At 43.1% G+C, this 288358-nt stretch overlaps 9 protein-coding genes across 12 annotated transcripts; 4 read left to right on the forward strand and 5 right to left on the reverse strand.

Annotated features, from left to right (window-relative positions):
• Positions 1–59352: 59352 nt before the first annotated feature.
• KLF15 (Kruppel like factor 15) lies at positions 59353–72832 on the reverse strand. The gene is made up of 3 exons (XM_039559137.1): positions 72693–72832; positions 67371–68478; positions 59353–61377 (listed from the first exon to the last, which is right to left on the reverse strand). Exons 2-3 carry the CDS (start codon positions 68411–68413, stop codon positions 61209–61211), a joined length of 1212 nt encoding a protein of 403 aa, XP_039415071.1. The 5' UTR covers positions 68414–68478; positions 72693–72832; the 3' UTR covers positions 59353–61208.
• A 23716-nt stretch (positions 72833–96548) lies between these two features.
• On the forward strand, positions 96549–109364 carry CFAP100 (cilia and flagella associated protein 100). Its single transcript, XM_010390103.3, has 14 exons — positions 96549–96636; positions 97025–97131; positions 98356–98545; positions 99152–99219; positions 99888–100051; positions 100638–100718; positions 101323–101504; positions 101584–101737; positions 102458–102506; positions 103077–103228; positions 103956–104091; positions 104569–104771; positions 106349–106442; positions 107378–109364. Exons 1-14 carry the CDS (start codon positions 96612–96614, stop codon positions 107444–107446), a joined length of 1674 nt encoding a protein of 557 aa, XP_010388405.3. The 5' UTR covers positions 96549–96611; the 3' UTR covers positions 107447–109364.
• On the reverse strand, positions 108042–119583 carry ZXDC (ZXD family zinc finger C). Its single transcript, XM_039558911.1, has 10 exons — positions 118539–119583; positions 117899–118051; positions 116924–117002; positions 116672–116802; positions 115911–116081; positions 114654–115339; positions 113895–113979; positions 111923–112095; positions 111038–111139; positions 108042–110236 (listed from the first exon to the last, which is right to left on the reverse strand). Exons 1-10 carry the CDS (start codon positions 119566–119568, stop codon positions 110150–110152), a joined length of 2697 nt encoding a protein of 898 aa, XP_039414845.1. The 5' UTR covers positions 119569–119583; the 3' UTR covers positions 108042–110149.
• A 3448-nt stretch (positions 119584–123031) lies between these two features.
• On the reverse strand, positions 123032–162207 carry UROC1 (urocanate hydratase 1). Its single transcript, XM_010390106.3, has 20 exons — positions 161909–162207; positions 153411–153541; positions 150724–150817; positions 150220–150279; positions 147244–147372; positions 146518–146579; positions 145530–145596; positions 144807–144950; positions 141007–141095; positions 140483–140545; positions 140129–140308; positions 139512–139609; positions 139191–139263; positions 138002–138123; positions 133503–133573; positions 132489–132587; positions 131975–132074; positions 129086–129167; positions 123876–123975; positions 123032–123279 (listed from the first exon to the last, which is right to left on the reverse strand). Exons 1-20 carry the CDS (start codon positions 162032–162034, stop codon positions 123139–123141), a joined length of 2031 nt encoding a protein of 676 aa, XP_010388408.1. The 5' UTR covers positions 162035–162207; the 3' UTR covers positions 123032–123138.
• Positions 162208–164083: 1876 nt separating this feature from the next.
• LOC104683304 (netrin-4-like) lies at positions 164084–210547 on the forward strand. Its single transcript, XM_039559143.1, has 11 exons — positions 164084–164175; positions 164296–165519; positions 171634–172175; positions 184104–184367; positions 196271–196397; positions 196747–196935; positions 204578–204791; positions 205553–205680; positions 206268–206336; positions 207472–207642; positions 208125–210547. The coding sequence occupies exons 2-11, from the start codon at positions 165453–165455 to the stop codon at positions 208259–208261; spliced, it is 1908 nt and encodes a 635-aa protein (XP_039415077.1). The 5' UTR covers positions 164084–164175; positions 164296–165452; the 3' UTR covers positions 208262–210547.
• Positions 210548–216854: 6307 nt separating this feature from the next.
• Positions 216855–225849, reverse strand: CHCHD4 (coiled-coil-helix-coiled-coil-helix domain containing 4). Its single transcript, XM_039559005.1, has 3 exons — positions 225685–225849; positions 223684–223782; positions 216855–218015 (listed from the first exon to the last, which is right to left on the reverse strand). Exons 1-3 carry the CDS (start codon positions 225704–225706, stop codon positions 217726–217728), a joined length of 411 nt encoding a protein of 136 aa, XP_039414939.1. The 5' UTR covers positions 225707–225849; the 3' UTR covers positions 216855–217725.
• A 39-nt stretch (positions 225850–225888) lies between these two features.
• TMEM43 (transmembrane protein 43) lies at positions 225889–237181 on the forward strand. Its single transcript, XM_039559004.1, has 12 exons — positions 225889–226167; positions 226872–227021; positions 227985–228119; positions 228828–228922; positions 229665–229714; positions 231215–231284; positions 231663–231733; positions 231899–232020; positions 232620–232694; positions 232776–232877; positions 234211–234328; positions 235275–237181. Exons 1-12 carry the CDS (start codon positions 226156–226158, stop codon positions 235475–235477), a joined length of 1203 nt encoding a protein of 400 aa, XP_039414938.1. The 5' UTR covers positions 225889–226155; the 3' UTR covers positions 235478–237181.
• Positions 237182–237563: 382 nt separating this feature from the next.
• XPC (XPC complex subunit, DNA damage recognition and repair factor) lies at positions 237564–247060 on the reverse strand. Of its 3 annotated transcripts, none has more exons than XM_010390110.4 (16): positions 246896–247059; positions 246093–246294; positions 245766–245902; positions 245355–245478; positions 244769–244853; positions 244123–244280; positions 243792–243912; positions 243515–243604; positions 242148–243080; positions 241561–241721; positions 241252–241333; positions 240676–240810; positions 240014–240183; positions 239703–239796; positions 239401–239490; positions 237564–238855 (listed from the first exon to the last, which is right to left on the reverse strand). In XM_010390110.4, the coding sequence occupies exons 1-16, from the start codon at positions 246996–246998 to the stop codon at positions 238646–238648; spliced, it is 2895 nt and encodes a 964-aa protein (XP_010388412.3). In that variant the 5' UTR covers positions 246999–247059; the 3' UTR covers positions 237564–238645. The 3 variants fall into 3 exon arrangements, 2 of the variants coding, with proteins under 2 accessions (XP_010388412.3, XP_010388411.3); XM_010390109.4 differs by having other exon boundaries at positions 246890–247059; XR_002043482.3 differs by lacking the exon at positions 237564–238855 and having other exon boundaries at positions 239417–239490; positions 240676–240871; positions 246890–247060.
• Positions 246978–250087, forward strand: LSM3 (LSM3 homolog, U6 small nuclear RNA and mRNA degradation associated). 2 transcript variants are annotated; one of them, XM_010390108.4, is made up of 4 exons: positions 246978–247130; positions 248071–248181; positions 249290–249385; positions 249673–250087. In XM_010390108.4, exons 1-4 carry the CDS (start codon positions 247110–247112, stop codon positions 249751–249753), a joined length of 309 nt encoding a protein of 102 aa, XP_010388410.1. In that variant the 5' UTR covers positions 246978–247109; the 3' UTR covers positions 249754–250087. The 2 variants fall into 2 exon arrangements, with proteins under 2 accessions (XP_010388410.1, XP_039414994.1); XM_039559060.1 differs by lacking the exon at positions 246978–247130 and adding an exon at positions 247862–247891.
• Positions 250088–288358: the final 38271 nt, after the last annotated feature.

Below are 288358 nucleotides of genomic sequence, written 5' to 3' on the forward strand. Positions count from 1 at the left end.
AAGGAACCTGATTTCATTGAAGATGTCCCTGCTCACTGCAGGGGGGTTTGAGTAAAGGGCCTGTAAATGTCCCTTCCAACCCAGACCATTTGTGATTCTGTGAACTGAGGCTCTCAGCCCCGAAGCCCCTCCATTCAGTCCTCAGACCACTTAGAAAGATGAAAAGCTCTGCAAATGCATCTCATTTTTGAACTTTTTTACAGTTGATGCCTCCAAGAAATCCAATTGTAGTGCTTGCCAACCAGACAAAACACCATATGGAAGTGAAGGGATGATGAAAAGGAAACTGAAACCTTGGGGAGGGAGTGGGAAAGGAAGGAAACCTGAGCAAGTAAAACAAAAGCAAACAAAATCCAACCAAGAAACTCAACTAATGAAATTATTAAATAGTAATAATCTTGAACTCTGTCCTACAATTCTCACATTGTTCTCTCTAAATCTGTAGTGTATGAAATAAAGGAAATGGGCTGAGATTGTGAATATAGTATATAGCACAGTATATATATATATGTATGTATGTGTGCATATATATATATGCGCAGTGTTTTCTTCCTCCCAACCAAGCTCTCTAATAATCTCAGGCTATGAGATCTTTGGGAAAGAGCATTTGCTGTGGTTGACAACAGCTGAATTTGGCCAACCTCTGGCTGACACAGCAGTACAACATCATTATTATCCTTTCTGTGAAAAGGATGTTTCACCAGGGTAATCTCTAACATTCTGGATTTACTCTTGATGAACCCAATCTTTTCTTGCAGAGTAACTTGAATCTGGAGTAAGGAATTCAAAGACACTCAATACATCTCACAGGAGGTATCATGACTTTTTTCTTTTGTTTTGGTTTGGCAGGGCGGGGGGGGATGTTTAACTGTGCCCTGGTTTAACAAATATCACCAGCATAAGCAGGATTGTTCTTGATTAATTTACTAGTATAAATAAAGCTAATTAATATAAAACATATAAGACCCGATTTGCTTCTCGCATGGGGTTGTTCTTTAACAACAAGGCATGGCAGCCTTCCACAGTCACAGTATTAACTCATTTCCTTTTTGGAACAGGCTGGTCACACCTATGGAGACTGGTGCCAAACAGCACTGACTCCTGAAGCCAAGGAATTGTTTGGGAGAGCACTGGATGACCAACAGCCTGCCAGGGACAATGCCAATAATATAAAGGCACAGGTTATCGAGTTGCCATCTCTGAGAACATTTCTAACATGCTTTAGCATGGATAAAGGCTTAAGGGCTTAAGTGATTTTTCTCCTGCTACCACTGCGTAAGTACCTATGCAAAAAACCAGAGATAATATCCCCAGTACGGGAGAGTGTGTGTGTATACAAACACACACAAATATAATATTAGATTCTCTACCTTAAAAAGTCAGAAATACTACAGAATAACTTGTTGCATTTGATAAGCTTATGTGTAAACACTGTACTTTAAAGACAAAACTGTTCAAAAGTAAACTTTTAAGGGCTCCACATAGCTGGGAAGATTAAAGCTATTCAATATACAGAAGCATACATTGCCCGGAGTTGTGTTAATCCACAGTCTAAAATAAGGTAGTTATGAAATGTTCAGAAAGAGCTTTCACGGCTTTCATGGCATTCAGCTGATACAATGATGGATTTTTTTCACTTCTGTGCAAAAGCTGTTATCCATACAAATGTAGAATATGTAGGGAGTCTTGGAACACTTCACCTGTGAGACCAGGTAACCAGTGACTGAAAACACATATTATATATTTTGAAGCATTTTGAAACTATAGATTTAGGGCAGGACTGTTGAATCCTTACACTTAAAACTCATCCTCACTGCCTGCCCCTAAACTATTAATAAATACTAAAGGACAAAAGAACACAGTTTGGCTTCAGTCGACTGGTGAAAATCTGGAGCAACTCAGCTGAGGCCAGCGTAACTGAGATCAGAACTTGGCCCAGACTCAACAAACTAAGCCAAATTCATTACCACACTCTTTCCCTACATGTCTGCATATTAAAGAGTATGCTTTTTTGGGGTTGTTTTTTTGTTTGGCTTTTTTTTTTCTAAGTGCACACTTCAGCTGGTCTAAAAGTACATTCTGTAATTGTGACAAAAATGCCAACTGACGTAAAGAAGCTCCACAGATTTAATAATATTTTGCTTGGAAATGGGTGTAGAAATGCATGCATTTTCTAATCCAGTGTGCCTTGGCTCTGAGCTGTAGGAAACACCTTTCTGAGAAGCAAGGAAAAGGAAACTTTTCTCCCACATTGCAAAGCTTCAAAGATCTCAGCAATGACAGTTATTTTTATCAACTTGGACACTGTCTTTACTGCTCAGATGAAGAAAATTTAATCAAGATAAACAGATTAAAAGCAGTCAGAAATGAAACCAGAAAATTATGAACACACCATATGAGTCCAGTGTAAAAATCTTTCTTCTTGCCACCTTTTACTTTTATCAATTATATCCTTTTTAAGCCCAGCTTGCAAAGTGGAAGAGCACTGAATAAAAAAAAAAAAAGGTAGTTATCTGTCTGCATCTTTGGTCTCCTCTGAAAAGACAAAGCTAAAACCTTGCCAAGTTCTGCCCCCACATAAACAAGTTCTTTGCTGGTCGGTCTTGGTCCATATTCATGAATGTGGGCTGTGAAAAACCTGGGCACAGCTCTGAATCCAAATTGATTGAGGGGAAGGGGCCGTGCACAGCAACAACTGCAGCAGACAGAGAGTGAAAAGCAGTGGGGAGAGGGGAGGGGTGTCTCATCCCTTGGCATCACCATGTGCATCCCTGCGCACCATACCGCAATCAGACCTTTCCTACACTTTAAAGCACTAAGACAGAGCTATACCAGACAGTTATTTTGGGTTCAGACAACAACTGAAATCATAATCCAGCTCCCAAAGCCAGCATAGAGCTTTCTCAGTAGAACGAGAATCACTCAATTTGTCTCTCCAAGAAAAGGACAGAATTTATCTCATTTTTCTCTTGTGATACAGTAAATTCCAGAGGGGACAATTGGTACCCATAGCAACATCAGCTGAAGAAGCATCCTGGGCAACCTGAAAACAATTGGATTTAAGGTCAGTTTGTCTTTTCTACTCTATTCCTAGTTTCTCCCATTGCCTCAAGGACTCACCCTCCTTATGCAGACACCCTCAGAACATACACTGCTGGGACATTCATGTATCTCTCCTTTATCCATGCTCTGTCCATGTAATAGCTGTGGAGGGCCCCCCTGCTCCTCCCTTCCCATCATCAGCTCCCAGTCTGGACTCATTACACTCATGGAGTGGGAAAGATGACCTGTGCCAGAGCACCATGGCACACAGGTACAGACTGACACCTTCAAGGTGTGGGGGAAATGGAGGGCAGAGGCACCAACCCTTCTAATGTTCTTCAACCCCAGCTGCTGCAGAGGCAGGAGGAGATGCACCATGTGGAGCAGGACCGTGTAATTCCTGATTTGTCTGAGGTAAAGGAGCTCTTTGCTGCTCAGAGCAGCTCCTGAACCACCCATTGCCAAAGGCAGCAGTGGGCCCTCCTGTCACTCCTGGGGCAAGCCTGGTCCATGTTCATGCTGAGTCGCCCTCACACAGCTGTGGCCTCAAAGTCAGCACTGGTGACTTCTACATTCACTTGAAGGCTGGTCCTCACTGCCAGATGTTCTCAAAGTGGCTGTGGAATAAGTTAAGTCTGGCCTTAATAAAGCCTATTGATGCTGTCTCATTTAGCAAAGCTCATGTTTATAGGGATTTATTAGGCACTTAACTGCATGAAAGAGGAAAATAGTTGCTTGTAATTTCAATTGCTGCGTATGGCTCTCTGACTCAGTGGCCTCCGAAAGCACACAAATATTTTCCAACAAACAAAGAACTGGTTCAAACTGCTGCCCATTGAAAATGAGAGACTGAACACAAACACATTTGATTCATAAGCTTCCCCCCCACCCCAACCCCCCCCCCCAAAATCTGGAACAGATACAACTTTTTTTTGTTTAACTCTGATGTGACTAAAATTTTCAGTTAGGATATCTACACAGGGCAGTGACTCCTTCAGGCCTCAAGAAGTCACTGATTTAACAAGGGAGTGAAACACAGCATTAAGCTTGCCATGATATTAATCTCAAAAATACAACAGCACATGGTCATTATTTTTGACCCTTGCTACTAACCAGCTTCAGTGACTGAGACCAAACCAGAGACTTCTTGCATGCAAACATCTTTCAAACAGAACCCAGGTGTGGAACTATCAGCAAGTAACTTCCCTGTGTAGGTCAAATTTGTGCATCTGTGCACCCACATGCACAGGACCCAAAGAACTCCCAATACCAGAAAACAACTGGAAATCATAAACCCAAGAAATAACTAAATAACTGAGCCACTGCATGAGATTAGTGACTAGGCTGGATAGGCAAAAATCAGTGAAGTCAAATAAACTGGGCCATTCTGCATCAAGAAAAAGGTGTTCCACTATCATTAAGGCTCCCTGCTTCTTTGCCAACAGTGGCAGTTTACCCAACAACTGCTGTTTGTTTTAGTTTCTCAGGTTGTCAGAAAGCTTGTTAGAATGTTGTCAGCTGGGCTAATTTCTCATATTTATTATGCAAATAATTTTCTAATTGCTCTTGCTTTGTAGCTGGTTCTCTACATTTCTCTTCTGACTACAGAGCAGCCACGGCACAAACCAAAATGTCAAATTATTTGCAGTCTGGCATACTGAATTGTGCTTTCTCATCAAACAGAACTCTTGGACTCGAACTGGTAGTTGGTGATATACATAGTGAACTGTATCTTCTTCTCCCTCTATTTTTGTATGTGTGCCTCTCAATATACCTTGAAATTTGCGTTTAAAGCCACTGAAAATAGTCTAAGAAGAGACTCAGAAAGTCCATCACTCTTCCAAGGGAATTATCCTTAATAATTTGGGGGGATGGAGAGCTGGGTCTTGTCTGTTTTAGTTTTTTAAATAATCATTCATTTATTGTTGAAGGTCTGTCAGACCTAAAAAAAAAATCACTGCCCACAGGTTTTACCCCCTTTTTTTCTAATTCTGCTCCCCATCCACGAGGTCTTCGTGGTACTTTACTGACAACTGGAATTAAACCAGAACAGCACCTTCATAGGCCATCTTGCACTGTCAGAGTACAGTTCCTACACATGAAATATTCACAACAATTGATAGAATAAGCTGTTACAGTTAAGCATATCAGTGGGTTTAAACATAAAAATCAGATTTAGAGAAGTTCTTCACAATGTGATACTCTGGGAATGAAAGAACTACAAACAAAGCAATTACTAGCACTATGGCTCACAGGATATTTAGCAAGCCACATTAACACTGGCACAAGTGCCTGCTGAACTGACTCTGGTGTCCCTTAGGAATGGATTTCTGTGTCTGTTTGCTCTTAACACTACAGGGCATCTGTCCAAAACTGTGTACTAGGAAGAGTGTGCACATTTTTGCATCTCTAAGATCTCTTTGCGTCTCTTGTCTGTGTCAAAAGTTTTCTTCCTGAACTATTTATTTCAATTGTCTCAATTCCTATTTATTTATTGGTTTATTTTTAACAGAGGAATTTGAAACTTTGTTACAAACTTGCTCATCACATAATTGAGGTAAGTTGTATCTTTCCTCTCTCCCCTGTTCTCAACAAGAAACAAGGTCTCTACATCAAATTTTGTGTGAAAAAGTTTCTCCTTAAATTTTTTTTAAAAGGAATCTTCTGGATCCAATGCAAAAAAATCTTTTCTTTTTTTTTTTTTTGACAGAAGACAGAATTTCCTCCTCCAAATGGAAAAATTTCAAAACTCGCCACAGCAATAACATCTTAACTCTAGATGGGGAGAGATCTTATTTCTCTGGAAATACTTTTCTCAGAGGATGAGATGTTCAGAACAAAATGAGAAATTATATTGAGAAAGAAAACAGTGGAGTTCTACATGCAGCTTCCCACTTACTTGCATTTAAAACAAAGAAGAAAAGTTGCTTTTGTACAGCGGCCTTTTCTGTTGAGAAACACCACTTAGAGAAACAGAACCAGCTTCCCACCAAGCCACATACATTGAACAATTTCAATACAGAGAGCACAAGAGAGGCTCAAATATGATCTGCTTGATGAGTGATGCATTTGTCCCTGCTCAGAGTTTCTTTATGTCCAGTTTATTCCCATAACTGCTGGTTTTTCAGGCAGCACCATTACCTGGGAAGGAGAATGGCAGTAGGAGACTGCAGGGACACTCCTCTGGGTACCAGGAGTGGTATAAGCTCCCAGCAAGGGAACACATCCTTCTGTTCACATCCATTTCTCACGGGAAAACCAATACCAGAAATATTTAAACCTCTTCTTGGGTTGCCATATTATTATTCTTAAGGCCCTCCTTGAGCTTCATAATCTGTAAGTCTTTCATTTATTATCGATCAGCATATTAATACAAGATTTTTTGCATCATCTTTGGCATTATGTCAAGATTAGGCAACACACACAACCTTGAGGGAAGACTGATACATGGAGCATAAGGCTGGCAAGACTCAAGTGTTTCACACATTGACTTTTGGGTTTAGAGGACTGTCACCATGAGGAAAACTCATTCAGTTATTTAGCATTTGTCCCCTTTCAGAGATTACAACAAACTGATTGCTTTACCATGGACTATGAATCATAGAAAGCTGTGCTACATTCTGGAAAGTCCTTGATCTCATCTGGGTCCAGATCACACACTTGACTCCTACTGTTAAATAAGGCCAATAAAAGACAGTTTTGCAAATGTCATTATTTCATTTTGAAGCTTGTGATCAGCTCTGTCTTGTGATTATCAGCAAGTTCCAGCTTCCACTTTAAGAAGTCAGTGTCTAATTTCAGTGTCATTAGAGAACTACATAATCCCATGGTACCCTTAAACCCCAAATGGTTCAAAGACTAAGCCACAGGATGCAACATTTAACTCTTTTTGGAGAAAAATACATATTTTCCCTGCGCTTTTGTTAAAATCCTTTATTATTTTCTTTTCCTTCCTTGCGGAAAAAATATCTCCACCAAAAAAATTTGACGTCAGTAAACATGTTTTGAAATATTGAAAGCACCTCTGGATTCCAAAAGCTAATTTCAACTTTTTTCTTACAGTTCCTCCATAGTTTTTCATTAATCAGTGTTCTGATAGTCAAGCCAGCAATATTTAAGGAGGGCTTAGAACAACATTTAAAATTTTAACTACTGCTGTCCCATATAAAAGATTGATGTGTTTTTAATTTTGCAACACTCGCTGTATAAATGTTGAGGTTTGTGTAATGGAATTACAAACATATTTTAATTTAAGATCTCATAGTACCTGGGAACCATAGGTTCTAGAAAATACCTTGTTCTTTTGTGGGAAAAACTGCCTGCAGATTGAAAAAAAAAAACCAAAAAACTGCAGACTGATGTGTCAAATAGCATTTATTTCCTCTCCTTTTCTGATGCTTTGAACTGAAATCATTATTGTAAACTATACTTACGTTTATTGGTGTAGACTTACTCTTAATCGGGCAAATCTGTCAGTGTGGATTTCACTGACCGGGAATGGCAGGAGAAGCCTTGAACAGCATAACAATTGGGCTGCTTCTGCTTTGAGATCACACAGACTTAGAAATAATATTTTCATTTATTCCCATGGTTTTGAAGAGCCAATATTCCCCTAGAGAATAACTAAACAAAAATAAAAATCTGATTTTTTGATTCTTTGCATAATTCACCCTTATTTATCTTAATACAATTTTCTCTACAACAGCTCAGCAAAAGGGACTAGTCTTACACTTACCATATGTTCCAAATTATCACTGTTTGAAGCTTAAGTGGCAGAAAGGATGAAATTAATTCTTCTTTCCCTTTAAAAAAAACACAAACTGACAGAAATAAGAGAATTTACTGCATCTGCTTCCAGTCTCAAGTCCACCTTGTAAAGTTCAGTACTTCAGATTCAGTTTGATACCAAAAGTGAAACATGGGGACAATAATGGCATATAAAATCTTAATAACAGTGAACTTATTTTTAACTGTATTGTGCTAAATTAGACTGGGAAAAAAATCAAGTCCTGAAGAGGTCCAGATAAAGTCAGAATTCCAGGCCTGGTAAAAATACAGACATGAAACAAATTTTATATCAGACATTGGCAACAAGTATTCTGGTCTCCAAACTAGTTCAGTGGATGGCTCAGTCAAATGTTGTACGAAACTGTCAGGTTTATACTGCACAGATCAGTTGAAAAGCTTTTTATTTACAATAGGAGTTTGTATGCAGCTATGCCCTGACATTCTTTCTAGAATGCTTTTGTAAGCCTCCCCCTTGCAGAAATTCCTCCTCTACCTTAAAAGCAATAAAGAGCAGATTGTAACCAGAAAGCCAAGAGTGCTCCAACAAGCTGAAAACACAGAGGGGAAGTAAATATGGGATTACGCAAATTACAATCTGGCCAGGGGTCTGGGATCAGGGTAGAGCTCCAAATCTCCAGCTCCGTATCTGCTGATCTCATCATTGCAATTCCTCCCACCTCCCTTAAGGTCTTGCATTAAAACCAAAAAAAGCAATAAAGAGGTCATAGCCAAAACACATGCTTATTTCAAAATTCTCAATGCAGCCTTTAGATAAACAGTTCCTGTAGACACTACTGAAAATTCCTCTGCTACAATAAGGAAGGAAATGCAAATATTGGACTCTCCAGTATCACATAGAGTCATCCAGCAACTTCCAAGGTCCTCAGAATGTTTTCCCCAACTTCTTCTCAGGTCAATCTTTCTTTCCACATCCTATAAAGAGTGAGCAGGCACTTTGAGGTAGCCAAAAGAAGTAGTTCCAACTCCTTAAGAACAAGCACCTTATTTCAGGGAAGCTCCAAGGTAATTAACTCAGCTTTAGCAGAGTGGCAAGAAGGTCCCATAAACACAAAGGAAGAGGTGGAAGGGAAAGGAGGGTTCAGACCAAGGGGGATGAGCTGCTTATGCTTAACCCAGAAAAGGAACCTATATAAATTATATGTGTTTGATAAATAGCCCCACACATCGCTAAAGAAATGCAGCCATGGTGAAAGGTGAGAAGGGTAAACAGCTTTACTGCTCCAAACAAAATGATCATTTTCTTTCTCCTAACTCGTGGCCTAGTGTGAAAGGAATGCAGCTGTCTGACATCCTGATGGTTTTGTTTGTTTTTGCAACAGATAATTGTCCTTTTAAGCTCCACTACCTCCTTTGTGTTATTTGTACTGTCCAGGGTAATGCTCGAGGCTACCAAGACAGAAACTCAAACAGCTCTTTTTTATAGCTATTGTGAGCTGCAATGCAACAGCAGAGAGCACTGCAGCCCTACAGCCTACATCAAGGGTCCCCAAATCACCCACCATCAGTTTTCATTCTACCATCTCTGCAAGTCTTTCCCCAAGTTCCATGTTGCTGCACCTTCACCTTCCTTGAAGTAGAGGTTCCAACCATCTGCAGTGGAATTAACAGGAGAGAAGATATTCTCATTCCCTACAACCCTCTCCAGAGCTCTGGTCTGCCAGAAGAAACCAATCTCACCACCAGAAAGGGGACAAGTGAGTTGAATCTGCTAAGGAGATGGTGACAGTCAAATAATCCCCACCTTGAAAACTTGAGCTGTTGCTCTTCAAAGTTGTGGCAGGACCCAGCACCTCTCTGCAACAGCCCTGACTGTAACAAGAGGCATCTGAAAATGCTTTTATATTTAGTCATAGCATAAACCCATAAAAAGAAGCTCAATGGTTGCCATTCCAGGAGTTCTAACTTAGCTTCGGATCCAGATAAAATATCTCTCTTATGGGTAAGAAGTGATTACAAAAGGCATCTATTTATGGGTTCTGTGACTTGCAGTCGGTTTATTGGAGCCTAGTTCTGGGCCCCTCACTTCAAGAAAGACATGGAAGTGCTGGACAGTGTCCAGAGAAGGACAACAAAGCTGGTGATGGGTTTAGAGAGTCAATCCTACAACAAATGGCTGAGGGAGCTGGGGGTGTTTAGCTTAGAGAAAAGGAGGCTTATCAGTCTCTGCAACACCTGAAATGAGGTGGAGGTTGGTCCCTTCTCCCATGTAACAAGTGACAGGACAAGAGGAAAAGACTTTAAGCCATGCCAGGGGAGGTTCAGTCTGGACATGTTCACTGCAGGTGTGGTTAAACACTGGAACAGCTGCCCAGAGAAGTGGTGGGGTCACTACCCCTGGATGTGTCCAATAAACAGCTGGACAAAGCCCTCAGTGACATGGTCTACTTGACAAGGTGGTGTTCAGTCAAAGGCTGGACTCCTGATCTTGGAGCTCTTTTCCAAGCCCAGTGATTCTGTGTGGGTCCTTTCTCAGGAGCCAGCAGTCCCTCCCGGAGAAGGTCAAGTTTCAGACAAACTCACTCAGAGCCTGTAGCAGGGTTTTGGTTTTGCTCAGTTTGGGGTTCGTATTACGAGAGACTTTAAAACAAGAGGTCAGATTCAAGCTGTAGTTTCCCAGACATTTCCAGCCCCCTTCCCTCCACCACAGTTGCCCCCTCTTCCCCCCAGGATCTGCTGCAGTATCTGTGGCACATCAAGATGGATGAGGTGAGGGGGATCCACAAGCATTAGACACATCAGCATCACCACAACTTCCTCACACTTTCCAAGCTGCTGAGCAATGTGAAAATCAATCAAAATAGGACAGCTGTAAAAGGCAATCTGTATCCAGGAGAAAACAGCTTGGTAGGACCCCATGACCTGAATCAGGCAATATTTTGATGGCATGAATTTAGCAGCTGGGGGGGGGCATGCACTACATACCTAATCTTTTTTTTTTTTAAATACAGCTGCTCTGCCTCTCTCTGGTTTCGTGGGTCCCGTTGTTTACCCAGGATGGGACAAGGAAGACCTGTGTCCTGAAGCCCAGAAGTACAGCACAGTACAGGAATTAACTAATGTCCAGGAAGGCTGCACGGGCACACCACTGCTCTGGCTGCATGGAAGAAGAGATCTGAGCAGGAACATCGAGCTCCTGGTTGTTCTAGCCTGACCTGCAGGATGTACTTGCTACGTTTCTCCACAAGCCTTTTCTTTGTGTAAGGGCTTCATTGCAGCATCCTCAGGCACACCTCACATGTCATAAAACTACTGTCAACACTTTGTTTCTGACACAACCATATTTTGGAAGGGGGGTTGTTGGGATTTTTGTTTTGATTTTTTTTCAGGTTGGTTGGTTTTTAGGTTTAGGGGTTTCTGCTTGTTTGTTTTGCTTTTTAAAAAGGAGGGAAGAGAGAAACAAAAGTCCTGCTCACACTGCAATTTTACTGCTCCAAATGTTTCAGAAAATTTGCCTGTCAATTTATTAAGTATTAAATATTTTAATTAAAGCAAGCAAGGTCTTCCATCGTAAACCTCTTACTTTGCATTATTTTCCTCCTGATCACGCCTTTGTCAGACCAAGACAGAAATAAAGAGATTAAATTCTGAAGTTAAAAAGGACAAGAAATATTTCTTACCACCCTACGCTTGCCTCTATTTTTGCCCCTTTTTGTTTAGCTCTGTAGCTGCATCTTATCCCGGTCTAAACCATCCTTCCTTTCTCTGTCCCCATTCCCTTTTACAGCTACTCCTGCGTAAATCAGATTTCTCTCAAATAGCTTCTGTTAATCTGACAGCTCAGCAGGGACTAACCCTGTCACTTCCTGCCTAAAGATAAATATCTGCTATAGCATAAAAACTGAATGAGAAGGAAGGGATGCTCTAGGTCAACAGCTATCTTTGTATCACTGAGGGGGTGGGGACACAGGGGAAGAGTAGAAGCACCTCAAACAGTAACTTTGCCACCAAAATAACAGCTCTGAGATACGGAAAAGAGGTGAACCATGTCTGCCTATCCACCAGGCCACAGCAGACCTGATGAATGTGGCTCACAGTTCCTATTAAAGGCCAATGTGGATGTTCCCTATTTAAACCTTCCAAATTTTTCTCATCTTGACCATTATTACTCCCTTTTACACTCTCAGTAACACATCCAGTCATCTCTCATCACCTGAACAGTAGTGATCTCACAAGGTTACAAACCCTCATGTCAAGAGGCAATAAGCCAACAGAGAAAACATAACCCAGTCTATAATCCCTTCTGCCCTACACATACATCCACTTCCAAGTCTAACAGAACAGTTACATATCCTCATTTCTTCCTCACTCCTCATTCTTGATGCACTTTTCAGTGATGGAGGCAGGAGGTGAGAAGCAGACAGGGTATTGTGGGAATTTCAGGATGGGTGTTTAACACCAGCTGCCCCGTGTCACATCACAGGTGCCACACAACTCACATTCAATCTCCTGAAATTGTCAGCATGTGCGTATCAAGAGAAAACAGAAGGAAGCCCAGATTTATTATGTTCAAATGATCACACTTAAGGCACATCCAAGCTTGACACATGAATTAGGAATGACAGGAGCAGCTGCTGTAAAATACATTTAAAGAATAACACATAATTGTGATCGCTCATCACACATTTTCTCCAAGTAGCTGCATTTGCTGAAAATCCTCCTGCTTTTTCATTCCCCTGGCAATGGGAAGCCTCACTTTCCAGAGGATTATCTGCACCATTAGCCAACCTCCACCAACCAGGCACAACTAATGAGAGCAATGCCTGGAATACTCCCCCCATCAAGAAACCCAGGAGGTGATTATTGATGTATTTGCAGAAACACAAACTGACTCCAGACTCAAATAATAGGGCAGGAAGAGCAGCCAAACTACTCAGGTCCACTGTGAGCACCTGGCTGGTCATCAGCGTGCTGGGTTTGTTCCCTGATTTCAGTCTTTACTCTCTGTTCTCACACTCAAAGTCACACTGATGCTGGCCTGGAGAGATGTGGGAGAAGCAAAAAAGCACCAAAAATCAACATCCACAGTCAGGGATGGGGTTGCAGGTTCACAAGCAAGTGCTGCCTGCTATCACACACAGACAGAGAAGGTGTTGCTGATGGCAGCCAAGCAGAGGTTGAAAGATTGAGGGACATCCAATTCCCACCACAGCAGCCTCCAGCAGGTCCTGCCGGCCTGGACACAGCTTGGGGCCAGTGCTCCAAATACGCATTTGCAAATGTCATACACTGGGAAAGATAGTGCCAACTTCAATTTTGGTTTGAGAACCAAGGAATCAAACCCTTGGTTCTTGCCAAGAATGAAGATTAGAGAGGTTTTAAAATCTGAGGTCATATCCTAGAAAATTAGCAGCACCTTCCATCACTAGAAAAGATGGTCAGAGTTTTGTTTCCACTCAGCTGGTTTCAGCTCCAAGGAAGATGACTGTGAAATTATATCGTGACAAAAACTAGAGCCCCTGAGCTGGGCATTGAGAAAACAACATTGAGCTGCAGGGGAAATGCACACTAATACATTTTTTCAGTAGAAGGCTCAGGATTTTGGTGACAGTTGAGCTGTACATGACCATTCAAAGGATATTTCAGTCTTGTCTTGGGCTCAAGTTCCTCCCATCCCTCTATTTCTCCAAGAAGCCACAAAAGACAACCCAGTGCAGCAGGCCTCCCAGAGAAATCAGGTGATTGCTGCCTGTGGACTCCTGTCTTTACTACAGAAAAGGCTGCACTTCTAAAAACTTTTGCAAAACTGTTGTGCTATCCTGTTACCAACAGCAAATATAAAAAAACCAGCAAGGAGCAGGTACTGGATAATCTTCAAGTTAGTTTGGTTAGAAAATTTACTCCATATTTTTGTCTTGGTAAAGCTGATGTGCCTTTGTTACTCAAGAGACAAAGCAGTTAAAAACAGTCTCAAGTCTATGGTGAAGTTGATTAAGCACTCTTTACCATCGTATCTCTTAGAGATCTCTCAGGGTTGCATCAGGTTTGGAGAATGAGAGACAAGGCAGCAATTCACCAGGGCAGCCTCCTCCCTCTGCATTCAGCACTCTGCAGCAGTAACACAGCACTGAGGATGTGCCCCTTGGAAAAAAAGAATAAAATAAGAAAAAAATCATGTTCAATCTTAAAGAGAAAGATCTAAGTCAGTCTTCCAGAATGTAGCACTCAGACTCTGGAAAACTTCATTCTTGGATCCCAGCTTTACAGCCTGGCCCTAGATATACATCTGGTTTAACCAACTCCATTTTACCACTTAGTAAAAAAACTAGCAATTGTCAAGGAATTTCCTAACTGCCAACAATTGTTTTCCTAGATATGTATCCTTCACTGTCCATTGTTCAATTTATTCTTAACTAACTACTTCAAGTTTTAGCCTTGATCTTGCTGCTCCTTGAGCAATTCCTTTCCCTTGTCTGGATGCTAATGCATTTTAGAGAGTCTGTAAATGGCTAATAAAAATTTCACCATCTCCCTGATCAGATTAAGGCAAGATATTTGCTTTATCTGTTCTCTAAACTGCTAAGGAGAAAAGCAGGATAGAAGGCCTTATGGAGAAATGAAGGAAAACATTTTGTTGAAGGGGTCAAGACATGGGAATGGGGAATAATGAATGCAGCAGAAAGACCAGATTTGTGTAAGGCACCACGACCTCTTGAGAGTAATTTTGCTTCACCAAGTTCAATTAGAAGCAGCTAAGAAGGTAAATTTGTTGTGTTTATTGAACCAAGAATCTAGAAAAGGAGAGAAGCACCAAACAAATGTCACAGTACACAAGCTGTCACCACAAACTTATAGAGACCTTTGTGTCTCTTAAATACTTTGCACACAGCAGTTCAGCAGGGCAAGCCCTACTTCTCAGTGGCTACAAAGGCTTTGCACATTGTATGAACCTGAATGAACTCATGCATGATGATGAATTAAGTCAGCATAATGCAGGTTCATAACCAAATCAGCCTTTATAACCCAGTTCAGCACTTTTTCCCCCTCCCTTGCACTGCCCTAGGCAGGGTAACCTCAGGAAGTTGCATATGCAACAGAAAATCACCCACTTCCTCTCTTAATATGCTCTCATACCAGTTTCTATAGTCCTCACAGCTTCCCCACCTCTTCTGACTCTGGTGCACACATCTTGCTGTGGTTACCAAGGAATTCAAAGGAACACTGGAGCAAGCTTCTTGGCCACTGCAAACAGGTCAAAATTTCCCAGCAGAAACCAGGAGCTAAACAATTTGACCTGAACAGTATTCATTTCGGGAGTGCAACAACTCTGTTCGAGGCAGTCCCCCAAAACCAACAGGTTAAGCAAACACTAGGTGTAATTTCTCAGCTGCTGGTTATATGTCAGTGCTTGAATTAATTTGTCTGACAAAAGACACTTACATAAAACAGTGATCAAGCAAGGTCACAATGACACCTGGCCCTCTCAGAGCATCTCCTTGCTCCTCCAACACCTTTGCTCACTACCCTGTGCACAACAGCTTTGGCCTCAGCCACTTTGATAGTCAGCTGAGCTACAGAGCTTCTCCATGGAAGCAGAACCTGGCCTCAGGCTTTTACAAGACACCTGCTGCAGACAGAATGCAAAGGGTGAGCAGTGGCCACTGCTGAAGACTCCTTCCACCACGAAAAGCTGGAGCATGCAATGACACAGGAGGCAAACTGAGATCCAAGCACACATTTCAGCAGGGATCCAGCAGGGTACTACTGTGTAACTTTTGTCACAAGTGAACCAACACACACCAAAACAACATAACAAAAACTTTCCTGTTTCAACCCCTAGCACAAACATTTCTTGAGAGTTTGAGAAGGACTCCAAACCTCTCTGCACTGAAGAGCTACTTTGGTTTCTCCTTCTGAGGGCTGAGCCTTCACCAAATAGGATGAGGGATGGAGGGTTGTGAGCAGGACACCCTGAGGTCAGGGGAACATCAGGGTTGTTGGTACCTCATCCAAGGCACACCTGAGCAGGACAGGACCAGTTACGCAACCTCATTCTGCTGCTGGCAACTGCAGCATTAAAAACTTAAGAGCGGAGCTTTTTGCATATGAACAAGTGTTTTAATTGCTTCTAATCCCAGCTGTACTACACTTTCTCCTCCTAGGCCTTACAACATTTTGGTTGCTTATAAACATCTCAGCTTATTAAGTCTAAAGAGTTAAAGTTTTGACCTTTGCATCATATTCAGAGACACTTTGCTACTGTGTTGGTATAAAGATGCTTCTTCAGCTTGTTTTGACACATCTGCCTTGCTCAGAAGTGGCAGAACACCTCTCCCATGAGACATTCTGGGAAGAGTCAACAGGAGAATTAACCAGAAAATCTGCATGGGTAAGGCAGATGTTTATATGGGAGAAGAGCTGCCACTAATTACAACTATTACAGCACTGAAAGGTATCAGTACAAGTTCACATTTGATGGAACAACATGTTGTGATACAAAACATCCTACAAGGCCTGATCTGACCCAGTTCCCAGAAGCTGTACTTTATTAACAAGTGTTATTAACTTCAGTGCAATTACTCAAACAGACAAAGGTATCCACAGACAAGTCCTGATTCAGTAACCCCTACAACGTGACTAAAGCTCTGGAATGTGGATAGTCAGCATTACTTAGAATGACTCAGGTCACTCTAAATACAAGATACCCACTTTGCCTTATAGCTTTAGAGAGTTTTAAACCATACATAAAATGATCTCATCGTGTGCTGCTCTGCACCTTCTTGCTCAATCAGGTGTTGTTAACAGGAGCATTAAGTGATTTATTGTATAGTAGACAGCACTCCATAGAACACGCAGTACAGAGAATTCCACTCTAATTCCATCAGCAGTTTGCTGTGTAATTTCTGGTGCAGGCAATATATTACTGTGTCCTGTTTAGTAATTTATAAACACTTCAAGGTTTTTAAGGGCTGAAAAGGATGCATTGCATAATGATAGATGCTACAAAGTAAGTTTTATTTTGAAAGAGTCAGAGAAATCTTCTGGTGTTCAGCACTCACATAGACTCCACAGAACCATCCCTCTGTCATTTGACTTCTTTCTCTCTGTCACTGGGCAGTCACAGATCTGATAAAACTGAAATACAGCAATGTGTAAATGGAGCAGAAGGAAGATGCATGCAACTTTGAGTTGGGTCACCATCAGTTAGTGGACTCGTGCTAATTTATGCCAGTAAAGTTTTGCACTTGTAATTGTGTGCGCAAAGTTTTACTCAGAATGTAATTCTCCCCAGATTAAGAAGTCAGTTCTGGTGTTAAAACCTTCTTCCCTTCAAGGAGGTCCCAGCTTCAACTGTCAGAATTTGGGGGGAATGTAGATTTATGGCATATTTTCCTTATTTCAGCTCCCTTTTTTGGTCTTTGTATCTTGTATCTCATTATCCCCTTGGTTGATTCCCTGCACTAAGGCAGAGGAGAAAAATCAGCATTCCTGTGCTTCAGACACACAAAGCTTTACAACATCTGTGGCTAGTTTTTTGGGTATTAGTCTGAAACATCTTCTTTACCTAAAGCCAGGGAGTACAGCAGCTTAAGGAGAAGACCAGAAGAATTCACTGTGAAAAGCACATTCCCTGGAAAAGATCTACACTTCCTGATGCATGCTCAAGTTCTGCATTGACTTGCCTGCTTACCCTAGCTCCAAGGCAAATCCTTGGCTCCGAGCAGAGAGCCAGCACTGTGAGCAATCCAGCCCCTCATCTGGCCACGGAGGAGCCATTTCTCAGCTGGCTCAGGCCCAGCAAGGAGAGTGACCCAGGACAGAACACACTGCTCCTGCCACCCACCTACTCTTGCTTTGTAGTAGAGCACGAAGGTCTTTAGTGAAGTGAAATTGGCAGAAAGCCCTGAATTTCCATCAGTTGTGCTCAGCAGGAAGGAGATATCACATTCACATCTCCCCTGGGAGACCGCAAGTCCTTCCAGAGGAGAATTTACCAGTTGGTATCTGCCACCTTTTTAGTATCTGCCGTCTGGGAATCCACTCCCAGCTTCAGGTCTCATAACTCTCTGGCTAACAATCTGTCCCTCGCAGCAGGATACAACACAGAATAACCTGCTATAAAATAAAACAATGCAGGGTCTTCAAACAGTTCTACCTTCAAGTTGTATGCAGCCATTGTGCTTCTGAAGCACAAAAATCATACAATATATTCCCTTCCCATCTCCATTTAAAATTTGCTCCTTTACTAAACCCAGCTCAAAACCTTCTGTCATTCAAAACTGGCCTGTGCTTCCAAGCAGTGCAAAGACTTCAGTAGCAAGTAGCAACATAAAAGGTTGCACCTAATGAATTAGGGCCAGCTCAGTTAACAATTCCCTGTGGACAAATTAGAAATACCATAAATCAAAGCCAAGGAGAGAGACAGTTTTGGACAAGTCTTTCTGGATTTTGCTACAATTAGTAGGAAATTCACTCATTTTATTTAGGAAAAAAAAGCAGCAAGGGATTATATGCATGAGGTGTTTGGAAAGAATGGGTGCACTGGAAGGCAAGACCTTGCTGGGAGGTAACTTACCTGCAGAGCTGCACACAGGAATTCAGGCAAAACATGCTCACTGCAGTGATGCAGACAGCAGCACGTAGATGACATCTCTGCTGTCCCCTTACTGATCTGTGATCAGCTTTCTTGAACTGTCTTACCACGCTGGTATTGCTGCCTAGTGCTGTTTACAGCCCAAGTGAATTAATACGGGTATCTGGTGAGTCCTACACCCACTGCCATATCCAGGAGAAATCAGAAAATTTCATCTACAGTGGTATAAGGGGAACAGATCAAGGACAACTTTTACCAGCTCTCTCTTTCTTTTCTTAAAAGAAAACATTCCCCTTACTTGTCCCACCAAGCACATGCTGTTCATGTGCAATGGCCCTGTCTTTTAGAGATGTGCACATAAAGGGCAGCGTACAGCGTGGAGGCAGGTCAAAGGGTACAAGGGAAACAGGCTGAAAAACCCAACCAAACACCTCATACCAATCATCACCCATTCCATGCTTTTGCAAAGATCTTTGATATTTGAAAGCAGATGCCAAACCTTTTGAACAAACAATTTTTGGCCTGAAGAGATCACAGACCCTTTGCTGCCCCTTTCTTTGCAGGTGGATGGCATTATTTCTTCTCCGCAGCTGAATGGCGACAGCATTTTGAATAATGAATTACAAAATGGGAGAATTGCAAATACTTGTCTGAGCATAAATTGCTTTGTTTGCCTGAGAGGGAAGGTGTTTATATGAAGAAGGATCACTCTTGTACAGGCACCTTCAGAGACAAGACACATTCACAATCACAGTGGAGTTCCCACAGCAGCTCACCAGTGAGCATGAGCACGAGCAGCTCATGCCTCCAGGGAGATTAATTGAGCACTTTCTCAGTTCCCATCTCCACCCAGAAGCTGGCATTCTCAGGCCTGCAGTAAGTGATCCACCACCAGCCATCTGTCTTGCTGTCGTCCCCATTAAATTAAACATGCTTTATTTCCTGCCATTTACCTCGCCTTGATGTGTCGCTGGAAAACAGAAGCCTGCAGTTTGGGAAAATTACTCCTCTGCATAATTTGAAGGCTTGTGGTTTGACATAGCACATCATAAGGAAAACAGATCCAAAGATCAGTGCTCCTATAAGTACACCCCTCCATCACCCCAGGAGTTATTGGGGAGAGTAATTTGGCAATACAGGCTGGGCTTCTATGTTGGCATTCTTCACAGTCCTGCAGAGGGTCTCCTGACCCTTTCCTACAACAGCTCCCCAGCTGTGGTGGCATGTGCCACACGCTGTCAGTGCCAAGATCTTGCACAAGTTACTTTAAAACAGACTCTGCCGCCTGTTCTGGGCTCAGGCTGGAGAGAAAGGGAAAGGGAATGCTCCCATCTTAGCTTTGGATTATTTTGAACACATGATGACAGATGCTCTGCAGTGAGGCGGGTTCTGCAGCACTAGAGCACACAGGCACAAATGCCTGTGACTGCAGGAGATGAGGAGAAGACCTCACACATGTTCTTGCCCAGCCAGGTGACCCTGCTGTATGCTGAGCAGCAGTGGTACAACCTGGGCTCCAAATCAGGTGTCTCCAATCTCCAGGTCACATGTTTCTGTCATGAACACCTTATGTTAAAAACCTCACAGGAAACAATTCAATGTGGATGCAACTGAAAGCTCACTCCTTGGTATTTGTTTCCATGCCCTCAGTCCAAATGCCTGGGACTGACACAGTACGAAGGCACTTTCTGCTGGACTTCAAGGAGGAGCAGTAGATGCTTTTGGTGCAGGAAACTGTGCTATCTTTCTTCTGTGAACTGTTATATCTCCATCTGCACTGGATGTAAATTCCTAAACCTGGGGGAAGAAATATTTGAAAGCAGATTTAAGCATCACAGTCACTCCCCTTTTCTGGAGTGGCCTGAACTAACTTTGTCACCTTTTTAACTGACAAAGTGCAATGCAGATCTGTCTTCGAGTCTCCACAGCATCAACACCTTCCACAGGCCTTTACTTCCTCTAAAATCCCAGACAACACATCTTTTCCAGTATTACTGGAAACAAGCAGCAAGCAAATCCACTTAGATACCAAAGAGTTATGTCATATTCTATGAAACAAGTGTCACTCTTCAGCCTGCACTGCATTAAAGAGAATTTCCCAGAGCTGGAGGATACTATCATTTTAAGTCTTTTGTCAGCTCTCTACCTGTAAGCACAGAGCACAGCTAGTCTCAAGAAACCTTGCTTGACAAAGGACAAAGCTGAAGATCAGAGCAGAAACAGGACTTGCTAGAAAACAGCACTTCTGAAAAGGGCTTGGAGAGCACCAGGGCAGGATGTGCCCTCTGGCAGCAAGCACTGAGGAGAAGACACATCTTTGTGGAGCACAGACTGATCTCCACCCCACGTTCCTAACTCAGAATTGTTCAGCTGTTCCCCGTTAGCTACAGAAAGAGTCAGACACATCCAGATCTTATTTTACTGAAGGTTTTATTACAGGCTGAATCTTCCTGCAGGTACAGTTAGCCTTCATCAATGAAGAAGACCTGGTGAGTAACAGATACCCAAACGTCAGTAGCTAGAGGTGACAACTGTCATCCTTGCAACAGCTGTATCAAAGGCTTCAGTGACTTGGAAATCATGAAATCAAAGGGGAAAATGAGAATGCACAAAAATAAAGAAAAACATGTATTCTTAAATATTTTTGGCTTTTTTAGATATGAATATCACTGTGACTTATAACTCCACATGTAGTAGCCTTTTTTTTTTTTTTAAAGGTACTAAAAAACCGGGGCACTATCAACACAACCCTATACAATTCCCAGTCCACAAAACTGTGCCTATAGCCAGTCTCCCAATTCAGAGCTTCATTCCAGATCCCAAAGCTTTCTTTCAGTCATCTTTACAGCTCCAGGAACATTTTGAGTTGTAGATCCTGAGCCCACAGTTTCTCTCTACACCCATGAAATCCACACAAGACAGCCACACGCATTTTTCAGAACTTCTCACACTGCAGAATGACACTGGTTCCATGCCTTCCAAAATCCCCTTCAGACAGCACCTGGGGGTCCCTTTCATTAGCTATCCAAGGTGACCCTAAGACACCCATTATTTTGCTGACATGAAGATCTGTGCCCATAAATCCCTGCACACTGAGAGGTGCTTGATCAAGACCCTGTGAGACAGAGATGATCACCTTGTCACATTAGAAACTGATCCCATCCCCTGCCAAAAGCAACTATCACAACCTAAAATATATTTGTTCTCCTTCCTTTTTCCCTTGGAAAAGGACTCCCACTCAGACATAGCAAAGGGGATGCATTTCAAGAACAAATTTAAAGCACATATGCTTCAGAGGGTTACAAAGGAAACAGCACACACTCCCTGGGACAACTTGCTTTGGTTCTCTCAGGCCCCAATTATACAAACACATAGGCCTGTACTTAATTTTAGTACAGAAACCAGCAAGTTTCGTAGCACAGGTGTGGAAACTAGGGTAGGGACACTCCCATCTGCAGAATCAGGGCTCAAGTCACGGCCTCTTACTGGAGTGAGGGCTGTGAAATATTTCCCTCTACAAGACAGAAGTCAGCACAGTAAAAGCACACAATTGGAGTAGAAACTGTAGAAAAAACCCAACAACCCTGTCAGTAATGGATGGATCCGCAACACCCATTTTATTTGGCCCTTTAATTTGGGGGAAAACTTCAGTCTGAACAGCTTTCCATTTCTACCCTCATCCACATGGGGCACTTAAACAAGTGTTCAAATATAGTACGTGTTACAGCAAAAACGCCAAAGGGTTAAGCCCATAATTACATAAAAGGGAGCTAGGGAAGCACAAACATTCAGATGGAGGGCACAAGCCTAGAGCATTCCTACTCTCAGCTCAAATATTGGTGCAGCAATTTTAAACAAGTGCTGTGGCCACCTTCGCACTGTTCACTGTTGTCAGGCTGGAACTTATTTGACTGCACCTTACCTGCCAGAAGCAGCCTTGCAAAAAAAAAAAAAAAAAAAACAAAACAAACCAACAAACAAAAAAGACTTGTTTTTTACAATCTGGGAGGCATCCACTCAGCAATAAATAGCACAGCATTCATTTAGCAATATCCCCTTTCCTCCACCCACTCAGCCTGGGCTAAGCTTTTAGCACCTCATAGTCTATTCATTCTGAAAAGCCATCAGGATGAAAACAAGTACTCAGAGGCGATCAAGGATCTGTACCTTCCTGGATATGAATCATTACAGCAGACTCACCATGTTCAAGTGAGTCTCAGTAAAGGTACTTTCATGAGAGTTTCTCTCCAAGAACATGAATAGAATGGTTGAGTAGAACATTCTAGTCTGCACAGGCTTTTGAAATGCAGCTGCCTCTTCTCGAGTGCCTGGCCCTGTGATATGTCCAGCATCATCAGCAAGAGTCAGGGGACTCAGCTGAACTGCTGTTGTCTGATTGCTCCCTTCCCAGATACCATGACTTACACGGCAGGACTTTTTGCAGCTTCATTCACAACTTAGAAAGTTTCCTATCACAAATAATTATCTATTCAATGTTTTAGATAGTTTCACAGTCTGAGTTGCATTGCTGGTCTTCCAGAAACCTGGCATAGCATGTTGACAGATGGTCTATTTGGCACGTGAAGAGCTTTGCTTTTTTGCATTGGTCAGATTCAGGAATTTGGCCTGCCCCAGGTAGCGGCTTATTTTACTGGCTTTCTGTATTGATATAGAGATCAAGGACCTCAATCATAAGCAGTCCTGCTCAGCAGGAGCTGTACAAATGCTGAACAAAAAGACATCTCATGCTTTTTACTTCACTTTGAAATAGATATTTAGATGTGAGACAACAAGATCTTTCTTCCTCACAATAAGTACACGGAGCAGCATAAAGAGAGATGGCCAGCAGAAAGAAAGTTCTTTCACGGAACTCCCCAGAGGAGGGGCTGAATAGATTGGTAAGCAGGCCTAGATCTGAAACAGGCTTTGGGACACTTCTGAAAAGCAGTGATTCAGTGTGTTTTCTTCTCCCATCACTTCAAATTACCCAGAAAAATACACACAAACACACACAGAGCAAACACAGATTTCACTTACCATATTCCCACCAGTGTCTGGTTAATTTTTTTAATGCATCCATTTTTTGCTCATAAAAGCAAGCAAACACACAAAAAAATCCTGTGAATTTCAATCTTTCCTTTTGGGTGCTGATATTACTGTTATTATTTCTACACACACATACTCCTGACAACTCTGTAGCTTATTGCAATTTCCAAAAAAAAGCCCAGAGAATGCTGAGTAACCCTGTTTTTGAGGGAAATAATAAGTGATGATGCAGACAGCTGTGAGACATAACCCGGTCAAAATACAAAATTGCAAGGCCATGAAAACAAAACTCCTGTACATGCCTATAGAGAGAGCTGTACACAAGCTCTGGCAGGATAGTTCTTACTCACTGTCACACACACACTGCTTTTACACCAGCTAGTGCTTCGGACCTCGGATCTAAAGAGCTGCAGAGCCTATTAGATGCCTAATCACCCATGATTAATTCAAATGGAGCTTTCCCATTCACAGGAACACTCCCAGCTTCCGAACAAGAACAACAGTGTTCTCAATTGTGTCTCAACACGCTCTATAAAGTGTGATGAAAGAGGACAAGAAATTTTCCTCGAGAAAGACAACAGTCTACTCGTGTTTTAATAAACTTGTACATTTAGTTCTTCATGAGTGCAGACTTTTATTACCTGTGGCAAGCCAAAACTGCTAAGCAACACACGCCTCTGGGATAGCCCCTTTAGAGCTCTCAGAGCCCACATTAACATGCCAAACACGCTAAGGTTTACTTCTCTTTGTCCTTCTCTCAGTTCCATCTGCTATTTCCTTAACGTGAGACCCAGTTTCAACAACACGCACCACTCGCATGGAGAAAGATACATTCTGGCAGGTTTATAGCTACATCTGCTGTTCCTTGCATAAGACTTGTATATTTTAGAAATGGCAAGTCACGTCCTTGGCAGCCCATTCTCACCTGTGTACTACAGCAGACAAAAGCTAAGTAGGTTTCTCTGAATCAGCCTCTAGCTGCAGGGTACATGTAGGTGGAACTATTTCCCTCAGGTAGTCCTTCTTACTCAAGGAAGAAGGTGGGTGCGAGGTAAGAATTTTTCAAAGACATGTATTATTCAGACAATTCACTTCTACCAGAATTCAGCACCCAGAATCGTGCACTGAAAAGACACCATACACCTCACAGACAGGAGTGCACACCTACAGTGGAGAGAGAGAATGAGATGGGGTACACAGACAGGGCCGACACAAAAAAACCCCAGCAAACAAATAAAATCCCCAAAAGCACACACCAGATTCGAAAGAGGTCTTGCACTGAGACGCCCAAAATCATCTGTTCTAGCCAAAAGTCCCACTCAGAATCCTTAGATGACATTCTAAGCTCTCTCAATGATTTCTTGGTCGCTCCCTGCCTCAGTTTCCTCGGTTACACAATTATGAGATAAATTCTTATTTGCCAATACTGATGGAATGTGGATAACAGCAGTTGGGGGGGTGGGAGAGGTGTGCTGTTTTCTTCTTTTACTCTGGCACACTGCCTATAAATTACTGCTTCATTTCATGCAAAAGCTCTGACTTATTTTTTCTTTTTTTTTTTTTTCTTTTAACAACTGCAGGAGCCCCAGCCTTGGCTTGGAACATCCAGTTCCAATTGAAAATGCCCAGAAATTCTCTCCCAACCGTAAAATTTCACGTGCAGGAACTTTCAGCTTTCAGCTTGCACTTTCAGCTGCAAGAGCTAAATCCTGCTTCTATAACCCCCGTGAAACACAAAGAGATGCATAAACACAACACAGAGAAAGAAAAGCTCCTCCAGTGCTTTGCTGAGGCAGCCGAGCCTTTCTCTTGACATCAGTTCTACCAAACGACCTCTTCCTACTTCAGCTCCAGCCAGACAACAATGTAAATGTTATCCTACAGAAAACGAGTTGTAACAACAAAAAGAGGTGTCACAAGCTTCCAGATAAGTAGAGGCAAGCAGGAAACGAAAATGGATAAAGCAAGTACAATCACAAGAGAACAACCTAACATCACAGAAACGCACGCCAGGAGCTCCACACTCAGCTGGCCCAACCCAGCTCTCCAAATACACCCAGAGGCTGAAACAAGCTGCTCCCACAGGCACCCTGTGCCCAGGGTCTGCACCAGCAAGATAACACTGAGATAAATGAACCCAGAAAGTGCACAGAGCCTTCCTTCCCTGCTGCCCTGGACCTTCCCCACCTGGCCTTGCCAGCTCCATGCAGGCAGGGCTCTCCTCCAGTGCCTTTGGGATGAGGGGACAAGGCCAATGCTTCACACTCCCAGGGCAGCCAAGCTTCTCATTCCCACAGTAAATACAACTTAACACAGCTCTTTTAAACACTCTGCAAACTGAGCCCACCCACCTCTGTTGACCAGAGGGTTCACAATCCTCCTGCCCAGCCTGAACCCCATCAGCTGAACTGGTGTCTCTGGGTGCCTGGGTGCTTTCAGACAGTCACAGCCCCTGACAGCTGCAGCCACCATCCCTCGGCTCTGAGAGGGAAAAAGGGAAGTGAGAAATTGCCAGAAAAGAGTCGCCTCCCTCCCATTGCCCTGCCCGGGATGTTAATTGACTCCCCGATGAGAGAAGTACACCAGTCCCTCAGCACTTCTCACAAGCAGGCTCTGGAACCTGTGGGGAAATGGCAGCGTTGCCCAGGGCTGAGATGGAGATGGGCAGAACTCTGAAAGCCCCTTTCTCCTCCTGGTGAACTGCAAAGTGTCTTGGGATCTGTTTTCAAATTAGCAGAGCACTTCAGGCATCACAAAGGCTTGTATTCTTGCAGTACAGAAGCCACGGGCTACTAGAAATGGCCACCATCTGAGGCATGGCATTGCTCTGAAAACCATGAGGTGATACCAGGCCAGAGCACACAGTTAATGCAGTTTTATAAGATCTCTGCACAGCCACAAGTCACTGTATGATTTTACAACCTGCTCTGGCCATCCTGGCAAACTACCTCTACCTCTCCCTTGAGCTGACATCCATCTTTACTGTAAGTATGAAGAATAAATGAAACTTTCTTGAACAGGGAGGTTAACCTGCCTTCCCAAACAAAAACAAACAAATAAAAAAGTGTGGTTAGGGCTGCAAGTTTCCCTGATGCATCAGAATCATCAGTTTCATGGAAAGGACCACGGGGCTGACAGAAAACTCTGACCTACTCAGTTTCCCAGGAAGAAGCCTTGGTGTTGTAAAGTCTGTCCTCCTCTGGCAAAAAAGGAAGCTGTAAGACTAAGACTTAGCTCATTCCTCCCACACATCACTCCTTTAAAGTATCACACCAGTGCCCTAGGTTGATGCAGCTTATTCAGTTTTCTTCCCTGTTTCCAGCTTGTCCTTAGAGCTGACGAAATCATTTGTCCTGTAACTTTATAGTAAAACTCACCTGTAGAATGCACACAAGCTCCCAGCTGGTTGCCAGATGGCAAGAAAGCCATCTGATTTCTATTAACTTCATTGGATTTGAACCTGGGAGTTGAAAAGCCCCACATCTCACAGCCAGTCCTTGGCTGAGTCCATTCCCTGCTGCTCTCCTTTCTTTGAAGATTTGGATTCCATTCACACAAGACACAAGTCTGGCCAAGCACCACCTCCAGCCCCAGCTAAACTAAACCCAGCTACCCACGTGAATGATGAGCACAGACCTAACTATGCAAATCTGTGAAATACAGCGTCTGAGCAGACACTTGGAGGTGTTCTCTCCCATGACAAGTGTAGCCAAGCCACCTGCACCTGCATCTTCCAGAAAAAGCATTTCAAATATAGTAATGATTTTAAATTCACAGTTAAGTGTGACTGTTCACACCACATTGCAGTTTAAAAGCCATGAGGCAAAGGTGTGTCAATCAACCCAGGTCTATGGCAAAGCTTATAACAAAACCCAACTCTCCCTGCCTATAGTGTTAAGCTGTAACTAGAAACACAATCTTCCTTTAAATTAACACCTCCTCTGCCCACTGTCATTGAGAATAATTAGATAAAAATTGCAGCAACATAACTGCAATGGAAGTTAGTTGGAAGTCCTTGATAAGATTGTCTTCACTGCAAGGTGATACTGCTTTGTCAGCTTCCATCCGACACACAGAGAACTGGCAATAGCTTTGTGGTCTTGCATGGAGCCTGAGATGGATGCATTCCCACCTCTTCAGCTGAAAATTGAATGTCATGCATTGATTTTCTGCTCAGGTTTGATGTGTCCTTCACAACCTGAGGCCTCAGGCAGTTGCACTGGGAGCTCACCCTAGAACTGGAGATTTTGACAGGAAAGTTCTGTTAGATGTTACACCATAACTTTGTTTGAAGGGTGTGGAGGAAATGCTGTCCAACCTGTTAACTGCGTAAAAGGCCCTTTGAACTGTAGTTACCTGTTGGCACAGAGCTCAGTTAGGCAATCTTGTTTGCATTTGATTATACATATAAAGAAAATGTGGAGCTGTGTCACATTGAACTGAGATATTTTCAAAAAGATGTGGATAAACAGCTCAGGAACACACTTCAGGAACACTCAGAAGTTTGCCAGAGGAAAAACAGGGGAGAGAGACCTCAGGTCAACCTTTTACATTCATTCATGTGGTTGTTCACCTATTCACAGTCACCATCCTCCTCCTTAAGTGCTAGCGGGCTTTGGTAAAGCACAAAGAAGGAAAGTTTTGAGTGGACAAAGCACAAAATCAGTATCCTCATTTGGTGGCCAGTCCTCGTATTTGGACTGGGTTCTGCCACAACATCTACATTTTGGGAGAGTGAAGGTTCACGGTCCAGACCCACAGGCACACACGCAGAGAAACACAGCAACAGGCATTTATCTTGGGGTTTTATGGGACTGGTGGCAGCCTAAAAACACACACAAGAGTGCACAAAGTGTTCTGGTCACCCAGTGTACAGGCATCCCCCACTCCCTGTGGCCAGGCTCTCAGAGGGTATTTATTGTGTAGTGTGGAGTTTTGGTAATGGGAACACTACCAGAGGTACAGAAAGGCAGCTGGTTTGGCTAACCGAGGATGTGCTGTGACTGTTTTGTAGAGGAAAAACACAGCAATAGCTAAGGGAGGAAAAACAGAAGAGGAAGAAGATATTTAGTGTCAAAGGGCTCCAATGCACATCCTGATTTTTAGCATCAGCCCTTTTGGGTCTAGACACATTTATATGGAACAATTCCTGGGTGGTGAGAAAGAAAATAAATGTAGTTCTGTAGGCTATATGTCAGAATATTCATGACAGCTGTAGATGATTTATAGCTTACGAGGCACTGAGATCGGTGCTCGGGCCACAGGGGCTCTTTTCCTAAGACAAGGCACAGGCCTATATAACACAGAGGGATTAGGGCCTATCTGTCCATCTGAGACACTCATGGGACATAAGGTTTCTGATGCCAGGGAAAAAAAAGTTTTCATTTACTGCCTCCTGGATCTGCCCCATGAGCTGCAGCATGTCATGTGCACCACTGGTGTTTCAGCCGCTTTGTTTGCTTACAAAGCAGATGTTTGACAGGCACAGAAATAATTCCTTCAAGATCTGCAACAGCTGTGGCCAGCTCTTATTCAGATAAGAGGCCCTATATTTCTACAGCCACCCAGCCAAGGCCTTATGCAACTTGGTTAAATTGCCTTTTGAGACGCTGCCTTGCCAGCTCGAGTAAGTGGCAGATACCTCTCTATGGGAGAAGAAAATAAGTCTTTTGTTAGACATCAATTTGCTTTTCCTTTGGGCTCACATTTTGAAACACTTTATTTTTATCTTGTTTTGGGAAGGTTTTCATAATGTGGAGTCTTTATGCATCAAAACACGTGCTGCTTCTGCCCCTACCAGCCTTCTGAGCTTTGGTGTAGAGGCACGTCACTTCTGTCTCTGTAGGAACACAGAGCTTTCCTGAGGTCCGTTGTGGGACTCACTGGTGTTGAGTGGCCATTTTCATAACCCCAGATCTCCTCCTCTCTTGTTGACACTGTTCACTCCTTGCAGGGTAGAGTCTACAGCTGACATGGGAAGTTTAAAAGATTGTCTTTCCAGAACTAAAATATCATTCCGTGATCATCCTTTAAGGAAGGGAAAAGACAAACCAGGCTGAACTCACCAAAATCCTCCTCTCAACAAGCAGAAGAGAGTCTCAAGACATTTTTGCACACAAATGGGAAATGTGGGAACATATAATACAGAGGTACTCACGCTGTGTGGACACAAGCCATCCACAGTAGCTTAACACTGACCTAGTATTGTACCCACCCAATAGAGCAAGCCCAGCATCAGGGATTAGTGCATGGTCTCAACAGCACCAGGTGCTGCAGACTCAGCTCTTGTTGGCTTAAATGTGTTTTTCTATAGTCCGTATCTATGGTGTTATCACAACTTCTTGGTTCACTAAAGTCACACCTGGCTCAGAATTTAAACACTGGAGCTGTGTACATGAAGCAACAGAAAGTCTACCTGGCACATTTCACATGTGTTTTTAGATCCTAGAAGTAACAAAATATGTGCTCATAACATGGAAGAGCTGACATCAAAGCAGCCAGAATTAACCCACAGAACTTTAGTTAGGAACACCTTGGGAAAAATGCAGATAGAAGAAAAACTTCCATTTTTCCAGTGAGAAGCTGAGAATAAAACTGAGCTTCATCAGTTCAGACATGAATTTCCTTTGGGTTGATTGCTCTGGGAGTGGCCATCACAAAGACAGATCTAGGAAATAAAAAAAACACGGGTGAAGTTCAAAACAACAGCACATGACCACTCTTTGCAAAACAGGAGTCATAAAAACTCAAAGGATCTATTAACACTTCACCCTTCTATTGTACCTCCCTCTGGAGGACTTCACTGGAGACACGTGCCAGATTGTGACACCTTTACTCTGTGCCTCGCTGTCTGCGTGACCCCATTTGATTTTATGGTTCAAAGCAGTATCTGAAGTACAAAGGGATCAGACTCCTGCCCTAGCTGGTGCTCTGTCAGTCAGTTTAGGACTGATGAAAATGTTGAGCCAAAAATTAGTCGCTTTCCCTTGGCATTAGTTTTGATATTCAGAGTCCAATGCAACATCGGTTACAAACACAGAGTTGTGATAATCAAGGTACTTGTCAAGGAAAAATGGAAAACTACCCGAGGTGTTAAGCACTGCTCTCAGCGGTTGATACACTGCATATGCAACATTATTTACTGCATGAAAAGGTATGAAGGGCTCTGGCCTGCTCTTACACCTCATCTTCCAGATTCAGGTGAGGGACCATCTTAGCTCCTCCTTGGAAAGGTCACTGAAGTCAGGCCCACTGAGGTAAGGGAGGGTGAATCAGGAGCCTGCTCTGTGCTACATTTCACCCTTGCTGAAAGAAAGGTCACCCACAACGGCAATTCCACAATGAGTAAAGTGGTGATCATTAGATCATCACAGCATGGCACACTCCTATTGCTGTTACAATGATCCAAATAAAAAAATCTTCATGAGGCTTCTCTTGTGACATCTGTCATTAATAAGCATTTCCTCTTGCAATTCATCTCAGTTCAGTTAAATGATAATTCCACTAAGAAAGAATGTCCATACAGCAATGGTATGCATGACATGACCCTGCAGGTAGCCAACATTTAAAAGAACTAAAAATATGTTAAATGTGTTTTTGGAGATTTCACAGTAGTGAGAAATTAAATTACATTAGATGGGAGTGGATTAGAATAATTTTTTTGTGAACTATTGTGGGGGATTTCTGAGAACTTGAAATCACATTGTGAATCCATTCTTCAAAGGAGAAACAGATGGAGCAGAATTTCCTAGAGATTTTCTGCTGTTTCCTCAGCTCCCAGGTGCAAATTGTGTTGATTCTTCCCTTTTGGCCTCCTCTGAATTTTGAGTGTTCAGAGAAAGTGCTCCTCAGCTCTTGCCAGGCTTGTTGAGGTAGGGACTGCCTGAATGTCCCCTGACTGTACATCCCCCTCACAGCCCAGGACTGGGGGTCCTCTGCTCTGCCATAATCAATCAACACCTCGGAATACTCATTTCTGACTTTGTGTCATGTTCAGTGTTGAAGTTCCCACTAATACCAGAGATGCTTCAGTGTGGGAATCAGACCTAATTAGATGCTGCACCTTCATGTTTCAGCCAGTAGCCCACATTTTGAGTCAAAGGAAGCAGCTGAAGCTTTGATGGAGGCGAATGGAGCCCTCTCATTTATCAATGGCACAGAGCAACTAAAATAACAGCTGCCCAAGAAGATGCAGAAGAATGCTTTGAAGCACCAGTGCAGCCCTGGGAGTTATTTCACAGTGAAAATCTTCATTACAGTGCTGCTCTTTAACCAAGTATTTCCATTTCTGGTTCTCATTGCTGGTGTTTTAGCTTACAGAGGTTCTTCAGAGTGGCTAAGATCTTCCCTTCCCCTGTACAATTGCTCAACACGCTCACAATTTTGAGACAATCTGTATTAGTCAAGGGCAGAACTTGGACTGCCATGCCAGAACCTTGCATTCGCAACTTTTCTGCAAGCATATTTTTTGGTTTAACCCTCAGGTCAGACATCTAGCTGATATATATAGAAATTACTTTCTGTGGACCCAACTCAAATGAATCTGAGTGTCCAAAGAGGGAATTATTGTTTGCAACTGATTGCACTTAGAGTTGCAACACAGGGGAGAGTGGTTTTTTGCCTTTTTGCTTTTTTCCCCCTTGTAGTCTTTGGAAATTTCACAACCTTCAGTTAGCCAGACTCTGAGTCTGAGCTGAGGATCTTGCAACACTGGTTTATCAATGCCACTGAAAACCAAATCTGTACAGTGTCATAACTTTCATTGATCCACCAGGTTGGATCTAAGCCGACAGCGGATCAGATGAGATCTCAGGGAAAAAAAAAGTCCGATCTCTTGATTCTGACTGACATGGAGTTGCAGCCTGGCAGCACATCAGCCTTCTGGCTAGCACAGAGACCAAGGCTTCACCCAGGACAAACTCTGACACAGTGCAGTCAGTCAGGTGTGTCCCACCACAAAGAGAAGCATTCTCATGTCCTGGGACCTGTGGGGCACAGCCAGGAGAGGCACTACAGACACGTTCTAGTGCAGGTTCTTCAAAGCCATAGCCCAGGCCAGAGACCCAGATGCCATTCATCCAGAAAACCCCATACAATCAATGTTCACTAGTCCTGCTCTTGCCCAACAAGACAAGCTTAGAAATGCTCTCGTTGATGCTTTTGGAATATGTGACCTGGAGGCTGTTGGTTTTGTTTGCATTTTCCTCTTTATTTGCTCTCTGTTACTATGTTAATGTAGTTCTCCCTACATGTACTGTTGCCTGAATCTGTCCCATGATCTTGTTAGTGATGTCACAAGCAGGGTTATGACTACTTGTGACAGCACATGCTGAAACAACCCTTCAGAAGATTAAGAAGCCGCTGGGAGGACTGACATCCTGGAGGCAGAAATTCCACTTCTGTGTGAAATGGTCCATGTCAGTAAAACGTTAAAGAGGGGGAGAAATATGTGGAGGTTAAAGAATTCTGCATCAAGCACTGGATTTTCCTTTAGACCTCATTCCAGGCTCAACAGAGAGACAAAGGATCAGGAACTTCATGTTGGCTGCATCTCTTTCATTCTGTATTCTTGAAGGGAACAACTGAAAATGTGAGAACTGACCTTTCCTAGAACCCCTTCCGCTTTTCCTGGAAATCAGTCTTCAGTCACATGATAGGGTTTTGCTGCTCTTTAGGAATTCCAGATCCTGAATGAGGCAGACTGTAAACAAGGAAACCTGATACCTCAAGGACAGAAGGAGAGAACAAGATGTCCATAGACATACTGGAGTGTTTTCAAGCATTGCAATGTGTTCTGTGGTTTGTTTATAAATGTGCCTGTCTCTGAGTGTACACACACATATATACACACACTCCTACAGAGTACATACTATCATTTATTCTCCCACATCAGTGGAAGCAGAGAGAGTCAGTCAAACAAAGTGACATTCTCCAGGACAGGCACTGCTCTTTCAGCCCAGTCCCAACCACAGCCCTCTCTTTGTGTTTGCAGCTCTGTGGTTTCAAACCCCGTTATGTTCTGGCATAAGGCAGACATGGCAGGGCCTTGTTTGTGGGTGCAAGCAGGTATACGAGCACCCACAAGCTACCACTCAATACCAGTCTCTCTTAACTCGTTGGTTACTAAAACCCTGTCTGGCTTTTAAGGAATGTATCTGACTTTGTGGCTGCTGGAGATGAGATGTGGGGTGGGCAAACAGAGAATTTTTTTGGCAAATAAGCAGTTTGGCTAAAAAAGAGATGGGACAGATTCCTCAAAATGCACAATGAGAAAAAAGGAACTTGGGGAATCAAGGTAGCAGCTGGATTGGTACAGCCAGAGGGAAAATGAGAACTGCAGGAGAAGCTGAACCTTTACACTAGAGCTTGTTCTTTCTCCTCCAAGTCAGATGCAGTTAGCAGTCCTGTGCCAAACATTCACACTAACTACTAAGAGCTCCTTAATCCTAAGACATTTTTATTCTTAATATTAAACATTTACCCCTTATCAGAATACTAGCCTTAAACCTAATACAGCTGGAACTCAGAAACAGGGTCAAAAATTGCTTCTTCACCCTCCATTTATAATAGACAACTTTCAGGCAGTCGGAGACAAACATTTGCTATCAAGTACTTCCCAAGTGAGTTAATTTCTTGCCATTTGCAAAATGTTGATCCAGGAGCCCTGTTTGCTCAAGTCTGTTTTGGAGGCACAGCTCTGAGTGGTACTCTGAGAGGAACACTCACAATCACAGCATCCAGGCCATTAAATAAAGCCTTATAAAACCCCAGCAGAAGTTACTGGAAGGATTCCCATTGATCCATTAGATTTTGGATAGGGCTTGAAATACAACAACTTAACTGATAAATGCAGAGACCTCTGCCCTCTCTTGCAGGATTTTTCCTGCTATTTGGATGCTTTGCATGTCAAACGCCATCAGGATCAGTGGCCAAAATCTCTGCCAGAAAGAAAAGGTGGCTTGTTTTGTGTGTGGTCACTTCAGGATTGGTGTTAGGGCTCCGTTTGAGCTGCCAGGTGCTATGTCTCCATCTTCCTTCTGTGTGGGACCTCCAAGGTCTTGCAATCCCAACATAATTCTGCCTGTACTGCACAGAGCAAGGAGAGAGCCTTATGGGCAGTTTTGCCATATCCCACTGAAACAGGCTGAGCTTTACTGGTCAGTGTGGGCAGTGACCTCTGGATATTTATCTGAACAACTTCACGTAACAAAACTGTTTGCTTACACTGAATGTGGAGCCACCATCCAGAGCCATCCACAGAATCTTTGCTCAGTCCTCTCCATTGTTATACCCTGCTTTAGCCGAGGAAACACCAAGACCAAAATATGGAGTGGTGTAAATCTGAAACTATTGGAAAGAAAAAGCCTCCCTCATCTCAAGGACTCTGGCAGTAAAGCTTCTTGCTTAGGCAGCTGCTGGAGACTCATTTTGTTCTAGCCTTGAGCTAAGCACCTGCCAGGCCATTGTTCTGCTGCAGTTTTACTTTCTGTAAAAACAGAACTAATTATTAGATGTCACTAACACAATTTATACCCATCTTAAGAGGCCTAATCAATAGTGGCAAATTCATGAGGAAATACACTTAGATTTGAAATACAATGTTAATACGAATCACATAATTGAAAAAATCAGCTCCCCAAGAAAGCCCGTGGGGCTATGACGTTCCTGCTGTTCCCTCCTGTCCGAGTACAGCTACACAAACAATTCACCGTGACTTTGCCATCCTGTGAGGAATTGCCTGTCTCCAGTTGGATACACCCTTGGATAAATGTCAGTGTGCTTCCTTGGCCATGAAAACATGGGAAGATGCTTCCTACCCTCTGCAGTGTCATAGTGGGCAGCTGGTCTCTGACTGGGACCAGCCAGAAATCAGCCCCAGTTTTTTTCATTCATGCAGTCATAGCCTGGAGCTGCTGCAAGACAATTCTGGTCCCAGATTTTCATCCCTGGATCCTCTGGAGATAGTTATAATGGGCTGAAACATCTCAGAGGAAGAAGAAAAACAGCCAAAAGCAGTATCTTTAGCCAATCAGCAAATTTTTTCCCCAACGATCCACCAGTGTGTGGAGGCCTGATGGTTTATGTCCCTTCTGATATTTTTCTCTCCTATCACATATAATTGTGAATCCTCTCATTAGTCATACTGCACTCATTCCAGCACATCATTTAATCTTTCTTCATCAAAACACCATTTAGACAAAGATCATCTTATTTGAAATGTGGCTGCTGTCGTCACTTCCCTCTCTGCTGTATTTGTTCGCTGCTCTATTCTTTTTTTAGGCAGTCGTGCCAGGTAGCTGTTGATGAGTAACACACTGTTCATCTGTTGCTGTCATGTAGCCAACAAAGCCCCAAAGATGCCATCAGAAGTAAAAATAAAGCCCATTGCACGATACTGAAATCATCTTTTCTGCATGAGAGTGTGAGACCTTCCCCGTCAGGCAGTTCTTTTCTCTACCATTCTCTTAATCCCTCTCAAGAAAATATCTTGTTTATTTGCAGAAAAAGAAACCACAAATGCCCTAGACTTCACTTGAAAGAAGCATTAAAAAACTAATTGCAGATAAAAGTTGCTCGAGAGGGTGCAGAATGTTCCTGCTGTGGCTACAGCTGCTTAGGGAGGCAAATTGTCCCTGTTTAGGTTAGTGTGAGAGCATGCCCGTTTCTTGGCTGAAAAGTCATGTATGCACCATGGATGTTTGCAAGAACAAGCTAATTTATGTTATTGATGAAAATGTGTTTACAAGTAGAGTACTCGGCTTCAGAAATCTGCTGCGCTGCCTTGCTCTGCGGAAGTGGCCAGCAGAATGCACTGTACGTGCAGCACAGATATAATTTGGATCATTGCTCAATGCCCACAGGGCCAGGGTTAATAAAGCAAAAGGGAACAGAGCACCAAAGCACTGTTGATATCTGTATGTGCACCAGAGACCATTTCATTGGCTTTGCAGAGGAGCTTTCTGTCATGTAATTGCTCAATATTCAAAGCAATACTTGATACTGCTTATCCAGAGAGCTACAGTTCCAACCAGAAAAATATATAGACTGACGAAAAGGGCAGTGTGGGGAAAGTCATAGCAGGAGTAGCAATGAAAAATCAAGTAGCCAAAGAAAGAAATTTGGTAATCAAGCAACATGACATAAAGGTTGGTCTAGGATCTGTAATGAAACTCAAACTTTGGATGTTTGGATAGCAAGGGTGTAATTCTGGAAGGAATTAAGGGATTCCCACTCTAATTTGAAGTGGGCTGCAAATCATTCCCATCACAAAGGCAGGAATGAAGGTTAAGGGTCTGCCCAACACCTTGTGGCAGAGAATTAAGCAAATGTGGAGTCTGGTGATTCCTGCATGTCATACCAGTTCCTTTCTTCTTGCTTAGAACAGAGGTCAAGTGCAATTTGTGAGAACACCCATGGAGGAAGAACTTGTGTTCAGGGAAAAGTTTTAAACAGGAATAAGAAGGAAAAGGAGACTGCTGTATTTTGGTCATGGCAGAAGTGGAACTGGGGGTGCAGAAGGAGACAAGACTAGAGTGAGGAGGGCTGCCAAAACAACACCCAACCATCTCTGGAGGGAAGGCCTGGGACACCTCCACATTCCCTTCTCTAACATGGAGGGATTTGGGGATCTGAACTAGAGGGGGTAGGAGAAGGAGGAGGAAAGAGAGACACTTTCAAGCCAGATGTGAGCTGCATTGCCCCCAGAGTCAGGTCCAGCTGGGGGAAGGAGGGAACCTGGCCAATCTGGGATGCAGCTGTAATTTTAACAACCAGATGGCAGGCTCCGTGCCCAGCCTGAGGACAGAAGCCTATAGGTTTTCCTCCAGCAGCTAGGTCACCTTTTCCTTTCTCACCCTGCACTGACAAGCTCCACCTCAGCATGATCTGCTGTCACAAAGACATAGAGAAACCAAGCCAGACATTGTCAGATTAGAGAGCTTTGGGACAGCCACATAGTCACACTCATGTTGGTGGAGGAGCAGTTTGAGTCAGTCTTTCATAAAGCAGCCTTATAAGCCACAGGACAGTGGCTCCCACTCTCTCTTCTCTCTAGTACAGGCTCACAGAGGGTCTCAGCTGGCTGTCCTGGATGGGCAGGCTTTCCCAAGGAAGAGAAGGGCAGGACTTGACACAGTTTGTTTTGCACATGTTTTAATCAGCAGAGCAGAGCTTCATGAGCCCTCTTGTACATGTCAGAAACAAGCCTCCTACAAAGAGTTGTCAGTGATGTTAAACAGAGTGAGAAGGCAAGTAGGCCCAACCTCATATGGGCCAGAGCTGCTATTTTCGGGGTCAGATCGAGAGCCTGAGGGCTGGACTCTGACTTAGGAGATTTTCTCCCAGTTCTCTTGGATGCAGTGAACAGGATCTGCACTGGTGCAGAGGATGTGGCAGGGGAGGACAGGAACCCCCTGCAGAAGCTTTTTATGGCTTTTTATGACAGGCAGGTAAAGCTGGGGGTTTCCACAATTACTTGAATGAGCAAGTGCCTGTCTTTCCTTTGCTGAGTTTGTATTTGTCCTTCTCAGCAGTGCTAGGTTGCTGTTCTACTACAGCCCAGTGGCTGATGATAATAAGATAATACAGAGTTTGGACTGCTGGGAGCTTGTAATTACTTCTTTTGAAAGTAACTGTAAGTACATGTGCATGTTCTCACACAGATACATATATGCACACAGATATACACATATATATGCTCACCTATTGATACCCTGCACATTCTCTGTAACAAGCAGGGAGACAAAAGTAATACTTAAAGACACTGAATAATGAGTCACAGATTGTAGGGGCTTAACCCCTCACGTTGCCACTAACAACAGAAGCACTTTTGCCCTCAGTGGGGTGATAAGCCCAGGTTGTTCTTTGGTACTGTGGGGATCAGTGCCTAAAACAGTCACAGATTCATAGATCTTTATTTGAGATTGTACTTTCATTTCTTTTTGGCAAGAAATTATATTTTTACTCTATCTGTAGTAATACAAAACCCCTTTTGAGCATTATAGTAATTACCACTGGTAATAATTTCTGTAATGATGAGTAGCAAACTCCTCTGGCACCATACAAGAAATACCTACACTCTCCCCCAAAATGATGGCAGGGATGGCAGGGATACTAATCATATTCTCCTATCCTTTACCATACTGGAAGCAGGAAGAGCTGCCAGCAAAGCCAATGAGTTGGTTGTTCCCCAAGACCTGTACCCACCACCAAATTAGAGCTAGGAATGCTGATGGACAAATGGAGTCTGCCATGGGAAAAAAATCTTACTCCCAGCAGCTTCCTAAGATTGCTGTATGAGTGCAGGATTTCTTATCTGCAGGTCTAACCCTGCCCAACACAAGCAGTTTAAGCACAGACTGCTAAAGATCCCCTCGCCTTCCATGGGCTCATGATCAAGTTGTAATTGCTCAGCTATTGCATCTGTTTGCCTAATTAAAACCAGCTGTCTCTGTGCAAGCTCCCATCCAAGAAATAGCTGTGCAAATAAATTTTTTACTGTTAATGTAAAGAACACATTTGTGGCCTCTGCCCTAACTGGCCCTTCAAAAGCAGCATTGGTGTTTTAATTCCTTCCAAGTTCACACAAAAATGTGATCCCCCAAAACAATCAGTTCCTGTCCTTTCCTACCATCCAGCACAAGGCCTGAGAAATTTCCCATTTGTATGATTTATTGCCTAGTAATTATAATTCATGAAATCCATTCACAGTAAAGTGTGTCCTGGATACTCCCACTCATCCTGGCAAACCAAATGTTTAACATCATGAGGGGTATAAAAATATAAGCAATCGTGTTTGAGTCACTTTTAGTGCAACAGATTAGTTTGCAGGGTCTGGCAGTGTTTATAGTATAAATCACACTTTAGAGATGGGAAAATACTCTGACATTATCTAGTTCAACTGGATTTTTATGTAAGTATGTATTTTCTGCTGTTTTCATCAAAACCTAATTTGAGAAACATCTCCATGTACAAGATTTCCACTACTTCCCTTTGGGATTATCCAACAAATTGACAGAAATCACTATTAGGAAATATAATCTGACATTTGGATCTACAGTCTCTGTTGCTCAGTTTAAGCTTTCTACATCATTTAACATCCCATTCCCTTCCTTTCTTACATCCTTCAGTGTTCACAGCCTCCAGATCCTTGCAGCTGGTTCAAGCATCCTGTCATTTATCAGTGTTTCTCCCAACTAACCTGTGTGCCAGTATAGACAAGGACACTTCTCCAGCTCTGCTTCCCTCCAGGTCAGGAATCACCCTACAGCTCTTGAACATGGGTTTGTCAGCAGCAGAGAGAAGAAAGCATTGCTAAGGACAGGTCAGCGGCCAAGTCAAACAGTCATGCTCACATAAAGGAGCCACTTCCAGTGTTTTGAATTATTTCATTTTTAATAGGTGTTTTTCCCCTCTGGTAATGGTTCAATCACCTTTCCCTTAGCTGAACCACTCCCCTGACAAGAAAACACAGGAGCAACCAACTGAGACGTGTTTGGAGCTAAAGGCAGCTGCTGTTTACTTGTGTATTTTGCTTTCTCACAGAAGTGCCCGGTACGTTGTGGCCTGACACTGAGCGAGGAGAGACTGTGTGCATGGGGCATGGAAAGGGCATATTCCCCTCCTTGGCAGGAGTCCCTTGGCAGCAGCAACAGCTTAATGCACAGTTCAGCACCCTGACTTCCTCCTCCTGACCCCCTGCTTTATTCTGCACTCACTCCACACGAGTGCTCACCCCTCTGCTCACTCAGTGCCCTTGTGGGGACAGGACAGCTGGAGCTGTGGCCCTGGCAGCTCAGAATTCCCACCGACTCCTCCAAGGCCAGGATTTCACTTTAAATGACCATTCTCCAGAAGCAATGAAGGATTAAAACTGTGCCACATGAGTGCACTGGTTAAAATGGAAGACTTGCTAAGCAGTTGCAGGGTCCAAAAAGAGTTACAGAGGGTCAAGTTTCCAGTTCAGTGAACCCTGTCAGCTGTCCCAGGGCACTGCCTCACTTGGGAGAACAGACACACACACCACCGAGAGTTAGAGGCTGAGATTTTCAAAACTCAGGGGATTGGACACAAAAAATCCTTTTGCTTTTATGCTGATTGGGAATCAGATTCCTACCAGATCCAAGCCCAGGAAGGTACACACTCTCCTCCAAGTTTAGAATGAGGTTTTCTGGATCTGTCAATGCCTGGCATTGCCACAGCACCTGCAACAACTCCACTCAACACCACAACCCACGCGGCTCCTGGAAGAGCCACGCGCTGCTCCCAGCTGAGCCGTGCTGGTGGGTGCAGTCACTGCTTTGGTGGCCATGGGGCTGCATTGCTCCCTCTACATCGCTGCCTTTTGCCACAGAGGAAGCTGGCAGCAAAGACATCATGGAGTGACTGAGTTTATTGGAAAGAGAAGCAATGAAGGAAAGGATCCAAGGCAAAGAGAAAATCTTTCCCTTTCAGAATGTCTGACCTCTTAGGAGTTGGGTACCTACATGCTCATACCACCTGAATGTAAAAAAGGCAGCTTGAGGTGCACACCATGCAATTACCTGGGTTGTTTTACACATGCAGAGATGTCCTGCAGCAAGCACTGAACTGTTTCACTGCCAACAATTTAGCCATATTTTAAATAAGTGCAGAACAGAGTATCTCTTTTAAAATGTTTGAAACAAGCACCTGGCCAAACTTGGCAGCCCCATCCCTCTTTTCCTGAGGGCAGAGCTCCTGCTTGATCATCTTACAACATGCTGCAACCTGCAGCTGGGAGAAGAATAAACCCCTTCTCATAGAGATGAGGTGTTTATAAAACAGTGACCTGCAGCAATGGTAAAACAAACACAATAGAAAATGTCATGTTCAGCTACTTCTGTGCCCACTTTCCCTGTGTGGAAATGTCACCAACTGGACAAGATTGGCACACAACCAGAAAAGCACCTCAGCCCTTTGTACAAACTCCTGCTCATGAGGAAATTCCCTTCTTAATCCTCAAAACACATATCTCCAAGGAGGCAAAATGCTGCTTTCCTCACCTTAGAACGTTCAAAATCACCCAGGTAAGGCAGGGTGTAAGAAGAAGTACAATCCAGAATGCCAGAGCCAGTGTTGAGCTGAATTCTTGCATTCACCTCTCCTGCTGACAGGCTGCAGCACAGCTGGTCTTACCAGCACAGCACAAGCATGGGTGTGTGCCCAAATCCCTATTTTGACAAAATAAGACCTATCTGTACAGAACTCTACAGGGCCAAGAGGTCTTCCATGGTGCTAGCAAACCAAATGCCCTCACGTTACCTCCCCCTCTTGTCAGAGGCTTAGTGCTCTGATTGTTACTCTGAACATGTACCACAAAATGCCTCTGCTGTGCTGGGTTCCCAGTTGTACAGGATGGAAAGCTCTTAAGATAGAAATCTCTAGGGCTTAAATGAAAAGCCATTCTGAATGCAAAGCTGAATTCAGTTCAAGGTCAGGGTTTTTCTTGTTCAACATATCAGACTGCAACATAATTTGTAGAGTGAGTACGTCAGTCAAAAAAGCCTGCAGCTTTCTGACAAACCCTGGCCCATTGATTGCAATGTGCCCCTCTCTCCTGGGAGAGTGCAGTGTGAAGATCTACACAGTGTCCTGTCATCTCTGCAAGGTATTTCATCAGTCACCAGGCTGTTCTGCAATGTGCTTAACAGCAATATTGTGTAAACTCAAAGAAAGTGAAGGCAAAGATCAACTTTGGTAATCCCTGGCCAGGCCAGTGAAGGTGAGGAAGTCTGGGAATGGTCCTGCCATTCAGTCACATTACAGGTGGTGATTAGGTATTTGCCGAGGGTTTTGCAGGTGTTTGCAGTGCTGAAGCAAGGAAGCAAAGGCTCTGAAAAGAGATAGATTTAAGCTCTTTTACTGCATCAAGCTGGTTGAATAAATGCAGCAAACAGTGTAGAGTTTCATGTCTGTGTTTCTTCCCTTTGCTGGAGCTCATACCTCAAGATAAAATTGTGGTTTATAATACCTTTATCAAAAAAAAAGGTAATCAGCAGAAATCATAATCAATACTTTGCAAAAGAACAGCCAAGGAAGGGAACTGAGCCTGGGGTAATGGATTTAATCAGCTTCGTTGACATTTGGCCTGGTTAATATAACTGGAACTGGTCTTCTGTCTTGTTTAAGGACGGAAAATCTGCCAACTCAGCACCAGTGAACCCCAGACTACTCATAAGAACTAGTCTTAACATTAGATCGGGGAGGGGGGGGGAACCAACAAACCACCAACGCCAAACCACATTTGTCTTGCGCTTCCACAAAGCTTTCTCCTGCCCTGAATGACACTCCAAGAGCTGACAGTGGCTTCCTCCTGCCCACAGGATTTCAGTAAGAAAACACCTCACTTTGCTCTCTGGAAATGGATACATTAATGTAGTTCACACTAGAACATGAGATGGGGTCTTTACAGCCTTGATCTTCTTTTCATTCCCCCACGCACCGTGGGGTGTTTTTTCATGCTGCTCTTCTAGTTTGAGGGATACACAGCAAAAGCCATACTTTCCAGGAGCAGAGGCAATGCATCCAGACAGGAACCACTCCATGCAAGCCACCTGGCAGGACACACGTGCTACCCTGAATGGGAACTTGAGATGCACCTGGGTTTTTTTCACATGGTAAATGCACGTGAGGATTGCTCCAATGAAAGGTGCTGAAGTCCCGTATTGATCTCCCTAACAGGCAACAGCAAAGCAACGAGCCCCTGGCCCTGACCCCAGGGGTATCCACTCTGGCTGAGCACTGGGCCCCTCCAGGGACAAAGCCAGCACACAGGGCAGGTAACGTCACCACCCTGATGACCAGACAGAGGATGTTTATCTATTGGGTATGTGAACTCGTTCCCATCAGGAGACAGTTTTGTTTGACACTGCAAAACATCTCCATAGGACTTCTTATGGCTCACAGCCTGCATTGCAAACTACGGAGGAAACCTGTACAGTGGGTGCTTTTTATGGAAAGATGGTATTAGGGCCTGCCTCTGGCCATTCGTGCAGCAGCATCCTGCCCACTCCAGGGATGCTGGAGAGGGCAGTACCCACTTACTCATCGTGGACAAGGGTGCAACTACTCCACAGAAAAACCTTACCTTTAATAAAGGTTAAAGCAATTAAAAGGTGAATCAAATATTTTGTGCTGAGATAAAAAGTCTTTTTGGCTCTAGATAACTGCTGCTAATTATACAGATTTTATTTTATTATCACGTTGCAAAGTCATGATAGCTCAGACAGTTCCTGGGTGAAACGAGCCCAGTTCAGCTCAGAGAGGGCTTCAGGCAATGAAAGCCCAAAAGCAGTTGCCTTTAGGCAGAGCCCTGGCTTGCTACCTCAGCTTCAGGGCCAAGGCTTGGCAATCCTAAAACAAAGGCTGGCTTTCAAAATGGCTCTTCCCTGTTGAGAAACAAGCCGTGTTTCTGCCATCCTCCCAATGGCGCAGAGGTAAAAAGGTGTTTTACAGACAGTCTTGGAGGCAAGATTCCCCACATTAAAGACTCACAGTCAAAATAAAAAGCTAAAGAAATAAGAGAACACAACATGGAAAAAAAAGGAAAAAATGAAAAAGCAACTGGAGTGCATTGACTGGGGTCCTTTGGGACACTCAGCCAGAGCTGTCCTGGGGACTGGCAGATAATCCCAAAGCTTTGACTCAGAAAACTTTTGCCAGCAGCATCCTTTGGTCTGAGTAACAAAACAGTCAAACACCTCAAAAGGGGCTGCTGAAGGCATTTTGATTCCCTTGTGACTAATTATAGATTTTAAAGCTGTGGAGGGAGCGGGTGTTTCCCCATTAATAAAAAAGTATAATTGTATATCTCCACACCCCCTTCCTTTCTAATGCAGCACACATAGGGAACCTCATACATCAACTACAAAGTGCGCATTGTTCTGTGTCAGCAGATAAATAATTTGCCATCTGAAGGCTTGGAAGCTGTTCTCTTAGTTCAGGATTATTGTTCCACTTGAAGCATGAAGTTGGCAGCTTTACTTTCTTCTTCTTCTCCTCCAGAGAATTGGATCGCTCTAAGACTTGAGTGGCTTCCAGGCTAATAACTCACCAAGATATTTGTGTGAGCACACACATGCATTCTCTGGAAGGATTTAGGTGAAGAGGTGATTTCATTTGTCTTTTATTGTCATGCATTCTTAACTCTACACTCTTTAAAAAAAACCCTGTGATGTAGAAACTGTTGCCTCTTCAATTTCCTTCAGCCATCTTTAAAATCCTTGATGCTCTATCAGCCAAAAGTTTCAAGGGAGGAAAGGACTGTGCTGCTGCTTGAGGGTTTATTTTTGTTTTGCTTTAAAAAAAAAAAAGCATGGGAGTGAATTTTTATTAACACACATCTGACCAGGGTATCGCTTTGTGGTCGTGCCTGCCCCTTGCTAGACTGCTGCAGCAATCAAAGAAACACATGTTTTCTAGCAGGCATGGACTGCTCTCATACCCCATTTTTCAAACCAAGGGAAAGTCCAGATCATTATCCAGTAGCCCCATTCCTAATTTTCAGTAGTCCAGAAAAACAAAAATCAATATAAACCTCCTTCAAGAGAGCAAATTCCTAATGTGGTTACGCTTTTATTCTGGTATTCTTAATAGTAATTAAAATTCTTTTGAAGAAGTATGTTTTTCATTGACTTCAGCAGGTTTTGGATGAGAAACAGTCTGAAGGTTTTTGACAAAATGTTATTTTGACAGAAAATGCAGACTCGCTGAAACTGAAACAGGTCCTGGGAATAGCTTTCACAGTGACAGCTCAGTGAAAACGCTGTTGCTATCTCAGGTCCACAATGTACTTTTTAGAACCAGAGCAGGAAGAGAAAACATGAAGTAGCAAAGTGCTGTTGGCCAGGCCATCCACACTGAGAGAGCAGGCTCAGAGGTGGATTCAGACTGTGGATTTAAACACCTCTCAGCTTCTCCAAGAGAATCCAAATTACTGCAGCTTTAACTAGTTATAGTGGGCGGCTTCTCTCCAGTTTGGGAGCTGTCAGTCCATCTCAGCACAGAGCAGGACTATTTTTTGAAGGTTTGAAGTGTTCTTCAGGATAAGAAAAAGCATTTCCTCCCAGCTGTACTTTAAATTGGACCATAAAGCTTTACATTTAAAAACAATTGTGAAACATGACTCAAACAAGATGCCCTCAGGGCTGCACACTAAAGACAACAGCAGCTCTGCCATGAGTTTGATGAGCACTCAGCCATACATTTGTAGCCCCACATTTCATTAAAATATTTACACTTCTCTAAGAAAGAGTGGAAGCATTCTACCTAGAAAGAAAAATGTGTGTAGTGCTCACAGTCTCATTCTGGACCTCTGCCTATATCAGGGATGGAGATGCAATTGCCCAGATGAAGAAAAAATTCTTGACCTTGAAAAATCAGAGAGAGAACTCAAATAATCCTGTTAAGATAGACATTCCGAGATGTAAACAGAACTGAGGAGGTTTCTGCTGCTGAAGTGGCCAAAACCTCATTTGATATTAAGTGGGGGACTTGCTGTGAATTCAGGAAGGTGGTATTGATTTACACCTGCTTAGAAATCATCACAGAAAGAGTTTTTAAGATAGAACCAGCATTCAGGGGGAATTTGAATGTTTTAAGTCTTGGAGAGGTCCAAGAAGAAAGGACCTTTTAGCCAGAAGTTGTGTGTGAAAGGGACAGGAAAGAAGCTGCTGAGATCTGGCATGGTGCTGTGTCCAAACACATGCTGAAAGAGGGGGGGCAGATGAGCACTGTCCTTCCAAAAGTCAGCCTGTGTCACACCTCAGACACTGCTCCAGGACCCTGCACACTGAGGGCAGAGCTACAGCGTGTGTAGAGATAACTCTGCAAGAGGAGCAGACCAGTCTGTTTGCTTTCTTAAAACAACATCACTGAATGTCTGAGTGCATGTCAGAAGAGGCCACAAAACTTAAGGTTTGTTGGTTTGTTGTGTTGGGGTTTTTTTTACCAGCGCGCAAGAGCCCGTGGCTTGGAATGGGGTTGTGCAAGGATTGCATTAAACCCTGTGGTACATTTCCAAGCCTTGTTTGTCTGAACAATTGACTCTGAGCACAGACACTTATCAATAGAAGCCTAAGCAAATTTCAGGACAAGCTTTAATTTGTTTTTTTTCCCCCCGACTTGAACATCAAGGTCTTCCAGGGCTGTAGTTGCTGTAACAACAGAAAGGAGCTCATTAAATGATCAGCCTGAAGGACAAAGCTATCAAAGTTGAAATGACCAAAAGTTAATATTTAACCTAAATTTTCTTATTTGTTTAAAAACATGCGTCTCACCTGTATTAGGAGCTGCCTCATGGACCTACTTCAAAAATAACTGTAGAACCATGAGATGACCAAAATTTTCATACATATCCCAAAATAATGTCCAGTTCCTCAGAAAGCTGCTTTCTACCAGAAATCATGCAACAACATGCTTAGGTAGAGACCTATTTCCTCTGATCTTTTGTCTCTGACAGTCACTTAACATGCAAGTGTCTAAGCATGTCACTTAATGATTTCCACAGTTTAATGGCATTATACATTATTTTGTTTTAAGAGCTAAGGAAAAAGATCATGATCCTGTTTTAGCTTCACTAGATTCTGTCCTTTGGACAAGTGTTCCAGGGGTGAGTTATGCTTTGCCTTGGGCCCAGCAGGCAGAACCAAATGGAAATAGATTGCTGCGGCAGAATTATATGACCCATCCCCTACTATTGCTTAAACATGTCTAGCCTCCCTCACTGCTGTTTCAAGTGCCTGGCAGGCCACTCTTTGCACAGCTTTCAGTGCTAGCTGCTGGTTTTCATCAATGAAATAGCATCTGTGGACAGCCAGGAGGGACCTATTAACTGGGGCTGCTTTAGGCTTGTCCACCAGCAGAGCAAGAACACGTTAAAGATGGCCCTTGCTCGGTCAGCCCCTACTTTAGGAACACACACATTTTCTTCAGTTCACCGATGCCGAAGGACCTCAGCAGACCATTGCTTTCAGTGATTTCTTGTGCCTACATGGCCAGGTCCCACATGTCTCTGACAACACTCATCCCAACTAAACATAGCTTTTAATGAAAATAGGAGGAAAAAATGCCTCTCTAATTCCTGCTAGCAGTCCTGGCTCAAAGAAGGGTTCTGCCAGCCCTGGATGTATTCCTCTGCCTATAGTTTCTTTTTGGAAGATCTCATTGCAAATAGCAGCTGCTGACACAAATCATTTACACACAACCAGAAATGAGTAGGACAGTAATGTCCAAGTCTGCCCTGTCCCAAGGTAAAGGCAGTTTCTCAGGACAGATAGGGCATGGCAAGTCTACTTCATGGGATTTCTCCAGGCTGTTCAAGGCTTTTAATACACAGAAGAAATGACAGTTCACTGCCACTTGTGACCTAATTAAACATCATTTTGTGATTCTGATTAAACAACAGCTGATCCCAGGCAGAAAAACACAGGTCGTGCAACCAAGTGCAGTGACATACATATCAATGAATCACAGCACGTTCTAACACTTCTGATCCTCCTTCCCCTAGATGTCAAATCCAGAGTGAAGATCACATGAGTAATTCCAACATTCAGGTTTTGCACACTAATGGTCAGCAAAATCACCACGTAAGTAAAGCTGTGAAGCTGATTATGTTACCCAACAGCTTCACAAAAACAATCTTTATTGCCGCTGCTGATGGAGTGGGAGGACCCAAAGCTTTAAAAATATGTTGAAGGAGCCCAGCCCAGGTGCAACACTTTCAGGTGTGAACCTGACATTGCCTTTGCACCAGGACAGCTGGAGGCACTTGGGTGGGAGGCTTGGTCTTAATCCAGTGCAAGACTATTGGTTTAATTCTAAAGAGGCACGGTCCTTAATTAAACAGTTGGATCTTTTGCAGAGCTAGAAAGCAGTGTAGAAAGACCCAAGACACCCACCCACACATCTTAACGTGTCCCAGTTAGATAGTACCTTGCTGCAGTCCTTTTTGTTATCCTTTTGCCTGTTGTTCAGCATGTTTCAGCTGACCCTGTGAGGGAGCAGAAATAGCAGCATGGCTGGAAGGGTAGCACATCACAGTTTGCAGACAGGAATGAGAAAGAAGAAAAGTAGCCATGGATGCATCCATCTGGAGTTTCTTCAGCCACCCTGACCTCACAGCAAAGGAATGACACTTGTCACTGTGAGACCCTGATCTTCCCTTCCCAGAGACCCTCTGCCAGGGCCTGGCACGCCTTCTGTGCACTCTTCCCCCAGCTTCCTCCTGTGCCTCCTTCATCCTTCACCCCTATATTCAGCTTAGACACAAATTACCATGAAACCAACCAGGATAGGTTTGCTTGAATCTCCTTTACACTGATGCTGTGAAAAGAGTGCTCTGCAAGTCAGCAGATATATTTCTGCAAGAGTAAGGCATCTTCTGAGCCTTCCCAAGGAACAGCTCCCCAGGCAGTAAGCCCCAGAAAATAAATAAATAAAATAATACTTAAAAAACCTCCACAAAATAAAGCACAACAGCAAAGCTGAGCTTTGGTGCTGGTATCTCCTGGCTGCTTTCTCCAAGCCACACACTCCAAGGAGGAAATGCATTTGGACTTTACACAGGTACAGTCAGCATGGAGAGAGGCTGGGAAGGATTTCTTGCCAGTCCCATCTCTCAAATTCTCCCCTGTATGCTCTAACTGCAACCTGCACATCTGCAGCTGTCAGAGAATCATCTCTCCCTCTGTGCTTGGTAATCTGAGGCTCTGCAAGCCAGCAGGAGCTGCTCCCCTTGCTGCCTTCCTAAGGCAACACTTGCTCAGCAAACACAAATATGTTTACTGTGGAAACTTCATACTTGCCTTACTGCCCTCACTCTTTGCCAGGTGTTTTTCTTTTTATACCCACAGGGGACGCAGAGCCATGTTCTAATATAGAAATATATGTTCGTGTGCATGTGTTTATTAATAAACAGGTGGGCAAATCTATTTGCTTACTGCCTCATTTGAGTGATTTATTTAGTTATTTTTAGACTTGGTAGATGTACAGCCTCAAAGCAACAACATCAAGGGCTGACTATTGTAATATATTGAAGCTACATTCAAGACTGATATTTCCAGAGAGAGGGAAAAAAAAAAAAAAAAAAAAAAAAAGGAGGAGACATAGCTGTAAGGGCAGCCAGCACAAATCAGCCCTGTTTTTCACTCACAAATTTTAAGTTTCTGTCATTATTGTCTTTCCTAATGGTGCCCTGGGGATAAGCTGGGAAGAAATTCAGTGCCTAGGTATACCAGGACCCCCGCTCAAGGACTGCAGTAGAGCATCCTGATGGCATTGCTTAGAGCAGCATCTTACTGTACTATCTATGGGAATATATATACACACATGTAAGAGGACATGGATTTATCTTCTGCTATAAAAAGGAGCTTGAGGTACTGCTTTCATACCCCCAGATTCAGGGGGCATCAGAGGCAGACTGGGCAGCCCATGAAAAAGGCACACAAAGCAGAAGGGAATGAGAAGTTGGTGACAGTGTAAAACAAGGGACTACAGCCCTGGTATCTCCCCTTCCTCCCCCACAAGTAACCTGGGAGATGCTGGGAATTCAACCCAAGCAAACCCTTATCCCACTGACACCTGGCTGCTTAGGGATTCTGCCAGCAAAAAAAACCAAAAACCACCTTGAAAAACCCACTTGTGCTATTTGCAAGTGCAAGAAGATAAAATGCAAAACCTCCTTTCCTGGGGTACTGCTTTCACTTCCTGAGGATGGAGTCCTACCCAGATCCACGAGGACACGCCACAAGGAGGGGGGCTAGCACAGCACTGCCAGACAAGAAACGCTGGTGAGATGCACCACAGAACAAGAGCTCCTGAATGGTTATGGGGCAGTCAGGGTTCCCCAAAAGGTTTTGCTTTGACAAGACAATTCTTGCTGGTTTCTGGGCCCTGCCTCCCTCTGAAAATTGCACAGAGCCTCCCCAAGGTGTCTGCCACGGGTTTTGGATCCCTCTGAGGATGCAGGCAGAGCTGAACAGGCACTTTCACTGTTTCGAGCATCCTCCCGCTGCCCTGTTGCAACAAGCAGAGTTGATTGTCAACTCCAGCCAAATAAGCAAGCATAAATGCCAGTAAAAGAAAACATTGCATACATCCCTCATCTGGAAATTATTTTTGTTTGTATTTATGTTCCCACATGTTGTCAGGGTGATGTCTGGGCTTAAGCCCACACGTGGAAAAATCTGGACTGTGCTCTGTACTAGGAAACTCTCTAGCTCAGAGGCAAAACTGTTTGCTCCTCCTTGCCTCACAAAAAACAGCCTGTGTGCTTGTCTTTGTGGTTCAGAGCACAGCCTCTTTTATCCAGAGAATAAGAAAATAAATAATTGAAAATAGGTTTATTTTTACACTAGGACACTGGAGAAGGAGGAAGCCCTCTCTTCTTTGCCAAGAGAAGAAAAAGGAGAACAGGTCCAGAAAGGAGCATGATCCCCTGAGTCATAGTTTGTGGCACAGCCTAGGTTCAGTCACCTGAGCTGAGCCAGGGACCAATCCTACATCCCTGAGCAGAGCCAAACACAAACAAGACACTAAGCTCAAACACCTCACTGACGGAGCACCACAACATTCTGCCAGCCAAGCACAATTTATCATTGCCTGGGCTTAAACACCAGCAAAACAGGCTTTAGCCACCAGCCTCAAGCCTCTTTCACACCTGAATGGAACCCATTTCCTCAAAAAAACCCAAAGGGTTCAGCCATGTCAGTCATAGCCTTCCCTACACAGTACCTGCTGAAGGTTCATTCCTCAAAGTATCTCAGCATGCAGGCCAGCTGCTCCTTGCTGTAGTCTGCCTCCTTGAAGGTGTCTACACCCAAACCACCTCCCTGGCCAGCGATGAGCTCCCCATCACCATCCCACCCCTTCACCTGAGCTCCTCAGCTGAGACCTCTGATTAGACCCAGCCCAGGTGAGGTTCCCAGCTCCCTCCCAGATGGGCCCAGCAAGCAGAGTCATCAGCCCTGGGAGGGAGGGTACCCCAGTACAAACTGAGCATAAAGCCATGGCTCTGACAGATTCAGTGAGGTTTTTGCCTTCACTGACAGAAATGAGAGTTCACCTGGGTGAGAGCTCTTTTTTTGTGGGTCTCTGCACCCAGAGCCTAAACAGGAGAGGCTCCAAATCCATGTACTGCTGCTTATCAGGCTCCCAGATTAAACATGAGGCAGGACATCAAAAGCTGCTGTTCCACCTTTACCAAGGAGGTCCACCTTGTCCTTGTGCCCATCCAAAAATTTAGGGGAGCAAATGCCTCTGCATTGCCCCAACAATACAGCTGAGCAAACATAGCAAAGCATGGTGGAGAATGACTGGGCTTAGGAATGACTGGGAATATGACCTTGGATATTTAAATATCTTCTCTCTCCAGAGGTTTTCTCTTTGCTAACGTAGTCTTAACTATGGCTTCATGAGGAGTCTTCAAAGACAAACTTAGAGAAGATTTCACTCCTCATTGTCTCTGCAGTTGTGTGACCACAACAAGTCCCCAAACAGCACTTCACTCAAATAAACACCCAGCTGGCTGCCACATTTTGCACTAAAAACTTTATTTGTCTTTAACATTAGCTCACTCATAGAGCCCTTCTGGCAAAATCACAACTTTTTCATTTCACAAGGGGAGCCTCAGTGGAGAGAAAATTAGGAAGAAGTAGCACCACCTCAAAACACCCAGCACTGGCAGGTGTAGGTGCTGCATTGCCACAGTGAGGGACCAGCAAACCAGCACAACCAGCATCCCCAGTGACTGCCTGCCACCACATTACCAGTCCTCCTGCCTCTCTTGCCTCCCTTGCTCTTCTGGTGAACACTTTCAATTTTTTCTAATGGAAAAGAATTTATTTCTTTTCTCAACAGCTTTATAAGTCCTGTGCATCTTGTTAGACCGCCAGCTGACTCAGGCTATTAGCTTTGCAAATATACTGCAAAGAGACCCTACTTGCAATGTTTCTCTGTGGGTTACAAATACCTCCTTAGTCACTACAAGGTAGAAATCTCTGCCAACAGCACATTGCTCTAGCTAGTGACTAGTTATTTGTTGATCAAATAAACTGCCTGGAAAGCAATAATTAGAACTTATCACAGCAAAGAGTATAGTTTATTAATTCCCACACAAATTATCTAGTTCCAGAAGTTGAATGAGAGATCAGGATAAACAGCATAGATTACATTGGACTAGGTCTTCTGTACTAACTTTCAAAACAGACACTCTTATGCAATCTAAATGTTTGGGTTAATTGATAACAGCTCGTGCATCAGCAGCAGGTCGTTTTCCTTAAAACAAATGTGTTTGAGAAGAGTAAGCTGAACGTATCAAAGTTAAGGAGGAAAGATTGTAGGTGGATTTTTAGGAAACTGGTGCAAGGTGCAAGTTGAACTTTAGTGCAAGGAAACCTGTGAGGCTGCTAATCAGCCTCCTCTTGGTCACACCACAAGGGTGACAGCTTCACCAGCATGGAAGTGCTTCATGGGGTGATAAAGGCAGGAAAAAAAATTGAGCTGAATTTCTTGCTACTTACTGTGGGAGCCAACATGCCCCCACAGAAGATGAAGAACATGACCCTGTCTTGCAGAGGTCATTGCAAGGGCCATTGCAAGGACTCAAAAAGTCACAAGCAGATACAGCCCAGTTGTTCCCCTACTGCTCCCCAGGTCCTGCAGAGGCTGCAAGGGCCACACCTGCACCAACATCACTCCTGCTACATCAGCAGAATGAACGTTTGTCATTCCTTGCATTTCGCCTCATGCAAGTCTTACACCTACCCAGAGGGCTAAAAAGCCTCCCCACTTCTCCCCCAGTGTGCATCTATACATCAGTGTGTAGATGGCTCCAAATCACACCAAATCATTAAGCTGTGGTTGACGTCTGGGTCTTAGGAGGAACTGGTACATTTGGACTTCCTCAACAGCTCTGCCACAAGCTCCCCAAGGACTATTGATCAAAACCTTTAAATCCTTTTTCTGACCTTGCACAGTGAAGGTGACAACTATTCTTCAAGGGGCTGGAAAGGCTTAATTTCCCACTGGGAAGTATGTTCTGCTCCTCAGCTGGAAGATGCTAGAGAGCTGCCAAATACCATTATTAATTTAGAACAGATAATTTGATTCAATGAGGTTGGCATGAAAATGCAGGAGCAAAGCTAGGAAGGTGGCTCCAGCTCTCCCTGGATTCATGGTCTTCCACCCACCAGGGATCAGTCACAGGGTATCAAGTAACTTGCATGAAGTCATCAGGACCAATTCTAATTTGCTAATCTCTCCTTTAGGCATGACAGAGATTGATTCACATTAAATTTTCAGGGCTGTTACTGATCTCAAGCCTGGATTATCTACCAGGCAATGCCAGGGACACTGAGTGAGGGATTAGTGCTCAGGAGCTCAGGCAGGGGAGTACTGGAGAAGGGCTACTGGAGTTTCAGTACCAAAAAAATCCACCCAATGTCTTACTAATGTGTGTTTATTTATCAGTTGTTCGAATACCAATACCCTGCGAGGAGACTAAAGGTCCTGGGTGGCAGGTAAATGAACACCCTCCAGTTGTGCCATTAATTCCTAAGGAGCAAGTGGGAGAGTTTACCAGCAAACTTGTCAGCTGTAACTAACTTGGTTTTCTGAGAGGGGACAGATTGCTCATCGTCCTGTGCTCCCCTTCCAGCCAAAGTGGGCCTTCCCCAGGAGCATCTGCCACTTCCAGCAGTGGCAAAACCACACCAGAGGCCATTTCTACATCAGCCAAGGCAGAGAGGTCTCATTAGAGCAAGGGCTTCCCACGTCAGCCCTGTCCTTGGACATGAACTTCCCAGCTCCGTGGAGCCACAGTGTCCCAGTCAGACCCGAGAAGCGGCACAGGGGAGCTGAGGTCCAGCACGGGCAGGGGTCCATGGGGCCGCCTGCTCCAGCACTGCCACCGTCAGCACAGCCCAGCTGTTATTGCAGCCATGCTGGCTGCAGGATCACCATCCTGACATAACAAAATTTCCAAGCCCTTTGCTCTCCCTGATGCATTATCTGCCACCAGGGACACAGGATCTGAATGAATCTAGCTCCGGCCAACTCTCTAAGGTCCAGAACATGTTGTCCATGGAAAAACAACACACACTAGAGAAACAAAAAGTGAGAGACTACCTGGCTGCTGTTTATAGACTTCTCAGAAAAAGTCAGCAGTCAACAGCCAAACTCAAATATTCACGTCACTCTCCCACTTATGGAAGGTGAGTTTATTAATTGCCTGAATGCTTTTCAGTGTAGCCCAATTCCTGTATTTGCAACCAAAATGTTGGAATAAGTATCAGGGCTTATGCTGGGGCCCACTGGACTCAGTAGGAAAGGCAGATGCCAGAATCTTTTTTAGATACATAACAGTAATTCTTTGTACTTCTCTTTTTGTGGGCTACTGGACTCCACCCTCAGTCACATGCAAAACAATCCCTGGATAGATTTTTCTACTAAATGCCTCGGACTGCCTATGGAGGTTCCTGGTTTATATGGATAAAAATATTTCTGCTTTTGAGTCCACTCCAAGAATCAGCTACAGATTCAGGAGAAAAGCAGTATCATACAAGGAAGAGACCTGAGGGACTGACAGCAAGCAGTCCCAAACCCTTCTCTTTGTGACTGCCAACAGTCCAAGGCACAACCCTCTTATTATTATTCACTAAACCTCCTGATGTAAAGCTGCTGTTGCCCCAGAGCAGTGCAGAGCAGCTGCTCTGACGTGGGCTGCCAGCTCAGACCTTCCTCCTGCGCAAGCAGAGCCCTTTCTGCGAAATGAGCCCATCACTCTCTTTTAACTGGAAAAGACGGAACAGTGCCTTTTATGCCATAACTCTCTCCAGTTTCTGTTTTCCTTCCTCAGCTCCCTTACAGAAAACTATAGGCCACATTCACCTCGATTTTCTCTCCCTTTCAGGATGCTTTTGAATCCAACATCAGCAGGACAAGGGTTACCAGATCCACACCAGTGTGAGCAAGAGGAGACCTGGCTTTCCAAACTGCTGCTTGTCATTCCTGTATTTCACTCCCATTCCACCTAATACTTTGTCTTGCTGTGCTTGGGCAGAGATGCAAACACTGCCCTCTTCCCATGATGGCCAAACCCTTGTCAGATGTTGCTCTAATCTTCAGAATGACTTGAACAGCAATCTGGGGCTCAGTGAGATGCTGGCCAAAGCACACACGCTCTGTAGGCAGGATGGGTGAGCTGATGAAAGCTCTCTGCAGTAGACTTCTCTAAGAGCTGGGGTTCCTCCAGCCTTATCTCCTTAGGAGATCAAGTACTTACATGGGCTTTGAGTCAGCCTAACCACAAAACCATCAGAAAAATATAGCATAGTAGAGAGCATGGCAAGAGATGAAGGATGTGCTCCCGCTCCAGCTGGAGGAAAACCTGCACTGATCTGGCAGAGCAAATGAAAGCTTAGACCTGTGAAACACTGAGCACTGAGGAGCTACAAACCTCGTGATCTGGATCATTTGACCAGAAGAGGCATTATGTCCCAACCCTCTGAAGATTCTTCAATATCTATTTTTCACACATCACACACGTTCAAACATCTCACACCACCCACCTACCCACCCCCCCCCCCCACCCCCCCCCCCAAAAAAAAGGCAAGAACGAAACTAACACCCATGGAACAAGAGATTAAAAGCCACAAAAACACCAATGTCCCAGAAGGAATGAGCAAGGGAAGCCAAGGACCTGCTGGGATTTGCAGCTCCTGCCTTAGCTGGGAAATTTTTCCCCTGGATAAGTCATGGCAGTCACTGTCTTTGGCTTGTGCTGAAGCCAGTGGGAGCTTAGCACAACTCATTCTTTAAGAGCAACATCTCTGAATAACAAGCAAGCATGGCATGGCAATCACTGAACTGAGTGAATAACGGGTTTCATAGGTGCTGTCAAAAGGAAAATCCCAGCTGGCTCCAAACAACTTTCTATGTGTGTTGGCAGGTCCTTGGTATTTCTCCCAGACGGGGAGGGCAGGTCCGAGCTGAGAGCTGAGTACAGCACATCCAGGCTTACATAACCCAAGGGGCCCAGGGTAATCATTAACGCTGGATTATTGCCACCAGCTTTGTGCTGGGGTCACCTGGTTGTTTGGATTAAATGTATAGTGGCCATTTAGACAAGGAGAAGGCTCCTGGCACAAGGACTTCAGTGAAAACAACCCCCAGGGAGGGCGGGAAGCAGAAAACTGTTGCAAATATCACAGGATCTAGACTCAAGTGCTCCTCCAGGGAGCCTGAGTTGCCACCTTCCATCACAACACCCTGCTCGACGGGCTGGTTTGCTTTCCACAGGGGTGCAGCTCCCTGAGCTCCCCTCAAAACTGCCAGGGTAAAAAGTCCCACACAACACAGGTCAGGGAGGCAGGACTCTTTCTAGGGAGCTCTGCCTTGGTGACTCCCACATGTGGCACACCAGCAAGCAAGATCTTGTTCCTCTCCCCCGGCATCCTTTCCAAAAGCACGCATTATCAGTGCAACCTGACTTTACCTGTGTCCCATCTTTACCTTTCTTTGTTTACCTGATGTCTCATGCGTCCTATTACTCCTTGCCTCCTGTAACCCGCTGCGTGTTACTGGCATGTGATCTGTGCCACTGTCTGGGGCAAAGGAGATTCGGGACATCCTGGTTCCGCTCCCATTTCCCCTCTGTGCTGCTCTGTGGTCTCAGACACATCTCTCCTCTGCACTATGTTTAAGCACAGGTCACAGAAGTCAGGTCACCTTAGAGAAAGATCACTTTACTCCTATTCCTTCTGCTTAGTCCATTCCTCCAGTACAGCCTCCCCAGGTGATAGTTCCTTACCTCTCCTAGCACTACTCCTTCACCACCAGTTCTGACATAGGGACTATAAACCTTTTAAAAACACACAAAGTTCTGGTAAGCATTAGGAACCAGATCATGATCATCTTGTGAAGGCTGTACCACTGCACATGTGTCCATTCACACTTCAGAAATTACAGAGGTTTGAAGTCAATGAGACTTAGGCATATGCATAACCATGCCATGCTGTGCTTTGCCATGCAGAGTTGCTGAAGCTGGGACATAATAAACTTATCTAGTTGTGGCATCAAAGCACTTAAATATATATTTACCTTCAGGTGGATAAAGCCAGACTTAAGGCAAGGCCACATTTTTCTCATGAATCAGCAAAACCCAGCCAGGCCAGTAATTCCACATAAAACAAACATCAAAATCTCTTTTGGAAAGTTCTAGTTTTTTGTGACAAAACTCTGACAGTGTCATTCATTTCATGCAGAACTAACTCTGCTTTCACAGCAAACATGGCTCTACTCTTTTCAGCAAAATATTGCAACTTTTACATAAACTTATATTTCCTTAGGTATTAACTAGAAAAAAACCCCACAATTCACACTCAAACCCTTATTAAAACAAAGAGAAAAAGAAAAAAAAAAAAAAAGAGAGAGAATATGCATTTCATGGAAAATATTCCAGGCTAAAACATAACTTAGATCTTTCTGCCCTGCTGTGCTCCAACAGCAGGGATTTTACATTACTCCACTTCAGCTTTAAGTATTACCTCTTGCAGAAAAATAGCAACTTCTGCCCCAAAGGTCTTGCAGGGTGAATTGCCCAACTTTACAGCAATATCAGAACTCCAGGTGAGATGGGGAAGAGACTGAGATGCTGGTTAAAATAAAGCAGCTGGTTTAACAGATGAAGTGGATAGGGTGAGAACAGAAGGGAATTGCAGATCCTCTTGGTGCAGGCTTGCTAATTAAAGCTTAAAACCGCTGTCCTGAGCCCTCTGATCTTCAGGCTACACTTCAGGAGGTAACAACAACCTGGAGTGCACAGAACTTAGTCTGCCTCATCCCTCGGTCCTCTTGCCAAACTCAAAGGGATTCTCTGGGAAAAATAATCAGGGGTCTGGAGAGCCCAGGCTCATCAGCTGGCGCTTTTTGGTGGCTGTTCTTCAGGGAAAGACTTTAATCCCTCAGTGCCTGTTAGTGTCAGAATGATTCTTGCTGGGAGAAGATCTGGACCCACTGCACCATTGCTCCCATGGAGACTCAGAAGTGACTTTAACACCAGTCATGTTGCTGGTTTCTTCTTCCAGTGGAGGACAAAGAACCAAAAGCACAGTGCAAGAGATGTCCCGGCTTTCAGATCACAAGAGCATGGTGTTCATGCCCCTATTGTTACAAATGGAAGCAATGGATGTTGCAGAACAGGGTGTCTTCTCCTCAGGCCTGAGGCCATGCTTCCTACCACAGCTCCTTCACATCATTCTTTCAGGCGTGGGATTTACAGAAGAGCCAACTGAGGTGCCCTGGCACCAAGACCTCCGTCGTGCTGGGCCTTTCTGTATCAATTTAATCCTGTGACTACTGGTCTTACTGTTTGCTCCTTCCAACCAAGGGTCACACAAATGCAGATTAAGGCCCACAGTACCACTGTGATGCGTTATTATCCCCATTTTACAAGAAAGGGAACTGCAGAACACGGCAATTGAGTCCTTTGTCTTGGATCACACGGTGAGTCACTGCCACAGTCTGAAGCAGACTTTGAAGCCCTTCCTCCTCCACACTAATCGCTAAAGCTGGAATTCCCTCAAAACCTGCTTGCTCTGCTTTATTAACCACAGTTTTACTGCATCTGCAGACCTGTCCCACAGCAGTCAGGAGCCACGGAAGGCGTTTGTGTCCCAGTGTGGCTGCCAAGCGAGGCGTGAGGGCTCCAGCGAAGAGAGAGCTGAGACATCTCGCGCCTTCCGAGAACTTTCTGAGATGAGAAAAACTGAAGATAACTTCAGAACTGTTCCATCCTCTCCCTGTTACACAGCACCTGAAAATTTACATCCAGGTGAATCGAAATTTCAAGTGCGATTGTCCTGATTACAGAGCTGGCTATAAAGGAAATTAATGAATAATAATTTCAAGGAGGGATTTAAAATTTCCATTTTCATTTTATTGTCAAAGTAAATATATTTTTATGAAGAACAAAAGAAAATATACAGAATTGTAACTTATGTACACTGGCTTTATAGGTATTTTTGTTTCCAATTTACACAAATTTGATATGTTATTAAAAGATATTTTATATAGATATGCATCTATGTACAGTTTTATTTACATACATTCATAGGATGTGATATAAACCAGTCAATAGATGATAGTTCATTTATATTAATTTCTAGAGGACAAAAGGAATGCATTCACTTTAGCTAGACCTGCTGTTCTGGCACAGCACGGGTTCCTGCTCTGCCTAGCGCTAGGATCACACTTTCCTACTTCCCATTTTGCCGACAGAAAAGACAAACAGATGCCATCTGCGAATGGAAAGGAAATGCAACATCCATTATAAAATCATTCCTAATTACTGAATTCTATTTTCTTCTAAAGCTTCTTACAATTGCCAGAGTTCAAAAGGAAAAACGAAACAAGAAGAAACACAAATAAAATCACTTGCCTGCTACCATCTGATCATTTGCTTAAATTCCCTTCTTAGCCAGCTATCACACAAATTTGTTTCTTTTGGCTACTGTTCTCACCCATTCGCCCACCCCAGCTGCATGGAGCTCTGACATGGCTGTCGGGAGGGAGGGGATTAGCACCGAGGGTCACCCCTAGACCCCGATCTCCCAGCGCTGTCCCACCAGGCCACAGTGCCTCCCACCCTCCCTGGGCACAGGCACAGCCTACAGACCCTGCCAGCCAGCAGGCAAAGAGAGACTTAGCTCCAGCCAGCCAGGCCTTCACTCACAGTGGATGTGGCGATGCCCAGGGCTCACCAGGCACCCCCGCGGCTGGGGCTCTCCTTTCTCCCTCCAGATCACACGAGGGGGCAGGAGCAGAGACAGGAACAAAGCTCAGAGGCTCTCACAAACATCTTCATGCTGCTTTGTGTGCAGACAACAGCTCTTCTGCTAAAGACAGTGGATGCTGCAAACCAGCCTCAAAGGAAAGCAGCGTCCTTTGACACCTGGGCATCCTTTCACCCCTTGGCAGCACAGGACAAAAGCACGCACACAGTTCCAAAGGCTCCACTCCAAGCCATTCCATCCAGCCTGAGCCTCTGGGTTTGCTTGGGACGTGCCTTTGCTTAAATATATATATATGTATGTATGTATGAATATATATACATAAATATTTATATATAGCCCTAGCCAAGGGAAAGGTAAATGTGAGCCGGGAAAATCAGAGATGCATGGAGGCACATTCCAGTGCTCTCCAAGCCTTGTCTGCCCCATCCCCGACTCCCACTGTTCCTCCTCCTATGGCCAGCCCCTACAAATCCTTGGCTCAGACGACCCAAAAACAAAGGAATTGTTCTCATTTCAAAAGGAATTTGCTGTTTCCAAACTGGACAAATAGAGCAGCTTAATAAAAACTCACAATGAATGGCCTGTACATGAGCAAAGCCCTCAGGAATGCCAGGGCTATAATTAACTAGCAGCAAGCAACTTTTACATTTTCCTGTGCAGCAGAAAACAGCTAAAAATAAAACACTGTAATTTCCAAAAGAAGCAACAGCAAAGGAGAGACAGATAGAAGGAAATGAAAATAATATCCTTAAAAGAAAAAAAAAAAAGGAAGAGGCGCCCCGCTCTCCTGACCCAAAAAGAACTTCATTCTCAAATCATCTTTGAAGGACATGGGGTACTCAAACATGGTGATATCAAGTAACAGCATTGACTGTTCTGTGGAGACAAATAAATTATCACTAGAAATATAGTGAGCAAAGTGCTGTCATTGGCTGTTGTAGGATGGCTGGGCGGGAAGGGGAGAGTGGGACCCATCAGTTCACGGAGCGGACGGAGCGGTTGCTTCGTGGGAACCGGTGCACCTTGACATGTTTGGACAAGTGGTCACTTCGAGCAAACTTCTTCTCGCAGACAGGACACTGGTAGGGTTTCACCCCCGAGTGGGAGCGCCTGTGCCGGGACAGCTCGTCTGACCTGGAGAACCTGCAAGAGAGGAGAAGCCTTTTCAGATAAATGGGATTTTATAACACTGAGTCTCTCACAGCAGGTTAAAAGAAGTCCCCTCAGGCCACTGGGAGACTCCAGGAACTGAAAGGAACACGCAGCAGGGCTGGGCTGGTCCCAGCCTGCTGCCAGCAGCATTGGTGGAAACACTCAATTACCAGCCTCATCCCGTGTCAGCCCTGGACTCACGGCAATGCACGGAGGCAACGTTTGTACAGCCTCGCCCTAGACCCCACAACATGGGTGCAGCTTGACAAAAACAGCGCTGCTCTGATCCCTCTGCTGGTCCCCTCCAAAGCCACTCCCACCATCTCTCTCCTGCAAATCCAAGCACGGACAATCCAATCCTCGAGCAGAGACAGCAACCACCGTCCTGCAGGTGAGGTCTGTTTCAAGCTCCCACAGACATGAGCACAACAGACACGCCCTAACTGCACCCAGTTTGAGTGGGACTCCAACTAGGTAGCCACAGCTACCTAGAAACACTATGACTTATTAGATCCAGATGAAAAATTTACTTCTGTGTGTGCTCCTGCAGGCTGCATGAAGAGTCGTTAATAGTACCAGAGATGCTCAGCATCTCAACAGCTGAAATTCAGGTGGGCCCCAACGGCCATTAGCATACTTATTTGCATAGGTAGCATGGGTAAATTGAAATCAAGAATGAGCCTTAATTACCAAAACTGCACTCCATAGTCTTTTGAATTTTAGATATTTTCCACCTTCCATCTACACAGAAAAATCCCCAAATAGCCACCATGAATCCCAGAGGCATTATTGAACTCAAATGAGCTAATCCTTTGGTCTTAAGAGCAGGGCTGGCTCTATTACCACTTCGGACATGACTGGGAGACAGAGGGTTAATTAACAATGTCACACTAAAACAGCCCTGTCCAAATGGGTACAAAAAATTTGCTGCCTGACAAAGGGCAATTAAGTGTTTTGTTGCCAGAGCAGTAACAAAGAGCAGCACAGAAAGAGAGCTTGCAAGAAATGGTATCAGCTGTTTATTTACAATAAATAAATGAAGTCATGGGCACTAGCTGAACAAATCGGGGAAAGAACATGTAGAAAAATGTGCCCTTCTGGAGCAAAATATCACATCACCAACAGAGCGAATACGCTATTTTTATGAAAGGGAGAAAACAGGACTGCTGGGCTCCTATGAATAAGTCCCTCATGCAAGAAAAGTAAGTTTCCACATAAAGGTTTTAATTAGCTCTGATCTCCTGCCAACAGTTGAGGACCAGGGCATAGGCACTGGGAAAGCTGGTAATGGTTTCCTCAGTTGCTGCAGCTCTTCAGTCTGGTCATGCTCCCCAGAGAGCACTCAGCCAGTGGAAAGCAGATGCAGTCACTCACCGTGGGTAAGATACAGTGTGGACACATCTCTCCCAGGGGCATTTCTAGGGGAGATTCTTTCACCTATTCACTTGCTTTTCTTCCTTTCCCTGCCCTGGTATCCTCATGGTGAAAGAGTCAAATTCTCCATGAAGAACAGGCAGTTGTTATGGAGCTGTCAACCTGGTCCTTGTCTGGGATGAGTCTTCCTCATAAAGGCTATGACACAGGTTTCTCTTCATGCCTTCTACTTGCATGTTTGCTTCCTCTAACACCCCTGCTCCTTTCAGCCATAGCTTCCCAAAAACACAGTGTGGACCTGGGAGCAGCAGGGTCAGGGATTTCTCCCAAGTCCTTAACACTGAGCTGGTCCCAGTGCCAGATCCCTGCAGGGAAGCTCTTGTAGGGCTATGGATGAGTGGGCCTGGAGAGTGCAGGATGTTGCCTGTGCAGACTGGCTCAACAGGACTGAGCACTGGACAAGGAACAGACCTGTGCCACATCCAGGGAAAAGAGGGAGCAGAGAGGGAAAAGCACTTTTGCAAAGAGCTATCCTCTTATATACAGACTTCAAAGGAGTAAAAACAGATGTGGCTGGGTTGCCTTGTCCTATGTCCTTGGCCACTGAGGTCACCATCTGCAACAGAAGCGCAGTAGCACTTGGCTAATGCTGCACAAGAGCTTCACAAGTGCATTTCGAGGGGAATTGCACGGATGGTGGGGGAGAAAGAGGCGCACGTCAGGAATGAGCTTGGATGAGTTCATCCGATAAAAATACACTCTGCCTCATAACGATGTCCTTAGCTGAAGAGGCAGGAATGTTGCAATACTGTTCCCCAGCAGTGACGGAAAGATCAGCTTACAGAGCCCACAGAAATAAACCTCAAGCTGTCTGTGTGTTTACAAAAAAACAACACAAAGGTTAGGACAAGGAAGCTGGGAGGATCTGGCAGCCTGACTCTGCAGTGAAATATCTGCAGCACATTCTGGCACTGAGATCAACCCAAAAAAAGTGAAAATAAACCCCTGTGTAATGTAAAATTTAAAAAAAAAAAAAAAAAAGGGAAGCCCGAGGGGATACCTCACTATTCTGCCACTGCCATTTCCAGAAGGACTCCTCCTTCAAAAGAAAAGTGAAGGGATCTGGGCAATCCCACAGCAACTTCATCCTTCTATCTGGCAGGACCCCAAGGGACTGTAATGATATCTCCCTTGAAGAAAAATCCTAGAGCTCCCTGATGTGTAGGACGTGTCCTGTGTCTCCCAGCCATATGGGGACATTCCTATGTGGCTCATGGGACGAGAAAGGTCAATAGCTTCAGCCTGGTACTCCTGGTCCCTGCCATGCCCACCAGCCATTGAGGCCAACTCAGGCTGTACCTCTCCTCCAGATTGGAGGGAAGGCTCCAGGCTGATTCCTGCTGCCCATCCCCAGAGCTTTGCTACAATAAACCAGCACAGCTCCTGTGCACCTGCCATCCCTTGCACAGCATCAGCAAGAAAAACCAATGCGAGATGCCTGCCCTGCCCCATGCGTGGTACTGCTCACAGTCACTCGGGCCCAAGCACACTCCTGGCCACACATGTTAGAAGCCTTTAAACCCTCCCTGCCAAACCAGGCAGAGCTTATGTCCCATGCTGTCACCTGTGGAGCCTCCAGCCAGAAGATGCAGTGGGGCATTTAAAGCCAATTGCCTCACCCCACAGCCTTGCAGCAACTGCAGCTTTGCACGATACTGTGCCAGGGAGGGGAAGCAGGAGCTTCTCCTGCTCTGTGCCATCACACAGCTCCTGGGCCCAGCCCACGCTGCAGCTCAGCTCTTTGGCCTGAGCAGTGCTAACCAGAGGCTGTGGTGCCAAAGGTAGATGGTGACACAACACGGATCAGTGCCCTGACCCGTCCAGGGAACACAACAGGTCACTGGCCACTGCCAGATGAGCACCACTCTGCAGCCTGCCGAAACAGCCCTTGCTCTGTGCCTTGGAAGGGCACAAGTGAGCAGTGTTTAGCCTCCATCAGGGAGGTGCTAAGGCTCTCCAGCCCTCCTAGGGGTTAGCAAAAGGGTTTGCTGGGTGCACACTCCAACCCTGGTGAATTTAAAACATCATAGCATGGCTGCACAGAGAGCTGAGGAACCTTTAACCGTCCCACTGAGCTCAGGCACTTTGTGCTAGGCAACACTTTGTTTTGGTTTTGAAATTACTATCTCCAGTGAGATCAGATCTTAAGTGTCTTCAGTGAAAAAATAAATACACAAGCACAAGAACACAGGGGAAAGAGGGAGAAAGCAGAGCCCGGCAGTGTTTTACTGCTTAAATTCATCTGAGATTATATAGACCTCAGAGCAAACAGAGTGGCCAGATGCATTGGACTTAGGTCATGTGAGGCTTAAGTCACAGCTCTCACTGAACTTCTGGAAAAGGTAAACATGGTTTATTGATGAAAGGAGACTGAGTAATTCAATGCTCAGTTGGGTCTGGCCTTCGATGTGGGAGCAGCGTGCAGGGGATGGGCAGCAATCTCAGGCTGGTGCTAAGGATTGCTGCGAGCACAGGAGGCAGCTCCCCAAACACAGACTGTCCTGCTGGCTATAAAATTCTCCTCTCATAGCAGAGCCCTTCCAAAGTCTGGGGGTTTTGGGGATTGGGATTGCAGCCCAGGCTGTGAAATTCAACAAGACAAACAGCAATAGAGTTTGAAAAGTACTTGCAGCAGCTGTTTGTGGACAAGACATATGTTCTTCATTATGAAGGTGATTAATTTCTCATTACTGTTGGGCTCATCTTTAAAAAGTTGTGGTTGTTGAAAGTTCAGGGTGCTCCAGGTTGCAGGACCTGCACTTCTCTTGGCCCACGAGCATCCTGCTTTTGATGCACACCATTCGCCGTAACACTTCAAGAAGAGAGGCACCTGTTGTAAATTTAATCATCCTTTATCACTTAATATTTTTCCTAAATGTTCCCCTTAGTTTTGTATCTTGGGGAACACCAGCTTTGTGATAAGACAGGGCTGGAGAAGGTCACCCACAGGCAACACTTCAGGCTCCTGATCTTGAGCCACGAAAGTCACTGGGAGCATTGGTACAAATCTCAGTGTGGATTAGACAAACCCTCACGTGCCACGTGCATGTGTCACAAAAAGGAGAGCTGTGCTCACATCCCAGCGCAAGGAAAGCCAACATGACACCCACAGGCACATCTGCTGCCTGTGCACACATACTCTGGCAAACAAATAAAAAGCAGCGAGCGCCTCTACTGCAGGTCGGGAGCAACCAGCCCACGGTTTCTGGGACTAATCAGCTGAATTTGGTGAGAGGGCACCCTGAGCAGCAAGAAACTGAGCTCATGAAAGGTGCTGCACGGACAAAAGGAAACAAATCACCACCTGTTTGTAGAGCCCCATAAACTAACCTGCTCAGCCCTTCTGAGAGGCAAACTTCAGACTGGTCCAGCTGGGGAACAGAGGGTTCAGCTCCATTGTGACCTTTTCCCTCAAACCAACCCAGCCATCTCTAACTGCTGCATGTCTCACATACTTGCATTTTTACACAACACTCTCCTGTTACTTTTTACCTTGTCTGTTGCCCATGATCAAAACCCATTTTCTCATTAGGCATTGCTCACTGAAGCTCTGCAGCATATTATTTGAAAGAAATTCAGTTTAATTTAACACAAGGTAGTTAAGATTATGTTTTCTGCCATCATCATTTGTGGTGCTGTATATTAGCACTTGCTAGCAGCCAAACCAGTAATACAGCTAACTGGAAAGAGGGAGGAAGGCACCTGTCAAAGTTTCCTTAAAATAAAAGTTGTTGTTTTTTAAAAGACTAAATTTTTCAAGTTGTATTAAAAATAAAATAAAATAAAATAAAATAAAATAAAATAAAATAAAATAAAATCCCTCTGCAAAACATTTTTTCAATAAAACCTGCAATCTTTCATTCAAGCAATGTTTAACTCCACCTCAGCCTTCTGGTTATGTTGTTACATCTGACAGCTTTTTTGCAACTTTGAGTGGCACCCACGCATTTTTCTGAATCAAGACAGAGAATAAAATCCAGAGTATGCCAGAGTGTCACTGCTAGCATTTTCAGGAGTGGGATGGAGTGCATTTTCTATGAAAGCGCACAGAATACTGCTTTTAACCACACTTGCTTATCACAGCCATTCACTGACCACGTTTAGTCCCACACAGCTGGAGCCACACAGGGCTGTGCACAGCAGTTCTGCCCTAAACCATCCAGTTCACTCACAGCCTCAGCTGGTGCCAGCCACGGCTCTGCTGGGGCTGGTGTGCTGCAACCACACCAATGCAAACACCAGGTCTTACCTGTGGCAACAAGCTTAATCTGACCCTCTAGAATGAAATACAAATTATGATGGACTACTTTTATTTTTTTTAAGACACTAAAACTGCTGGTGCCAGCAGGTGATGCTGTGCTATTTAATTTATCAAAACCCATGGGTTACCTAACAGGAAGAAAAAAGGTCTTCATTGTCAAACCAACCAAACAAGTTCTGGCAACAGAAAGAGTTTATATATCAGAGTGCAAACATACTTGCTCAGCAAGTTAGGTCAAGTGAGCAAAAAGGGGAAAGGGGATTGGACAGAGCTGCACCCCAATACTGACCTCCATCCACAACCCGGCCACGTGCACGCAAAGGGCTTTTCTCCTGTGTGCCTCCTCAGGTGGGCTTTCAAATGGCTGCTTTTCGTGTACATCTTGGTGCAACCAGGAAAAGAACATTTGTGCATTTTAATGAGTTCGGCTGCAGGGTTCTTTTGAAATTTCTGACCCATGATGATTCCCGTCTGCCCCTGGATCATGCCTCCTGGCCCAATTGGCTTGGCGGCAATGGGGACGGGAGCAATGCGGACAAATTTAGAGGACAAGTTCAAATTGGACGACTGAACTATCTGAGGCACAAGGGCAAACGTCTGTCCTTGGATGTTGACTAGGAGCTGTGCAATTTTAATGTTCTCCTGTGCTGGTCCTTGGGAACTGGGGCTTGTGTTGGACTCCTGTTTGATCTGTACAGGCTGAATTTGGAGCATAACCGGTATCCCATTCTCTAAGGTCATTCCTCCATTTGAAGCTTGGCCACCTTCCATTGAGCTGTTCAACTGCTCATTTTTACTCTCTTTTAAACTAGCACTGGGTAACATATGGTCTTTTTGCTGCAGCGAAGCAACAGAAACTTGGCTGCAAGCTCTCAAGTCCTTGGTCTCACTTTTAGGTCTTTCTTTGAGCTCCAAGTCCATGTTCTCCTCCAAAAATTCCTCAATTTCCTCAAGCGTTGGCTGAAATGGTCCTGAGTCTTCCATATCCACGGCAAATTCAGGCAACCTAAAGTACTCCTCTTTCACTATTGGCTGAAGTCTCCTTTTGTCCCACCATGATGCAGTGGTGTTCCCCAAAGATGCCTGGGACAATAAATAGTCTAAGATACTGTCCTGACTTTCCGCACTGGATGTGCTTCCATAGCTGGAGCTGAGCACCTGGGAGTCAGGGCTGGAACAAGAACAAAAGCTGGACGAGTCACTGTCATCTTCTGACAGGGGAGAGGGCAGCATTTGGTAGGACCTCACACCTGCTGTCATGTCCCCAAAGTATCCAAGAGAAGATCTTGTGGATGAAAAGGATTCATCAGTAGGCAGCAAGTGATCCACCATTCCTGGACGATCTCTTAAGGATATCCCAACAGCATATAACAGGCAGCTAAAGTTCAGGTGAGAGCCTGAGTGCAGGAAAACAAAAGAGTCAGAAGTTGGTTTAATCATTTATCTCCATGAACTGAAGCTCGTAAAGCCCTCTAGCCCACAGGAAAGCCCAGAGCATCCAGCCTCCCTGCTACAAGCTTTGATATGTCTGCACCACCCCCCCAAGGACTGTCAGGGCTGAAGTGTTTTGCAGGATTGCACCACATATTTGCAAAAGAATTCTGTCAGAAATCATTTCCCAACTGTGTGTGCTCCAGATTTACAGCTCCCTTACAGAATATTACCGACAAGAGAAAATAAATAATGAGCTTTCACCCAGCAGTGAAATCCAGAGCGAAAGAAAGGAATGGGAAGAAAAAAACAGTGTTGAAATTTTTACCACCAAAAAAGAAACAAATAAAAAAAGTTTATTGCTGGTGGCCATAAAACGCAAATCCTTTCCCTATCTTGTAGCTTTCCACCAACCTTATTTTTAACTTCCTCAGTTCTACAAATATAGGCTGTTCAGCATAATGCAAGGATCAATCTGGCAGGAGCCAAAAATATTTACTGTGCTTCAGCATTTACTAGGCGGATTTTCCCCTCCAGATGTAATGAATCAGTGTGCCAACGTCATCATCACCTGCACTGTCCTTAATAAGGCTGGCACTGCACTGAGCTAATTACCACGTCCTGCCAGCCAGCTGGTGGCTGCTTTCACCCCACGCTCCTGTCTCTCCGGGGCAGAGGTTGAGGTGAGCTGAGCCCCGTGCCAGCTGCTGCCCCGGCGGGGCTGCACGGACCCCCGGCACCCCGACCTGCCTGCGCTCCCAGTGCCCCCTGCCCGCGCTGGGGCGGCGAGCGGGCAGCATCGCACAAATCCCGGCTCACGTGAGCCCTAATCCCACTACAACCCCACAACAGCAAGCCCCACCTTTCCCAGTGCAGCCCACCGCAGTGCTTGCTGACAGCCGCGATTGTCCTGCGCTTTCCCAGCTAAGACGAGCAAACTTCATAGAAAGGCGCCTGGGGAGGGGGAGGCAGGAGGGACATCTGCGTATTTTTTTATTCCCCACCTCCCCGAGGGGAAAAAAAATTGCTTACGGATGGAGATTATGCCCCTTAGAGAGCAAACGCAGAGACCTCTGGATGGAGCGAACACTGGCCCTCAGTCATTCGCTCAAGGTGACTGATTGAAAACAGAGCTGTACATGTGCATAATAAAACAACTCTTTCTGTGGAAGGTATGTGGACTGCAGAGATAGAAGTCATTCGATCAGCCTATGAGGCTGTGTGTGTGTGTGAATTAGGAGGCATGTGACCCAGCGTGAAGGAAATGCCAGTCAATCTTGTTACACGCTGTCATTTTCCACAGGCTCTGCCGCTGCGCTTTGGACGCTTTGCCATGAATAGTCAATAGCTCCCAGTTTTGTGCAGGCGAGAGGATGGTTGTTACTGCTGTTGCAGAGCATCTCTGCTGCCTCATCTCCAAAATTTGCCCTGTCTTTCCTTTACTGGAGAAAAATCAAAAGGTGTCTGTGTGCTCAGTGCTGCAGTGAACACAGAGTGAGATATTTTACACAACACCCTTAAAGAGCTCTGTCCCACTGGCAGCATCTATTAATATTTCACAGGAAGAGTGGGGATAAAGCTGTATTTCTTAAGGGTCTTATTCTTAAAGATATGGCTTCCTCCTTCATATGCACGTGGAGGAAACAGGGATGGGTTGAAAGACTTAAAAGTAAGATTGCACATTTTCCTGGTATGTGTGTCCTGTCAGTCAGCTATGCCTCTGAACCAATAATGAAATACCCACATGTGCTGAACACGAGGAAGTTCAAACAGAGGTTAGTGGCTCTGTTTTGCGACCTTAGCCTATAATCATGTCTTATAGTAAAAGCGAAGAGTCAGAAGAGCTGAACTATTTCTAACACACTTTTTTTTTTTAAATCTCTGTGTTGATGGTAAGTTCCCCCAGCAGAAGTCCCAGAGCTGAGCTATTCCAGTTTTGAAACAGAAAGCAACATCTGCTTCTGACAAATTAGTATTGGCATCTGGTAAGTATTCACCCAAGCTGATTTTTTCTATCTTGCACCAAAAATTGGTGACTGCCTTGAGAAACACAGGGCAGAAAGGAAGACTTGCCCTCAGATGGTTTCTGATCCTTCCTCCAATGTCCGTATTATTCCAGCTTAAACTTCTGAAGAATGGGGCTGTGAGGGAAATCTGGCCTGCAACGTGTTTTTTCTAAGAAAAGCTGGCGTGCTCTGCATGCACCAAAAGCAGTTGGTGAACTTCCTTAAAAAAAAATAAAATTTAAATGTTCAAGTTTTCTTTAAATGCCTGCAAGAACTAGGAAGACACATATCAAAATATCCATATATTTCCCCGGGAATAGAACTAAACTTAACTTGAATAAGAGCTTAAAAGAGGAGAAAAAACCCAACAGTGAACCCCTAGCAACTGCTGTGGGCCAGTTACCTCAGCAGAAAACAGCCAGCACGCTTGTTTCCCATCTCTTTTGACAAGGAACAATGTCACTCGATGTAACCAGAGGCTTTTTAAGAGGGGACTGTTAGAGGCAAATAGATCCAGGCACGTTATGGGCCAGTTCTGCTTTCTGTGCACTCTCAAAGCTTGCAGAACAGCCAAGAAGATTTTGGAGAATGCCTGGAATGCAGGATCGGGCCCTGGCTATATTTTTCTCCTAAAGGCTGGGCTAACAACCAAAAGGCTTTCATCCTTACTTCACCTGAAGACACAGCCAAAACCAGAAGATTAGAAAACAAAACCAAAAAAAGCCAGGGCGGTGAAGGCTATGAAAACTAATGATGTTGTTTCCATAACGCACTTTCATCTCTAGGAACCTTCAAAACATGTTAGAAATGTAAGCACCTATACAGAGACCACAATGCCTGAGCCGCTGGAAACAGCACTTCTGGAGTGAAATACAGCAGCTGTTCAGCAGCACGACCGTCTCCAACTTTTTTTATGACTTCCCTGGGTTGTTATGATGTCCTTTCTGCCAAAAACATGTTGTTCTGTTTAAAATCTGTCCATCTAATCGCCAGCTAAAAAAAAAAAATAACGACAAAAAGCAAAGCAGAGAAGACGTATTTTGATGCAGAGCAACATTAAAATGTAAAGTCCTGGGAAACTGCTGAAACAGGGGGATGTATTTCTCAGCCTGTCATTTCTGGACAGTAAGCCCAGCACAACTGATCACACAGCATATACGAGACGCTGACGGTCATTTCCTACGTTTACTGCCACAGCTTTTTCCAGTTTAAGACTAATCTCTTCAGGGTTTTCTCTTGTTCCCTAGAAGGTTTTAAATCTGTTCAGGCTGACTTCTGCTCCACAGATAGAGCCTTAAACCAGGCAATGAAGCAGGCCCAGAGTTTCTAAGAAATTAAAAGAGAAATGCAGAGGAGGGGGGGGAATAATAAAAATAAAAAGAATAAAAAGCCGTGAGCCAGGAGTAAACCCACTTGCTCTCATCTCTTCCGCAAGGTGGCTGTGCTGCTCCCCGGACACAGCGGGGTGTTCAGGTTTGTTTTTTCCAAACCCACTGCTCCTGGGAAACTGCAGAAACACTCCCAAAGCTTTCTTTCCTGAAAACTATCCCGCTCCAGCCCCAAACTTTGGCTTCCACAAGAGGAAGCACTTCACCTGCAGCTGGCACATGCAGTGGCCCCGCCGGAGCGCACCCCGCTGCCTCTGCACCCCGGCAGTGAAGGGTGCCCCGAAATTACGCGTGGCACCAGCCGCTTGGGCAGGGAAAAGGGTGCCGGGGGACACACACACGGAATTCCCACTCCAGCACGAGCACAGCCAGGCTTCCATAGCTGCAAAACATGTTTGTTTGGGGGTTTTGTTAATCGTGGTTTTTTTGTTTGTTCTGGTTGTTGGGGGGGGGGGGGGTAATTTTTTTTTTGGCTTTTCCTTCCATCCCTTTTCAGGAGGCTTTGGGGGCCCGAATTCCCTCTCTCCCCCCCGTCCCCAGTGTGGTCGCAACGATCGGGAACAATCCCCCCATCGCCGCCTGTCACTCCATGGCACAGCACCGCTCCAGCCCGAAAACAGCCCCCAGCGCTGGCCGCTGCCCCGCCGGGGATGGAATTCCATCTCCCACCCCCGCCGTGCGCGGCTGCAGGGGCACAGCCCCCGGCCCCGCGCGGTGCTGCGGCAGCCGGGGCGCGGAGGCACCGCCGGCGGGACGCGGCCCCGCGCATCCCCTGCTCGCCCTTACCTGAACTCCTCTGCGAGCCGGGAGGCAGCAAAGGCTACGAACGACCAGAAGAACGCAACAACAACAGCGAAAACGCGAGGGGGGGGGGGGGGAAAAGCCCCAAACAACACAACCAAGCCACAAAAAAAAAAAAAAAAAAGGAAAAAAAAAGAAAGAAAAAAGAAAAAAAAAGAAAAAAAAAAGAAAAATAACTCTAGAAATAATAATAAAAAAATAAAGAATAATTTAAAAAGCCACACACGCACAATAAAAAGGCAGGATTAAAACCAAGCAAAGCCAAAGCAGCAGCCCGCAAAGGCAGGAGCGGCCGGGAGCGCGGAGCGGCGGGAGGCGGGCGCAGCTCCCCCGGGAGGCGGGTGCGCGGCTGCGGAGCGCGGCCCCGCTCCTGTAGTACTATATCCCCCTCACATGACGGGCGCTCGGCCGCGGCGGGGGAGGCCGGGGAGAGGCTCGGACCGCGTCCGCCGCCCCCATTGGCCCCGCCGCGGCGGGGCCGGCCCGGCACCGGCCTCAATGGAGCCGCGCTCGGCCCCCGGGGCGGTGCCGCGCGGGCCCGGCCGCGGGCAGGCTGCGAACCCCCGCGATGCGCCGGTCCCGGGAGCGTTCGGCGGGGCCTGTCGCCGCAGGACAAGGGGGAATGAATGGTTTTAAACTGAAAGAAGGTCGGTTTGGATTCGGTGTAAGGAAGAATGTTTTACAATGAGGGTGATGAAACACCGGAACAGGTTGCCCGGAGAGCTGGTTGATGCCCCATCCCTGGAAGTGTTCCAGGTCTGGTTGGACACGGCTCTGAGCAATTTGATCGGGTTGAAAAAGTCACTGCTCCCTGCAAGGAGTTGGACTAGATGGCCTGTTAATGTCCCTTCCAACCCAAACCATTCTGTGGTTCTGTACGTGTGCAAGGCTCTGGACATCTCCTGGGCATAAGCAGGTCCCTGGGGAGGTGCGAGGAGTCCCATGCCCTCCCTCCTGCTCCACACCTGCACACCTGCCCCTTTGCTGCCTGCCAAAGCTTGATGGTGGGACTTCCAGCATGCTAGAAACTATTGGGATGTGTGTCCCCCACACACACCAGTGTTGCTACAGACATCACTAGTTTTTCATATAAGCACACATAATAATTTATATATATGTATATACATACCTATATACACAAACACACTATAGTTATGCAATACTTGGTATGGATCAGGATCCATGTTCAACTCCTGCTGAGAAAGCTCACAGTGGGGCCAGCTGCAGCAGCAGTCAGCTTTTCTGCTCAATCAGTGGTTTTTCAAATTCAGTTTTTCCTTGTTTTAGATTCTTGGGAAGGTGCAGCCCAGGATATCAGAACGCAGTCTTATGAGAACAAGTCTGTGCACCCTTTTTTGAGGGTACATGGGACAGCACACCCTTCCTACTCCCCCACTGTAGGCCTCCCTGTCCTGCAGGGAAAATGAAGTATTATTCTCATTTTATGGGGAAACTGAGGCACAGAGGATCAAACAAAAGGTCTGTAGCAGAACCAAGGTGCAGTCTCATCTCTTTTCAAATCCAACTCAATTTAAACTTCAAAAATACCCTCCATCTGCATTTCTTCAGAATTGCCAGTAACACATCCCACAGCCTGGCAAACATGAACCAGTCTCTTCCCAAGAGGACATTCAGCCTCAACAAGTCATGGCCTGGCAGCAGCACAAGGATGACCCTACAGGTGCTCCTTCATCCTGCTGGGGACGATCAAAGGACCTGGGGGTGCTCAGGGCTCTGCTTGCATGCACAGACCTCGTTCCTCCTCTCCACATTGTCTCGATGAATAATGCATGAATACGTACTCATCAAAATCCTAGATACTATATTTGTACGAATACATCAGGGCCAAATTCTGCATTAGTGTAACTTCACTGACGTAAAAAGGATTACGTTGGTAAAAATGTTGGCCTTAAATATTATTACCCAAAATAGATGTTTGGCAAACCTTGCTTTACTGCTTTTTCTCAATTAAAACCCCTTTGTTTCTTGAGTAGGTGAAGTTTAGCATGATTTAGCAATGCAAAGGACATGAAATTTAGATACAGCTAAAATCCAAGCTCTCAAGGCTGGGCTTACATGGAATTTGAATTGTTGGCTGTACATATATAAAATTTCCTTGCAATGTTTATTACATGAAAACAACTCAAAGTTGCAATCTTAATTTTATCATTACTATAGCCTACCTAGGCACTGGGACACATTAGAGGTTTCTCTAACTTGCATTTTTCCACTTGCAAAAGGCAATGTCTTCATATTTTAGTCACAGTAGTTCTGAACTTTCTTTAAATTGCTAGAGACGCAGTGAAGTCCCATATTTACCTTATGTGGAAATAAAACGGTGTTTTCCCAGTTCTGCTTTTCAAGTTTCATCTGTTTTACTGGGCCCACAACCTTTTCGCTTCCCTAAAAGCACCACTGGTGGCTGGGTCCTTTGCCCACTGTGCAGCTGCAGGGCTGCGCTGTTGGCTGTCTCTGACGCTGGAGATAGGAAGGTGAGAAGTTTTCAGTGGGCTCAAGCAGATCCAAACATGTGCTGCTGTGGGAGGGGATGCACAGCCACCATCCCTTGTGCCAGCACCTGCCCCTGTGTGGCTGCATGCCGTGATGGAGGAGGGATCTGACACTTTTTCACATCTGACGAACCCTACCCAGTATCTCACCCTTTCAATACTGCTGGGAGGTGAAATGCAATGGAAAACACCAGGAAAGTGTAACTAAGGCATCTGTATTTCTCACTGAGATTTCCCTGTGGGGAAAAAAAAAGTATTAGGAATGCAGGCAGGCAGTGCACAGCACCTGGGAAGCGAGTCCAGAGCACGCAGGATGAACCCCTGACCCGAGCTCACTCACACACTGTGTGACAAGTTGTGGATGCACCAAACTTTTTGTCCAGATCCCCTTTGCTGTGCACACAGAATCCATTGGAAACTTCACCACAGCCCTTGTGTGTAGGCTCAGTGACTGTGCCTTCAGCATTCCTGGGTGTCCAGAACTCCTGTAGAAATTGCTGCCCTGACCAGGCTGCTGGACATCAGTACACCCTGGACAAATATCCAAAATCCTCTTTTTCTGCCCAGGCAAAATTTCTAGACAGAGACAAAGGACACATTAAAACCAAACAAACAGGATATACAGTGGCATAAGTTCTGATGCCTCACTACAGCACAAACCTGTCACCAGAGAATAATGAGAAAACACACAAAAATCACTGCCTCCTTGAATGCCAGTCTGGGGTTGTCCTCGCTGAAACATCCCCTCAGCTTTCATCCATTTCAGCATCTTTCCTGAGCAAAGATTTTATCAGAGAAATTTCCTTTCTCAGCAAGACTGTATTGTCTTATCCATGAATCTGCTGGGAGTGACTCAAACTGCAGGCCTGGTTCTGAGGTCTGCAGGCACACTTTGGGGCTTAAACCCAAAACTGAGAATTGCCAAGCACAGGTACCAGCCTCTGATCTGACTCAGTCACTTTTCCATCCCTCCATGATCTCTGAATGCACTTCTCAGGGTGAACTGGTTAATTCTTCTGAGCCCCATGACAGTGAAAGCTGACACACATCTAAGTTTTGCTCAAGGCTTTGGAAACACTACAAGCCTTTATTAACAGCAGGGGAAATGCACAGATCTAGACAAATATAATTACTTCTGATCCCTTTTTTCTGCCAACTTTTCATGAGAACCAGGAACAACTGTTGGGCTGGGGCGGGATTTTGGGAATGCATTTTTGTGTATCTGTGACTGATGTCCTTCATTTGGTACTGCAGCACAACTGAGTCCTCATTCCACGCTATGAAATACACCTGAATTTTCCCAACCCATCCTTTTTGTGCATCAGTAAGAGATTTCCTTCCCTCTCTTCACCTCTTCAACAACTCCTTTGAAAAATATATTGTTACTTCTGTCCCTTGATATTACTTGGGCATTTTCCATTCTCTCTTTTGCCACCTTTCAGAGGACAACTTCAGTCAAACTGGTTGCCCTGCTCAGACAGCCTTTCTAGCATTGCCACAGTTGTCAAACACTGGGATAATGCAGAGGTAAGGTCCTTTTAACTGGTTTTTGTCTGATGGCTGTGTGCTAAAGATCCAGTCAGGAAAGGCAGATAAACCTCAGCATTCACGCTTTTCAATTTTTTCTGAAGATAATAATTGCCGTGCTTTATAAAGTTAAAAAGGAGCCATAGGCTGAACTATTCATGAGTTGTTCTGTGCCACACAGCACAGAGCCATTAAAGGTGGCAAAGGCAGCAAAGGGCTCCTCCACACCACACTCAGTTTACACCTAAGAGTTGTCTGGCTCTGCTCACACTTTGCCTTTCCATACACACTCCACAGAGGCTGACTTTTCCTGCCAGGGATTTTCTTCTCTTTTGTACGTTGCTTGCACAGTTCTGTGTTACAAATTACTTCTTCTTTTTGAGGGGGCTTGAAGGAAAAGTGCTTGGACTTCACGGATGGGCAAAAAGAGGGATTGTGTTGCACTGGGAGATTGCTCTGCTGTCTTTTGAGGTCACCTGTGGTATTTCTGCCCCAGCCCTTGCTATTTCCCATTTACTGCAGCAGCAAACTATCAGTAATCTGATGACCAACCAGCCACCTGGCAAAACAAGGGTTAGTCAGGCTGAATTGATTACTCACATATTTCCATCTGATTTACAAATCAAGGTTGCTCTTTATCAAAGGAAAGAAGCAAAAATAGTCAAGCATAGGAAAAAAAAAAGGAAGTTCAAATTCTATTTGTTGGTTTTGTGTGTTGTTTGGAGTTGTTTGTTTTTTTGGTTTTTTTAATTAGTTTCCTGCAGATGGATCCCTTCCATGTGCCACAAAGCCCATGGTCACATCCAGCTGAGCTCTACTGGGCTTCAGCTTTCAGCACCAGAACAGTTACATGGGGACAGAGAGAACAAAAAAGCCTGTCAGACTCTCCAGCAATGTTATTATCATGTTAACTTACAGTCCTTATCTGTGTCAAGGACTGCTAAGTTCTCTTGGTACTACAGAAATATTGACACAAAGAATATGTTCATCCCTGGCTGTGTCTCTGCAGGACAAGGGGGAAACAGCAACAGCAATCTCAGGACTTAATTTCTTTGGCCTTGCCAGGGCATCTGTGCTGCAGGGCCAACAGTTTATTGATTTGGGTTTTTTTTTTCTTTCCTCCATGGGTTTGGAAATTATGTTGTCTTTTCAAGTCAGAGTCATAGGTCCAGGGGGAGATAAGTTGGAACAAACTCATTTTAGGATTTATTTTGCTATTACTCTTTTGACTGTTAAAAACAGTGGGGGAACCTGGGGAGAGTTTCTAATTTTCTCCCAAACTTTCTGTTCATTAATACACTGAGAGAGAAAATGTTAGCTGACCTTCTGGCTGCATTTCTCTAGGCCATCTTTAGCCAGGTCCAGCTCCAGCCTCGGGTTTCCATGTACAACCCTTGCACTTTAATCTGGCAAAAGCACCCACGGAGCAGAGCTGTTCCTGCTGACATCATGGAATCCGAGGGAATCAGACCACCCTCTGCAGGGACAGGGGTGTGCTGAGCAGGTGATACACAAGTTGTCCCATCACTGCCTCCCCTGGCTTGATGGCGAGGTGAAGCACAGGAGCTGGGGCTCGGCTCTTTAAACCCTGCTCCTGAAGCTGCCCAGCAGCCGATGCCTTCAACAGGACACGCAGGGCTCATTGCAAGGGGTTCAAGAGCAAGGGGCACAGCCCAGTCCAAGCCGCCCCTCCCGAAGGTGACTAAGGGACAGGCAGGTCTGTAAATGTCACAAAACCCACTGACTCACCTGGAGGAGATTCAGCACCCATCTCTGCTCATCCAAGTTTAGGAAAGCAAAATATACTGGAAGCTGTACAGGAAGATCTGGGATAGGATGGACGTTGGCTCCACTTCAGGAGTGGATCTGCGATAAACTGTATTCCCCTGCCCTCTCCTGGAAGGAATACGCCAGGGCTGGGTGTGTTTGTGCAGGATCCTTGTGCGGAACACTGCGGGGAAGTGGCTCAAGGACGGCGTGAGAGGAGATGGTGGTTTAGAAGACAGTATTTACAGGACCGAACAACTGTGACCACGACAACACACGGTCCACCGTGCATTGCCAACACCACGTCTGCCAGACGCTGGCACACCTCTCGAGAATCTGAATGTCTTCAAGGAAGAGCTGCCTGCCTGTCCGGCCATTTGCATTGAATGGGGAAACAGAGAGGGTGACCCAACCAAGGGAATTCAGAGCCTCTCGCTCACCTTAAATAGCAAACACAAAGCCTACATGCAAACACAGTAACCTTCACTCAGGTCACAGCTGGAGCACCACCAGGTCAGGAATGCAGCACCATGGCACTGACAGACGGAGCTCCTGTGGGTACCAGTGCAGAACAGGCACCTGGGACCCCATCACTTGGCCACTGATCTGGTGAGAGCCCAGCAGCAAGGTTGACTCAATCTCCCTGGAGGCTGTAGAGTAGAGAAAGCACGAAATTCCTCAAAATTAGGAAGATCCAGGTCTGGTGCCTGGTCCTGAACCTTCAGCTGTGATGTAACTGTTACTGCTCCAGGCACACCATTCAGTGAATATGACCCATTTACATAGATTCACACCCAGATATATTAGGAGATTTTGCAAAGCTTCCTGCTTCTCCAGAGCCACTGGAATTACATTCTTCTTTTTTCTAAACATCAAACAGCCAAAGCAATACTAGTCCTGTCCTACAAAGGACTGATTAGCAAATCACTGCTGCTGAGATAATAATGGGAGCAATGAACCACAAAAGGCAAGTGCAGAAACTCTATAAATAAGTCTCTGGTTCAGTAGTTACAGCACAAGACTATGGATGAGGAGCTCTGAAATGGCAGGACCAACCACATGTGCACTAGATAACCTCAGAAGTGTCTCACATGCTTCAAGATTTCTTTGTAGCTGTGTTCCACCAAGTCTTTCTAAACCCAGCAAAGAGTTATGCAAAGAGGTATCCTCTGGCATGTCAGGTAGGTAAATCACCTCCTTCCAGCTGGGGTGATCTCAGCCCAAGGGATAATGAGACCATGCACTGTAGACAGGCTGTGAGCAAAGGTTGGAGGGGACATGATCTTTTAAACCCTGACTAACTGCTCCATCTTCATGATAGGGGAGTCTCTGAGAGCAAAACAGACCCCACCTAATATCTTGACCAGGTCTGCAACTGTTTTTTCACTGCTCCACCTGAACATAAGTCCTGTTTGCTGGGTTTGCAGTATTTTCAGCACCTCTTTACCTCCCCTTCACCCTCTTATCAAAGAGATGAACTTCAATAAAGTAGTTACAGCTGTCTTAAAAAGCGAGGTTTGTATTTCCTGCTTCAATACAGGGGTTAAAAACAATGTTTCTGTTCATCTCAGAAATAAATGTTAAATGGAAGTTGAGTTATATCCCTCCTGTGACTAATGTTCTAGCTTGTTTTCTAAAGTTAATTCTTCATACGCTTTTTTTCCCCTCTTGTTCCTTTTTACATTTGTCCAGACTCCTGTGTTCCCGTGGGACTAATTACCCACTCAGCAGTTATTCTGAAGTCCAATAGCTGGCAAAACACTGCTCTTCTATGCAAGCTTTTAAAATATTTCCTCCGTTTATTTCAAACAGCACCAGTCTCTGGAGCTTCTTCCCAATTCGTGTTGCTCTGGACTGAGATTTATTTTGCTGCTGTTGAGAGCTGATTGCTTTGCTTGTCCCAGGGCAGATATTCTCAGCAGAATAATTAAGAATAAAAAAAAAAACAGACAAAAAACCCCAAACAACTGGACAGCTCATATAAAAAATTATCAATTGTGATGCAATCTTCTATTTTTTCATCTAGTGGGTTCTTGGTAGCAATGTAAGCAATGAAAAACCACTGATTCAGAACTCGATTATTCTTCCTCAAAATACAGATGTGATCATAGTGTTTTCATTCACATCCACCTTAGACTTGTCTAAAAGTTTGGGGGAAGATGAATTATATATCCTCTAATCTAAAGATGCCCGTTTTCTTATTCTGTGTTTGTGAGCAAAATATTCACCCCTGCTGGTGTTACAAGCAATAACAGAGAGCTAAATTCAGATTACTGGCATATATTTTTTCCCCACAAACACTGCTTGAGAGGAAAATACATCCCTTCCCAATCCTGCAACTATTTAAATGTCTATATGGTCAGAAGTGACTCACCTCATCTCCTTGCTCTGCGGTTTCACCTCCTGTTCCCTTAGGATAATAATCTTGGCAATGTACAATACAGAACAAAATGATGTTCAAAAATGTTCATAAAATGGGTTCCAAGTGCCTGGTGAAGAAAATACAGAAAAAAGATTATGAGAAAGCCTTTTTTTCAGGACATCTGAATTGTGCTAGAGGCAGAGGGAATATGGCAGCTCTTATGAGAAGTGCCTGTAATCACTGAATTGGGGAGAACATCACATCTTATTGAGTGGTTTAATTCTTCCACAACCTCTACTTAATGACCTGCTAGGTTTTCTTTTTTCCCTAGGGAAAAAGAGATCTCTAAACCACTGCACATTAGCCAGTTTTTGTCCAAGTGGACCTGGGATCTGTCTGCTGCAGAGGCTGGCACAGCAACTGCCCTCAGCTCTAAAGCCAATTTACCCCAATGATCAAGCCACATTTAGATGGTTTTGCACAAGCTTGCATTTAATGGTGACCATCCTGTGAACTCCTGCAGGCAGTCGGGTTTCCCTGGATACCATTAGGGCTCCTGGCCATCAGCAAGCAGCATCTCTCTTGCTACGGTGAGACATTGATCATGCAAACCTGTCAGAGTCAGCTGAAGTTCGCTCTGGTGGCTCCCTTTGGAATTCCTGTCTAAGTATCACAGCCCCTAAGGTAAGTCCTGGCCGATTGCTGCCCTGCAAAGTGTGAAGCATTGCCACGCCAGCCCTTCTCCTCACAGCCTTGTTAACACAACCAGTCAAGGAAACTGCTTTTGCTTTTACATCTACAAATAAACTAGTAATCTCTATCAGAGAAGACAGAAGGGATGTTGCCGTTGGAGTGTCAAGTTCTTCACTTCCAGCATGCGAAGTCTGTTATAATCACAATAATTTGCTGATGGGACTCACAGCAATCCCACCCAGCAGCACCAGTACTAACCAGGGGTTTTGCTGGTGGGCTCAGCAGAGGCTAATGAAATCAATTGCAAACTCTGGATCTTTGTAGCAAAAGAGATTTTGTAATTAAATATTTAATTTTGAGACTTGTCTCAGTCCTATTTCCAGCTCAAAATTACAGATTTTTAAAGATACCTTACCTCTGTACCTGTATGTTAAAAGCCAATCTCTCCCATTTTGGTAAGGCTAGCAATTTTTTAATAGTTTTAGACATCATATAGTTATTTCATTTCATGAGCCATTAAAAATGTTCCTGCTAATGTTAAAGACTCTTTTTTCACTTTCCCCAGGGCATGCCCTACATGTGGCCTGCTCCAGGGAGCAGCTACCACCAGCAGCCCTGAGCTGCCTAAAGGAGAGGATGCTGTGCACAGCCATAGGCATGCTGGAACTCCTCCTGCTGGATTCCCAGCAGCTTGGAAAACCCCAGTACTTCCAAAATCCCAAGTTGGGACCTGTTCTTAATCTGTCATCAGCTTTTTAAGAAGAATCTAAGAACTGTCTGGGCATTCATATAAAAATTGAAAACGTGGAACACTCCTTCCTTCCCCCTGACCTTTGTGCAGAGCTGACAAAATGGACCATGGCTCAGGCTAGCACGCAGCTGACCAGATCAGGAACAGCATTTCATTGAGCTCGGGCTGGATGCAGCCCACTCCAAGCTGGGTCTGGCAGATGTGGAATGTCAGCACTGCCTCAGCAGCAGGCAGGGCTGGCAATGGTGCCAGGAGGTCACAATGAATCACATCCTGTCACAACCCCTGCCCTGCCACAGCTCCTGGGGAGTGCAGAGGCTGGGGTGCCTCGGGGAAGTGCTGCCCCAGCGATGTGGCAGTCTCCTCCTTCCCTGCAGCACTGGGAAACCTTCCCTGTGGCAAAGGGTCAGGTGTAGCAGTGTGTGTGACCCCATGTCACCACGGCTTGTTGGGTACAAGCTGAGGCTGCTGTTGCCTTCAGCAGCCCTTCACAGAAGCATCCAAAATAGCTGCACATAGATAACTCCTGTTCTCCTAATGAGTGCCATGGAGACGGATGCCAAGTCACATCCAGGGATTTACTGATACTCTCTGCTGTGCTGGCTGCTGCAGCTCCATGACAAATGGCATCTGTTTGTGCCAGCCTGTGTCCCAAGTACAGGAAAGGCTGCGGGTTTGCTGGACTTTTATCTGCTCACAGTTGAACAACAGAGGATGCTCCTTTTAAAATCAACTCCCATTTTCTTTCGGTCAGAGGTTTTTGGAGTACCAGGAACTTGCAAGGAAGACCCTGGCGTGCAAGCAGATCTCCACCGTGCAAAGTGGCAGGGGCCACCGGTGCTGGCATTTGGTGACAGATTAATGCCACTGCAAGGGGCGAGGCGGCAGCAGCCCCACGGCCTCACGTGCAGCCACAGGAGCCCCTGGCCAGCCCGTGCCAGCCTGTCCAGAGGGACAGTATTGCAGCCTTTGACGTCATTCCAGCGGGATCAAGCTCAGACATCTGTCCCAGGCGGAGATTGCGCATGGCCCCCCAGAGAACAGACGCGTTGTGCAATGCCACCACAGGCTTTGCTGAGGGATCAGGCACATCCCTGCTTCCAGCAACTCAGCACCAGCAGGATCGACCTGAAGTGGTAGAAATGGAAAGAGTTTGGCAAAGAAATTGGTGCAAGTCTGCCCAAAAAAGTTGTTTAATAATTTGCCTCCAGGTAAAACCATTTTAAAATAGAGGGGATATCACTGTGCAGCAGCAAAATGATGGACAAAAGACCTGTTTGCCTTCACAGGCAGGGCTGTTTGCATGGGGTAGAGGAGAGGGTTTCAATACTCTTTGGATTTTTTATTTTTTTATGGGGCACTGCTAAATACAAATGGGTTTGGTAAAGAGAAATAAAGGCTACAAATATCCCAGGGACCCATCAGTTGGTGTGAGCATGTAGAGATGTTTAGGCCTTGTCCAGGCAAGAGAATCAAAAGAAATTCATGGGGAAGCCAGAAGATGGTGATGATTTTGGAGTTGGTGGGAGGGAGAAAAATCAGAGCACACAGAAGGGCTCCAAGTCAGCCAAAGGAACTGGACACAGGCAGGAACATAGAAAGCCCCAGGACACTCCCAGGATGCTTGGGGCAAATGGTTCAGTGCTGGACTCAGGTGTGGGATGTCACCTCCAAGGATGATGCTGAGGGCCAACATTTCTGTCCAGGCAACAGAAGACAAGCAACAGAGGAACCACTGGGCTCAAAGCTGGGCCAAAGAATCGAGAGAGTTGGAGGTTTTTCAGAAAAGGAATGAGAGTCCTGCTTTTCCCATAACGGGCTGAGCAGAGCTGCTGGTGGAGCTCCAGCCGGCCGGGACAGAGCCAGACCAGGCCCAGGCACCCCGGGGAGCTCAGCTGTGGCACGGCTTTGCTGGAAACCAGCCATGAGAAGGTGGCCCAGTCATCAGAGCCCGATGGGTGAGATGAATCCTCATAAAAATACAAGCCAGCAGAAAAACTTCAGCAACCCAGAACAAGAGGTGCAAAAGGAATAAAAATGCTGAAAAAAATCACCTTGAGCAGAGGCTCCTGGGCCACACTGGAAGGCAGCCCCTATGTGGGACAGGGCCAGCCTGAGGACTTGGCACTTCTCGAGCCTCTTCTGGAGCCCACTGAGACCCAGACAGGAGACAAGAAATTTTGTCAGCTCAATAACTGCTACCTCCTCCTCCCTCACACCCACTTTCAAGAGGAAAATGTGCCAGGAGCCTTCTTTGGCTGCCTCTAAGCCTGCAGACCTGCTGAGGAGCCACATGAGCTGCTTCAAGGGGCTGTCTTGAGCAGCCATACATTAATGGAGCTGCCAGATTTACCACCTGAAAAGAGACCAAGCTGTGACCCAGGATGAGCAGAGCATGAAATCCCAGGTTTAACACAGTGTATGGAGAGTGGAAGGTAAATCAGGCAAACTGCTAGGGGTTTCATTGGTCTTGGCCCAAAGCAATGCTGCATATTCAAACAGGAAAATGCAGAACTTAAAAGATCTTCAGTTAGGAACTTCTGCTGTAACAAAACATAGAGATATTGTAGTGATAGAACTCCTTGATTCACCATTTAACAGTGTCAAAAGCAGAAAATTACTTACAAGATGCTAGAAAAAGCATCAATAAAATAAATAAGAGTCTTTTAACTAATCCCTTGAGCATGGTATAGCCATAGGCCTGGCTCAGAAAGCATTGAAAAGTCTGCAGGAAACTAAATACGAGGATAACAGAAATCTAAACACTGTTTTTTTACAAGACCCTTTCCCACAGCCACCACTGACCTGAACAGTCTGGACAAGCTCCATTAGATTTTATCAGGGAAGCTTTAAAAGGGAGAACTGGAAAAAGGGCCTGGATCTGAAGGACAAGAATCAGATGCTTTCCCTTCAGGATACAGTCTGGATACAGGATACAGGGAAATTTGGATCAGTAAATGTAACACATACGTGGCAGACCATTGGAGAGGGTCAGCATGTTTCCCATACCTGGATGGTGTTCTGCTGCTATATCAAAAACGTTCACAGTAAGACAGAGGCAGCCAGTCTCAGCTGGAACCAAAGCTGTTCCAAAACCAGGTAATTTACCTTGGACATGCTGCTGCTGACAAGGGAAAAGCCATGAGCAGGCAGGGAGCAGAGTCCCTGCTGAGTCAGCCAGTGCCCAGGACCCCCCAGCTGCTCCTCTGATCCTGGGCTGACCAGGCTTGCCAGTCTTGCACAACCCTTGGGGAGATGGGGTGAGGAGGGAAACTATTGCAGTGGGTACCTAAATGCCTCAGAACCTTTCAGCAGCAGGAATGGCTCTTGTCTCTAAGCCTGACTCAGCCTCCCAGTATTGCAAAATTCCTACCCGTATCAAATGCAGGTGGTAGGATTTCTAATTTAGAAGCTGCTTGGGAACAAGAACAGAGAAAGCATTTAAGGCTGATGGCTCAGCCTGGCACAAGTCTGCTCTCAGCCAGGTGAGATCGTTGCCATGCCCCAAAGAAACTCCCGCTGAAGGCTCTGAGAACCACTGTCCCCATTTTCCACAGGGGAAAGTCTGGGCTCAGGACACACCTTACGTCTGTGGGGCACGAAGGCAGAGTTAGCAGCCACAAAGAACAACACAAGGAGCAATCACAAACCTGCCCTCTGCCCCAATGCAGCAATGAAAATGCTCTCCCCAGACAGCTCAGCTGCAAACATGGCTCTTGGGCACCACAGGGGGACAGCTGCCCTGGGGCAGAGCCGTACCCAGCACTGGGGAGAGTCCTGCAGGAGTGGGATGGGCTGCAGGGACACAGGTGGTGGAGCATGCATGGGAGGTTGTCTCCTTTTGGAAGAAAACAGGCAGAGTCTAAACCTGAAGCTGCCCAATAGGGAAAATGGGACAGGCAGCAGAGCACAGCAGAGACTGGGAGGCAGTGAAATTGGGGTGGGTGCTGAGGGGGGGAGATGCTGACAGAACATGGGAGGAAAACATTAGGAAACAAGGTCCCATTTCATCTCCTAACCTCTAAATGTCTAAAAATCAGCCATCAGTCAGAGTATGAGCCATTCACCTGTGGCTGTCAGTAGTCAACAATACACATCCAGAAGGCAGACACAGAGCTCAGCAGGAGAACTGAGTCAGAAGGAGCCACCAGCCCCAGGAGATGCCTGCCTGCAGCTGAGCTAGGTGGAAAGAACATTTTTCCTATAGGCTGAAGAGACCCATGGGAAACAGATGTCGTTTAGTAATGACAGCATTCCCACCTGAGAAAGCAGCCAAAAAAACCCCAAAATTACATTAAGAGCAATATTGGCAGCATTGCTGAGAGAGACAGTCCAGAGGCAGGAGAGCAATTTTGGGGCAGAGTCCTGGCTATCCAAAAAGAGAACAGGGACTGTGAGTATTTCAATGATGAACTCAGTATCACAGGAAAAAGACCTTTTCCCTGCCTTGGGAAAGGGGGTCATCTCTCAGAAATACCCACCTCCTCCACCAAGAGCAGCTCTCAGGAGCTAATTCCTCCTGCAAGCAGTGATGGGGTAAGTGATCTGCAGGTTGTTTTCAGGTGAGAGGCCTTTGAGTTAACAGCAAATACAGGCCTGCTGTGTTAAATGAACTTTATTCCATTTACAAATCGTTGTGAGCTCCTCACGCAGCTACTGAGCTGGCTGCCAGCTGCATCTGCCAGGTCAAACAGTATTGGAGGGATCTGACTCACTTCTTTCATCAGACCTGCAAGAATATGAGTCAGGAATAATCTTTAATATCTCAATCAGCCCCATAATCCTCCATAGTTCTCCTGCCTAAACTCATCACTCCCTGGCAATCTCTTTGGGAGCTGAATTTGAGGCTCATTCAGTGCCAGTAAGGTGTGGGAAATGACAATAGTTATCATCCAAGGAGGTCAGCAAAAGAAAAAGGAGTTAAGGGATATGCTCCTCATCCACTGGAAGCCAGAGCATTTTGTGTTTAGATGGGAACACTGGTGCTCACGACAGTGTCACAGGACACAGCTCAACAAGGATTGCCAGACCTGTGATGAATTCAGTGAGCCCATGGAGGAGATAGGATCCAGCCCTGAGGGAGAGGGAGGAAACAGAGTTTGGGAATGAAGGAAGTAACAGGAGCCTGGGGTGGAGTGTGAGCAAAGTGGTAGAAAAAGTCCAGGGCTTGTCATTGTGCTGAGGGAGCCTCTGCCTGTTACAGGGAGCAGGGAGGGCAGGGAGCAGTGGAAGAGCCTCACTGCTCAAGCAATGCCTTTGCCTGATCTCTCAAGAATTGGAGATTAGGACAAGACTAAGGAACTGCCAACCTGGAACAGACCAGTGGTGCCTGCATTCAAGCACCCAGTTTCTAGCAGAGTCCAAATTTGGCTGCTTTAGAGGAAAATCTTCGATAGCATCCCAGTTCCAGGAAGAGTGTGATACAGCGAGTGCTTGCTCCCGTCGGGCAGAACTGTAGCAGCGCAGAAAGGCTATTTATAAGTGTATCAGATGTCAGCTGAGCTCTTTGCACTTTGTTTTCTTGATCATACATCAAATCTAATGAGAAGGAATACAGGCTGAGGGGAACAAATGAACCCAGGTTAACAAAGAGGTGTCCATCTAACGCAGTACATACAGGGAAGAACAGCAGCTGGCTCTGTGCCCAGCACTGCTACAAGGCCTCTGAAAGCTGAGCAAGATCACTTTACTGACAACACAGCGAGAGGGAAGGGTTGAGAGTGTTGTTTGTGATGATGGTTCTGCATTATTGGACAGAGAATTGTTTTCACCTGAAAAAAACTTGGATCCAAACCTATTCATAGAACTTGCATTATGCTCTCTTCTAAGGACATGCTGTGCCTAAAAAAAAAAATAAACAACCAGAAGGTTTAACTCTTTCTCTCCATACCTGGTGTGAGAGAGCTAGAATACAAATTTAAGCACAGAGAAAAGTTGATAGCTGTTCCAATCAACGTTCCAGCTAGCATCTGCTCTTTTTAATTAGTTGAAGTCTTATGTTGTCTGGAGACAGAACTGCTGCGTGGAACTGCGCTGGATTCTTTTCTGCTTAGACAGCTATTCTGGTCCCTCTTGGTCCTTGGAACTTCTTCTCCCTTTCACAGAGGCCAGAGCCCTTTGTGTGTGTGCTTATACTCAGGCTGTGCCGTCAGACTGTGTAGATGTTTCACTGCAACAGGCTTCAAATCTGCGTTTCCCACTGGAGGGAAAACTGACAGAGGAAGGTACTTTACACATGCCCTCTCCCCCTCCCAGACACGTGTTTGTACATTGCTTCACTAATTGAAAACTCAATTTTCATCTGCAAAAAGCACTGCCAAGGAGCAGATGCAGGTGGATGGAGAAGGCTTCCCCAGGATCTGCCAACCTTCCTGTTTTGCTGGAAGCTCACTGATCCTTCACCTCACTCTTTGAAACATGACCCTTGAGGATCTGAGTGTTTCAATTACACACAGATGAATAATTTACAAGTCATGGCTGTTGCAATAAACAAGTCCTTCTGCTCCAAACATTCGACATCTTGTCTTAAATTTTTCTCAATTTGCAAAATCCTCCAGGCCTTGAGCAACATTCAAAAAACGTTGGAGGAGCAACTGATGAGAGAAGAGCAGGGTGGCATTTCACAGCAGCAAACAGCACTGGCAGCAAGTATTCCTCTTATCTGCCAGCAGGGCATTGACCTGTCGTACAAACTCCAGGTAGGAAAGCCACTGGCAAAGCAACCCCAGATGTAATATTTACCTAAGAGGAGACATTTCAGTGGAAAACAAGCTACAGGATCTGCTGACATCCTGGTGGGGAGCACAGCGGTCATTCGCACGGGTGCAGGCAAAAAGAATAGGAACGGGATCTGGAATTTTGAAGTATTTCTGAGTAATAAAGCTGTTGTTGCATGAGGAACATGTTTGTGCTGTCCATGACTGCAGCTAGGCAGACATAAAATGTGGATTTGGTGCTTGTCCCACAGGAGATCCACTGCCCAGCATCAGCAGAGTCACTGTGTTCTGTGTGCCCCAGTATTTACTCAAATTACAGATGCAAATAGGCAGATCCTGCAAGAAAACAACCAGGCTGGCAGTAAACATTCCTGAACCACTGCAGCTGGTACCCAGGGATGCCTCATTTTCTGGCAAGGGGAAGTGGATCCCATGAGCTGCCCTGGGAATATGAGCCACAGTTCTGAGTTACAGATAATAGTTCCTGTACAAGCTTCTTTGGAGAAGAAGATAGACAGGATTGAAACAGCTCAGGAGCAAAGAGCATAACAGGGTTGTTTTTATCTTTAATCCATTCCACATGAGTAGAAAGAGCTTGGAGCCGTGAAGCATGTGCTTCCTTTTGCAGCTCAACCAATAACTTTGGTATATTAATCCTTTTTGCTCTGCTCCATAAGCCCCTGTTGAAGAAAATTTGTGTGTAGGACTTGCAGTTTTACCAGCTGCAGTTTCACTATCTTCCTAAGTGATCAAAGCACAGGCTGTCACTGAAAGGGGCAATTCCATCTTCCCCCAGCCCATGTGTCCCTCTTCTTCAAGCCATCACAGTGATCATGATAAAAATGGATCTTTTCCTCGGGCAGGGTATTTTTCAGCTGGATCAGTTCCCATGCAGTCACAGCAGCTGAAGTTTTGCCACAAAGCAAGAGCCAGGAAAAAGGCTGGAACTGTGCCTCAAGAGCTTAATGCAAAATCATGAAGTTTCAGTCTCAGGTTCCTGGGTCATTTGTCCGTGCAAATAGTGTGGATTTATAGTCCTGCTTAGGAAAGTGTCCTTGGCTGCAGCTTTGTGGCTCTCTTTTGCACAGTGGGCCAAATGCAATCTCTAGTTCCCAAAAGTACTGAGCTCTGAGGGAAGTCTGGAACTAGTTACAGTTTTCATCTGGGGACCAGGTCTACGTGGTTATCCAGAACTGGCCTTGAAATTGCAACCATATTGTTTATTTATATCCTTACCAGAGGAAACCAGGGGGGTCACCCACTGGACCCAGGCTCAGCCTCCCAGATCTCACCCTTCATTGTCCAGAGACTTCACAAAATCTCCATCCTTAGAGATTTTCAAAAGAGCTGGGCAAGGCCTCGAGCAGCCTGATATGACTTGGAAGTTATCCCTGCTTTGAAAAGGAGGCTGGACTAGAGACCTCCAGAGGTCCCTCCCCAATAGCATTATTCTGAAATTCTGACATCTTCCACTGCATCTGCACGAGGCTCTGCTACAGCACCACCAAGCAGTCCCACACTGCCTGAGCCACGCGTCAGGGAGCACAAGCCAACCAATTCTCCATGGCCTTGGCTACATTAGCTGGGAGCCAGAACAAAGCACACACCTTATCTGTGTGCAGACGTCCTAGCACACACCAGAACAAGCTTTGCATTGCAAAAGAAACAGTCCCAGCTCTGGCCAGGATCCCAGGTTGAAGACTGCAGAACATTTTCTCTTCAGCAGGAAGGAGCCTGCATCCTCAGCAAGAACAAGTGTGAAATACAAATCACAAATCACTGAGCACCTGCTGCTCGTTGTCCAAGTCATCACACAGCACCCCTGAGTACCCACAGCGAAAGGAAGGATGTCAGGGACTGTCTTTTAATTTCCATGTGGCCCTTCAGAAATGCCAGCAATTTTGATCCACTAGATTGAAATGTGAGCTGTTGAAAGAATTATGCACGTTCACTTTGGATGAGACATCCCATGAACACACTGAGGGCTGGGGATCAGGAGACAAGGACCAGAGCGGGTTCTGCTCCATCAGCCTGTTTGTAAAAATGGGAGCTGAGCTCACAGGTCTTCTTTCACAGCCTTCCTCTGGGGTCACTTCTCCTTCAACTCAGAGGATGGAAGAGGGTTTTTGGTGCTCGTCAGACTTGGAGACCTCATCTATAAGGTGAACGGGGCATGGAGGAGCCGGAGTGGGAAAGGTAGGACAGAGCCAAATCCCAGCCCGGCAACACAAGGCTGCTGCCATCTCGTGGCTGGCTCTGGCCATGCAAAGGTGACCGGGGACATTTTTCCAGCTGGAAAATTTTCCTTTGAGATAAGATCCTTCCTGCAAGTAATCTTCAGCTGGAAGGAGCAGGGGGCAAGCAACAGTGCCAGTGGTTACACAGCACGGGGGTACCAGCGCTTCGCTGATGTTCCTGGGAGGTCTCCTGCTTTACCTTCTGCTAGAGCTGCTCCTCTGCTTTGGGATGGCTCCACCCCAAGCCATGGTAATCCTTTTTCCATCAGGCCAGCACTTCCCTGTGCCCTCTGACCTAAGGAGAGAGGAGACATCCCTGTTGCTGTTGAGATGCCCTGGATTTGCAGTGCCCATGCAGCATGTGTGGCCTTCACGATGGCCTGGTGCTGGGAAGGGAGATGATCCACGGTGAAACAGAGACATGCTGGAGTCAGACAGGATGGATATGGTCTCCAGTACTGTTTCTTTTGACATCTTTCATTGAGCTGTGGTGCTGATGCAGGGATGTGTACTGTGAATAAAGTACAAATGGAGGAGAACTACATGGTCACTCTTTCGCCCCCTTTCAGCCTCTCTACCGAGCTCAGGAATGTGCACAGTACTTGAAAGAATTGTGAGAGCAGCCCTATATTCCCGATGGGATCTCCACAGCCATCTGCTTGCCCACAGGCAGTAAACCAGAGACCCACCAGCAGAAAACTTCTGCTGACTGCTTACCAGAGACCCTACTAAAGCAGAGAGCTGCCTGCACTGCCTTCCACAGAGCTCTTGCAGGTCATGTCTTGTGGGTACTCACTCGAGGATACCTCCTCCTTCCTTGTCTCTAACCATGGGAATTGCCACCAACTTCCCCTTTTTTTCTCCTGGGATGCTCCAGGTTCTGCAGCTGCACAGCTCACTGGAAAAGAGGAGAACAAGAGCTCCAGAGAAAGAAAAAGCTCCCAATCCATTTGGCATTTCCACAGTGCTCACTGGCTGCTGCCAGGCTGTTCTCTCTGCGTGGCACATATTGGGGCTCACATCACAAAACTGCCCAGTGACCTGTGCAGCATCCTGGGTACACAGGGAGTTTCCCGTAGTGATAAGACTACAGAGGAAGATTTATTTATCTAGATACTTATTCAGCTTTCATCTCTGTCAGCATTTCTCAATCAGCCATTTCAAAATGTTTTGCCAACACTAATTAACCCCCTCAGCACCTCTGTGGAAGGGATCAGCATCCCTGTGTACCAACAGGGGGAATGAATGGAGAAGACAAATAGCCCCTTCATGAAAAAATGAAGGGAGCAAAGAAACCACAATATCCTGAAATCCCAGTCCTAACAAAATCACAAATCCCCAAATCTCAGACATTCTGCTGGAAAAACAAGCAGCCACCTGCCATTCTTACCATACCAACTGCCTGGCTTTCTCAGCTGGGCACCAAACATTTCATAATCCCAAAAACCGGGGTGCCCTGAAGCACCCTTACCCCTGAGGAGGTGCAGGCATGGTCAGCTGCACAGCCTGTGCCAGCAGGCAGATTTTCCCATGATGTTGCACATGCTATTTATTCCATTCATTAACCAAGTTAATGGTGGCTAAGAATAGACCCCAGATGCCCTTCTGGCCTTAAAAACTTCTTTGCCCTCAAGGAAATGCAAAGCCTAAGTAGCTCATGGCATGTGTGGGACACAAATAATGAACCAAGCTATGAAGAGCTTGCACATTTCCAAGAATTCACAAAATATGTCTCTGCTTTTAAATAACCTCTGTTCTGCTTCTGGGAAATAACTGGTTAGCAAGGATAGTTCAGAAGAGAGCAATGGATATACAAATGTTTAATTCATTGATATAGAGATTGTGCCAGGCAGAGCCAGAGCTGTTCCAATGTCTCCAGTTTCTGTTATCTATTTCTGCGATGTTTCCACTGTGACAAATTCACAGTTCTGTAATAAACTAGTGTTTCTGAACAAAGACCATTTCATATTATGCCTTTAGAAAATATGCATCTTTAGTACAATTTACCCCGATTTTTTTTTTTTTTTTTTTTTTTTTTGGTAATATAAATTATTCTGTAGTGTCATTTTTTAGACATACTCCTCAATACATTTGGGAAATTTCCCAAAACATACTAAAGATAGCACTATGGTTTTCTGCATCACTGCTAAAAATCAAAGCATTCATGTGCAGAATAAAGAAAAATTTCTTTCTGTATAAGCATTTTTCTTCTGTTGCCTGAATCCAGTCTCTTGATAATCAGCAATTACAGAAAAGAATTATAACAATCAAATGGGAGTTCGCACTTATAGAAATCATGCTATTTATTGCATGAGTTATTCAGACAGAGAAAGCTGTTTGGAAATCTATCAGTAAATGAAAGAAACTGCTATTTCTGAAAACTGAAATTGTATTAATAGAGATTCTAAAGGGTTTAAAGAAGAACATGATCCATTTGGAACCAATTTGGTCTTCTCAGAAACAGGAAAGGGTAAATAAGGGGATTTAAGGATCTTTTCCTCTATGAAAACATATTGCTTTTTACCAGCTGATATTTTATCAAACCCTCTTTAGAATTATATGGTGTTTCAGAAGGTGGGGGTTCAATACCATTTTTGACTTGGGCAACTTTCAGTAAATGGCAGTTTGTTCACCCATCCCACATGTACTCTCCAAACTGCGAGTGTTCACACTTTACAAAAAGACAGGCCAAGGCAGAGATTAGGAAATTACAAATTATGGTCATTCCACAAACAGCGGCTCCAGCTCCCATTTCTTCAATCCTCTGCTCACAGACACTGGGTTAAATACCCAATTCCCAGGCCTGAAATAAGGGGGAATGAAATAATGAACACAGAACCCAGCAAGGCAGGGAGACCTCTCACACCAGAGCGCTTTTCCTCCTTTTTGAAGGAAATTCAAACCCACCTCTCATCGCAACCTCAGCAAGCTGCCAGCTGGGGACAGCTGCACTGCAGCCGCACATCCCGGCCGTGTCCCAGGCCAGGCTGGACGCGGCTCGGAGGAACCTGGGCTAGTGGAAGGTGTCCCTGGACCCGGCTGCCCTGCAGGGCCCCTCCCAGCCGAGGCGCCCCGCGTTCCACGCTCGCTCCCGTGCCCGCCTGGCAGCGGGAGCGCGCGTTCCCATGGCAGCGCGGACGGAGCGGCCGCGCCCGTGCCCGGGGCCCGCTGCGAGCGCGGCGCGGCCGAGAGAGCCCGCAGGAGCCGGCCGGGGTGAGACACGGCGGAGCAGGGCGAGGAGGGTGCGCAGAGAGCTCTGCTAGGGACACACGGGGGACAGGTGCCGCGCCTGGGTGACATCCTGTGCTCGTCCTGTGCTCTGGGAACATGGGGGATGCATTTACTGCGCTATTTTTTAGAACTGTCTGCATATTTACTTTGCCTTTTTTTCTCTCTTTTTTCTCTTTTTTTCCCCCTTACTTTCTTTTTTTTCCTGTTTGTTTTTGGTTTGGTTTGGTTTTTTGTTTGTTGTTTTTTTTTTTTTTTTTGGCTCAGCAACCTGATGCTAGGGAAAAGCACCAAATAAAGCTTTCAGTGAATTAAAACCATTAATACCTTATCTATTGATTCACATACTGCTCGTATGCAGCTACTGGAACATAATGTCAGAGGCAGGGAAATATATGCCAAATGATTCTAGCAATGAAGCACTTTTTATTTGCATTATTGAGTTTAATAATTTTAATTAGCAGAGCTAGTGCTTCTGTAGCTTCTGGCATTATTTCCAAAGTGCTGTGCAAACAACCTATTAAAAAACCCCAGCAACCTCAAACAAAAAAAAAAAAAAATAAAATGAATATTTATAAGTTAATCATACATACAGTTTCCTATACTTAGCTAAAATTATATTATAAAGCACTTTTTATCTCTGAGGGTTGCACTGACAATTATTTTCCATATGCCAGTGTCTAGTCCTGCTTTTCAGACTCATTGCTTGTAGAAGGAATTTAAATCAACCACAAGGAACAAGAAAATTCTTATGAAAAAGGTTTTAGATTACAGAAATCAAGGTGTGCACCGAGGGCTGAAGCTCCAGGTGCTTGCTGCAACTGCTCTGCAAGGTTCACAAACTGTATTTAGGCATTCAACTGCCTGCCCAACCCTGCCCTGACTGGGCTTTCTCCAAAACTCACAGCAGCAGCAGGGGTGATGTTGTTCCAGGATGCAGATGAGAGACCCCTAGAGAAAAATATTCTCTTACATTAATCAAAGTTCAGAGAGGCTTGAACTCTAAGTAACCAGTCAAGGAGGTTCTTGGTAAAAGGTACTTCAAGAACTGAAAAGGAGAGAGAAAACATCTGGGATATGTTCAAACAGACTAAATTTTATCTCACCCTCTGTGTCTCAGCAGGGGAAGTTTGACACCTCTAAAGAATAAGATACTAATTGGGCAGCTGCAGAAAAAACACAAAGCACCAAGGACGGACATGGAAATTAGGCCAGATGAGTTTAGCTCAAAATACATAAAAACTGGAGGCTGTTCAGAGCAAAAACTGATGCTCTAAAATAGCCCTAAAACTAGTGCAAGCAGAAGAGGATATTTTCTACGGCGTCTTATAGCCGTGCAGATCAGGAATGGTGCCAGCAGCAGAATTGCATCAATTGAACTAATACCTCACTGAGCCCAGCTTGCTGCCTTTGGTGATTAAAGGAGAGCTTTAACAATGGTCTATCTGTTCTTTGTAAGTGAGATCATTCCAATTATGCCTTGTCCCTTAGGATCCGTAGGAAGAACTACAAAAAGACTGGAGTCAGAGAAACAAAAAAGTAACCTTCAACAGTTTGCCAACCTAAAATGAAAGGCAACAGAGCTCTGTAAAGTGTGTCTGTGCTGTCCAACTATCATTTAGGCTTATTGCAAGAAATCCACAATGCTGAATCAGTTACTGGGAAGAGCTTTAGTGAGTAAAAATGTAGCTTGTGAACTAGTAACAGGAGGATGAAAAAGCATGGGTGTGGATCAGAACTGGTGACTGGGTGGAAAAAGAGACAAGGGACTTGGGTTGCTTGCTATCTCCAAATTTGTTTTGTTGCTTTCCCATCAGTTTGCCTGTCTTTTGCACAGCTTTCACATAAGCCAGGGATTAACATCTCCTTTTGGAGGTCAGAACATGTATGTTTTCCAGTTTAATGGAGCTATTTGTTAATTGCTACAGACACTAAAGGCTCAGTGGTAAAGACACAGAAAGCCCCTCAGCCTATCACTGCTGTAAAACTTACCACATCAATTACTGGCAGATCCCAGCTGACTGATTTGTTCATGATTTTCTTTGGGCCAGGGTCAAAGACAGCATCCTGACATACAGCATCAACATCTAAAAGTCTCTCTTACAAAACTGAAATGGAAACCCACCTTGCGCTGTCAGGTAAGGACACAATGCTCCGGCACCTTCTCCTTGTCATGTCAGAGGAGAGGCCTGAAGTCAGGTTCTTCTGCCTCAAAACAGATGAAATGGGTAAAACAGCTACAGACTTAGAAAAATCCCTGGCTGAAATGCTGTTGTTGATCATAAGATATGGTCAAGTGATATAAACCGTTCAGAGGTCTCCATTTTATCACTGGCTTCTCAGAAGCCCTATCCAGCTCCCTGCCCTTGATCCAGCATTGTTAGACATCTGCAGCTGGGAGCACAGCCCACCCTCCAGGTGTGACACAGCACATCCCACTTCCTTTCCACTGGGTCCAGATATTCAGCTTCACATCTTCTATGTCCTCATCCTGGTTTTTTTTTTGTTGGTTTTTTTTTTTCCCAGAAAGCACAGAAGAGGATGAAGGAAACCCAATGAAAAATCCATTTAAAGTCCCACCAGATACTGAACTTTTCTCAATGAGGGACAAGGAAATTAAAAAGGCACAGGCGGTATGTACACATGCTTTAGGCTAAACTATATAACAAGCAGTTACTAAGGCAGGCACCCACCCAATAGAATACCAAAATTTAGTGCATGAGAGATCAAAAGACCTCTTCATGAGAAAGCTGGGGATGTTCAGCCTGGAGAAGAGAATGCTCCAGGGAGACCTGATTGTGACCTTTCAGTACTTAAAAGGTGCTTATAAAAAAAAGAACAAATTTTACACAAGCAGATTATGATAGAATAAGGGGGAGTGGCTTTAAACTAAAAGAGGAGAGATTTAGATTAGATGTTAGGAAGAAATTCTTTACTGTGAGGGTGGTGAGACACTGGCACAGGTTGGTCAAAGATGCTATGAATGCCCCATCCCTGGAACTGTTTCAAGGCCAGGTTGGACAAGGCTTTGAGCAACCCAGGATAGTGGGGTGTCCATGTTCATGGCAGGGGGTTGGAACTAAATGATCCCTAAGGTCCCACACCAAATTCTGTGATTTCGTGATCTCTGAGAGGTCTGATTGTTGCACGGGGTTGCACAGCCTGGCATAGCATGGAAGGAAGCAAGAGGTCTAAAGCAAGCCCTCCTCACCTCACACTGGTGACTCATACAGTCTGGTTTTTGCTTGGGTTGAAGGTCACTGTAAAATTGTGGGGAAGAGCTTAGGAAGCAGTACACTAAGGCTGTCTGATGAGTGATGTCTTCAGCATAAACCATGCCCAAACTTGGGCAGACAGCACTGAACTACATTTCAGTCCATGTGAAAGCAAGGAGCAGGAACACCTTTTACCCTCCAGAAGGTTCTGGAGTGGGTTTGAATAGATCCTCTCAATCTGAACTTAATGGTTTAAATGTCTTTGTGAAAGCTGGACCGAGCTGGTTGAGTGTGGGCTGTCCTCCTTTAACTGGGGGACTCAAAGGATGAATCTCAGAAAATTTCCATTCGCTCACAGGAATAACCCAGGAAGGAAAAATGAGGACACTGAGTGGGTACAAACTGGCACAGCTGGTGGATGGATGCAGAATACAAATCAACAAACTAATGAGAACAAGTGCTAAGAAATTTAGTGTTTCAGTTGCCTCGAGAGAGAATATTATTTGGATTAGTCAGATAAACCAGGCAAACATGCATCAGCAGCGTATCAGCACTCCGCAAATTTCTAGGCTGTCAATAACTTACTCATGTCTTTAAAATAAAGCACAAGATCAAACTGTCCACATATCTGATTTCTCACAGGAACGTGAAAAGAGGAAGACTATGAAAGTCCATGAGAAAACTACTTACTCCACTAAAATTAAGGCAAAAAGTGGGTTGAGGAGAGCTTTGAAAAGGGAGGAAGAAGAGGAGAGCAGAAAAGAGGCAACATGTGAAGAGAGACTAAAAGTTCTTCAGGAGCTGCTTTCACGGAAGTTAGCCATGAAAAAAGGTGGAGAACAGTTGCTGTCTGTGCAGTGGTGCTGCTCAGCTGGGTAACAGCCTAAAGCAAAGGCCAAAGAGGGCATGGGAGGAGCAGCTGGCTCTGGCTGGTTTTGGTGAGGTCATGCAGACAGTTCTGTGCTGTACCTTGCCAACCTCTGCGTGCCTGAGCCGTCTCCAGCTCAGGCTCTTACGTACAGAGCAAGGGCCACCCCTCACAGTAGCCTGGGTTCCACCAGCCTTGCAGCAGCTGAGCTGGCAGCCAGCTGAGAGTTTGCAGGATCTTGCATCATGGAAACCTTTCTACTAAGCCAACCTAAAGTTGGATTTTAATGGATACAGGCTTAGATTCTCTGGCTCTGACATGAGGAGTAGATTTGCCATTAATGTCTAGAGGACAAGGACCAGATTCTCCACTCCGTTCTACCTGGTTTTACTCCATGAAAACCCATACAAAACTGATCCTAAACAAGGTTATAACTAGAATACAATAATCAATATTGCTGACTCCAATGCCAGCCAGATCCATGCTCATGGCAGCCTACATATTCACTGTGTTTTGCCTTGGCCATATTTCCCCCTCCATAGTCTAAGCAACTTTATTTTCTAATTTCAGGCTATGCATTAGACAGGGAGACTTTCCATGGCTACCTACAGGACAGAAAACAAATCTTTTTTCTTGAGGTACTTGGCTTTCAGCATGTTACTTTCTGTTCATTTAATTACTCTTCCCTGTGTTGCTTTGTTTTGATGTTTATTCTCCTAAGATCTACTGCCTAGAGATCTTTCCAAAGTGGCACACATCAGACCTCATGAACTGACTGTCCAAGTCCTGTGTTTCAGTCACTCAGAGTCTGTCGCCCAGCAATTCCCAGCCAAGAAATACAGGAATGTAGGTCATTCCCATCATTCAGTAGCCACCATGAAACGATTCCATTTGTGAGATGCACAGATATACTGACCTTTGGCTACTGCTGTCCTATACATAAATTGTAGCTGGGAGCTATTCTGAACTCAAGGGAATGGAGTAACTGTGCTGGAATATCCCCATTAGTCACCTCTATTATTGTGCTATAACACAACTGAATCAACCTTTGTCAGCCAGGAGTTAATGCAGTGCTGGGACTTCTGAATTCTGTCTTTAGATTCACTGCTAATTTGCTATGTTCCTTCTGAAATAATTCCTGGCCTCCATGTACCTGGCTTGCACTAAGTCACACACCTGGGTTTGAAATCCTTACCCTCTCTGCCCACAGCTGCCAGGCATTTGGTAACCAGGTACCAAGCTAAACCAATGTAGCTTTAAAACCAACCAGCTGATGTAACTGTGTTGCCTTTGGGGTTCATTTCAGTACACCATTGCAGTAAAGCGAGGGGAGATTGAAAGGATGGAGAACATAGCAAAGAACGAGGAAAAGAAACTGGAAAAGGCTGAGAGAAGGATGGAGAAGGAGGCTGCCATGTTTGATGAGTTCCTGAAGGAGAACCATAATAGCTCTGTTGAAGCACTGAGAATGTAAGGAATGTTGATGGAACCACCTGTGTGCTATTTCATTCTGGGCACAGGAGATTTGCTGCTTGATCTCCCTGCCGGGTTTTGGCTGAACACCCTGAGTTTCCCAGAGTTACAGTTCTCGTGGTACTTTCTTCCCACACATTCAATAAAAGGAAGGAGAACAACAGCCAGGGAATACTCTCATTGCACAAAAGCCCTTGATCTGGTGGCAGCAAGGAACCTGCTGGTGGCCCCACCACTTCCATTCTTCTCACAACACCCTTACTGGAGGGAGATGCCTCTACCCAACCCCTCACAGTCCCTTCAGTGAAGCAAATTGAGCACTTTGGCCCATTAAAGGTATCACAAGGGCAGAGCTGCAACTGATGCTCAGCAGCAGCCACATTAGGGAGGCCTGAACACTGGAATGCCATGCTTTGCCAAGAGAAAGAGGGTCTTCAGGCAGGAGCCAAGCATCTCCTGGGATACATCTACAACGCAGATTTCCAGGGCTCATATCGCATCTTTTTCACTGTTTCATAGGCACCTCAATTCACTACTCACTACTACTTTGTTTAATGGCTTATGTTTATGCATCCTTTCCTAGGGCCAAAAGAGAAACCTCAGCAAAGACAAAGAAAGTAACAGAGATCCAGGGAATCACTACCCAAATAAAGAAAATCCAAAGGTAAGATTGCTCATTACTCCTGCCTAACCTTTAACAGCTCCCACAGTGCTATAGCTTCCCAGTCTTTACAGGGGATAGATTTCTAAAAGTGTTCCATTTTAAGAGTCCAAATGTTTATGCTTTTGTTTTCCAGATGCTGGCTTTGTTTCTAAAACAACTCATCTAGTTTCCTAATGACATTTTAAAGCATAAATATTCCAAACCCAAAATTAAATGCCTAACATCAGATTAAAATCCAAACAAAACTAAGTAATGCATTTTAATGGGGACCTAGGGAAAGACAAAAGAAATAACTATAATTACCATTATGAGTTGAGCTAGAAAAATTTCTCATCTCTTTTCAAATAAAAATTCAAAAATTAGCAAGCTCAGTACCATAGCAAAGGGCTGGCCAGAGATATGACCAGGCAGTTTCCACATGAGAAACCACAGAAAGCACAGAGGGCAGGTTCCCATTTGCCTTTGCATGTCCATGAAAACCATGAAAACATGCGTCCTCTCTCCCCTTCTCTGGATGAAACTCAGTATCAAGAGTGAGAAACAACCTGTTCAAACAGGAGCTTCCCTCCCCGCTAACAAACTTTGTCCACTTCTCTCAACCCAGTGATATCTCCAGATTGGAGGACACTCTGCAGGAGTACAAGATGTACAGGGACATCCTCTACCAGCTATCTCCAAAAGAGTGGCAGGAGGAACACAGAAAAAGGCACGAAAAAGAAAAGGATGCGAAAACAGAATCCAGAGTTAATGAAAGAAGTGCTGCACCTGCCCCCACCACCGAGCAGGGTGAGTGCCAGGAAAGTGCTGCTGCTCCTCCCTGCAAGAGAGCCCCAGGCTCTAAGTGGACACCTCCTCTTGTCTCCAGACCAGGGTCTGGCAGCCGGGACAAGCACTGCCCCTAGCATCAGTTTTACGGATATGCCAAGTTCCCTGCTGTTCTCAGAAAGTTTGGATTTCAGGTCACATGATGTCATGCCACAGCTCAAACACTTCCTGAAGCCTCTTTTATCAAGAGAACTGTAAGTACCAGACAATGCCAACAACAGACTTAAGTACTATAAAGAGCACTCAGCTGACTGGGAGTCAGCACAGGGGAATCCCACTGCTCACCTTTGCTGGGCATACCAAGATCTGGGGTTTACTGGATTCAAGTACCAGCAGAAAGCTGTCACGAGTGCAAGTCAGTACCTATATGCCTGCTCCAAGTGAGCTCTGTCCTCAAAGGCTCTGCTGAGAGCCTGCCCCAAGTGGGGCTGGCACTAAGATGATGCAAACAGAGGCTTTTAATCCTTCATGGCACAGGGTGATAGGTACAAGTGAATGTGATGAGCAGACTGAGCTGCCAACAGCAGCCAGGCACCCTTTCCCCCTCTTCCAGCTCTTGTGTAAAGAAGCATTAAACAAAGCCTCCCAGTGAGTTTAAAGGCATTTGGATCAACACCCTCAGTTCAGGTTGATGTGTCATGTTCCAGCTGCACTGGCCAGCACAACCCAGAGCAGCACAAAAGGCAGCTTGTTCATGGACAAAAGTAGCTCCTGTGCTGCCTGTTTGTGTGACCCCTAGACCCTACTGACCCCTAAATATCCTACAGCTGCACGGGCGCAAAGGTGGGAACGTGCAAAGGACTGCTCAGGAGTAAACAGCGACAGTGAACAATAACAGTGTTCATATGTCACTAACGAGGTCTGCTCTGAGCTGTCATTTCTCTAAGGGCCTAACACACAAAATGCTTTTTCAGAGGTTCACTGGAGGATGCAGAAAGTGAAATCAGCTCGGATGAAGACAAGGTCAGAAGTCTTACGTTGAAATATTTGCATTTTGTTTGTCCTGCATCATTTACCAATGTTACTAATTTCCCTCACCTTTTAACCATTAGTCACAGTATTGAGGAGTTACTGTAGTTACAAATTATAAATGTATGTTTAAACATTCATAAATGTTCATGATTTGGCAACACATATTATAAATACCTTAGTTTAACTTTCCTCCTTCATTTTCCAAAAACCTACCATCATCTCTAAGCTTGCCATCCTCCCATGAGATATGACATCATATAATGAAAGATTTTTAAATTAGTGCAGTTACTGGCTTACAGGTGAAATTGAAGCTTTCCCACTCACAGATGTTTGCAACACTTTTTACCCCCCAAAGTACAATTTGTTTCGGTGGTGAGTTACTGAGGCAAAGCTACACACATGGCAGGAAGGTGGGGCATGTTTGTACATGGACAAACACGGACTTCTCCAGATGGAAGAGCGTTTGAACAGCCAGGGCTGGTGCAGCCCAGCCTCTGTGTAGTTCAGTGGAATGGAAGCTAGAGAAGGGAAAAAACTCATCACACGTGTTTTCCATTCCAGGAGCCTGAGCTCTATTTTACCGATCCCGAACAATTGCTGACTACTTTCATGGAGATGCAGGATGAGAACATATCCTACATCCACAACTCCCAGGATATTGAGGAGAGCTGGAACAAGGTCCGACACACTTTCATCACCACGCATGAAAGCATGTAAGTGTAACCCTGCAAGTGATGGGAAGGTGTTGCTGTGCTCCACCTTTCAGACATAAGTGACCCCTCTGCCCCCACAGACACCTCCCCATCGCAGAGCACGGTAATGCTGCTCACACAGCAGGGTCTTCCTTGTGAGCTCCACCTATGCTTACTAAAGGAGATAAGAATTGAGCTGGGGACTAATTCCTTAGTCCTAAAGCCACAGGCTAGGGAACTGATGCATTAAGCATCCTGGCGTGGATATAAGTATAGTGTAATTCTCATGAAGACCAAAGGAAGAAACAAGGCAATTCCTGGAGCGACCCAGAGCAGCACCTATGCTGACTCAGTGCAAAACCTTCCTAGAGGAAGATTGCAGGGAACCCAAGTGTCATTGTTATCTACAATTTCGGTGGCAGCTAGACATATATATTCCCATTTAAAATGCAGTTTATCTCCTTGTGGAAGTTTTAAGGGTAATTTGGATCCCCCACTGACTTACTAAAAAGCCTTGAATGTTTAGCTATGCTACTTTTCCCTCCCCCACACCAGCACAGTAACTGCTTTTCCAGAAAAAACGTGAAGTTCCCTGTGCTCTCGGGCTGCGGGTGCAAGCTCCCAGGAAAGGCTGAAGTGTTATCTCCATCTGCCGGCAGCAGGAGGGAACAACCCAGGCTGCGGAGAGCAGAGCCTGTGTTCCAGAGGTGCGCTTTCCAAATACCTCCTCTCTCTCTCTCTCCTCTAGGGAGAAGGAGTTGGCAGCGCTGAAACAGCAGGTAAACACCCTCCGAGCCACTGTCGCCAAGGAAGAAGAGAAAGTAGCCGATCTGAAGCTCAAAGTTCAGCTCTTCTCCTCTGGAGAACACGAAGCTGATGACCAGGTACACGCTGGGATCCAGGCAAGGGGGGTTCACGTGTGTACAAGTGGTTCCTCTCCACCAGCCACATCCATCCCGGGAGCAGAGCAGACAGGGGTTGCACTGGGGAGGGACCAGCACTGTTTCCCAGCAATGGAGCTACAGCAAGGGAGGTTTGGGGCACTGCTGAGGCAGCAAACTGGGGCAAACATGTCTGCTCCATGCAGCTGCTGTGAGGTGATGATGTTGCAGAGACAACTGGGCAGCTGCCACCTGTCCCAGGTCACAGCCAAACTGGGAAGATGAAACCAACAGGAGAATGGCTCAATACAGCCATCTGTCCCTGTCATTGCCGTTAGCCAAGCAGGAAACAAGCAACTGAGTCTTGTTGAGGGGATTAAAGTGTTTCCAGTATGGATTTCCTTCGGGTTTGGAGGGATACGATGGTTGTATTTGGCAGAATCCAGATGTGCCACTCACCATATCTCCTGTCACATCTAGGACAAAATTCTGACAAGCCTGAACAAGAAGGTGCTGGAAGTCTATTTGCACTGCACTGGAGACAATGAGACAAACCTGCCAACAGTAGAGATGTTAAAGGTAATAGAAAAAAAGCTCAATGACTTGCTGGACAGCGTGGAGAGAATCCCAGCAGCAAAGATAGAAAAGGCTGTGAAAGCCATAAGAAAGGAACAGAGGGCAAGGTAAGGCAAGACCCTCTTCTGGAAAATGTCTCTATTTTTAAGTGTTGACAGCTGAAAGAGTCAAATCAACCCAAAAAACTCTAGCAGCAATCTGAAATCCCATGTGAGCAATCCATCCCATTTTACTTCTGTAAGGGTTCTACATTCATAGAACTTGCATCTCCTTGTCAGTGACCAGCAGCCCACAGCTACGTTAGAAAAGACCTGCAAGCTACATTAGAAAAATCTAGAAGAATAAAAAAGAAAACACTAAACCCACAAACAATAACAGATTCTATGATGAGAATCGTCGCTTTAAGAAAAGAATTTACAGTAACAAAATTAAGCTGAATAAATAGAAAATTAAACCTCAAGTTAACACAGTCTGCCTTCCCCTGATATTTTGTCAGGCTTTAATATGTACATAAGGGCATTTGTCAACAACTCCAGCTTTGAAATGTTTCTTCTACAAAACTTAGTTTAACTTGTGTTACTAGATTAAATAGTAGCAATTAACACAATCAGTGTAAGTCCCAAGATGAGACACATTCCTTTAGGCCCAGTTACACAAGATTTCCCCTCACAAATAACAGAGATAACTGAACTGATGACTGTATCCGGCCATCCTCAAGTGAATCAGACAGATTAGAGTGAGGATTTAAAGCCTGAACAGTGACATTTCCCTTCTGCTTCTTCTCTTTCTCTGCATCTTTATTCAGCTGTGTAGTAGAAAAGGTATGGTGCTTCTTCCTGATATTCTGTGAATGGATTTGCACTCTTAAATTGCAAAATAAGTAAGACACACATTTATTCTATGCTGGTGTGGAGAATGGTGGAGGAGAATAATTCAGGAAAGAGACCACACACTCTACCCCCCAAATAAAAATCAAAACCAATCAAAAAAAAAAACCAAAAAACCAAAACCAAACAAATGAAAAACCCACCAAAAAAAACCTGAAAAATACCCCCAAAAACTAAAACACAACAAACCCTTCAAAGAGCATTAAACATTTTCCTTAAGATCACACAGTTAAGACTGCAGTTTCTCTGCACCAGTGTTCCATACCTTGAGCCCATTTCTGTTCCAGCATTTCATTTCCATAGGGAACAGGAGCACCAGTGTTGGCCTGCACTGTGCCCCTCCGGGCCCAGTGTAGCCCCGTGGGTGTAACACCCTCCTGCTCACCCCCGTGTGTTACAGACCTGGTGCACTGGTGAGAACTGGGGATACAATAAGCATCACCCCTCCCCACAGCTGGTGAGCATCCTGGTCAACTGCAGGGCATGTCACCTGCTGAAAGGGGTGCAGAGCATGTCTTTAACAGAGATCAACTGTCCAACGTCTGCTGCAAAGCCTGACATGCTTTTTCCACCCATCACTCCAGAAAGAGTAGGACCAGCTGCAGGCAGTGCCTCCCTCTTACCCCTTCACAGCAACCAACTCCAGCAGCAGCTGTACCCAAACCCCCGAGTTCCAATGGTTAGATGTAAGGTGTGATATAAGATGTAATGTTAGATGTTGATGCTGTGTGTCAAAAGCACATCTGGTGTAGCTGCATGGCGCATTTAACCCATCCTTTATTCCCTCTCTTCAAAAGGCTCAGAGAGGAAAAGCAGAGACAACTGAAGCAGCAGCAGGATGAAGGATTGAAAAGGGACATGGAAAGATCACAGCTACCTGAAGGAAAAAAGGTAAGTGCAGTGGTCTGTGGAAACACCTCACTTCAACAGCTCACTTTGGAGAAGCTGGGGGTACACTGAGTATCAAGTGTTTAAGGGAAAAGTGTTATTAAGGGGCCTCCGCAGCTGTGTGGGGATGGCACCTGTAGCCAGGTGTAGCCCAATTTACAAGAGTGATGTAACTTAAGCCACTGCTGGGAAGTCAGTCACACTGCACATTATTCCAGCTCAGTGTCCTTCCATCATCCTTCTCTTGACCACATGGCCTCCTTCACTACTTACCAATTCTCAGTAAGCTCATTTCAACTCATTAACTTGGCTGTATTAAACAAAGCACAAAAATTGGCAAATGAGGAAGCAGGCAGCAGCAGGACATTCCTGATAATGGCAGCAAGGCCCTAGATCAGCTCAGCCATACCATCAAACCACACCTTTTCTGACAAGTTCCACATCCTGCCACACTGTGCTATGGCCCCTTGGGAGGCTCGGTGCCGAGCTTCTGCCATGGCTCCTGCTACACCTTCCCCAGCTGAACACGGCCGTGAGGACACACCAGTTCTGGCACACACCAAAGCAGGGACAGCACAGGTGAGAGCAGAGGCCTTGAGTCCCTGCCCTTTTAGCCAAGAGAAAATAAAATAGAGGGTTCTGTAGCCTCCCTCTGATATTTCTCTGGATCTCCAACTCCCCCTCCTCTTCCTGACACAGCACTAATGAGTAGGTACAATAGTGAGTTGTAGAAGCTGAAGCAGGAGCACGCAAACAGCCTTCAGGTGCTTCACATTCGCTTTCCAATACAGAAGCACACTCAGCAGACACCCTGCAGTCTGCCTAGAGATCAGGGCAAGGGCCACAGCCCCCCCCCAGCCTGGCAGCACAGGGCAGCTTTAGCTGCCTGGTCAGACACCCTACCAAGCACTGATGCAGCACCTTGTCCTCCTCTGCAGAACTTCAAGACAATGGCTTTGCATTCCAATGCACCTGCCAGGAAGAAGAAAGAACAGCCAAGGAAATAGATAAGAAGAAGGAAGAACAATTATGTTATTTCTCTTGATGGCACAGCCTTAACCACAGCTCATAGGGTTGATGCTGTTCTGGAAGTCTTTTGTAGATCTACATTTTGTCAGTCTTTGCTCAGTTGAACTTTACTGTCCCATGAAATTTCCTTCTCCTACCCTAAGATTCCAGAGAAAGTTTGCAACCCTTTTTCCCCTCCTTCGATATTTTGCCTAAGAAAATAAATTAAAATTCTCTCATTTTGCTTCCCAAGCTCCTGCTAAGCACCAATGCTTTTCTCATTCAGTTTTTGATGCCAGTAGCACTATCCCTACAAACCTGAGCACCGAGATCTATCACATTCCTAGGTAACAATCCTTGTTAAGGCACAACTAAGCCAGGCACCTCACAGACATTTATGACAATCACAGGTCTTTTGAAGGACTGTAAAAACTGAGGGCTATGCTCTAATCCAAAGTCATTATAGACTTCACCCCACTACAGTGGAGAAGACGAAACCGAAGGAAAAACACAAGCTCTCTGCAGAAATCAAGCTGCCAGCAATTACCTTTGTGTCAGATGCATCCATGCAAAGAACAACACCCAGTGACAAACTGACCATAAAAAAAAGCTTTATTAACCCTTTTGCACCAGCAGTTCTTCAGGTATCCATTGCCAGCAATGGAGCCTAAGCCAAGTGATCCAATTTTCCGCCCTCAAGAGGTTAGCACTTTACATTCATTTACAAAGCTGAGTGAGGTACATTTTCAGAAGTAGAAAGATTTGGTTGCAAGTCCCATAAAAAGATGGAGTGTTCCTTGGCCATTTTAATAGATTACAAACTGGTATGGTCCTTGAGAAGAGAATAATGCAGGTATTGGGAGCTCGAGGTGTCTCAGCTTCCAGGGAGAGCATGGTGACCACTACAGCAAGACCCTTCAGCAGAATTCCTCCCCGATCTTTCCACCTCTCAGGAGCGGACTCCAAGCTGCAGTCACAGCCATCAGGTAGCTCTCATCTACCAACTGGAAATCCAGCCTGAGAGGGATCAGACTTTCCCTGGACATAAGCTGTAAACTCAGAGTGAGAGGAACAGAGAGACCTCAATGCTCAGTTAGGCTAGATAGAAAAATAAAGCTGGTTTGACCAGAGATATAATACTGCCTACAAATCAGGAGCTGAAGTTCATTGTAACCTGTATGCTTTTTTCCTCCCCAAGTCTCCACTCAAAAAAAGCATTTATATGGACACATACATAGTTCAAAAGGCACAGGAAGTAAAAGCATTTCTGAACGACCTCATGTGAATTTAACATCAGTATAACTGTAAAATAAATAAATATGTGCAAGATTAGAAAGATCACAACGTTCTCCTCCGTGACATATCTTACATATCTTGTAAAAAAAAAGAAAACACACATACGTGCATACACACACCTCACTGAGAATAAAAAAAAAGTACAAACAGCCTTTTATCAAACTCCTATACATACTTTTACAGGCATTCAGGACATCACCATAAGAAACATTTAAATTACTACCTTAAAACATAACCAAAGGTGGTTTTTTTCCCTATACAACCCTATACTTATTTAGGTGTCTGCAATCCAGGTAAGTTAGAGTACATACAACCTCTCCCCCCACCCCCAAGAGCAACTGCAGTTTTTCAGGGACAAATCTTCCTGGGCAACAACTTTCCCCCCTCACAAAATACTCTGACAACTGCATATTTTGTAAACCAGACGGAAGCTCCACGTGCATGTGACGCTCTGGGATAGCAACAAAGAACATGTGTTAACAGTGTTCAATTAACAAAACAAAAACACCAAACAACCCCAAATAAAAAGGTAGTGGCCAGCTCACAGGTAACTTGGCAGCGGTTTATAGATGAGATAAAAATCAAGGTGCTTAAATTTACATGATGGTCAACATTCCTCCCAAAAAAGGGAACACAAAGATAAAACAAACCTCTCTCAGATGCTGTTGGACTCTTAGCTAATCACTTACAGTGAGTACAGTTCTATTGCAGTTTTCTTTTTCAAGTTTTGCTGGAAGAATTCAGCAAAGTATTTGGGATGCAGAAGCAAGGAAAGGGAGAAACTCAACATGAGCTACAAACTGATTCACAGCTAAGTTAACATTTAGAATCTAGCTTTCTAAAACAAAGATTTTAGAGCATCTCATTTTCATGGCATGGAACATTAATTTTGTTATATGTGACATTTTATTCCAGTTTTCTGCCAAAACACAGGGGCCAAAATAATCCTTTTTTGTGTGTGTGGAAAACGCAATTTTTAGCTCTTAATGCCTTGATGCCCCTGGCTCCAAGGGGAAACCAATGGAAGGAAAATCTTAACTGTCATAGGCAGGATTATAAATTTGCACTTGTTAGCTGTAGAATACTTGCTTTCCTGTGAAAACAGTAAATATTACCTCAGTTTGAAGTGTAACAAAGTACTTCTCCCTGAAACAACACTGTACAACAGTCTGCCTCAGCCTCCCCAGCCACCAGGCAGACAGGTTATCTTACACAGGCACATCAAGTGGGATTTACATTTTTTTAAGAAAATCTTTCAGCTGCAACTGCCTTTAGCAAATCACAAAGAGTGCAACCATACTTCGGTTCTCCTACTTTTTGTATTTTCCTTGGAAAAAGACCCACACAATTATCTCACTCTGTCATGATTGCCCAATTTGTTTTCAAGTAACTGTTCTTAATAATCGTCATTCCAGATCCTGTAAATTTATTGTGCTTCCAGTGAACTGAGAGTTATCAGAACCTGCGTCATCTTCAGTGGAATTGTGTGGTTCCTGTTAAAGCAAACAGACAGCATGAAGTGCTTTCACCTCTAGATGCTTTCAATGCTTATCAGCAAGATTATCTTGACATTTATCCAACACCACAGAAATGCTTGGAATGGCTCACAGGAAACCCACAGATTTCCCACTTCAGGATCCACCCAAACAGTGTTGCCACAGTTTTTTTACAGAACACTTCAGATGAATATTACTAATGGAAAAATATCTAAAATCAGTTTTTCCTCTGCTAACTCTCTACTATGGCAAACAATCCCACTCCTCCTGTATTTCTAGGTTCTGAGGAAGGTGTCCCTCCTCAATAAAAAAGCTTTATTTTCTATCCAGGAGAAGCACACATGGCAGGAATAGGTGCATTGCAGAGTTTATCAAAGACAAGGTCCCCAAGCAGGTTTTTTAACATAACTGACACTCCCATAAGAGCACCACTCTGAAATCTAGGCTCAAGATATTACTTCCTGCTTCCCACCCTTCCTGTAGCCTGCAACATTCCAATTCTGATCCTCTTTCTTGACCCACCTAGTATGTACAGGATGGGATCAGGAAAACAAGGATGGGGCATTTCAGAAAAAATGAGTAACATTTAGTTATTCGTTACTCAGTAACAGAGGAAAAAACCAACCACGTCTGATGTATCAAAGGTTGGTAACAGACACAAGGTAAGTCATGCAGTGCAGCTCTCTGCTTACTACTCCTTGTGAGTGAAATTCAGCTCCCAAAGGGAAACAAGGTATTTTCATCAGGCAGAACAAGAGAGTGCTCACAGTAAACTGTCTTTACTTTGACACGCTGTACCTGAAGTATGTAAACAGGTAAATCCACTGTAAGCTGAGAATGTGATGAGGAAGACTGAGAGCTCAGCTGAAAGGGCAGATCTCCCTCTCCTGGGGAATCATCCTGTGAATGCAGAAACATGATGAAATTACACAACCCCCAAGTATCTCAGCACAATATGGCAAATTTCACTCAGCCTCACAATCTTAAAATATCTGATAAAGCCACTGCACTGTACTAGTAAGGCCTAGATCCACAAAGCTGTGGAAAGCTAACTACAACTTAAATCTGAACCTAGCTCAGTGTTACAACCTACTATCTTGTCCTCATCAACTTGGAACACTGGCAAGATCTGAACAGGAAGGAATGGTTCATCTTTCAACAAATCTAACACTCAGAAACATGCAACAAGTTTCATCATGTTTTCATGAAGCTGATATTAACATGAAAATAACAAACGCGTAACATCCATCAAAAAACCACATCCATGGAGAACTCTGCCATTAGGTCTCTCCATATCAGAGTTGTTAGGAATAAATGAGAAGGAACTTACCCTCTCTCTGAATACTACACAGATGCACCGGGCAAAAAATGTATTACCTGCCACGGTCCACTAATCAGTCCCCACCCAATTATTAGGTTGTCTGGGTTTTTTTAAATCTTAAGCTTTATTTCAAGAGATTAGAGAAATAACAGTTTAGGCAGAAACTTCTTTCTGCAGGAATGTTTTCATGTCCATCTCATTTACTTTGTAAATAAAAGGTGGAATAATATAAGAATACTGCGGAGCTCAAGACCCCATGCAGGGGCAGTAGTACCTGAGTTCAGAAGTATTCAAATTCTTCCATAAATATGAGTATGGAAAACAGAGAAGCTGAGCATATTTTTTTTCTCCTCAGCTCTTACCTGAAGAAGCTGAATTTGCACATACTGGGCTCCAGTGGCAGAGTCCCTTATTGTCAGTCCTCCATTTGGCAGAACTATGTTACCACTCAGTCGACTGCCAGGAATAGATGACGAAAAGTTGGTAGGGCTTACTTTACCACCCTTGTTTTTCCTATGACCAGAGCCAGATGCCCCTAAAAGAAAGCAGTTTTAGTATTTAAATGTCCAGAAAGAATTTGCCAGTTTTCAGCTAGTGTTTTTCAACTTTCTGCAGCTGTTTATACTACACAGCAAATGCCCACAACAGTGCACCATAATTAAGCACCATCTGACAGCTGCTAAAAGGCCAGGGAGCACTCAGCTGGAGAATTCCAGCTGCTGACTGAGCACCTTTTTACTTGAACACCATTAAAAAAATCACAATCTGCTAAGCTTAGGGCTCTCCCCTGTGGCAGCACAGAAATATCAGCATATTTGTGGTGTTATGGAAAGGAATTAGGAAGCAGGACCGCATTTTCTATTTTTAATTTTGCAACTAATTTCCTGAGAAGTCATGCACATCATTTCTCTAAGCCGTAAAAAAAGCATAGTGAAGATCATTATTTACAGAAAGATTTCAAGGACTACTAGGCAAAACAGGCTACACAACTACAACTATCACAACCTTAAGCTATTTTCAGTTTAAAGCAGGATGAACCAGCTGCTGTATCACAAGCTGAAAACCAAAACCCTAATCAAAACAAAAGTAAGAATACGATCCTGTCAGCTGTTCAGGTTTTTGTTTGGATTTTTTAAAAAGTCTGTAATAAATGAAGGGCTTGGATAACCTCTTTTTAAACACCGAACTTCCCTCTACAGTATTCACTCAATCTAGTTAAACCAATCAGAAATTCAAGACTCTCTAGACCCCTTTGAGAGTGTAGCATTGAGACAACAGCTGGTGAAAAGTGGACTACTGGGAGTCTTGAGCAGGACCAGAAGCAGGAATTTTCTGAGGTCGTCTTAGGAGACATGGAAAGTGCAATCATCTTTTTTAAACTAATGTCCAAACGACATGTTTGATGATACATGCCCATGTTTGATAATACAAGGCCCCTTAGGACTAGTTTCATAAAGCACTTATCCTTCCATATGATGATTCGCTGAACCAGACAGAATTTATGCAGGTATGCATTTTACAAATACACAAACACAATGGTTCTCAAATCAGAACTAGTCTCTTAACCCACCTCAAAAATCATTGCCTTGATTTTCAGAGGAGGAAGGTCTAAGAGACAGCAAGGCAGCACTAAACTGCATATACAAATTATACAAATTATATTGATATATCATAAACATATGATATTCCACCCCAGTCCCAAAGGTAGACACAACCTGAGCTCATGCAAGCCCAGTGAGGCATGGACCACGTTTGATCTGACAAAGGAATGGTTATTATTCACATCAAATGGCTTTGAGTCAAACTAAGAGGACACATCTGGAATCATGACCTAAACCTCACCCTGCACAAGAACTCTCTACAAGGCTAAAGTATAAGAAAGAGGTTTGAGTATATCTAGATAATCAAAAAATAAATTCCTTAACACTGTTACTAAGTGAAACACAGAAGCAAAATCCAGCTGATATTTTCATTGTCTGTACTGAGTAAAAGAGCCCCCTAAGTAAGACCAAAAGCATAAACAACAGAAAGCAAAGTGACATTAATTTTTTTTGTTTAAATAAGAAATTAAGAAGCAGATGAAGAGATGGACAGCTAGTGTCTTGTCATGAATCATGGGGCACAGCTTTCTTTGTAAACTTCCTGTGAATCTGATATTCCACAGAATGTGATTATCCTGAGTAACAGATGGTACACCACATGCATAATTATTTTAACTAGCAATAAACAGAACGGGACATTTAAGAATGTTACTCAGAAACCTGCTCCCACTGCACTGCCAAAAATAGTAAATATTTTTATTTAGTAAATTTAACAAAATTAATGGCTTCTCACCTGTGCTGCTGCCATTCCCTTTTTGTTTCTTTTTCTTGGCCAGCTGAATGGCTCTGTAGTCTGTTCTTGCAGACCCACTGCTCTCCTAGTTAAAAAAAAAAAAAAGCCCAGAGATGCAAGGTTTTTGGAATTAAGAACAAAACAAGACAATGAACACAGACTAATGAATTCTCAGATGCAGTTATCTTCTATGCTGCCAACACTGAATTCTAGTTTTCCCCGATCTTCTGATTAGAGTTTCAATAAACTCCCTGTATCTATTCAATATCTGGAGTTCAACACAAAAAGAAGTTAGCTCCACCTTTGTAAGTGTTCACATTTTAAGAGTGTAAACATTTACTTTGTAATGTAAACAAAAAGTTAAGGCTGCAGTAACACAACGAAGCAGAAAGGGAAGAGTACTTAAAACAGGAATGAGGACTGAAGTGAAAACGCTGCAGTTACTGTTACAGCTCAAATCTTTCCCTGGAATGAAATGAACAAGATGTAACATGTATTCCTGCGAAGTCCATTTCAGGCGGATGGCTTCTTCCTGAATCACCAGAATTCCAGTATTTCTTAGGAGAACTTGTCACCACACTGAATCTACTTGTGGAAACACATTACTCAACATACCGTTCTACATCTTTCATCAAAAGAGAGCCAAAATACATGATCTGCAAAATCTGAAAGGTCTCCCTATCAGGTGTGAGCAGCCAGGGATATCCCCAAAGTCAGGCTGTCGCATCTAGGGGTAAAGTGAATACAGTTACTCCATACCAAAAACGAGCTGCCAGTCACTGCGCCAAGATCCATTTCCTTCTGTGCACTGTAACTCCCTGGAGGGTTGGAGAACACAAACTGTGTCACTACTTTGCTGCCCTCCTGCTGACCAACCACATCTGAGCAGGGAAGCAAATTCCGTTCAGCTTTAATTGGTGTCAGTAACTCAGGCACATTGGTGCTGCCGAGGCTGCTGGAAGGAGTCAAAGTGGCTGTGTCTACTGTTAAATTATTGCTGGATGTCAACCCATGCACATCCTGACTGGAATTCCTCACTGACAGAGATGCCAGCGAACCCAAGGCTTCGGCATTGGCAGTCTGTACATCATCCAAATTTAAAGTGCTTTGCTGTAGAACTGTTGCACTGGTTCCCAGCAGGAGAGAACTGTCCAGGCTCTGGGGCAGGTCACTGCTCGCCACCAGGATCAAGGGATCAACTGCCTGGCTCAGGGAATTGTTACTGACAGGCAGGTTCCCTCCCAGCGTCGAGCCCACCGAAGCAACATCAATTGTGACAATTCCAGAGTTCACCAGCGCCATGTCCGTTGTAATTCCAGAATTGTTACTGGACACATTGGAGAACAGGGATACGAGGTCAATGTTGCTGAGATCACTCTGCCCCGGACTACTGAGTTCACTGCTGGGGGTGAGGGAGCTGGTTGCTTCCAGCTGAGTTAGGAGATCTGAAAGAGAAGGGTTTGGTTATAAGACAGAGCTTTCACAGACAACAGGGAGAAAAGAAAGCTTAAAATTCTATAAAATTCTATATTCTCAGCCTACTAAAACACGTCCCAACTTCTCTGAAAGCAGACTTAAGGAAAAGCAGCCTACTGAAATAAGTTCATTCCTTTACTGAGAAGTGCCAGTTACAAAAGCACTTGCCACAAAATAACACTAAGGCAGTACAGGCTAAGTACAGGTTGTAGAGGAGTGAAAGAAGTGAAAAGAGAAATCCTTTTAGTCCTTCCTCATACTCTACAGATGGCACAGAAAAAGACAAGCTCTACTTCATTGAAAACTGCTGCAATTTCTCACTATTTCAGAGGTCAAGCTCAAGTATCAGTTTCCAATACTCAGAGATCCCAATGAAAATTTTAGAGGAGGATGAAACCAACTTCAGTCTCAGAGAAGATTCTGTCATTCATATAAATGGGACTCAGATTTCAACATCAGTAATTACACATTATTAATTTTCCTTAATAAACATTTAATTTTTTCACTTCAGCCTCTGATAGCCAGAGACAAACACTTTACCTGGGCTGAAGTTATGCTGCTTGACCATGTGTGTCTTCATACTGTGTTTGGAAGTGAACAATTTATTACAGCTGGAAACAGGGCACCGAGTCTTAAACGAGTCCACATCCTGAAGATGTTTTTTGGAGTGAATATACAGACTACTTCGTGCTGAAAATTTTGCACAACAGCCTGCAAGAAGATACATAAGGCTTTGAAGCTTCAAATTTAATGAAGTTTCAATTTAATGTCTTAACAAATCAGAGTATTCTCTACTTGCTATTTTGCAGCACCTGTGCATACACTCAGAGGAACCACAGGAAAGTAAACCTGTCAAAGGGTAGGGACAGCTCAACAACCCATTTATGACAACATGAAACTCTTAAGTCATTCAGTGTGAAAAGCATAACCTTTTCACACTATGGCATCTGAAATTCTTCATGACAACTGCTGGAAACACCAGCAAAAGGAGAAACAATCATCAAGTAGAGCTGTTTTACTTTAAAAAGCGGAATATTCCACATCAGACCCAAAAATCTTTGCTCCTGGAGTCCCACTGAAGTGGTGAGGGTGGTCAAGGTACATTATGCAACAGTTTGCTGTCATTCCTAACTCTGGGAATGATCACTTGTTCAGTTACAATGTCTTCCATTTAGTTTTACCTCTTCAAACCCTGTCAGAAGATTCACTCTAAATTGTTCCAGTTCTGTACTAAGCACACATAACCTTTAGAAAAAATACACACCAGTTACCAGGAAACACATACAAGAGTGGAGCAATACCTTCTACTGGACACTCAAACGGTTTTGTACCAAGGTGAGTTATACTGTGGCCTTTCAAGTGTTCTGCTCTTGTGAAGGACTTCCCACAGCCTTCTACTGGGCACATGAATCTCCTGTCATCTTCGTGTTTCCTACCAGGGAAGGAAATTGTCATTGGCATGATTAAATCCACTACTGCTTAGCTACTGGAAGAGAAACAAAGACAAACAGCCAGTGGCTTAGGACAGTATAATCAGAAAAAGCTTCCTTTACCTTTTATGCCTCAGAAGCTTGGACATACTGGTAAAAGACCAGCCACAGCCTTCAAAGTCGCAGATAAAAGGTCTTTCACCTTGAATAAAAAATGCTACATTAATAATCTCATATAAAAACACATACTGCTACTAGAAAATATTAAAACCTGCTTAAGTTGAATTAATTTAATTTAAGAGAAGACAACTCAACAGCCTCTCCTGCAATGTACTGCAGAGTACTATCACATCCCTTCCTCCTCGCACAATCTGGACTTTCTTTAACTCCAGGCTATTGCATCAGAGAGCACAGGTACTCATCAGTCCACCTCATACCTTGAAGGTGCTTCAATAACCAGTAATAGCATTACTCAAAAGAGAAACACAGCTGAACTGTTTTTCCCTGTTTTCATGATCTGTCACTGTGTCTTGATTACAAGACTGTGAAGTATGTGAAATTGGTTTCCATCACACCTATGAACTTCAAGTGACACTTTAAAAAACCTCAAAACTGTAAAACCATGAAAAGAGAGGACAGCAGAGGACACACCAGTGGCATGACTGTATTTCAGCTTTGCAGTGATCCTTATGAATCAGAAGTGCTTGCCAGAGCTGAAATTTATCTTCTTGCTGTTCCAAACCTTGGCACATACATTCCACATGTTTTGAGTTTTTCAGCTGTTTGTTTGTATCAAGATTAGAATTTACGCAATGTTTTGAACATCTATGAACTTGGGAATAGATCTGGGATAGTTTTTTTCTGGACAGAGTGCAGAATGACAAAAGCCAAAGCTTTGCATGTCCTTAACTACTTTGCACATGACAACTTGATTCGATGGACTTCTGTCCCCAGAAAGCCAAGAATCAAATGCTTTCACTGACTCCAAATAACTCATGCCATCCTTCCTGACTTTCAGTTTTTCCAGCACACTGAAGTCCACTTTCTACATACTATGTTCCATGTACTTCCCCAGGTACAAGTCATCCCTGTGAATACCTGTGTGACTCCTCATGTGGATTTTCAGTCGGCAGGCCTTATCATACTGCTTGTTACAGCCAGGGAATGAGCAGGTGAACTGCTCTTGCTCTCTGAAGTGGGCTCGATTGTGGGAGAATAATGCACTCACTGTGATAAACGTTCTCTCACAGCCTGGGGAGAAAAGGGAAACAGCACAACCGCTTAACAAAACTGAATCAGGAAAACTGCACTCTTTTCTCCCTCCCAGCTTTTAGCGAGGTACTTTCATGATAATTTTTCAGGATATTACATCAGGGAAAATGGAAAAAAAACCAAAAAAACAGTGAAATCCTAAACATTATTTCCAGGAATTAAAATTGTTTTGCCAAGGTAGGCAATCAAATATAGCCTGGGTTAAGGCACACCCACTGAAAGCTGGCGCCGTGTCTTGCGGTGTTTCACTGCATCAGCACCAAGTCGCAGGAGGAAAGGCACAGCATCCTCCAGCTCCCAAACTTTTCCTCTTGATAACTGGCTTGGAGGAGGACCTTCCTTGACACTCTGGGGTACCACGGAGGGGAAGGAGAGGCGGCGGGAAGAAGCGAGCCGAGTGCCGCACGGCCTCAGGGCAGGGATCCCAATTTCTGGAAGGGGAGGGAAGGGAGCCGAGGCGGCTTACCGGGGAAGTCGCAGCGGTAGGGCCGCTCGGGCTCCAGGTGGCTGCGGCGGCGGTGGGCGGCGAGGCGGGCGGCGCTGGGGAAGCGCTGCCCGCACGCCTCGCACTTGTGCGCCGCCTCCTGCTCGTGGGCGCGGCTGTGCGCCCGCAGGTTGTACACGGTGGTGAAGCGCTTGGCGCAGCCCGGCGCCGCGCAGGCGAACGGCCGCAGCTTGTCGTGCGAGTGCAGGTGCCGCCGCAGCTTGTAGGCCGTGGCGAAGGACCAGGCGCAGCCCGGCACGGGGCAGCCGAAGGGCCGCGCAGCCGCGCCCCGCCCGTCCTCGCCGCCGTCGTGCGCCGAGAGCCGGTGCAGCCGCAGCTGCTGCTTGCGGGGAAAGGCCTCTCCGCAGCGCGGCTCCGGGCAGCGGAAGGCCGGCGGCGAGCGCGGGCGCGGCCCGCCTGGCGGCTCGGCGGGGCTGGCGCCGGCGGCGGGGGCCGCGGTGCCCGCGGGCTGCTCGGCGCCGGGCCCCAGCGTCAGGAAGCCGTTCTCGATGCGCACCAGCAGGCTCTGGTTGTTGATAGTGATGGTCCCCGAGAAGGCGCCGTCCTCCGCCCCGCCGCCATCGCCGCCCGCGGGGGGCAGCGGTGCTGGCGGCGGGGGAGGAGGCGGCGGCGGGGCCGAGCCGGGGGCCTCCTCTGGTGGCTCGGCGGGCGGCGGGCCCGGCTGGGCTCGCCCCGCTTCGCCGCCGCCCGCGCCGGGCTCGGCCGCCCCGCGCACCACGTTGAAGACGAGGAAAAGCCCATCGCTGTCGGGCGCGGGCCCCGCCGGCGGCGCGCTGGGCGCCGGGCTGGCGCCGGGCTCCGGCTTCTCCTCCACCAGCAGCACCGGGAAGCTCACGTAGAGGCCCGGCGCGATGGTGCTGCCGGCGGGGGAGGGGGTGGCGGCGGCGGGCGGCGGGTCCCAGGCGGGCGGCGGCCGCGCGGCGGGGCCGCCATGTTGCGCGGCGGGCCGGGCCCGGGCCGCCTCCGCGGCCGGCAGCCCCTGCGTTTCCATCTTGGGGGTCCCTGTAGCAGCGCCTGAAACCGGAGCCGCGGGGCGGGGCCGGCGCGGGCCGCAGCGGAAACCCGGAGCGCGGAGTCTCGGAGCGGGCGCGGCGCGGGCGGCTTCGGGGAAACCCGGAGAGCGGAAGAATGGACGGGACGGAGCGCGGCAGCCCCGGGACAGGGCCGCCAGGGTGGGAATGGCACAGCGGGGAGCGGCTCAGACGACATCCAGCGTGGCACCGCTGGACTCAGCTCAGGTCCTGGGGGCTGTGCTGGTGTCCATGGCCAGGAAGAGTTACAGAATAATTAGGCTTGGAAGGGACCGCTGGAGGTAACCCAGCCCAACCCCCCTGCCAAGGCAGGGTCACCCAGAGCAGGGGACACAGGAACACATCCAGGTGGGGTTTGAATAGCTCCAGAGAGACTTCACGCCCTCCCTGGGCAGCTTTTTCAGTGCTCTGCCACCCTCAATGTAAAGTTCTTCCTCGTGTTGAGGTGAAACTCCATGCGTTTTAGTTTATGGGCATTGCTGGGCGCCACTGAAAAGACTCTGGCACCATCCTCTTGACACCTGCCTTTGAGATGTTTACATGGATTAATGAGATCCCCTCTGTCTTCTCTAGACTAAACAAGCCCTGCTCCCCTAGTCCCTCCTAATTAGAGAGATGTTCCAGACCCCAAATCATCTTTGTGGCCCTCCACTGAACCCTCTCCAGTAGCTCCATGTCTTTCTCATACTGAGGAGCCCAGAACTGGACACAGCACCCCAGATGTGGCCTCACAAATAGAGGAGGAGTATCATGTCCCTGGACGTGCTGTGCAGGAGCAATGCTAAGGGTGCAGCCACACTCAGAGTGCTGAGAGAGGGAAATGCTTTAGCAAAACACCCTGTGTACCATCAGTGGAAATACGAAAACAGCACTACGGGCAATGCAAAGTCACTGTTCAAGCACAACCATGGCATACCATCACCCAAGATAGACCAGCAAAAAAAAAAAAAATCCTACAAATTCAGTTAATGCATAATTTTAATTTTTTTAAAATTTATTCTTGGGCAAAGCTTTCTTTGGGAGAATGTTCAGCTGCCTTGTGGCTCTCCAAGACTTAAGGAAAAGGTGAAATTATCCTGTATGTGCTATGGAAATTTACCAGTTCCCCGCTGCCGTGGGACTGGCGAGCAGTCCCAGCAGATGGTGCTGTGATCCTTCTCCTGCTCAGATTATTCCTCCTTTCTGAGCATCAAACGCCTACAGCAAGGGTGTGAAATGCTGGCCAGGCACACTCAGCTCCAGGGAAGCTGGAGCTGTGGGAACACCCAGAGCTCCACTGGGCTGAGTGCCACTAGGTGTAGGTCTTCCCTGTCCTTGGTGGCCCCCACCATCCCAATCTCCCTACGGAGGTCTTTGCCGTGCCTTCCTTCATGTTCTTAGGAAAAGATAGGTCTGCCCCCGAGTTTATTGCTTAACACAAAGGTGCATCCCTGGTTGAAGGATGTAAAACCTGCCACCAAGCTCTTGCCTCTATCTGCAGCCACACACAAGATTGTCAGGATAAGTGCCATTTTAGGAAAGCGTTAAGTTGCTAAGATTCATAGGAAGGATGCTTCAGCCTGTCATGCTTGAGACTTCACTGCACTGCAGAAATTCACTGCTTGTACATCCCCTGCCCAGATCAGATCCAATGCAATGCCTTCAGATGGATGGGTTTAAAACTGTTCTCCCTGTCCTGGCTTTGTTTAGCAGTGAGGTCAGCTACCTAAAAATTACATCAGCACCCCCACACAACAACAGCCTGTTCACAGTCTCAGCTTCTCTGCAAACAAGTGGACAGATACATTGAGGCTCAGCAGGGCTCAGAAAGGGAACTTATCCCTGGGGTTATTTATGGCTTCTGTGTGCTGGAAACCCCCTGCTATTTCATCCCTGACAGCAACAGGTTAGTGTTTCCCTGTGCCCTCCCAAAGGTATTGTAAACCTCAGCCAGTTCACATTTGTTAAGTGCTTGAGATATGCAGTTAAAAGACTGAAGCAGATTTAAACATATACATATAGCTGCATACTACATCTTTAGGATAAACACCAGTGAATAGTCATAAATAAGACCAACTGCTAGCCAGTTCACTGCTTTTCTGTACCCCATTTCACCTTAACTCATGCTACCTCATTAATGGACTTCATCATCTGAATTTCAACTTGTAGCTCTTTATAGCACTCATATATGTGGGTTCTGTGTCTCCCTAAAGGCAGTCCTGAGTTATAAACTCCCAGGGACTTGAGTGACATTAAACATGGCTATACTGGTAAGGTTATGTCTCCTGGGCAATAAGGCTACTAGGACAAAAATAAGGTTCCTTTTGTGCCTGGGATGTGAACGTGAACATGCTGGCAGGTACCCCAGTACTAAATAATACAAAAGTGAAGAACTCATAAAAAATATTTCTTCAACATCTTGTTTGTGGTGTATTGTCAACTCAGAATTAAGACGAGTCTATAGAACAGCTCTACATTCCTCGGTACAAGAAAAGCCAGTATATTTTCTGGTTGTTCCTCTTGACAAAGCAAGAGCCACCAGTGTTTTGGGGCTATGAAGATTAGAGTGGTTTCACACAATACCAATACGCTAACTTACTGTGATTATTAATAAGGTAATGCATAACATATGTCAAAGCAAAGGCTGTCAAATCTGCCTGACAGCTACTCACATCTCAATCGTATAAATTGGCAATGTGGGCAGGTTTTTTCCATAATGTAAAGCATTCCTATCAACTGCAGATTGCACTTCACAGAAGGCTCAGTTTCAAGCAGATGCCAGACTCTCACTGTTCATCTGGAGATATACACAGTGCGTGAACAGAGTAAAGAACTCATTTGTGATTCAAAATAAACACTTCCCTTTTCTTAGCAGCAGAGGCAATGCAGAGCTGCAGAGTTTGCTCACCTGTGGGTAGTGTGGGGTCCAGCAGGGGTGGAGTTTCCCAGTCCTGAGGACTGTGTGCTGTCCGAGACTGCAGCTCATCACATCCCCTCTGCAGCAGCACAGGCAGGTTTTACGTGTGTAACACCCCTTTTCATTCCAAGAGGTAATGGATACAGTGCCAGGAGACCGAGTGACATTCCAGAGCAAGTCCACTGGGGGAAGGGACTGCTGGCACTGTGTTCATGTCAGAATGAAGCCCACGTGCTGTGCAAGGACCATGCTTAGCACGAGACTAAGGATAGATAAGAATTACTTTTGTACACACATTAATTTATGAATTATCAGGAGTAAGTGACTGTTTTGTTGTTTGGGGATTTTTTTTTTTCCATTTGATTTTCAGGGACAAAATTCCCATTCCTTTCCCTATCATGAACAGTTTCCTATTGCAAACATTGTTCCAAATATGTTGGTGAAAAGACTGTTCCCGGCGGACCTGTCACAAACACAAACAGATTTGCCCTGTTAATAAGTTAGAGAGGAAAAAAAGAACTCACATGGAACAGACATTTGCAAGGCTTTTATCATTTGGCCAGAGAGCAAAGCAGGATATCAAGGAAGCAACTTCAACTATGTCTGCAAGAGCAACATTGCACTTGGAGTACCACTAATGTTGCACGGCTTGCTCCAAGATGTTCTCATCCACCACCTTGTGAGGGAGAGTCACCCTCAGTGTGCCATTTTCCTTCATTGCTTGGCAGATGGTTTCATAAGCAAAGGCGTTCCCCGACCAGCAGCGCCTGGCAACCTGTCAGACAAGAGAACCAAGGGGTGTAAAAATCAGACATTCCTCTTGCCACACCCACCTTGCACCATATTTGCGCAAACACTGGCAACCAACTCGTGACAATAAATCTTTCAACCCCCTGCCAGTTTTTAGTTTCCCTTCTGATTTTGCAAGTAACTTTTGTAATACTTTGTTTTTATGAGTAGTATTTGGGTAGACGTGGTACTTTTCCATGCATAACATCGGACAGATAAACACTGGTAGAGCCAGGTACTTTATAAACTTACAAAATTCCCTCACCAAAAATAATTGGGCACTCCATCCCAGCTCTGTAAAACTAGCAATTGCTTTCAGTAACAGTATCATTTAAGCAGTCAATGCTTTTGTAGTGGGACAAATATTTAAAAAGGAAAATGTCACTTCAATGCATTTTCAACTATGAAATCAATGAGCCTAATTCTCTGCCAGCATGTAAGGATGAAACTCTTCTGACAGCTAGAGAAATCATAAACCCCTTTTCCATCAGCAAAACTCTATGTTTTGATCTGTGTACAAGCAAGATTCCCCAGATTTAAAAAAAATTAATATTGAAGTATACATATATGAGTTTTGCTTACTCCATTGGAAACATCCCAGCTGAGCATCATCTTAGCTCGTTCTTCAGCTTCCTTCGACCCATCCAAAACCAGGCCAAATCCCCCATTGATCACTTCCCCCCTAAAAAAAAAAAAAAAAGGTAAGAGAATGAAATAAAAATAATTCAAACCAATACCACAAAATTTACAGGAGTTAATTTGTTCAGTTGTACTGCAAAAAGAAGGATGAGAACACAGAAATCGTTCTGAATAACAGACTATCAGTGATCTTTTATACTTATGAAAAAAGAAAAAGGGTGTTTAGCAGGCAAAGGCCTGACTTCCTGATCTGCAGCAAACCTAGTCCACCTTTCTTGTAATGTCCAGCTAGCAGTCAGGATCTGCTCCAAGCAGGGGTACCAAAAATTAAGCTTGCTGTATATCTCCTGAATCCTGCACTCTGTACTGGCTCTAAAAACAGCTGGAAAAAGGTTAACAGATCTGATGGGCCAGAGATTTACCTGTCTCGGGGTGTTTTTAAAGGTTAAGCTCCTCACGCTTGCTATACTGCAGCCTGCCATACAGACAGGATCATGAGGGTGACAGTGTACTTACAGCAGCAGGAAGATGGATCTATTTATATTCTCTCGGGACAAATGACAGAGCATAAGCATTTTATTAAAAAAGTGTTAACCACCACTTAATGCACATCTGCCTCGATCATTTCCAAAACAGTCGTTCATTTTGTATGAGATACAGAGCTGTTTAAAGACATCAATGCCAACTTTTCAGGAAGCAGACTTATTGGCAGAAGAAGAACAGAAATATGTTAAAATGAACAGATTATTCTTGGGAGAAATAGCAGTCTGGTTTTAAAGGACAGGGAAAACACGTAGAGCAAAACATCTTGTCTGACTTCAGAATGTGGCCTGCTCGAGCTCCCATTCCATGGCATATGGTGAATAGTGGTGAATGCAGCTGGGAGATTAATCTGTTGCTGTAAATCTGTGAGAGTTCTGGCATTAGAGCTCAGCATCAGCAACACTTGAGGGACAGGGCATATCATACAACAGTACATGTATGAGAGACTAATGGAAATCCCTGGAGGCAGGATTTTGTCCTCTGCATTTTATAGTTAATATAAGTTTACAAAATTTACATAGAACAACATCAGACATGCCCATTAATCAGATAGGAGTTGAGAGTCTTCCAGTCCAAGAAGTAATTATTTCTTAATGTGTATTTCCAGCAGTAACTTGAGCTTCTGAGGAAATAGGGAATTGAGGCTAAACTGGAGCTTCACAGACCTGAGATCTACTTCCTGAAACTAGAGGTTTTCTCATTTTCAATGGAACATTGTTACTCATTAATTCCCTTCCTAATACTTACATACAGGACCTGTGTACTAAGCAGGACCCTATGACAGAGCTCGGCAAGGAACTCAGGGATCCAGACCTCACCATCACAGTACCATTCTCTGAATTCCCTCCACTTTTCCATTATTAGATACGTCACTATTACAAACTAGTTTTCTGTTGAAAGGCACAGTTTTCTTGAAAGTGGTTTCTTACAGCAGACCATCACTGAATGAATTAGTTTTTTTAACTGGAAAATTTGAAGCAAAGTCATGTTTTAAATTGAGATCTTTGAATATTGTAAGATCTGAGTCTTCAAAATAAAATTATCCTTTTAGATTGACACTGTCAACTCTTGCAGCCTGGAATTTAATTCCCACTATGTTTTTACTGTGTGAAGCCTTCACTATTTCTGCTCTTAGTCTCATCCGAGGATGCATACAAACAATCAAACATCTGTATTTCTTGAAAATTCTACTTTTTGAATAGCTCATGTTGTCACTGTCCTCTCCAAAAGAGGGGAGCAGACTGGATGACAACAAATGTAATTCTGCCAGGGCCAGTTACTCCACCATACTCTGCTGCTCCTGTGTACAGAGACCAAAGAACAGAGCACCGCCCTTTACTGTCAGAGTTCAAAGCCCCAGAAACCCAGACCTCTGGACCTGTGTTTTATGAAGATATTCCATAAAGGAAGATGATGTTCTTTCAGTGACAAAATTTCCCTCTGTCCACAGTATCCCAAAGAGCATCCTTTGAAGCTTAGGCATGAACAATGACCATCTGATCTACTTACACTCCGTAAATTTAAAGCCTGTCCATTGATTTCCATGGAGTTACTCCAGTGCAAATCAGAGTCACTCACCAGAATCTGCTCTACTGTCTAAAATCACTCCTACATTAAATGCCAATGTTTGTTATGATGGATTTTCTAGCAAAACTTCTCACTTTTAAAGGGGAGCTCTCTGCCTTCATTAGCATTGGGTCACATTTTCAGGTAATTAAAGAAATGTGTGGCATTTTGACCTAAGCTACTCCTATAATTTCCAGATGTCTCCTTCTAAGATGATCAAAGAAAACAAGGCCTCTCTCACAATCAAGATGTCACACTGTCACCAGTGCAGATCGATTCTTAAATTGCTTCTGCCTTTTTGTTACTACAGGTTATCCAGGCTCTGTGCTAATACACATTCTCATGCAAACAGGCAGCAAAAAATGAGTAACAATCATTTGCTGTAATTATAGTCAAGACTATGTTAATCTTAAGCCTCTCCAAGAGTACATGTGATGCAGATTCTGGCTAAATAAATATTAATCCTGCTTTTCCTGTTTGTCCCACAAGGCTGTAACAGAAAATAAAGCATGTAAAAGGCATTTTTGCAGTCTCAAAGGGAAAACACAGCAGATCTGTCAGCAGTTCCAGGCAAGCCCAGCCTCTGCAGGGAGGACTGGCAGCTAAACACAGTGCAATTACCCATTTTTGAACTCCCTGGGCAGACCCTTGCCAGTGACAGCTGGATTTCTCTCTAATCACATGTATTTTTGTTAATAAATATATATAAACTTCCACTTGCACTTTCACATTTCCAAATCAGCTGATGACAAGTTTATCAAGCACGTGGCAATTTCTTTATGGCAAAGTCAGGTGGATTTTTAGTGCTCCAGAGAAAAACAAAAACAGGGTCAAAAACTTAAAGGCATCTATCTCTTCCAGGCAAAGAAAGCAATATTTTATGGCTGGGTGTGGTTTTTCTTCTTTTGCCACCTTTAAATTTTTCCTCTCTCTCCTCAGAAGGCAAAGGGGTGCAGCCCTTTCACCAGCCAGGGTGGTGCCACATTAGTTAAGCCAAGAAGAACCACCTGTCTGGCCTGCCTTTGGGGGCTCTCCAGGCCAGGGCACTTAATGACACGACAAGGACACCACAGCTGAGCCTCAGCATGGTGGCTTGTTAAAGCTCTGCAGAGGCACACCTAATTTTCAGGCCCTGCATTCTTCACTGATGCACAGTAATTTAATCACAGAGGGCTATGACTGCTTCAAGAACAAGGTGAGCAGATACTCTTCTGCAATGACAAGCCCTAAGCAGCCATAGGAAATGACAAAAAGGAGAACCAAACCCTGCTTTTCCAAAGATATTTTGATTTTAGTGAATAGCCATACACTAATTTTCTGATGCATTACATAAATTACAGCATAAATCTGCTCTGCCTTGTGGCAAAGTTTCTTTTAATGATGTAACTCCACTTACAATACAACTAAAACAGTATAATTGAAATTGCAGTGTGGTCAGGGCCAGTTTTCCAGAACTAAGGGCAGACTCACCATTCAGCCAAGCTGTCTTTGAATAGTACAGAGGGCAAAAGTGTCCTGGAAGAACTGGCCTTAGAGAGACCAGAAAGGAATAGGATCATTTGTATCCTTTGAATTAAGCATCTTCAATGCACAGAACATTCATGGCATAAGAAATTATTTTAGCAATTCTAATAATTATAATTATATAAAAATATTCCAAATACTTTGCATAACATGTTGTGAAAAGTGATTTTCTTTGCTTGTATTTCCTAAGCAGATATTTTAAAAGGTTAAACTCAGCTGAGGAAATTTAGACAGAACTTGTCTGCTGCTACCTCTGGAGCCTCAGACTGAGATGACCAGAGTAGGGAGACATTCTGGTATGTGTTTTCCATTCAGAATTAGGGAAATTGTGAATGAAATCATGGCTGTGGGTCCTTATCACTGAAATCCACAAAACCTTCACTCCATGTGCTTCAGCCCTCAGAAAGCTTTCTTCTCCTATCATTAAGCTCTGCTCTCATGCACCCTTCTATGCAGGAGTTATGCCACTGAAATCAAAGGAGTAAAGAGTACAGCGAGGGAGTTCTTCAGCTGACCTAAAGGGATATTTTCTAGATTCAGCTCATTCAGAGGAATACCAATTAATTATCATAAAATGTCTCTGAGGTTAACATCTGCTACAAGTTCTTTGGCTTGCTGGTTTTGGCATATTCCAGCACTGTTTGCAACAGGGAAGTATGAGGGTTCACCACAGTATTTAACAGAGGGTTGTGCCTCTTTTGACTGCTGATACCACCAAATGAAGACATGACTGTAAAATGGTAGAGGGTTTGCTGGAATATGCTGGAAAGAGCAAACCAGAACTAAAGACTGCAGTGTGGCCAGGCTTTCCTACTTCCTACACCTCTGCCAATCCAGGTAGCCTTTCAGTGGCATATGGAGGAGTTTAGTTTCCATCTCCATATAGAGTATTTCCTTCATTCTGCTTTTCAGTTTAGGCATGTCTCTTAGTTCTGCATGTCATGTGAAGGAGGTGTTTAATTCAGTCCTTACTTGGCTGTGGTCTTTAATGCTACCAGGCATGTGCAGGGAGAAAAAGACTGTGGGGTTTACTGGCACCTGAGCTGGTTTGTCTCAATAACCCCTCACTGCACTTTAGCACGGGAGCATTTATATTGGGGTCCTAAGGTCACAGGTTTAAATACAGCCTAAGAGGAGACCTAAACATAATCCATCCACTAACACTCTGGCTGTGCATGTGTGAAGACAACGCTGGAAGCAGGATCTGTTCAAAAGGACCACAGCAGACTGTCTTTGTTCATCAAATTAAGTTCTTCAAACTATGCTGTGGCCAGTGTTCAAAACACTTTCTCTGGACATATGAGCATTAATTAGAAAAAGTCTCCTACAGCACCATACTTTGCTTTATAATTTGTCCTTTCAGTCCTTGATGGCAAACCCGTCCTTCCCACCATCATGACATTGTTCTCCTCCGGTACTACACGTCTGTTCAGCAGTTCCTGGCTCTCCTCCCCACACACATACACAGCAGCAGGAACAGGATTCAGAGCCCAGCTTTAGCAACACGAGCAAGCTCTCACCAGCCAACTCCACCCCCGTTGTGCAGCGCGACCCAGGTGGCTCCTCTGAACGAGTCTCCCACGAAGTTCTGCACTGCCATGTCTGGGAGGAGAGCAGAAGTGTTACTCATGGGCCACGTTCATTTTTGTGTTGTGCTGCTCCCTCCTTCCACTGACACCCTCACTGCGACTGTGTGAAGGCAGGGTTGGAGGCAGGTTCTACTCACAGCTTCTCTCACAGATATACACTGAACATCTCATTCCTGGGAGGAACAGGCAAGGGAGATTTGTCTCCCGCTCTCTGCCCTGACTTTGGAGGAAACAAATGCCAGTTTCACACTGTGGTTTATGAGCACTCTGGTGATTCCTGCATTTGTGCTCCAAAACAGGAAGCTGAAGGACCTACCACTCTTCAGCTCTGAGATACTACTTCAGGGTGGAGAGAAATGCAATCCACTCCTTTGGGATACCTCAGTCATGGAAGAACAGGCTGGACACATCCATGTGTATGGATTCAAAATGGGCAGGACACCTGGAACACTACACACCTTGCAGTTCTCAGAAGTCTGAAATATTTTCAGATCAGAGTGCAGAGTTACTTCAGCCCTGTGCAGAAAGCCAGTCTAAAGCTAAGGAGTTGCATTCTGGGGACAAAGTTGGGATGAAAATGATATCCACCCCAATTCTTGGAACATGTGGGAATTTTACCCTGAACAGGAACTGCTGAAACCACTAAGAAGGTTTGTCTATAAAAACCCCCAAAGAAACATAATTTAGCAAACAAATATAATTTGACTAATGCATGGTTTCCACTGAATTGTTCACTAGAATTTTATATACTTACTACAATTTGTGCTAAAGCATATACCCAGAGAGGTGGAAAGAGGTGCACACAGAGGTTAAGAGTAAAATTTACTGAAAACATTTGTCCAGATTTAATTCAGAAAAGATTCAATACATTATTTGCCATATTTTTAACAGGAGAAATAAGAGAAAAACAACAATATCCCCACCAACCACATCTGCGGACCCACAGTTATGTGTCTGATGGAAAATGAGTTTATTGAGTGCTAATCTATGTTAAACCCTGTCAAAAGCTCCATTATAGCATCTTTTATCTGACATTATGTCACTTTAATAACGCAATTATCATAATTACAGTGCTGTCGAGATTGAATGGGAGAGATCTAAATCACCATATTCTGTAATGTACAGATTTTCTCCTCAGCCACTGGCCTGATAAGAGTGGAGGTTGGACAAGGAGTGAACTAACAATGCAATAAGCTGCTGCTCCTTGGCTTTGATAAAGGTCATTGGCTGCAGATGTCTCTGCTGAAATACACTTTGCAGAGCAGCAATGACCCATCAGGCTGAGGTACTTTAAAAAAAATGAGACAAATGAACATTCTGGAAAAGTCCTGTGTGTTAAAGAGAAGCAAATTTCACCCGAACCAGCTCAAAAGTTGTGTTAAAACAACAGGATAGAAGGGAGAGAAGAAGACCTAAGAAGTTCTTTTACTGCCTCCAGAAGCTCATCTGGTAAAACAGATTTAGGCCTGGTTTTAAAGACCAGTGATATCAGTGGCCAGCAGGTTTTAGATAAGTCCTTGGAGAAGGCAAGTAGATCATGTAAATCACAAAATGCAAAGAAAACCACAAAGCATGATGAGTGATGGAGTTTAGCAAGCCTTGTTTCTACTGCCCTCTTCTGAGGGCACTGCCTGGTGATTACTTATATTGCTAAGATGGAGACATTAGTTTGGATTTCTGTTCTCTGTGCAGCTGCACCATTTTCTCTCAGCTTGTCAGAAACAAACATTATTCAAGGCATCTATCCATTTGGCCTATTAGAACTCACCAAGACACTCAAAAAGTGTTGAAGTGGGACTGATGGACACAGTTAAAAGCCTCATTTCACTAGGAAATCCAGTTAAGATAACAGGGAACTTTTCTCTTTAAAATTGAGCCATAATTTGGTTCTATTATGAATTCTCATAATGGAAGTAATTCAATATGCTCAGCTTCCTCTGTCATAATTTCTCCTTCTACAGCAGCAGATCCTCCAGTCTCTCACCTCTTTGTGACTGTCAGTTCATGACATACAGATACACCACTGGGCTAAAGCTATTATCATAATTTCTGCTTTACAGATGGAAAATTGAGGAAGATTTAGGGTTAAAATGTGCTTAGTGCTTCATTCGTTTTTTCAGGTCTCCAACCTGATATTTCTTGGGTTTATTTCTCTAAAGGATTGTTTCACAAACTGAAAAGCAGAGTCTGGTTAGCTCAGGGGGTGCAGAATTAAAGGCTCCTTTTGTAGAGCAAATCTACATGACTTGCCCACAGTCACACTTCAGCTGAGCAGCAAGGCTTGGAGTCTAATCCAGAAGGCCTGACTTTTATTCTTATGCCTTTACTATCAATGTTCTCTTATGACCAGAAAAGTTCCTTTCAGAAACTCCAGACTGTTTTCTTGAGTCCTCAGGTCATGGAATGAAAACAGCTGTGAACCTCTTTGCTTTAAGCAAAATACTATTGTAGACCTGATTTGGATCTTGTGGATTTCAAGGAAATATGTCTGTAACCTGTTTGAAACAGTGAGATTCAAACTTAAAATCAAACAGAAGATACCATCCTCTGAGACTGGTCTCCATTTGCACTCAGATACATCTGGTGCATTTTCATGGAATTTCCAGCAGTGTTCAGGACCTCTCCTGTGTAACCAGCTCCACATTTGTGTCTGTATCACTATTAAATCCCACAAAGCTTCTCAGGAAATCTGATTAATTTGGATTAAAGGGTGTTTTTTTAAACAAAAATATTTAAGAAATGTTGCATTAAAAAGCTATTTCTGTTTTGAAGCCATTTCCTTGCTGGCCCAGGCAGACAAGCCTCAGCTGTTCCACTGACCTGCACAAAAGGCTGATCCATCATAAATGTTTGACGTTTCTCTGAAAGGGCTGTCAGTCCCACTCACATCGTGGTGATCTCTGCTGAGGACTACAGGAGCCTGGAAAAAACCAAGGACAAGACAGTGGAATTCTTCATGGGTTGACAATGCTACTGAGGACCATTATCTGCTCAATTCACTTCTGTTGTCTTAATATTTGGGGCCCTACTAAGGAGTTACAGTCCCTGCTTTGTGCTCTCAGCAAATCACTGAATGATATGTTGTACTTGTAGGTGCCCAAACAGAAAATAAGGCAGTCTCATCATGAAACAAAATTTCTACACCCACCTCTCTCCTGTGACAGAGCACAATACTGGTGGCAGGCAGAGAGGACTGAGCTCTAACACAAACTGACCCCATGTAAATAACAGGCACTTCTGCTCTCACTGGTTGAGGCTTTCTCCTTTCCCATCTGCCACCCCAGTCTGATATTAAACATAATTACCAGAATATATCAAGACAAAAGAGACAAACCTTAATCTTTCCTTCAGAAATGGCTCGATTAATAGCCACGGCTATAGACACACGACCCTTCTGATCAGAATATAAGATTCTGGCTTGAGAGCCAACAACCTGGAAGAGAAAAATGACAGAGGGTCTCAGCAACTGGCTTATCTTCAGGTCCCAGATTAATGGAGTCATAGGAGTGACTCCTTTCCTTCTATAGGAGAAAGTACAGATTATTTCTTCACAAACATCCAGCTTCCAGAAGAAAAATTTAATTCCCTCTTTGAACTTAGTTTTATCTCCACTCACACAAACCATGAGATGTATTTCTGTATTCAGCTGCTACTGTCCAGTGAATTCCACTTTTTAACTCAACCTGATTGCTAGGCTATAATCCCCCTATCAACAAATCCCTTACCAACAGCTGAGAAGCAGAGGTTTGGAGCTGGTGATGGTGGGCTGGAATAGAAGAGAAATATGGCAAAGAACATCTGTCCTGCACAGCTCTGCTGTGCTTCCAGATTAGGAGAGCACATATGAGCTCTGCAGCATCATTCATTGGCTTCACAGGGAGACCCTGCCTGAAAAGGAAAACAAAGGATGATCCACTGGTGTCCTGCTTCCCACAGTGCAGAAGGATGGCAGCTCTTCAGCCCTATCCCCTGTTTTGGAAAGGGTTCTGGGAACTGCAGGTGTGAAGAGGTTGGTCCACAGCAATGCCAAGAGGGATGTTTTGAATAGCACTGTGAAAGAAAGGTGGTTACAACTGAGATGGAGGGTGAATCATGGATATGTTTCACTCCAGATACAAAAGTAGATATTGCTGGATTATTGTAGCATTTCCAGATGAGGAACTGAAAGGAAAGAGCTGCTTCAGCTCAGCCTAAAATCCTCGTGTGGAGAGAGGGGTTTCAATTGTCAGCCCTAAAAGCTACAGACTGTGTTTTCATTCCTGCCCATTCCTGCTTTTCACCCCAGCATTCAAGAACTGCATTCAGGACCAGGAGCAGCCACATCTGCTGCAGGAGGTTGTGCACTTACCAAGCTGTGCCTGCCGGCTTCCCTAATCCAGCGGATGTTGTCATGGTACTGCTGCTTCACAGATGTGCTCACTTGCAAGAGAAAACAAGAAAAAATACAGCTTGAAAATTAATGCAATATGTTCTAAATTTACTTTAATTCATCTGGCAGCACTAGGGAGTCAAATTCTACTCTCAGATTCAAGCACGCATATAGGAAATGCTGTATAGAGTCCTCTGTGCAGCTGTTGCAGTAACTGCAGAGTATGTTTGAAGAAAGGTACAAGATGCCACTCGGGACAGCTGGAATGGTAACTTCCATTTGGATCTTCAGCAAACTAAATTAAACCTTGAAATATGGTTTACATGTACAGTCCATTTTTGGTCACCTGTTTTACTGCCTATTAAATGCCAATCTATTTCCAGGCCTTTGCTAAATTAGCAGTTTTATCAAACTCCATGACATTGGGTACTACAATCCAGTATTGCACCTTTGAGGCAACCAGCAGAAATTCTCAAAAGCAGCTCACAACACACACTTGAAGATAAATTACACCAATGGACACCATATCTGGGATACAGATTTATAGCACAGCAGTTATTCTGTACTACATGGTCCTTGGATGTTTTCATACCAAGATAAAACTGAGGTCTTTTATACAAAGAGATTTGTTGCCTCACATTTCTGTGGAGCAAAAACTGCACAGGAAAATTTCTTATGCAGTAGCTACTTTATGTGTAAATCCACCCTACACCTTGTTTAGAAGTATGTTATCTAAGACAATTATATATATATCTCTAAGATATATATATATATGTATCTAAGACAATTATAGAATAGGTTAACATTCTCCAGCATCTTCTTTTCATTTATATCTGTGTCATTCCATCTCAATCAGCCAAACTAGAAAGGAATAAGAATAAAGATATTTCAAGTTAAAGACAGTGAAATAATGGCACATATCAGTCAGATACAGGTAGGTCTCAGCACAATCAGCTGCCTCCAAGACACAGCACCATCTGTACCGAGTGACTCACAAAAGGGAGAGGGGGTAAGGAATGAGACAGAAGTGTTGTTTGACTATCCTCATTTAGGGGGTTTTGCACCTCAGTTGGGGTTACAGTGGCTGAAGAAGTTACCGTCTGTAAGCTCTTTCTCTGTGGGCTAAGCTATGTCACATTACCCTGCCCTGAGAGTCACACTCAGCTACCAGGGCTCAGCTGGCTGAGCCACAGTGATCTGTTCATGCATTGGAACTTCCAAGTCAATCATCTCTGCAGATGCCAAGACAGCACGTTCTCCATTACTTTCCAGCTCTCACCCTTTTCACCTCAAATTATAATGTACAGATGATATATGTTTCAAAGTCTAACTGGAGAAACTGCATACTGCTAACTTGAAATTGTCCCTGAGAAGAGTGTTTGGACTACTGCTTCTGCACTAGGCAGTATGATCACTTATGCAGGGTTAAACTAGAAAAAGGAAAGAGGAACATGTAAGAAACTCATATTGAACCTGTATTAAACACATTGTTAAAGGGAAATGTAAAATATGCTCATTCCTGCAGAGGCAGGCCTTCCATACCAAGAGCTTTAATGATCCTAAAAAGACCTGTCAGTGCTTGAGGGGTTGGCTCCAAGTGATAGCTTCTAAACTCTGCAACGAGGATTAACATGTCAGCACTTCACTTTGCAGGGAGTGAAAGATGAAACAGCTGCTAGTGCTGTCCTAATAGGATTGTGCTGCCACTCAGAAGCTTTAAGGAAGAGCCTCTAGAAGGTAATGGGTAGTGTTCACTTAGGTTACTATAGATATGTAATGGGAGTTTATTGGAATTTCTCTAAAAAAACCCAACAAAACCAAAAAAACCAGAGGATGGGTTCCTTTCTATCATTTTATAAGAGATATCATAGAACACTTACCATATTTTATACTTCACAGTGCACAGACTTACAGAAAAGATCTTTCTGTCTAAGTTCTACAGAACATAACCAGAAGAGAAGCCAGATGAGAATACTGGCTACAAGGACCTATCTCAACACAGCACATCCATCCCTTCCAGCCAGCTCCAATAAACAGTTGGATTTCATCAGTTATCCCTAGGGAAGTGAGGAATCCTCCCTTTTATTTAGTCTAATTTCCTGCAATTGAAAAAAATTTCACCATTTCTTAAGAAAGACTTTAGAGTAATTCCATGTATCTCATTTGCTAAACTGCTGCCTCCACCTTCCCACCCCAACAGGAATGTGAAGTCAGGCAAGCAACTGTATTTTTTATGGTATTTCATAGACCCTTGTACACATCTAGGGTTTAAAATATACTGGAAAGCATTGTGTACTCAGAGAAATTGTCCCAAGGAACACAGAGACTGGCTCCCTTAGAGAGATTTACATTGTTATGCATCAGCTCAACCTTCAAACTACCACACAGGTCCTAAATCCAAGTTACACCCCAATCATCAGTGCTGCATCTGCCATGCAAAGGCCATCTTAAAAGCTCCGGTACCCTAGAAGTAGAAGCAGATAATAAAACTACAAAAATCTCATGAATTCTGAAAGAAATTCATCTCCACAAAAGAAGAAAAATGGTTAACACTGGACTCAAGGACAAGTTGAAAGTTCAGACTTGGAAAGCAACAGAGTTTGGCTCTGCGGAGTTTTCACTCATTCATAAACTTCAAAGGTAGGCTCAGATTTCAGATGTATATGTGTGTGAGGATATCCAGACCCTAAAATTTGGTCCAAACCCAGGCCTCATAGAATGTGGACAGCAAATTCTGTTTTCTTTCTCTTTGAATCAAATTCCCACTGTCCCGTCAAATTTAACACCAAATTGAACAGTAGTCTTGCCCTTAAGCCTGTTTTCACCTGTTGGAATTTTTTTATATGAATTGTTTTTTTCATTTAAATTATGAATATACAAGCAATAGTTCAATGCTTTTTGTTTGTGCAAGAGACTTCTCTCCCCAGCTTTACATTACATCTATATAAACACCCACATACTCTTGTACACACAGTAACTGATTCATTTCCCAGTCCTGCAATGCAAACCATCCAAAGGTCATACAATGGTTCAGTCCTGAGAGAAGAATTCTGGAGGCTGCTGTACATGGCAGAAAAATTACTGCAGATTTCTGAAGACAGATCCAGCAGTGTAGAAATGGATTTCACCCTCCCTTCAATAAAGCCAAGGGACCAGGTTTAAAAACAGAGTAGGCACATCTGGGTTATTGCATTACACACAGCTCATGCTCCAGTGCTATTTCTTGAAAATGACTCCTAAGGAAACATCAGTAGAATAAACAGAACCAAGGACCTTGCAGGGTCAGATCTGCTCTACCAATAATTCACCTCTTGGGAGGAAAAGAAGGCTGGACACCAGCCTTGCATTATAGGAACACAAGAGTAGTTTTATTCCAAAGGAGAGACATCTGAACAGGGTATATCCTTTTCAGAAATACCACCCAGGATCCTCCCAGTGCTCATTGTTCCAGAACAAACAGGAGAGCATTCAAAATTTTCACACTTCTATTTGTGTTTCAATGTTTTTCATAAAAAAAGTAACAAATATTTCAATATTACTGGGAAAAAAATTATTATGCTCTCCTTCTCAAAATACGCTTTGGATTTCTGATCCATTTCCTTTTAGATCTGGAGGAATTCTTCAGAATTCAAAGATTCTTTTTTTGATTCTGGGAAGCACAAACCTTGGCACTCAAAACAAAAGAGCTGAGGACTTCAGTGCTTGGGGACAGTGACAAGTCCTTGAGCCTGCTGTCTGGTAACTCCAAAGGTAGACAAAGAAAGGGAAAGGGGTAGGGCCTTCCCCTCCAGCCTGGGAGATCAGGATTAATGTTTGCTGACACAAAATTAGCTTTGTCTCAGTTCATAAGCAGGGGATATCAGTAACAGCCCAGTTTCAGGGATGTGGAAGAGTGCAATTCCTAGATCCCAGAGTAGCACACAGAGCCATGCAGGTATTCCAGACTGGTTCCACCAGTCAGTAGAAATAGCTGTCAGTAGCTCAAAAAGAGATCTCAAAATTGTAATCACAAAAAAATGACACTGGATGGAGCACCACACTCAGGAAACCTGGGTTTCCTGCCACTGATCTCCTTGCTAACCTCTTGAAAGCCTCCCTAGATTTTCATGCCTCATTCACCTATGAGACAAGGGCAAAGCAATTTGACTCCTTAAATTACTCTTGGAAACCTGATAGTGAAAGATACTGATTGCCCTAAAGTTTCAAGGTGACAAAGTTTAAAAACACCTGTAACAAATTAAAAGAAAGGCTCTTAGCCAAAATTGCTTTGGGATCAACATCCATGGTGTTTTTATGTTTTACCTACAGGCTACACTCCTTACAGGGGTTTGGACAACAACAAGACTTCCTGCCTACATGGAACCTGGAAGAGCCTGCTTTCCATGTTTTCAGCCAAAAGCTAACACACATTTGAACTCTGGGTACCCTTTTCTCCCCAAAAGCCCCCCCAGGGAGCGGGGCATGGGATGATGTCTTACCTCCCTGGCGTATGGAGTCTTCCAGCACTGACATGGCAATGGAGTCAGTTGTAGCAAGGTCCTGTGGGTCACCTGAGGTACAAACCCAGCGGAATGGCCCAAATCCCAGGGAAAAAATGTCCCTGGGAAGAGAACATGTTTCATTAAGAGATAGTTGAAATTCTTTCCTTATTTATCCTGGCTGCTAGCAGTGCTTTTCTTTCATTAGCTGGAGACAGAAGAATTTGAAACATTTTCAATGAACTAATCTAAACAGAAGCATCAAGGACTATTAATTGAGAAATTAAACAGTGCTGTTTCATGCAGCCATCCACTGGTATATAAAAGTATAGTCAGGCCAGAATTTTGATAGTCATGTTGGACAGTTCAATCAAGTGCATCATCAGATGAATTGCAGTTTTTCTTCTGTTTCATCAAATATACTCTCCCTGCTGCCCGGTCTTTGTGTCCTTAACCCAGGCTAACCATGAGCATCTACACTGTCAGACAAGTACAGGTTCTGACCGAGTGCCCAAGTCCAGACTCATTTGCTGTCCACATTGTTTACATACAATAGTGAGACACGCTTCACTTGAGGGCTGGAAGAAAAGATCTAATCTGATTGGGGCCTTACTCTATGTTCAGGCACTTGTTCACATGGCATAGACAAGCTAGGCATGAGTCAGAGGAAAAATGAGTTATAAATCCAGTCCCTCAACAGATCTCCTGAGCTCAGCTGTTTCTACAAGCAGCATGTGCAGTGTGGGTAAGAGGCACAGCTGGTGGCATGGGCAGAAGAGTGTCCTGTTTCCATCATACTTTTAACTTCAGTGCAGATAAAAGGCTTGGATGATTTGGAATTGAGCTCCACTGCTCTGAAGAGGCAAGCTCTCAGCTTTTAGCACCTAGAAGTGAAGTTGCCTCTAGTTACAGTTGGAGTCTGTGACCTGGCTCTTCTTGAGCAGAACTGCTTAAGGAAAATTCATGCAAAGACAGAATGCAGCTGTTCATGTAAAGGAGTGAAGAGTACTGATTTGACAATGATTTAACCTACACTAACTCTGGCATAACGTAACACCTGTGAGATCAATTTTCTTACTGCTGTTGCTTCCTTTTGATCATTTACTGTGCACTGTCAATTTGCACTAATCTCTGAACAGAGAGAGTCACAAGGTACTAGAGAGCATATTCCCAACTCTGCCCAACATACCCCATGATGTGCTGAACATAGGAAGGATATCGAAATTCTGTTTTATTTGCTCCTTTTTTTGCAACATCAGCACCTATAAAAGAATTTTAAGTCAGTTACTTGATGAAGGAAAACTACAGAATGCAAAACCAGGCTGCACACAAGTTCCTATGAAAGCTGTACCTCAGCCAGGGAGGGTCAGGAGTCTCAAAGAACAAGAGAGAAAGGAAGACTAAAGACTTAGAATTACAGTGGCCAACTCTATCCTACTTAACATACACAGGTGGGAAGATGCATGCAGGATTGTCCTTGTTTCCACCTACAACTCCAGGATCTACTCACCAGCTCTCTGAGCTTCCAAGAGAAAAGCATTGCCATAATCCCAGAAAAACATGCCCTTATCAGCTAGTTTGTTAATAGCAGCCACATGCCTCCTCAGACTGAAATAAAGAAGGAAACAGTTATTCTTGAGGTTGATGAAATATAAAAAAGAATACTATTATTAACTAACCAACGGCATGGGAGTAGGAGGAGACAGTGGGAAGGGAAAGACCCCAGATAAGTTCAGACATAAACCCACGAGATATCAATTGAGATGTTTCCAGGCTCTATAGCACCTGTTATCTCTGAATCTTGAAGTGATTTACAGTCATTGAGGAAACTTCACTAAATAGCAAAGAGGTTATGTCACATCTTTCAGCCAAGCAATGCAGCCAGCTCTGGGGATGGAAGCTGATAACAAAAAACAGCATGCACAAAACTGCAGAACAGTTTAAGTAGTTCACAAAGTAAGCAGAGAAAAAACTGAAAATGGCTAAACACCACTGTTCTGGCCTCTCCCTTGGCCTAAACTGCCCAATTTGCCCTTTCTTTCCTGTACTGGATCATACCCCGGGACTGCATCACTTGCAAAGCAACTAAATTTAAAGGTTAGGGAGACGTATTGTGAAAACCTTTACCTCTCTTGTACCAGTGTCCGGAACTTCCCTGGGCTGGTGGAGAGGAGCTGCTTTCCCTCCTCAAAGCTCAGCTGCACTGGGTAGTAGCCCCCGTTGAATGGGTTGTGACAGGAAGTTTGGTCAGACCCCAGGTCAACCAGCAGCTCTCCTGTTGTGTCCAGCTCATACACCAACCTCTCCCTAGGGAAGACAGCAAATGGAACACAAGGATGAAGATCCCCTTTTGACAGCACTTTTTCATGAGCATATAGAGTAATGTACTCATCACTTTATTTAATGTCTCTTCCAAGTTTGGGAATTAATTCCAGATTGACTAAAAAGCCAGAGCATTAATGTGCCCATTATACTACTTACCACAGATCTACCACATTCCCATGGTAACCCAAACTGAGAGCAATTTTATTCTTTCTTGCTTCCCTAGAAAATAATAAAAAGATTGGTTGAAGAAAATGCACCTCATTCTGTCTTGAAATGTGCAAATCACACACAGAATCAAACCTAGCAAAAAAAAAAGTCTATATGCTGTTCTCAACACTTATCTCGGAAACAGATCTTTCAGCATTTACATAATTGTTAATCACTGACTCCATGAAGCTTGAGTGATGCTGCAAGTATAACATTAGTTATAATTGCTCCATGCATATTCATGAAACTAAATGAAGACACGTTTAACTTATACAAATGATGTGAAGCACTGGTAGTCACTAATAGAGACTGCTGCAGCTTGGGAAGCTGGATTCGCATTCCAAAGCAGACCTGGAATAAGAAGAGGTGTCCTCAACCCTCCTTTGTGCCGACTACAATGGTACAGTGCAGAAAGATGTGAGGGGGGTTTAGGAAGCAGAGAGAAGCTCACAGAGTTATGTTTCAAGTCATACCTGAGGCGAGCAATGCAGTGGTCCAGGTTGTTGGAGATTTCCATCAGCCACCCCTGCTTGTGACGTTTCAGAAGTGCTGCTTCATCAACCTAAGAGAAATAGCAGAGATCTTCAAACTCCTGTTTCCTCTATGCAGTCATTTTTGCCTTCAATTTTTCAATTACCTTGCAGGAAAAACTAACAAAAAGGTAAAGGCAATAGCCCTACTATTACCTTGAGTTATACATCTATATAATATAGATATTTTTTATATATATATATATATAACTATAGTTCAAATACTTATTTTTCACCTCTGATTTTTTTAAGCTTTCTGTTCTCTTTTACTCCTAGCTCAAAGAAAGAAATAGACTTTTTTGATACATCACTTCCCAAAATAGTTTATAAATAAAAATTTATCATTAAAATCATATAAGAGGTAATATTTTTCTGCAAATTTTAAGTATTCCTACTGTTTCTTTTCATTATTATATTAAAAGCCAAAACCGTTCCAATCTATTTTTAAAATGTGGCTATTTTTTGGTGAAAATAATATTTTTTAATAATTAAGGAAATATTTTCTTTGTTCAGCCCAGGGAGACATTTCTTCCAGGCTGCCCAAGATGAAGCTATGGTTTGCAGAATAAAATTAACCCTCACTTTTGTTCTTGGACTGCTGGTTGAAAATCTCAACCTAATATGGAAAGGAAAGAGGAAAGCATTTTCCTGTCCCAGCTGCCTAATGCCACTGAAAAATAGCACAGAGCAAAACAAAACTATGTCTTTAATTCCCTCTTGTTTGAACTTGGAAGCTCCAAACAAGCTCAATCCCAAATCTCTACCCAGCTCTGGGCTCAGCTTCTGTGTGTGCCAGTGTGTACGTGCCTAAGAGACAGCTGGATAAAAATATAAACGGATGGACAAACCATGGGGGCTTTGGCACAGATTCCATATTAATGGTCCAATGTACAAGCTTGCACACCATTAATACGTTTATAATGAGCTATCAGTGGCATAAGGCAAGTGGCAAAATTAATTTAAACCAATATTCTGTGGTAGCAACAGATTTAAACCCCCCACGATGATGTGTGTGCATGAGAACACATAACCTGAATATCTTCTAGTGCTTCATTAAAGCATTTTTTACTTCTCTATAATCTTTCCCCACCATTTTAATTCTTTCTCATTAAGAAAGTACTTATATGTAAATTAAATAAGCTCCGTATTCAGGAGTTGCTTGAACACCAGGAAACCTTTTATTTCCTAATTATTCTTAGCATGAGAAACCATCCATCATTTTCCACATCAGTAATAAAGACTATCCCTCCAAAACCCCAGATTATGATAATAACAGTGTCACTGCCAATGGAATTATTCAATAAAATCAGGTGCCGTGGGGGACAGCTTCTTCTGACATATTTAAATCAGCACAGGAGGAAAAGTATTAAGGGGTCTGTATGAATTACAGGAATTGGGGTCATTTAAATCCCCACATAACATAGATCAGATCTATTTAAATGTTACCACATCCTACATATTTTACTTCAGCTCCCTCTGACATTCTTAGTCTTTCACAGGCTTGCTGGCTCAAGAAAACTAGCTTCCTTTGAACCACCCTTTCAAAAATATGCTCATTTTTGGATCAGCATCTCAGTAGTTTAAAAAATTGCATAAAGATGATGAGCTAATGTTGCCTCCAGTGTAATCCCAGAGAGCTCAGTGCAGCTCAGAGGAGATATCTGTCCCTCCACACCATTATTTCATAAAATTACAATCAGCTTCCTGTCAAACAGGAGAGGTAAAAGACTTGCATCACTAATCCCTTCTGCCTGAGCTTCGGAAGCCCTGGCTGACAAAATGATCTCTTGCACAATTCAGTGTCATTTACATAAATGGTTCCTTAAATAAATAATATGTACATATATATAGCTATACACATGTGCTCCTGAGACTCATTTCCGACAAGGATCATCTCACAGGAGATAAAAAACAGGCGATATTCAGTCTCCTGAACAAAATCATCTGCAGCCGTGGAGATGAAAAGGACAAAGGATGGCTCTGAATGGCTTTCACTGGAATATTTCCTTTGTATTCCAGCATTTGAAAGATCATGATAACAGAAGTCTGAATAATTTATTCATTAATAATTTATTCAATAGTAAATTGAATACATTTATTCCATCTGCAGGGAGTACCTGATGAGATCTCAAATACATGCAAAACCCACATTCTAACAAAACCACCTTTGCACCACTGTTGTAAAACTGATGAAGCCCAAGCCTTTCATGAAAGACCCGATGTAGCCAGAGCAGTCAGGTTTACTGCACACCACGTGGGCAGTCTGACCCACTGTGTTTTGAAGTTTAATTTTAACTAAAATAGGTCAGATTGTGAAATTCTTTCCACTGCAGTGGGACATGCCCACAGCAGAGGTTTCCCAGCTGTCTATAAATGATTTTAGGTGAGAAGGCCAAGCTCCCACTCCAATCAGCTCTGACTGGAGCTTAGTTCTCACAAATGCTTTCTTCTGCAGAGTAACAAGAGCCCATCACATGCAGATACTCAGAAGAGCTCAGTGCATTTTGGTCAGTCCTGTATCTGCTCAGACAAGAATGTTTCCCCAGTGTATTGAAATCAAAGCCAGCCACGAAGAAAGAAATGCATGGAAAAGTTTAATGTTTCTAAGTAGTCAATATCACTAAAGATTGTCACTACTGTTTTCATAGAATTGCCAAGCAACAATCTCTCTTAAAAGTTGTTGCAGTGTTTGTGCAGTCCCTCCTTCCATCTGGTTGCTAGAACAGAATCCTGTGATCAGCATAAGAGCTGAAAAGGGCAGGTATTGGGAGAACTTAATGCAACCTCTCTATATGGAAATGTATTTCACTTGAAATATGCAGGGATGTATACTTTCCCAAATGATGATGTTTCGGATGCTTCATTAGATGATACTTAAGGATATCTGTGGATCCAGTGGATCCTATCATCCACTATTCTAATTGCATGGGCATTAGCAATCACAGAATCACAAATTATTAGTAGATTATCTTAGTTTAGGGGAAGAAATAACTGGGCTATTTTAGCATATTTGGAACAGAGAAACTTTCCACAGGATGAAAGACTCTCTACAAAGATATTCTGTGGGAGAGCTTCGGGAACGGGGAAAAACGGCACTACAGAACTTCTCCCCCATCAGCATCTTCTCTCAGCAGAACTTACCTTCATTGCCTAAAAACTGGAGTTCTCATAAGTGCTTGTGATTAACCTCAGAAGTCAACTTTAAAAGTCCCATTGACTTCAAGGAATCGCAACCTCAACATCATTAGTACAAATCTTGATGAGTGAACCACGCCAACATTTTTAACGAGTACTTCCTATTGCATCTGATAAGGATACTGGAGGCTTTAAAGGTTAATCAAAGTTAAATAACATAACTAACACCTTCTCAACATGGGCTATTTTTGGCATAAGAGAACACAGTTCTCATGGGAATTGCCTGTGGAGGTTACACTTTTTCACACATGAAATGAGGGTAGTTCAAACACTGGGAATGGCTCATCTGACAGTATCGTACTGCATCATTTTTGAAGCAATTTTAAGTCCATATTTTTGCAGCCTGATCTGTTGAGTGAATGAACAGAGTGGAATAGCAGTGAAAAATGCTCAGCAATGGAAAAAAAAGGGACAGATCTTAGAAAATAGTATCTTTTCTGAGTTTGGTTTTTCAGGGTTACTTCAGGAACCTGTCAGATCAGAAGAATGAGGGTTCTGACTCAGCAAAAGGAGGAGAGAAGGCAGAATGACAGCAGCACTGCTCTCACCTCTGCAATGATCCCCACACACCCAGCAATGACTGCAGCCTTCGCCTGAGCCCCGCTCATCCCTCCGAGGCCAGAAGTGACAAACACCTTCCCAGACAGGTCCTCTGCCTTCAGGTACCGACGGCCTGCATTGAGCACTGTGAGCTGCACACAACAAACACAGCCATCACCAGGAGCCATTTTCACTGGACTCCCTTAAATTTAAAGATCTTCTGTCCCTGTAGCAAACAGACTTTGAAACTCTGGGGTCATCAGCACCATTAAGCACTTTAATCCTTTAAGAAGGAAATATGTTACAAAACGATGTTGTGAAACCATCTGTCGTCATCATGCTTATTTCTCTCACCATGAAATAGAATAATCAGTGGTTCCCAACATGCTGCTCTTGTGGTATAGAGGCTTAAGGGTGGCTGCAAAGGACAGCTAAGGAAAACAGCCAAGAAAATGTTTTTATATAAGACTTTTGGTCAATTCATACTTCACATATTGTAGCTAAATATGAGCTCAGACTGAGACCTTGATTGCAAATCCCTTCAAGTCTGGGTTCTGGATAAGACATATCTAAGTGAAAAGACATTAATTTTTTTATGGAGCGGGCAATGAGAATTTCTTTGGTAGCCAAAAGATCCTCTCTCAGCAATCCACACCACTCCCATCACCAGCCACTGCGGGAGAAAGCCTCCTCCAAAAGGTACTGACAGAGACCTTTCCCCAGTTCCTTACCACGGTCCCATGGACTATTCCCTGAGGCCCAATGTAGCAGTAGCTCCCTGCAGTCATCTGACCATACCTGGGGACAGCAAGCAACACAGTGAGACCACACATTGCTCAGGCTGGAGTGGCACTTCCACTTGTCCACTTGTGCTTCCAGTACAACAAAAAAACCCTCTGTGCTTCAATTTGTTGCTAAAGGTCTGCTGTTATCTAATTCTCAACTCAGAGTTTTATCATTAGCAATGCACCAACATATTTTTGGAGGAGTGTTTAGCTCATTAAATTGAGTTCAAAAATGCATGGATCAAAACCCAAGTGTAAACTTGTCTTGGCACTTAGCACAGTGACTGGGACAAAAGGACACTCTTTTTCACCTCATTGCAATCTCTGTGTCATTGGTTTTCAGCGGCACTTGTGCTTCTTAGACATATAGCCACTTTGGAAGCTTTTAGCCCAAAATGGTTGACCACGTTCATATTAAATTCCCAGAGAAGTGGGACAGCTCTCTGACTGTTTTAATTTATTCTCTCCATGCTACACAAAAGAATAATAATCTTGTGCTCATCAACAGTAGGAGAGTATGTAAAAATCATTAAAAAAAGATCACTTTCTACTTCAAAGTTTCTCTTGGCGTGAAAGAATGTTTTATAACTTGTGTTTTCCATAGACTGCAAAACAACCCCTGAAAATTAGAACTAGCAAGTGCTTTAAGTGGGTTATGATTAAGGCTTTAGGCTATTTTTCAGCCAAGCCTCACACATAAACCTAATATTAATTCCTAACAGACCTCAATTACATCCTTATATATGTGGCTGAACATAACTCAAACTCCAAAGTAATTCCATCTAAGTGTGCATTAATGCTTTGCAGCATCAGGACTTTATGCAGCACAGTTGAAATCCATCTGCATTAGAAATTTTAACCAGTCACTGCTTGATGTCTGAATTATATTTTAGTCAAATATTTGATATGTTTTAATAGTGAGCTATCTTCTTACATTGTTACACCCAAAGCAAACATCTTCTCATATTCATCTCTGGAGGAATAGTTGGGAACAACCTAAGAAAACAACCAAAATAAAATCCACATAAGCAAATTACAGATTTAAGCAGGTCTTTTGAACATCCTAAATTTCTTTAGCTATGGTTACACACAGAAAAACAGTAGAAACTGGGGGAGTATTCCAGGTGTTTTAGTTCATGTATTCTAGTATTAGAAAAAATGATGTCTGGTCTTCCCGGCACTGTGACTGCCACACAGGTTTTAAGGAGAGCAGTTCCCCAGCCACAACACTAACCTGCAGGGGAATAAATATTGAATGGCTCAAAAGACTGGCAATGAACCAGTATTTTCACTTGTCCACTTTACCTTCTGAGCAAAGCAGCCCAGATATCTGAGCCTCTGATTAATAATTGTGTTTGCTTACTGGGGGCTTTTAAATCTTCCAGACTGAGCCTAGCTGAACTGTTTTGGGCAAGAAAGTGTCTCAGACTCAGTCAGAACAGAGGTTTTCTAATAAGGAGAAGGTTGTTTCCTCCATCACTGCTGATCAGCACACGTGAGGTGACAGCAGCTATACTGGAATGAATGCTGCAGAATTTGGATCCCAGATTCTCCTGTGTGGTGTTGTAAATTCAGACAGTATAAATCATATTTTAACTCAGCCACCACATGAAAATGAAACAGAATAGGAGGAAAAAGAAAACAAGATGCTAATACCTACCATGCCATTGGTAATGATTAAACGAGGAGCACGCTGGGGGCTGGGGAAGAGTCCCAGGGGATGCCCACTGTACATCACCAGTGTTTGCTCTTCTGTCATCTCTGATAAATAGTGCATTACCAACCAGAACTGAAAGGAAAAGCAAGGAAGAGAGGGAGTTTGTTTGCATCTTACATTTATGGTTTTTTATGAAGCTGCCAAACTTGGAGAATGAAGGCAGCTATAGAGATAACGAGGTGCATTCACATATGGAATAACAGAGCTCTCAACACATTCTTGCTTTTAATAAAGTCCTTTAAGAGATATCACCAGGAAACAAACCAACAACTAACAAAAGTCTGAATAAGTTCCAGAACCATTTCTCCAGTACAAACCCCAGATATCCTTCACTTTTAAAGCCATTCTAATTTTATCTTGAGATTAACCACTTGGATTTGGCACTTTTCTGACAATCCTTCCAAAGCCAAACTGCAAAATTTTCCCTATAGAAGTGATTAAATACTCATGCTTATTGTTGATCCTAACCTGAAATCCAGTATCTTCTAGTGCAATAAATGGTTTTGAAAATGTGCACTGTAAAATGAAAAAGGTTTTCTTCTCCAGGAAAAAAATCAGCTTTCATTGTGGACACTGAAGGAAATCCTTGATGTACCCTGGAGTACACAAATATATCTCAGCTTTGTCTGCATAATTCAATAATTACTCTTGATTAATGCCAAAAAGTACACTTTGACCATTTGAGCTGACTTTAAATTTAACTTTAATCCATCACTGTCTATGACAAAGCTCATTATACTCCACAGAATTTTTAGTATGTGTCAACTAGGCCTGTGAGAAACTTCCCTGTGCAAAATTGGAATTCAACAATTGCTTGAAACTACAGTTTCTGTACGGACACAAACAGAATTTTGAGGGGGAAAAAAATCAACCAGAATTGCTGATCAAAGAGGCAGAAGTATCAGGGACAAATACACATAGGCACTTAATTTCTGTGGTTGTGGCTTTGATCTGAATTAAAAATGGTACAGATTTGAAGCCAGTCCCTTCTAACCCAGCCAATTCCCCAAGGTGCAAGTTCAGCTGAACAGGAGAGAGTTAGTCAAGTTACTGTCTTGCTTTTTACAATTTGGTTTATGAAAAATGTTGAATAATGGAAGTAATGTCATAGGACAGAACAGGTAACTAACTGAACTCTCAACTCCATAGCAGTCTGGGAGAAACATCCTAATGAAAGTAGAAGCCGTAAGATAAATAGATCTTTTTATTGAAAGGCATAACTAGCAAGGAGGAAGGAAAAGCCTTTCCTAGCTTAAAAAGCAGTGTCTTTACAGTGTCTGCAGATCTGTAAAGTTAGCTCTGGACATAGTTCTTTCATTTGAAATTATCCAGAAGAAAGCACAGGTCTGCATGGATGATATAAACCAAACAGAACCTTTTCACAATGAGTTTTGCAATCCTAGATTCTTTCTTTAAAAAAAGTCGTTTTCAAGCTACAAAAGGAATAAAATGTTCTGTGGTAACTGAATCATTCATGTGATTGCTACTCTAAGTAAACAGAAATAAAAAGGTTTTGTTTGTTCTGCAGGTCATAGGACCGGCTTGGATGAGAATAAGAGAAAAGAATATTTCTGACTTTGGCAGCACTTCTACCTCACCTTGCAGCCCAGCATCTGCCTAAGGAATCTCAGACCAATAAAGGCCACTACATAAACTACTGGCACTGCTCACCTCAAATGCTGTAACACTCATAGCTAACAGACAACAGTTAACTGGCACTTATTAATTAATATACAGAATAAAGAAATGGTGAGCACTGCCATGGTACCTCTCTTTGAAAAAAAGTCAGAACAGTTTTGCCTCAAAATCTGCCTAAGGCTTCCATTTAACTTCTAGATTAAATGCACCAGATTAGGAAACTGAAACACAAGTTTTCTTTTAACCACCAATGAGAAATCCCAAACTGGGAAGGAACCCTGGGTCATGCTAGAGGGAGGAATCCACTCCTTTCCCCTAATCAGGAACTTCATTCACACATTAGTTTTGCTTGGATTCTTTAAAAAACAAGAGGACAGATTCAGGTAAAGCCACAACAAGGTGCATATGTGATTCATTATGACAGAAGCTGGCTTCTTAAGTCAGCTTTTGCTAATTCCAGCTACAGAATCAGCAATCAAGACCTTCCTAGCCTTCAGGAGTGATGCTGCTCTCCAGGGGGATGTACCTTCCTACCTGTGTTGATTCTGTCCTGCACTGCAAACAGAATTCTAAAGATGTTGCTGGTTCCAAAGATCTCCTGAAAATGTTTCCCACATGCATTTTGCAGCACTTAGAATAAACGGAGTATATTTATTGACCTTTATTTTTATATAAGAGAACAGAGATTATACAAACACAATTTAAAACATTCTCTGATTTTAGAGAGGCTTTTAACCATCTGCCATTATTATTAGAAGATAAGGGCTGATGTTCATAGTAAAGTGCACCATGAACTGGCCAGCTAGCCCAAATATTAACAGCTACTCTGATTTACTTGGAAAATGACTCAGAATTGCACATTCTTCAACCAAAGCCCTTTTTTTATTCCACTACTTGTGAAAAATATTACAAAAGTACACAAACAAACAGAGGATACACTTTTTTGTTTCCTGGATTTAGACTCTAAAATTATCTGTGCCAAATACACAGGCACATACATATGCATCAGAGAAAGACAAAGAAAGGTCTTTATATCATCCTACACAGCTTGGTGTGTTTATGGTATCAGGTTTAGTATTTCTGTCTGTGCTCTCCCTACTAAATAAAGCTCTCTCCATCTACGCAGTTCATAACTGAGCATTCCCCTATCCAAACAGGATGTTTTGGAGTATTTTAAGGCAATGACTGCCAAGAATTATCCCAAACTGCCTAAGCAGAATGTGCATGGGGGAGGGTGAAACTGGCTCTGTGAAACAAGTTGTAAACCCAGCAATGTCCTACCTGTGCCCAGTTGCTGAAGACCTGCCCATTTCCTCCGTAAGTGACAAGCTCCTGAGGAAACTAAAAAAGGCAATTTAATATTAAGGCAAGCACTTTTCTCAAACCTTTTACTGTATCTCTGAGCTACTTTTGCCATCTCCGTAATAAATCTTTTCTAGAGCTTATTGCATCAAAACTCTCTATGTTCTTAAAATCAGAAAGTAACATTGTAAAAGCAATAAGAACAAAAATTAATATTATTTTTCAAAATTAAGTGTTTGTTACTGTAACACTGTCACTGGGATGAGCTTCCAAAGACACAGGAAGCAGCAGCACTAATTTTTCAACATAAGTTGTAGAAGCAATGTACCAAGAGCTGAGCTCTGTGTTTCAGGCAGTGACCAAGCTCCTGCATACAGTACCTGTATGTCTAAATTTGTCAGTATTTATGTGAGAACACATGCAGGAAGTATCTTGCCAATTTGCTGCTGCCTATGAATCCAGGTTCCTTTTACTGTACCTTACCTGAGCCACAGAGGGATCCAGATTATTCATGATCATCAGCATGATGGCAGCAGCTGATTTGGTCTTGCAAGGGTATTCTCCTATGGGGTACGCTCTGAAAGCAGAGGCACAAAAATTTAAAAGAAACACTCTAGCTCACAGGAGGAACAAGAACAACACACCCCACAGGAATATCTCTGCTTGCCAGGGATACTCAAACTTGTCTGAGTTGCAGGCTTTTATTCAAGAGGGAAGAGTAAAGAAAAAAATGTACAGATATGAAGTTATATATGTACATTAACAGGAAAAACAGGTTTTAACTATTATCAGAATGAAGCAAAACCAAGAAATTGCATTTGACTTATCATTTGCTGAATTATTTAATCACAATTGATCAATACGATGGCTCACTGGTTTTCAGACGCATTTTTTGGGGGGGGAGATGGTGGAAGTGGCCTCTGCAACACAGCTGCCAGGCCAAGCAGCCAAGTGCTGCAATGCCAAGGAAAACAGCATCGCTGGAAGTTGCCTTCAGGCTCACCCACCCTTGTTATTTAAGATAGTATCTAAGGAAAAAACACTTGGCTTGAGTTTCAGACTCCAAGAAACTCTCAAAAACTGAACTAGTTAGGAGAAATATGGGCCTTTTTACGAAGACGCACTTCATCCACAAGCCGAGAGGTGAAGTATGGGAAACACCCACAAAGTTAGCCCAGCTCAGGTTGCCTGGCACTAATGTCCTTAATGTCACCTGCTGTGATCATCTCATTGCTATCTTCTCCTCCACCATCTGCTTGTGTATCAAATTGCTGTAAAACTTCTACTCTTGGATTTATACTGTAGCTGTTCAGGGCAGGGACAGTTCCTTTGTTGTGTTTGCACAGGTTTTAGTACAGTTGTGCTGAGGCCTCCAAGGTATGACACCTAAAGGAAGTAGAACCACTGATCAAGAGTTTTACTCCTTCCTTTTCTGTAAGCAACACCACTATTACCAATGCTGAAGATTCCTAAAGAGGGATGGGATCTTTTGGCATGGTTTCTAAATGATCTTCCTTTTATTGGACCACAGACCTTCAATGGCTGGACACTTGCTTTGTGCAGGGAAAGTTACACTGAAAAGGTCAGGCTAAAGAGTGCCACCTACAAAAAAAAAAAAAATTTGGACATCCCCTGTCCAGCTCATGAGCCAAGATCTGGAATGAATATTCTACAGATTGAGAAAAAGAGCTCCTCCCATGATCCCATGCACTTTATTCTGGCTTTTTACATCAGTGTACTAAAACAAACACCTTGTAGTCATTGCCAAACCAGGAGAGAAAACCTTTGAGTTTTTCCACAATGCTTTTTTTATTAGGGATTTCTGCTTTTCTAAACTTGATAGAAGAGGATTTCTGTGGAATGATGTGATTCATCAAGAGGATATATTTACACATAATATTGCTCAGAAGATAAGAAACCCAACTCTCAAGTATCAGCTGAGTGCTCTGGCATAGGAACATGACTGTTAAATGGAGCTGTGGTCCCTGGGACATACAAAACAAAAATCAAATGCTATCAGACTACACAGATCAAAAGGTGTTTTCTCATTCTGAGACTGCAATAATCTATTAGAAAGTAATCAGTGAAATGGTCACAAAATAAAAAAAACTTGAAGCTATCAAAGAGTCACGGATGCCAGTGATGGAAACAAGCTGCTGGACTGTCTCATCCAAGCCTACTTAGAAGGTGTCATCATCTGCAGTTTAGTACAGGGCCCTCTGAAGTCCAGCTCTGCAAAATCTTTCAGATAGTCTTCCACTGGTCCACTCCTTAGCTGAATTTTGTGAGATCTGACCTCAGGCTAATATATGAACAGCATAGTTGTCTGTGGAAATCAGAGTGCTTTCTATTTGCCTTATTCAGATTTCTGTATGGACATTAACCAGGCCCCTGCTGATGCAAAAAGGAATCAATCAGTCTAAAAAAAGCAGCTAGTCCCTGGCAGCCCTCACTAAATCTGTTCTGCTTCACAAACATTAGCCCCAGCAGCCCTAGAATGAAGTGATGGTCCAAGACCAACAGGCACAGACTATTACACACCAGGGTCACATAAAGGTTCCAATGGAAAAAATGTACTGCCTTTCCTTTAAAGCCCAGAAGGCTTCCTCTGCTCCGAGAGCACTAGGAGAGTTGGGATAACCCAACCAGCAACTCACCTGGTCTTACTTCTTGGTTCAGCTGGGACTTGACTGGCAGCACCTCAGAACTACTGCAAGTTTTCTGTCAAGGCTGTCATTGGAGCTGTCTGAGTAATGACTGGCCCCTAGAAACTAAGCCCTGCCATGGGACAGAGTTTTTGAGATCCCTGTGTGGGGCAGAGCTGGCATTGCCACACACACAGCCTGGCTCAGTCCTTTCCCTGTGCTGACTGAGCTTTCCAGCAGTGAGACTGCCCAGGCCCACCACAGCCTATCCAGAAAGGAACACACTGCTTCCCTCCCAATCCCATGGAGCATCCCAAAACATAGAGTGGCCCTCCATGGAAATGAAATCACTGCAATACACAGAACATCCAAATTATCAGATGATGAGCTTCGTTAATATGTTATGACAACTTCTACAAGAGGTAAGTTAGGACGCAGTAGGGCCACTATTTAAAGGTCAGTTCCACGGGTGAGAGCTGGCAAGCAAATGGCAGCCAAATACAACATGAACCATCCAGTCCTTACCTCATCTCAATATCTGGGCAGAATCTGTACATATAGATGTGGCCATACAGCCTGAGTTCTTCAGCAAATTCCAGCGCCAGCTTCTTTTGGATTTCAGGTGGGAAATAGCGCAAGGCATTGCGCAGAGCCAGCTGCCAAAAAACAAACACACAAAAAATAAATGAGAGAAAAAAACTAGGTATGAGAGAAATGGAGGTAGGTGGGTCGCCTTGAACTTTAACCAGACTCACCTGGAAGCCTGCCTAAGCCGTTACAAGGACAGTGCAATTCAAAAGAACAAGCTCATACCAGAGAAACTTCATTTCTGCTTCCCTACTGAAGCATTTCTATCTGGATCTTTCCTTGTAGGTTCAATTGCAGTAAACCTGTAACAAGCCCCTTCCCACCAATGTCCCCAAATCTGCATGGAGAAACCTTGGAGATTTGGTAAGTGGTGCTCAATATTATCAATATCACACAGTGTGGCAGTACAAGTGGCTGCAGCCACGGTGACCCCTGAGGATCCAACAGTCACCGAGGTTTAATGCCTCACTCTGTAGTTAGGGTGAGAGCCATAATCCCCCAGTTCGGTTATCTGCACACTTCTGTATCCCTGGTAAGTATTTTCCCCGCCCTGCTTTATGTATAAGCTTGTTAATATTCATTTCCTCTAAATTAATATGTATTAATTCTAGAAAGTTCTGTAGTACTCGACACCCCATTGGTTCCTTCCCTAAAACCCTCCTTTGTGTTAATCCCATTGGTTCCCTTGCCCTTGTTATAAACGCATATCGTAATATTGGCTTCTCGCAAGTATTAAGGTGAATATTATATAATGTTAGAAATGCTTTTGCTGTGTGGATGTAGATTTCTTTCTTTTTAGCAAGAATTTAGCAAGTGTGAGCGAGTAAGATAACTTCCAAGCGAACAGAGGATGAGGCCCAAAGCTGGTATCAACACTGCCTGGAGAACAAAGGGGCCCAAAGCAGCTATCACTGCTCTGCCCGGGGGGCAAAGAGGCCCAAAGCTGCTATCAACCCTGACTGTCGGGGGAACTAAGAGGCCCACTCAACTATCAACTCTCACCTAGCGAGCCCAGGCCCAAGAATCAAAAGAAATAAAACCGCAAGGCAGAAAAACGTGCATGCTCTAAAAAGGCAGAACAGCTCCTGGAAAAGTTTGAATATGCATAAAGAACAGACAGTAAAAATGGTATAAAAAGGACTATCGCCAGGCACCCGGCCATTACCTCTTTGCTTTATTTTATGTGTCTCTTACCGTCTTTTTATTAAACTTTTAAATTCTCACAGGAGAGCAAACCTCGTTTTTCACACCCTCAAACCTGTCTCCTGTCAAGTATCCCATTGGCTGTATACCCCTTATCCCAGCCTTTCCATCCCCACTATAAAAATCCCCGGCCACCCTCAGATCTTTGGCTCTCCGTCTCCTCCCCCTGTCATTTCACCCAAATAAACCTTGTTCAGAAATCCTTTTAACTAAGTCACTAAATTCCAAGACACTGAAGATCCTACTGTACTTTCCATTCAAAAAGGGATCCTAGCCCATGGTTATGTGACATACTCCCAGATGAAGATGTTCCTGGGCTAAGTTTTATTGAAGATTCACTCCATTTAGCATCCTAATGTATTGCAGAGGGTGTTGGGTTACATTATTTTATTGATGCTACATGTATCACTTCCAAATTAGCTAAAGTGATTATTAGGCACTCAGCTAAATTCTGCAGATGATTCTACGTGGTTTACACCCCCTATTGCCTTGAAAGACATTAGCCATGGTTTGCAAAGTACAGTATGTCCTTTTGGATGAAAGAATCCATAAATAAATCACTATCTTTAGTAACAGCCTGTTAAGTCATGTCTCTGTAGTCTGTGTTTCATTTGATTAAAACCACAATGAGAACAAAGATTTTGTCATCTTTAAATAGCCAGTTTCATGCAAAGATCTTATAAGTTCCCTGGCAAATGGCAACACCATCCAAAGGAGTTTCAGTTGAAAAGATTCACAAATCATACAGAATTCCATGTCTTCCTTTGGTTGATTTTTAATGGCTCTGGAAAGGATAGAAAGGGATCAAGTTTGCTTCTGAATCTGATAACAGCTCAGTTTTTGAGAGGGCTGAGCAGAGAGTTTGTGACACCTGCCATGAGCAGTTCAGTTGTGGATACAAGCGCCTGCTGAGGGGGTGAAGGGTGGGCTGTAGTGCAGATATCCAGAGAAAAGGCATCTAGAACCATCCAGTGTAATTATCATCCCCAGCCACCCTGGTGAGCGGTGCTGAAAAGCTGCACAAAACTGTCAGCTCGGCAACAAAACTCCTCATTCAACCTGTCCAAGGTCTGGCTCTGATGGTTGGGGCTCTCCAGCCCCTTCATCTGAGCACTCTGGTCTCACATCCCTTGGAACACGCCAAAGGAACGATACCTCTAAATCTAAAATGCCTAATACTGAAAGGTTTTTGCTGGCACTCTTGCTCCTGAGCAGGCATTCAGCTTCAAGTTCAGTGAGGCTGTGCTGATTGACACCACCTGAGGACCAGACCAGTAAAATCCTACAAATTAGATTTGCCATTCCACACAGAGAATGACAAGGGGGAAAAACCTATTTACCAGATGAGAAAACACAAATTCTATTTTCTAATACCACTTCATTCTCCTCCAGTTAGATAAGCAGTCATTTTTCAAGGGCATGTTATTAATAAACACAAAAATCCCAGCTATACCCACACAATGACAAATACATGGGGATTTCCAAAGTCACTCTCAGAGGTGAGCAGCCATCAGAGCAGGTTCTAGATATAAGAAATTTCTAAAGCAAAAATAAAATCATGAGGCAAACATTGGTTATTTGGGTGCCTTTGAGAACTACAGGGAACTGTAAGGCTTCCATTGTGGCAAGGATCACCCACAGTCTTCGATCAATATATCATTTATATTAAAATGAAACTGAAGGGCAGATTTTTTTTTTCACCATTAAATTCAAGCAAGAAAAATCTGGTTTGATTTTCAAATAAATTCATTTAGACTGAGCCTCTATCCTATTAATGTTACACATTAGCAGAAGCCTGAATTTTGATGATGCAAACATTAATGAAACATGAACTTGAATGTTACATGGAATGTGGGAAGGGCACCTTGAACAGACAATAGAGATCTTATAAAGGGGACTAAGACTATGGCTTTTTTAGCTTAACTGAATAAAGGTGACATTTGATTGCTGTCTCACTGCAGGATAAATGTCAAAGCAGGAGGAAGCTTCAGGGAAATGCTGGAAAAGGAATAAATAGCTGTGAATTACCTGTAAAAAAATCATAGTCTTGAAATTAGAAGAATTTAAATGTAAGAGATTGTGAAACAATGTCTCAATAAAAGAGCTGGGGTGCTCAAAATTGCTTAGATGAAGCCTGACTGCTTTATGGAAGGGCAATGGCCATGTGCATCAGGAAGAATTTTATACAGTCATTACTGAATCATAAACTGAATAACCTGAGAAAGACACTCAAGGAGCAAATTCAAATAGGCTGATCATTATGCTTTTGTGGGAAGATGATACATTTCATTAAAGCACCATAAAAATCATTATCCTAGGCTTTTAGAAGGAGGGATTTGCCTCTGACACATTGTATTCTCAATATTTTTCTGTATTTGCTATTTAGGCGTCCTTCCTCTTCATAACTTCCAGTGACAGAAAAATAAGCTGCACATGCTCAGTACCTCTGAAAAAGTAGGTTTGCTGTTGTCTTAAAAATATTATTTGCAGTTATAATCCTGAGTTTGAAAGGCTATTTAAAAAAAAATTGCCCTGAATTTGGTGAGTTACTGATTTAATTCAATTCTGTGCAATGTAGGCAAATGCAAAGTCTGCCTCGAGTCTCCCAGCTGGATCTGACATTAGGTTCTTGTGTTTAAGCTCTAATCACTAGTAGGGTGTCTTTTTTTTATACTCCCTAGACTTTATATATTTTAACAGGATTCTGCTGCTATTTAATCAAGATTTAGACCTCTCAATGCTAAAATATAGTCAAGAGAGCCCATGAAATCCTGCTCCAATCAATCAGCTAATTTTCTTTGCTGGAAGATTCTCTTGAGAAATCAAGTAAAGCAGCCTGTTTGTTAATTGGTGTTTGTTGAAGAGCCAGAAGGAAACCTCTTCACAAGGAATGGCATTCATTTCCATTTTCTGAAATGGATCACCAGGACTTCGATTTAAGACCGCCGAGACCATTAAGGTTTACAGTCTCCCTGTTTGCTGAGGGAGAGCGAAGCAGAAGGAGAGGAACTGACTGGCTTAATTCTATGATTTCATTCTTAGTTTTGCCCCTTTTCCAGTGGAGATGATGCTTCCCTCCCACTTGCCATCTTCTGCCTGATGACAGCCAGACCCGGGCTCTTTGGTGGCACTATTCTCCAAGCAGTAAGCAAGATAGTATCATTTTTTATTCTGCCTGATAGGTCCCAGTTCAATCAGCTCAGCTGGGAAGTAAGCATGGAGATTTCTGACTGGCCATTGCCTTAAATGGGTTATGAGCTGTGACAGTTTAACCAAGTTCTTTGTCATCCAATGTCCCAAAACAGGAGTGTCTTGGGGTGACTTTATGATGTGTATCCCCTATTGCTGCTCTGTGCCCAGACATGATTCCTGTGCCTTTAACACTGCGAGAGAAAGAAAAAAAGCCAGATGAACTTTTCAGAGCAATTTGTGCTCCAAGGTCGCTCTACCTTCTCTGCATGCTTCTGCAGCAGCAAGAGCTGAGGCAAGCAGCTTCCTGCTTTTCCACACCTGGGTCAGGTGTGGCATCAGCCACCCTGGAAACCTCAGCCCTGATTCTAGACGAGCTGCAGACTGTATAGAGGACGCTTACCAGATAAAGTACCAGGAGGATGGTCTCTTTAACAGCCAGGGGAAACCGAACATTCTCAAAAGATAACGTACCAAAATTAAAGGGGAGAGAGATGAAAGGCTGGGAAACCTCGTCTCCTTGTCTTCTAACAAACTGGGTGCAATTACTAATAATTACTAATAAATTCCCAAAACAGGCTAGTGAAACTAGGACTGGAGGTAGGATAGAGAAACCACATATCATACACACTTTGAACAACTGCCAATACCTCTGTTGACTTTTTATAAATCATCATCACCAAGCACAGCAAAATAGAAATCCGGATTCGTGCCCCTGCTCTGTAAAAGTTATGTACCAGGGACAAAATCTGAGCAATCTGTGGATAGGCAAACGGGCCTTGGGGCCAGAAAGACAGTAATACCTCAAACTGGAGAGGCAGTATGAACTCAACCAACATGGTGACTACTTTACCCCAATACAAAGTAATTAAACCCAAACCAAAATGTAATTAATACAGGGGTTTTTTTCACTTTCCCTTTCTCAAACCAGAACAAGGAGCTAATAAGTCAACCTTCCCAACCATGTAAACTTGTTAAAGTAGCCTCATTTCTGGATGTGCAAAGAAATCATAGAAGTTGGAAGTTCCATTTCTTCCCCAGAAGGTTGAAGAACAGCTTCAGGTGCTGAATGAGCTCCCAGGCTCTGGTTTTCAGCTCTTCAACCTAGGATGTCCCCAAGCAGGGGGTCACAGCTGCACCCTAAGGAATAGGGAGCCAAGCAGAGCCAACACAGCCAGGGCAGGCACCTCACCAGCCAGGGCCCAGCCTTGTGCTACCTGAGGGAGGAGAACAGGGCAGCCCAGGCATGGCAGACAGGTTCTACCAGGAGTCCTGGTCATCTGGCAAGACCAGGCTGCTGTGCAGGTCCAGGACCAAGCAGGAAATGCAAGTCAAGACCAGGTCTGGTGATAGTTACCATGGAGAGATGAGGCACAGAGATCCCCAGGGAGGTTCAGATGGGGATGTCAGGCCACAGGTGGGACAGCAGACCCAAGAGGCCCATGGCTGAGTACAGGGACACCCTAAACAGAAACAAAGACATCTCCAACACAGCTGAGATTGAAACCCCAGGCCTCAGCTTAAATGGAGCCCCTAAGCCTATGGGCAGAGGGTGTGGGAGGAGACCTCAGGAGAGGCTCATCAGGGTCATCAAGGCCCATTACTGACCTCAGTGCCCCCCCCAGAAACACAAGAGACTGTAATCGGGTGAGAGAGGATCCTGCTGGGTAGCAGGGGGACTGTAGCATGACTTGGCTCTAAGATCCATAAGGGCATTGCTGCATGGATGAAGCCATGCCATTTTTTCTGATCCTGAGCAACACCGAGAAGTGCCCATTCTTCCCAAGTTGCTCCAGCTTTATTGGTATGTCAGTGAGTACAGAGCATGCAACATCCTTGTTCTGCAAAGCACACACCACACCTAGATTTTAAGGGTAGTTTCTTTGAAACATATTTACATTAAGATACAGATGCTGAGAAACAGAAAGCTAGGGTTTCCTGAGCTGTGGAGGGAGGGAAAGAGAGAGGATGTGGCTGTTTCAGGCCTCAGGCAAAGAATGCTGAAGGAATAGAACTCAGGAAACATATAATCAGAATCAGTTCTGAGATATGGCTCAATTTATCCAAGAAGATTAAAGTTGGTATGATAGGAAGAGTTAGATACCTCTTCAGCAAGTCCCAAAACACACAGTTCTTTATACATCTCACTTATAGGATTTCTATTATAACCACAAAAGGAGGTCCGGGAAAATAAAACATAGACAGTGCTAAGGTTTGTTATTGTAACAAGAACTAAAAGGGGAATCACAGCATATGAAAAGAGAGAAAAACACAGAGGAAATCAGCAGAGCATTATTAACTTCACTTCTGTCAAGGTTTCCTCGGAATATTTCAATTAGAAAGTGAATACAAAGTCATACATAAAGACAAGTCTCATAATATGCTCAGCATTACACAGTGTCAACAAAATCTGGAAGCCTGTCTCAAGACTTAAAAAACCCTTGTAGACAGACAACCTTCCATCTACATGCTTTTCTAAGCATGGAGCACCTCTTAAAAAAAGAGATTTGACCTTTCAGATATGAAACAAACACAAGCTGAGCCTCTAATTCTGTTAACAGTTTAGGGTGAAGGATTAATCATAAAGGAAGCCTTAAAATCTCTAATAGTCTAATGAAATACCAACTAGCATGACCACTTATCACATGCAGTAGGTAAAATGGAGAGATGAGAGACAGAGAGACGGATGTTACACAGTCAACTGGTGGCAGAAAACCAGTCTACTGCTCCAAAGAAGGCAGGAAAGTATCCCAGTTTCTATATAGGGAGTGAAGACCTTATCATTGCCTTCCCCTCTCCAGGTTAGAGAGCAAGGTTTGGCATCCTTTTGGGAGATACCATCTCCTCTCCTGCAACATGGACTCCCTCCCGCTATATCAGACTTCTGAGGAAAAGTGATTTAGCAAAGGCAAGGAATAAAACAGAGATGATTGGCAATGGTCTGACATGCAGTGGAACTCACTCCCCACTCTGTTATCTTCACAGCCACCACCACAGCCCTTCTGCACACTTAGTAACCGCATTTCCACGGGTCTGAGCTTTCCCAGGCACAGACAGGATGCCTCAGCCATGAATGCTCCTGACATTGAAGTAAATCCTCTTTGGATATCTCACAGCTGTTCCTCTTTCTACCCTTTGACTAGACTCTCCTCTGTTTGTGGAAGTGGACTTTGAAAGAATTTGACTGCTGATGCCAGTGGGGAACTCCCACGAAGGCAAGGAAGTTGTGTGCAAGTTGTTATTGGGGAAGGAACTTCTGTGTTCTGACCAGAATGTCTCAGTGTAAGTGGTGTTACATGTGATGAAACACAGACTTCCAAACTAAGGAACCCACCTTATCCTCTCCCACACAAATTCCTACGGATCTCCACCCGTTGACCAATATTTTCTGCTGCTGATTTTTTTAGTCTTGAACACGAAATAATGCAATGATTACTTTGGTGTGCACGAAGACTATTTAAACAAAAAGAGACAGGAAAATAATTACGCAACTAAAGACAAATAATTAACTTAACTCCCTACAAACTCGCCTAAATTGCAGGATGCCCAGACTACTGGCTAAAATAAATCATCTTTGGATTTTTTATGCAAATGTACAGATGTGTAGCTGCTGCCATGATGCCGATTCATCACCTTTGATGTTTATTGTATTGGAGGTGCTAGCTTTCACTCCCATACATATGCAATGGTTTTGCAACAGCATTCTGAATTTCATCTTCAAGGAACAATGCTGGATTGACAGCATTGAAGTCTAATGCCTCTGGTTTAGCCATTTAAAGGTGTGGACAACAGCCATGGAAGGTGGTGTGCAGCAAATCTCCCTCATATCAACCCAATTATTCTGGAGGAGGAAGAAGGGAAGTGAGCAGAAGAGTTTCCAGTCCTTTGTCCCACTACACAGTGAATTGTAACACCAAGGAAATACATTTGACACAAAGTTTAGCTTCCCATTCAGAAAAGCATTTGAGGCAATCAGGTTTGCTGCTGCAAGCTGCCTTTATCTGAAAGGAAGAGAAATGAGGCCCTGTGAAACCCCATGTTACCTTTTTCTCCTGAGCAGTGAGATTGGGTGTTCTCACGGGTGCATGGGGTATTCCTTTTCTCCGACCTTTGTTTTCAGGCAGAGGGTTTAGAGGAAGGCCACGACAGATTTCCTTCAGGCTGGTCATAGCTGCTGAGGAAATAGGAGGAGGAAAGGCAAGGCAAACTGGAGAATAAGAGGAAAGGGAGGTACAAGGAAGGGTGCAGGAAAGCAAGATGCTGCACGATTCAAATGCGCCACCACTCCAGGGTGATCTCCAAGAGGACAGATTGTCCTCTGGCTTTTGCAACCAGGGCTGTCAGGCAGAGAAGGCAGGTGGTACAGGTGACACACCTCCCCACTCTGTGCCATGCCATTGGCTCTTCGTTCCTCCCCCAAAATGAATGATTCACAGTTTGGCCGATTATTCTCTGGGTGCTTTGTCAACTGGTGCCGTGTTAAGCCACTAGAGAAAATTCAGTCATTTTCCAAATCACCTGATTCCCCCAAGGTCCGAGTGAGAGTCATGGTCTGGAGCAGGGACATTGACTGAGACCTCAAGAACTGTACATTTATGTTACTGTAGTTCAGGAACTAATGAAAGTTAAGAATCACTCACATCACTGTTCATACACGCTGTTCAGTTAAGATGGGCGTTCTCTGTTTGACACCCCCTGGTATGGGCAGTTCCTCAGATCTCACCAATTCATCTTCTAGACAACAGCAGTGGCCATCACAACAGCAAAATTCCCCCCTTAGGTGTTAGCTCCTCTCAGCTCACAGGCATGAATGGATTTTCACAGCGTTGAACTGGAAATGTACTCATTAGCACTGGTAGTGGATTTCTCAAGACAGGCAATAATTGGGAGGAATAATGAAGGCTTTCAGTCCTGTGTCACTTTTATACCCTACAGCCAACAACAACTAGAAAGTTTTGAGGTACTGCCATCCAGGCATCACAGGTAAATAAATGTACTTAACTTTGATTTTCCACTTAACAGTGCAACATGAACTTTGCTCTCCATTCTGGCTTGTTGCTTAAATTATACAGAAGCTTCTTGACCTTTATTACATCCACTGAACTACAAGTGCCACATTTTAAGCCTGGTGAAATTAACTGGGCAAAGCATTTCAATTAGAAATGAGTCTAAAACCTGTGAATGAAAAAATACAGCATTTCCCCACAAAGGCAGCAATCAACAAGCAGTGACAACAAAGCACAATTATTAAATGACAGCCTCTCATTAATGTCAGATCTGCTGTAGCTCTAGGACATCCTGCATATCCCAAGCTCCCAGTGAAGATGCTCAAGTTGAAAGAACTCAGAGCATCCCAGGGGAGCTGAGCACACAGTAGACTCAGACCATCTGAAGGATAATGTCATTTACAGCAGGAGAATTTTGTTTTGTAATTATACAGTATTTTAGCTGCTTTCAAACAAAAGGCAAAGACAGAAAGGAGACAGAAAAGCCTCTATATTTTAAAGTTTTCTGTTGAGTTTTCCTATTAAAAACATGCAAAAAAAAAAAAAAAGGAAGGGTAAAGTGAGAAAATTCTACCCCAAAATCTGGCTAGATAACCCTGCCTTACATAAACATTCCCACCCCAAAGGGAAATAAACCTTTCCTTATTCTTCTTTGTGTGATCTACAGTCTTCAAATCCCTTTAAGGTCTGACCCTGCACACACAGGCGCACAAGGATAACCTTGTCTGCATTTGCACTCCCATCAGACCTGCTTCCCCCATGACATCAGCAGAAGTTAATGGCGTTATACTGGTGAAAAACCTGAAGAAAGAGAGAATGAAAATGTGGGGAACTCACACCCTGAATTAGGTTTTTTTCTAGGGCTGGACCCTTTCACCCCCTGATTGCTGCATGCTGGATTCTCTCCGTGTCCCTGTGTTTGTGTTAGAGTTACCGAACGCGGTTCAGGGATTCTGCCAGCGCAGACAGCCCAGCTCGGGGCAGCCACCAGTCCCCTCGCTGCCCGGCTTGTCCCAGCTCCTGGCGTGGCTGTGGAGTGACACCGGAGCGAGAGGCCGCCGGCACCGAGCGAGCCTCGGGCAGCCCGCGGTGCCCGGGGTGCCGGGGCAGGTGTCGTGTGCCGGCCGGGCTGGCAGAGGGTGCTGCAGGACAGACGGACGCGGGCGCGCCCCCGCCTGCGCGCACACACGGACACGCGCAGGGACACACGCACGCACACCCAGCCCGGCTGCGGGAGGAGAGGATGCGGCTGGAAAACAACGCGCGCAGCTGAGCCCAGCCAGGACCAGCCCAGCCGAGAGGAGGTGCGGAACCGACCTTAAAAAAAAAAAAAATAAATAAAGGCAGAAAAAAAGATTTAAAAAAAAAAAGGCACATATAAAATCCAGGGAAAAGATCACATGTTTTAATAATCCCCTTTGCAGCCAAACGGGACCAGAGAGGAGGCGAACTGAGGAGAAGTGGCCGGTTAGGACGGAGAGATGTGCTAGAGGCTGAAGGGAGCAGAGACAAAACTTGCAGATAACTAACCCACCCTCGGGAGGGCAGGACCCCCCGCCCTGAGCCCTGCTGTAGCAGGAGGGAGGAAGGGTTCTCCAGCCCCCTCTCCCTTTCCCCGCTCTGCTCTGGGCGCCGGGCACTGCGCCTCCATCCCGGGAGCGCAGCCCTGGCCGCGCCTGCCCCTGCCGGGAGCCGCAGCCCCGTGTCGCGGCAGGAGCCGGTCCGGCAGCACACACCGGGGATTGCCCGGGCACCGGCCCCGGAGAGCTGGCGCTGGGTTTGTTTTCCGCTCCCCTGGCGCTCGCTGTGTGAAGCAAATCCCTTGGAGGTGGGGGAGAAGCGGCTTCCGTGACAGCGGAGGGAGGAGGGAAATTAAATAAAATAAAACAAACCAAAATAAAAAGAGAGAAGAGCCAAGAAAGCACTTGCTTCTCATCATCTCTCAGGGACCAAAGCCAGCTCTGTTCTTCTTATGACCCCATGCTGCAGGGAGCAAAGGGAGAGAAGGTACTGGGGGGCACCTCCTAACAAAGCAGGGTTCAGGCTGCCCGGACCCCCTCACCACCGCGGGGAGCAGGAGGCTGCGGGAGGTGCGACGGGGTGGAGAAGGCTGCCAGGGCGAACCCGGGCACAGCAGAGCCGAAGCTCCACCAAAAGCAAGGAGCAGAAATGAAAGTTTCGAAATAGCATCCAAACAAGCGCCAAGGACCGGACCGAGCAGAGCTCCCCGCCTCGCATCAGCCCCCGATGGTGCATCCGAGGGGCTGCGTCAGAGATGTGAACGTCCCCTGCCCGCTGCATGGAGAGGGGTAAAGGCACAGAAACCCCTCGTTATTTATTTATTTATTGGAAGCAATGTATGGGTGACACCCAGAAGGCATCTGAGCACTGAAAAAAACCAAACCACCTCTGAACCTAAACGAGAATAAGAAGAATGAGACAGCAGCCTTGACCTCCTACACTGAGAGGAAGGTGAGCAGAAAGAAAGAAAGAAAATACAGAAAAGCCATGCAAGCACCAAACCTGTAGATTACTGCAGGTCTTTTTTGCTTCACTGAGGACAAATATTTTACTGACAGCCATGCAGCATAAAGGCATCATGCTGATTGTGTTCTTCGAATATTTTATTTCTGGACATGGGGAAGCAGGTAAGCAAAATAAATCAATATTGCTATTCTGAAACAATTTATCCTAAATTTAACAAGGGGAAAGGGGATAGAAATCAGGTTTGTTTGTGGAAAAAAAATTGTGTCAACATATTTATTTTAGATTGATTTTTACAAGGAATCTATATTAGTCAATATATACCAATGCTTCTCATTCCCTGCAATACCCAGCTTTATAGCTCAGTCTCCTTCCAAAGACTTAGCATAGGATGTACAGGTTCATACATCCTTAAAAGAAAGGAGTATGTCATTTTTGCAAACAAAAGAAAAGTAAGAGAGAAAGAAAGAAGTAGATGTAGTGAGATATTCTGGATGTTTGTTTTGAGGTTGAAACACTGCCTTCCCAGGCAGGACAAGAGTGAAATGACAACATCCTTGGAAAGCATCAGTGTAGGAATCGGAATTATTCTCTGTTAACTTAATATTGCATCATTAAAAATCAGAGACACTGTTTAGGAAATCTTAACTCAATAGTTAACATGCAGAGGACAGGATTAAATTAGCATTAAAGAAAAATGGATTAAAACAGAAAGAGGAGCTGATTAGTTGTGCGTATATATGTGGGTGTACAACTCAACATATATAGAAATAATACAGCTGTAATGACATTTACATGGGGTTCTGAAAATACCTGGATTATGATGAAGACAAATTCCTTAAAGGAAAGGAAGCAAAACATTATATTTTTTTTCTTTCTGTTGTGGTTTAATAACTCTTTAAATTTAAAGAGGATGAATTAAAAGAATCAGGTCATAAAAATAAAAATAATTATTGATGAAACAATAGTACACCCTTGGTGACTTTTCCTTTGAGACACTGTCTTGGAATCTCTCTTCCTGTACAGGAAAGTATATCAGTGGTTTAAATTTCACCTGTGTGCTCAGAGCATTAGGACAGGAACAACACTCTTCACGCAGTGATTTGAAAGTGATTGAAGGGCTCAGCTATCCTGCAAGTTCCAGTGAAGGCAGAGGCAGATCAAGTGGATTGAGCTCAGATTATTCCCTAGCTAGAATCCCTCTGATAACAGACAGCAGATTTCCATAACTGCAAGAGTTATTTTCTTAAAAACTGAAAACAGCTCACAAATTTACCATCCTGTCATATTAGCCAGTAACTCATTGGGGGAAAAGGCTGTCTGTCACAACTTGACAGGGAATGAGGGGAGGGAGTGCATGTGCCTTAATTCTCTTAGTGTCTTATTCTGGGCATTCACCAATTCCCCAGGCTAGGATATAGGCTCCCTATAGGATACATATGTCTACACGCAGCACAGAAAGGTCACAGAGATCTCTTGGAAAGTTGCTGACACTGTTGCAGAAGGCAGCCTGTTACAGACCAGCCTAAATTTGCTCTGCATCCAATTCACTAAGTGAAAATTAATCTTCAAGGAAACAAAGCTCCCAGCTGGCTGCTTGGAAAGTGAATTTGCAGGGAGGGAGTGTGTTCTGTTTGGAGCTAAACTCACTCAGAATACTAGTGTAGGACACAGTGAATAGCAGCAAAATAATTGGATATTGAAGGTGATGCTGCTAAGGATTCAATGTCCCTTTAAATAAATATTTGGTGCTTGAATAAAAGATTGCACAAACTATTAGCCTGTGAAAGCACAGGGGTTACCTGTTAATTTTTGATTCTTTATTTAGAGCTGAGACACATACAGAGAAGTATGTTTTTGGCATACTTCATTAGCCTATGAGGAATACAAGGCACATCATATTTGTGGGGAGTGCAACATTTGCCTCCTGCCATCTCTGTGCAGAGAAGACAGTCTGTGTTGTCAAGATTGACTCCTTAGATCTTTAAACATAATGGGGTAAAAAAACTCAAACAAAAAACCAAACAAACACCTTACTTATTAGGCTGGAGCAGTCAGCTTGGGTTTATACTGTAAGATGTGACACTTGGACAATTCTTCTTCCCCTTGTCTGACCCAGGTGGAGGGCATTATTCCCCTCAAATAAACTCTGCAGTGATCTGAAAACTCCTGCATGAGGGACGCTTAGTGAAACTGTCAACAGCTTGGGCTCTTGCTTCAGCCCCAGACCTCCCCATGCAAGCAGCACCTGGGCCAGCTCTCATGCCAGTGAGAGCCCTGAAAAAGAAGGTGTGATGTGGTCAAAAATGGCCATTTCTACCAGCAAGCTTAAAATCAGTTGCAAGACCTGACTATTAGCAGGGCTTCGTTTCATCTGGTCTGAGGTTACTCAGCTCATCTCCAAATGAAGGTGTTGGAGCCCACTGCTGCTCCAAGAGGGATGTGAACAGGCAGACTGCAACTGGACATGATGGAAGGGAGCCCCAGCTTGGGATCTTATTCTTCTGTCCATGCCTCAAGCTGTGGAGGCAGCTTGGTTTCACAGCACTGAATTCTGAATTTCACCTCTGAGGTATTTTGGTGGCTGGCTCATTAGCTCCAGTTATCAGGACTATTTTAGTGCAGAAATACACCAGGCTTCTCTTAAGGGGATAAAGACCTGCCAGACTTACAGCATGTTGGCCCCAGAAAAACCAAAGTGTTGTGCAGCTGTTAAAACCAGAGTTAAAGGGTAAAATTTCTAGGTCTGACTAAGAAAAACTTGAGCAACTTAAGTCCCCAGGGTGCTTAGTTTAGAATAACACAAGGTTTTGGTTATTAAGAAAAAAGTTAAATAGATATATAATAAGTGAAATCCAGGTTGGACATATATGGTGAAACTCCTCCATTAAACACACAGCAGAAGATGCTCAAAGGTTTTGCTCTTTCTGAGATACATGAAGTTTACTGTCCTGACTCACTGCAGGATATTTGAACACACAAAATCATAAATCTGCATATGGAAAAGAAATAAAAATTCCAATTCAAATCATTCAGAAAATATTAGGCATCTTTCCAGTTACATCAGCAGGCTTTGGATGAGTTGCCATATGACCTTTCTTCTGTTGAGTATCCAATGGAGGGTGGAAGAAAAAATGGAAAAAAAATGGAACCTGTTTTTAGTTAATGTCTACAATGTTTTAGTGCACTACAAGATTGTGAAGTAAGAGCTCTCCATTTGAAATGGTGTCCCAAGAATATCAATAGTATGACCTCCCTTGAATGGTGTGATTCCCTAACCATCAGATAACACCATTGTTATAACACCATGTGCCATTGACCTGCCACTTTGTGGCACAGCTCTGAGGGACCAGAAAACAAACAAATAAATTAATCATACCATTTATGGAGCCAAGCCACCCTCCATGGAGTAAAAGCTAATCAACTTCATAATAACATGCAGTGCCCATGCGTAATCAAACTGTTTAATTCTCTATGAATTATTCAGTGAGTCCTCCTGGCAGTTGGGGTAAGTTGTGTGTTCGCCTGGCTGCTGTTTCTCTCCTGCAGCAGTCTCCCCTTGCTGTCCAGACTCAACATTTCTTGTTGTTTCCACAGAACCAGTGACTGATGGACAGGCTGCACTATCCTTGTGGCCAAGCAATGTTCTGCCAATTGATTTCTTTAAATACAAACCTTTTCATCGACTGCACATTTTGTTTTCCAATCTCTCTTCTCTCAAACTCCCTTCTGTTAATTTGCACTTTGTTCTTCTCCCATTTTCCTAATGACACAGCAGTTCAGACAGGAACTGTTTATTGATGTTGCTGCATTAGCAGGCAAAGCAGACAAACCTTCTTGTGACTGCTGTCCAGGAGAACAAACATCTTTCTTTTCAAGGTTCAGGAAAAAAACCAGCTAAAAATTCAATACAAAGCTAATAGCCCATTTATGGGAAATACAAAAAGCAGCCATTCCCTTTAAAAAATGTTTCCTTTTCTGCTTTCTCACATTCTTGTCTGCAAAGCTCCTCCTTATACAACTTCTTTAATTTAGAACTCCAGCATCCCATTTCTTTTGTGAAAGCTTTATTGGCATAATCCATCAATAGAGATGGACTTTCTTTTAATTACATGGTATATTTATACATAATCATCCATAATCCAATAGCATTTGTAACATGGATCCATTAATAATCAAAACTAAGTAACCTGACTCTTAGTCAGAACTAATGCTTGTTCAAAGCTCAGTTGTAAGACCAGTCCCACTGAAATTCTCTGGAGGCAAAGATGACACATTTGTGCAGCACTGAGCAAAATCAGTTAATACCGAATCTACTTTAGACAGAGAAATTGCCTGCCTTATTTCCAGGAGTTTTTACCAAGCAGTTTGGGCATGAACCTAAATGCCACTTGAAAAGACATTCTTGAGGTGTGCACTTGTAGCTCATTATATGTTTGCTTACTTCTGGTGGTGCTAAGAATCACCTGCTCGGCTGAAGGTGGGGAGCACAGAATGGAACCAACAGAGCCAAAAATCCCCACCTTCATTCCTCTCCAGATGGTTCTGCAGCTCCTCATGTCTGTGCTGGCACAGGGAGTGGTGGTGGGACCGGGGAGGGGCACTTCCATTCCTTTGATGTGAGGCCAGGGCTGTTGGGTGCACTTGTAGTCCAGGCACTGCTGCCCTCTGAGCTCTGCCAGGCTCCTGGAACTGACTTCACTGCGGTACTAAAAGAAAATCGCCAGCCAACACACTTCAAATCACCTTGAAGGTGGCTTCCACCTGTTTCTAGGAGCAGACAAGAGCATTTGTGGATGATCTGCTTCCTTGCTTTCTGAAGTTTTAGACTACCTTACCCTGTACATAAGCTAAAATGGCACAAACCATTGGTCAATGGGATTCAGTGGACATGCAATAACTATTTTGCATCCTACCCCTGGAATGCAAAATGCATGAGGTGTTTCCCAAAACAATGTTCATGTCTGACCTTTCTTTCCTGGCCTATGCAGAGATGTCACTGAGGAACTAAGGACAGAACCAACTCAGAAGCAAAACCGTGCAAGCTGGACACATTTTTTCACTTTAAACTTTCCTTTTGGAAGGAGGGATGTCCATTTCATTCAACAACATTTATAATCTGAGTACTTTTATAAGGCTGATTTGGAGACCCCTTTCTTTGACCTAACTTGATTTTTAAACTAATTTTACCTGAGCAAAGGCTGAATATAAATGGAGTAGGGATTTTAAAAATTGTCCTAGAATGTTGAAGTTATGGCTGACCTTTGAACTGCTCCTAGATTACCCAGGGTTTACGGTCACCCTATGTTTCATTGGAAGGGTCATTTCCTGTAGGACCTAAATCCAGTCATCTGACTTGTGACCTCTTGGATTAGATTTATGACCTTGCAAGGTCAGTTTTTAACTCCTTCTAGAGTGTTAAATTGCAAAGAGGACATTGCATGTCATTAGAAATGCAGTTTTCTCCAGCGCAGTAATAAGGTTTTGGAATGACCTTTAATTCCAGTTCACAAGACACTACTGATTTTCAAAGAACATTAGGACTTTGTAGTTATCCCTACCTTTTCTTAATTTGGAAATAAGTAAATATATACACTGTAGATACCAAAAATTTTTCAGTATTTGCAAACTCGGCAAACAGAATTTAATCACCTACCTCCATATCAAGGTATTTAAACAAAAGAGAAACTTGATTTTCAGCTCCTACAAATTAATAACTCCACCTGATCTTATTAGAAGCAGTATAAACTCAACACTCAGCTATAGAAATACAGGCTTTCTTTATGTGTTCATACATGTAATTAGTGTCTGTAACCTGTTGGGCAGGAATCATCTCTTTTCTTAATGTATGTAGAGCATCCAGTCCAGTTTGACTTTGTTCTCTGATAACTATGAAAATAAAGAAATTGAATAGATTCAGTCCTTCAATATGGAACTTTACTAGAGTGAAAATAAAAACCACAAGATTTCTCTGGTTAACCATAAAATTCAATAGACGGGCACAACTGCATTTTCAACAGCAATCAAAGTTAAGCACCATAAGCATGAGTTTTTCTAAAGATCAGTTTCTGAGTTAGGCACCAAACACAAGGACTAGATTTATTGAGACACTACCCCAGAATTTGGTGTGAAAAGATGAAGCAGCTCTCCTTCAAATGTGTTCTCTTGGTTGTCAGTCCCCAGAGGAGGGCTCCAAGCATTTGTGCTGTCACCTGCGTTACACCCTGAGAACAACTTGAGAAGTTCTACTTGCTGTGTTTCTTTTCCCTGTCCTTCAGATCGCCCAAGGCCACGAGCCTTCCGCTGCAATGGCCATGCCTGCAACCCTCCCGTGGGAAACCTGGCCACAGGAAGGACACCAGTGACCACCACCACGTGTGGTCAGAACAGCACAGAGCTGTACTGCTTCTACCCAGACCAGAACCTCCTCCACCACTTCTCCCCCAGCTGTGGGCAGCCCCGCTGCACCAAATGCAACGCCAACCAGCCCAATAACTCTCACCTCCCTGCTGACATGACAGATGATTTCTTTGCAAACCCCATCTCCTGGTGGCAGTCTGCCCAAGGGGTACACAGGGAAGAAATCCAACTGGACTTTGAAACAGAATTCTACCTGACCCACGTCATTGCTGTGTTCAAGTCACCTCGCCCGGCTGCGATGGTGTTGGAAAGATCCCAGGATTATGGGCAGACTTGGAGGCCCTACAAGTATTTCTCTGTCAACTGCACAGCTACTTTTGGGCTCCAGGATGATGTCATTGAGGAAGGCTCCATGTGCACTTCCAGGTATTCAGATGCAGTGCCCTGCACCAGAGGAGAGGTAAGCAGTAATTGAGGTTTGGACTAAGTTTAATGTCAAACTGCTCAAGACTGCCAGAAACCAGAGAGTGTATTCTCAAAGAGATACTGTGCATATAAATTAAGAAAGGTAGCCCATCCTTAAAGGCTTTGTGTTAAGCAAATAAAGGGGAAGAAGAGAAATTATATATCAATGATAGAAATGTTTTAACAAATTTCTTTTATGAGAGCTCACAGGATAATATTAACATCACTAATTTTACACTGCAGATGCCCAAAGCTAAACTAGAATTCTAACAAAGTAGATGTAGGGAAATACACATCTGTAGAGTCTGATTTATCCAAACCATTTTCACTTTAGGATGACATGAACTGCATGACCTTTCTTTTTCTTCTCCATATAGCAGGTCTTAGATTATTGGCTGACTCTTAAATACATCATTCCTCTAAGTTCAATGTTTTCTTGCTTTCACTTTTCTTGCTGGTGGTGACTATGGCTGATTGTATCAAGCCATAGGCTTCAGAAACGAAACTGCTTGGAATCAGGAAGCGAGCAGCCAGGCTTCACTATTCAACAGTGGGAAAAGCCCTCCTTTGGTATGAATATCCTGATTTGTTATTAAACACATGCAAAAGAGTGGTTTTTAAATAAACGTACAATTACTCTGATAAATTCCTCTGACAAGAACATTAACTACTGATTAGACTCTTTTCATTCATCAATCTTGAAACAGTTCAGATGGGAAAGACCATAAACATCATCAGTATCATTTTACAGAGAAGGCAAAGGCACAAAGCAAGATTATAAGATATTCCTATAGTCACAACAGAGGCTTGAGTCTTTTCATTTCCTTGCACTTCCTTCTCTCTTCCTCAGAGAAGTCACAATCTTTTTGGTTTCCATGTCTGGAAGTGGTCAGCAGATTCAGCAGTAACACTTTGCTGAAAGTTAAGCTTAGGTGTGAGGTGAATGGTCCAGATAGGCTTCCAAAAACCCAGTGTTTTAGCAGTGCACTTTGGAATGCACATGAGAAGAAACTCAGGTACTACACCTGAGGCAGGGACACAGCAGTAGGGAGAGACTGAATTCATCTATGTGTAACAGGCTAAGAAGCATCTCTGCATATTAGAAATCTGAAACGACTAAACAGTCTTACTTCTGGAGTAGTAATTCTGCTGGTCAGTTATGATTCATTTCATGTCAAAGTCAAATGCAAGTCAAATACATCCAAATGTCTTCTGTAGAGAGGTTACAGTTTGCTACGTCAAGAACCTCGGCAAGTAATGTATTTTTCCACTCTTGTGTGCTTTTCCAATCAAAAATCTGGAAGTACTTTGCAAGATCCAGTTAATGATCTTCAGCACACAAACAAGGGTTCTGCTGCCATTTCACAGATGGGAAAAGAGCAGCACAGAAAGGTGAAGTGTTTTGTGGTAAAAGAGGACAATTCTGGTTGAGTGAAGGACAAAATACAGGGTCTGAAGGAAATGCCTTGACCTTAAATACAAAACAGCTCTTCCTTCTCTAGTAGAGTACCCCCTGCACTGTGTTGGCTTTTGTGCTTACTTAACCTTGGGGAATACCATTAAGTCCATGTGCTGCTGCTACAACAAATCTGAGAAGTGGATGGCAGAAAATCAAATAATAAAACATTCATCCAATTCAAGCCTTTGTGATTACAAGTGTCAAAGTGATTCTGTCAATTTGGGCAGCAGCTACACTGAAATGAGTATGTGTGTGCTTAATCAATCTATGTCGTGGTAGTAGATGTCAGAAAACAGTAGTAATAGTAAGAACAGTCCTATATTTACAAGTTACCCTTGCAGATCCCAAATACTTTCATGAACATGAATTGAACACATGCAGAGGTCACCTCCTCCATGGGAGAAATGCTGAAGCTTTAAAGCAGCCCACAGGAATCTGTGGCAACTTAACAGAGGACAAGACAAATACTGTTTCACAGCACATTAACCCAAAAGGATTGTCAAGTTCTGGACAGACTTCACAGAGACCTCTTAATCAATCCATGAAATGTCCCTATGGCAAGGGTGCAGAAGCACCAGGCTTTTCAGGTCAGCAGTATGACACAGCAGATTCTTTTGTGAATTGAAATAAAGGAAGGCAGAGGGCAGCTATTTAAAGTGATACCTGATCAGATTTGCCTGAGTGACACTGCTACTGTTACCACAGGTCTGATGGGAGCTTTGCCCACACACCTCAGAACTGCAATTCTACACCTTATTTTGAAGATGCCACAAATGTCACCAGGGCATGCCCTCAAGCACTGACTCAAGCCACTCTGAAGGCAGCTGACTGAATCCCCACCAGTACTTTCTTCAGTGTTCTCTGCTGCTTTTTCACCTCCACTCTGACCTACTCAGTTACTGATTCTGGCTAAGCCTTGGATTGCTGAGGGGCTCACATCACAAGCTGACAGCACTTCTGAAATGATCAAAACTGTTCCAACTTAAGTGCTAATTAATGTTCTGACATAAATGCCAGTTTTCCTTACTGAGGGGTTTGAAGTTATTTTCACCACACGAGACAGGTTATTCTTGGGTCCTTTTGATTTTGAGAACAGACACAAATTCCTTTTTTAACAGGGCACAAAAGGAATTTAAAAAAAAAAAAAAAAAAAGATGGCTTACTGGGAACACTTAGGTTTAAAACCCGTGCTGGGACACATCATGAAACAAGATTGCAGGTCAACTGGCTTCCAGAACTGAGAATACAGGTGTGAAAGGAGAAGGTGGTAGAGCTGCAGTAACCTACACACATCTGTAAACTGAGATGCATCACAGTCAGCACATTCCAGTCTCCAAGACCACAGAAAGAGTTTCTTTCTGAGAGCAAGGTAAAAAATTGTCAGAAGAGAAAATTTTAGGAGACTAGAATGGAGTAAAAGACATTTGGATGAGTGATGTGACAATGTCACAGCAGAACATAATGTTAAGGCATATCCCTTGTCTCTGGTCGATTGCTCCTTATTTTTCACCTCTGACATGGTCACATGTCTCCATTCCATCTCAGATGACACATGGGAGAGAGAAGGCATTGGGGAACACCTCATATAGAAATGCAAGATTACTCTCTAAAATATCTTTTCCATTTTCCTTTACTCAAGCATATGTTAAATCCCTTACTCCTGTTCAGATCCAGAGTAATTTAGTAGATAGCATCTATCTATCTGAAATCCTAGGATCCTCATCATTAGTTCATAAACTAAAACCAACACCACATTTTTAAGGTCTGTTCATCATCTGTAAGTGCATCTACAGGGAATACTGGCATGGAGTCTTATGAATCAACTGAGACCTTTTTACCCACTTGTCCATCCTTCTGCTCTTCTAACTTAAAAACACTGTACTATATAGCCATGGAGCCTAAAATGAGCCTTCAGGTCAGCTGATAAAAATCAAAACTCTGGCCCAAACAAAAATAGAAATTAACATTGCATCAGACATTAATGTGAGTTGCAGTTCAAACATCATGTGGGGGGAAAGGGACTGAAATGTCTGAATGTGCATCCTGACAGCACGTGCACTCAAGGATCTGAGAGATCAAGAGCACGTTTTTAATAAACTGGAATATCAGGAAATGAAAACAAATGTTCTCCTCCATTGACTAGGATGTTTGCATGAAAGGAAGACATTAGCATGCAAAGTGGGGTGGAACACTGACCTGCTCGTAACCACCAGGCCCACAAGGAGACCCTTCCCCTACTGGGTCTAGCTAGTGGAAAGGAGTTCTGAATCAAAGGCTGGTTCATTTATGTGAGTGTCTGTGTGACAGATGACACCAGTGAAGTGTGATATAATAAACCCATTACTGGAATTCACTGGGGGCTGGAAGAATTGTGTATGCCTGAATTAAGTAACTGGTTTCTATGGCAACATGTTAAGTGTGCCTTGCACAGAAGACCTGTTCATTCTCTGTTTTGTATCCTGTGGTGACCTCTTTAGGGACAGAAGTCCCCAGCAGTGCCTTTTGTCAAAGATGAGTGGACCCTCTTTGTAGCTAAAAGACATTTAATCACTCTTCTAAACACACTCCACACGGTGAATGCCAGACCAAGACAGGTTGTGCTGGATGCAGTTCTGTCTCTTCAAAAGCCACCAGGTTGTTCAGAGAGAAGCCACAGTCAACCCTATGGAAGGTCTTCTGCACTGATACTGAAGCCTCTGCTGCCTTTCTCCATCCACATGGACTTCCTGAGCAACAGCTGTGGCACAGGGGGACCACTTGCACCCAAGCACCAGCCCAGGCCTGGGACAAGGCTCTGGGTGGGATGTATGTGATCCTGTTCCAAGGACCTACACTTTTCGCTGCCTTTTCTCAAGCTTCTCTTTTACTGTATTCATGCCAAACCTTTTGATAAACAAAGAAGTATCCCCTGTGCACACACACACCCCCACATCCCTCATTAAGTGGCAACATCAATAATTCAAGAGGTCACTGGGGCTTCAGTGACTTCTTAGAGTTCTGATCTCGTATGGCAGTGGGGTCATTGGAAAGAAACCTGCTCAGCCCATCACAAGGTTGAATTCCCAATAGCTGAGATTCAAAGACAGGGTCTTGCACTTCAGTGAATTATCCAACAGTCGTCAGGACTGGCCTCTGAAAGTTACATGATGCTCGGGTTATTCCAGCTTCCAGCTGGGTTATTCCAACTTCCATCTGGAAAGGATTCCAGGAGGGATTAGTCACTAGTGTAGGTAAGTGCCTGATTGTTATGACTAGGGCTGTCTGTTCAGCGTTTCATTTAACCCGAACTGCAGAGCAGATAGAATGCAGAAGCAAGTTGAGAGGAAGCAGTTAACACCAGCAGTGTAAACAAGCTGATAGCACTGCCAGGCCCTGCTTCCCTGGAGGAAGAATTAAGGGGCTCAAGGATTTGTCTCTGAAGGGAATTTGAACTGACTGAGACAAGTCCAGCAATCCCATCCCTGGCAAGTGAACTTGAGGAGGGCATCAGGTGTCCTACTCTGACCTGGTTTGCAATGAACCATTTCAGAAACATTTGGAACATTATAAACCAGCCAGAGAGAGAGCAGTGGGGTTTTTTAGCATTGTTTCTGCATTTTCTGCATTTTCTGAACACACAAGGCAGCGGATATCAAATTATTTTTTCTTCTCACCTTGTTTGATAAAAACCTTAGTGGAGTTGCAGCCATTGCTTTTTTTTTCCAAGTCTCAAGTGTGAAAAAAAAAATGGCTGCCTAAAATGCTATGAAACTTAGTAATTTGTTATTGTAATTTCCAAACTCCAGGCAAAAGAACACTTAAATGTTTGCTCTACAGTTGTCCACACATCACTGTCACGGTGAGATTTTACATTTAGCTAAACCTGTTCATGTGTAAGATTTCAGCCAAGACTTAGAGATATAAGTGGCTCCACTTATAAGAAATGGATGTTCTCCCCAGAGAACACAACTTGGTTGATGTGGGTTGACAATGAGGGTGACAGGTTGTTTTAGCTTTCCCTCACAATCCAGCAAACAGTGAAATGAGTCTCCCTGTTCTCAATCCAGTTCCCAGTCAGGCTGCTGCATCTCAGAACTCCTTGTGCTGCCCTTTGCCATTTCACAGCAAGTACCATCCCTCGCAATGAAAAAGGACACTGCACTTTGTGGGAGCCTGGAAATGTTCTCACACCCCCACATAAGGTGCTGTTACATAGAATGGATGGAGTTTTGCCCATCCCCTGTATACAGACTGAAAGCTGAAGGGTTTTCTGTCAAATAATTTAGATTTTATGTTCCAACTACTTCACCTGTCTCATAGAGGATACTGCTTGTCCCTACAACCCTTGCCTTTCTGCATGGATATACATCTGCAGATAACCTGAACCTACAGAATACAATTTGTTTGAGGAAGAGAAAAAGTCTGCATAGCTCTTCAGATTTGCCTAACTTCAATTATGCCATAATCATATTGGCAAAAATGCCTAAATATTAATATTAAAATGCCACACCAGCTGGATTACTGGAATTGCCTCAAAGCAAATGCAAACTGAAGGCACATCAATCCTTTCTGATTTGGAGAATACAGAATGAATTCAAGATGCCACTGTCTTGGTGGTAGCTGCGTTCATCCAGATCAAAGAAATCCAAAAAACCAAAAGCACAATTGCTTCTTTGACAAGCTACCATATTCTATACTGGTTTCTAAGCTTTGTTCTCCGGAAGGACCAAAAAGCAGTGGATCTTGACTAAAAAGCACCATTCCATGAGTTGTCAGAATAGACTTTCTAATGGCTGGAAGAATAGTTAGACTTTGTGCTCCAAACAGTAAATCAGAAAAAAGACTACTTCTTAGTTAAGGCTACTGTACCACAAGATGGAATTCCATCAAATAAATCAGAGGATGTAGGCCACTGGGTAGGAAAAATTCTGAGACAATTGTTTACTGTTCCTTTAAGAACAAAGTCAACTCACATGAAAATCTCTTAATGAAGAGCATTTAGGAGTGATGAGAGCTTTTATTGCAGCTTCCTTCTGATGGACCCAGTATAAGCACACAGACATTTCTGACCTCATTAACCTGATTGTGTGCAACATGATGAACACAGCTTGAGGATGATTTGTAATATCAAATTCTTGTTCTGCATGAGGATCTTCTTTTGTAGGAGGCCACGCATTGGCACTGCCCTCCATTTATGATTCATATTCCTTGACCTTAGGCTATGAGTTTGCAAGGGGGAACATTTGTTGTGTCCACATCTTTTCTGGCTAATACTGGCTGGAAGATCAGGTTAAGAAAACAGAATTAGATGCATCAGGAATGGAGAAGCAAAACCTATGGCAAGAAATCAAAAATCTGAGACACTGTCTCTGAAATGAAGATGATCTCTTGATTGGTGATAAAACAATGTGAGGCTGTGTCAGCTTGTGTATAGCAATACCAGTCATCTAACAGTGGCTGCCTTTTTTAGCTTTGCACACTTACAGCATTTTCCAGACTTCCTTGCTCTTAGGAAGGTCAGGAGAGGACAGGGTAGTGACCATTTTTTTGAGGCGCAGCTGATTGACTTTTGAGAATGAGAATGACAAATATGCGCTCGATGGCAGATATGCAGATAAGCATGAATGTCCTACTCAGCATTCGGCTCCAGTGCCAGCTCCTGATTATAAGAGAAACTCGTGACCCAGGATGTATTTCCACAAAGGGTTAAATTACAGAGGTGCTGAACACCCTCAACTTCCACCCAGTTCAATGGAAAGATTTCCAGGGTGTCCCTAAGCAGACTCAATCACCATCAGATTTTCTTCTGCAGCTGCGCCTATGCTACTTTTATGACAGCTGCATACTGATGTTTAGCGAAACAACTGGGAGATTTCAGGGCAGTCTGATACAGCAAAAAAAGAACAGAGCTTGCTACCAGATAGAGATTTCATCAGATGAGAAATAGCTTTACATTGAAAAACATGGGAAACTCTTTTCAAAGCTTGCATCTTAATTAAAAGAAAACACTTCTTTTTCATTATACTCTCTTTATGTCTTTTACATGAATGTAATGCAAAACTGAAAATTCACACAGTATCTCTGGGAAATGAAAAAATAATATTATTTCTGCCTTTCTGCAAAAGGCAGAAGTCAAATGTCTATCTGTATAGACAGAATTTGCTTCATAGGCTTTCGAATTACAAACCTTGTGAACTGAAATAAAAGGAACAAATAACACAGTGAAAAGGTGGAAAAAGTGGAAAAAGTGGAAAGGTCTCTTCCTACAGCTCATGACTCTAGGAGTTAACTAATACTTAGATCCATTTATAATCTAATCTTTAGTACATTCATGCATCAATGGCTGAGATGGCCAGACTCTTATCTTTTGCCTGTAATTACTAAACTTACATCTATGAACACCCATCTCCAGGAATTCTCATTGAAATTTTCCAGATACAAGTTTATTAATATTCCTCCCATTGCACAAAGTACTTGAATACCCATATCCCATTTTTACGGAAAGAAAACAATACATAAAACTGAGTTTCTACTGAAATCAGTCCAGAACAGCATTAGACCCTAGTACTTGCTGAGCAATTGTGCTGGGGCTATGACCAAATAATTGCATTCCCAACTCTGTATTTTTATTGAAGTGACACCTTTTCCTTTTTTAAAGAAATAAAATTCTTTCCTAAATCATGCAAAATTATCAACCCATACATATCTGTCTCTTAATTTAGGATCTATTTTTCCTTAGGGAAACTATAAACCCGAACACATTTATTTAAAACATAATCATGCATTTATTACACAGAAAAAAAGTTTAGGGAGTTGGTTTTGTTGGGTTATTTATTTATAGTTAAGTTATGCATTTATGCAAAAGTAATTCCTGGCATGTAAGGCGAGATACCAATTCCTTTAAAAAATTTTATCCCAATCTAGAATTACTTGAATCAATACATACAGTAGACTAATGAGGAGAAATTATGGATACTAACATCTTGTTCTTGACAGTAGGGCAAGCTATATGTTAAGGAACCACTTTATGACTGGCACTCTAATGTCAGAAGAAACATTCAATCAAGTATTAAAAATGAGGCAAGAGATGGTGATTACCTTACATGATTTCCTGTGCCCAATAATTTTAACCACCAAAATTTCAAGGAGAATGGGACATCCAGAAGGGACGAGAGAGAGAAATTCCATTTTCCAGTTTTATGCATATGTGAAATAAAACTGCTAAATTGATATAAGTATGAAATAAAACTGCTACCTCTGTGCAAAATGTAGCTCACCTAAACCTACTTCTATTGGCACAACATATCTGCTGATCAAAATGTCTTTGATTTTTACAAAGCTGAGGAAGGTTAATTCCTTACTGGAGGTTGAATCCTAGAAGAACATTTAAGTGCAGCTCCCAGAAGACCTCGCTAGTGTTATGTCACCCAAATCAGATCTTTAACACTTAACAAGACTTGCCTTGGGAGAAATAAGGACAAGCAAATCTAGTCTCACCGGTGAGCTTATTCCAGACAGAAATGTCTAATGAATTAATCATACAAGCAAACTCTTGTACCTCAGCTGGAATGGAATACTGTTTTTGTCTTAAAAGGATGCCACAATCCCTATGGGACTTCCAAGCTATTAATGTCTCTACTCACAAATGATGTTCAGTGTTCTAATGGGGTATGGAAAATGCCAAAGCAACTCCTCTCAAGAGAGGCAAGGCCAGAAATGAAAATATTTGCAAAACAATAAAGCCACAGGAAACCAAACCTTTTTCTAAGCTGTCAAGCAAAGAAATAAGAAACAAAACAGCTTGGTGAAAGCAAGTGGCCCTTTGCTGAGAGAAGAGCCCCTGACAGCTGCTCTTTGCCTAAAGAACTCAGTGCTCTCAGAATGCCAATTAAGACATGGGGAGGACGGATAATTGACTGGAGACCCCAAAATATGAATCCATCTGTTTAAACTTGTCATGCCATGTACAAAATAGGTTTCTAGTAGTGCACAGTATTTTCTTTACAGTTACTATAATACAGTGCAAGACTGTTGCTATCAAGAAGATGTATAGTGCCAGAAAGTAAAATAAACCTTTTGGCCATTATCTGCTGATTTTTTTCAGAGAGACCCAGTGAAAACTCTTGTTCTTCACCTCATTCACCCCTCCTCTCTGTCTCCTTTGAGGAGTCCCATAGCTGTTCACAGCTGGGATCTCTGGCACAGAGATGCGAGGCCTCTTGCCCAGCCTTGTATAAGGAGGTCACTGGCAGGACCAGAGCAGATCCTGCAGAAACCAGTGCTTTGTCAATTACCTTTCTGATGTCTATTTTCTGTAGCAAAGTACCTCTAGCATTTATGTTCTCAAGCCACTTATCTGGTGGCTATCCTCTGGAGATCCATCTGAAAGGAGATACCATTTTTACTAAGCATGTATATTAGAGAAACCATAGACAAGAATGCTAAGTGTGAGAATAGAGCTTGTAAAAGCCAGTGACTAAATAGACCGCTTTACCCTCGATTCCTCTGGTTTATGCCAATTTAAACAGTTTCACAGGGACTTTTAACCATTCTTTGAGATCTCTGAGCTCAGCAGGCTCTGCAGCACTGTTCCACCCAGTTCTCTGCCTTGGTCTTAGTTTAACTGACCACGTGGGAAGGAGATGTGTGTGTCAGTACACAATCAGGCACTCTGGACTCTGAGAGGCACTCCACCTCTGTGTGGTCCACGGGGGACTGGGAAAGAGAGAGGGTTCATAAAATGGTTTCCACTAAAATCTCAGATCATCCTGGATTAGGGGAACTGGACAGATATGGGGATTTGGTCTTTGTCCTGTGAATCCATAAGTAAGGGGAATGCTGGTCACCTGGGCAAAACAGAATGAGCCATTTGCTTATGGTTCCATTGACCAGGGGAATGTAGACATAGGGGTGGAAATGCTTGGGCTATTTTGTCATGGCTTCATTGGTCAGGGGAATGCAGGCACCTGCATTGCATAGCCTGGGCAATCTGCCCACAGCTCTATCAAACAAGGAACTGTGGGCATCTCTGATCCCACCAAGCAGGGCTGCCTGCAGCTTTGTAAGTAGCTGACCATATAAGAGAAGAGAATTAAAAGAAAAAAAAGAATAGAGCTTACCAAATAGAAAACACTGTGGACAGGTGGGAGAGGTACCTGAGTTCTCTGTGAAGCCTGCCAGCTGATCCTGTTAATTAAGGGGATTTCTCTTCCCATGTGCCATCAACATACAACAGAGCTATCTCCTAGGCATATACCACAAGCTCTTTTGTGGCTTCTGCAAGCAAAAAGGAGCAAAAGTACAAAATGCTACAAGTATTTAAACAGATGAGTTAACCAGGAAGAAAGAAAAAGAAAAACTGAGAGAGAGAAAGAAAGAGGGAATCCCTATGGAAACAAAGATTTCACATGGCTAGTACTAAGAGAGTGAGTCAGACAGATACTGTGACCACTTATAAAGCAGGGCTAAAGAATCCCAAGGGCAAGTCCCGCTGCCATGATGGAAAAGCTCAAGCAGAGGAGAAAACAACTGTCAAATTGGAGTTAGCACATCTAAGCCTGGAAACAGTGCTAACAGATCTCTGTTTTGCTGGCAAGGACTGTGGTGCAGCCCTCCACTATCAACCTCTCCCAAAAGCAACAGAAACAAGCACACCCTGAGAGACAGAGAAGGATAGAGTGGTGATGAGCTAAAATACAACAGTCACTGTTAAACACCAAATTAGAACTGTGATGCTCAAAACCCAACTGTTGCTGCTCTGGAGAACTACCAAACAGCAAAAATGCTGTGACAAAAGTGTAACAACCTACAGACAGCCAGCAGGCACCAAGCACCTTGGGTGCTGTGAACTCACTGCTCTGTAGCTGCCTCTAAGGAGCAAACCACCTGGCTTTGTTTGCACACAGGGTTCTCTCAGTGCTCACTTGCCCTAAGCTGAGTTGTGTTTCCAGCATAGTTCAAGTGACCGAGTAAAAAGTCTGATCACAGTTTCCACTTCTTTCACAGATTAGTGCCTTAGTTTACCTGACTCTAGAACTCATGCTAAAGCCATGCTGCTAAAATGGTTTCAGAAATTGGGATCCATTAACAGTGCAGTTATGCCAATAAACCTTGGATTTCTCTGAGTGACACTGTTGTCACTTGGCTCAGAAACATAATGAAGTGGACTTATCTTGTCCCTTGACATATTGGCTGAACTGCAAGAAGTGACAGGGCTCAGTAACCCCAGGGAGTGATGTTTAAATGAAGGCTTCTCCCATCTCACACCTGAGATGGCATGAAAGCAGGGACACAGTCACTTGCTGAGGCTTGGCCAGCTGGTGGTAACTCAGCTGTGATGCTCTGGGATCAGCCACAGCCCCACAACTGCTTATGCAGAGTCTTCTAAATAGGAACTACTGCTTTTTCCTGAAGATCATCTTGGGATATTTGCTGTGTATGCAGAGTCCTGTATGTGTTCTGGGATGTCAACCTTGTCTCTTTCAGGTGATTTATCGTGCCTTAAGTCCGGCTAACAAGATTGAAGACCCTTACAGTCCTGAGGCTCAGGATCTCCTGAAGCTCACCAACCTCCGCCTGCTTCTGTTAAAAAGACAGGAATGTCCATGCCATGGCTCAGGAGTGGTAGAGAAACCCCAGAGATTCGCCCACTATGCTATTTATGACCTGATCATCCGGGGAAGCTGCTTTTGCAATGGGCATGCAGAGGAATGTGAGCTTGCCAACAGGACGGGAGTCATGGAGAACATGGTGAGTTCCAGACATTTACCAGCTTCCTAGACTTGCTACTTGCTTCTGTTGCCTCAGCCTAAATGTTTATTTTGTGTGTGATGCTGTCTCAGCCTCCCTAAGCCTATCCAAAAAAAGGGCAGCACAGTCAATCCACATTAGTGAAACCTACACCACTCTGGGAAAATATTTTCTATACTCCTTTCTACAGTTTCATGCATAATAACTGCATTGCTAAAATCTCTGGACCTCAAGATAGCTATAAATTGAAAGTGGCCTTTGTCATTGGAACAGAGATTCAACCCCAAATATAGTGAATATGCCTGCACAGAACTGAACTAATATCTTTGATGCAAAGTCTGCCCTGAGCATAATTTCAACCTCAGATCTCAGATCTCAGATTTTCTGAGTTTGTGAGACATGAGCAGTTCTGTCATACTTAGGGTTTCAGCCGTCACTTTTAGGCTTTCAACCTTCTGTGTTCTTGTTACTTTCATAACAGAGACAACAGTGTTCAGGATGTGAAAATAATTTCCACTCCCCTACTCTCTTATCCATGCATCTTTAAATGAGTTAGAATTTTTTTTAAAAAAAAGCCAAACCTTGTAGTAAAATTGTTCTGTAATATTTGGAGTATCCCTACCCTGTTCAGACTTTTATCTGCATTTGACTCAGGATGTGCACAAGAGGAGTTGAGTGTGAATGCAAACTCAGACATTGAAATTCAGAAGGAATGACTGATGACTCCTTTTTGATTTAGCTGCAAGCATTGTGTAGAGAAGTGTAATAACAGTTATGGGGAGGTTTAATCTAATCAAATATCTAGACACATACATCAGAGACGGAATTCAAGCCACTTTAAACTAGTCAATAAATATCTCTCCTGGATCCAGAAGTCTCTGTCTCGGGTTTTGAAAACCCAAATAACCCTTAGAATTCTAGTCCCTGGTACACTCTGACATAAAAGACTCAAGAAAAACATCCTAAGCTAATTTCTGTCCCTTTAGATATATGGTACACTTGACATTTTGGCTTATGTTATTTTGGAATGTGCATTCATTGTCTTCCTTTCAACTTTTCTAGGTCCAGAGGTAGATATTGTAAGATAATTAGGACTGTATGACTTTCAAATAATTTCTGAATCTGTACCATCTGTGGTATAAATCCAAGATTCAGCTACACTATGTGATACTATCAGATTCAAACAATATAGACTCACTTAAATCATAACTGTGTGGAGAAAAGCTGTTTAAAGAGTGCATCATCCTTACTGCAAACTGTTAAATATACACATAGTGAAATCAAATAGATGAATAACACACTAAGTGAATGCAGCTGGTAGAAAAATAAACATTCTGCCCATCAGAAAAGGAAAACACGATATTGTGTATGTTACCAGCATAACCACTGTAAACTATGACTGGATATTTTTCCCACTGGTCACAAGGGAATAGAATCTTTTTGTGCCATCAATGACTTCACGGGGCAGAAGGTGAAATAGTTTTGATGAAATTCACTTCATGAGTGACTCATGTCCCAGGAGAGAGAGGGTGGATGCAGCACATGATTCACACAGATATTATCAAGTCTTTGTCTAAGCAAGGATTCAAACACAGCTGTGCAAAAAATAAGAAAAGCCTTCTGTAGTTTTAACTGCCTCTAGAATGCTAGAAGAGGCCCGGAAAAGACCACAAGTGGGCTGGTTTGTGTCCTCACATAAATGTATGATCAAGCACACCTAAACCATTCACTAGTGAACACTTGTGGAATGAGATTTTCCTGACAAAGTACATTCAAGCTCTTCTTTAGTGCCCACCTAAATAATCTCTGCTGCAAATTAAGGTGATTCCTTCTTGTCCCCTCCTCCCCAATGACCAAAGTGAGCAGTTGATCCTCCTTCTGCAGATATGATTGAAAGGTTTTTACCATATCCTTCCTTAGGTTCTATTTTTTGTACTAACCAGAGAAGTGTGAAACCCTAGGTGGTAAAAACTTAAAATTCTACTCCCAGGTCACACAAGCCTGGAGTAAAGATGATCATGTTACTGTGCTCATCTTTTCTGTGCTTTAGACATTACAACCTAAGTCTTTCTCAAATACAAAAGAAAACCCACTCCTGGAAGACCCAGTTCCCTGGATCCTTTTATATTTTATCTAATACTTACCAATGATGCTCTTGCAGTGGTGATGGGAGAGTTCACATAGGTCCAGATCTCAGGGTTTGGTTTACACAGCCAGCATGAGGGAGTTTATGTAAGTGTGTAACTTCTTGGCTTGCAGTACAGTAATCTCCTTGCCTACAAGCAGGAGGAAAAAGCCTTTGCTGTTGAATACCAATGATACAGTTCCTATCAGCCAAACTAAACTGCAAAAAAATCTTTGCCATTTTGCAATTTCTTGGCAGAGGAACGGTGCTCTGCTTTCAGTCACATGGTAATGGTGACCCACACAAAACAGGGTGTGGAAAAGATGTTACAAACAAGGCACATCCAGAAATAATCTGATTCAATCCACAGGCCACATCTAAAGGTACACATAGGCAGAACAAGTCCCAAGACACAGAGTTTTAATTGTGAGTGGTGTGGATGATGTCACAGATTGAAGGCAGAGCAGCTTTATGTTTCCTGGGCTGCTGTTAGGTAATTAAATAAAATGATGCAAAAAATAAAGACCTCCACGGAAAGTCTTAAGTAATATGAGTTTCAGCCTCTTAATTGATCATAGTCCTCCTATGATGTGTTTATCTTCTGTAGTTAACAAAAACAAAACCAATTTCATGTAGAAAACAACTGTAATTGTTTGACATGGGATAGGCCCAAAATCTGAGATCATTCTGCACTTGGGTCTTATTAAGTTGTAAGTCTGCTCTTCTTACTCTGAGAGAAATCTCTTCCATTTTAATACTACTAAGACTGCTAAATTGATACTGCATGGAGGCTAAATAATGGAGAAAATTAAAGCAAATTTCTTGATGCTTTTGAACCAATATTTTTCAGCACTATTTTGGAGGGACTGGATGATCTATGGGTATCAATGATGAGTTTATCTGTCACTTCAGTCATGGCAACCTACTCAGCTTCTGGCTTCTCCACAGAGGCTGCCAATAAGAATTGCAGCTCTGGGAGAAAAAATGTCACAGATGCCACAGTGTCATAGCAACAAATGGATACAAGAAAACTGCAGATTGTAAACCAAACGTCCAAATGGTGCATCATTCCTCATAGCTTGAAATCCTACGTTGTTTCATGCATATTTCTAGTCATAAGTTTGTGAAAATACAGTGAGATTCAAAATAGGCTCATGGGATCCAGTGAAAAAATTATCTGACCTCTTATTTTGGCAGCAAACCACTAATAATTACTCTTTCTGTGGGCCTTTTTTTTTTTAAACAAGCCATGCACCCACTTCAACACAACTTATCTAGATGGCATTTCCTGTAGGAACTACTGAGAATATCATGTTGGATAGGAGGAAAACTTTGAGAAATGAGGATGGGAGCTGTAAATAGGCAAGAAATTTCAGGACAAACATATCTTGAATGTGGGGTTTGTTGCTATTGACAGTGATGTTTTCTTGGCTTCCTCAGACCAAAAAGAAAGGAGACACAGAGATGTCATTCCTCACCCAACTTCAATAGCTTCTTAAGGTAGCTAAGGGCAGTATTCTCTTTTCTGAATATAACAGCCTGCATTTTTCAAACTCTTACAAATACTTCCTCGGACAATAAAGGAAATTATTGAGATAGTATTTTGCCAGAGAAACTAGAGAAGCTTTTTGTTTTTAAATGGAGGGCATCAATATGCTGTTATAACTGCCAGGACCCGGCCAGCTGAATGCATCTAGTCTTGTTCTATGGTTGGATGCAACAGAACATAATCCTGTCCAAGGTATTGACACTGCAGGATGTACAAAGTTATGTGTGTCTCCACAGAGCTGTCAGGTTTAGGATCTGCTTTGATGACCCATTTTAGCTGAGTCCAGAGGCGCTTCCAGAACAAAGTTTACAAAGCAGAAAGTGCATATGGACAGAACATAGAATCTAGACCAAAGTCCTTCTTGACTGCCAAATATTTCACAATGCTCTTTCTAGCCCGTGAGAAGTAAGTATGGAAAGAGGAAAGCAAATGTGGATTAAAATGTTTTTGTATAAAGCATTAGGGTTTTTATTTTTACTTGTTAATTATTGGTACCTACACTGCCAGGAAATTCTTACAAGTGGCCTCGGATGTTTCTTTTGCTTCTTTATCCTGTTTACAGAGACAAACTAGACTCCCTGTGGGCCTGATCCTCCACAATGAAGCAAATGGAAAGTTTTCCACTTACTTCAAAGGGAGCAGGATCTGGTTCTAAGTAGGATTCCTTGTTTGGCATAATGAAGGTTACGTAAGGTAAAACCTGCTTTTTCACATCAATTTTCTAGGTGACCAGGCTATGGTAACCCTTGAAAATATTATCTACCTCCTCTTCAGGTATCTTGTGCAGTTCTATTCATAAGCCCCAGCTAAGTTTTCACATTATCTGATTCCAGCTGTGCCCAGAACTCAGAGATGCAAGACATGCCATTCACTTTCAGGAGGTTTGAACAGTGGTATTTACTCATTATGCTGTGATTCAGGCATTCACTTCTTGAAATACTGAGTCTCTTTCCCTTTCTGCTTCCTCCATTCTTAAGACACTCACCAAGAGCTGGTGACCTGCTGCAATTCAGATGCTGCATTTCAGCCTGACAGCTGTTTATCATGTGCAATTTGTTACAGATTCATAACGGAGTTACCGGCACCTCAGGCAAAAATAAGCTTGCCCCCAAAATCAGTAATAATCAAGGTAGAATTCAGAAAGAAAACAATAAGAAAGCAGAATGAAATATGGACTGAGGGACAGCCAGGTGTGTGTAAAGCCTGAGGGAGGTGAATTCAGGCAGAGGGTGGAGCTGTGTCTTGAAACTGTCACAGGCTGAGTGATATCCCCTCACATGAAACATGAAAACATGAATTTTGTACCCCTTCCTGTCTATTTATCCTGTTTATCTCCTGTTACTGTTGAAAAAGTTCTTAGGGATGTCAGTCTGAATACTCAGCTAAACACTATCACTGATTTTTCTCCACCATTACCAATTCAGTGAATTTGGAACCAGCAGCAGCTCATTCACTCACTCACTGCTATGGAGATCAAAACCTGTATGGGCTCAGTTGGCTCTGCCACAAGTGTCTACAGCTCTACTTATCCTTCAAGTTCCTGCAGATGTAATTTGCCAAAATCACCAAGTATGAGCCAGAAACTCAGTTCCCTCAGAAAACACCCATATGTGTACTAGTTTTCAGACATATACACGTGTTAGACCTTTTCCCACAAAACAGCAAGTGAGAGAGGAAAATAATGGCTTTTCTCATTCCTGATTAGAGCAGGAATTTGAGCTGTCCATCTGCCCACAGCAGGCACTATAATCTGGGACTTCCTCCCAAATCACTGATTCTCTCTGCGACTTTGAAAAAGTTGAAGGAAATTTTTAGTTTGGCCTCTTGTAAGTTGTATGTGCTCTCCTTAGGACTTGATATTGAAGTATTTCTTATAAATCTGCATGGATATGTCTTTTCATTGGAGAGACCACAGAGCCCATTTGAACTGTAAGAGAAACAAAGCAGAATAGCAGACACTCTTTCATTTACCCAAGCAAAATGACCCAGGAAGAGTCACTTTACTACAAGCAGGTAAAGGATAGCCTCTGATGTCATTGAAAACTGCTGTATCCCAAATTTCTCTGATGACATTGCAGCGTGAATAGAGAGTCCAAAGGCAAACATTTTTTCCAAATCAGCAGCAGTTGCTCTGACCTGGAAGGCTTCCAAATTTAACCTTCATACATTAGGAAAAAAGCCCCCAAACAGACTGAGAGTAGCCCAGGAGGAGGAGCAACAACCACAGCGTTTACTGAAAGGACAATAGGTAAAGAAACTAAATGGGCAGAGAGAAGGTGAGAGGCTTCAGGTATTTATACAAAGCTGAACAGAGTTTAGAAAAATTTAAAAACTGCAGGACAAAGAGGTGGAAAACTTTCACTCACTTTCTCAACTGTGGATCAGAATTCAGGTGAAGCAGCTTTGTGCAGTCAAAGGTGACTAAGTACCATGTAATTTCTTGGAATGTTGCATGAAAACAGGATATAGTTCTACACTATGTGCTATAAATCCACCCGAAGTTACAGAGCTCTGTGGAAGAACTACTGGATGAAATTCATGACTTAGTATAGCAGGTCAAGCTAAATGATTGGAACTGATCATCCTGACATTAAAATCCACAAAGCTGTAACCTCCTCTATGTCCTGATTCAAAGCTGCTCAGGGGGTTGATGTATAAATCAAAGCCTTTGGCAACACCACCAGACTTGTAACAGCATGACTGTACTGTGAGACAGATGAGGGAATTAATCCAGATTAAAAATACTAGTGCCAAGGGAAAAAACCCCTTGGTTTAGCTTTTTTCCAAACATGGTTTGGTTTTACAGCCCAATTTATACACGACTCAGGGCATGATGTAGGTGATAGCATAGAAAGAAGTAGTGAGGAAATGTCTCAAATTGAGATTACCCCAAAAAAGTTTACATCATGAAGCCACAGTCCAAGAACACAGCTGCTATACCAAAATACAAAAGCAGAACTTGCTTTCACATGGCCATTAAAGCCAGTATGATGGTGATTGGGTACAGCAAAATATTTGTGTTCCTTTCCTGGACTAATAATATCCTCTAAATTCAGGTATGTCAGTTTATAAACCTCTACCCTTTGCAAAATTGATTAGAAACCTTGAAGCATGATGAAGCTAGAATATCAGCATTTAAAGCAACAGTTTTCATTTTTCAAAGCTGACAGCCTGCGTTAGTGACAGGAGCAACCCCAACTGAATGCACTTGGAGAGCAAGACTGCAAGAACACAAACTGTCCCAGGTGATGCACACGGGACTTCAGACTCGTATTATGAAATAGGAAGGTTTACACAATCATACAATCTGCCTGCCTGCATCTTTTTTCTCAGATCCATTCCCCACAATAACTTTGGAAGACACCATCCAGTTTCAAAAAAATTTGTCAGAGCAACTGAACTCTCAATACAATGAATGGGAAAGAGCCTCAGAGACAATACAGTTATCAGAGTAATAAGGAAAAGCAGTTGAAGGGAGGTATCATAAAAATAAATTTCATAATGTATCCAAAGTACTCAAATATTGCAGAAATAAGCACAGTGTAGAAGTCCATACAGGCCTAAACACTTTTGTATCTAAGGATCAGGATATGTCAAGTGATGCAGTGTTACCTATGGAACAAAGGATAAAGTGAAATATAGTGAGACAAAAATCCCCTGGATCTCAATTTTTCAGCTGCTGTACCAATACATTTATATGCATTCATGTAAATCAGCGTCATAAACTACTCAGGCTTTAGCTAAAAACTGGCTGGTTTCCTAACTGGCGGCATGGATCTTGCCTCTGTTGCTCACACCTTGATTTCAAGCTTCCTCCACCTGGACTGCCAGCTCCAAATGCAGAAAGCTGAAGTATTTTTTACCTCTGGTGCCTCCTTGTAGTCTGATATCCTAAAGATTCCAATGACATTAATCCAGTGGCAACCAAAGTGTTATTGTTAGTGTCCTGAGGGCACTAATAGAACTTTAACAGCCCTGACCAGCCCCACCTGGGACTCTTACCTGTGCTCTCTGTCCATTGGCTTGGGGATTCTATTTAAGCTCAGCCCTGGGTTCTCTCTCACTGTGTGTTTGAACTGTGCTTTGGGTGTGTCTGTTTGCATCCCTGCCTCTGGCCCTGCTTCCTGGGGGGGACACTGGGGCTCTGCTCTAGGTTTGTGCCTTCTCTCATGGTAGCCCCTTTGCACTCTCCCCTGGCATGTGCTGTAGCTTGTCTCTCATCCTGCCCTCTGAATGGCCTTTGTATCCATGTTGTGTCTTTCTTGGACTGTCTCTTGCTGCTCCTGAATTACCCCACTCCCTTTCCTTTTTGTTTCTGGGCTGTCAGTGGACTGCGGTGCCAGCTCCCTGCTCTTCCCACAGTGCTTGGGATGATTTCCCCCTCAGTAAGGGCACAGCCTTTGTTGTTGAAAACCTCAACTTGCAGCTCTTTGGGCCTTAAAGAGCAACTGGTCCTTGTTGCTTCCTGACAATCCTCTACTTACTAATCATCATTATTGCCATGTAAATCTGACCCTGCTTTCTAGGGCATAGAAAAGTGTCAGCATAGTTCCCCTGGATCTGTACTTGTCTGATTATCTTCTCTTCCTTGGCATGATCTTTGTCTTCCAGTGAGATCCAGTCCATCCTGAGATCTTGCATTTGGTAGAGATTGCAATTTTCTAGTTTTTTGGTCACACTTTGGTGAGGGAAATGCACACTTGTTTCAGCAGTGAATAACAACTCAGGGACACCCCTGCTCTCCTTGTGTTGGTGTTGAATGTGACTCTCACATTCTCCTGTCCCTAAGCAGATATCCCATTTCCTATTTTATCTCACAGTTTCCTGTATTTCATTCTTGTTCCTTCCTGGATTTTAGTCTCTGGCTGCCTCTCCTATCTCTTCCTCTCTAACAGAACAAATTGTCTCCTTACTCACAGCCACATCACCTACCCTTATTTCAGCCCACACTTAAACATAACAGGTCTCTTCCACAGCTTTTCCTGCATTAACCAGTCTTTCTGTGATGGCCACTTACATCCATTAATCACTTTCCTTGCATGTTTGGTGTGAGCTGTTAATCTCTGCCCTCTTCTCCTGTCCAAATCCTTTCTGTAATTCCTTGTCACCTCATATTGCACTCTCTTCTGCAGCTGTTTCACCTATGAATGCTACATGAGGTTACTCTCCATGGAAAAAACTATTCCTTGATTCCCATGCCCAGACAACCCATGGCAGACTACTTTCTCTTTCATTTTCCTTTACCTCTGTACTAATACCAATCAATTCTCTTTGCCTTGTTCTTAAACCTATACAAAAAAGGTTAGTACCCAAATCTAACACTTTCTAAAAGAAGTTCCGTGCCAGCTTCCCTGTTTCCCTGTGCCTGCTTGATGGCTCTCCTACTGACTGTCTGCTTGGCTTTTCAGCCCTTTTGTCTAAGCCAGTCATCCTTCCACATGTATTTGGTAGCTGTTCCATAGCAGGGATCACAGGTAGGAAACTTCTTCTCTGTCCTGCTCACAACATGCCACAAACTACAGTACACAATGAACCAGTGGGCAGTGAGCAAACTAACACATCTACTTTCCAAAGAATAACTCGACCTTTCCTTTCCTCTCTCACTGAATTTTCCTATTTATTTTTCTGAATAATTGTTCATAAGTGTTCACACCATCTGTGCTGCGCACTGTAAGCGCAGGGTCCTGTGGAATAATGAATATTTGATCATGTCATTCAAGGCTAAAACAAGATTACATGGTTTAATTCTGCCATTTCCCAACTGCACAGTCTCAGCATTTTTCATATAATTTTTTTAATATAGTGAATACACAGCTTTTGTATATATTTCTAAAAAATCAAATGGGCTAACTTACAGATTTTGCATAGAAATACATTTCAAGAAGCATTTCCTAGGAAGCGAAGAGAGCCAGGATTTTGTTATGCTCTATTTTAGAATGAGCTTTAAAGTTCAGGTGGAGTCTGGAGATGTTCCAATCTATAGTTCTGGGTCAGGTTCATTTTTACCTTTTCTCTGTCCTCTGGCTTCTGAAGAGCAGCCCCTATGACCACAGGAGAGAACTTAAAGCCTGAAATGTCACACCCAAACAGGGAAAAGCACAATGCTGTTGTATTAGTATTTCCGCCTTTGTCTCTGAATTTCTCATCCCATTTAGTGCCTTGAAGGTGGGTGGGTTCCTTGTGCAGGGTCCGGGAGGCCCCACGCAGGTGCAACGCGCCGTGTCCCCCGGGGTGCTGGCGTGGGCTCCGACAGAGCCGCACCGCCCGAGCTCTGTGCTCAGTGTGCCGTGAGGAGCCAGCGACCCTGCCAGCTGGCCATGGAGGGCGATGGCATCAGCTGCAGCCGATCCCTCTGCTTGCTACATCACATTTCTGCTCGGGGAGGATTAGAAACCAGGGCAGCAGAGAGCAAATTGCTGCAGGCACATGAGTTTGGGGGCAGGGGAGCACGTCCACACTACCGCTCTTTTGGATGCCTCTCTCCTGATCCCGAGCAACCTGCTCTGTTAGATGGGGGAAAGGGGGGACTGCAGGGAGAGCCTGACTTTCAGGAAAGGCCATGGAAAAACATAACTCATGCTCATGGTGAGATTAAAGGATTAAAGGTAATTCACACCCCAGTCAAAATGAAATTTCAGTCTTGGTTTTTGTGTTCATGTGCAGTGGGCAGAGCTGTGCTGAGCTCAGGATCCTCAGCAGGCCACGGAGGGACAGGGTTCTAATCCCAGATTTCTGTGCATTTCCTGCTCTAGACAAGTGTCTCCTGGCATAATAGCAGCTGCTCTTGTGATAAATGTAGAACATGACTTACGGTACTACCCTTCCCTTTCTCTCACACCCTATACTTGATATTTTCTCAAAAAAATTTGTCTGTGAAATCCTTTCTCTGAGGCTTTGCAAGCAGATATTGGAATACTATTTCTTTACTAAAAAGAAACCCAAATAAAAACAAGCAACAACATAAAAACCGTCCTGTAAGGCCCTTCTTAGGTGTGGCTTGATATTACAGAATCTGTCTGCTTTATTCCTGGTGTGTAAAATGACTTGAGAGCAGACGTAGTTTCAACAGTAACTTTCTCTTTGAAGGCTGGACTAGCTCAGTTTCTAAGTTCTGGTTTCTGGTGTGAATACCTTCTTCCAAACCTGATATGTATTTGAGTATTTCCATGACTTAAAATCACTATTGTGTTCCAATGACGGCAGGTAAGTACAAAGGAAGCAAGTTCTTTCTTCACGTAATTTTTCACACAAATAGTCAGAGAGAATTATTCAGCCAGTCTTAGTCAAGACCTTTTGCACTTTGTTTGCACATCAAATATTATGTATTGTTTTCTAGCTTAGATGGGTTTATATACTTAAGCCCCATTCTTCAGCCAGCTTTTGCTCATTTTTGTTGAACATCTTCTAACTCTTCATTTATCTGGTAGTAAGATGTTCAAAACTGAACACAGCATTGCAGGTACAACTTTCTGTCCATGTGGAGTTACAGTGCTCTTACTTCCATAGCCCAAAATTTTACTGGGCCTTTTCTACTAATCTAATTTATATTTATTCATATGTAAGTTGGCAGGCTGGTACCTATTGTACCTAAGTTAAAACATCAGTGCTTTCCTCATAGAATGTGTGGTTTTAGGTTACTTTTCTGTGGGAGTACTGGTTGGTATTTTTCCATTTTTAGTATTTTTGCTACATTTTTAACTGTGCTAGGATGTCCAGGACTATTTGTTCATTCGTCTAACAATTTATAATTTAGTAATTCATGGTAATTTCACTTCCCTATATTTACACTCTCTTCCAGATCAGTGTTAATGTCAAATAAGACAGAGCCCAGCATCCTCTGTCAGCCTGTGCTCTCCTGTAACTTGGCTCTGCTAGCCCAGAGTGTATTTGATACTCTTTGCATGCTCTTGCCCTGAACTTGTAAATCAAAATAAGACCTGTTAGCTTACCCAATTTAGGGTCTAGAGGTTGTTCATCGATGCAGTAGTTAAATAGTCAACTGAGAGTTAAATTGTTGCTATGTGCATTTTGTAAGATACAGGAAAAAATTCTACATCATTAATAACTGTGAGAAGAGAGAGCTACACATTTTAGCTCCAGGCTCTGAGGGTTTCCTAAGAGAGCCAGGCAGCTGTGTGGGAATTGTGCAGAAGTCCCACCTCATCATGAGGCTGCTGGAGACTCCACCTGTCCTGTAGCTATTTGACCGTACTCTCTTTTCCCTGACAGGTCCATGGGAAGTGTGTGTGCAGACACAACACGGCAGGGGACCACTGTGAGAAATGTGCTCCGCTGTACAATGACCAGCCTTGGAAGCCAGGAGATGGGAAAACAGGGGCACCAAATGAATGCAGAAGTAAGTGGAAGGGAATTTATTGACCCAGGCTCTCAGGATGAGCACTAACCATGCCAGCAGGCAAAGCTCCCTCACAACTTCTGTGATTTGGAGTAATGATGCCATTACAGAAACTGGGGATAAATTTCTGGTCATTGATAGAGAATTTCAGTGTGCAGGTCGTTTTTCTGCATTGGGGCTATCGGAGAGTGGAATTTACAAGCCAGAAATTTGGGTTTTGTGCAGCTACATCCCCTCACATTCCCAATTCTAGCAGGGTTTAAAATACTGCCAGATTGGTTTGGAAAATGATGCCATGATTACTGTGTCAGTTATAAAAGCCTGAAGGCCATTCTCTTGTCCTCACCAGAGTGTCGCTGCCACGACCACGCCGAGAGCTGCCACTTCGATCTGAGCGTTTGGTTGGCCTCGGGGAAGCGCAGTGGGGGAGTCTGTGACAACTGCAAGCACAACACTGAGGGACATCGGTGCCAGAGGTGCAAACCAGGCTTTTACCGAGACAGAGGGAAACCCATGTCTTCTCCAGAGGTCTGCAAACGTAAGTGACCGTGTTACATGAGGTGAAAAATGAACGGTGGAAGAATCATTAAAAGAACAAAATAATTTCTATAGAATCAGTGACTCCTATAGAGGTAACTCATGAGTATTACTATAATTTCCTTGTATTCTTTTCCTAAACTACAGGGGTTTTGATCAAAGGTGATCATCCTGATTTTTTTGTGTCTATTTGTCCCCATGTTATGACACATTTTTGTGATAACTGATTCAGTTCTCCAAATGCACTGCCTCCTGGGGAAAGGTACATTCTTCTTGTGCTTGGTTTTAAATTAATATGGTTCCTTTTCTCTTGAGGCACATTTTATTTACCTGGGGGTTTCTTCTGTACCTTTCAAGACTGTGTGAGCCTATGTGCAAGCCACTGTTAAATTCCATTCGATTGTGCAACATCTGTGCACGTAAGTACATATAGTGGATGCAGAAGATGCAGGAGGCCTGGGACTGTGCATATTCACTTGGGAAAAAATACATTGGAACTCAGTCAGACTTATCTCCAGACTCTACAGCTGTGTTATGGGGTGCTCTGCCCAAATTAATTGCATCATTAACACTTCAGCAGAATGTGTTAGGGTGTGTCTCGGGCACAGAGGCACTAATGGCTGCACACAGAGGATGTACAACCTCTGGATTGAGATAGTTTGCACCCAGCCAGTCTGGCAAAACAGCCCAAATCTCCCTCACTTAAAGTAAACATTTCTTGAGTATCTTGCCAGGCTTCACACATCTGATTCTATCTCACATCTATTTGAGAGGTTGTTATTTCCAGCACTATACCTAATTTCATTTTTTCCTTCGGATAGTTTTCCTTCCCCATAGGTCAGATATTAGTTGCCAGCACAGAGAACTTCATTCTCTGTTATCTGACCTCTTGCTCACTGACATCATAAGCTTTTGAAGCTTTTCTGACCCTTTTAAGGTTCTTCAACATGGCTCCTCTTAAACACTCGGGTTACTCCTCTCCCTAGGACTGTGTGTCCTGTGATATTGCTTAAACTTTCTGTGCCCAACGTGTGCAATGTTTCTGTTCTTTTGCATTCTTCCCACTGGAACTTGGTGACAGCAGACTGCTTCCACACCACCTTTTCTTCTCATTTTCACAATGTTCATCACAGAACATGGATCAGCAGACAGGGCAGAGGGTGAGCTTATCTGGCTCACCCTGTATCCTGTAGTGTTCTACGGTGGCCCCTTCCTAGTTCTGTTTCTACTCTGAGCAGATTTGCTCCAGGGAAATATTGTAATGAGCCCAAATTGTTGTGCCAGAAAATTAGCTTTCAGTCTCATAGCACCTGAAGGAATCTGTGTATGAACACTTGTACTGAGCAGCAGGGAGATGGTGCAGTAACCAGCATCATGTGTAATACTAGATAACTGCAAAAGTCAAGGAGCACTGGAGAGCAGCAAAGAGGAAAAAACGTTTGAAAATACAGCCTATCTGTGTGGAAACCCTAGAACAGTTTGCCTAGATGAAATCAGACCTTGACTCTACCTCTGCCTCTCTTGTCTGGTCTGGTTACAGGTGTCTCAGCAACCCCTGCCAATACTCTGCATAGCAAAAGAAAAACTGTTCAGAAATTTACCTTGCTGAAAGAGCTTTATTCCTGTTGTGCCAGTCAAGCATAACAATGTCCTTTTCACCTGGGAAGGTGCTGCTGCCAGCAGAAGGCCCCCAAATGCAATTGTTTCCACTCTGAGTTGCATGCTCAGGCCTAGAGAGCTGCCATCCTGCTTTAGTCACTGAAAGTTATATGTATTTTCTAGGCTCCTTTTTCTGTCAGGGGAGAAACAGTGGGACCTCTGGGGAATTATTTATTGCAGTCTAAGGTAGATGCCTGAAACAGATGGACTGAATTGCCCTCTAAAGCATATCTATTTCCCTAAGAGGTACTCTGGATCACTAGCCTGCACCAGAGTTTCTCTTAGCTGAGGTGAATCTAATGGGCTTGATTCAGCAGTAAAGGTAAGCACAACCCTATCTGTGAGTGACTCAAGTCAATGGGACCTTTCCCAAGGATGTAAAGGCATTAGGAATGCTTGCCATATCAAGATATAAGGAAAGGCATTGCAGCCCACTTAGCTTTTATAGCAGTTGTGTGCATGATGCTTGTACCTCTCTGGGAATAGAAGGTACTCTGGGTATAACTATAGAGCTCAGAGAAAACTGGGAGGGAGGTGATTAATCTGTGCCTCTTCCCTTTTATTTAAGGCAAAGAAGAGAATTCCCTCAAAAAGATTTGGCAAATTGCTTTAATAGATGGTGCTTTGTATGATGGAAGGCCTGATCCCCAAACACTTCCCCACGTGGATTGCAGGCTGCGTGTAAGTGTGTACTTCATGCTACACTGCACCTCTGCAGAGAATTTTCAGGGAACACTTCACTACTTTGGTTATTATCAGAGACAGCAAAACCAGAAACACAAATGGAGACAGGCTTTGGTTAGAGCAGACTCACTTTGAGAGAGAGGGTAGCTTTCTCCTCCAGGACCATCATCAGCTGACAGTAAACTGAAAAGCCTCCTGCAGTATGTGCAGGATATTGTCCCTCTCCTCTATCCTTTAGGTTGAAAACCTGCATTGCTAGTAAACCTCATCTGGTGTGGTCTAAGTTGTTCAGGTTGTGTGATCCTAAAACCAGCTCTGGTTACTCAGTAAAAAAAGTTTCTATTTTGAGCATTGCTTGTATGTTAGACAATTAGGCCACCAGATACATTTTTGTCATACCTCAGCCTGGTGATTATAAATTGAAGAGCTGCCACTTCTGGATTAGCATGTTTTTTAGGATTTAAGTGTACCAATTCCAAGGCATCATCTCACTTTGAGAAATTCATGCAAACAGTGCCAGACTAACAACAGTAAATGAAAAACCCACCCACTGAGCAAGTGTTGAAAAGTGTTGAAAAGCAGTAATAAACTGCAAACAGCAGACTGAATGGATGTTTTTGGTGAGAGCAACCTAGTGCCCATCTTCCCATTTTGAACTCAGAGGGAAAAAAACCCTTCAATGGGAGATGAAAACTTGACCCTTGTGTACAGTAGACACTGAGCTGGGAAAGGAAGTCTGATGGAAAAGCTGAATGAAATGCTGTGCTAATCCCTTTGAGAAAGCACGCTTGAAGAGTGCTCTGCCATCCAGAGCAAAGTCTAGGTTCAGCTGTGACATCCCCCTCAGGCTCCCAGAAAGCTAACAGGACACTGCTCAGGCCCAGAAACAGTCTTTAAGCATTAGTCATAATAATGAATAGCATTCTCTCTTAATCTGCTCTGAAAAAAAAAGTTGTATAACAATTGGATCTCCTGGCACTATCTAAACCACCCTTAGCTGACCCTCCAATGCGAGACTGCAAAGACATTCCCTCGGAAAAAAAAACCTGCTGAAATCTGATATGTAAGTGTGAATCTGCTATTCCTTTTTGTCTGCAGAGGTAGCCTGCCTCTGATCCCTTTGCTTTTCCTGTTCCTACCAGCTGGGATGAATGAGAGCCGGGTCATGGACGGAGCCTTGTTTTGACACTGCTTAGATCTATATTAAAAAGGAAAAAAAGGCATAAAAGAGTCCCAGAGCAAGGCACACACCTGCCTGTTATTGGGGGTGACAACACAGGATTAAGTAGTTTGGATATAGACTTGTATGGGAGCTTTGACTCAAAAGCCTAATTGTTTCCTAACCAATGGTTAGAAAAGCTGCTGTATCCTTGGCTCTTTCCTGTGGCTTATTCCAAGGCTTAAGGGATCCTTCTGAAATGGCACCATCTTTTGTACTCACCCTTTGCTTAGCTTAAAAATAATGCAGGCATGTAGACCCATTAAAAAGGGTCTCCAGGAAAACAAGCTTTTTTACTCAAAGAACGAGGCTAGAAAATTAAAATGTGCCCAGATGCACATGCACACACACACATGGTCTGAAAGGCTCTGCTTCTCATCCTTTTACTTCTGAGCAGAGGGAGTGAACTTTTAATTCTAATATCACAAAGGCCCCATCACATCTTGGTTCAAAGTCTGTCTTAATCAGCCCTGACCACACACAGAGCTGTCTATCTTATTTCCTTCATTTAAGAAACATCATTGGTAGCGTCAATCCCCACACCTGACATGCTTTAAAAATCACACTGGATTGATCATATACTCCCAAGATGCACATGTATATATTTCAGACTCAAAAGACTTCGAGTTTTCATTTTGCCTGTGCTTTTTTATCAAATAGCCAGTCTGCTCACAGCTATCTCTTATGCAGTATTATTAGACAAAAGTTCAAGGCAATATACCTCAAAGGCCATTGACTTGGAGCATTTGGTATTTTCCTGTAAGTTGGGACCATATTGTTACAACCAGTATTATATTTTACATCTGTGCCTAATTACATGGGGGAGACAGCTGTGCTGAGGGCAGACAGATTTATTACGGACTTGAGTGGAGATTGCAGTATGAATTATTCATTTTTCATTATTTCTTGTCTCCTCCCTTTTACAGTAGTGTCTGACAAAACAAACTTAGTATGGGAGTGAGACTAAAAGGCAAGAGGATGCTTCGTTATACTCTGTGACCCATAGCCAACTCTAAAGTAAAATGCTGTTTTTCACTACACTGCTGTCAAAGGGAGAACCCAAATAAACTGCCCAGCTCTGAGCCAGGACTGTCTGCACACCGTCCCTAACATAATTGATGACGCCTTTGACAAACAAGGCCATTGTCACATTGGCTGCTGTTTTGTTAGACAGGGAGGTGGATGGAGAGAAAATGAGGGTTTGCCAAGAGAAAAGAAGCAAAAATCACTGGGAAAGGGTTGTCAAATATTGGAAAATGTTAAAGGGTGAGGTTTTGGAAACTTGCTTTTATGTTTCGTTAATTGTGAGGTTTATTTGCAAATCCATGGTACTGTTAAACAGATAAAAACCCAGTCATCCACAGCTGCCCCTTCAGCATGTGACATGTGGGCTCTTATTTTAGCAGTTACCTTAGATGCACAACTGGGATTTTGGCCATAATACTCTGGAAGCCAGACAATGTACCCACCCAAGCTGAAATGCTAAATAAACACAGACTGAGTAAAGCGTTTGCAAGCCACTTGTATAACTCATCTGAAAGTGTTGTACATGTATTGATTCAGCTTGCTTTCTGATCCACCAGAAGCTGTCCAAGTTTCTAACTGGAGAATATGTCCCACAGTTCATCTGGGAACATTATTTTTACTGAACTGTAGCCTCAAAAAAAAAAAAAAAAAAAAAGGGCACTTCTTTTTTCTGCTTCCTAATCAGCTTTCACCAGTGCTGTCAGTCACTGTGCTGTAATATTTTCCCTTAGGGATAGGGTGGGAGAAGCTCTCATCTTCCTGAATCAGGTTCCAGTCTCAGTTGGGGATAGGTAGTCTTGTGATTTACCCATCTGTTAAATGACTTTAACTGATGAAACCTGAAAACTGGAAATAAGGGGGATAAAGAGAGACCCAGAGGTTGCAGAAATCTAAGGCATTTTAAACAAAAACTCCACAGGTAGATCCTACATACAGTAATATTACAGTGAAAACAAACCTGGATTCAAGTAAACCCCAATGCTGGCAAACTCTTACTCCTTGTGTCTCAGACCTGTCTGCAGTAAAGGAAGGGTATTCCCCCTCCTTATCCCCAAATCTGTGACATCCATTTTTTTCAGTGACTGACAAACTAAGAGCCTCTTTTTCAGGGTGATACAGTCAGCCCTGCAAAAATGGGGTGGGTGGCGAAATCAAGTTTAGCAGCAAGAAATTAGACCTTGCCTTTGAACCTGTCAGGGCTAATGAGCACTTCAGTGTTATACCTGCTGTCTAGAACTGACAGCACCAGCCCTGGGTTTGCTCCCGAAGTTGAGGCTGCTTTGTGGCAAACAGGAGAGGCTGCTGCCCTCTGCCAGCCCGCCCGTTGTGCCGAGCACATTGCCCATGACAGCACATGGCTTTTCTGTCCCTAGGCTGTTGTGCTAGTGTCCCTGAACGGGCCAAGATCCATCCACAGAAGTATAATAATATTATTAAAATTATTGGCATAAAGAACACAGGGCATGGGAATAAAAAAATAACTATATGGTAAGCAGATCATAAGAGAAATGCCCTTTAAACAAAATTGCTCACCCTTCTTCTTGTACTATTTTCAAAAGATATTTTCTTTTCCTGAGTTTCAAATATGAGGTTGCAGGTGAAAGTGAATCTGTCCCTGCTACACTTTAAAGTCATATATTTGCCCCTTTCCCCTTGGATCAGAGTATTCATTTGGCCTCTTATCTGTGAGTTCATGAAGAAAAGTAGTTTGATCAGAAACAATGATGGGCAAACTTCAAAAGCTTTGGAGATCGTGTTTGGTTCAAATGAGCATCCAAAAAGGCTAGCCTCTGATCCAAGCTATCTAAACACCTTGGGTGTCCAACATTTAATTGAAAGTCTCTGTTAAAGCAGGCCTTAGCCACAAGATTTTTATTTCTGCCCTCTTCCAGATGGATGAAGTAGAGATGCATAACCTTTTCAGTCTGTTACAAGTAAAAGTCAGGGCATGCTGCTTTCTTAATACAAAAAAGAGATGAAATATGAAGGCCTGGAGGTCGGCTCAGTTCTCATTTTGATCAAACTTGTCTGAACATCAGAAATGAGGGGGTTTGTTTACTGCTTGTACTTTACTTCTGTAGAGCTGTTGGCATGAGGTTTGACCATCTCAGCCAGGTTCTGCCCTGATGGAGAGGAGTCAACTGTGCTGGTTTGCACCTCTCTGTGTATCCCTCCCTGATGCTGTCATATTAGGAGTGTACCAGTGGTGTGGGATTATGACAATTTATTGTCTGTGCAGGAAGAGTTGCTCACAGGAGTTTTAACTATCTGTTTTCCTGCCAAATTGCCTTGAGTTGCCAGGCTGGTGTCAAACTGGCAACAGCATTAGAAAGATTTGGAGGCTTTTCCTCCTATTTGCTCACCTTCAGCTACACGTAGAATACATCTACTTGATTTTAGGGTCTTCTCCCATCCTGTTTGCCTTCCTTGTAAAATATCTGCTCATGTGTTTGTAAAAAAAAAAATTCATCAGCTTCTTTACACGCATACAGTACTGCATGGTGAGGTGTTTAGGGCTTTAGAAAGGAACTGAAGGAAATTTGTGCACTCTTTGGAGGCAGAAATTGAAAATATATTTCAGGTCATCTGAACCACCTGTATAAATTGCATCTACCCCAGAGGAAACAGTAGCTTTGTGATCTCTGTGTTTACAGGAAAGGCGATGTAGGCAATAGCTGTAATTCTTTACCTTGTCCTTGCTAGTGAAACTTTCTGCAAAACACTTTTGAAGTGAATCACCTTCAAGCCCCTTTAAAAATAAACACACAGAGGAGGCTTCCTGGTATCACTTCAAAACCCTGTATGGTCACTATTTGTGTAGTAGGGAAGAACTGACTTTCATGCACAAATGCTCCCAGTCGTACTTGTTTTGCTTTGTCTAACAAAAAGAAAAAAAAATTGTAAATGTAGGCTGAAATCCAATGTTTACTAGTTCTGACTTAAAACTACAGAGCATGAGGAAGAGGGTACAAGTTTATCAGCCTTGCAAAAATGTCACTTAACCAGCTGAGCCCACAGCACAGAATTTGAATTGTGCTTTGCCATGTCTCCACAGCCTGTGCCTGCCAGCCCATGGGTGCAGTCAACACCACATTCAGCAGCAGCTGGAGATGCCACCCCCGGACAGGATTCTGCTACTGCAAACCAGGAGTGGCGGGTCCCAGCTGCGACAGGTGCCTCGTGGGCTACTGGGGCTTCGGAGAGAACGGCTGCCGCCCCTGTGACTGCGCCAGAGACTGCGACCAGCACACTGGGACCTGTTTCAATGGGTAAGGAAGCCCTGCTTTGGGTTCCCTTTGAGATGGGACTCTGTGAAATGAAACAAAGACTAGCAAATACTGCAGCAAGAACAATAATTGGAGGGTGCAGAATCATTTGAAAAGGTGGCTGTAAATCATAAAAGGTTTCTTAGGTTACAGGTACACCTTTAAGTCCACTGCACTGTCCAAGGCAATATTGAACAGATGACTCTTTGCAGTAATAATAGGCATTTCCACAACCCCATGGAAATATGTGCAGGGTCTTTAAACACACCTTTGCTTTGGAAATAGATGGAAGAGTCTGAAGAACCTGCTTCTTATCTGTTCCACAGGCAAAATGAACAATAGTCTCCCTCTTGTTTCTAGAGGGCCAGGCATCTGTACCCCAGACAGGTAATCAGTGCAGAAATCCTGTGATTTGCTGAGCAATTGCAGTTCTACAAGTCCTGCAGCTGTCCTCAGGTGCCAGTGACATCAACAAAGTGGTCACTAAGTTACATAATTCCCTAAAAAGAAACAAATGTAAGCAAAAAAGGCTCAATTTTTAGGTACTTTAAAAAATGCTAAGTCAGCAGTGGGAGGCCTAAATAAAAACCTAGACCAGATCTAGAGATAGATCTCTCTATCTGGCATGAAGTCTTGCTCATATTTGCACTCCCAGTGTGAAGAAAGCAAGCTCATCAGTCTGGGTACAGCCAAAGCCAGCTGCTTCCCAGCCCTGTCATGCCCTAACCAAGTGCTGTGGTTTATGTGTCCCCCAACTGTGACAGCGAGCCCTTCTTTAACATCCCCATCGGGGGACGAATCCCCGACCTCGTCCAAACGCCGACCAACGAGAGTGAAGAGGAGTGGAAATGGAATGACCACGAGCAGGGATTTTCTGCACTGAGGCACCCAGGTACAGCCCAGAGTCTGGGAACGTTTAATTGCCACTTCTTTCAACCCACCACCCTGACTGGGTCTGCCCCATTCATCTCCAGCTTGTCTGTAGTATTTAAATAGTTCTCAGTCTTGCCTGCCCTGTAAAGATCAGCACTTACCATCACCAGTGACCTGGCAGAAGGAACAGTGCCATTTACTGCATAGCTTGACTTTTCTGAGACGGATATTGCCTTAACACCAGGAAGGATCAGCATTTCTTAGGTTATGGGATCAAACAAAGGTCTCATTACTTACACGATTTCCAGCTGGATCTGATTCTTACAAATCTCTTCATTAGGATCAGTTTATTAACTGTACAATAGACCTCATGTGGGCTGCATTTTACTTGACAGTGCTGATCAGATTTCAGAGTAATTATTTTATCATATAAGAAGAAACACATTTGCAAATAACTGAGCTCACTCTCAAACTTATTCTTAAGGTCCATACAGATTATGGGAGCTATAGATATCTAACCTTATAACCGATGATCATTTGCTCTTCTTTTCTCTCTCATGTCCTGGCTCTTCTCCAACCTTCTGTGTTCTGTGGTTTCCCTGCTAGAAAAGTGTGTGTGCAAAGAAAAGGTGCTTGGAAGTGTCAGTGACTTCTGCCAAATGAAATATGCCTATGGTAAGTGGGTAACATGCTCCCAAGGTATGATAATTTCACAATGTTCCCTCTATGCATGTTGTTAGCTGATAGTTATGAAAAATGACAGGATTGGTAAAGTCCTGAGAGGTAGGATTTCTTCTGCCTTTTTTGTCTAGTGACATGTCCAACTTCTGATCAGAACTTAAAAGCATTTTTCATGCAAGGCTCTGTGGTGTCTCCTTCCCACCCAGTTCATTTTCCTCTTTACAGCAGGAGGGATGCTAGAATAATACTCAGTGGAATAATTGGCCTTTACATCAAGAAAAATGGTAAAACAACCTCACATCTAAAATACCATTGCTTTTGCAGTCATTATACAGGTTCAAATAGCCAAGGTCATTTACCAAGAATGCATTTAATACTGTTGTTTATGAATACCAGGTTCATGCCATCACACGAAACGAGAAAGGAAAAGCTCTGGGATCCAGAGGTTTGATGTGCTTGTGCCAGGACACAACAAAGCCTGCTTGAGGGGCTGATCTACATGAACCTGCCATGCCAAAAAGTTATGGGATCCTACTAAATTAAAAGGAATAGAAATTTATCATGGCAACCAGATGTTGGACGACAAAACAAAAATACTTCTTCTGGTTTTTTGTGCAATCATGGAATTTTAGTCATGTGACACGCCTGCTGGGAAACTTCCTGACTTCTTTCCTGTAGACAGTTCCTTCTCACAGGACAGAATTTTTGAGAGGCCAGAGTTAAAGCTAAACACTAAAGTTTTCAAACTGGAAATATAAAGTATAGAATCAGTGCACTTGAAATCAGACAGGTAGCTGCTGACCAGGGTTTTTCACCCTTCCTTATGTATGCATACAAGTGCTTTCCTAGAATTTCCAAGTGTTTGACATCAGCCCGTTAAAAAATAGTTGCCAAAACATGGTGAAAGCATGAATTAACTACTTCAAAAGAAAAATCCAATTTTTCTTCTCCAGACTTATTTAAAAGATCCATCAGTGAAGTGGACAAGCACTGCACTTCATGTACAACTGCACTTTGGGTTTTTTTGGTGTCTTCTTTCAAGGTGTTAAAATTCTACATTTTCACAGCATAAACCAAAATTCATTTAGAAATTCATTGTTGGTCTCTATCTGGATATGTTTTCTGGCAGTAATAAAAGCAAGAATCCTATCTGCTCATGACAAAGGGACCCATGCAGAAGTTGTTGTGAAAGTGAAGAAGGTCCTGAAATCAGGCAAAGTGAAAATTGCTCGGAGCAATAGAAGCATTTACCCAGAATCCTGGACCAACAGGGGCTGTACATGTCCCATTCTCAATCCTGGTAAGGACAAAATACTCACCAGGGGTTTTGCTTCCCATGTAGACAGTGCTTATGAACATCAGCCATGATCAGCCTTTCTGGGACAGCATCCTTTGATTCTTCCCCACCAAAGTACGTTTGCTTTCCAGCTCACAGTTCTCAAGGAGGGTGGTAATGGCAGGAGGGGGGCAAAGGCATAAGCAGCAGCTGCCACATCCCAGCAGATCTGTGTGCAGAACCTCACTGGAACAAAATCAATTTGTAGTTGTGATTCCTGAGCACAGTCCTGACACCAGAGAAGCTGTGTGCCCAGGAGCCAGCAGTGACAGTATGCACATGGATGTATATACATAAAATGGCACATGCATAAGCTGGATGAAACTGGCAAAGGTGCTGTATGCCAGATCCATATGAAACAGAGAAATTCTGCATTTGGTTCTTTCTTATTCTATTTGTTAACTAAGGGTTTTCCCTTTTTCTTTTTTTCCTTCCCTTCCCTTTAGGTACTGACTATCTTATAGCAGGCCAGGAGGATTCTAGGACTGGCAAACTCCTTGTGAACATGAACAGCCTGGTGAAACCCTGGAAGGCATATTTAGGAAAACAAGTATCAGATATTCTTCGAACTGGATGCAAATAATTTCTGCTTCAGAAGTTACAGTGCTGGACTTTGCCTTTTAGTAACACTGCAGTGAAAGGTGTAGTTAGTTCATGCATTCCCATTCAACATGCTCCTAGATGAAGTGAGGAAAGCAGACTTGCCATTCCTCCTTTCATGTGCTTAGACAGGAAACTCGGGACATGACTACATTTTTTAAAAAATGCACAGTCTTATCATGCAAAATTATCTAGTGCATCATGTATAGATCACAAGTCAGTTCTTCACTTGAGCCTGATTCTACCCAGAATCATTTTACAAGGCAAAACTAAAGATATGGATCAGTATTTCCATACTTCAGGTCAGAGTCTGGTATTAATATGCATAAACTGCTTTCATAATACATTCATTACTGGGGTGTAGTTTTCTTTATAAGTGACCACTAAAAGGCAGCAATTTCTTTCAGCTTTACAAGTGGCATAATATTAAAGAAGCCTATAAAAGAGCTCAGACTGATTTACCATCAGACTGCAATTAGGCCAATATAATGGGCTGCTTTCTAGAAGACAATATTATCCCACTGCTGACCAGAAACAAATATGTGGCTTATCTTGGGACAGTGTCCTTTACAGATGTGCATTGCTGTCATCAACACTTAGTGCTGAGCTCTGCTGCAGGAAACCACCTTGGCTCAAACTCCATTCCAAATCCAGCTCTTTGCTGTAGTACTTAGTCTGTAACACCACAAAGGTTTCACAGCAATAACCACAAAAAAGCCTTAATTATAAGAAAAAGCCAAAGCGTGAGGAACTAGCAGCTGCTCTAATGTTGAGATTGTGACACTACAAAAGCTACAAAGCAGAAAGAGGATGCAAATGGATTGGCTGGAGCATGTATCAAATGAGGTAAGCTGTAGTTCTGAGAGAGCAGCCTGGCTATTTCAACTGTGCTCAAGACCATGGGCCTTCGATTGCACTTAGTGCTTTCATTGTGCTTTATTTCTCTTGGTCACACTTCAGGCTAAGATGCTGAAGCTCTGCTTCCTTCCCATTGTGCCTGAGGATTATTTCTCCCTCTGCAAAAGTACAGGAGTGGTAACCTCTGCACTCCAGGTAAAATTAGTTCTGCCCTGCAAAAGCATTCTTTCTAAATCAATTTTACCCTATAGTAATCAAGACGTAGCTACTTAAAGCCTTCCCTAACACAGAATTTTGAGGAAATTGTAGTTTGAGACCTGTGTCCCCTGTTTAAGGACTCACAACAAAATGAAGCTGGTTGGAGCACTCTCTTTTCCAGTAAAGCAGAAATTACAATGAATCAATCTATATTCTTTCAGGGGGTTACAGAGAAAGAGCAAGCACACATGCTGCTTTTGCATATTTCAATTCCTCATTTTTAATGCTCCTAGGGAAGAGGAGATGTTTTAATTTAGCACTGTCTGACTGGTAAATGGGCTACCTAGAAAACCCTAATACTAATGCAGAATGATGGAAGTCCCAGCCTACAACTTAGGCCATCAATTTGTTCTCTTAACCACTGAGAACCTAAAAACTCAGCTTCTTTTATTCTATTTACTGCTGTTTTACCTTTAATTTCACATTGATTGAACAGCAGAAAAATCTTTAGCTCATTTGGAACTGGATGGCAGGCAGATCTTTAAAAAAAAAAAAACCACCCCAATTTCTTTCCCAACAGGGTATAAACAGTGTTTCTTCCTCCTTCCTTTTCAGGAAATTTCCCCTCCTCCATTGCTTTCCTTCTTTCACTTCATTATTTATTTGTTGTTACCTAAAGTGGTATCCAACAATGTGGCATCTCCAACAAGCAATTTAATTAATGCAATAAAACACTTTTTAACCAAGGCATTTGGCAGAATTTGAAATGTCAGCCTAATGAAATTAGGAGCACAGCAACTGCTTTCTTTACTGTCTCCAGAAATTGTCTCACAACAAAAAAGATTAACCAGTTCTCTTTCAAATATCAGTAAAGACCTGTATGTGAATTTACAGTCTGATCTCAAAGGGCCTCTCACAAGAAATTAAATTCAAGTGTAGGTTTAGAATTAAACTACGGAACATGCTTTTCAACAGAGGCCATTTTACCTGCAGGGGATCTTATTTAATGATAATGAGGATATTCCATGTTGGTTAATAGTCAGCACCATATTAAAGCAAACACTTCTATTCCACTTTTTGTGCCAGACTGGTGATTTTGTGGGGAGTGTAAACATCTGCATAGTTCTTTTATGTGAATGAAAGTTATTTTTTGACACAGTCATTTACAAGCATTACTAGCTACTTCTAGTAGAAATACAAGTTGGAACAAGAATATTGATATCCTGGTGTGTTTTCTTGGGGCCTATGATAATGATTAAGTAATTAATTAACATAGTGATTAATCACTACCAAATGAAACCCTGTGGTATGCAAACAAGATAATCAATACATCATACATTTCAGGTATCTCAAAAGTATGTGGTATGTACACATACTTTTCTTTAAAATTGACTGCAATTTGACTTTCTATTGGTATCACAACTTCTGCTAATCAGGCATCTCTGAATTCACAGAAAAGAAAAATGAAAGAAAAAAGTTTCAACTCACACAGAGCTATCCTGTGCAGTCTTTGTTCTGCAGTGCTACAATCCGGTAGCCTGTCTGGAAATAAGAATCTAAATAGCAATGAATTGCACAAATCACATTAGAACAGCTAGTGATGATGGGAGAGTTTAAATGGATCACTATGAGACTTTGGAAAGGAAAAAAGTTATTTTCTTGTGTAGTGTACATGAAATGAAGATGAGCATGAAACAGAGCAAGATGACAACTGACCTCCTAGTAAAAGCTGTTGCATATTTGTCAGAACCAGCAAGCAGGTCATACATAGTAAATTATAAAAGAATTACCATAGAAGGCATGGTATTCCTGTACCAAAAAATAATTGGGTTTTTTGGGCCTGTGTACAATATCCTTGTGACCCTCCCTGTGACTGTGTGTCTAGGTGGCACAGTAAGACAAAGAATACCAGCATGGAAAAAAGGATGAATTTGCCCGATGCAAAGTGGCTGGGAAGCTTCTTTTAGCACCTTTAAACTGGGGCCTGTCTTTAGGAAGGCCATATAAACACTTTACAGCACCCAAATAGGCAAAGTGGCTCACAAGCAGTAGCAACCACATACCAAAGAGCAGCAATGATGTAATGGGAAATCCTCAATAAAGGTAAAATAAAAGCTTTTACTCACAAGAAAAGAAGTCCGGAAAGCTGTGAAAAATGTCTAATAGGGCAAGTGAAAGTTTGAAGTAGTAGATGCAACTCTTCAAAAAGCAGCAAATTCTGGATTGCTGGAGGTCACTGCAGCTCTTGCTAACAGCCCTGCAGCCTGTGTGTCCAGGAGCAATGGATACTATCCACATTCTGGCAATGTGGATCCTTACAGCACCGAACAGTTCATTAAATGGTCATTGAGTGCTGAGCCCTAACTCCAATATACTGACATACTGCTAATAATGCTTCTCCAGCTTCTGCTCCCAGCAAGCAGTGAAGAAGGAAATGTACCCACACAGACTTTGTACACTGCTCTTCTGAGAGGGGCTCATGCTATAAAGACTAAGTTTTCTCTGTAGCATCTACTCATAATTTTTCCATGCTGCTTGATGTAAGCTTTTTTTGAATTGATATAATTCACATGATGGGCTCTCTCCAGTCCACCAGACCTGGAAAAGCAGTGTGTTGTTATGTGTTGTAGCATTTTTTATTTTTTAATTAAAACATCAATTAAATATAGATACTTCTATTGATATGAGGTTTGGGATCTATTTTTAAAATTTTAAACCATGCAAGCCTCAAACCACCTGCACATGAATTCTTTTTTAGTTAATAAACCACAAATATTCCAAACTTGAGGGTCTTGCTTTGGTAAGAGTTAGCACAGTGCCAGGCAAATGGAGGCGAGCATTTTGCTAATAAGTCAACAATGATACATTATTTTTCCCCTAAGCAACTTACCAAAAACCATATATTTGGTATGAGAATATGCACAGATGGGAAACACAAATAGGTACAGTTAATTCTTGTAAATTGCATGTTAATTCAGTAACTATTCAAACCACAATCCTGCAAAATTTCTCACGTGGGTATCACAGGTGCTTAATTCTCCTAAGAAATACACACATGAACTTTTACTGGTCTGAGATCTAATGAGGTCTAAAAAAATATTTAACAGGTCCTAAAGCTGCTCCTTTACAGAGCTGACTTGTGGGATGCAAGTCAAGGAAACAGAACTGCATGACAGGTGTGTTCAGAATTTAGACAGACAGAAGTTTGCTAGTGGCAGTCTCCATACCTAAAATCAGGCCAGTTATTACAGAGACTCACCCTTGCAACTCTCACTGTAATTGCATGTACTCTTCAGGGACCTGTGTGTTCTCACCTTACCTCTGTACTTCTACTGAGAAAGCCCTACCTCTATGATGCAGTCCTCACTCTTCACACAATATCAACATAATAAATAATGTCATCATTCTTTTGTCTTGTGGCTTAGGGATGAGAAACATTCTGATATCCCACTTTCATATGCACAGGTCTGAGTCTTCAAAGAGAATCCTGATCCAGGAGTCTGTCTCTGTATATTGGTACTAGGGACAATGTACAGGACACAGTTCTGGTAGCCCACATTCTCTGGCTCTTCTGCATTTGAAAAATCAGAAGTCTAGCTCTGAAAACATTAACTCCAATTCTTTTGTAACATGGCCTTTATGAGAAAAATCACAAACACTATCAGCTGGATCCAACCTAGTTCACCAGTTTGTGTTCTTTAGGAGAGGGCAAGGAGAATGAAGAGATGGCTCCTTGAGCCAAGTAAGGGAACAGAGCCAACACCTGTAAGGAGGAATGTTATGGGCTGTAGGGGAAAAGGAAGCAAGTCTTAGGGGATGCATGAGAAGGGGACAAAATAGAAAGCAAAAGAAACAGGGTGGAGGCAACAACACTCAATAGGAAAAAGTTCAGGAACCACAGATTTAGGAATCAAACATCCATGTTCCATACAGCATCCTATGAAGGGAATGAGTGCATTGTGAGGGGATGCTTTAACTTTCTTAGGAGGTGTAAGGAACCTGTAACATTGAGAAATGAATCAACTGGACCTGCCATTCAGATCTGGTACAACAAATCCTGTGTCCACCTACCCTTCACATCATTGTGTCATCTGGGTTAATTTGCACTGTGGAATCACTACAAATCCTCCTGTGCTCTTTGTTTTGGCCTTCCTGAGCTGTCTGCTCACAGATCATCAGTATCAATTTGTAATAAGCCATTTTAAAAAACAAACACATTGGTGCTATAATCATTGCTGCACTTCTCTACTCTTCTTGTTGGGCGTGTCTTCCCTGAGTTCCACCATCACCAACAAAACATTAGCTCCAGAGGGGTTAAAAGCAGTTGAAAAACAACTGCAGACAGGCTGCTATTCAACAAAATGAAATCATGTCCAGTGAAGAGCGCTGACTAAGAATAAATGACAAACTGCTGGTAGCTTCTCTACACTGTCCCACACTAACACTGATAGAATTTTAATGAGGTAAGACAAGAGTCTAGAAGCATATAAATTCCTTTTTTTACTTTCCTAAGAAAGTAGGTTCATTGACGTGTGATCAGATAAGTGCCTCAGATAAACAGGGGACATTGCTGTCAGGTTCAACAAGGACACTCTCAGTCAGAACTGCATAGGATATAGATCTTGTTTCCAAAACAGCCCTGCTAGATCCCCAGATCTAATGATCCCTACAATGGCCTGCAAGATAAGCGTCTCCTTCTAGCCACCATTTTGTTCATCACTCCCTTTGCAGGGAGGAAGGAAAACAAAAAGATTCTTTTTGCACCTGAAGCAAGGTCATACCTCTAGGAAAGTTACCACACACAAGTTGAAGTCAGGTCTCTGCAATGCCCTCAGGCTGTACTGCAGACAACAGCAGAAAAAATTACTGAGTAACTTTTAATTCTGAAAATGAAATTTTGTCTAATTTTAACTACTTTTCAGTACTTTTTTACATTTTAGAATTTATTTTATGTTAAAGAATCATCTAAAAGAGACAGGTTTTAGAGGCAATCTTTATCCACATCAGGGTATATGATACATGCACCACTGATTCAAGTTTAAGTGGACTGCAGAAACAATCCCTTCCTAACAAGCACGTTATCACAAGTTATATATGAATTTGTGGCCTGCATCATGCAGGAATTGCAGCCAGCTGATAACAGTCCTATCCAGCTTTCAAAAGCACAGCTTGTTTCACCACTGCACCAGAAGGACAAGGGTGTGCAAAAACCAAAGAATGGTTAAAACTGAAAATCTGAAGTATTATACAGCAATATGGTACAAGGGAGTATTTGGGGAGCAGTGGTAAATCTGTAGGGTGAATACTGTTAAAGCCATGTCTTTTTATTCTAAAAACTAAACAGAGAAGATTCAACTGGAATTCTATCTACATGCAACTGTTTGGGCTAAGTAATTTGTATTGGAAACATTCTAATACAAGTGCTTCACGTATTGTTAAGTTTCTTTTAGCTAAACTTTTATAAACATTTAATCACACTCAGCACATCAGCTTTTATAGGACAAAGATCAACTAAAGGCACAGAATTAAAGAGTAATTATTTCAGAATGAAAGCTTGCTTTATCCCCCCAGTGACTACTTTTGACTTGACATAGCAGCATCTATGACTTGACAAAAGCACCTGATAACATAAACCCATTATGAAATGACTCTATAAACACAATTACTCAAACCTATTTGAATATACTATTCTCTCTCCAAGAATCAGTAGCTCAATGATGGCAGACAGAGACCCAAGATATTATCTATAAAATATATATATAAAATAAGAACACATTAAAACAGGACTGAAATATGCAGCTCTAGGTTTTGCATCCACACAGTAAAAATGCAACTTATCATCTGCTCATTTCACAAGATTGTCACATATTGCCAAGGATCATTTTATCATCTTTATTATACATTAAAATAACCTCTGATTGATTTTAGATTTAAAATTGGGGCATGTAACCATAAGAGGAAAATCACATAAATGAAGCAATGCTGGGAAACAGAAACAAGGACTTGTATTATCTATGCATTCACAACTGAATGAATTTATATAGCAAAAAAAAATTTCCACAAGAACTATTTAGGAATAAAGCTATGACTTCCTTCCTCAAAACACTTCAAATATATTACACAGTGCTTCTCAGTTTCTGATGCAAGATCCTTACGCATACTTCCTATCTGTACTGGATGTAGCATGACAGGTTACCAAGCCACAACAGTCAGAAAAAAGCAAATCCATCCTAAACACACCTTCAAACACGTCAGATTATGCTCCAGGTTCCCTCTGTCTGTATTAGATGCACGTCCCTACCTACTGTAGGCCAAGATTCTCACATTTGATGTTTTGTACACAGATGCTACAAATACAGAGGATAAATCCCAACCCTTTAGAGTGCAGAGGCCACGTAGGAAAGAAAAGCACAGAAAAAAAAAAGGCAACTTGTTAGAACAGAGCACCCCTTCACAAGCAGCTCTTGCTTCCTCACAGAGAATGCACTGGATTTCCATTTGAACAACCAAAAGCTTGGGTGCATGTGATTTTTTTTTTTTTTTAATTTGGTGCCCAGTGTTTATCTATTGCCTAAGATTTCATTTGCACGGTCCAACTGCCTAAGTGCCAAAGTTTATCTCGGCTGCTTTTGTGCCTATTTACTCAGGTTTACTTGGCACTGGGCTTCCTAAGCCTGAAAGAGTCCCACTGAGAAGTTCTGTGTCACTTTGTTTCCTTAAAAAGCAGAGATGCAGTCCCCGCTATCACTGCTGTCAGAACACAGTAGTTGTCAGCCACTTAATTGCCTACAAATTTTTTTCTGAGGATCCAACAGCTGCACCGAAATACAAACACCTCAAACACGCTGTAAAACTTGACAAATTCCCCTCAAACATTCAGAAACATCAGTAGCACCGAATTCACTTATGCAAACAAGATACCAAAGTGCTGTATCAAATTAATGCTCCTGAGCACTCCAGAGAGCTGCCCACAGAGAAAGGCAAGTGCTTAAACATCGCTGGACTTCGTGGGCTGCATTACTGACACTACTACTTTTTCTGCTTTGGGTGAGGTAACCAACGCATAAGGAGAGAAAAAAAAACCCAAACCAATCTGCAATGAAGTTACTGAAGCCACAGCCACAATTTCTTTTGTAAAAGAAAAATTCTCACAGCCTATGTTTTGCTAGGAAAGACAAACAATGCAGTATTCCCTTATCTACAGCTATTAAACTATGGTGAAGTATTAAATTATTTGAACCTCTTAAGTAATTTTCAAATATTTTAATAGCTGTTCATGTTATTTGCTGTCCACTACAGCTACTGAAAATGCTTTAGGTTTTTTATGTCTTCTTGCCTGGGCTGGGGAGAAAAGAACAACATAAGAATAAAAATCTGACAAGCTGCAGCAACTGATCCTCACAACTCACAAATTGATTCAAGGTCTGCTTACAGCATAGAACAGTTCTCAAATCCAAGCAGTATTAACAAAAAAAACAACCAAACAAAACACCACACCATAAAGACACAGAAGCTTCCAGTGAGGGTAAAAAGTATTTGCTTTTTAATATGCACTTCAGTCACAGTATCTGTTTTGAGATCATTACACCAGGTAACAATTTATTGTATTCTCAAAGTATTTTACAAGTGCCCATCTATACATTGAAGGAGAAGGTAATAACCAAACCCAAAAGCTATATTTTCATTGCAAAAATAAAGCCAGTGACCAACATTATTTTCGTTCATCTTAATCATCATTTGCACAACACACCAATTTTAAAAATGCAAAAGCCATCACAGTAAGTAAATGAAATCAAAGAAGATGTGCATTTCAACATTTTCCTGGCAGTCCTGATCTGATGCCAGTAGTAAAATGCAACCATAATCTAGTAAGACCATTTGAAATTATTTTAGAAATTCTCGATCTAGGCCATTTTCAATGTCTAGCATCACTTTGGCAAAAAAAATAAAAAAATCTTTAAGGAAAAACAATCATTTAATGCAACTTCTATTGACAGAACGGAATACATTAAAAAAAAAAGCAGCTACTGATCAGAACATAATGAAATGAAGACAGACCTGGTGTGCCAGTGGAATTTAGTTGAAAGCTATGTTCTTCAAGACATTATTCAAGTCAAAACTCAAGGAAAACTTGAGGGTAAAGAACAGCTGTTAAAGTTTTAACTGTGTCCAAAAGCAGGTTACACAGTGCATACACACACTCACTCTTTCTGCAGTACTTATTTGCAAGGCTGTAGCTCTGAGATTTCTCCTTCAGCAATAAGTTATTTATTATGATACAGTGCACAGAACATGGTGAAACATTTCCTCACTACTCAGAAGACAGACACACTGCAAAAGTCCATGTCTCTGAAAATGAGAAATGGAGACAACAGCCTCCTTGCATCTTCATTAGCTGGATCCCTTCTCCTCTTTGGCAGCAGCGGCCTCCATAGAGGCAGCTTCCAAATCTTTGCTGGACTTCTCATCATTTTCATCCTCTTGAGGGTAAAGATCTGGGTACTTTTGCATGCATTCCTGCATGGCACGGAATTGGTCCACACAGTCTGATCCCTTTATTTCTTCTGTGCTATAGTGGAAACAAGAAAAGGCTGACTTGAACTGCTCCCCACAGGGACCACTAGCCATTCCACCCAGACATGGGCAATTCCAATTGATATCTCCATTGGGCAATATCAAACCTGAACAAACAAGAGAGAAGAAAAGTTAATGCTCCTTCCGAACATTGATTTCACTCAGTGACAGCTGCTGGGCTGCAGGTGTGACCTCGAGTACCAACAGTGCTATCTTAGCTCTGTAGCTTCCAGGCTGATAAACACCTTTCACTTCCCAGCCAGCCTGTTTCTCCTTCTGATCTGTATAATCCTTTAATGGGCACAAGTGAGATTAGTTCTCTATCCATCTCTAAATTAAGTCCTTCTCCCTGGACTACAGACCACTGAGAATATTCTAAGGGAACTGCAAAACAGATAGAAATCAAGTCAATCGATTTGCCAGACTCTGTCAGGGGAACAAGCAAGCATTAAAATCATGCCATACAAATAATTAGAGTTTAAATCCAGTATTAAGACTAGAAATCTTTTAAATCAAATCGAACGGATGCATTTTTCTTCTTGTTTTAAATAAACTCTGGAATAATAACCCACAACTTTCCCCCTTCAAATTTTAACTGGAAGACCAGAACTGAAAAAAAAAAAAAAAAAAGGAAAGAAAAAAAGAAAAAAATCAGAGTATTTGTAAAGCACAGTTTAAGTCACGTGCCACAGAACACAAGGAACAGTGAGAGCAAGCCTGCCTGTCTGTTTGCCAGAAACCAAATTGTACTTTAGAACACAACTGAAAGGAGTTAAGTATCACTTCAGACTCTAAACTGGAACAGCTGTAAACAACTGCTCTGGAACAGTTAAAGTCATGACAGAAATACTTCACTGGTGGACTGGCAAGGTGAAGATTTAAGGGCATATGTTCTTCGAGATGGCAACTGATTTACACAATGAAGGTCAAACAGCAAGCTAAAGAATTCCTTTCCTCTGATTTTAGAAATTCAGTATAACAGACTTGGTCCCTTGGGCTTCTAGAGTCTCTAATGCATTTCTCTAAGGCAATAAATACACCTCCATTTCCTTTCTCTACCTGGTATGAACACACACAGGTATGTTCATCTATGAAGAACAAGAGAACTACTGTGCTATGATCCAAGCTGGTTTCTTCTCCACTTGAACACTTTGCTCTCCTCCTCTTTAACAGACTTTCCTAACTTCATCTTCGGGCTGAGTTTCTGCAGAAGCTGACAGCATATGCATAAACCTTAAATTTCAACACTTTCCCTTTAGAAGGGGATATGAAAATACCATTGGCAGACAAAAAGGTTGAATTAATTCTGGTTCAAACATGAAATTATATTTAGGACCTGATACAACTTGACATTATCTAAAATACTGTCATAGAATTCAATAAACTTATTTCTTGTCTTTGTCCTGTAGGATCACAAAGTTCCAGACATGACATTTCACTCCCAGGTGCAACTCCTTGGACACCAGGCTGCAATATCATGAATTTTGACTGGTACAGCAAAAGCAGCTCAATCATTTACTGCTATATTAAAAGGAGTATTTTACTGTGATTTGCAATTCATCAGTGATGTGCTCTAACTCAGCCAACACAGTTCAGCAGAAAATTACACTGAATCAGTCAAATCTCGGCATTGATCAGACTCTTTTTCATTACAGAAAGTAACAGTGTCCTTAGCACGATTCAGTCAACTACAGTAATACTGTCATTTTCCATGGACCATGCTTTATTTGGCAAGATGGTTTTGAAAAGTATCTGTAATATTCACTGTACTGATAAGATACACCTAGTCCAGTGCATCACAGCATCTCCAGCTACCGGGAGGAAAAGCAGGACTTCTGAGACAAGAAAATGGGTGGCTGGTGCCAGATTCCTCACTGCTAGGGATGACACAAAGCAGAAAGATGTTAATCATACAGTATAGAAGAAACACAGTTTGCTTTGTAAACTAGATTTTGAAGTCCTCTATTCCTCCTCACTAATATCAACCAGTCATTTTAAAGTCATTTTCCTAGCACTTTAAAAAGAAATTAAAAAAAAGATTTTGAAATGTTCCTGAAGACACTACAGCAATAAAACCACTTGTAAAATAATTCTCTTAAAATAGATTGCTCCTTTTAGAACCAGACCTGCCTTGTAAACATGCAAATCTTAACAACTATGCGAGTTATCCCATAAATGATATATTCTGTGGCATCACAAGATCATTGACATACACCTATTTTATCGCTGAAATAGCATCAGTTTCAGATATTCTGTGCACAGAAACCATGCTTTAGAAAAACAAAACAAAAATACAGATGAATAAAGCAAGCATTTCCTCATTCATAATCACAGCAGAATTCACACATCAATGAGTAAGTCCATCAGCAAGCTTAGAACACTATTAAATCAGAAACAGATTTCATCCATTGCTCTTCCTGAGCTGGAAGCCTGCAATAGATGGGATTACTATTTTTAATTAAAATTGAATTAAAATTTCAAATGCAGCCTGAACCTCACTGATCCAGTGAGTCACAATCTACTTGAACCTGCACTTGTGGAAGAAAAAGCAACCCTGTTTACATCATAGCAGATCAAGATTTGTGTGAGCAATTGATTGCTGGCATCACACAACCTAATGCCTCGTGGCTCATGGAATCTGTTCATGTCATGGACAAAGGCAGGACCATCTGCATCTGTGTCAACACTTGTCTTTGGTCTTGCTGTGATGAAGTCCCACTGTTGTTCTGAGAAGAGTTTCTTCACTGTTACATGACAAACATCCCAACAACAAGTTTATCTGCCAGGGATTCACAGTGTAAGATGACAGGAAGCAGGACTGAAAGGCACATCATCAGTCACAGAAACAGTCCTGTACATCTGATCATTCATCAAGTTCTTTCTTAAAAGAATGTGGGGTTTTGCTCCATCAGTCCCCTATAGAAACCACTTTAAAACTGTCTCTAAAATAAGATGACAGGAACAAGTCTGGAAAACCAGAAGGGAAAGACCAGCAAAAATCTGTGTTTGAAGTCCAATTCCATAAGTACTTTTATCCAACTTTCCCATCACAGCTGTAACACTAATAAAAATCACTTTGCATGCATAAAACTCATCAGTGCCTTCTTCTTCATATAAGCTTAATAAAATAAAAAATTATTCAAACTGATGGCAGCCAAGATGTCAGTGAAAACCAGGAATCTTTCATGTTTAAATTCCACCATCTGCAACACATAGGACTAGAAAGAAGCTAGTAACGATACTATTTCAAAACCACGGCAAATGAATTCTCAATTTGTTTCCATCGGCCACAGCTGTCAAAAGGCACAGACAGTGAACTGTGATATTCACTGCAGTATGGAATGCTAACCTGAACTTACTCCAGTTTGTCTGCCTTGCCATTTCACGTGGCTTTTTTCTTTCAATGTTTTTAGTTTGAAGTGAGTCACTAACATTTTGCCTACCAAAATGTCCCAGCTGATACAACAACAAAATATTGACAGAAATAAGAGTAGTATACAACTTTTTTTTATCCTAAGGGAAACAGAACACAAGTTTTGCTGAACAATCTACTGACTCAATTAAATAGACTGCTCAAAGACTAATGTGTGTTAATGTCTGGGACAAAATAACAACTATCAAAAAGTACCAAATACCAAACTAGATGTTTATCTCAAGTAGGAAAAAGGCCCCTACAAAAAACCAAAACCTCAAACACAAGTTTCAGGTGTATTAGAAAACAATGCAGATTATGGTAGGTCTAGCTAATGCATCTATTCTTTCCCAGATATGACTGGTCTCTTTGGCGCAGCAGAAAAGATGAAAAGAGTCCTTATAATTAATTATACAACAGAATTTGAACACTGGAAACCAAGTCTTCTATTCCAAGTAGAATCTAAACTAGAAAAGCCTGCATGTTACATTAGGTACAGCAAAACCCTTCCCAATTTTCTTTTAAATAAAAGCCATGCAAGCCAGAGCTTCAGCATTTCAACATATTCCAAACTATTTTACCCATGTCTTTCATGCCCATAAGCTTCACTCCCACTAGATGCAGCTGTATTCTGTGATATGTCCATTTTCTCTGTTCTGATCTAATGCATGGTAGCCCTGGGTCATTCAAGTGGTTTTTCAGACTTTAAACATGGCAGTAACTTACCACATACTAAGGAAAAAACCCAACAAACTAACAAAGAAAGCCAAACAAGAAACCCCCACCCAAACTTATTGACAGTATTTAAACATAGTTTATAGAGCTTCTCATTTTGAATCCCACAGACACACACTGTCACTGTAAGGTGACATAAAAAGCTCCTGGCTTTCCCCCTTTCGTCTCGATCTACTGTTGAGAAGAAAGTGACCTAACATTCTGGAAATGCAGGATTGCTAGGAAACCAACCCCATCACCTCTCATCCTCACCACAGCCTTTCCATATCCAGCAAAATACACACAAGAGTAATCAACTGATACGACATTTAAACAAGAAGAAAGTGGTTCTTTTAATTTTGACTTGTTTATTACCCAAATGTATGTCACACTGGATCATCAACAGACTTACCAGTGCAGGTGAGCAAAACTTTTAGCTATAGAACTGACTACATACAGCTGTAATGAAGCCAAAATAGGCAGATAAATGCAGTAACATTTCAACACAAATCTATGTACAAAAAAAGTTATTTCAATGACATGAGGAAGGTGTGGTTCAAATTACACTACACACCATATCAGCTAACTAAGAGACCCTGTGAGCTCCAGCTGGTAAACTGCCTAAATGCTGCCCTCTAAAGGTCTCAGAACCACTTCAGAAAGTGTAACTTTCACTTTCTAACTAAATTTCAGTTTTAAGAATTTACTTCAATCTCAGTTGAGCTGAAACCAATAAAATCACTTCACACAAAGTGAAGAGGCCAAAAGACCTGTAAACGTAGAGGCAATTAGAAAAAAATTAACCTAAACTCACAGACTTTCATGATAATTATTAACCTAGGGCAAAATTTATTAAATCATCATGATCAGAACATTATTTCACTTACACATTAGAAACAATTTAAAATACACTCTGTGCAACCAGAATATTATAAGTCTTGGTCTCAGAAATATTCTGCTCTCTTAAATCTCTATTTGCAGGTTAGACGTACTTCATACAAGAACCGGCAATCTTCATGAAAACTTTTATCTTTTCAAGGCGAGGTGATTACAGTTGAAAACTCAATAATTTGAATTTACCTATCATGTGCCACTGAAAGATACTGATTATATTGCTACCAGTATAGTATAGGATTAGCCAGATATAAATTGATATTAAATCAAATATGCAGAGATCACCAAATTAGGCAATTTCAGCTGCACACAGCCAGGTGAGCAACTCACATCAATGACAGTGACATGCAACTCACTCCAGCTTCTCTGAAAATTACATGGTGTTACTTAAAACAGAGAACAACCAACCATAATTTTCACTTGATTAGGCTCTAACTTTATTAATAAAAGGAAAAGGTTTTTCTGCATATCCCTGGCTACTAACCAAAACTAAAAGCCATCAACTGATTATTTGAAGAGCCCACTAAGAGAAATCATTACAAGTGTAGAAAAAGAAATACTGTAAGAAAGGGTATGATTAGTGATGTCCTAATCAGGCAGTTAAAACTGCCATGAGTTTGGGTATTTACTGCATAACCAGCTGCCGTCAGTATTTAAATATGCCTAAGTTTTTCTAATTCATACAGGGTTTGTTTTCTGTTGGTTTTATATATTATGTAACACCCCTTACTTCCATTCTTCTGCTCACTACTGACCTTGTTCTTCGTAAGGGTCATCTGGGTCATCTGCAACCAGCTCAGCACTGCTCGGTGTCTCATGGTCCTCCTTGGTTGCAAATATTATTCTGTCTTTTCCTACCATGGAGGAGGCAAGAAGCAAAAGTTCAGAGAGATCTGAGACAGAAAGAGTCATTTACAAAACTGCTGAACACCACAGGGTAATGAGATATTCAATGTGATGCACTAATGTTAATAGTGAATGAATTGTTGTACTTAACAATCACCTTCAACAAGAACAGTTACTAGTTCAGAGGAACACATACACACTGAAATTCTGTTATTCTAAAGGTCCAATTTTCATAGCAATGTCCTGTCATGGCTGCAGGTCACAGTACAGTTCATTGAACAGTTAAGTTAAAAAGCTAATTCAAAACAAACTCAAATTACTCCAATACCAGGACTCACACAGATGAAGGGATTAGACTTAAAAAAAAAGGAAGAATGAAAGACAAACTAAAATAAATAACAATAAAGTGTTTAATAGGGACTTATTAATAACACTGCTCTTCACTAAAGACTAGTGTAGTATTTTACTCTAATCATCTGAATTAAAAACTGAAGAGAACTGTCACCATATAGACTTAACTACATTGAAAGGTGCTGAGAAAATTACAAGGGATAGAAATCCAACAAAGCTAACTTCCTGCTCTTCATTTACCCAAAACATTCTGTAGCAGGATCAGGGGAAGCTTGGCTGGAAACTTCAGTATTTCTAACTTTCTAACAACCCTGCAAAGCTCTAACACCCACTCTGAGGCACTCACAAGCAGAGAATAGCTAGCTGAAACTCTTCTGAGCACACAGCTAAGTACTCCTTGAGTGGAAAACGAATGGTAAAGTCCCCAAGAATTCTCTGAATTCATAAAGGCCACTACAGTGACTTGGCATATTAGAAACTGAATCTTCTGGCCCCTCAGTGTGACCTCAGCCAGCAGTTGTTCAGTAACTTAACTTTGCTCAGTAACCATGCATTTAAACATGTCTGAAAAGCAGATAAATCTAAAACTTTTTTTTAAGGGAAACAGTTTTCTGACAACTCTGCATTGTACTCCAGCAAACTTTACAATGTGGAAAGTTCATCATTTCTTAAATAAAAGGAGCTAGAAACACATGAACTCTAACCTCTTCACTGCAACTCTGTAGAGTTGCATAAGGCAACTTACGGATCTCGCAAAATTAAAGCACAGCATAGAGCATAAAAGAGGTCCATAGGTTATGACTACCTCAATACACTTTATAATCAGTAGTCTGTGCCCAAGTTTGTAACTTAAAAATGGCATTTAGAACTATTGGCACTTTTTTCCCAGTCTGAAACCTTACATTCAGCAACTTCACATTACTTAAGAGGGCAAGGATATTTATTTATATATCTATATAGATGTGGACATGCATCTATCTATCTATCTATCTATCTCCCACTTTAAGTAATCAAGCCTCATAAATACCACAACCTGTACAACATAGTACAGATACAGAAAAGTAAAGCTCGCACTCTACCCACCCTGTCCATCAACCTTAAAAAGGCAAAATCCCACACCTCTGGCCACTCAGCTAGGCTGAGATAAATTTAACCCCTGCGGGCAGAAGGCGCTCCGCGGCCGGCTGCCCTGCCCACACGCCTCAGCCGCTCTGCAGCCAAACACGGTCCCTGCGGGGCACCCCCGGCCCGCTCCGGCCGCTCCCGTCCCGCTCCGAAGCCGCACCGCCCCCCGCGCCCGAGGCCGCGCTGCCGCCTCATGGCCCCGCCGCCCCTTCCCGCCCTCCGTGAGGAGAAAGGTCGGCGGCGGGAGGTGAAACAGCACTGCCACCGCCACACGCAGACCGCGGGCGGCTGCCGCACCTCTTCTTCACTCCGACTGCGCCTTCCCCCCTCACGGGCTGCGGGGAGCGGGCGGTCACCCCGCGGCGCACCCACCCCCGGCCGCCTCACGGCGAGCCCGCCCGGCGGGGTGACATTGGGAGGACACCCGCGCGCACCTTCCTGCCTGCAGTAGGACATGGCGGAGCCGGCCGGTGCCTTCCCCCGCAGCGCGCCGCACACAGGCCCCGCCGCTCCGCTCCTGCCGTCCCGCCAGCACCGCTCGGGCAGCGCCGCGCCGCTGCTCCACGCCGCGACCTCCCGCCTCCGGAAGCGCCTTCCCGGCCCGCCGGCGGCCGCTGACGCACCTCCTGCCGGCCGCGGGGCTCCGCCAGGCCCGGCCCCGGCGCACTACAGCTCCCGCCTGCCCCGCGCCTGGCCGCACGGGGCGAGAGAGGGAGGCAGGAAGGGAAGGAGGAAGGAAGGGCTTCCTATCCGCGGCGGGAACTACGCGTCCCGGCGTGCGCCGCTGCGGGCGGGGAGCGGCTCGGGGCGGGGGAGCCCTGAGGCGGAGGAGGGCGCGGCTGGTGGTGTGCGGCTCTGGCGGCCCCCTGAGTTGTGGATCCCGGAGGGCGTGAGAGAGGCTCAGGATGTCGAGGAACGTAAGTGCTGCTCGCTGCGGCCCCGCTGCTGCTCCGTGTGGCGGCCGCCTGGGTCGGCCCGTTCGCCCCCGAGGTGCCCGGGCTGTGGCCAGAGCCCTGTGCCGGTCACAGCCCGCCGGGCATCTCCAGATGAGCCAGGGAAGCGCCATGCCCTGCCTTGGCCGTGTGCGTGTGCTGAAGTTGGATTTGGTGACTCCTCACAACCCGTGTACGCACAGATAAACCCCTGGACTCTCGTGTTTGTCCCGTGTCACTGCCTTGTTTTAAGGTGTTGTTACTATGGATATAATTATTTTAGAGTGTGCAGGCACTCTTTTTACTGGTGAGGTGAATCATAATTTGTTATTTATAGCGATGTTTTAGTCGGTCAGGAATTCAGGGCTATTACTCAATTTGTCATGGCCTGAATGCAGGGTGTGGACACCAAATACAGAACCTGGAGACAGACTGAAGGAAGGTTGAAAATGTAGAACCACTATAAAAAAAATTGGGTTTTTTTCTATCAGGCTGGAGTTTTATTTATGGAATGCATTTCTGGTATCAAAAGTGTGATGAGGCATCTAATAAGTATGGGAAAGTTTTGGTCCAAGGCAAGCGATTCTGCTCTGTAGAGCAGCAGTGCTAACAAAGCTGGAAGACTTGTTTTGAAACTGAATGCTTTCCCCTTTCGCACCAATATGCCATTTTTGGTTTATTTCCAACAGTTCTCTGACACGGGCAGCAGAAAAGAGCATGTTAAAATTACAAGTGAACCCAAACCAGGGTTCCTGGAGCGGCTCAGTGAGACTTCTGGAGGCATGTTGATTGGACTTGCGGCATTTCTTCTGTCTTTCTACCTTCTTTTCACCAATGAAGTAAGTGCAATACTGTCAGTGTTTGTACACAGCTTTATTGATCCATGAGAAGAGGAAGTTTTGTCTGGGGACCTGGTGCTTATGCTCAGGATATAATAGAAAAGTGAAACCACAGGCCACAGGTAGTATTTCTCTAGAACTAGGTGTAGTAGAGGCAGTAGCAGTGTGTGATGAGAGATAAGATCCAAAACTTGTAAACTGATGAAGAAACAGTCGGTGGTAAGATGGTTGCATGAGCCAGCCACGTTCCTGCCTTCCCTTTTTTCTTGAGATAGCAAAAGGTTCTCATTTCTAGTGTTGTTATAATTACATTAAAGAAATTCATCCCCCATGTTGCAAAATTGGGGATGTTATTTATTCTTTTTTTCTCAGTATTATTTTATGTCTTGGTTTTAGATTTAAAAAAAAAAAAAAAGTTAGCCAGGAATCTTAACACTCTACCATTGAAAACATATGTGTTTTGGCAATTTTGGAGTGGAGAGCAGAATTCTGTGGATTTTTCACTTAGAGTCTACCTTTCATACCTCTATAAGAGGAAAAATAACTACTCCCAACTTTGATGACTTCACCAGGATGTGATGGTAAGGCAGGGAAAACTTCTGCCAAGGAGTCAATATAGCTATGTGGAAAAATGAACCATAATTTGTATCATTTTTGCAGTTATTCAGGAATGATGAACAAGGTAAGAGGTGAAGAGCAGTAAGTTTGGAGCCTTGTAGGAAGAATTTCTGTCTGTTTGAGAAGCTTAGTCAGTGTTAATGGTCCTGCTGCCTGGGTGAGAAGTACTGCCCCAAACTGGATCACAGGGAATGGAGAAGTACAAGTGTGTTTCAAAAATATGCCTTGAGCTGAATATGCAAGCATTCCTTTGGGTCATCAGCTCACTTGTCTGCTAATCTTGTTCACAAAATACTGCTGTGATGTTGATTGTCCACAACTGGATTTCCGTTTTCTTCATTGCAGGGACGAGCTTTAAGGACAGCCAAGTCTCTCGATGAGGGGCTTTCTCTTGTGGTTCGTCTTGACAGCATCCACAGTATCTCTCAGCAGAATGAGGGGAGACTGGTGCACTTGGCTGGTGCTCTGAGTACATCTAAGGTAAATAAAATAGTACCTTGGAGATAAGAGTATTTCAGGCTTGAAGGGAAGGAAAAGTCTTTGCCAACTGAAGTTTTGTTTGATATCCAGGAAAAGACACGTGGCTTTTCTCCTCCTCTAAGCATTGCCAGCTACCACTCAAGCTTTGGTTCTTGGCCTGGAATCAGGGAGATGCTGAATGGCCTTGGACTCCCTTCTCCCAAGCCACGTGCCAGCTCTAGCTGTGTTTACCCTCACACTGCCTTTGTGTCTCATTTCAATTGCCATTTATGTAGGGAACCTGTTGTGTGTTCATGATATTGTAAAGTCTTCAGGCTCTTGCAGCACAGGAGCTTTGCAAGTTCTTACTTTTCAGTAGTGGTGTCATTTTCCGTGGTCCACCCACATTGCAGAAGGTAACACAGCACCTTCCAGCAAAACAGAATCTCCTGGTTTAAACACTGAAACCTGTAAACCCATAGTCAGCAGTTCTGGTTTCATTCTTTACTATAGCAGTAACTTTTGATTATGATTCTTCAGGGTCAGATTTGCCAGTAAAGAGACATTCCTTTTTGTTTTTCATAACATTTATACTGTGTTCACCTGTGTGTAAGATAGTGCTAGCTGTACAGTGGGGTACGTAAATGGGTTCAGTAATAAAAGTACATTGTTTGAGGTTGTGAGGTATAGCATTTAGACTGACTTGTATTTTCTTTAATTTTTGCACAGCCTTTGTTTGACCCCAGCTATGGGCTCTCCATTCAAGCTGTCAAACTTAAGCGTAACGTGGAAATGTACCAGTGGGTAGAATATGAAGATTCCAAGTAAGTGAAAGTAATCTTTAAAAGTTGTTTATAAGGCTGTTGTATTACCAGGATCCTATCACAATTTTTTTTTTTCTCTCCTTAGACCTAAGGAAAAAAACAAAACAAAACAAACCTCTTTATAGCAAGAGAATTCTAGAGCTGTTGGATTTTTTTTTTCTTTTAGACAATCACTTTAGTTTCCTTGGGAGATGTTAACTGCTCTGCTAATAGTTGCAACTCAAATAGGGAAAAACTATGCTATTTCTAATAATTCCACTGATGGTAGTATGAATGTTATTAGCTATTATGTAGGTGTGACTGCCCAGAATTCATACTCCAAATGTCTTTCATGTCATTAAAAAAAAAGTCAGAGGTTGTGAAGTCACCTCTGAAGGTGTGAAAAATAATTTCTCAGTTTTAGCATGCTTATGGTGCAGCATCTGTTAAAGACTTGATTTGGGCCAGCTTGTCTCATTGTATTTAATTCTGGTTGTTCCTCATCAATCTAGTCAACACCTCCTTGTTTGAAGCATGGGAATAAAAGGGTTGTGGCTGTTGAGCGTTTGTGTATAGTTTACTCCTGGTACAGAGAATCTGCATCTTCAGAACAGGTAGTTCAGAGAAGAGTTAGGTTATGTATAAAGATAAGTCTGTGTTGCCAGAGATCTGTCTGTGCATTTCATTGGTGAAGTGTATTCTGCCCTGAGCAGGGGTGTGTGTGCACTGTTTTGGTTCTCATCCCAGCCCTTTTCCTCTGCAGGGAATATGAAGAGAATGGGGAGATTAAGAAAGAGACAAAGTATTCATACAGTAAGTTGATCATCAGAAAGTCCCTTTCCTTTTATGCATGTAACTTTGGACTTTCATGTGTGTGTGTATTTTGATTTTTGTTGTAAAACCTGTGTTTTCTCCTTGGGAAAAAAAGGAAAGGAATGTGAAGAAACAAGCAAAAATTATCTTTCTTAAACAAATGATAGAACCTCCCTTTCCTGAAGTAACTGAGGTAAAAGGAGATGTGCTGTCAGCAAGCAAGGGCTACAGAAAATCCGAGTCTTGTTTTGCAACCCCTAAAAGTTCAGAGGAACTTCCAGGGAAAGGATGCTCCAGAGATAGGGCCCATAAGGTTCTCAGTGAATGGAGATGGGCAGAGATGGGAGTGTGTTCAAAGCTATACCTGAGATTACATTTCAGATATGCAGTAATTGGGAATATGTCAGCTGTGAGCAGAAGAGAATAGACAGGGAAAAGCAGTGTAGTTCCAGCCTGTAAGGGAGCCTGTTGAGAACCTGTTCAGATGTTGATACCAGCCAATGAAAACCACCAGCACTTTCTGATGTGCACTGTGGCTTTTGCCAAGTGCTCTTTTTGGCAGGAGCAGAACTGGGCATGTTATTCTGATCTACCCAGTGGCAAAGAGTACTCTGAGTCATCGTGTATTTGGAGATTGGTCTCTGTGCTTCATTTATCTCTGATTAAAGCACATAGGTGTGTAATGTTGGCGTACAGCAGTTTCTGGGTGTGATCATATAGAAGTACTCAGCTGAGTGAAGCATGGGCACCCTGCAGTGTGAAGGTACCTAAGGGGCAAAGCTGGTGGTTGTGAGCCACGAAAAACAGCTTCACAGTGACAGGGAACAAAAAGAAATGCCATCTGAAAAAACAGCTGTCCTCTCAAGATTGATGGATTCTGTCCTGTAAATGTCTACGTATTATTAGCTGTGGTGGGTTATCCTTGGCTGCCAGCCATGGTCCCACACAGCTGCTTGATTACTCTCCCCTGGGGAAGAAACTGGAAACAACAGGAGTGAAGGACAGATTGAAAGAAAGAGAGGGAGATGGCTTTCCAATTACCATCACGGGCAAAACAGACTCACCTTATGGAAAGTTTATTGTCAATTAAATATTTAATCAGTGATTTGGGTGTTGGCAAAACACATTTGGACTAACCCTTTCCAAGGCTCAAGTTCACTCCAGACTCCTCTCCCTTTGCCCCCTTCCCCTTGTTATCACAAAACCAGCTTATTCCCAGAGAGTGGAGCCAGGAATCAAAGCCTGATCATGGAAGATGCCAACAGCAAAGCTGAAAAATTGAATTATAATTTTATCCCTAAAATACCTTTTTTCACCCTAAATCCTACTATTCCCTGTTAATATGCTAGGAGGATGGATCTAAGTAACAGTAGAGACTATCATAGATATTTATGTAGACAATATTACTAGAAGTGTAACCTAGAACTGATTGATTGAGAGGTGTCTTCGGTAACTGAGATCCGAGTGTCTTTTCTTCAACCTTCTTATCATTCTGTTTAGATACAGAGTGGAAATCAGAAGTTGTGAACAGCAGAAACTTTGATCGAGAAATTGGACACAAAAACCCGAGGTAAGGTACCATCTGGCACAGTCTCTCTGAATTCTGTCACTGGATCTGATCAAAGATGAAAGCTAAATGACTAATTTCATAACAGAGTGCAGTAGATGGAAACTGTTGTTCTTTTGGTAGTTGGGAGGACAAAGGAATAAAGAAATTACAGCTGTTCAGAGCAGTCATGCCTTGTCTTAACTTATTTTAATGACTCCAACAGTATGCACTGTGGACAGTTTCTTGATGGATTTGTTCTCACATCATGACAGTCATTTAGCTCTTTGAGTCTCTCCTCATGTTTGCCATAGTACCTTTTCTGTGCTGTGTATTACACACTGCAAATCAAGAGTTTGATCATAATTCTGGGACTAATCAGGGACTCTCTCTGTTCCTCAGTGCCATGGCTGTGGAGTCTTTCACTGCTGTTTCTCCTAACGTCCAGGTTGGCAGCTTTGTTCTTTCCAAGGGTAAGGATTGTTTTGTACTGGCTTTGTGTCTGCTGTTGCATCAGCAGCGGACTTTGGTTCTTTCCACAATAGCTGTCTTGTCAAGTGATAATCAGGAAGCCAGCCAGCAAATTGGCTGTTCCAGGTTAGACACTGGGCCTCAGCTTGATGCTTTATTCTGCTTAGGTCTCGTGGATAAAATTGATGATTTCAAGCAGTTGAGCTTGTCACACCTGGAGGATCCCCATGCTGACGTTACCCGAGGAGGAGATTACTTTTATCACAGTGACAACCCCAGGCGTCCAGAAGTAAGATGGGAAAGATAAACTAAAGCAGTGATTACTTGGGTGTGAAAAGGAATTGGGGTATGTCCCATTTCAATCTAAATGTGTAGAAAATGGAGTGCAGACCATCACATAGGATGACTCCCTTAGTGCAGCCCTTCAGAATGAGCGCTGCTCTTGCAGACAGCTTCCAGTCCTGCTCCTTTGTTCTCTGTTTTTTTGAGTGTTGTGCTTTTAAGTGGAAAGGGATGGTGCTGGGAGGTGGGTTCCACCTCTGCCTTGCTGTAGTGAGGAGTACAGTCAAACAGCTTGCTGCCAGATTGTGCTGCCCGCCCTGTTTTGCCAAAAGATGAAATGACAAGGAATGAACAAAGCATATCATGTGCTCCTACAGCATAATCAGAGGGGATATTACAAAACAACATTTGAGCTCTCCTGTTTCAGCTGCCAGCTAGCCCTGAAAAAAGGACAGCTTGGAAATCATTCTGGCTATCCTCTTGCTTGACATTAATGTTCAGAAAAAGTGTTGATGAATAAAGGATGTTCCTGTGCTGAGTTGTCTTTTCTGTGACTCCCCTTTGTAAAACAATCTTTCTTGACTTCCAATCTTCTCTTGTTTGTAGGTGGGAGACCTTCGTGTCTCTTTCTTCTATGCAGGTCTGAGTGGAGATGATCCCTATTTGGGCACTGCTGCTAAGGTGAGTCTTCTGCTGTTTCTGTATTTTGCAAGCTCTGTTCCCAACTCAGTAACCAGTAAATATTTTTCCCTTTCTTTCAAGGTGACTGTGATTGCTCGGCAGCGAGGTGATCAGCTGGTTCCATATCATACCAAGTCTGGAGATGTTCTGGAGATTCTGTACCCTGGGGACCTCTCTGTGGAGGTGAGATACCACACTCTACTAGTGAAGGGTTAAAACTCGAGGTGGTAGTGCAGAAGCAGCAGAAGAGGAAATTCCTACTCTCCTTCAGACCTGCTCTAGAGGAGGAGATACTCATACAAACACTGGCTTTTCTCTCTCCTTGGACAACAGCCTGCATTCCCTTCCAGGTTTCTGCGCATTCTGTCTGTTTGCTTTAAAGATTGTTTCTGCGCCTTCCTGTTTTGTTTTTATTTACTCCTTGGTTGTTTCCCACTTACACATGCAAGCACATGCTTTTGAACAGGTCACATGTAAAAATAGTAAAAATCAGGGTTTAATTAAATAAACCATAAGAGTTATTCTCTCTTCAGCTCCTAATAACAGGAGTTTAGGCTTGTTTGAAATGTTTATTACTGTTCTGGCTGAGAAAGAACCTTCAGGCAGAGCATTATGCTTCAATAAATTCTGCATGCTCCAGCAATTTGGTGATTCCTTTACTCCTTTTAGTAGGTTTGCTTCCATTAATGATTGTTTCATGCCCTGCTGTAAAAAAACCCAGATGTCAAAAGTTCACAGGGACTTCCAAAAGTAGTTAAAAAGGCTTTGTTTTGACTTGAAAGTAGCAATAGAATCAACCCTCTGCTGTAAGATCTGAATCTTCATTAGATAGAATTTTGTTGTATTGAAAATTAACTGGTTACAAAGAAGTAATTGAGTACTTGTATATACAAGTAATCAATCAGTCTTAAACATCTCTTACCATTTAGTGCTTTCTAATGTCCCAGCTGTCTTCATGTGAACGTTTTGTTGAGCCAGAGGGTCACACCACCCATTTTGAAAAAAATCTCACTCAGAATTCTTGCAAAGAGATGCTTTGCTTTGCCTGATGAAATGCACACATACCTTTTAGCTTTTCTTCCTTGCATCCAGCTTGCTCTCTTTCACACACCTTTCCTTCAGCCATCAGTGGATATTGTTGCCTTTTCTCTCTTCCTTCAGAGTGAAGTCAGACTCTTCCTTCTTTATTACAGTTTCTTATTTTCCACAGTAATGTTGAATGTATCCAATTGCAGCAAAACCTGTATGCTTCCTGCCTGTGGGTAGTGTTGAATGGTGCTTTTTAGGTTGTTTTAATTAAGAGGAGGGCAATTTTTTCCTGTGCTGCACTGTTCAGTCTGTTGCAGTGTACTGCCACAGTGCACAGACCCTGCAGAATGAGCTGCAATGTATCTTCTACGAGAGAAATTGTACTCCTAAAATGCTCTTGGCTCTGATTGGCTCATAATATACTGGAATTAAGAGGATCTTGAAAAAGAACAAGAAACAGGCTGCATGTCTTGGTGTTTGCTTTCAGGAGGTGTTTCAGAAGGAGCATGAGAGTAACACCGTGAAGACCTGGGCTCTCCGTGCAGCAGGCTGGCTCTCAATGTTTGTGGGCATCAGCCTGATGACCCGAATCTTTTACACGTTAGGTAAGTTTTTCACAGAAAGGTAAAATGATCTAGAAATAAGATCGTAACCTCTAGAGAGTTAATTCATTTGGAGACAAGGAGAAATCTGGTTTGAACTCAGACTTGATTTGATCTGAAAAGTCACTGTAGGCAACTTCAGGTAAACAGGACCCCTAAACCAAGTGGTTGCTTTGTGAACATTAAAAAACCCCCCAAAAATATCTTCTGCCAGTCTCAGAAGATCCCAGCCCAGTGCTTGCCAAAATAAAAAGCTGAAGCACATGTTGGGCTGGTTCTTTCAAATCTAACTCAGCGTGCTGCAATACAATTTCTTTCTGCTCCCACACATAATTGGTCTCCCAACAGGTCCTAATTGCCTGTAGTATAGGAATACAGTTTTGTCTCTGGTTATTCTACACTACTGTAAACAAACAGCAAAGAAAGTTTCTGTTTATCCTTTTAATAAGGAAAAATGCTGGATTAAAAACAGAAAAGCAAGACACCTCAAACTTGTATAAACTTCAGACATCAAAGATATTCGCTTTGTAGCTGTGAACTTTTTTTTCTGATTTATTTATCCATATACATGCTGCTCCAAGATGTATTGTTGCCAGAAAGGAATCTTGGTGCTAGCAGCTTGTATCAGTTGCCCAAAACGTGTTGCATAACTGAGGGGCTATCTGTCTCCTCTGCATCTCAAGCCTTGGACAAATCTTCACAGTTCATTTTGGATTACTTCCTGTCTGAAGAGATGAGGATAGCATTGTCTTATATGTTTAGCTGTAGCTTAGTGATCAAGTGTCTTGATGCTGCTCTGCTGAAACACCTAATCCAGTGCTCTTGATAAATAGTTTGAATCTGTCTTTTGATTGCAGTCATTAGCGTGCAGATCCTAGGCATGAATCAGACTTTCTTTTAAACTGTCGTCTTGCCAACTGCTTCATGCCATGTTTAATTCTCTCTGCAGTGGACTGGTTTCCTGTTGTGAGGGACCTGGTGAACGTTGGACTGAAGGCGTTTGCCCTGTGTGTGGCCAGCTCGCTGTCCCTGCTGACCATCTCCGTGGGCTGGCTCTTCTACCGCCCGCTCTGGGCCCTGCTCCTCGCGCTGCTCTCCATAGTCCCCATCGCGGTGGCCAGATCCCGTGTTCCGCCCAAGAAGCAGCAGTGACAAGGAGGTGGTCGGGTCTTGAACGGAGTCCTGGTTAGAACCTTCTCAAGTGCATTTCTACCTGGTTCCTGCAGCAAGCTTACAGCAAATCACAGCTCAGCAGCGAGCACGGAGAGCTGGGGAGGGGGCTTGAATGTGGTTATTGCTACACGTTATCCAAAGGCCTATGGGCTGCTGTTTGTGGGAAGTCAGTGACTCCAGCTTTGGGGAAAAAAAGCATTTTGGGTGTGTGTATTGATGGTAAGGTAATGAACAAGCAGATTTGATACTCTTACTGCTTAGTAATTCCCCCTGGTTTGAGAACTGGCAAGTCCTTGCCAACTGGCTGGGTGGAGCACCTTGTGTGTTTTGGAGAAAGTGCCAGCTGCATCCCATGGACCGTGGTTAGATGTCGTTAGGAAATACGTGTGCCTGCCTGTCTCTGACAAACCCTCCCTCTGCTGCCTTTTCTTGTTTGCACAGTCAGGAACACTCCTTTGGCTGATGTGTTTGGCAGTGTATGTGTTCAAAGGGAAAACCTAGCTTAGGTAAATTCCACACAATACTCATTTAAACCCTCTGGTTTTGGACTGAGGATTTTCAAACTCATTGGTGTAATGAGTGGCCATGTTAGCAGTGCTCTGAGGTTGGGCAGATTTATCAGGGAACACTGATTTCCCCCAGATTTTAAAAATTTCTGAAATTGTTCTTGGTTAAGCATCCAGAATGATAGCCTGGACTATATCATTGCAGAACTGTTTCAAAAATTTCACTTCAAATTGCACTTAAAGGGATACTCAGAGGTCATTTACCTGTAAATATAGAACCTACTGCCTTGAAACAACAGTGACTTTCATAATTGAATGTGTTGTCTTTAAAATAGTCGGGGTTTTTTTGCTGTGTATACTTTTCCTTTCTTTAATTTCTCTTAATAAGGACAATGAACATACCCCATGAAATGAAGCAATGGAAACATTTTTGCCTGTTCAGTTTTCATAGATTTTAGTAGCCTAAATTGTTGATTTTGTATCATGTTAGAGGAATGCCTTGTAGTGTTGTGATGGCTCATGTTTACAAACTTCTGCTGTAATGAGTATGTGAGGTTAGAGACACTCTTTAAGTCTCTCCACCAAGCTGTAATCTGGCTTCCAGATGAGCCCCTCCTATGCTACTGTGTTTTGGGGGTTTTTGTAACTATACATAGTTCAGTACAAAAATAATGTTTTCAATAGGAAATCTATTTATGACCATCAGAAGAGTGTTCTTTGTACCAAAGGAACTTGACTTGAACGTACATAGAAGCAAACGTTTGCTAGAAATGGTATTGAAATAGAAATCTGAGTTAGAAATCATAAATTTTTTGAAAATTTGTAATTACTGTATTAGTCCTAATTACTTTCATTCTTTTGGTATTTGAATGTTGTCTGTTTGGTCTCGTGGCTTTATCCTGCTGGTAAAAGCAGGAGCAGTGAGTGAAAGGGTGGGTACAGGAGGGCCTTGTGCATGCAGCTGGCACATGGAGTGACACTGCACAGTCTTCCTGCTGCGCACCAACACCAAGCTGTGTCAGGAATTGTGCTCCACAGGGCAGAGAAACTGGGTTTGAACTGCTGCTGTGTTTACCCATGATGCAGAACACCAACCAGCATTACTTATTGGAGATGAAGAGACAATTTTCTACAGAAGTGCTCAGCTTTTGTATATGCAATAAAATAGTTTTCAGAAGGTTGGTCTGTAGGCTTTTTTGTTAAATTCAAGTATTACATATTTTATATCCAGGAATACTGTCTAGGTAGGTGGAGGGTTAGTTTGTAGCTTCCACGAGAGTTTTCTACTGTTGGTTTTTGTTTGTCCTGCAAATACTTCCCTGCTTTGGGAAGTGAGTTCCCCCTAACAGCACAGCTGCTCTCGGGTCTGTGTGCTGTGTGTGATGCCAGGCTGCAGCAGCCTGCCATGGGTTTACTCCCAGTACCGACCACTGAAGTCAGTGGCTTCCTTGCCTCTCTAAGATTATTTGAAAAACATGATGGTTCAACCCGACTGCTACAGCCTCTTGTATTTTAAGGAGACTGGGTGTTACCTGTGCATTCAGAAAACAAACAACGTATTCTTTTTTTCCAACTTTATTTTGATCTACAAATACAGTACAAAAATAGATTTTTTTCTGAACATAATTACATGAAAGCCATTTTCTAACAATCCAGTCTTTCCTCTGTGACAATGTCCAGCAATGACTAAATTGTTTTCCCCTCCATTTTTGAAGAGACTGTGTCAGTGGAATTTAGATACATAATACTGCCAAAGACAGATCAGTATTTCTACTACAAAAGTGCAGGAAAAGCTTATGTAGATTTAACATTCCTCTCTCAACAGTTTTTTAATGCTATGGTACTGGATAACAAGAATTCTGTGGTTTTAGTGAATTTTGTTCCAACAGTGAGATTTAGCCAGTTTTACATGTTTTGCTTCAGAACAGGATCTTGATAAGCAACAGAAGCAAGTATGTATATATTGACATTACTTAAGAAAGCATACTGAACCTTAAGTTTGTAACAAGGACAGGGCTTCTCCCTTCCAAAGCACAAGATTTCTGAGAGTAAAGGAAGATGGTAGGCTGAAAAGCCAAACTTACATTACAAATGCAAGTATTCTTTAGAAAGTATTAGTTCCTCCATATTCTGATTGTGGGGGTTTTTTTTAGACCTTAGAGGAAGTATTTCCCCTTGAGACACAAATGCCAGACTCTACCTCACCGCTGATTTGGGTATGGATCGAAGTAGGCATCAGCATTCCTTTGGCCACCTCTCTGCAGACAAGTAAAAAGCAGCTGGATGCTTTAGTTCTGAGCAAGCAGGGAAAAATGGGAGACTGCTACTGACAGGAGTGCCTCAGGAAACTCAACTATTAGTGCTGAGTGATACAAAAGAGAGCAAAAACCCGAACAAAGCAAAGTGATCTCAGAAAGTGCAGCTCCATGTCTACTTCTCCCAAGTCCAAGGATAAAGGAAGAATCTAACTGAGATCTAAGTGATCCTTGTGATATCAAAGGAAACTGGATACTGAATTAGGTTGGTCCCTGACAGCTCAGAAACACAAGTGCACAGGAAGACCTAAGGCCCTAACTGGCAAAGGGTACTTTTATCATGGCTGTTTTTCCTGCATCTGAAAACAGCCAAGAAAAGCTTGTCATCACAATTTCTCAAATGGGAACAACTGAGCTGCTTCTCCTCTCTTTTCTCGCTTGCTCTTTTTGGTTGTTTTCTCTTCTTGTTTCTCTAGCTGGCGATTTTGGGGCCAATAAATGGCTGTGTTCCCCACTGCGCTCTCGGAGCTTGGAGCTCCTTCTTCATCAGAAGAGAATCCCCCTCCTTTCTCTGTCTCAGGTGCTGATGGCTCAGTCTGGAAAACAGGTGTGAAAATCAGAAAGTCACTCTAAGATAACTGCCTCTTTCTAAAAGGGCTTGTCTTTGGTCACAGTGACACTGAGTGACCTTAGAGAGGTTGGTTGCTCTGGTTCGGGCTTCTCACCCAAAGTGCTATTTCTGAACATTTCAACACAAGCAAAACATTTTTGACAATAGAAGAATAAAACCAGCCTGTTTTAAAAAGATCAGGCTTTCCCCTTTCTCCTTGGGGAAAAAATTAACAACTAAAATATCTAACTTACAAGGAAAAGTGCCCCACTCTCATCCTGTTAGCTACATGCTTGGCTTGGAGGAATAAATCTAGGAAGGGGGTATGTCAAAACAGAAAATAGTAATAAAAATAGAAACATTCATCCCTTGTTAAACAGTAATGAATCTTTGACGAACATGACTACATTGAACTTCTGGTGTAGTTTTTTTGACTACCTGAAGACTTTTGAGCAACTACACTCTGGAAATTCTATTCTATGGTTAAAATAACATGCAGAAAAAGAAAATACTAAGAGAAATGCAGGATACCTTGATGGAGTAGCGTTGCTTCAGTCTCTCTCTGATGAGAAGTCCTTTTGTCAGCAGCTTCCAATTCCCTAAAGCTCTTTTCTCACGCTTCTGTGGGGGATTGTTATTGGAAAGAGAAAAATTTACTACTGTGAGTTTCAATGTATTTATGCCTGTGGAAAAGGAAAGCTTTAAGATTTTTAAACTGCCATCAAAAAAGCCTCATGCTTGTCGCTTACACAGCCGACCCTGTTCACTGCCCAGTTTCAATGAAATTTACTTCATAAATATAACAATAAGGAAGTTGCAAAAATAATTCTTACCTCCTTCTCCTTCTTTTCTATTTCTGCTTGTTCATTCTCCCAGGCAGCAACAAGGACCTCTTTATACTCTTCACACACCACATACCCATCAGTACTAGGAAGGAGAACACAATCCTCTGTCAGCTCCGAGAAGGAAAAAGAAAGGGAGCAAATGCCTGCTGACCCAGCCCAAAAGCTACTGAATACTGCTAGAACCGTCTGTCTCAAACGATCCAAGTGTGGAACTGGTCACATGCTCCACTTAACACAAGATACACAACCTCTGCAGGACATCAAGATCTGACAGGTGCAACAAAGCAGCTTTCACATACACTGGGTGCGAGTAGCCACCGTGAAAATCAAATCCAGTGATGGCTTGAGCACAGTCAATGTTCAACTTCCGTGCCACTCTGTTCAGGTTTGGAAGTTTCAGCTGCACGCAGCCAACAGGTAACATGGATGGCAGGAAGAGATAGACATTTCCATATTCATTCCGAGGAACCTGTTATGGCAAAATTAAAGAGAGATGCTGATAATCCTGCTTTCTGGAGAGAGCTGAAAATACCTGCTGCAACTCAGGGACTCTCCCCTCCTGACCTCCTACATTCCACTCCAGTATTCAATTAATATTCACATGACAAGGTACAAGCCTAGTTTTTAGCTGCATGGTTATATTGCCCAGCTATGTCCTCTGCCCAAGCTTTGTTACTCAGACTGTAATGCAGAGAATTAGCAAGGCAAACATGGGCTAGGAAGATCCGATCAATGAAATTCTGACTTTAGCAGTCTGCACTCACTACCTGTACTTGTGAAAGAAAGACCTCGGTAGAGTTTTTACTACTTCCTCCTGTGAACATTCACCTCGGAACTCTTAATCCTGAATCCAGATGTTTGAGTGATCTCACCTCTGAAACATGCAAATTCTGGAAAAATAAAGCCCAGAGCTCCACACAAACCACTTCCTTTAGCACCAGCCCTCTGCCTTCCCAGCTACCTTTCCATCCACTGCTATGGGAGGCTGATACTCCTCTGTCTGCCAGTGGCCGAACAGCGCCAGGTCCTCCCGGTCCCGGTTCGCCGGCTCTGCCAGGCGTGCCTTCCTCGCCCGGTTGGAAAATCCCTTCACCATCTGCAAATACGACAACCAGGCCTGGAACATCACAACAAGCTGACAGTGGTTTCAGGTTTTCCTAGGACACCGAAGGAGAAGGGTCAGGGAGAACAGAAATGCCATTTCCTAGCTTCAATATCCACTGCCTATAAATGCCAACCCACAGAACCTGTATGCAACAGGTAGAGATCCAGCAGTGCACTAAACACTGGGATGCCTTTGGAGAAGGTGAAAAGGAGCCAGTTCTGCCAGATAGCCTTGGAGTGGGAAAAAGACGAAGCTGGGCTTTGGGTAGCATGTAGGAACTACAGGCACAGCAGGTGGACACTACAGCTACCACAAACCACACAAGCAAGTGTGAAATCTACATCCGCTGACAAAAGACAAAAACCAAAACAGAACTAGGCTTGAGCTTTAGAGAGCAGGTGGATTACACAGGAGGAAGTCAAACCTTCTTACCTTGTAAGGCATTTCTCCAACCCTCACCACTCGAGCTTGCTTCAGCCAAGTGTCCCTGGAGTGCAGTGTGTGTATGCAGTCTCTGAAAAGGCCAGAAAACAGCAAATGTAAAAGTTTTCAAGTGATCTGTAACAGATCCACAGAAAGCTTATCACAGTAGAAATAATAAAAAGCTGTATCCTACTGATACAGAAATGCTGTCAGAGCAGCTACATGCCTCACCTGTTACTGCTGATACCATCATGCAAATTAGCTCTTTAATTTATTACAAAGATCACAGATGCAGATGACAACAGGTGCACAACTCACCTGGAGTAGACAGCCTCTCCTCTGCAGTAGCCCAAGATAGCAGCTGTCTCAGGATAGATGGCCTGGTATTTCAAGAGGTGCCTCTTCAGTGCATAGAGAGGGTGGTTTTTGTACTCTCCAATTGCTGTTGGTAGAGGTTGATCTTGAAGCTTCACTTGAAACTGTAAGAATTTTACAGAACAGAGTAATTTCATAACTTTCTTGCACTACCCTTTGTAAGAAATTAAGAATGACAGTAATATGGACCAAAGAGAAAAAACACCAGAAACTAATCAGATGAGCCAACAGACCAAAGCATTCTTGCTGCAAATAAGTACTGAGATGTGCACCCTAGCCTATGTGTTTCAAAAACTCTCTCTGAGAAGGGTAAGTGCAGTACCTCTGCTATACAAATTTCTCTGAAGAAACTCCATCATTTATTACTTATCACTGTATATTCTCTTTAAAACATGTTCAATCTCAACATTCCAAGTTCAAATACAAACCTCCTTCCTCATGGAAAGAGATTTCTAATGCTTTTGCCTGAATGAGAATCCAGGGACTGGACTCCTGGCACTACATGCCTTGAACAACCTATTGCCATTTACCTCATTTTCTTCCTTCCTGTCTCTCTCCACATCAGGACTTTCATATGGCTGCAGTGTCTCTTCCCACCACTCAGGGTCCACACGGCTCTTCCTTGTTGAGGTCATCCACGCTGGATCATATCTTTGTGTCACATCCCTGACACTCCCATTGTTGTCAAACCCCACAACGTAGAACAGCGGCTTTGTGGCATGTGCGAAGCACAGCTGGGGCTGGCCCACATTGCCATGAACACAGTCTACACAAACCCATTTGTCCTCAGGCTCAAGGAAAACCTCCAGCCACTGGTCTGTGCCCATTGCTTTCCTCACCTCCTGCTGTCCATCATCCTCATCACTAGAAATTATTTTGCTTCTCTTCCTCTGTGCTTGAGGCAAGGCTGGAGTTGTACTTTTTGCTGGCTTAGGCTCAGCTCCACACGAACTTTTTGACAGCCTTGATTCTGAAGTCTCAGTTTTGGGGCTTTTTATAGTTGTCACCTTTGAATTCTGGGGGGCCAGTGAGCTCCTCCGCCTTTTAGGGACAGTTTCAAAATCCTCATCAGAGAGTTCACTCTCCTCCTCTGAAATCTCAAAGTTTGAACCACTGCCATCATCACTTCCACTCTCTTCCTTGTAACACACCTTGGAGGCCACTCGTCTCCGGCGGTCGTTCTTGGGCCTGACTGGCACATCCTTTTCTGCTAAACTGCTCTCATTATTTGATTCCTTCTGTTCCTGGCTGCCTTTAGTCAGCTTTGACCTGTGTGTCCTTTCAGTCTGCGCAGTTTTGGGTTTCTTTGGCTCCTTCTTGTCTTCTTTGCTCTCTGAGGATTTCTCGTCCTGCTTGGTTTTTTTGCAGGGACATTTTTTTGCCCCAGCTTTGGGTGTTGTGGCAGAACTCTCCTGCCCCTCAGAGGTGCTGCTGTGAGACAGCCTCTTGGATGAGCTCTTTCCCTGCAAAGACACAGGCTAGGTCACTTTTATCACTGCAGCTAAGAATATGGTTAAAAAAAAAAAAAAAAAGACTGAAATGAGCCCAAGGTTCATGCAGACCAAAGGCTGGCAGGCAGTCAATTCATGTCTCAGGGACTTGGAAAACTTCAGGCAACTGGCTGAAGAGAGGTGTACTCATGCAGCAAGAGTTGCTGTCTAAGTTTTAAAGAAATGTAAACCCACTGAAACATTAAGAAATCTTTGCTGAAACACAGAAATGAGTGGCTTTTCTTAAAGAAGAAAATAAAAATTAAGGGTGTGCATTTCCTGCAATGTAGAGAGAACCCTGGTTCCCGCAGTAAGCGATTCACTGCAAGTTGTAACAGCCAGAAAGTTTTTTTAATCCTACTAAATCAGTAACCTATTCCTTATTCCACACAAACAACAAAAACTACCTTTGGTCTTGTCTCCTTGAGAGGAATAGGCTGAAAAGACAGCACGAGGCGACACAGCAGCTGTAATGCTCGCAGAATAATTAAAAATATCTGCAAAACAGTTTAAATTCAATAATTTAATCACAGGAGCTCTCCAGATAAAAATACAAGAAAATAAAAAGCTACAGAATCACTTAATCACTGATCTGCTTTCTTCAAATCCACCCTCCCACCACTTTGTGTATGACCTGACACACAACATCCACACTCACCAACCCAGTACTTCCCAGTCTCTTACATGAACCAGCTCCTCATCATCCTGTGCAGCATAGATGGCAAACCTCCTCTCCAGTGTTGACTGAAGGGGCTCTCCTTTTTCAGTGGAAAGCTCATCATTGACAGTGAAGGTTCCAACAAACCTGAAATACAAGACACTTGCTTACTGTCCAGTGTTTGTGACTGTATTCTTAAACTTCAGAGTTCACCCTCTCCTTCTGTAAAAAAGACAGCCTCTCACCCTTGTATATAAAATCCAAAAAACCACAGAAAATTGTTAAGTTACAGTTACCCCTCTCCCTGAACCGTAGCTCTACATTCTATGTGACAGCATGATCAGAAGAGAGTTTTACCATTTCACCAAGTTGGAAAGGTAAACGAGGCCCATGTGGCCTGCGGGCACTTGGGTGAAGCGGGCGGGGACGATGGACAGACCAACGGCGAGGAGATCTGGCTGGCTGCAGATCCTGTTCCTATAGAAACCATTTGCTAACAAACACAGCAGGTGAACCTGAGACAGAAAAGTTTAAAAGTGAGTTCACAAGAGATTTTCCTTATTGGAACTACTGTCCATGGTAAAGACAAGGAATACTTCACTGCTCCTTTTAACTGAGACAGGCAACACTGAAGCCTCCCAAGCATTCACAGTGCTGTCTTCAGAAGACAGTAAAGCACTGAAGTCCTTGCAAATGTCTCCTGCTCTACATGACTGACAGTTTAACTGTGACAGAATGAGAAGATATCCCTCCACAGAGAAATATACATCCTACTCACACAGGCTTTGAGTTAGAATTTTACTAACACAGGCACTGGTGTTTCCAACTCACAGTTTAGGAGGAATCTTAACAAGCATCTGTCAGGACTACAGCCTCTCTGGTTTTTTCACTTCTAGCCATGGCCCCGTGTTATTTGATAAAAATTAGCTCCTTTTGATTACAAATCAGTTCAGACATCTTTATGCTCAGTTTCTTCTCTGCCATGGTTCCCTGTGACAAATACCTTATGTGTGTCCTCACGAACCTCCTTGCTGAAACGTTTCATCATTCTCCGAAGGTACATCTCAAACTCAGCTTTTCTTTTTTCTCTGCAGATTACAAAAGAAATGGATGTTGTGGGATTTCTGTGGACCTGCCTTTCTAGATTCCTGAACTGGGTCAGCTCACGAACAGAACCCATCCCAGACAATCTTCTGTGCACACTTAAGGAAAGGTTTAGTGACTGGCTATGTGAACAGGCTGTTATGATTTTGCAGTAACACAGTGCCATTCACCCACAGCTCTCCTTGCAGAGATCTACTGCTGTCCCTTCACAGGAAATGGAGATAGTAAAACACAATGAAGTTACACACTTGATTTTCAAGGAAGCTGAAAAACCTCCTCAATTCCTGCCAACTTACACTGAAGATTTTTGGTAGAATTGTCAGTATGTAAACTGTTCTTCATCCCACAACCCTGCAACATTCCAACTCAATGGTCTGCATCAAGTGGGCATTTTCAACCAGAACACAGCAAGTCAATGACAGTCAAGACTTATGGTATTTTTAACTTCAGCCTTTTCCAGCCCTCCACCACCTCCTTGTTCTTACCTCCTCTCTCTTTTCTTCATCTGCTCTGGGGTTTCAATCTCAATCTCAACGGGATTTCTTGGCAGCCCCACTGATGGAAGAACAGCAGCTTCTTCTAACTTATCTGTAGCAGGTTCCTGGAGTTCTGGAAAAATAAAATATTACTAAATTATAAGTAAACATGGAATAGATTCCCATGGAGGACTGATGATGAGATCCTTCTGAAATGTTCTAAAGTGTTTCCTTCTGAAGTGTTCAAACAACCTTTAAACAGAACATCTCCATTAACTACCAGTTCCTGGATCTCCCATAACACTGTGTGTGCTAAGTTATTTCAAATAACTGTGGGATGCTGGTTGCCTGCTGTTGAAGAATCATTGTGATACACAAGCTCTTAAAAAGTGCTTAAAATGAATATTGTGCAATTGTTACCTTCCACATCCTCCCATTCATCTTCACTTTCATCATCATCATCATCATCACCACCATCATCAGTATTGTCTTCATCCATCTCTTTTTTAACAGGAGATTCTGTCTTCATTTCCTTCTGAGGACACTTCAGTGAGTCACTGTTAAAATCATCAAAACATACCATCACCATGAAATGCAGGCGCTTGTTTATCAAATACTAAAAATAGGGAAATAAATGAAGCGTGACCTCTGCATCAGTAACAACACACTGAGTAACTGACAATCAAACCACACAAAGAAGTAAGATGAAGAAAAAGCTCCACAGACTTGAATGATAAATAAATTTACCTGCATGTTTCCTCTTTGATACAATTCTCTTTATTCCTACCATTTCTTTTACTTTCTTTTATTTGTGATTTTGCCTCTTTTTGTTTTGAAGGTTTGGAAGTTTTTGCTGAGTTGGAAACTCCAGTATCACAATCTTCTTCCTTTTTACTAGCTGGAGCCTTTGAGTTCTTCTTTACACTGGGTTTTTTCTTTTCAAAATCATCTGCATGTGACAAAAGAAATGAATGTTATTAAACTAATGTTAGAGAATGGAGTTTCATCGCCATGTGAAACAACACCTCCACGGATTTCATTAGAGGCAGCTACAGAAGAATGTGGGCACTGACAATGCTGAGCATGTCACTGTTTATAAATAGGGAAGATTTGAACAGCGAGACTTGTTTGAGGAAAATACATCATGTAACTCACAGAAATGACTTAAAGATTCCTATAGTCCTACCGAAGGGATCGGCGGAAAACCAAGCATTGTGCTTGCCACTCACAACAACTTATTACCACGTGAAACTGCTCTGGAGAGCGCGGCCGAGATAAAACAACCCCGCATGGACTCGCTCAGCCTTTGTCGGCGTCACACACGGGTTTAACGCCCGGGAGTTGGGGCACTGATCCCACCGCCGATAACACAGCCGATAGCACAGCCGATAACGCCGCCGATAACCATCCCCTCCAGCCCGGCGTGGCCGTCCTTCCCAAGGGCGCGCTGGCACCGCTGCTCCCCGACCCCCGCGGCCTGGAGCGGCCCGAGCGGCGGCGGCGGCGCAGAGCCCGGCCCACTACGGCCTCCCTGTCGCACTCACACGCACCCTCCTCCTCGTCCTCCTCATCTTCATCTTCCTCCCGCAGCCCCCCGGAGCGCCTCTTTTTGCCGGCCACGGGCCAGGGCGCTGCTCTGCGCTTTCTACCCATGCTGCTGCCGGCGCGGGCAGGTCCCGGCCCGGCCCCGCGCGGCCGAAGGGAAGGGAAGGAAGGGGCCGGGCCATAAAGTCTCGCGGGCGGGCGCGGGAGGCGGTTTGAAAGATGGCGGATGAGGTGGACCAGGTGAGCGGCTTTCGCCTCTTCCAGCGGCTGCCGGCTCTGGGCTGCGCGGCTGGGCCGGGTGTGCCCGGGCCCCCCATGAGGCGCAGCTCCCAGGGAGCGCTTTCCGTGCGAGATTAAATCCCTGCTCGGCCTCGGAGCTTGTGGCGGGCCCGCAGTCGGCCGGCTGGCCCCGGGCGCTGCCGCAGGAGGGGAAGGGGGAAAGCTGCCGAGGGCAGTGCTCTTGGCTCTGAAGGTAGGAGGTAGCTGGAACGGAGATATGGGATATATATGAGATAGGGAAGATGTGGGATATGCACGGAGGTGTTCAGCCTTTCTAAGTTACGATCCTCAAAGTGCGCCTTTCTCACAGAAGGGAGCCTCAGGCCAGTGTGTGTTGGGGTTTCACGCCAGCCTCGGGGCCCGGCCTGGCTGTGTGTGGCCCAGCAAGAGCTCGGGAGCGGTGAGTGTGTGGGGGCAGCGTGTGCCCGGGTGCCTGAGGTCACCCAAGGGTGTTCCCGGGTAACTCCCTGTGCTGGCACCGGTGTCAGCGTGAGTTCGGCTGTTCCAGCCTGCCATGGCACAGGTGTGGTGCTGGTTCATGCAGTGTGGGCTCTGTGCTGCGGTGTAAACTGTGGCTGCTGATAAGAAAAACAGTTCAGAGTCATAGAATGGTTTGTGTTAGAAGAGACCCTGAGGATCATCTAGTTCCAATCCCCCTGTGTGTGAGGAATGATTTACTGCAAGAATAAACTGAAATATTTTGACTCATGCTGCTCAGGCTGGTGAGTATCAGTAGAGTGGTAAATCAGCTGCATTCAGGTTCACCAGGATGTGAAGGAATGATTTAAAGTATTTACATCTGTGTTCTCACTCCTTTGTTTTCTGTGTCTCACAAACACTGAGGAATGGAAAAGTTCACCGGCTTCTTCTGTACAAATAATGCTTTTGTTTTGTTTTTTAGCAACAAACAACAAATACTGTAGAGGAGCCACTTGATCTCATCAGACTCAGTCTAGATGAGCGAATCTATGTCAAAATGAGAAATGACAGAGAGCTTAGAGGCAGATTACACGTAAGTAAAGCTTTCAGAATGTTGCCACACTCACTCAGCGAAGCACTGGGTAGCCTTTGTTTATGTACAACAGACTGTTAAACAAGTTTACCTGTAGCATTCCACTGCTTGTTGAAAAAATTAGTTTTAAAACATGAGTAATTGCATTTCCTGGTTGAAAGTGCAGAAGTGGTTAGAGAAAGTAGGTTAAGAATAGTGAATTCACTAAGAATTGTCTTAGGTACCAGAAGTGTAATGTGATTGCTGGAAAAATGTAATTTGTTCAGTGCTTTGTCTGCTATTAACAGCTTCCCTAGAAAGTCAAGAGATGTATTTTGTTTTTCTTGTCTCCTGAATGATACCAAGCAACTCATTTCATTGCTTTTTGGCTTCCATTTCTGTATCTGTGAAATAAGTAATAATGCTGTCAGCCTCTTCTTGTGATGTACCCTGAGGCCTCTTCAAGACTGGGGTCATCGTTATCAAGCAAGAATCCCTTAAGGCACACCCTGGGAGGTGTGGTGGGATATGTACTCAGCTGGGTTCTCAGATTTTTTGCTTTCTGTTAAGTCAGTCATCCTCCCTGAGTGCTGTGCTCTGCTGGGGAAGAGAACTAGTTGCACCATGTGTTATCTGGACCTCAGCTCCTTTGAAAACACAGAGGTAATGAGAGATCCATGAGGAACATGTGTGGTTTGCAACGTGCTTTGTAAGGTTTTTGGAATATGTTTGAGGTTTTGTAGCACTGTAGGAGAAGCAGCTTTCATATCCTTTAAGTTGGCCCCAGGCAATCAATTTCAGGAGGCCAGACTGGCAGCAGAGCGTCTGTACCTGGTTTAGTGTTAACAAAGTGTGTCTGTCTCTGAGGTCTTGTCAGTGCTCTCACAGAATGCTTCAGAGCTATTTCCTGCAAGAGTGTTCCAGTAAATCTAAATGTTGTGCCTTTTTTCCTGCTGCAGAGTTCTCATTTGCTTATGTTTGTGTTGAGTTATAACTAGAACTGATACTATTGTGCTTTGGTCAAAATCAGACTAAGCTATTTATGTCTGAAAGTCTTTCTAAAATTCTCATTTTAATAAGCTCATGTTTGTATTTTGGAAAACATAATAAACTAACTTAATTCCTACAGGCATATGATCAGCACTTAAATATGATTTTGGGTGATGTGGAAGAAACTGTGACTACAATAGAAATTGATGAAGAAACCTATGAAGAAATTTATAAAGTAAGGACTAGAAAAGTAGTTTATTTATTGTCAGAGATTTTTTTTAAAACTACACTCTGTTATACTGTTAAAGTAGTTAATTGCTGACTGTTTTTTGAATCAAGCTCTAACAGAGGTTTTGGACAAATTGTTATGAAAGTACACAGGGTATCTAGAGACTTGGTGTTAATTGTACTGATCTCTTCAGCATGCCAGAGCATTGCATGTTTGTTGGAGTTGTTTCAGGTGTGTTTTTATGGTTGAAATGAATGTTTTGTAAATGTAAACTTTTCTTTCCTTCTTCACAGTCTACCAAAAGGAATATTCCAATGCTCTTTGTCAGAGGGGATGGTGTTGTGCTTGTAGCTCCCCCGTTGAGGGTTGGTTGAAGCCACAAAGGACCCAACCTTCTTGGAAAGTTCCAGACTTTTGGACAGTGGTTCATGTTTCAATCATGTCTCAAAATTCTGTATATGTTTTTTATAGGATATTTTTGTCAGTTCTTTTGGAAAGGGGAGGGAAGGGGAACCAGTTTGTCTTGCAGAAAGTACATATAGTCAATTGAAGCAGTGTAAAACCCAACCTGATCTCAGAATTAATGTAAACTGCTGTAAATTGGCTGTCTTGTCACATTCAGTAAAAGAATCCTCCTTTTTTTTCTATCTTGACAGTAGCAATGTCTTATTTTTGTTGTTTTAAATAAATTTTGGTTTATCTTTGAAATTTGACTTGTCATGTTTCTTGTGATGAGGGTATATGTTCTTCTGTAGAGCTAGTGCTTAATTAAGTTCTAGTTAGCCTCTCTGTCAGAGAAAGTGGTATCTTTAGTTTGTTGTTTTAACTTCTTACTAATACCCAAGTTTTGCAGATGACTGGTTTTGAGGACAACACTACATCAATCAATGGTGCTGTAAATTATGGCTCTGTGTTCAAATTTGTGATGCATATCCTCATTGTAGGGAAATGGTGTTTATATGAATCTTCCGCTTAAGATGAAGAAGATGGGCTTCTCTGCAGTGTTTTCAGATATTTTCATTGTGGCTTTGTTAACAGAGTTATGGTTTGAAAGGCAGTAAGTAGAGACTGAGGTTGTTGCTCACATGCTGTTGAGTTGCTTCCTGCATTCATTTCCCACTGTTTGTGGCATGTTTCAGTTATGGAATACATTGAATTCTTCTGGATGCTTTAAGATGTTCATAAGTTTTCTGCAGGGAAGGTACACTAGAACCTGAACAAATCTCCTTTTTAATATATGCTTTCTCAGGCCCACCTTGTTTGTAATTTACTTTCATTTTTGTGTGAAAAAAGACACTTCTGCTGTAATTATGTTGTAGAGTCATGTAGGTCTGCACTTCTTACAAAGCTTGGCTTTTGACTTAATAAACTTAGTTATCTAGGTTCTCTGTAGGGTTAGCAAAAGCAACTTGCTCTGGCACTTTTTCCTACAGTTAAAAATCTTCATAACTTAGCCCATAGCTTGAAACAGTGGTGAGGAATGCAAGGTCTGCCAGTAGTTTTTTTTCTCCATTCCTTTTTGTACTTGAATTTTTGTATGGGAGGACTGACATGATGCTCAAAATGCTGGCAAATCAGGAAGTTCTACCTTGATAAGTTTTATAATTCACATCTGTTAATAACACTTGTAGACTCTGAGAATGATAATGAATGTGAGTCCCACATACCCTTTACTTGAGCCATTTTTGCCAGCATAATACATTTATCTGTACAGTATTTTTATATCACAGGGTATCAGCACAGTTGAAAGAGGTCAACTCACCTGCATAAATCCCTGGAAAGCTCTATTAAAAATTGTCCCATTTGTCACCTGCTTCTTTTGAAGTTTTAAGTGAGAGATTATGGTGGTTGGTAGCTCAATTATTGTCTAATTGATTTCTTGGGTATTTACTGTGTAATTACAAACATCTGTTACTGTTTTGTGTCATTGAAATGTCCAGTAGCATCCTTGATCCTCTAATTTGAAATGAGCTGTCTGGAGCAGGAGCCAGTTTAAGACTCTCCATGATGAATGTGGATTAAAAAACAACAGAAAACAAACAAACACCCCCTCCCAAACAAACAAACTCAACCCCCAACAAAACAAACAACAGCAAAAGAACACACCCTAAATGGACTCCTAAAAAGCCAAACAACACCCCCCCCGCCAAATCCAAAACAAAATCCCAAACAAACCAAACCCCAGACCCCAAAACATTTGAAAAGTCTTTTTGCAGTCTGCTCTCTTTCTTACTGTTCTTTCTACTTTTTGATCATGTTTGCTGTACTAACCATTTCTGTTCCTGATGAGTTTGAAGAAGAATTTATAATATATATAGTCTCCTATATTTCTCATATATTTTTTCAAGGTTTCTCAAATCCCTTTTCATATTGTCTTATGTTGTGAGTCTGCTAGAACTTTTAATATTATTGGACTTACTGAAGCTTGGCTTTCTATTTCTAGTAGCTTTTTATAGACAGTAGTAGCCTTCTGGTAAGTTTTAGCCATTTTACTGCATCTTTTTTATAGATGGCAAAATAACTTCTCAGTTTGTCTTTTAAAGAATTTCTGTTCTGCCTGAAAACATCTCATTCTCAGCAGCTCTTTTTTAACAAGAATTTTATTATGTAATTCCCTTTATCAGAAGTGCTGATAGAGTTAAACCTCTGGTGTCCTACTGCTTTTGTGAGTGTTGGCTATCTTGAAACTTCTGTGTGGGCTTGTGAAATTGATTTTTGGATCTCTGACTACTGTAGGGCACTAGATGGTGCTGCTTTTCCTCAAATTCAAGCTTGGTTGGCTTTGACTGATATGTGTAGCCTGTGTCAACAGGCCCTGTACTTGTATAATTAGTCATTTGTTTTTAATTAGGATGGCACTTGCCAACAGTGGTAAATTAACTCTGCTGCTCACCCATAAGTAAAAATCAAAATATGTTTTGATGTTTATGTAGGCACAGAGCAAGTCCCCACAAGAGTTAAAGTGAAGCACTGTTTGTGCCTTGCTTTGTCAGAGGTTAAGATGCGCAAGCTCCAGACTGGCAGCTTTTCTCAGAGAAGAATTAGCTGAAGAATTGCACCATATAGAATAAATTGTGGTTGACCACTGTGCTGCTGGGCCCTGCTTGGAGAAGAACAGCCCTTGTTGTGTTGCTTCACAAGGCTGCTGCTGCATCCACTGGTTCAAGTGCTGTCCACTACCTTCACTGGAGAACTTCACTGCAGTTAAAATTCAGCAGAGGGGACCAGCCTGTGCTTAGGTGTTTCTGTACATAAAACTCCTGAAGAGACAAATATTGCAGTTTATTTCAAGTCACCGTGCCGCTGCTACAATTTTTTGAACCTGTATAAATAGATTTTGAATCCATCCTACATATTTGAACAAAATAGAATTTTATTGTAGGCCATGTAGGGTTTGGGGGGGATGTGTTTTGTTTGGTTTTTTATGAAGTTGAACAGGGATTACGTTACGTGTTTCGTTCCTATTCCCTAGCACAGGACAAGCCCAGGAATTGGATAATGCAGTTATAGTAAGCCTTGAGCAGTGTGAGCATTGGCAGGCTGCAACAGGGATTTAAAGTTGGAAAAGTAAGACAGTATTGATCACATTGGGAGTTCTGCAACAACACTGTCTCCTCTTGGTGCTTCTGTTTCTGTTCTGTAGAACAGGTTTCACTGGAAATCTATAATTTGAAATATTTAAGAGAAGGAAACTTCTAAGCCTTCTTACTAGATTTTTCTTACTAGAACTATAGTACTGGGAAGGGAGCTGATTGAGTGGGAGATGACAAATGCTGTGCATTGTTTTTTGAGCTGATGATGATAATGACATGTACAGAAAATTCCATCAGGCATATTAAGGTTTAAGGCATTCATGCCAAGATCATTGATGGGCTGAATACATCATTACTGAGGGTGTAGGGCTCCCATGTTTCTAAACAGGAAGCTCCTTTCATATGCTAAACAAAAAGAATGGGAAAGAAAAATAGAAAGTTCTACAGAAAATTGAAGCACAGTGTCCAAGCCAGCCTTTTTTGGGGGGAAGAATGGGTGGAAGGAAGAGAATAGATGATGTGGGTTGGAGCGGAAAACAAGAACCACTGACGGAAAAAGATGTAGTCAGAAACCCTGTTCATGAGTGAATTTTTTCATTGTTGCCCAAATTAGTCTGAATGGAAGAAAGGCCCACTCCCAAATTTTGGAAGCTTAGTCCAAAAAGCCTATTGAGTTGTACAATGGCATTTGATCAGTTTATGATGTGACTGCCTGCACCAGCAGGGGATGAGGCAGGCGTGCTCACTGGCTGGCTGGGTGGACAGACTGTTGTAGAAAGCACTGCACAAACCTTAGGAAGAGTTGGGTAATGCCTGATCACAAAGAGGGGTTTTAGCAAAGTTTTCCTCTGGGTGGCACATGGTAAACATGGAGATTTGCCTCCTCAAGGTGCACATGGAAGGCATCAGGATATTCAAATGTAGGCACATTTAGCGACTTTCTCTTTGGTTTTAATGATGAAAATTGCTGTAGATTTTTGGAACTAGATGTTTAATTAATTTTTTGGTAACGACTTACGTTTTATGCACCTGTGCTGTCTAAACATGGTGCTCTTGGGTCACAGTCTGTTGGTTCATGTCACCCAAAGCCCATGCCAGTGCACAGTTGCTCTCTGCAGTAGATGATGTAGTGCTCTAGCCTATTTCTGGGTGATTTGAGCAAGGAACCTTCACCAGGGGCTTTAAACTGTTAGAAAAGTCAAAGCCTGAATTTCCTAAACTCTATTGCAATACTGGATCCATTTTAGCCTCTAAAGGAAACCTTAGTGCTGCAGGTGACTTACTCATGTTCCTTTCTCATAGCACTCAGCTGTGGCACAGAAAAGTTATCATCTTTGTGGGTAAGGGAGCCTGCAAAAGCCTCTGCTATCAACAGCACAGTTTATTATGTGATTCGTAGTCTAATTGCTATGTAACAGAACTTAGAGATGTGGCACTTCTGCTACAGTAAATTTTCATTTGCTCTTCTTGAATCCACTTAAGTGTTGGGCAGTAAAACCTCCAGTGTGATGCACGTCATGGCATCAAGTATGTGTGTCACTGGAGCTTGTCACTAAATGCTGATCGGGATGAAATGCTGTGTAAAACTTTGGCCAAGCAGCTCGCATAATTCCTTCCCCAGTCTATTCCATGGACATTGCAAAGAACTTTCAGGTAAGCAAACTATTTACATTTAAAAAGAAGAAAGAATGCTGCTCTAAATTTATTATGTTAAAGTATTTAGAATATTAAGTGGAAAGCCTGTAATTGTCATCATGGAATGCATTATTGAATTCTTCAGGAGCCTTCAAATTTCAGTGGCAGGGAAAATTTTAAACAAGTAAATGGTGCTCCAAATCATGATTTCTTTAAATAACTGCTGCAACAGATGACTTTGTCACTCATCCTTAGCACATAATTGCAATGATTAAGCTGGCTTTTTATGCTGTAAAGGTGACAACATTAGCTAGACTGAATTACCATTTTCACAGTAGGTAGCTGTTCTTGGTTCATCCTGTGCTGTAGGTGGTGTGGCAATGCAGCATGTTGTAATTTGTTCTATAACACCTATATTTAGTATGTTTTAGTAAAACAGTTGCCTCCCCCAACTGCCCAGATGTTGTGTTCCAGTGGTTAAAAGTCTGAGGAAGAAATGAGATATCAACAGATAGCATCTGAGAGCTAATTTGATTTGTTCTACATTTGTAATGCATTCCTCCAAGCTAAATTCTTGTTGACTGACGTGCTGCTTATAAAAGATGAGATCCAAAGCTCCACTGCAGCCCAGGAGGATACACTATAGTTAAACTGAACACAATTCTTAACAACTTTCTTCTACCAAACCTTCGGATCGCTATTGCTGCCTGTGGGTGTAATTCAAATATTCAGGATTGTTTCTGAATTAGTGTGGTCCTGTCCATAAATCACAGGCTCTAATCTCAGTGGAGATTTTCTAGTATAATGGAGACTATTTTCATGTTTAAATGTTAGGCCTTTAGATCTTACTTGCCCTGCATTCATTTCCTGAAAACCAATCTAAACCCAGCAGCGCTGTTTGCTTGGAGCTTCCAGGTTTGCAACATCCTGTGGGTAACACAAGATCTCTGTCCTCTGTACTCAATCCTAAAGCCAGCTGTTGGTGCTATTTTTGCATTCTTGAGGCACTGTGATGTCCATACAGTGATTTTTTTTTTTTTTTCCTCCTCTCTCATGTGCAGTCTCATGAGTTAAGGAGAAATATTTTATATGTGGTGTTTCAGGTGCTGAATATGAAGTACACTTTAAATTTCCATTATGTTTGTTTTCCTCTGGATTTTCTTTTAGTACTGTTGTCCTACAAACAGGGTGAAAGGTTTCATTCTTTTGAAGGACTCTGACATAGCTGGGATGAAGCTTCCCCAACAGACATTTCTCCATCTCACTCTGGTGCCAGCCTTGATACACAGCTCTGAGAAGCAGGGGAGAAGTGTTCTTCAATGGCTCAGCTGCACAGAGAGGAGTCACACAGAGAAACAGTCCCATCATCACACTTGCAACAGAGATCTGCTGGTTCTTGGTCAAGCAGGAATATATACAAAAGAGTTAAGAAGAACTGAATGTGATGTGATTTGTGGTCTCAAAGAATAATTGCCAGGAGTTATATGGAAGGTATCCCTACTCATCATACTCAGCCTATTAATGAAACAAACCCTTCATTAAACATGTGACACTTAAAAGATTGTTGAGTTGAAATTTGAGGTGAACGTTCAATAGCTTGTTTGGTTTTTTTCTTACTTTATCAAGAGATATTCACCCACAACTTATACAGCAGAACATGAGATGCCTATACAGAGCGGTTGTAAACAGAGCATGAAAATATATGATGTAAGCAGCCAATTGGCCTCAAGCAGTTTTTTCTCTTTCATGGGCTCTGTTGTATAACTGTTCCCTCCAGCCTGGCTCTGGTGTTTATGGGCTGGAGGTTACATGAGAAACCAATCAGGGCAGTTTCTGCTTCTAAGGACTGGGAATTTTTAGAGAATTGTGGAAGTTCTGCATGTAGTAATAGCATCCAGAGAAGCGAGTGTTCATTTCCATAGGATTCCTTCCCAGAGTTTCCTCCCAATAAATACTCTATAAGTTAGGAATGAACTTAGTATTTTGTGTCCTTTGAGCTGTAAGCTTGGGACAAGAGGCTTTATCTTATCTTTTTTTTTTCTTCTTTTTTCCTTTTTTTTACTGTTCTGATGGTCAAGGGAGTTGTGTAGGGTGACTGCTAATCCTTGGTGTGTGTCTGTACTGCAGGTCATGCCGTCCTAGTACTAGACTCCTTTTGTTTTTAGATTGCTTATTAGTCACCCTCCTAACCCGACATCCTTTGTTTCCAACAGAAAGCCATCACAGGAATGCAGTAGCAAGGGAAGGAGGATTGCTTCATTCATAAATCTGAGAGCATTTAAAAAGGAGACTATAAATTATTGTCTAATTTCTTTCATCTGAAGAAAAGAAAGCAGGATATTACAATTAAACATTTAGTCCAAGGCTGCATGCTGAGCCCATGGCAGAACTGCAAACAGGGTACACCCCTGTCCTCTGTAAAGGGTCTCTTAAACCCTTTAGAGGCCAGGAATGCAGCCTGGGCCATGAGTACATGGATCATTGTTTCCACTGTTAACTGCTAACATGGAGAACGCTGGAACCTCCAATACTGAAGTCATTGGAGGAGGAATTTAACTGAACCTACGTGGTAAAATTTAGTTTCCTTCAATACATAAAGCAAACAAAAGTGATTAATGTCAGTAGAGTATAAGTTTCAGTTTCCATGTGGGTTTAATAGTAAAAAGATGAAAATATATTTTTGAGTGTGAGACTGTTGGTTTTTTTTTTCCTTAAGTCTCACAAACAAAAGAGGATCAATCCTGAATAACTCAATCTCTAATCTTTCTCTCTAGAGAGGGAGCTGATGGTTGATCAGACTGCTATAAAGCTCAACTCAACAAAAGGTGACTCAAAAGACAGATTAGAATACTAGGCTAAGAAACAAAATGTGATACTCAGATTTGTTCCAAGATTTGGGAATGAGAAATTACAAATTTATTCTAGTCCTTTCTTATTCTGTTACCACAGCTAAATAACTTGGATGTCATGAACACAACTGCTCCTTCTAGAAGGGTTTTTGTACTGGTAGCTTTGGAGGCAGTCAACTGACTCGATTGAAACTCTTGGCGTGCAAACCCTGTTTGTAGCCATTTCACAAGTGTATGGAGAATTTGTCTGCAACTTTTTTTTTAGTAAGACACCATATCTGTATTAATTATAGTAATAGCTTTCCACTAGCAATCTGGGAAAGTAGATTATGATACCAGGTCTCTTCATTACATTAATACCATGAACTCCTGTAAAGGTATTACAGAGATACAGCTGCAACTTCATTTGTCCAAGCTTCATTTTTCTAACACTCCTCCTTATTTAACACTCAGTCGTGAGATATAAATTACCTACCATGAAAATTCCTTTGTTTATGTGAATTTTTGCATGACCTTATTCCTTCAGATATCTTCACAATCAAGCATATACTAGATTTCTGTATGAATTTGGAGAGATAGGAGGGATATGCAGGAGAAAAACACACTTGGTTTGTATTTTTTAGTGACTTGTAAATATTAGCATGGGACATACGTTACATGAGAATGTAGTTTATGAGGAATCAGCAAACTGATGGGTGAATATATTCGCTGTCCTTTAGTAACTCTTGAATAAGAAGCAGCCCTGTGGGAGTTGTGCTGGTCACAGAACTTGCGCCTTGGTCTCACCCTCTTGAAGTTCCAAATGAAGCCCCCCACCTCCTGAATGCTTGCACAGTGAGCTGTCAGCCTCTTCAGTTCTGGTGTGACAGTGCAGCTCATGGGAGATACAGGTCCTGGCATGTGGAATACATTAGGTTGGAGCAAGATGGAGCACTGCACGTTGAGATCCTGTAGTGTCTGTGGGCTGTACCTCAGGGTGCTGAAGATGAAAGCTTCAACAGTGTGAAGCTCTGCGTGGGCTGTGTTTGGCCCACAGGCTATGTTCACCATCCCTCATGTTCACTGGAATGTAGAACTCTCCAGCCTAACACAGATTATGTTTGGTTTTTTAACTGTTTAACAAAATAGAACTTGTAATTTTCTGACCCTAAGTGGGAGTCACTTAAAATGCATTAGTCAAGGCGAAAGGAATTTCCATTTCACCCATGGCTCACACTAACCTCATTCTAAGCTCTTTTATGTTGAGAAGCTGTCAACTCAACTACAGATGAACCGTCTTCACGGGCATGGTGTTGCCAGGCATTTTTCATTGTAGGCTTAGGCTGTTACACAGGAACCCTGCATGTCCCTTGGGTGTATTTTTCACAAGTGTGAACTCTCCACTTAGCTTTGTGCCTTCTTTGAATTGTGATTGATAAGTCACAACACCTCAGCTTGTCCTTTGTAGCTTCACCAAAGAGACTTAAATAAATTCTGAATGAGTTTTACCTTATAGAGAAATGAGGCAAGCAATTGAGGAGAATCTGGCAACTCAGTAAGATAACCCCTCTAAAATAAACCAGAACACACACTGGATTACAGTGTCAAAAAATTTCAACAGGGCTTCAGCCCATGCAGTATGTCTCTGGTGAACATCAGCTTTTTCAGCACACTGATAGTGGCTTCATCCTTCTCCTCTGCTCTCTGTAGATCTCTCTCCATGTTTCAGTCCCATTGGAGGTAGATGGACATTCACTTTTAAAAGTCAGTGTTTGATCATTGAAATTTCTACTGGTTTTGGCAGCATATCCTGTCTCAGACCAAATGTCCTATTCAAATCTGTAGAGGACAATGTACTGTGTGGGTTTAGAGGAACATAAGCATCTGCCCCTCTCCTTACCTTCCAGACCAAGGAAATACAAGTGGGCTTGGTCTTATCCTTACAGACAGCATCTACAAAGGCAATGAGGCACAAAGAGAAATCATAATAGAAAATATTCTTAATATGGGATTGTGTGACTGACCAGATGCAATGGAGGAGAGAAAACTGTCTGAGTGCAGCAGTTCTGCTTTGTATAGTTTTGTGGCCTTAAGGACCTGGTGATCCATGGAAGTGGAATATTTTTTTTGTTTTTCTCCTAGAACTTCTCTGATCAATCGACTTTCCAATAGTTACATGATGGAATGACAAAAATGGTCCTGTTTCCTAAGAAATGTCTCTGGTGGCAAAGTTTTTAAAGGTCTGGGAGTTTCCCTATTGTATTTAATGGGGCCTTTGGCTCATAAACACATTAAACAAAGAAACAATAGATCCCTAGGGGAATTTTAAAAGCTGAAGTGTAGGAGCTTTAATAATATTATGAGGACCTAACATGTTTGATGTGGGAACTTAAATCTGAAGCAAGAATTATGAAAAGAATGTTCGAAGTGAAGATTTAATTACATGATTTATTGTTAATAGTTCATGATTATATATACAGTGCCAGGGGCACTCCTGGTGCTTTAAGGATGATTACAGAATAGCAATTCCCAGATCAAAAATCTTGATCATGCAATCTTTATTCATGTAAGTATTCCCCATGGTGCCTGATCTTGTTCCCTGTTAAAACTCAATAGCCCTCCCCAACACAGACCATCATAGACAATTAAAAGAACTTCGGCAAGAGAACACTGATTAATTATCCTCCCCAGAACAGTGCATATTTTGGTGCCATATATTGTATGGATAAAAGATATCTATTGTGTTTTAGCAAACCTCACATATTTCTGCAGCTTTAATTCTTAATTACAGTGTCAGCAAACATTATTTCCATGATAGAAGTAGCTTCTTTCTGGAAGAAAAAAGTCCACTGACTTGTCCCCATATGTTTCACACCCTGTTGAGTGAACGGTGTCAATTTATTTGCATGTAGTTGCTCCCTCAGTGACCAGTATAGAAAGTTTCACCTTCAAAGACAGATGCTGAATGTGAAATACTCCTGTGAGCTATGCAGATGCTGAAATCTCTGTTTGCAGAAGGTTCTGCTTCTCTTTGTTTCACCCTGTGCTGCTTTTCGCTCCCCTGGAAATGCCACCAATGAGCAATTCACTTAGATAGCTTTCCTAATTCTTCAGCTGAAGTGGCTGTTGTTTATCCACTGGGTTGCTGCAGGCAGACACAGAAGTGAACACAGCTTGTGCAGCCATCTCTTGGCTTCTATCTTTGAGACATAACAGTTCTGGTGGGGAGAGATTGAGGCAATTGTGTGCAGAAGGCAAAGGAGGCTTTTTCCCCTCCATCTGTTACAGGATTTTAATATAACTTTTTGCAACAGGCTGTCCTATTGCTCTCAGAGCAGTGGCATGTAGCAGGGAGAGAGTGGCTAGGGATGTGTGATGATCTACATACCTAAGATTCCAGTGTAGTGACCAGGATTCAGATTCTTATCTGAATATTGTTGGTCTAGACAGTGGGTAGGGAGCATTGCTAGAGGAGGCATTTTGGATGATACCCAACATTGCCTGCTCTTGAAAATACCTTTTTTTTTTTCTTTCAAGGCTATGTTGAATCATTATTATTTGAAAGCACTCTAAGCTGTCATAATTACCCAGGAAGTTAATGAAGTCTAGTACTTTGTGCTGAAATGAGCATTGCTCTGGCCACTAGCTACATGGCACTGACCAGTTTTGTGTTTACAGCTGATAACACAGAAGCACACCTTTGTGCAACTCCTAGTTACATTTAGAAACTTGTTGCCATGAGATGGTGTGTAGGTCAGAAGTGAGTGTAGGTTAAAAATGGTATTAGGATAGTTTATGGAGGGTTGGTCCATTTGTGACTGTTAAACACAGTAGTTCTGGTGTGATCTCTCAGCGATAAACTGTTGATTGCTAGAGAGTAGGAGGCTGTCCCTGGGGAAGAATTGCTCTATATACACACCTTGTTTCATGTGTTCTTTACCTTATGTTGAAAACAATGCACTGGGCTAAAGAGAGCTGTCGGCTGGCTCGGTGTGATTGTTCTTACATTCTCACATGTCACAAGTTCTTGGAAACTTTTGATTTCAGACTCTAGTGGTGTGGCTCATAGCATTATTAGTCCTCCTTGTATTGTATTCATAGCCACATAACCCTTCCTAAACTCCCTCACCCCTGTCTCAACATGTCTAGGGCTGAATTCTCGAGAAAGGCTGGTTTGTAGCTGCTATCAATTCTGCACACAGAATTCTGACCCCCCCGAATCAACCACAAACCTTCAGAAGGACTGGAGATTCATTCACTGCAGTCATGGATCGCTTGGAGATTGCTCAGCTTCAGCAGCAAATGAATGCTGACTGACCTTCACATCTCCCTTCCAGCTCTCTCCTAAATGTTTTGTCAATAAGCAATTTTGATGTGCAAAGTTGAAGTCTGGCTACTAAGTGATTTACTTAAGGTACAAGTGAAGGAATTGTGAACCAGAATTAGGGTTACCTGGTACACAATGTTTAGTTTCTGGCCACTTTTGGAGGGCTTCTAAACCCTGTAATATATCAAGGATCAACTTTACACTCACAGGTGGGTTTTGCTGCATATCCTTGCCCTTTTCTTTTCTTGCACTGTCACAGTTCCCAGGCTAATATATTAGCAAATATATGGTGCAAAGTCCTTTGGGACTGGGATAAAGTCATCCCATAGGTCAGATATGGTCTGTAGGCTGTCACTGTCTCATCTAGACAGCCATGGTATTCATGTCTAGTCAGAAGGCCCCTAAACATGATTACTTTTTGTTAATTATTCTTGTGCATATTTTGGTAGTGCTTGAAAGCTCAAATTGAGATTGGGATTCCATTGTGTTAGGTGCTGTGCTAACACACCATGTTTCTGTCTTCAGTCTGTCTTGAGTTCAGCAAGGAGCGTCAAAACAAAATTGGGAATTAAATGTAAAGGATTACTGGTAGGAATTGTCACAGCTTCACTGAAAACAGTGGACATTCTCAAGTTCAGCTTTTGCCCAAAGATACATTTTCTTGAAGATTGAAAACATTCTCTTCACTTTATGAAACAACTTTAGACGTGATTTTTTATCTGTAATGCCTGATATTGGTATAAAGCCCCACAACTGAACCTGAAACTAGACAAGTGATCCTGACATGATTGCAAACAATTTTCAACAGAAAGTAGAAGAGAATTGAGATCCACTTTATCCAGAGCTATATGTTTTCTAAGTTTACTGTAAATGGATATTTAAGAAACAAATGACCTCCTGAAGACCTCAGGATTCAAAGAATTACTCAGAAGTGTCCATACGGGTTAATGTGACCCACAAAATATCCATTACTCATTTCTCTTTCTGTGAAACAGTAATGCCTTTGTTTCTCTCTCTCTTTTCCTTTAACTCAAAGGCAATAACAGGACCTGTGGCTTTGCTCCGTACATGTCTCTGCCTGCCAAGAACAGCAGGCAAATGAGTAATACTATTCCTCCCTTTAAATTCTTTCCTTGAAGTGAAATTAATGAAGATCTTTACCATGAAAGAGAAGAATCTGGCTTTGTGGAGAGGCAAAGGCAGGCATTTAGACTTAGATTGGTTTTTCCGATTTTCAATTGTTTTTAAAATGGAGGTGGTAGAAATAGCTACAGAAACAATGAGAAAAGGAAAAGAATTATTTAACTATCAAAAAACCCTTATCATCTGGCAACTGACAAATTAGAAGCTAGTGAAGTGACCTTAGGAGAGCCATTGTGCTCCAAATGAGAAATCCAGTCATCACAAAAATACTTCCCCAGTCTCTGATGCTTGATTAGTCATTGTTCACCTATTTTTGCACCAAGATCTGGGAGCTTGAGGACAGAATTTTCTAAAGGCCATCAGCTGAAAGAACAAAAATCTGTTCACCACCAAGTAAGCTGCTCTGCTGATTCTTCGAGGCCAGAAGGTAAACATAGAGACAGTGTCTGGAATAGCAGAGGAGATGAATGGTAAAAGGGTTTGCTTTCTCTTTCTTGTGTCTAAACAGAGAGCTCACCAGATTTTGGTGTTGTTATCATCAGGCATGCATTCTCTTGTAAAATCGATACCTCCCAGTCCTCTACTTACCAGTAATGTAATAGCCAGTGGTCTGGGGATGGAATGGAAGCTCAGCATTCAGTGGGAGATGAGATCTTTTATTAGATATTTGTATGTGCAGTCTGCCTTCCCTGAGACACCTTAAGGACAGGCAAATTTATAACATAAGCTGATTAATAAAAGGGATGCTTTCTCACCCTTAAACTTGTTCTCTCTGGTCATGGTGCAAGAACGATGGCAGGGAAATGTAAAGAAGAAGCTTCCAGTATTGTTGTCTGTGCTGTTTGCTGTGTGAATGAACAAAAGTCTTCAATCTCCAGCACTGTTTCTGCTATGATGAATGCTTTGTAAATGCTGATGGATGGATCAGGGGAGGATAGAAAGATAAAAGTCTGACATATCTTACCAGTACTGAATTCATATATGGAGCGAAAGTGAAGTGTAATTACCACCCAGATCAAATTCTTTCAAGAGCCAGAGCTGTCTAGACCAACAGCAGATATTTATTTTTAGGGTTGATCTTTGTGGGTTTTATTAGCAATGCTGCCTTCCCTGGGTTAAAAGCAGGGGAGGGAAGAACACAAAATCCTCTTGAGCTTCCATTGTTAAAAAAAGCTGTGTAAAGGCTACAGGAGACACCTAAATTCTGAGAGCAAGCTGTATTTTTGTGATGTTCCTTCTGAGATATCCTCTGCTTTAAACTTGAGGAATCAGCATAATAAAACTGGCATTGGAAAACTAGATTATGTATTTAGAGAAAAAGGAACTTTGTAACCCAAATAAGGGATATGATAATGAAGTTTTCTTTTCACTTGAGATAATCCTGGACAGTTAATTTTACCAGGAGTCGCAATGTTTGTGTACTGAGGTTCGTAGGTTAGCACAAACCTAGCTATGGCTCCATTCACTATAGCAGAAGGAAGAAGTCAGACCCACTCTGCTAATAGTGCCACTGTTTTAGCAAATTGATGAGCCACTGCTGGACTCTGACATGCATTGCTTCTGCTTTTTGGGTTTGCCCCCATGAAACACCTGCTCACGAATCTCTCAAGTGTAGCAAGCACCAAATTCTTTATTATGTTCAGTTGGGTTGGGGAAAATGAGCAATCTCAAGGTGTGTTATGAAAATTCTTGAGTGGGCCACTCAAATCAGAAAACTGAAGAGACAAACTTGCGTGTGTTGTTAAAAAACAAATCTAAAGAAGCTGGAGTGGGATCCAAGCAACAGGATTTCACCACCTGTGAATGGGTGCTAATACTCCTTTTTGCCATCTGGGGAGAAGACAGACCTGCTTAAGACTTTCAAAATGTTCTACTGGTCTCACATTGATTGAGGGAGGGGATTCTGCCCCTCTGCTCTGCTTTGCTCTGGTGAGGCCCCACTTGCAGTGCTGCATCCAGCAAGGGGGAATAGCTCCAAACTGATAGAGAGTCAGTTCAGCTTAGATATTACGAAGAAATTATTCCCTGTGAGGGTGGTGAGATGCTGGCACAGGTTGCCCAGAGAAGCTGTGACTGCCCCATCCCTAGAAGTGTCCAAGGCCAGGTTGGACGGGGCTTGGAGCAACCTGGGGTAGGGGAAGATGTCCCTGCCCATGGCAGGGGGTGGCACTGGATGATCTTTAAGTTCCCCTCCAACCCAAGCCATTTTATGGTCTCCACACAAAATCAGGTTTTGTTTCTGCAGAGTTTGTCTGAACAGGACTGTTCTGCCTTGCAAAGCCTGGTACCTGCCTGTTCATAATGTACCAAATTCCAGCACTGGAAAGAGTTTGTGCTCAAACATGTTGAATCATAGACCTCTAGCACTTGCTTTGAAGAACCTTCCAGTAGGGCAGCAGTAAACATGTTTCTTTCTAGTACCCTTTTCAAAATGGGTTTATGGGGAGGATGAGAACAAGAAAGAATGAACAGCACGGGATTCCAGTTTGATAGTCACAGCAGTTTATGAGTGAGAAGAAGCAAGTTGATGCTCAGGAGTTCCCACTCCTCACTGCAGGTCCTCGGCACGGAGCTGCTTGCTCCGGGCTGGCCTCCACTAGATGCCGGTGTTGTACCAGGTTAGCTGGGGAAAGTCCGTGCCGATCCCGCTGCAGCCTTGGCAGCTGCGCTCGGGACACGGAGCAGCAGCAGGACTTGGGCACTTACCAGGTGCTGGATTTGCTGTATAACTGCATAGCCGAAAGCTGAGAATGAAAAGACACTGCAAAGTGCTGCAGAAGTATTGGCTGGCTGATGTGGGGCTACAGACAGGACTCAGATCCCACATGACAATGGAAACGTCCCTATGATAAGGGTGGAGTGCCACCTCTGCTGTGATACCTGCAGTAGCAGGTCAGGGTGCAAGGCTGTGTAACTCTTGACATCCCCGTGCACATATATAATGTGATTATTGCTTACTCATGCTCCAGAGGCCAGCGGGAGTTGTCTGTAGTTTTGAAAACATAGAAATTTTCTTCCTTGGAGCAGGAATTAGGTCTTAGGCAGATGTGGCACTCCGGATATTAGAAAGCACTATTGCCCATGTTCCCATATGGGAAATGGGATTCAGTAGCAAAGATTAGAATATTGAACATTCTGGCTGCCAGTCCAGGGGCAAGAAGGATGGATTAGAATTGATTTTGCTGGGCATTTTTTTTTCAGTTATGTCAATAGTTTTGTCCTCTGATGTGCTGTTTCTATCATTCCTGGACAGATAGTGAAGGTTTTATGTAATAGTGAATAAAACAAGAGAAGAGGATCAAGAGCTTCTAACCTCTCTCTCAGAACTTAAGAATAAACATCCATATCATTTCCTGACTGTTGACAGTTTCATACTGGATAAAAGCAAATGCTTTTAGCCACCATAAAACAAAGTCCTTTAATATACAGTGTTGCAATTTATCATTCTTGTTGACACTCTTTTCAAGAATTTTGGCATAAATTATTGTATAAAAGAAAATTTTACAGATGCTTTACATTTTGTGTAAGTTTTTAAGAGTAAAGACTTTGAAAAAGCGGTCCTTCAGGAGCATGTTTATGTGGAATGGTGTGATTCTGTCTCTGAAATGAGCACTTTCTGACCTCTGTGTAACTCCAGGTGCACAACGACCTGAGTGTGGGTTCTGTCGTTTGTGTACCTGTAAGCTCAGAAGCCAACAGCCTGGAGGACAGGACAAATATAAATGTTTGTTATGCGAAATGGCACATGGTCTCTTGTTTGTCTATGGATTCACGTGGTAGAGCTGAAGCAAATTTCAAGGTGGTGCTGCAGGCTGTAGTAGCAGGTGCAGCTGTAGGATTTGTCTGCCTTGGAAATGAGACCTTCTATGTGCATTCTCTGATTTCCTATTCTTTAAGCCTCTGCTTTTCCAATATTCCCTGTGGGCAGTTGGATGGCAGTTTATGGCACTCAGCTTCTCAAGACATTTTTATGATACTCCTGTACCTTTCCCTGTGGCTCTCACTGCTTTTTCCTGGGTTTCCTCTTGTCCCCTGTTTTGGTGTGGCTGGAGAGCTCCAGGAGGTGTGACATGAGAATGCCTGCAAGGCTTCAGAGATTCCCAGTTCCAACAGGGCTGCATCCATTCCTGCTCCATCCTGACCCCGGTGGGATGCCCTGTGCCCCTGATGTGGTATCTCCTCTGTCCTGTCCTTTTGAATCTCACAGTGAACAATGCATGTTTTGTCCTTCATTACCCAAGTTGCTTAGGAAGACCTATACCCACCTTACACTTCTGTAATGATGTTGCTAGACAAGATCCTCTAAATGTTACAAGAATAAGTACAATTTAATGTCAGGATTAGTACTGCAACATTTCTGAAGGCCAAGATAATGAAGAGGTCCACAGAAACACTCTCCCAGCTTAGGGAGGACAAATCAGTACAGAGGATGCCAAAGCAGAATCAAGTCTTGTTTAGTCTTGAAATTTGAGGACATCTGGATCCAGATAAAAAGCTGTGGTCAGTTTTCTTCTCTAATGTGAACTGAATCCAGACACCCACGGACTTTGTGTTGGGCCAGTTTTGGAACCCACCCCCCTTCTAATATTTATTGATCTATGTCCTGGTTTTTGTGGGGGGCTAAATTAAGAGTACTTGGTTGTTGTTCCAAATTCACTAGAGCCTTTGTGTCACATGCATTAGGGCATTGTCTTTAATCACAGGCTCACATACTGTCAAATCTCTGCTCTGTTTAAAGTGCAGGATGGATATTGCTCACTTAATGAGTAGCTATTTAATATTTCCTTTTATCTTCATTGTTCAATGTGTACCCCATGGCTTATTTACTGCACACCATTCAAAGTCTGTTCTGAATACAGAATTCTTAATTTCCTTGGGAGCTTTTCTTCAGCAGTCATTGTTACTGTATCTGCATGCTTCACAGACATGAAATAATCTATTTTCACAATGCCTCAATGAAATGAGGGGATACTGCACTTCTATTTGGACGGATGGAAAATAGATATATGAAGAGTAAACACTGACAAAGGTTTTTGATTGTCTGGGATTTGATTTTTTTTCTCTGACTTCATGACACCACAGAATATTTTATATATTTAAATAATAGTTCCCACCAATTTCGGTTCTTGCTGTGAATATTCAACAGTTTTGCAGATCAGACTCTAGGGTCTCCTGCTGGATCCCTAAGAGGACAACTGACAAGCTGTGGAAATGTGGAATAATCCATTTGCTTAGCAACACGCAAAAACACTGTGGTGGAGGGCAAGGTGGAGTCTAGTCTTGCAGGATCAGCACTCACACATCTGTAGGAGATACCTGGACTGATAAGCAGGAGAAGAAACTGAATTTCTCTACTCCCAAATGAATTCCCAAACCCCTCTCTCTAGCTGAAACCTGGCAATGAATCTTCTCATCCCTTTGCTTTTGTCACAGCTTTTTTTTTTTACAATCTAACTTTCCCCTCTGAAGACTCATTTGCCTCGTGAGAAATGTTTCTCCAGAAGGCAATTCAAATTAGGACCTTAATTTGGTCACCATTACCAGCAACCTAGTGGCACAAGGGCTTTCCCGATTGGCCTTAGAGGTGTCCGAAGGACACCATCCTCACTAGGTGGAACTTAGTGTAAATGACCTCCATTTCCATGTCTGCCAGCAGCCCTTAGGTCCCACTCAGTGCATTTCCAGGCTCCAAGTCCCAATAGCTGTTTTGTCTTCTTCCCCCTCCCTCCATTCACACTCATCCTGAACTGTACTCAGTTTTTGACCATCTTCTAGTTCTTGCCTCTCCAAAGAGTTTCAGCCACCTTCTTTCCTTTCCTGCTTTTCTTGTACTTTTTACCCTCTGTGTCAGGACAGTTTCCCCATCAGTGCTACTGGTTTAGCAGAGAGGGGGTCATTAGAAGCATAGGGCAGCTGAGGATCTTCCCTGCCTTTTGACGCCAGGATGGGATAGGAATAAGAGTGTGCAGGGAAAAGAAAATCAGGTCCACCAACAGTCCTGAATTCTGCAAGCTCAGTTTAGGGGTTTAGGTATGCTGGCACACACATACACCCCTTTCCCATGTAGGTGCTGCAGAGGAACAAAGATCTGCAGTGAAAACAGATACTGGGTTTTTCACAAACCTTTACCTAGTATTGCAGATATTTTCTCCTTCAAGAAATATTGATAAAAGTCCATGCAACACAATTTCTGAGTTTCACAAGAACAGCACAAGACACTTCAATGATAAAAACTCTCTCTTCTCCTTCAGGATCTTGTCTGAAGTATATGGATTTCCAGTTCACTTTCCTTCATTAAATATGGCCAAAATGATGTATTTTTATCCAGTTTCATTCTTGGTAAAGGCAGACTGTTGTGGCTAAAATCTTCCTTTAGATAAATAAGTCAGCCTAAAAGAGAGACTCAGCATGGAAGATTTTAGACTGCCTAGTTAAAGGTTGGCAATGTTTGCAGCAATTGAAAAGAGGATTTTATAATGAATGGGAAGTGTCAAGCAACCTTTGCAATAATTGATTCTACCAACCCTTCCTTATAGTAACTACAATTACCAAATGTTTCAGTAAAATCATCTCTGTCCCAGAAAGAGATTCTATTTTAGTGCCAAATCCTTCAGGCTTAATATCGTCGTTGCTAAAGAAGCCTGTACTGCCAACCTCTAAGTACTTAGAAAGGAATGTTCTACTTAATTCTCATTCATAGGTGTAATTCATGACTAGTCTGAACTTTGAGTGCACCTGTAGAGGCACTGTTTGTGTGTGTTGTATTGCTGGCAACAGTGTCTGTAGTAAAACCCATGGAATAGATGGCACAGTTAATGCATTTTCCCAGCATAACAGGAATATATTCGTCAATTAGAGCAATCCAATCGAGATCAAAATCAGCAGAGATGGTAGGGAGGTGAGGTAACTGGCACTGCTCTTACCTGTGCAGTGTTTTCTACAGAAACAAAATGTCACTCTCCAGTCTTAAATAACATTAATCTGGTGTTAAGAATATCAGCAGTGAAAATGAGCACAATCTATCTGTGGGTAAAGGTTATTGAAAGCTGAGTCTATCTTAATTTTGAGGGTGTGTTTGTACATGTGTAGGTGATGATATGTTCTGAGATTGGTTTTTCAGATATAAATTACAGACCAACTGCAAGGAATTACAAATTAGAGGCAGGAGCTCTATTTGGTTAAAATGCAGCTTTGTCTTGCAAAGGGGTTTGTCAGAATGGGATCTTCCCCCTCAACTGATTTCTGGACATAAATGTAGATTCAAGCCATACTTTTCTTCAGATTTAAGGAAAATTCACACTCCTTCTCAAACTCAGATCTGCAATTTAGGACTATTTCAGTACATATTTGAAATCAAACGAACTTTTATCTGACAAGCTTAAAATTTGTGGAAATGCATATAGGAATTAATTTCATGGCTCAGATTAATCTTTAGAGGGGTTAAAACCCTTCTTTACGGTTCAATTTATGATTGATGTAAGATTTCAATAATAGTGACTAGCCAATATAGAATAGAATAGAATAGAATAGAATAGAATAGAATAGAATAGAATAGAATACCTCCTGGTTTTCCCTGTGAGCAGCTGATTTTCTTTTTTTTCTTTTTTTCCTTTTTTTTCTTTTTTTTTTTTTTTTTTTTTAGATAGTAGCAGTGGACAGCAGGAGCTTTGGGCTGGAGAATGATTTCAGGAAGTAAGGAGACTATTCTCCTAAATAACTGTCTGTTTTCTACACTGTTTGCCAGCAGTTTGCAGAAAGATTTCATGTAAATATTGCTTTAAACCGATTTAAACTCTACAAATGGTGGCTTTGTTGTCTCTACCTACCAATTTCGTGTGATCTTAACAAAATATTGACTTCAAACACTATCTTTGTCCCTGAGCTGTACTCCCCTGACATTTTTCTCATCACTCCAGCATTTTAAGTGTACTGTCTCAAAGAGTTGATCCAACTCCTTTTCACCACATAGCAGTTATGAGTATTTCAATCTAGGGAAACAGTAGTTAAAAAAAAAATCAGGGAAGTTTTCAGGACTTCATAGGTTAAATAAGAATCAGGAATGTGTCTCTGTAAAAGTTTTCCTGTTAGAAAGATTTCTCTTCTCTCACATAGATCATACCTGGAATGACTTTTCACTCACTGACCTTCAGCTATTCCTTACAGGTGGGTAAAATGGAAGGTTCCTGACCCTTCTTTAGTCCCTTTTCCAGTTGGCTGTGCTGGCTGACAGTTGGTCAATAAAAAACTCCGAAGGCTACATTTTGTGCTAGAGGAGATTACATCTCCTTTTCAGTGGTGCAAAGCATTCTATTCTCCCAGAGTACAATGGTAGCATGCCCAATGAGGGGCAATCAGTCCTGGGAATCATTTGCTTCACCAAGTATCTGTTCAAATTGCTCTCGATGCCTCCAGATATATCTCTCCTTTTCCTCACACTGTTTCTTCTGTTGCCTCAGTACACAGGGTATTGCAGGGACAGTGCCAGCTCCTCTAAATCACTTGTGATCTTACTGCAGCACTGTGCTAATGTTTGTTCTCTTTGGGTAGGAGAGACAGCAAATGCTTCTACTGGACATGTTCTGTACCATATTAATCTATTTGTGAGATACCTCTTCCCTCTTGTTTTACCTTCTTCACTTGTCTGTGTTCTGAGGCATGCACATGTTCTTAAATATATGTTGCACCTCCTATGTTGCTCCATTTGATTGGCATAAGACACAACATTTGAGCTGTCAGTGAGCTGCTGGTGGGTAGGATAATTGCAGCCCAGTTTTTATGTGTTTGATATCAGAAGAAGTATTTAGTATTTAACCCAAACCATTTATCCACAAGCAGGGGAAGGACTTATGCAACTGAAATACATAACTTTCTTCATTCGATCTGCATTTTCCAAAAAGTAATATTCTTGTCGTTAAAGAAGATCAGAAAATTGTTTACTAACTCTTAATAAGGAGGAAAAGAAAACGCTAATGTTCTTCCTTTCTTCCTCTCTCACTGAGAGACTCAGCTCTTGAGTGGTAGTTGTTGCAGATAGTACAGTTAAGTACATTTAGGGGCAGTCCAAGCCATAAATACTCTTATTTTTAAAACAGACAAACACTATATTTTCTTCTTCTAAACTGACTTTTGAGTGCAGTCCATGGGACACTTTTAATGTTTAATTTTCTGCATGGCCATAAACAACCTTGAAACCATGATTCATTCCCTACATATGGCTTGTCACTCTCATCCTTTCTAATATCCTCCCCAAGCCATCAGCTGCAGAATCTGGGGTTGGACACTTGACACTGTGTAGTGTTATGTCATAGTGTGTCCATGCCTGATTTGATCCTAAGCTGTAGCCACAGTATAATGTCACCTGGAAACACACTGCTGGAAAGGGTTTGAGAGTAGTATTTAGCTTTGGTAACTAAGTTGTTTTGTTGTGCTGTGTCTTGTTGTGTTTTGTTTTGTTTTGAATCTGCTTTGGATGGCTTTGAGGGGTTTGTTTGTCTTATTTCAAGAACAAATGAATGATGCACCTTTCTAGGCAGAAAGTGAAGGTAGCAATATGGCCAACCTGTAACCCATTTTAATACATGAGGAACAGAGTCTAAACCCGGAGAGTTTTCCAGGAGTGCAAGTGTGAGAACTGAGTCCTGTAGCTGCTGAGGGATACATGTGCATCACTTGCAGCTTACACTTGTATACTCAGCCTGTCCACATTTGAGCTGTGTCTCCCCAGAAATAATAATCCTGATGACTTTCAGAGACTTATGGCTTTGAGACACTGTCTGTAAACAAAAGAAAAACACAGCCAGTCTAGAATGGCCTAAGCCGGATGAAATAAAACAAAGACATCATCAACAGAACAGTGCTTTAAAAATCATTTTGAATAGACTGGAGTGTTAGCCCAGATTTATGATGATTGTGCCCCTTGGAGCACTTACCAAGTTTATATGCAGTTTGTGTGTGGTTTTTGAATACTCGGCACAAAGTGACATTGAGAGGGGTTTTTTCACATGCTCTGCTTCTCCTGTTAATTCATACTCCTTAGGGTTTCTCATAGAATAACTTCAGATACTCTTAGCTAAGATGTTCATCTGCATAACATTATCTTTAGAATTTCTCCCTACTAAGTGTGTGATCAGCATGAGGTTTTGGGAAGCCATGATCTGAACTGGGATCTTAGTGAAGGGGACCAGGCATTCACGTGTACATCTTGAAGAGTTCACTGCAGTGCTGTGATATTTTAGAATTGCCTAAGGTGCACTTTGTGCCAAGAGACAAATTGAATGCCTGAAGGAAGAAAGGGCAAATCAAAGGGTCCAACTGCTGCATTCAATGCATAGGTCAGGATGAAACAAAAGGTTACCTAAAGCACATCTTTTGGATTTGGAAAACTTTGACTCATGTCTCTGAATGACGGCAAAAGTATTTCTCCCACCAGATGTATTACACTGATTATCTTGCTTTTAAAAATAAGACCTGCCTTGATTTATCAAAATCCAAGCCTGAGCTATGCTCTTGCTGTGATGCCTGAGAGAAATCGACCAATAATGGTGCTGAGTTGAGGAGCATTTGGAGATGACTCAGAGTCATTAAGGTGGACAGTAGCTAAACTGTCTGGTTCTGCAGGCTTTACATTAAGGGATGCCTCAGGAGCTTTTTGACAAGATTCTTTTCTTTCTAAAATGCTAGTTTATCAAGAATCAGCTGGAGCAGGTATGGAAGTCAGCACTACACCAGCTTTGCTGGAAGAAAAAGTGCTACAGACCTCACCTGCAAGAGGACTGAGATAGAACTCAAATCCAATCACCATGAAGGACTTCAGCTTATTTCTGCCAGGCTGAAATCCATGTTCTCACATGTACACACATGCTGTCATAGTTTTTGGCTCAATTTTCTTTAAATTAGTTATACAAAATAGAAATTCTCAACTAGAAAGACTGGGTCAGAAAATGATGAAACAATAATAGTTGGGATATCTGAGTTGAATGACCCAAGGGCAAGTCCAAGGCCTGACTCAGGCAGAACAAGGGCTTGAGTTTGTGTTTTCCCTGTTCTTTGTGAGTACACAGAACACTGAGCAGGTGGAGCTCTCTGCTCATTGGTGTTTTCCTACTCTTGGCCCCTAGCCCTGGCTTTACAGCTTGTTTTTTTTACAGAGCAGGCTCTTGGAGGCAATGGCTTTGCTCTACTCCCTTTGTAGGGTGCCAGGTACAGGGAGACCCTGACGCTGACCAGGACCTTTGTCTGGAAATTAGCTCATTGGCAAAATATGTCATCGCCCTCTGGGACGAGCAAACACCCCCCTGCCATAAGCAAGGGACTTGCACCTGTACTTTCAGTGCCATGGAGTTGATGGCATCTCAAGAAGTGTTTGAGTGTGGACCCAAACACCACCCTTAGGAGCTGACAGAGTAAGGCTGACAAAACCCTGAAACAGCTGTGCAGGTTCCAGTGCTCACAGGATGTGTGCTCAATACAGGACCCCCTGTAGTAGTATCTGTACAGCTGAGGCAATGGCAAGTTTTTCTGTCCAAATGAACTCCAAAGGGAAATTGTTCTCTTGTCCACTTCAAGAGAAATCTGTTGATTCTAGGGAAGAAAAGCAGGTTTTATCAGACTTTTCACCTCTCTGACATATATTTCATATTTTGAGCCATTCTGCTGTTTTCTGCTCTCCAGGAATCTGAGGCTTTTTTCCTCATACAGGATTGTTAAATCCAGGGTTTCACGGACTTGAAGATAAGATGTAGAAATACTGGAGCCAGCCCAATTCTTGATGTGCTCTTTGGGTTTGAAACAGACGGAAACTTCCTAACTCTGTCTGCTATGGTCTCTACATAGTCACTTCCCATGACAACTTCAGGCTCCACTTTTCAAGATATTTAATGTTCTTAAAGCCACAGCCCCTCAACTCATGCGATTTCTGTCATTTGACTTTCATAAAAATAAAGTTTCTGGGCCCAAGTTTGCAGAGAAAAGTCTAGAAATTAAATCTCCTCAATGGCTCAGGTAACAGCAGATTGAAGAGGAGGAATAAACAAACACAAAGCATGCAAGCAAATCTGAGAGCTCCTGATTTCTAACCCATGTGATTAGTTTTGACAGGTGAGAATTGATTGTACTGTAGGATAGACTATGAATTTGAGCCTTCTTTTTGAAAAGCAAGAGGCCAAAGAGGCAAATGAGAAGGCCATCAGCAAGTGTCTTTAAAATTACATTCCAGCAGAGAAATGCAAAATCATATTCAGAGAAAGCACCAATTGTAAACAGCACAGGAGGGAAAAGAATGAGGGACCAAAGGCTTCATAGTGAGGGAAAGGATTTGAGAAAACTGAAAGAATAACAACATAAAAAAGAGGGCAAATTCTAGCATGATAAAAATGAGATCATTTGGAGTTAACAGCCTGACATTACTATACCATCAGTGAGGTTGTTGCAGCTCTATTGTGTAAGCTACATGGCATATTGTTTTGAATGTTGTTTTCTAATGGCAGTGTTTTGCCCATTTGGACTGGCACTTATAAAGGGCACAAGCTTCTGAATGGCAGTTTCTAGTCATAGGAGTGTAAATTGCCTGCAACATTAATGTAGCACCAACTGAAACATCTCCTTTTCAATGTCATTAGGGTGGAAAATGGATTGTAAATGCAAGTCTGGAGGGAACAGAAGTGATGCTGTTTGAATGTGCAATTTTAGGGGGGAAAAACATTGTGCTAGACTAAGGTTATTGATTATAGCATTTTAAATGTGAAATTCTGTGGAAAACTATTCTGAAGAGAGGTGGCCTATGGACACTATGATATGTGAGATGTAACAAGAAAATTGCTTCAAGTCTGCAGGGAGAAGGAACCATGTCCCTTTACATGGAAAAGTAATTTCAGTGCAAGTCCACAGAGACCTGTAACAATACAGTTTGGGTGTGAGATTCTATGGGAAATTAGTTTCAGTACCATTCTGTTAGGTCGAATAAGGTCATTAGATGATGATGAGAAAATTATTTGTTGAAGGCTCAAACAATAGCCACAGAGCAGATCATCAGCATCAGTGAGCTTCCATTTGAGGCAGCAAAGATACCCAGCCTTTCCTGTTCCTTAAGAAATGGAGGCTCAGCTTCAGCTCCCAAAGGAAGCAAGCAGTGTTTTAGTTCTTGGTGATGTCACCAGGCCTCTGGGATGGCTGAGGAGAAGGCACAGTACTGGACATTGCCTTTTACTTTTCTCCCCTGGCCTGCCTGCTCCCCAGACACTGCCACTGTGATGAGGAGTGTAAGGACCAATTTCAAAGATTCACACCTGTGCTCCTAGGCAGTCACTGATCTGCTTTGCTCTGCAAAGCTCATCCTGAAACAGTCCCAAATGGGGGCACAGCAGCAAGCATCATGTCAGGGAAATTGTTTTCTCTTACTCAGTTCCTGCAGGTACAGTTGTAGCAGGCCCAGGGGGGCATGGTCGATCCAGATTTGTTTCAACAACTCCTGCTCTTATTACACAAGTCTGTTACTCTCCCTGTGTCCAAACATAATCACAGTTTAGGGAAATTTGAGCTCAAGTCATCCTGTCTGTCTACTAACCTTGGGATTTCAACAGCTTATAATGTAGTTGGGGTTTGCATTCAAATCTAAATTTCCCAGTTCCAGCCAAACTACCTCAGTGTAACTATCCCAGTTGCACCAAAACAAAACTCCCATTTTAAGAAAAGAAGGACAATTCCAGGCAAATGATTCACCTTGAGTCCCGCAAGCACAAATCCTTGGAATACAGCATTAAGTAACATCTTCAGCAGATGAGGTTATGATGACACAACTTGAACATGTTTCTGTGTTTCCTATGTATCATGTGTATAGAAATGGGTTTTAATTGCCAAGGTCATCAGCGTCCAAGAAATACCATCCATAGGTGGGAACAGGAGGTGTGAATGAGTTGCCTGATTCAGTTACATGTTTTGAGAATATGATAAGCCATATTTATATAATTTATAGGCAATAATTTCCATGATACAACTGTAAGAAGCTGTTGGAAAATGTAGTAATTGTTTTACTAATATGAAGAAAATAGTTACTAATAGAACAATGATCTAAAGCATTATTGGCTTGCTAGTCAAAGTACAACCTTTTCTGAAATTACAGCTCTGTGTGGTCCCACTGTATTCACCAAACCATGACTGGTCTCTCTGACTGATGCAATCTTCTTCATGGCAATTAATTTTTTCTCCAGCTCTTTCCCCTGTCATTCCAGAGAGAGACCTGAACTACTTCCCATTTGTCATGAATTTCTGAAAACAATTAGCCACATTCTGGGCAAATGCAATGTCCCTCTTCTAAGTGTTCACAGCAAAGATAAGGAATTGCTGTCAGAGGGTCCAGAAAGAGCTATTTGTCTGAAAGGAAGAAATTGACATCTCTGAGCCAATTTGTCCCTCTCTTCAGGTCTGTGTCACAACCTGTCTCCCACATTTCTCTTGCGGCTCAGGAAGATGTATGCAGCAAAGTAAAAAGGGAGATTAATATCAGAGGGATGTTCGGATGCAAAAATCAGTTTGTGTCCATCTCGAGTTCCCAGGATATGTTGATATGAAATTTAAGGAAGGTTCTGTACACTGGTTTGTGGGTTTTTTCTGTAATGAACTGCAGAAGCAGTAAATCATATCCAGAAGCATGTAGTCATGGCAAATGACTCAGTTCTTTCTACTAATAAAAGCAGAGGCTTCAGTTCCTGTCTTACAGGGTAGCTGATTGATTTACAATGTAACAGCTTCTCTTTCAGGCTTCCTAGTATTTGTGTTCAAATAGATTTGGAAATCAAACTGATGAAACCTGAAGATAGGGACCAGATTGTGATCTTAATTGCTTCTGAGAATGGATCTGTTCAGATTTTCTAGATTGTAAAGGAGGAAGAGCCAATTTATAAAATCTTGTAACAATGCAGTGGAATTTTTTATCGTTGTTTGAATTAATCATCTGCCTATTATTAATCTTAATCCTTTGGAGAACATAGACAGCCTGTGTCACATTATCTTCCAGCAGAGCTCCCTGGGCTTTCAAACTTTCTCTTAAAAGGGCAAAGGAAATCTTATCTCTTGCATTTCCTCACAGCCAAAGGATCTTGGGGATGGTCACAGCATGGTTGGAAGCAACATAAAAGCAGAACCCCTTATTATTATAGATGTCTTGGTTTTGGATGTATCTTCCCAAAATCTTGGAGCAGCAGCAGCTCATTCTTGCTTTGATCAGCTTTGAGCTGATTTTTGCTTCTTGTGTATGGGAAAACAGCAGCAAATCTGCTTTCCCTGGGGATGTATTTGGTGGATACTGCATGTGAGAACCCTGGGAGATTTTCCTCTCATGTACTATGAGCTACTGGGCCTCATTTACACAAAGGGTCATTCTACACTGAGAAACTACAGAAACTTAATAAAATTATATCCCAAATCCCTGCTGTAGGTTGGTACATCTCTATTACAGGGATGTACTTAGTCATTCAGCTTAACTGAGTAGCAGACCAACTGCAGTGGGTAGAAACTTGCTGAAGAAACAAAGCTTCAATAATAAAAAAAAATCTCTGTATTTTTTACACCAGTGTAGACTGCACTTCAGTTTCTCAGCCTGGCACATCTTTACCCCAGATTTCTTTGTAATTAATGGAGTCACTCTGAATTCACGTTCAAAGAAGAGCAGAAACAGAATATAGTTCCTTTGGAGTTTCTGAGTCTCTTGCTTGGTTCCCCAGTCTTTGCAGTGCACTTGTATTAATATCTTATCTTAAATTGCTTATTGCTCCTTATTTTAATACCCAGCCCATCATGTTACAACACAGCATATTGGGAAACAGTTTATGCAACCTTCTATTACTACTGAGAGAAGGAAATGAAGCATCAGTTATACTTGTTAGCCAAAGCAGAGGGAACAGAAGTAAATCAACTTGGGCTGTAGCAAGGTAATTAAAGCAAAAGGTAAACTTTTATGTAGTGTACTTTAGCTGTGTATCAAGATGCCCAGGAACAGTATGGAATCAGCATATCAGGACATCAGAACTTGACTAGACAGCTGCATCTCAGGGAATAGTAGGAGATAGATAAACCAGTTGTGCTGTGCTTGATGAAGTACTTTGGACAAGATGACAAGCTAATATTGCAGTTCAATTTAAATGACCTTATGTCCATTCCTCTGTGAAATGAAATTTCCTTGGGTTGAAAAACGCAATGGATGCACACACAGGAAATCAGGTGAACGGCAAAAATTACCAGATCCTCTCAGTGCTGGAAATGTCCCATTTCTCTTTCCCTCAAAGTACACATGTAAGAGCAATCAGAGACATATACTTTGATGTCAACTCACATCTATACAGTCTAGAGCACATACACAAATCCAGTAATCTTTTGTGCTTCTGAAACACAGATTCCTTCTTATTTCCCAGCGGTAGAACAAAGAATCTTGATGGATGGCAGAGGCCCATCACAATGGACCCTGCAGATCAGACTTGTGCTGTTCACTGGATACCACACACAGGCCATCACACTGGGAGCCCATGCAGCCATTTCTTTCCTTTAAAAAGCCAGCATTACTTTATTATTTCAGAGTCTTACATAACTGCGTGGTGAAAATGAGAACACAGATCTGGGCCACAAAACATTCCAACAATTCTCATTGCAAAAGAAACATAAACTTCAGCATCCATCAAACAATTCTCCCTCCAAATGAATAGAGAACATACAAACCCACCATCTCAGCTTGAGTTCCTTTGCAAAAGAAAGCCCTCTGGAGTTATTAAAAATAATAATAAAGTAATCCAGGCTCCCAACAGACAGCATTTGAACATCATGTCAAGTTCCTATAAAGTAGCACAGCAACACCTCCTTTTACTAATTTCCCTAAATCCCCAGTGGCTTCCCACTGCCACAAATTAAGCTTACATTCCTTTCTGTAAGCCTAGCAAAATTTGCAGACCCAGTGTCCCCTGTGCACAGTTCTTTGAGGTCGGATGCTTTGGGTTGTCTGGTTGTTACTCATGCCTCCCACTGTGAGGCCCAATATTTCCCTGCCCCATCATTTTCCTTTCACCCCCCAGCGTGTTACAAATCACTGGGCCTCTGCAGGGTGTCCTGGAGAATGACTTTGCCGGGACAATGCCGGGTCAGTGACAGCATCAGGCGCGTGTTGAGTGATCTCATAGGGAGGGAGCAGCGTTCTGCTGAAGGCACCAGTCTTCTGCCTTTCATTTTAATTGGATCTTCATTCTGATGCCTTGGCAAAGCCCAGTGATATGCCTAGTGCAGATGTGACCATCTGTGTCCAGTTTCTCATTGTGTCTGTACTTCTTCCTTTTAATCTCAGTGTTACCTTCCTCCTGTAAGTAGAACGCCCTCTTTATTGTGTTGTTGCCCTCTGCTCTGCATATTCCTGATCAGCTTCTTCCCTTCACTGAGAAGCACCACACTGCTTGGCTTGGCTCAGCTCACAGAACCCTGCCACGTGGCGGTTCAACATGTCCAGGGCAAGTCTCCATGTGCTGCTGAACCAAATCCAGAGAAAGCAGAGAAGTGTGGCTAAAATGTAGGGGTGCCTGTCACTCCTCACCTCCACGAGACACTAACTGCCTCGTGGATCAGGAGCTTAGTCCTGGAAGCAGACTGGTTCTTAGGTGGCTTTTGGGGACTGTAAAGCAGTTTCTTGGTGGGAAGGTCATTCCTGTGATCAGATAAAGGTAGGTCAGTGTTTCTGTTGTCCTAATTAAGGACCTCACAGTTTTGATTAGGCTACAGACACAGCCACAGTACTGTTTGTACTCTTTACTTCAGTGACAGGAAGAGAAGAGTGGTGGCGTTGAGATTCTCTTAAGAGAGTAGCACACTTTGAGGTTAGGTCTAGGGGCATCCATTTTTCTTTGTCAGCTGTAGTAGTCAGAGACTGGCAGTGTTTCCCATTGGGTTCTGCTCCCTTTTCTCTACCAACGTCTTCTGCAGAAGTTTCACCTTTTTATACTTCACTTTTTCTGCTCTTATCTTCATAAACATAAAGATAAATAAAATTTCCCCCCCTCGTGAAGCATTGTCAAGGCATTGGGTGAAAGACACAATATTATAATAAAGTGTTATGGTCATTGCTATTCATTCAGTGAGCACATTCAAGGGAAGTTTGTTTAAACTGTGCCACTTTGCCTAATTAAACAGTCAGCTATGAATGAAGCCACTCAGAGATAGATCTTTGTCCTGGTGCCACAGTCACCAAAGGTTGAAGCAAGGGCAAGCGGGGCTCCTCTTTCCCCATGCTGAACTACAGCACAGCAGTAAATATTCATCAAAAATTAGCATTCCACTCACAGGCAGGTGGCAAATGTATGTAAGAAAGCCAGTTTCCAAACAGCATGGTTTTCAAAAACCCTTGGTGACAGGAAAAATATTTAAAGTGGGAGGAAAAGTGATCAACACAAAATGTTAAAGGCATTAGAACACGTAGAATTGGTGGTGACAGAGTTGTGGCTGACACTGCAGGCACAGCATAAGTTTGCTCATATTTTCACATGAAAGCAACCTGCAAGTGAGAGGGAGAGTGTCCATACATGACTTCCCTTCCCTTATATTCCCAACAAGTACATTTCCTTGCCACTCCATGTTTTTTTCCCCAAGATCTGGTATGTCTGGGAGACCCCTGTGTGGTAGAGTTCTGGTGAACCACAGGTGAAATGGAGTCATGGGGGAGACCAAGGTGTGCAGACAAGTTGGGCCAGACCTTCCAGAAGCTGTTAAGAAAGCAGATTGATACATCTGCTTGCTGAGAGGATTGGCCCAGTGAGTGCTTTCTGTGCAGTGTGCCCACCAGTAATCCACAGAAGGACAATTTGGAAGAATACACCCTGAGCCCAGGCTAGGATGGACAATGCATGGATGCGCCATCACAGTGCCAGCAGCTGGGAGGATTTTGGTGGGGTGAAGCAATTCAGGCCTTTCTCCCTAGCAGCTAGAATTTGCAGTGGGCACTGTCATCAGGAGAGGCTCCTAGATAAAGCCTGGCCCTTTCTGGGTGTCAGGTGGCAGCAATAAACCTTTGCCACGCCTCTGACCAGCTCTGCTTAGGGCCCACAGACTCACTGTGCTCCCACCACACAAAAGTTCTGCTTTGTCAGCAGCAGCTGTCACTTCATCTCTTGCTCTGAACCTCCAGGGACTGAAACACAGTTATGCTACAAGTGCATTCACAGCAAAAGGAGTCTGTATGCCTCCTCCTCCACCCCCTGTAGCCCTCTTGACACAGGGCAGAACATATTTCATCCTATAGCCCCAAAGCTGATTTGCCATGTGCAGCAGCTCCAGTTAGATCTCTTTCTTGGACAGATTCCCTGGCATGACTTAGGTGCCCGGAATGTGTGTCGTAGGCTCAGCAGATCCCACCCAGGCAGTGATTTAATCTGACAGTTGTACTTATTCATGGTGACATCCCGGGCAGCAGCAGCACAGAATGTTCAGGCAGTGCAGGGAGGAGGAGGAGGAGGGATGGGCGGGTGCCACCAGCATGGCCAGAGCCCAGCTGAGGGGAGCTGGGGCTGCCTTTGCATTCAGCCTGGACCAGTCCAGCTGCTCCCAGAAGGAGCTTATTACAGATAGCCACTCAGTAGGCTCCCTCAAGCAGAGTAAATTATGTATTTGGAGAAAAAGGGGAGGGAAAAAAAGAAGTGTAAAGCAGTCACCATGATGGAGCTGTGGCCTGCCTGCTCTTTTTGAGGAGCACAAGGGTGCAATTAGCCTGGAGAAACAGAAAGTTTTTCTTTGCCATGAGACACCCACTGGACGTCCCTGGTGGGAGCTTGGGCCTGTAATTTGTTTTCACACAAGTGTGAAAGGCTCAGGTAACTGAGCTGTGGTAGGGCTGCACTGGCTGAGCTGGGGGACCTGGGGGTCCTGTGCTCTTCGAAAGGCAAAAGGAGCATATGCACTCAGTGCCTGAAAATGGGGCTTTCGTTGCAGGTCTGTCAGCATCAGCATCTCCATATTTCTCCAGGTCTATGGTGCAGGCCTTTGGCATTAACAGAGTTAAGAGTTTGTGGTGCTTAAAGGAAATAAATGTTGTGATCCTTCAGGTCTCTCTCTGAGCTGTGCATTCATTTATGGAAATACTGTAACCTGAAAAATTTAATGCACAATGGTGCTTTAGACATGCTCTGGCACAGAAGTAAGAATACTGAGCTGAAACAAAATGTCCAGCTCTGTCTGCTGCGCACGGCAGCACTGAGCTGCAGCTTCTGCTGGGGTCAGTAGTTGCTCACAAATGTCTCAGAGCAAAAATAAGGGTGTTAGCATGTCCCCCCACGAATACTGTTTGTTTCCAGCCTGTTTAATGTCACTCCCAGGATCTCCGTGTTCCTCCAGGATCCCAGATTGCTGGGTTGCACAAGTGCCCGTGATGCGATGTGTAAGTTTGCTTTTGTCTATCCAAGCAGATCTGGAGAGATTTCTGTGTTCCATCTGTAGCCTAAATTGTGAGAGGACAGGAGTGTTTCCTTCTTGATGCTAAAGTACTTGCCAAAAGATCTGGCTGTCAGAAATGCATTTTATACTGCACTCTTTGTCTGAATATGTTATGTTAGAATTGGCAGGTATCCCAATAAATTGGAACAGTTCTGATTTCTACTGTTTTGACCCATGTTCCTGGCAGATCCTAAACATCTGAATTTTTTGTCTTCTGCATCTGACAGCCTACAAAGACCACAACCTTGCTTCAGAAGTCTGTGAACCTGGTCTCAACAAACTCAGTTTCATTTTCAAGTTCTAAGTTCTTTTTTTAAGTTTTAAGGGATTTTAAAAGGGGCTGTGCTCTGTGTAGGCTGACTTAAAAGCCAAAAGGAGAAAAAAAAGGGGGGAAAAAGGGGAAAAAAAGGAAAAAGAAAGGAAAAAAAGGAAAAAAGTTCTGGTAAAGACAATGTCCTGAAGCTACATCCATTTGTACATGTCGTTTGACAACCCTCTGCTTCCATTCTGTTTCTCTTACAGGACTTTTCTCTGTTATCTATGCAAGTGTTCAAGGAGACTGGCTGCAAAACAAATTTCTGAAGACACAGGCAAAGGTTGCGAGGCACAATTTTTATTTCAGCGAAGCATTTACGGGTTAATCAAGACTGGAAGAGGATCCTGAAAGGAAATCAGTGCAGTGAAACAGTCAGATATTTGCTGTCTTCTTAGACATGGAGAGGGGGAGTGAAAATTTTTCCCTAAAATGAAATAATATACAAGACAGTCAAGAAACACTATAGGTTGGGATGGTTTTGCAAAAATTATTGTGTCTGCTCTTTTAAAATTGTTACTAATTTTTAGAGCTGCTGATCTTCATGAGACATCACATTAAGTGCAGCTTGTTGTGGATGTGCCTCTCGGGTCAGAGTCAAGGCCAGGTTCTGCTGAGGTTCTGTTTTCTGGGGAGATGGATACCTTCCCTAATGATCCCTTCCCATTCCATACCCTTCACCCAATCTTTATCTGAGTGTCATGACGTTTGGGTGGCAGCCTCCTCCCAGCTGTAAGGGGAACTGTCCTGAGTGCTCCCTCCTTTCTCATGTGGTTGCTATTCAGATCCTCCCATGACTCACTTAACAGTTGACATCAGTAGGTGGAAATACATAATCCCAGGCTGAGGATCAAACTTGGTATGAAAGGCAAGGGGTAGGTGACAGGGAGGGCTTTGGGCACAGTGTATGCATTCTCAGGCAGCAGTAAGGACACTTTTGCCCAAAAACTGCTCCCCAAACCCCATCACCTCACCAGAAAAGTAGTTCCTTCCTGTGAACTCTTGAATTGAGAAATGAAGTAATTCAAGATGTGCAAAAACAACTTGTTTCTCAATAAGATGTTTGGGAATGAGCTTAATTCATTCAACTCCCAGCACTCATGGCATCATCCATAGGGCTCCAGAAAATTGTGATGTTTTCATTTAAATTTTAAAAATAATAAAGAGTTTTTACTTATTTTTATTTGTTTTCTGGTGTTCTACCCTCCAGGGTTCGTAACTTGAAGCTGCACTTTGCGATCAGGAGAGGTAAAATATTTTCTTCTTTTTTTACCCAAGCAGAATTTCTCAGTTTATCACATGAATTTAGAAGCTGGGGATCAGAAAAACTATCAAATATTAAGGGGGCCATAGATAAAAGCCTGACATTTGGCAAGCTTCTATTCTGCAGCTGTAACCACTATCACTTTCAGAAGTGGGAAAGATCAAGGAGATTATAGAAACTGTCTCACAGGGGCAGTTTCCTAAGTTTGTGTGCTCTGGAACTGTTTGAAAGGCTTGTATAAAATTTTTCAGGTCACAAAATGAGAGGTTGCTTTCCCCAAATCATTCTGAATTCAGAGAAATGGCATCTCTTTGCTAAGAACAATAAGAAGTTTGATAGAATACTTTTGGCTCAATAAAAGGCTGGTTGGCAGTGAAAGTAAGTCAGTTCCAGATTTCTTTTTCTAGCCTTTCTTTTCTGGGCATTAGAAAGAAAATGTATTTTTGATATTAAAAATACAACGTTGTGAAATCTTGCTCTGGCATAGGTCAGTTCCTCTTGATGTTTATTGAACAAGTGATCTAATTTCTGCTTCCAGCATTCGTTACAAAACTGCCAGTTTAAACTCTCCTGTCAAGGGAGCAGTTAAAAATTGCATTTTATATCGGTGAAAACTACTATTCCTAGTCTGCAGGAAAGATGCCATTTCTGATATTAAGGTGGTAATGCCTTATAAGGAGTGGTTAGATAGATACCCTTGGAATTTTCCGAAAAGGACTTGTTACTATGAGAAAAAAAAAATCAAACAGATGGTTAAGATGAGCTAAAATCTCATTGTAGAAGACAGAAAGATTCTTCTTTTTGTGTGTTAGCCAGCCAAGTACAGGCAGTTGGAGACTGGGCTGTGTCATGACTTGTTGATATGTGAGAATTTCAAACTGCCTTCTCCCCAGTAATATTTTTCATGTGAGAGGACTACATATGCCTTTGTGAAGTGAGTGCACAACAGACAATACACACAGTGTCTGTGTTAGACTGCTGGGGACATACAGGATGTTCAGAACAAAGGCTGGCCCTTCAGGAATTATCAGAAAAGGAGCTAAATAATTGGTCCTGAGTTAAAGCATTTGTGGTGGACTGATGTGGTCCTCTGGATGTCACCAAATGTGACCGTCATGCTTGTGATCTGTAAGGGCAGAAGGTGCTTTCCTCCCTCCTGCTCCACTACCTGGTATCAGGGAATTTTTTCAGAACCTTTGTGCTGGAAGTCTGGTGCCAGCCCTTGAAGTAAGCTTGGGGATGTCAATCTAAGCATGTTTTGGGGATGTCAGTCTAAGTGTATTTTGGGGACATCAGCCTAAGCACGTTTTGGGGACGTCAGTCTTCATGTGCCAGCAAACCGCATCTCACGCTGCAGGTTTCTCACGTGTTGCTACATGTGTGGCTGCCCAAATGCTTTGAAATCCTGAGTGTCCACATGAGCATTCCTGCTTGTCTGTGAGTGGAACCTGTGCCTGTGGACTTGGCTGGAGATCTAGAGTAAAGGACATGTTGCCCTTTCAGCTCCACTCCTTATTGCCACTTTGAAGTAGGGAGCCATGTGTGGAGCCAGCAGCTGTTCAGGCAGTAAAATGCATCCCTTAATTTGTTATAAGAACAGATTTCTGGGCCAGACTAAAAATGCTGTTTCTCTGTATCCTGTCTTTGGGATGGTGAAGACAGAAGATCAGGTGAGGCACAGAGTGATCCTTTGACTGGTGTGGCCTCCAGCCTTCCAGCAGTCTGAGATTAGAGATCTCTTGAGTCAGAAGCCAGGAAATGTTGGCCTTTCTTGACTTAGGGATTTCAGGGAGGCAATATCCTCTTATTGTGGTGGTTATTTTTTTCTGGATAGGTTGCAAAATCTTTGAATATGCCCATGTGTAGGTAGGGAAGAAACACACACAGTAGTGATGAGCATACCAAACTGCACCTTTGGCATAGTACTGCAGGGAAATTGTAGAAGGGGTTGCTTTGCCCCAGATGGAAAATCCTGGCTGACATCTCTGACATGTGGCTCCAAACTCTGTCCACAGGAGGAATTTGAGGGATAGTGCAATTGGGCAACATGTGGTTTGTTTGCACCTGGTGCGTGCTCTTGGTGAGAACCATCACCAGTGACTATACGGGTGTCAATAGGACTGTGCAGGGAGGGCATGCCCAGAACCCAGGATCTGGCCCTCAGAAACCAAAGGCTCAGAGGTTAAACAGCAAATGATAAAGCAGATCTCCAGATAAAGCACCGTGCGTCACCATCCCTTCTGCCCAGCTGCTGAACTCACAGCTGCCCTCGTGCCAGCTGGTCCAGGGCACTTAGGGCAGAGCTGCTGCTGGCAGTATACACATTTTATGCCTTTAAGAGGTTTGGCTTATCCAAGCTGGGACTGAGTGAAACTGTGTGGGCTGACAAAGAGCATTTGTCCCTTCCCTCATCTGTGCTCTGCCAGGAAATGAGTTTGTGAGATGCTGGCTTCTGCCTCCAATCTGCTGCCATGAGGGAGCCTGGCACTCACAGCCCCCAGCACACACACATGTGCACACAGAGGGCACAAGTACCAGAGCACAGCTACTCGGGCAACTGCGATCCCACATGGACAGGGCAAGCAAACGGGGGCACTGCTGCCACAACAGGGCATGGAGCATCCTGGCTGTGCTGAGTGTGGGGTGGGGAGCTCCAGTCAGTGAGAGGCTGCTTCTGTTATGGGTTTGGGTCTCTCATGGATAGGTCCCAGCCTGCAGAAATTCCTTGGGCACATCATCAGGGAACATTTTTCTTACCCTGAGACCATCTGGGGATCTTAGGCCACCTGGAGGCATAAGCAGCAGGGTTAAAGGAGGCAAGCCCAGCTGGGAAGGCAGGGTAGGGGAAGTGACCCCAGCAGCCCTGAGCACGGACATCTGTCAGCACAAGGACCACTGGAACTCAGCACAGAGCTGCCTGCACCCTTACTCAGTGTGGGTGGGGCTGAGAGGGCAAGAGCACATTTCTACACTTTCAGAGGGAGGGAAAAGGCACCATGCTTTGTTCCTCACATCTTAGCACCTGCTGATCACTTGCAGTGCCTTAGGAGCTGGGGTTAGGGAGGATCGAAAAGTCCTGAGTCAGGAGATGTGGATTGTACACACTGCTTGTTCAAGGTCTGTGTTAGCAACATAGCAAGTCAAAGCACTTCCAGCTCCTGTATGAAATACAGCCTGTTCCCCTGAAACTGAATTAGTGCAAATCAGACGGAGTCAAATCTTGAACTCCTTCCTCTACATTTCTGTAGTTGTTCTTGAGAATGAAAAGTGATCAGCTTTCATCTGAAGTTTTGCTGGGATTATTGGAAAAGACTATAGGACAAGACCTGTGTTGTTTGATTCAGAGACAGGTACTCTCCCATCAACACATTGTCTAAGCAATGGCACAGAAGTCTGGAAATGTACCTCCAGGTATGCATTTCAGGACAGATGATTTAAGACTACATAAAATCAGCTGCTACAGAAAGAGTTAATATGGAGACATGTGG

The sequence above is a fragment of the Corvus cornix genome, chromosome 12, assembly GCF_000738735.6.
Source record: "Corvus cornix cornix isolate S_Up_H32 chromosome 12, ASM73873v5, whole genome shotgun sequence".
NCBI classification, from domain to species: Eukaryota; Metazoa; Chordata; class Aves; order Passeriformes; family Corvidae; genus Corvus; species Corvus cornix.

What these genes read in the sequence shown, in the direction of transcription:
- KLF15 (XM_039559137.1), bottom strand. Translation starts at nt 68,413, where the DNA reads ATGGTGGATCACTTGCTGCCTACTGATGAATCCTTTTCATCCACAAGA. An exon ending in TGGCCGGGTTGTGGATGGAG is followed by an intron (nt 61,378 to 67,370) that starts GTCAGTATTGGG and finishes CCTCTCTTGCAG; the next exon opens with GTTCTCCAGGTCAGACGAGC.
- CFAP100 (XM_010390103.3), top strand. Translation starts at nt 96,612, where the DNA reads ATGGAAACCCACCTTGCGCTGTCAG. An exon ending in AACAAATCTTTTTTCTTGAG is followed by an intron (nt 99,220 to 99,887) that starts GTACTTGGCTTT and finishes GGTTCATTTCAG; the next exon opens with TACACCATTGCAGTAAAGCG. An exon ending in ATCACCACGCATGAAAGCAT is followed by an intron (nt 103,229 to 103,955) that starts GTAAGTGTAACC and finishes TCTCTCCTCTAG; the next exon opens with GGAGAAGGAGTTGGCAGCGC.
- ZXDC (XM_039558911.1), bottom strand. Translation starts at nt 119,568, where the DNA reads ATGGAAACGCAGGGGCTGCCGGCCGCGGAGGCGGCCCGGGCCCGGCCC. An exon ending in CTACCGCTGCGACTTCCCCG is followed by an intron (nt 118,052 to 118,538) that starts GTAAGCCGCCTC and finishes TTTTCTCCCCAG; the next exon opens with GCTGTGAGAGAACGTTTATC. An exon ending in GCAGCATAACTTCAGCCCAG is followed by an intron (nt 115,340 to 115,910) that starts GTAAAGTGTTTG and finishes CTTCTCTTTCAG; the next exon opens with ATCTCCTAACTCAGCTGGAA.
- UROC1 (XM_010390106.3), bottom strand. Translation starts at nt 162,034, where the DNA reads ATGACCAGCCTGAAGGAAATCTGTCGTGGCCTTCCTCTAAACCCTCTG. An exon ending in GTGTGGGGATCATTGCAGAG is followed by an intron (nt 141,096 to 144,806) that starts GTGAGAGCAGTG and finishes TATTTCTCTTAG; the next exon opens with GTTGATGAAGCAGCACTTCT. An exon ending in TGGATCAGCCTTTTGTGCAG is followed by an intron (nt 129,168 to 131,974) that starts GTCAGTGGAACA and finishes CTCTCCTCCCAG; the next exon opens with ACATGGCAGTGCAGAACTTC.
- LOC104683304 (XM_039559143.1), top strand. Translation starts at nt 165,453, where the DNA reads ATGCAGCATAAAGGCATCATGCTGATTGTGTTCTTCGAATATTTTATT. An exon ending in TGCCCTGCACCAGAGGAGAG is followed by an intron (nt 172,176 to 184,103) that starts GTAAGCAGTAAT and finishes TGTCTCTTTCAG; the next exon opens with GTGATTTATCGTGCCTTAAG. An exon ending in TTCTCCAGAGGTCTGCAAAC is followed by an intron (nt 196,936 to 204,577) that starts GTAAGTGACCGT and finishes ATGTCTCCACAG; the next exon opens with CCTGTGCCTGCCAGCCCATG.
- CHCHD4 (XM_039559005.1), bottom strand. Translation starts at nt 225,706, where the DNA reads ATGTCCTACTGCAGGCAGGAAG. An exon ending in GTCCTACTGCAGGCAGGAAG is followed by an intron (nt 223,783 to 225,684) that starts GTGCGCGCGGGT and finishes CCTCCATGGTAG; the next exon opens with GAAAAGACAGAATAATATTT. An exon ending in TGACCCTTACGAAGAACAAG is followed by an intron (nt 218,016 to 223,683) that starts GTCAGTAGTGAG and finishes TTGTTTGTTCAG; the next exon opens with GTTTGATATTGCCCAATGGA.
- TMEM43 (XM_039559004.1), top strand. An exon ending in GTAGAATATGAAGATTCCAA is followed by an intron (nt 228,923 to 229,664) that starts GTAAGTGAAAGT and finishes TTTCCTCTGCAG; the next exon opens with GGAATATGAAGAGAATGGGG. An exon ending in CTGGGGACCTCTCTGTGGAG is followed by an intron (nt 232,878 to 234,210) that starts GTGAGATACCAC and finishes GTTTGCTTTCAG; the next exon opens with GAGGTGTTTCAGAAGGAGCA.
- XPC (XM_010390109.4), bottom strand. Translation starts at nt 246,998, where the DNA reads ATGGGTAGAAAGCGCAGAGCAGCGCCCTGGCCCGTGGCCGGCAAAAAG. An exon ending in TCAAGGAGACAAGACCAAAG is followed by an intron (nt 243,081 to 243,514) that starts GTAGTTTTTGTT and finishes GTGTCTTTGCAG; the next exon opens with GGAAAGAGCTCATCCAAGAG. An exon ending in AGCAACGCTACTCCATCAAG is followed by an intron (nt 238,856 to 239,400) that starts GTATCCTGCATT and finishes CCTGTTTTCCAG; the next exon opens with ACTGAGCCATCAGCACCTGA.
- LSM3 (XM_010390108.4), top strand. Translation starts at nt 247,110, where the DNA reads ATGGCGGATGAGGTGGACCAG. An exon ending in TGGCGGATGAGGTGGACCAG is followed by an intron (nt 247,131 to 248,070) that starts GTGAGCGGCTTT and finishes TTTGTTTTTTAG; the next exon opens with CAACAAACAACAAATACTGT. An exon ending in AGCTTAGAGGCAGATTACAC is followed by an intron (nt 248,182 to 249,289) that starts GTAAGTAAAGCT and finishes TAATTCCTACAG; the next exon opens with GCATATGATCAGCACTTAAA.